At 36.4% G+C, this 288,358-nt stretch overlaps 1 protein-coding gene across 3 annotated transcripts; it reads left to right on the forward strand.

The window, feature by feature from the left end:
• The first annotated feature begins 18,601 nt into the window (after positions 1 to 18,601).
• Olfm3 (olfactomedin 3) lies at positions 18,602 to 242,811 on the forward strand. Of its 3 annotated transcripts, none has more exons than XM_036190647.1 (6): positions 18,602 to 19,053; positions 199,127 to 199,273; positions 207,665 to 207,820; positions 212,499 to 212,718; positions 240,090 to 240,196; positions 241,390 to 242,811. In XM_036190647.1, the coding sequence occupies exons 1-6, from the start codon at positions 18,985 to 18,987 to the stop codon at positions 242,065 to 242,067; spliced, it is 1,377 nt and encodes a 458-aa protein (XP_036046540.1). In that variant the 5' UTR covers positions 18,602 to 18,984; the 3' UTR covers positions 242,068 to 242,811. The 3 variants fall into 3 exon arrangements, with proteins under 3 accessions (XP_036046540.1, XP_036046539.1, XP_036046541.1); XM_036190646.1 differs by lacking the exon at positions 18,602 to 19,053 and adding an exon at positions 190,130 to 190,301; XM_036190648.1 differs by lacking the exon at positions 18,602 to 19,053 and adding an exon at positions 194,578 to 194,601.
• Positions 242,812 to 288,358: the final 45,547 nt, after the last annotated feature.

A 288,358-nucleotide genomic window follows, 5' to 3' on the forward strand; every position in this document is an offset into this window, starting at 1 on the left:
TTCAAATTTTAATAGGAAATGAATAGTTCTCTGTTGTTCTTTGAAGTTTGACAAAACAAAAGCATCAGTTCCCAGTGTAATTATGAATAAGATACCCTAAGGTAATGATACTCAATTATTTATATAATTTGGATAAATGAATACATGATATATTCTGGGATTTATTCATATAACAACATGGTGAAAATTCAAAGTACTCATGTGAGGGATAAAATGTACTTTATGAAATATAGTGTGGAAATTATAAGAATTTCTTGCTTTACTGAGCATCAGGATAATAAAATAACTGAATTATTTTTCACTTGAAAAAGGCTTTTTATATAATTATATTGATATGACATATATGTCCTCCATCATATTCTAATAATCCTGTTTCCCTCAATGATATAAATGCTTATTCATATCATAAAAGAATTATGAATTTTGAAATATTTTCCAGATGTTAAGAAAAACAAAAGTGTGAAATTCACAGGTAAATGTATAAACCTGGAAACAATAATTCTGAATGACGTACATAATGACAACCATCATGTTTTCTCTCATGTATGAATTGAGTATTCAGCGAGATGTGTTCCATATGGAATACTCATCAAGGTGAGGAAATTAGTAAGTCCCCATAAGGGGAGGATTTTAAGGTAGTGAAAATGGAAAGCCATCACAGAAACATTTAAGGGAGAATAAAGGAAAAAAAAAGGTTAAATGGGGTATAGAGATGGCAGAGTAGAGAATACAGACATGGATGCCTAACACTAAAACATTTTGAAAGTGTCTTATAGAAATCTAACACAATAGATCTTCCTAAATCTATACATACACTTATATTAAAAGAGTCTCAATAGAGTTACACAACAATGCTTCTACCAGATACCACTGGTCAGGAAATAACAGGCTCCTTGATAGGAATGAGTTACCTTTTTAGAGTTACTGGTCAGTAGGCCCTATAGACAGCCCAAACCTCACAGCCTACTCCCAGTGGTCTTTGTTTCTATCTAGAACTTGACAGTAAGACCCTGTTGCTTATGTCACCACATACTTGAGTCAAAGAACATTGAGAAATAAAGCTGGTACATACCTGGGATTGTATTCTCTAAAGGCTAGCTTTCACAGTGCTGGAAGGTGCTATGCTACAAGAGGAGAAAAATAATCACCAATCTTACCTATCTGTGAGCCCTACAAGTTACCACAGCCTATCTGCCTAGCAAGATAGTCCCACACATGTAGTACTGGCACGAACACTACAGGAGTAACCAACCACTTCCAGGTTAGATTTAGTGCCTGTTACAAAATTAGTAACTGATATTTGGGATCAATATGGGCCGAGAGTATGTCAGTGGATAAGTCATAGGCCTAGGAAAGAAAATATTATTCTTCATCTGATAAATAAGTTTAATAATAGACAGACTCCTAAAGGTTCCTCATTTACACATAGATTCTTCCACCTCTCAATTCTTATCAGAGAAGCTCCTATTTGGAATAGATGTTGATTAATATAGAGAACCACTAGTCAAATAGCAAAGAATAAGTAACTATTGATGGGGGAATGTCTTTCTGTATGCTGTGAATATGTGTTGCTCTAATTGGTTGATAAGTAAAGCTGTTTGGCCTATGGCAAGGCAGCTTAGAAGCAGGTGGGAAATTAAAAAAGAGAGACAGGAAGAAGGCTTAGGGAGATACCAGCAAGCCACCCAAGGAGCAACATGTAACAGGACACAAGTAAAGCCACAGACATATGGCAATACATAGATTAATAGTTGTGGACTAATTTAAGATGTAAAAGCTAGCTAGCGAAAGGTTTAAGCTATGGCCATGCAGTTATAATTAATACAAGCCTCTGTGTGTTTACTTGAGTCTGAGCAGCTGCAGGACTGGCAGGTAAGAGAGAGATTTGTCCCAACCAGCCTGCTGGGGGACAAAGGAAATCTTCCAACAACATGCTATGGAATATCTATTCCTAAACAGGACATGTGTTTCCTACCCTTCCTTCCCAAAGCTTATTTGCAGACAAGAAGTGGAAATATTGTAAGAGTTCAAGGGTATAGATGTTTTAAAAGCAACAGTATTTGCTAGACGTAGCAAGAAAGTTGCACATGTGAATTTGGAACAATTGAACCAGCATGCCAAAGCTCGAAGTAGACTTCTATCTGTAGAAGCTCAAGGCAGATTATGCCCAAGCATGAAAGGGGTAGTGGGTATGAAGTCCCATCACTAGCAAAGGAACTATGGATATGGAGAGTTAGCTTGATTAAGGGTGTGGCCCATGGTAGTTTCACTCCACTCCACAGTGGTTCTAAACCTTGAGTCATGACCCCTTTGGGACTCACGTATCAGATATCCTACATATCAGACATTTAGATTATAATTTTTAACAGTAGCAAAATTGTAGTCATGAAGTAGCAATGAAACAATTTTATGGTTGGGGGTCACCACAACATGAGGAAATGTATTAAAGTGTCACAGTATTAGTAAGGTTGAAATCTACAGTGGATGGTCACAGCACAAATATAATTGATGGGTTAGGAAAAACAGGACACAAATTTGAGTGAATAGAAAGAAGGGAATAGCCAGGTGGTGGTGGCATGTGCCTTTAATAGCAGCACTCAAGAGGCAGAGCCAGGAGGATCTCTGTGAGTTTGAGGCCAGCCTGGTCTATAGGGTGAGTTCTAGGATAGGCACCAAAACAACACAAAGAAACCCTGTCTCAAAAAGCTCCCCCCTCAAAAAAAAGAAAGAAAGAAAGAAAGGGAATATCTGGGAGGAGCTGGATAAGGGATTGAATATTATCAAAACACTATGTGATATTCTAAAAGAAAAATTTAAGACTGGGAAAAAATCACATACAAAAATTCCACCATAATAAAAATTATATTATTAATAACATAATTATTTTAAATTTTATGGTTTTGCTTCAATTCATCCCAATAGGTTTTGTCATTTAAATATATCTTTATGTACAGACAAATTTCTAACTGATCTTAAATAAAAAACATGGAGCCAAATATAGGGATGAAAACCTTAGAGATCAGGGAAATAGTTAGAGCTACCAACAACCTTACCTCACCAGCCTGAAGCTTCCAAAATGCAAGCAACTTCCTACCAACCTGCACCATTATTGCCATGCTTTTCTGCCTTCTCATTGGCTCTTAGCCCAGCTACCTCACTTCATTGTCACTGCCTGTCTATACAGACCTCCAGGTCTCAATGCTTGACTCTGTTCCCTAGTACAACCTTTTATACACAGAGATCCTGCCTGCCACATGATCGGATTAAGGGCCTGTGCTACCACTGCCTGACTTTTGTGTTAATGGCTTGCTATTTCCTCTGATCTCCAGGCAAACTTTATTTATTAACATACAAATAAAATATCACCACATTTCCCCTTTTCTGTCTAAAACAATTAAAAATAATAAAAAATTATAACTAATATAAGAAAAACTATATACAATAAGGACAATAACTTATACAATATATACAAGCAATAAATACATCAACAATGTCTAGTACATTTACATTTGACAAATTCAGAGAAAATATTCCATTATCTATTCTATGTTGATGAGTTCAAAGTGCATCTAATTCACTTTCTATTCTAACTTGTATTACCAACAGAAAACTATCTTATGATGTCTTTCAAACTTGTATATTTTATACTGCTATACTGCCTTAGTGAGTTTCTTTTGTGAATTTTTTTTTTTTTGAGCTGAGGATTGAACCCAGGGCCTTGTGCTTACTAGGCAAGCACTCTACCACTGAGCTAAATCCCCAACCAATTTCTTAACTGTTACTACAACTATCTAATCTTCAATTCCCTCAGAGACCCAAGAAGGAAATATTTTAGTGTACTCAGTAATACAAAATGTCATTTCTATAATGATGAGTGAATGTGTAATGTGATACCTTGGTGTGATAAGCCAATGTTTAAAGATGAGAATGAATTGCTGTGGATATTGCTCTGTGTAAATAAAAATGCTGATTGGCCAGTAGCCAGTCAGGAAGTATAGGCGGAACAAGAAGAGAAGAGAATTCGGGGAACAGGAAGGCTGAGGCAGAGAGACCTGCCAGCCACTGCAATGACAAGTGAGATATATGGTACAGGTAAGCCACAAGCCACGTGGCAAGTTATAGATGAATAGAAATGGGTAATTTAAGATAAAAAATCAGATAGCAAAAAGGCTGCCATGGCCATACAGTTTATAAGTAACATAAGTGTCTGAGTGATTATTTTATAGGTGGGTTGTGGGACCGTGGGGGTTCAGTGGCACCTGGAGAGAAGATCTCCAACAACAAACTGAATAACAAAATCAAGATAAAATGAGTTGAATGAATTTTAATATGGTAGTGTTTTGAGAGTAGAGAAATCCCTGAATTTGTGAAGTCTTGAGTGTGTGTGTTGACATGAGACAGCACATCAAGGACCAAAGTCTTAGAACCATGGAAAAGTGTTCCCTCCAAGGGTGAGGTTCAGAGGAATGGTAAAGCTTCCCTCTTGTCTATGTGTGGATTTCAATAGTGTGTGTGCAGAAAAGTCCTCTGTAGCTTTATCATCCTGGATATTTACATCCCAAGAACTGCTTCGCTGTGGAGAATGCTGCTACTGAGCTTAGCTAAACCTAACTCCTCGACTCACTTGTATGCAACAACCCTGTCTCCTAGTCAACTGTATATAATGAACCTGATCTTCTGAGGTGTTGCAGTTTCCACATTGCAGAGCCCAACTGATAGATCTCAGCTTTACTGTGTCACTGCATTTGTCTTTTCCTCATTCCCTCACTAGTCCTGTCTGGCCAATCCCTGAAGCCACACAAGGATGCAGCAGCAGTGAACATGATCAGACTGTACTTGTATTCCTAAAACATGTGCATTTCTTTCCCCAAAATTAACCTGTTAACGCAGGCCCAAGCCCTCCCACTGCCTCAAAGTTATGTGACATGTCCCATTATAGGTAGTGGGCTCCAAAAAGCCTGCTTATGCACCAGGGATGGATTCTGATCCTTACCTTCTTGTAGGAGGGTATGTAGGGTGGGTTAGAAAGGGGAGGCTGGAGGGACAGGAATAGGGAAGAAGGTAGCTTTGATTGGTATTTAACATGAATAAAAAAATTTCTCAATTAAAAAAATAAATTTAAACCAGCAAAAATTAACCTGAACCTGATAAGCATCTCTATAATTCATGTGTAAAATTTTAAACATGAATAGCCAACAAAATGTATGTCAAAATCATTATTCTGCAAAAAAAAAAAACCTAAAAATTTTAAAAGGTCTGCATTGCATAACTTATCATCTCTAGAACTACTTGGAAGCTTTTTGATAAATAAGGCTAACCAGTCATAAAATCCAACACATTTAAAATCAAAGGAAAGATTAAAATATCTATCTGATTGAAAATATTCAAAGAAATACTAACAACTACTTATTGTCAAATTGATAATTTTATTAAAATATTGATATATTTTAGTGAGTATAGTTATCCAGTTGGTGGCTTCATATTCGTATTTATTACATTTTATCAATTAAATATATATAAAGCTTGTCTGAAGATAGAAGTTGACGCCAATAATGTAGGTGTACACAGTTTTTCTTTGAGTTAGGTTTTTTTTACTATCATATGAAGGACCTAATTAAAAGAAACAATACATGAATATTAGACATTCCATTTCAAACTCTCTAACATAGAAAAAATTAAAAATATAATGCTCTCTTAAAAATTTTCTGGCTTTATGTGGGAAAATAAACCATCAAGAACATTTCAATGCTTCCAAAAATTTTAGGGACATTTATTTGATAAATATATTTTGAATTTTCCTTTTGCTATGTAGTTTTTAGATAGAATAAATCATTTACTTGCTTATTATTCTTGCATAACCATAGTAATTACTTAAATCCCTTCACATACTCTCAGTCTGGCCAATAACACTGTATTGATAGAGCTTCTAGTACCCTTTAGAGACAGCATTGTTACTTTTCTCAATTTTTCTGCTTTTCTCTGAATAATTCTTGGCCTAAATTTTCTGCTTCTTGAAAGAGTATCAGAATTAGTAGTTAATTAAATGAAGCTGAATTTGTTAAAGCATGTACATAAATGTATGTATATGTGTATTATGAATATGTAGTTACATATATAAATATATAGGATTGTATATGATATATTATTTATTTTAAAAGATAAATTTATTTTCAGTGCTCTACCAAATTTTAGGATGAGTAAGAAAATATAGTCCTTATCAGTCCAAAGATTCTAAAGAGGGATTAAATTACAAAATACTAAGGAATCCAAATTTATCTGAATAAGCATCATATAGACAAAAATAACAGGTTATTTGTAAGACAGTCAAAAGCTAGAACTGACATGTGGAAAGAAGACATGTAGATAAGAGCACAGACACCTCCAAGAGGGAATGTGAGCAGACAGACTGTAGGGAAGCACCAGGACCTGAATTCAGAAAAGACTCTTTGTTTTCTGAGAACATCATAATCATCTGCATTCCACTCAGGTGAAGATACATCTTGGGGGCTAGTAGCTACCCTAAAAATAAAAGAAGCTTAGCCACTTGGAAAAAAAATAATTATTTAGACTACAAAGTATTTGAACTTTCCTTAAAAGACAGAAACTGATACACAAATTAATCAATTCACACCTGAAAAAAATACTACCCTTTCAAAAATCTATAAAGTTGATACTAAACATTACATTTAAAATGCCAATGTCTCATAAAAATAGAGGCTCATGTATGTAAGAAGGAAAATGTAGGAAAATGCACCTCTTACCTTGAGAAAACTTGCAAATGCAAACAGACCAACACATGTTAATGAAATAGAATTGCCAGAGTTCTGTTCACATCACTCAATAGGAAGGCTTGTAACCACATATTACTTGATCTCTAGATAATTAGACACACTCCTTTAACACCCACAACATCTACATGCACACACACACACACACACACACACACAGACACACACACAAATACACACAAACACACAAATACACACACATATGCATTCAAGCATGTACACTCACACACACATACACCATATATACATAAAAATAAAAATTTCTTAGGTAGCATAGATAAAATATTTATTTTCAGATATATCTGTGTGTTTTACTTCTTCCTTTCTTACTCATTTAGGACTCCACATACATTAGAAACACAAACACACTATGTATTTGACAGTAGCCCACACATATTAGTAAAATCGCCTGTTTTTAAATTCCATTTATTTTTCTTTTTTTCTCTTTTTATTAACATTTCCCCCTTTATTTTATAAACTAATCACAATTTTCCCTTCCTCCTCTCCTCCAGTTCCCTCCTCCCTGACTCCCATTTACCCAGCTTTCCATCAACCTATTCCTCCTCCATCTCCATTCAGAAAGGGGCAGGGCTCCCATGGGCTTGAACATAGCATGGCACTTTAAGTTGGTGTAGGACCCAGATTCTGTAAGGCAAATAAGACACAGTAAATAAGACAAAACGATAGCCAACAGAATGGGAAACGATCTTCACCAACTTCACATCTGTCAGAGGACTGATCCCCAAAATATGTAAAGAACTCAAAAAACTAGACGTCAAAATACCAAATAATCCAATTAAAAAAAATCATCCTGAGTGAGGTAACCCAGACTCAGAAGGACAAACATGGTATGTACTCACTCATAGGAGGATACTAGATGTAAAACAAAGATGACTAGACTGCTATACAACTTCAGGGAGACTACCTAGAAAACAGGACCCTAGGAAAGACACAGGGATCATCCAATGACAGAGAAATGGATGAGATCTACATGAATAACCTGGATGACAGTGGGAGTAATGAAGGGCAAGATTTGAGAAAAAGAAAGCTTAGGGGACCAGGAGATCCCAGCTGGATCAAGAACAGAGAGGGAGAACAAGGAATAACAGACTATGATAAATGAAGACCACATGAGAACAGGAATAGGCAGAGTGCTGAAGAGGTCCCCAGAAATCTACAATGATACATCCTCTGTAGACTGCTGGCAATGGTCGAGAGAAAGCCTGATCTGACCTAGTCTGGTGATCAGATGGCCAAACAACCTAACAGTAGAGCTGGAACTCTCATCCAATAACTGATGGAAGTGGATGCAGAGATCCTCAGCCAGGCCCCAGGTGGAGCTCCAGGTGTCCAATTGTCAAGAAAGAGGAGGGACTGTAAGAGTGTGAATTGCTGAGCCCAAGATTGGAAAAAGCACAGGGACAAATAGCCAAACGAATGGAAGCACATGAATTATGAACCAAAGGTTGTGAAGCCCCCATCTGGATCAGGCCCTCTGGATAAGTGAGACAATTGAATAGCTTGAACTGTTTGGGAGGCACCCAGGCTGTGGGACTGGGACCTATCCTTAGTGCATGAGCTGGCTGTTTGGAACCTTGGGCTTATACAGGGACACTTTGTTCAGCCTGGAAGGAGGGGACTGGACCTGCCTGTACTGAATCCACCAGGTTTAAATGAATCCCCAGGGGAGTCTTGGCCCTGGAGGACATGGGAATGGAGGGGAGGGGCTGGGGGGAATGTGGGGAGGGGGAGGGAGGGGGAGAACAGGGGAACCCATGGCTGATGTGTAAAATTAAAACACAAATATAATAATAAAAATAAGGAAAAAATGAAAATGGAGAACAGATATAAACAGAGAATTCTTAACAGAAAAATCTCAAAGACACTTAAGGAATTTCTCAATATTCTTACTCATCAGGGAATTGCAAATTGAAATGACCCTGAGATACCATCTTATACCTGTCAGAATAGCTAGGATCAAAACACTGAAGACAGCCTATGTTGGAGAGGATGTGGAGTAAAGGGAACTCTCCTCTATTGCTGGTGGAAGTGCAAACTGGTACAACCACTTTAGAAATAAATATGGCAGTTTCTCAGAAAAATGGGAATCAATTTACCTCAAGACCCAGCTATTCCAATATTGAGCATATACCCAAATGATGCTCAATCATACCACAAGGACAGTTGCTCAACTATGTTCATAGCAGCATTATTCATAATAGCCTTAACCTGGAAACAACCTAGAGGCTCCTTAACTGAAGAATGGATAAAGAAAATGTGGCACATTTACACAATGGAGTATTTAAAAAAATGACTTCATGAAATTTTCAGGTAAATGGATGCAACTAGGAAAAACAATTCTGAGTGAGGTAACCCAGACAGAAAGACAAATGTGGTATGTATTCATTCTTAAATGGATATTAGGAGTAAAGTACAGGATAACCAACGTACAATCCACAGCCCCCAGAGAGGCTAGATAACAAAGAAAGCCAAAAGAGGGATGCATGGATTTCCCTGGGAATGGGAATAAAGAAGATCTCTTCTGGGTAAACTGGGGATGGGGTGGGAGATGGGGAGATGGGAACCTGAGGGAGCAGGTTGGTCAGGCTGGGTGGAGAAGGCAGTTTGGGGCAGGACAGAGGGCTAGGGAGAAACCTCTTTTCAGGCAAGCTCTCAGAAATCCACAAGGATGACCCCAGCTAAGTCCCCTAGCAATAGTGGAGAAAGTGCCTGAACTGGCCATCTATTGTAATCAGATTGGTGACTACCTTAATTGTCATCACAGAGCCTTTATCCAGTAACTGATGAAAACAGATGCAGAGTTCCACAGCCAAGCACTTGGTCAAGCTCTGGGAGTCCTCATAAAGAAAGGGAGGAGGGTGTAACACAATTTGCTAACTGGTCTTATTAATAAAAAAGAAAAAAAACGAGCCAGATATTGGAGTGGAAAACTGAGAGATCAGAGAAACAGTAAGAAGCCAGCCACATTTTTATCTCTAGAAATCCTCAGCCAAAGAGAGATCTACTGCATGTATACTCATGCCTATGTCCTTTCTGTTCCTGCAATCTCACTTCCTCTCTCCACATAGCTACATCACTTCCTCTTTCTGACCACCTCTGTCACTTCCTGTCTGTCTGTACAGACCTCCAGATCTTTATGATTAACTAGTGTTGGAACTTAAAGACTTGTGCCACCACACCTGGCTCTGTCACCAGTGTGGCCTTGAACTCACAGAGATCTGGATAAATCTCTGCCTCTTGAATGCTAGGATTAAAGGCATGTGCTACCATTGCCTGACTTCTATGTTTAATATAATGGCTGCCTGTTTCCTCTGATCTCCAAGTAAGCTTTATTTATTAGAGGACAAATAAAATATCACCACAACAGGGTCGGGTCAAGGTCATGATGGAGGAACCCACAGAGACATCTGACCTGAGTTCTTGGGAGTACATGGACTCTGGACTAGCAGTTAGGGAGTCTACACAGGGCTGACCTAGGCCCTCTGCATGTGTGTGACAATTGCATATGGTCTGTTTGTAAGGCTCCTAGCAGTGAGATCAGGGCCTGATCCTGACACTTAGCTGGCTTTTGGGAACCTGTTCCCTATGCTGGATTACCTTGCCCAGCCCTTACACAGGGGGAGGAGCTCAGTCCTTCTTCAACTTGATGTACCATGCTATGTTCACTTATTTTTCTATCCTCTAGCTGGTATTTCCTCAGCAGTTCCTATGACATAATCATCCTTCAGATAATCTAAGCAGATAAATTACTGAACTGTTTACATTTTAGTCTAGGACTTACTAACACAATTTCAACAGTTTTCAATATGTTTTGAATCTTCTGTAGGAATATAATTTATTTTTATTTATTTGTTAGTTTGTTATTTTAATAAAGGTATTGTAGTTCACTCTGTAGCTCAGACTGACCTCAAACTATTGTTACTCCTCCTTTCTCAGCCTGGGATTACAATTATGAGTAATCTGGTTGGTGGCTTCTGAGGGAAGGAGAGACATGTTTTCTTTGCTTAATGTTGTGATCACTGATAGATGGACCACATTCCAATGGGTGGTCCAAAATGTAGAAGTATATGATCAGCACAAATTTTACAATGTATATTATTAAAAAAAAAAAAAAAGAGGGCATGAAGTTGAAAAGTCATGGGATGATAGAGTGTATGCATTTAGGAGAAACTGCTGGAGGACTATGAAATGAATATGTTAAGATACATATAAATTAAATAAATAGAACATAAACTATATTTTAATAAATATTAATTGATAAATATAAATATTTAATACATAAAATATGAAATTCTCAAATAATTAACAAAAATACATTAAAAAATTCTGACTCATGTCTAGCTTATGTTTTTGACATCTGAGAATATCCATCTGATTTTTACAGATCCCATTTTATTTTTCAACTAGTTATTTATTCATTTTACATATTTCCTTTTTATTTTGTTTATATTTCTTTCAAAAATAATTTTATGCATACACACACATATATTACACATCTGTTTCAGTTATACATTTTTCCTTCTGGGAATACATGTAAAATTTCTGATTGACTGCTAGACATAGATTTTACAAGCTTTAGCAATTCATATGACATAATTGTCCTTCAGATTATCTAAGCAGATAAATTACTGAGCTGTTTGCATTTCAGTCTAGAGAATAAATTGAGTTGACCCTAGACTACAGCTTTTCTAGAATTAGGAGCAGAACTGCTTTTCTGTGGTTCTTTGTAGTACTTGTCTTTTCAACTGGTAATTTCAGTAAGTTCCTGAAACCCAAGATACCTTTGCCTCTTGAATCCCATTAGACTCTGAGATATAGATAGATATAGATATAGATATAGATATAGATATAGATATAGATATAGATATAGATACATTCTCCTACTACCTTACTGAACATCAGAATTTGGTCAGATATATAAGGCAAGAAATCAACTGCTTTTTTGCTCTACCACAATCCATTTGTCATCCCAACTTCTGCTGATTTCTCTTGTAGTGAAACTTGCACCCAACTCATTCTTAGATCCCACTGTGGGCAAATAGGTCCAAATAGAGTTGCATGTTACCTATGAGATTTTAAATTCTTGTACCAGAATTAAGAAGGCAGTTAATTATTTTCCATTTAATAAAAATAGGTTCTTCTCTCATAAATATATCCTGATTATAGTCCAATTCCTCCTCACTTCTCATCTCATCTAGATCCACTCCCTTTCTGTCTCTCCTCAGTAAAGAACAGAATTCTAAGAAGTAACAACAAAATACAATGAAATAAAATAGAACATGCTAAAGAAAAACCCATCACACCAAATTTGGACAAGGCAAATAAACAAAAGGAAAATAACCCCAACAGAAGGCACAAGAATCAGGGACCCACATGTTCACACATTAAAAAATCCCATGAATATAATAAACTGAAAGCTATAACATATTTGTAGAATACCTGGTGCAGATACACATTTGTGGATATTAAAGTATTCCAGAGCTAGTGTGTGAAATGGAGGTTCAGATCCATAGTTACAACTAACTGTGGTAAGCGCCACAGCAGAAAGTGGAATCACATGTTAGAGACAAGGCTGTGTTAAAAGGTGGGGAATGAATTGAAATGTGAAGTCAAATAAAGAAGATAGGAAACGAAATTGAAGAAGAAAGTGCTGTTCACGGAAATGCTGTGGAGAAGAGTACGTGACATTTTGTAAGAGTTACAAGTAAATCAATAGAACTGGAATATTTTCAACTATTAGTGAGCTGATTCTAGGGAGACCTGAGTCCATACATATAACCTGTGCATTATGCTAAGAGACTTATATTTTTGTCATCAAGTCAATGGGGAGGCACTAAAGGATTTCTGAAGGATCAGATTTGCATCTTGAAATGATCTTTGCATTCTTATTAAACACTCAGCTGTGATTATATAAATGATCATCTCTTCGCTGAACCTGAATTCATGGATTTGCCAAGATTAAAGTTAATTAGAAAAAAGACCCATGGCATAGTCTCATTAGCCTTAAAACTTACCAGTCACATTTCTATCTTCTGACTAAATATTAAAGAACTGGACATTAAACTCTATGAACCATTAAAAGTCAATGGAATTTCATGATGTTCCCATGTCAAGCTCTATGATCTATGGCAAAAATCATCACACTTCACTATCTACTAGTACTTCTATGATGTCAAGCCATGAATTTCTCCAAAACAATCTTTATCAAGAAACCACTGTAGTGTGGAAAAGAACATGATTGTTGCATAGATCAGCATGGGTAGATAAAAAAAATAAGGTTGTACTGGGGCTATCAATTTATTTTTGTACATTCTTATGTTTCACTAATTTGTTAAGTCAGTGACATTGTCTTTAGAGCCCAATTAAAAAATCATTGTCAAATTTTATTTGCTTTAATTAGTATACCACCCTGACAAAATAAAATAATATTAAGTTTACAATATCTGTTTTGCATGGAGTTGCACTAATTGTTACCTTGTATCTATAGTCACAAAGGTTTTGTCAAAGCTGATGGATGGTTTGTTCCCACAGTGTTGAAAGCACTCAGTTAAAAAAATGACAATTCTGTAACCCCAAACATTTTTTAAAGCTCATTTCAACAGAACATAAATCATCAACTAGCTTTGTCTTTTCCTTGTTTGGTGGTAATTCTAATAATTTCCAATGAATACCCAAATGTATTTTGAAAGAGAAATTTTATGTGCTGCTTGTGGAAATGTGACTTAATCTAGCTACTGTGGAAATAGCATAGAAGTTCCTCAAAATACTAAAAATAGTCCCTCCCTATGGCCCAGTTAAACCACTGATGAGCATTTACCCAAAGGGAACTAACTCATCATATCCCAGAAATATTTGCATAACAATATTTACTGCAACTCTTCAGAATAGCTGTTTGGACCCAACCTAGGTATCTATAAACAGAGAAATAAATAAAGACTTGATGCATTTGCACAATAGATTTTTTCAACCATGAACTGAATTAAAGTATATCATTTTGCAGGAAAATGGCTATAGCTTGATATTATCATAATAATTGAATAAAGTCAGTCTCAGACAAATTTTACATGTTTTCTTTTTTCTGTTGCTCTTCCATTTTTGCATAGACACATAAAATCATGTATTAAATATGACATGAAATTATACATGAAACCATCTAGAGAACAAAAAAAGACTAAGGAGTGGGGAGGGTGAAAAAGAGGAATTCAGAAATGTTGGGGCATGTGTTCAAAGCATATTTTGTATTAACAGCAGCATGGCAATGTGATTATGACTAGCTACCATTACCATATACAGTAGATATATACCAATTTCTTAAAAAAAGGAATTTAAGCCGGGTGGTGGGGGGCAGAGCCAGGCAGATCTCTGTGAGTTCAAGGTCAGCCTGGGCTACCAAGTGAGTTCCAGGAAAGGCTCAAAGCTACACAGGGAAACCCTGTCTCGAAAAAACAAAACAAAACAAAAAAACAAAAAAAAAAAAAAGGAATTTAAGGACCTTAACATGAATAGTTTAAGCTCTCCATTAGGGAAATTGTATGTATTGTTTAGAAGAGGGCATTATGAAGAATAAATGCCTTGAGTCTGGAGAAATGGCTCAGAGTGCAGAAGTCCTACTCATACAAACCTAATTACCTGAATTCAAGCAGAAGTTCCCATAATAGAAGAGAAAACTGGCTTCAGAGAGTTGTGCTCTGACCTCCACAAATACACCCAAAGTCACACAAACACAGAATAAAACACACACACACACACACACACACACACACACACACACACTAATAATGAAAATAAAGTTATAAAAAATGAAAGAAAATTAACACTTTTAGTAACAGACTGGATAAAATTTGGATACTTGATATCAGTATGATTATACTTCATTAAGTCAGCATTTAAGAATAATACATTAACAACTGTCATTTTGGGATAATCTGTTTTTATCTTTAATGGCATTGAGAACCAATCCTAGGGCCTTGAATATGCTGAGGAGGCTCTATCACTGGGCCTCATGCCCAGCCCTTAGGATAATTTGACCTTGACTTTCTCACTAACAACTACCCTCTACCTCAAGTTTTCTTTTTCTTATCTTTGAAAGGCACTATTTTAATATTTCAACTTTCTTGAAAAGAAATGTTCATAGAGATTAATTACTAGATTATATATAAACAAGAATTCAATAACAAAATGACTAAATATATTTTTTTCATTTTCATTTGATGTTGCTGACTTGCTATGTCACATCGATCTTTCTATGACTTCCAGGCCTTTTTGAGATAGGGAAAAATCATGTCTCATGTTCATACACTAGAGATAAAATGTTGGCTTAAAATACCGAGTTTGAGGTGCCTAGAGGAAATTAATCAGTGGCATCTAGCAAACATTGCATATGTAAATGCTGTACATTATGTAATTGGAAAATTATCTCATTCATTTATTTAATCACCAAACCATTATTGATTAAGTGGCAACCAAATGCAAGGCATTGCTCTGGGTGCTTGAGCTCAAAAGATCCTTCTCAGAACATATTTTAATACAGGGATAAGCCATATAATAAATAGGCATAAGAGTAATAAATTAATACATAATTATCAGAGCCTGAGTTTAGAGCAGTTAGGAGTGGTGGAGGATTAGACAGAAATAGTTAAGTGAACAATAAAACTATTGTCTGAAAGACAGAATAGAAAAACAGAAAGTAAACTAAGAAAAAGTATGAAAGGACTTTACACGTCAAGGACGTTAGGAACTAAGTCAACAGCAATCTAACGTTCACTTATCTGATGACTGTAAAAAAGAAATGTTGACAGGTTTATCCTTCCTTTAGATAATTCTAGCTTCTATTTCAACATAATGAAATCTCTCAATGTTAGGTAACAAATGAAACAAAAACAGTACTGGATTTTTTTTTAGCACACTAGGACATATCTAAAACATTAAGGTACCATAAAAATTGTGAAAGAGATCTACCATAGCTTCTCATCCAAACAATACTGAAATATTTAAAATAGTTATTTAAATGCAGTATGTAAATAAGAATTTCCTTTGTAATATCAGGTACACACATTTTAATACCTTTAATTGTTCTCAGTATTACCTATAAATACAATTTCATTTTTGAAACTAACTCTTTTAAAGCTGCTAAATAAATTTTTGGTAGTACTGCAAAGATTTCAAAATAAATTATGGCCACTGTAGTAATAACAGGCTAATATTCAGAGGTATTTACAAATATATAATATTTTCATGTCTCTACTGAAAATTCAAGATTTATAAATATTAATAATTATGTTAATATTTTATAATATGTCCTAAGTTGTCAGTAGTCACTAATCTGAAACCACGAGATAAAATATAATAGAAACTTCAGTATTTACTATAGATGAATGACCCTTTGGATTAATTAAGGTAAGACAAAATACAAAGTGCTTTATGGACTTTTTCCCTTACATGAGAAATACTCCGTGGATGGCTACATACAAATACATTGCACAGCATGACCTCAGTGTCATTACATTGATTGTATGGAAATGTGATAGGGCTCTGCCACAAAACAAGTGACTAAGTAAAAGGTATAGAAGTCTACTTGGAGTTAAGAAATTGTGCTGTTTTATTTTAGCAAGGAGCCAGAGGGGGGTAGGGTTTGGTGAATTTCTGCTGCTTTGTTTAGAGCTTTTGTTGTTCAGTGGCAGGTTTAGCACAGCTTTGATTTATTACTGAACTTGATTGTTCTCTACAAATGACTGAGTTTCTCTTAAAAGAAGCATGCTGTAGGGATGTTCTGATCATCTATTTTCATTTGTAATATAATTATCATGTAGTGTTTAGTTTAGAACCCTAGATATCATCATCCTTTCCTATCAGTTCCTTCTGGCAAGCTTTCATACACTGAGTGTTATAAACCCCATGTTACAAATGCTACCCCAGTACTGCCAAATGCACAAAATGCAAAGTAACAGGGGCAAATGTCCACACAGAACTTGCTTCAAATACTGATACTGTGCACCTTGAGCTCAGAGTATTTTTATTTCTATGAAAAAATGCTGCCATAAGAACACCTGTTAATAATGAAATTTACAATGTATAATGATATTTTCATCATATAAATTGCATGCTTTATGAGACTTTAGGATAAAAAAAATACATCTAAATACATGTAGTGCAATTACTGTTTATTATCTAATCTGCAAACAATATAGCATGTATTTACAGACTAAATAAAAACAATAAGCATTCTGTCTTTCAACCATCACAACTTGGTAAATTAATTTTGACCCTACAGTCTCACAGAAAGATTTTACATGGCTGAGAATAAAAATTATAACTCTTAGATATGAATTACTAAACAAAGAAATTTTTGTCATACCATGTTAATAATAGAATGGAAATAGGTTTTTAAAAGAAGTAAATAAAATAAACTAGCTATAAATATGCTTTAGAAAGTTATCCCAAATGGGTTGAGAATAACTCTGTAGTTTCAAGATAAATATTTTTAATTTTTTATACTAAAAATAATGTGAAATTATAAATATGGTGGTGATTATTGGGTTATAATTAAACCCTAAGCACTTCTAACCCTTTTCTATTATTCTATGGTCTCTTTATATGCCTAATCCCCTCCTTTACAATGAAATTTTCAGACGTAGTTTTCTTTATGTCATCTACATTTTGTAAAAAAAAAAAAAAAGAAAGAAAGAAACAATGTAGCTTTACACAGGCAGACATGAATAGTACCTGGACAAAAAGAGATATTATGATAAGAGACTTTCATGACTATAGCTCGAAACATTTGAATCCTGTATTTTTACATTGAAAAAATAGAGTAGTTTCAGTGAAAATATAGAAGCAAATTTTGAACATGCTATGCATCTGATACCTCAAACAATTTTTCTTGTTTAATGTGAATGTACATATAATCAAAGCCATAGATCTAGTTTGCATATCTTAAATCTTAATAAGTATTTCTTTTTATAAAACAATAAAAGCTGAATTATGGAAGATGTGATTTATGAAGATGGTTTTTCTGGTGGCTGCCAAATCCTCTCCACCTGGTCATCTCACTGAGAACATTTACATTGTTTTAGTTTCAGACAAATAAAACTGTCTGAGTGTAGTCATGTTTTAGGCTGAGTGACGACGCCTTGCTTCTCCTTGCTGACCCCTCACCCAGGACTCAGATCTGGAAAACAAAAACCTTTTCATTAGTTCAAAACTTAGAAATAATTTATTCTGCTATCCCATTGGGTACCCCTCATAAATTTTTTTCTTCAGGTACAAACACAGGTCAAGTTGATAAGGAGACTACATTTCTGGGTATGGATGTGTATATAGGGGAAGATCATTTGAGGGGACTAATGATGTATATCTGTAATAAAACAAAATACAAAGTCATTTTCATTTATTCCTGCAATGTATTTTCAGGCTTACAGAATTCCCCTAAAAAATAAGTGCACACTGCATCACCCAAAGTATTTTGCAATTAAGTATTTGTAAGTGGCCATACTCATCTCTTAATAACCAAATGAATCTGTAATTCTTTAAACATGTATCTTGAATGGAGGGTGGGGGGAAGGACATGGCAGTCTAGTTGAAAACTTTGTTGAAAGCACCAAATTTGAAATCGAGTCCTCTGTCAATGACAGAAGGTTCCAGTGCGGCGCCTGTTTCATAATACTATGTACAGCTGACTCTATCTGCAGCTCAAGTTGCCAGCCACGGCTGAACTGGAGCGTGAGAGTCCTTTGGTTAACAAATTCCCGCAAAACACCCCCACCACCTACAAAACCCCAGGAGCTGTAATGATGTCATATCCGTTGCTCAGGTCTCCACACCTCTTAGCAGTAACTCCCTTTATCTTCTTGGGTCAAAACTTTTGAGGTGGGCTGGATATCTAGCAGAAGGGGAGAAGGGTAGACCAGGGCGCACCAGGTGGAGGCGCTTCAGCACCTCGGCCAGCGCCCGCCGTAGCAGGTCCCAGCTTCTGAGCTCCCGGACTCCCTACTCCTAGAACGCCCCCCAGGGCGGCTGCCGCTGCTGCCGCTGCTGCTACTGCTGCCGCCGCCGCCGCCTCTGCCTCCACTCTGCTCTGACTGGCAGGCAGAAAGTGCAACTGACGTGGGAAAGGTCTCCGCAGTGAGTGGAGTGGCTACATAAAACAGAGTAAAGAGAGGCAAAAACCCACATCACAATGCAGGCGAGGTCCAGCCTTCTCAACCTCCTTCTTCTGTCTTTACTTGCTGGATTAGATCCTTCCAAGGTAGGGGCAATATTTTGACTCGTTTGAAATAAATGTGCAAAATGTAATTACCTGATCGAGAAAGGGGGGGGGGGATATCCAAAACGGAACAGGGGACTGTTCTTTCAGCTACCCTGTGGTGCCTGGTGCATCCACACTGCTTGGAAGATAACAAGGTGAACTACCAGAGGGCTAGCTTTTTAAGGTAGAGTCCTCCTGGTGTGAGGGGGGAGGGACCAGAAGGAAGATAATGTATATATGGGTAGTAGGCAATGCGGTTCTCGGGGGAATTTGGCTTATTCGCTGTCCAGCTGCTTAATTGTTCTCTTCTGAAGTAGGACGGGCCATCCAAAGGAGTTTGCAGCAGAAACAATGCAGTTTATAAGCCTGTGTTAGATGGTGCGCGGTCTCTTTGTTGAAAGCAGGGAAGCTTTTTCCAGCTGATGCTGGTCAATAATACTCCCATCTCAGACGTGTTGCGGTTTGTGTCCAAAACATTGGGGAGGCTGCTTGTAACCCACTACAGAGCAGCAAAGCTGTACTATCTGCACGACCAAAAGACGTGGCAAGAGGGACTTTGTGTTTCTCTCCTTTTACTGAAGAACATTAGGGAACCCCGAGGAAGTTCTGGTGATCTGTGTTAAGACACAGGAAGTGAGAAGCCTCTTAAACTAAGGAGGGCAGTAGAAAGAATGAGTTACGATATAGCTGTGGAACTCTGTAAATTATCCAGCAATCAAAGTGAACGCTCTGCTCATCTGGTACAAAGCAGGGAGCGATGGAAAAATATTCCCAGCGATGTGTGAGGAAAGCCTTGATAATAAAGGGTGGTCATTTCCGAGAGGCAAACATTCTAAGAAATGCATAGTTCTCCAGAGTAAGACATAAGGAGACTAAGAGAGCAAGGGATGGTATTCCTTTATTATTTTCTTTACTTAGCTGGTGGACAGTACCGTGACATGATTGGGAAAATGATGCCATATTATAAATGCCATTCAGTGCTGTGTTTTGAATCTTGTAAAGTTATTTTATGGGTTGACATTGTCTGTGAAACTGAAGAAAACAATCGAACATAACTAAGATGTAACCTACTACAATCTATCCCTGTGGTTGTGATATCTCAAAGCCTACCCTAGTACATGGTGTAAAATTATAATGGTATAATAATACTGTAGTGTTTTCATGTTTAGAGAGATCTGAAGAAAATCAAACAATTTCATTCTAAACCTATAGTTGTCCTGACACTGACATTCTGAAAGCTTCAAACAACATGTGAGGGCCATCTTAATAAGCTTAATGGCACACTGTGCTTACTATGGTATAGTTGTAAAGAATTTTACACCAGATTAAACATCGCCACTTTGTTTATATGTTTTTTTAAATTTTTCCCTTTATGTTCCTGCACCTGTAATAACATATTCCATTCCCACTTTCAAGTGATACTGGCTAAAACTTGTGACTACATTTTCTCATCTATATAATTTTGAATGTCTTGTAAAAGAATACTTTCAAAAATACAATTAGTAAGTTGGCTATGGCTTTCCTTGAGAATTTGAGAATTTGGAAGTGCAGATTCTATTGACTGCTGTATGATCGACTGAATGTCAATTTGATCTTTGGGTTTTTAAAAATGATATTTCTGATTATTCTGTGGTTTAAAACTTTCCAATTAGGCCAGTTCAAACTCTGAATGGTTGGTATCACTGAGTTGAGAAATCCAGGGGAACAAAGAGGTCCATTAACTTTTCAAACTATTCTCAGTTTCTAGATGTTTCAAGATAGCATTCAAAGACCTCATCATGATATTTTGCTTTATATTTACATGAAATAACAGAATATTAAAAACTTTATACTAAGTAATTTAATTTATAGATATTTTGGATTTTTAGACAAAATATCACTTTTATGGGAGTGAATAGGGCCTAATTTTATGTTTACCAAACTATTTTTGCTTGCCATGCTTTATCCAACAAAACATTTCAAACAGCAGCCCTGTGCTCTCAAAATAATTGTCAATAAGCCTATGAAGTAAACATTTTCTCCACTTTAATTTAGTTCTGTTCTAGTTAAAAGTTTAGATTTTTAAAAATCAGAATTTTGAAATGTTGTATTTGATGACATTAAAATTAAAATTTCAACAATATAGTACTTCAGATGACAGTCTGGGGACACACAAACATTTCTTAAGAAATGTCACTGAAATAGAAACTCTAACGAGCTTCTGCTCACATGTGAACATGTTAGGATACTAGGCCAGCATAAATTTCAAAAAGCAGTTTACTATCTTTGATGATCTACATCTTATACTATACGTTTACTATAAATATAATCACGTATGGATACAGAAAAATGGCAAAGGGGAAGATCTCTTGAAATTTGAAGATATTTTAAGGTGTAAGATTCTACCCACATCAGATATGACTATTTTAAATCTCTGTTTTCTTATTTAATTTTCTTAAAAAGATGATAATTTACTATCACTACTACCAAATTCCATCTTACAAAAGACTATATACTGCTTGCATCTGTGGATTCCTCTCCTCTGCCATGATTGGGGTTTACCTGTCTGAATGATAGTTTATAAAGTACCTAGATATCCCCATATTATGGCAAATTACTTGGAAACAAATTTCATTACAATATTAAAATGTTGAAACATCTATGTTCCTAGAATGAACTCCACTTTCAGCATATACTCAATTTCTTCCTTCTCATTTAACAAATTACAAAATTAGAAAGACTAGTATTTCCTTGCCAAAGGAAAGCAATTCACCTCTAATTAATTATTTGTAATTTCATATAGAAATATTGATTTTTTTTCTTAGTAAATTTATTTGAATTGTGTTTTCTTAATTAAAGTCTAATTAACAAGCTCCCAGATCCTTTTAGAAAAAAAAAAACTCATAAACCTATGACAATTCCTATTTTAAGAGATGCCAATCAATTTCATTGTGATGAAATTTCTAAATTATATGAAGTATGCCACAAAATTAGCAAACTGTTAAAACTGAGACCTGTACAAATTGATTTAATTTTCAGTTTCATAGACAGAGCAGCGTATCTGAGTAGGAAATTCCTGACAGTAGCTGCTAGATGGCATCTCTGTGCTTTTAAACTGAAGGCATTGAGTTTAGTGATGACCTTGCTAGGAGAGTGGGCTTCTTTAGTCTTTTACAAAAAAAAAAAAAAAAAAAAAAAAAAAAAAAAAAAAAAACTAAACAGATCATTATTTGAGCATTGTAACAAAACACAATCCCCATGAATCAGAATCATGGAGTGTTCTCCTCCTCAGTGCTGAACCATGAAGATGGGAGGTTGTAAATATGTCAGTGTAGGCTTCAAGCAGAGCATTTATGCTGAAGCCCCACTTGAGGATCAGTCCAAGAGAGGTGACGTGGACATATCTACACATTGCTGTAACTGCTAGGCTTTTAAGGAAGCAATAGCTATAGTATAAATATTTTTCCAAATGTCTTACTAAGGGGAAACTGCTTGAATTGAAGAAGGACACTATTTTCCCATCTCATACAATAATGTTTTAAACCTAGCACCAAGCACCATGAAGCTAGCTCACATGGCAGACACAAACTGTAACTGTGATTCAGCAATAATCTCCAGCTCCAACCTTTTTGTTCTAGCCAAGGCAACATAGCCAGAACTCTTGCCCTAAATGAGAAAATTGTGAGAAAGCAATTTGAGTGTGATGGGAACTAAGGGAATTTCAATAGTTGTATTGCTAAATGTCCAATAAAAAGGATCTCCCTGAATTAGAACATAACACAGATTAATGGTAATTGACAACACTATATAGTTACATACTAGAAACCCTGGTATAATAAATATCTAGGGTTCAATGTAGCCCATCTATATTTTGAAAAAAAAAAAAAAAAAAACTTCCCAGTCCCACTTTATCTAAGTCTTCTATAACCTAACTGAACTTTTACTTTGGAAAAGCAAATATCATTTCTTATTCTTCTTTCAGGGAAATTGAAAAGGTTAAAATGGCACTGATTTTCTTCAAAAAAATTATTGTCTGTTTCTTTGCAACTGATTCTTGTGTGATCACCACTAACAGAAGAAAACACTTGGGTCCATCATTTCTATACCTGTCTTTTTTCTTGATCATATATGTCTCCTCTCATGATACTATGAGAAAACATGATACCAGGGCCTCTAATATGAAACCATTAGTCTAGACAATCTTATGTGTATACATATGTATATAGTATGTACATGTGTACATGCATGTTTGTATGAGTATAGGCAGATTCACACAGGATATATGTACAAGTGTATGTGTGGCTGCACCTGTGTGGAGGTCAGAGGTTAATGTACAACATCGTCCTTGACCATGCTTCACTTTATTTACTTAGGCAATGCTTCTCAATGAATCCCGAGCTTGCTGATTTGACTACTCTAGCTAGCCAGCTTTCCCAAGAGATTCCCTGTGCCTACGTCTAGAATGTCCTGAGATTATTGACACCCAGGTCCACCACATGAAAATCAGGACTCTGAGTCTGATTCCTACATAGTAGATGCTTTATGAACTTAGCCATCTTCCTAGCTTGAAATTCTCAAAATGTCTTTGTTGCACTGTAGAATTACTTTCTCATTCTACAATAATATTTGACACTTCATCAAAATTTGATAAATTTCCTTATAGGGTATCTGTAGTGAGATCACAAAAGAGGAAGGCCTGAGGATGAACCTCTAAAACAAGAGCAGGCTGTTTGTAAACTTGTGTTGGAATTCAGGGTCTCCTATTGGTTGATCTCTACACCACAGTCCTGTTATCCTACCCCTCCTAAGTGAGACATGGTTTCAGACTTCTTGCTAGTCACCCATCAAACCTGATAAGATCATTTACCTGTGTACTGATGCTGAAGACCAACACTTCCTACCTCAAGCAAAAAATGTATTATTTATTGAAACATTCCCTTTGAAAAGCAAAACGAAAAGTTATTTTCTCTCTAAAAATATTTCTTCTCACTGAAGAGATGTGGGAAGTATGTGAGAAGGCTCCATATCAAAGCACATAGTCTGTGGCAAACTCTTCCCGAGCTATAACACATCTAAAATTTTTCTAAAGTCTGGAAATTATTAGAAAAAAAATTTTTGTAATAAGAAAATATGCTAAGAAATTGGATAAAATTGCACACTATATAATAAGGGATGGCACCTGACTTACTTAAGTGTTAATTAACCAAATTTTTACCTAAAGCAATCAAAATGTAATCGGCAGTAGTGAAGCCAAGTAAAGAGTTACAAAAATCAAACTGCTGTCTTGGTAGTTGAGGTAAGGTCATTGAGATGATCTGTGAATTTGCATATATGCAAAACAACTTCCTGTTAGTCTTAAAGTGCTCTGTAATGGCAAAGGATTTGTAAACACCCTTGTTTAAAATACACTGTTGAGATGTGGTCCCTGAAGAAATCCTTTACAAAAGTTGGACTTCAATCAACTCAGTGTATGACATTTGTCAGGTAAAACCTTGGAGACTGCCTTTTTGATATAAAGTTAACACTATGGTGGCAATATTTATTAATTAATTTATTTCTTACTTGTGGTACAATACATTAAAATTAAAACATTCATAAAATAATTTTTATTTTAAAGTATATTTTTTAGGAGCTGGAGAGGTGACTTAGTAAGAATACTTACTGTGCAAATGTGAGGACCCAATTTTAATCTTCAGAATCCGCATCAGAGTCCAACATAGCTGTACATGCCTGGAAATCCAGCTATGGATGGATACAGTCAGACCCCATGTTGGCAGGCCAACTCAAGCAGCCTAGTCAAGACAGTGAAAGCTTTTGGGTTAATTGTGAGGACCTGTCTCAATGTAATTAGTCAGAAGTAGTCTGGACTCTACATGGGCACATGTGGCAGAGCACACACACACACACACACACACACACACACACACACACACACTTACTACACAGACACACAATATGTAGCTTTAAAAATACATTTCTAATCTAGTATAAAATCAGAGAAAGAATATGAAAACATAAGAATTGTCTTTTAATTCCTCACCATTAAACTTGCCCGTAGTCAAATTAACTGGGCTATTGCTCATACCTATATACTTATGTCATGGCAATGGGACTTACAGAATAACTAATAACATTAATATATATGAAGATAAATTAAACTGTAATATTACATGCAAATATCATAATTCTCCCAAGGGGCCTTTAATCAAACCTATAGCCCTTGTGTCTCAAAAACTAGACTCAGAATCATACAGATTACCTCTCATACCCCTCTATCCTTGCTGTTGTTACCTTTTCTCAACTTTCAGAAATGTTAAATCTGTAAATAGTTCCTCATAGCCAGACTACAGCGTTTGAGGAAATTCCAGCTGAAATTCATCACACATTATATTTATGCCCAACAGGTCACTCCTCATGATTTTTAGACGAAAAGTGAAATACAAATGGTGTCTTAATTTGAAAAACAAATCAAAATATTTAGATTAGTTGTGGACATCTCATAGAGAAACAGGATATACAAATACAAAATCTAACCTATAGGTTGACACTGCTTTGTGCCCAGTGTGCAAATTATAGGCTTGTGTGACTATGCACCTCATGGAACCAATAAAGTAGTTAAAATTCTGGGACAGTCCAATGTGCTATTAAAGAAAGGAGGTGAGGAAAGTTTTTCACACTTACTGAATTTCAAAATGTTCAAGGCAAGAAGGTCATGGAGAAAGGATCACATTAAAAAGAGAGTTGTTTTTTTTTCCTGTGTTTCTTCATTTGTACCTGTATTCCTGCATTCTTTTATAGAGATTTCTAGAAAGTTCTTGGCATCACCTTGCCTCTCGGTTTCTATAATATCATGTCTATGGGTGTTGTTCATCAAATAATAAATTCACCAGAGGAATTTGACTCCATTCCTTTCCTCTAGCCCAACTTACATAAATTATATGAAGAACAACAAATACGTGAAAGCAACTGAATAACATGGCTGATAGAATCTGCTCATGAACAACAAGTATTAAAAAGAAAATATTAGGTCAAATTTCTTGTGCAATATATTATAATGATGTTTACATGACCTCAGCTTCTTATTATAGAATGCTGCAGACACAGGACTATCATAAATCCAGATCTCTATAAAGCATGATGTAATTTTAACAGAATTAACAATAATTTCCAAAACTGTTGTTGAAATATTTCTAAGAAGTTTTGTTGCTAAGCATGGTGGAACACATATGTAGCTCCCAGCACTCAGGAGGATGGCAAATGAGTATCTTGAGGTCTACACTAGCCTGGTACTATGTAGGCAGGTCCTGTCCCAAACAACTTCAATTCACCTGGCACAACAATACAATGAAGTATTTCTTGAGAACATTTGTCTCTCTTTTCCTCAAAGGGTGTTGCAATGGGTGTAAGCCAGGCTTTCTGTCACTATCCACCCAACCCTTCAGGAGAATACAAATAAGTTCAGTGAAGAATCTGCAAATGCTGTGGGACTCATGGGTCTGCCCCTCTCCAGAAAGTACTTTCCTCTTTGCCCATATGTCAAGATTTTATCTAAGTTTAATATGCATCTCAAATATCACATTTTCCATAAAGTCCTGTGTGGTATTCCTTGCACTTCAAAAAGAAGTAATCCCAATAATGCAACATTAAAAACATGCTTTATCTCTCTCTGTGTGTCTGTGGCCATGGACACATCTATCACAAAATCAGAGCCAGTGAATGAGAGTAGGAATGGATCGCTTTCCCCTCCCAAATTTACACAACAATTTCTAATGAGCCTTTTAAAAATATTCATGCAGCATGTATTACTGTTTTCTCTTATGATTGTATCTCCTCTGTTAAATCATAAGATGTTTGTCATATTATGTATTTTCTACTGTGTGTGTGAGTGTATTGTGTGATGTGATGTATGTGAGTGTATGTGTTTATGGGTGTGTGTGTGTGTGTGTGTGTGTGTGTACTTGTGCACAGACTAGAAATCTGCTTGGTGTTTTCTTCAATCACTATCCACCTTATTTTTTTGAGACAGATGTCTCATAGTAGCTGAATCTCTCTCATTTGACTGGACTAGACTGTCTGACAGACATAATCCAGGGGTCTGTCTCCCCTGCACTACCATGCCCTACATTTTAGTGTGAGTTCAGGTGATGTTACTCTAGTCCTTTCTTAAACCTCTATGGCAAACACTTCAAGGACTAAGCCAAAACCATCCTCTAAATCCTTCTCATATAAATCCTAAAGGCAGCCTCTGTGCTCTATGTCTTAGCCACTCATTTATCTTCTCCTATCTAATAAGAATCTCACCTCTTTACTCATATATTCAGTATTTTTTGAATGAATAAACAAATACACTAATTGAGGAATTCAGAACATGATTCAAGAATGGAGTAATTAAGTGAGGAAAATTCTGAGTGCTTATGAGAAAACTGTAAGCAAAGAAGACCCGAGTCTTGTAAGCTTCAGTTTCTTCAAAAACACAGAACTGTTCTTGTAATGTATTTCTGTGCCCCAGCCAGGTGTAGAGGGTAGAAGTGAGTTTACATCAGATTATTCATTACAGCTGGTTATTGTTGTTTAAATTCTTTTATGCAAAAATGTGTTTTTGCTATGTGCATCTTACCCTTGTGATTGTATACTTTATGCATGTGACTCCTTTTAACCCTCAGATTACATATTGATTCTATGAATACATCTGGCTGTTGAATGGGACTTTCATCCTCACCATTTAGGGGCTGCATTTTTTTTCCAGGTCTGACCACCTCTAGAGCAGTAAACAAAGGAATACCTAAATATTTTGAAATTCTGTTTTAAACAATATGTAGCTGTGCTTCTGTTTTAATCAGTTTTACCATTAGATAAGATATTAAGGATGGGAAAAGACTGATTTTAGGAATATTATTTTAAAGGCTTATAAATTTTGTATCAGCTTTTCTTGACTGATGCTGAAAAACATCTCTAAAGTTTTTACCAATCTTTACTCTGACCTCAATACCTCAGCACAGGATCCCTGGGATGAAGCACACTGTATGATCTTGTGACTGTCTTCTGTGTTTCGTGCACCTTAGTGTCAACGTTCACATATCTACTTATTCCTTGTTTGGTTTTCTTGTTTCAAATGTGTCCTTTTTATTTACTTAGGTTTCTAATTTGAAATATTTTACATCTAAAAAATGTAGTTTTGTGTGTATGTGTGTGTGTATATGTGTGTTTCTCATGGCTGTTCTTAGCTTTTGTTTGTCTTATATGTTTGTCATAATGTCTTAGCTTTGTTTGATAAGTCAGCACATCACTTATTGCTTCAGAAGTCTAGTCTGTTGAAAGTCTAGTCTGTTGAAACTCTATGCTCCTACAATGTAGTACCTACATGATACCATGTAATGTAAGACAAGTCTTCTCTGATCTTGCTATTTGAAGGTAGCACCACTCTAAAGCAAAATAACTAATGATTAAATAAGTAGGTACAGTAATGTGTATATGAATTATAACTTGCTGATATCAGATAATATAAGCTTTCTCATTGTCTATGTAGGTTAAAATGCCCTAAAAGATATACCAGTAATAAAGTTGTTTAAACATCACTAATAAACAACAAGCTATCTAGACAAAACCAAAGGAGGGCATGAATTGAACAGAAAATCCTTTTAATTTTTCCAACTAAGATGATGATGATTAAGAAGCATTATCCCAGGGTGATCTAAATAGCATTACTAGAGGGAGCAATTCCAGATGGCAGGATTTCTTCAAATAGAGAGTCAATATTCAAAATGTTGATGCACTCACTGGTAACAAAATGCCACCAGTGAAATATTGCCTTACAGAAAATATGATTGCTTCTGGAAATGATCTACCTCTATTGATGTATAGGGAATTTCATATCTGGAATTAGTAGCAGCAGTTAGTATTTTCATACCTAATATGTTTCATGACATACTAACTACATCTTAGTATGTATCACTGCAGTTCAAAACAAACTGCAGCACTACCTGGCTCAAAACTCACTAAAGATTCTAATTAGATTATACACAGTGTTACAGATACTTAGTAGTTGAATGATAGACAAAGGTAGAAAGGTGACTCTAGTTTGGTTATCCATTGTACCACTCAGAGTTAAGCATGAAGGAATGTACATAGTTACAAAGCTCATCTCAAATATAGAGCTCTTAATATACTGATACAAAACTGGACAGAAAATAGCTGAAGATAAAGCATTGAGTGAATGAAAGAAGTCCGTTATTTATTCATGGTGTCTTTTATTGGTGAAAAAGACACATTTCCTGTCAGTAAAAGTAAGAAAAGGCTACAGGTCTAAATATTTGACCTAAAATGAAAACTAAAACTTTAAGAAATACTGCAATTATAAACCAATTTATGTACAACAGAGAAATAAGAACAATAGAATTAAATACAAAAGAAATAGGAGGTACTTGCTATAATATTTGATGCCTATAATCCCAGCACTTGGAATATTGTAGCAGGAGAATTGCTATGAGATTAATGCCTGCCTGAGTTACAGAGTGACTTCCATCCTGGTCAACAGTGGAGATACAATGAAGAAAATCTAAAGTGGGAGAAAGGGAAAAGATGATTTTAGGGTAGGTGTTTGTTCACATTTAGTGATCACTTGATGGCCTGAGACCCTTACAAGTGTATATAAATACAAACACCCCAATGAAATCTACTTCCTTATACAAACACTCTATATTCACATATTATAGTCACTAATCTGAGACATGGCTATGTCTCACTTCCTGTAAATATTCAACTTGGTAGGAAAGTTTCCATAGTTCAACTAGCCTTTAATATTTCCTAGTAAGAAGAAATAGAAGGCAGAATAAAATAAATTCATTCTTAAGGACTTTTTCTCTTCCTTATTTGCATCTTGATTGGCAAAGAATGAAGCAATAAAAACTGAATTACGTCTTGCCCATTTGTACACAATGATATTGGTAAAGACACATTTTGTCCTCTCTCAAGAGGTTCAATCAAATCATTATTAATTTAGCATATAAAAAAGGTAATGTAAGAGAGCAACCATATCAAATCAAAGAATTGCATACATTAATAGGATACAGGAAAGTTTATAGTGGAGCAGATCAATGTGAAATTAATAATGAGGAAAGCTGGGACCTAAAACCACCTCTGGGAATGTCTAAGGAAGTTTGTTTTAGGCAGCCTATGAAAGTCTTACTGGTTCAGTTTTCTGCAGAACTAAATGTGCATATTCAATAATAAAATACTGTCTTTAATAAACTAATAAACATTATCTCTCAATATGCAGCAGTTCATCATAATTCCACTCTCCTTTGGCTCCAACTTCTATTATTTAAATTAAAACTAAAAATAAAGTCTTTCCTATATTTGCAAAAGTCATAATTAATCTATTACAAAATCTTCAAAGGTTTTCTATATATGTGCACTTATATACAAAAAAAATAATAACAAATGAGACCTCAAACTATGTTACATGTTTGACTTCTATTCTGTCTTTCCCTTTCATCGCCTTTGAAAATTCAATCAGAAGATGAATGAATAAGCGTCATAATGTTTCTACTGCCTTCATCCACCAAGTGAAATCAAATGACTCATTTGATAAAGAGACACGGAGATCCCATCTATTTCAATTCTGTATTCAAAAAAGTTTCTGATAAAGGTTCTTACCACATAAGCCTCAATACTTGAGTTTGAAACTCAAGTGTTCACAGTGGAAGGAAAGATCCAACTCCTAAAAACTTTCCTCTGATTTCCACATGTGTGTATACTTACACATCTAAAGGCTCATAAATAAAGTACAATAATAATATAAAAAACAGGATCCTCTCATGTCAAATAGTCACCCTCTTTCTGTCTGTTTTACATATTAGGAAATGAGAGGGTATCCAAGACATCAAATTTACTTATAGTCAAATATAAATAGAAAATTCATATCATTTTTATTGCTGATATTCACATGATTATATGGCCATGCACTGGAACATGGTCAATCTATTAAGGAGCACATCTGCAGAGAAAAGTAACTTTCTCTCCCCAAAAGCTATCAACTGTCAATCACTCTTCTGCTGGGGGCATTCAGGAGATTCCCCCCTCCCATGGTATAATGTTGACTGGTTTGATCATATGCTTGTCTTGTACAGACAATCACAACTTTTGTGTACTCACAAGGGCAGCAAGCAGTCTTCCAACAGGTCCTCAGGATAGTTTGACCTGGTACTTCCTAATTTCTGGTTCATACAGTCTTTGATGTTCCATTAAGTTTATAGCAATTTGTTAGATTCATATGGCAAAATAACATATTTATGTATGCATATTGGTAATAATTAGTGACAATATTAGCAATTTTTTCAGTAAGAGGTTTTTTTTTTTTTTTTTTTTACTATATGAAATCAGCATCAAGACAATAAACTAGTAAAGAGGTATCATTTGTATGGAGTCACAGTTTTGGCAGCTGATCCCACCCCTCTTGGCCTTGTGTTGAGGCATTATATCATAGTAAAGAGCGTTAGATAAGCCAAAGGTGCTCACCTCATGGGTGTGGCATGAAAAAGAAATAGAAGCCATACAATTTCTTTTGCAAATATTCAGTAAACTAAAGTCTTTCACCAGGTTCTATTTCAAAAAGTTTCTGCCACCCCTCAGAGTATTACACTGTGAGAACAAGTCTTCAATACCTGTACATTCATAGGCTTTCCCTATAGAGGAAAAAAAAATCAATCCATAAAAACAAAATGTAACAGCAAAGTAACTAACTCTATGGCACAGATTTAATATCAAGATTTAAGAAACTATAGAAACCATAATAGCTTAAAACTTTTAAGCAAGATAAACAATACAGAAATGAAGCAAATGCTTCTTAACAAACACATTAATAATAATACACATAAAACTAATTGGATTTCATTGTAAGTTATTTTCTCCGTAATTGATTGTATAACCTATTAAATGTGCATTTTTGCTGTTATGTCTGCCCATGGAGTTTCAGCTGTAATAATTGAGTCATTATGGGCCAAAAAAATGCCCCAAAGGATAAAGGTGCTTCATATCAAGCCTGACAACCTGAGTTTCTTCCTCAAAAGCTAGGACATGGCAGGAGATTGATGGATGATGTCTATTATTTATAATTTTATTATGTTACAGTTAAAACTTTCCTTTTTAATTAAACAGAAAAGGGGAAATGCTGTGGGATAATGTTTTTGTACACTGGTTTAATAAGACCCTGATTGGCCAGTAGCCAGACAGGAAGTATACACAGGGTAAGCAGATGAGGAGAATTCTGGGAAGAGGAAGGACTGAGTGAGGAGTTGTCAGCCAGACACAGAGGAAGCAAGATGTAAAAGCAGAACTGAAAAAAGGTACCAAGCCACATGGCTAAACATAAATAAGAATTATGTTTTATTTTAACTGTAATCAGTAATAAGCCTGAGCTAATGGCCATACAGTTTGTAAATAATACAAGCCTCTCTGTGTTTACTTAGGTCTGAGTGGCTGTGAGACTGTCAGGTGAGAGAGATTTGTCCTGACTGTAGGTCAGATGGGACACAGGAAAACTTCTGGCTACAGGAGATCACTAATTCCTGCAAATTGCCCTCTGTCTTACATATACTCATACTGTGGTATGTGCTTCCATAAACACATATGCACAGACACACACACACACACACACACACACTAAATGCAATTAAAAAAAAAACAACTGAGTAGGTGGCATTTAATTTTTGTTGTTGTTGATAAAGAACTTTTCAAAACAACTGGTGACAAATGCTATACACCAGTTTTCTCATCTATTTTCAATGGACGTGAAAGTGAAGAGACAACCTATGACTCAGTACCAGAATGGTGATGACTTCTTAGTCTTCCACTCATGAGTCAAAATCTGATGAAACAAAAGCGATGACAAGTCTTGAAAGCCATTTGTTTAGGGAAAAAAAATCTGTATGTTATGATGAACATACTCAGGCAGCTTTGGAGATCTACTTAGTCACATAAATGTGTACAAGACTTCTCTCTTATTACCAACAAAGAAAACATTTCTTTTGCCTAGTTTATTTCATCTTAGATCCTTTTGATTCATTTTAACTTTAAAAGGAAGCACAGTTGGTGCTAGAGATGGCTAAGAGGTTAAGAGTACTTGTTCCCCCTTCATAGGATTCACATGATGCCTCACAAACATTTATAACTATGACTCCAATTCCAGGGGATCCAATGCACTCTCATGACTTCCATGGGTATTGTTTGTATATTATGTATGTACATACATGCAGGCAAAGCATGCATGTACATAAAAAATACATATTTTTTAAAATGTAAAGTGAAGAAAACCATCACTCTATAAATTAGTGATACACAATAATTTCACTTATTGCAAGAGTAGAAGATTTTCACTCACCTTGGAATAAGTTTTAAACAAATACTCATGAAGACTTGTAGTTTAGGAATTGGAAAAATGTTTTAAAGGTATATAAATGCTAACTCTTACATTATATTTTCTACTGTATGACTATCATCAGTTTATTTATATTTGAATTTTACAATGTATTTTATGATAGAATTGTATAGGACACAGGAGAGTTTATGATCAGTGATGATTTCCTATGAGAAAGGATATCTAGAGAAATTAAACCAAGACAATGAAGACAGGAAAAGAAAATACATTCAAACGAAACTGCATGGAGGAAGTTACAGTGGACTAAAACAGCATGTGAAAGAATGAAGATCTTCCCTATGGGAGTAGAATTTTTCTTTTTCTAACTATGTCAAAAGTAGACGTTGATGCAGATGGAAAGGAAAGGAACTTGTAGTGACATTAAAATGGCAAAGAAATGATTGTCGAAAGGATCCAAGACAAGATCTACATCATATAAAGAAATTTTTGCAAAGTTTAATTTGTAAACTTCAAACAAAATGGGAAATCAAATAAATAGGGCATAATTTAGCTATATTATTTGGAATGCTCAGAAAATAAAACTAATGTATAAATGATGTGCTTATGCATGAAGGAGACAGAAAAAGCTACGACAGAAGATATAATGAGAAACAGATTTACTCCAGTGATTATGGTGGTTCAAAATGCCCAACATCTCCACTTGGCAAAATGAAGTGCAGGAATGATTTCAGTGTAGTTCCAGTGCAAAATCTCCGATTCCAGATACAGGGTGAGACAGAGTTTCAGTTCTGTTTGAAGGCAGGAAGAGCTGAGTGAGGATCAACTCAAAGTAGTCTGGAAGTTCCAATTATCACACAGTGCATTTGTTTTAATAGGCATTCGACACACCAAGTGTGGTCAATCCACATTAAGGAGGATAATCTTTTATATCACTCCAAATGATACTCTAATATAGAAGCATCCTCACAGACTCATTCAGGATATCTCACAAAATATCTGTGCAATCTAGTTAATAAGCTGATTCCATTAAAATGGCCTTCAGTTTGCTCTCACCTAAAATTTTGATCTGGCTTAGTGTTGGTTTTAGTCTCTATATCCAATGTTACATTATTGTTGACTTAACTTGAACTAAAAGAAAATTATTTATTTTGACTTTTCCTCAATTCCCATATTTATTAACTTTAAAAGTTCTATTATCTCAAAAATGACAAAACATTCCATTGTAACCTCAAGATTAAGTTTCAATAGTTCAAGCCACACAAACTAAGCTGGTGTGTTATAAGAGAAAATAACAATGACTAGAACAAGTTTGCTATAGTATTTTTACATCTGTCTCCAGTTTCACAAACAGTTTCACATCCAGGACTCAAGAATCAACTGTTCAGTGTTATTTTTAGATTGTCTGCCATGTAGCTGGCAGTACTGAAGTCTAAGAACACAGTGGTAAATGAACAAAACACAAAGGTTTGCCTTCACCAAACTATGAAGTAGTTAAAAATGAATATGAGAAAGGAGAAAAATGTATATGAGACATCAGTGCCTTGTATGGTAGGTAAACAAAAGTGTAAAAAGCAAAGATACATTGTATGATTGGAACAAATAAACAGAATGGACTTCACAATGAATTTGATACTTCAGCAAAGAAAAAGAAAGATTCACAAAGATAAGCATGAGAACAACTTTTCAGGACAGAAAAATCTTTAAGTACAAATTCAATGAAGCACAAGTGCCTGTGGCATCTTTGGGGAAGATAATAGGTATAGAAAACATCAACTGAATAAGCCAAGGGGGCTCCCAAGAACAGAGAAGAAAGATTCAACAGGGCAACCAGGTGGATGCCTGCAGGTTATCTTTAAGGATTCTAAACTAAATTGGAGGATATCCAGAGGGGTTTAAGCTTGACTGTTATATGGTATAATGAACATGTCAAAAGAAGCATCCTGCTTGCTGTGAATATGATTTAATTTGCATGCCAAAGAAGGAGGTAGGAATACAAGGACTACATAAATAATGAAGCTAGCAATGAAATCTTTCAATCAACTCCTACTTTTACGGCTTGAGTGATAAGAAAGAAATATGTTTCTTGAGATGGGAAATGATGGTTGAGGAACTAATTGGATTGGTTGTGGACATGTAGGTCTGAAAAGATGCTGGCACTTAGATGAAATCCAGATCTTAATAATAATACTTAACACATTGCCCCTTAAAACAGGGGCAGCTGCAGAAAACAGACAAAAATATAAGCCATCCTTCAGTGAAAAGAAATAGAGTATATCTAAAGAATATTATGTCATCAGAAAAGTTTGTTTTGTTTGTTTCTGAAATGTGATAAATAATATCAGGCTAAAATGGTAATTGAAATGAGTGTTTATTTTTCTATGGGGACACAGAGGTTTCCTCCATGGGAACAAGTGGGAGAAGTATGAAGTATCAATGGGGTTGAAAGCTTAGAGAAGGACATTTGAGTACATGGAAATGCTCCAGGAACTCTTAATTTTCTCAGAGAAATGAGCAGCACATTCAGTGGCCAGATGAAGATGAGTTACCATAATAGAGAAGAAAATATGGCCTGGAAACTGAAATTACCATTGAGGACAGCTTTTCCACCAGAAGCTCAGTGACAGAGTGTGGCAAAGAGTCCTTTAGGGAGGATGTGCACTCAGGGAGGATTGGGTATCATCGAGTGTCCAAAGGTGAAGCAACTTTCAGAGAACTGGTACACATTAAGAAATTCACTGTTAAAGGATTGTGAGTTTCTCACATGTTGTAGCCTGCATTTAATCAACATTGAATCATCCATATGTGTGAAAAGACAAGCCAGGGTTTTCCACAGTATCTAGTTTTTTGTTTGTTTGTTTGTTTTGTTTTGTTTTTGTTTTTCTCACTGACCTTATGCAGAAAAGCATGTAGCCAAGTTCTCTCTTGATGTGGAAAATAAACAGAACCATAAACTAACTGGAGAAAATCCAGCACCCTTTTGAAAAAATGGAAGGTGAATCATCCCTCTGCCCTTTACTCTGTGCCAAATTTATCCTAGATAGCCAGAGACATCATACTGAAGGGATAGCCCTTCTGTGATGTCTTGGAAGTGGACAATAGTACTGGAAAAAGGCATAGTTGACAACGGATTGGCTATGCATTTTAAGCATAATGTCAAAATGCTGGGCAAAAACTTCCATGATGGACATTTATAAGCCAATAGAAGAAAGCTGAGTTGTCAACTGTTGTGGGAGCAGTCAGCCACATATTGCAACAATCCCATAGCCAAGATATCTTATAGTTTCATCCACCAAACATGCACAAGAGCTCACTTTTTCTTCTTTCATAAATCTCAGGGCAAAAATTAAAATCTAATTTTACCTTATTATATTAATGGAAATAAATTTGAGGTTCATTATAGTTAATGGTTTATTCTGTTCTAGCATATGCCTAAGGAAACATGGATCACATATGGCTTTTAATCTATTACATGATGTCTTTCTAATTAGATACCAGACACAAATGAAGAAAAATGTTAAGTTTAGTTTTATATGGCTATAACTCACTGTTAGATAGTGTTGCAATCATGTAAGAGGAATGCACAAGATAATAATAAATTGGCCAAGAATCAGAAAACAGAAAAATTAAATTTGAAACTGTCTGTAGTACAAATACATATTTAATATTAATAATAATATTTAAAAGAATAGCCAGGTGGTGGTGGCGCAAGCCTTTAATCCCAGCATTTGGGAGGCAGAGGCAGGTGAACCTCTCTCTTTGAGTGCAAGGCCAGCCTCGTCTACAAAGCGAGTTCCAGGAAAGGCACAAAGCTACACAGAGAAAACAAACAAACAGACAAACAAAAAAAGAATACGGAATGTTGGGCCCTAAATAGGGCATCTATATCACACATCTTCTTCCCAAGAACTTGAGACCCTTGTGAAGAGGGGGTAAAAAGACTGTTGTAAGAACAGAGGCAGAGGATGATTACACCAAAACAATGCTTTCCAGGCACAGTTTAACAGTTGCACATGTGAACTCATAGCAGTTATTAATGCATGCACAAAACTCAGGCAAGCTCAAGCAAGACAAAATTCCAGCAAAGGAAGGGAAGTTGGGAAAGAAGTTTCATCTTTAGCTGAAGAGTTACTGGCAGAAATAGATGCTTGGAAACAGTCAAATTTTTCCTTAAATCATATTCCTATGGAAGGCCCTAAACCCAAGGAGAGTATATGGGTCTAACAAATTGGAGTTTGTGAGTTTCCAAAAAGAAAAAGGAAGAAAAAGAAAAGGACACAAGGGGACACAAGGTTGCATGTTTAAGGAAGTTAAATCTGGGGTGAGTTGAAGTGGATGAGTGAATATGATCTAAATATTTTGAACTAAAAAAATTGTTAAATAAGAAAAGAAGGGGAATATAAGGTCAAAAACAAGAGAACAAAACTTTCAGCAATGGAAACAATGTTAATTAACCTTAATAAAGAGTATGTATTGCAGCTGGGCAGAGGTAGCACATGCCTTTAATCCCAGAACTCGGGAGGCAGAGCCAGGCAGATCTCTGTGAGTTTGAGGCCAGCCTGGTCTACAGAGTGAGATCCAGGACAGGCACCAAAACAACATGGAGAAACCCTGTCTCAAAACACAGAAAACAAAAAACAAAAATAAAATAAAATAAACAGTATGAATTGCAAAAAATATATAGACAGAGCTTGGTTATTTCCTTATTATGTTAATTCTACAAATTTAATTTTATTTAATTTTACAAATTTTGGATTTTTATGTATAATAAAAATTTAAAATTAGTAGAATTATTATGGATCTTTAGGATATATTAAAAACTATGTGTGATTATCAAATCATCAAACTGATGAAGTAAACATGAATGATTAAAAATTGTTTCTCAAGTGATTTAACTTACTGTAAATGTCTTGTTAACATTAATAAACTTCACATCTTTCCTTTCTTCCTTTCTCTGTTTCATGACAAGAAAATGTAATTCTTTTTTTTTTGTTTTGTTTTGTTTTTTTTTTTTTTTTGGTTTTTCAAGACAGGGTTTCTCTGTGTAGCTTTGCGCCTTTCCTGGAACTCACTTGGTAGCCCAGGCTGGCCTTGAACTCACAGAGATCTGCCTGGCTCTGCCTCCCGAGTGCTGGGATTAAAGGCATGTACCACCACCACCCGGCTGAAAAGAAAATGTAATCTTTAACCCCTGTCATAGATGTTATATGGCTCACATGATAGGATAATAAGCAGGGGAAGATTATATTGCCAAATACAGGCAAGACTCAGAGGTGGAACTAACCATTGTCCATATTTCTGCCAAAGGAACATTTCCTAACCATAGTGAAAGACCAGTTAGTCCTATGACTGAGAGTGTAGCCATCATAACTAAGGCAATGGAAGCTGCTGTGCTGGGCGTGCTGGGCCACTGAACAAGAGTGGGCTCACCATCATACAGAGAAACATGCCTGTGGCTGAGAGATGAGTTGCGTGTGGGCATGGTAACACCCTGAAAGGAACAGAAGCTAGCAACTTTGAGGACACAGAAAGCAATATAGGGAACGCAGAGAGAGGTTGAGTGAGCTAGGCAAAGGCCTACTGGGAAAACCTTTGCTCCTGACCTGTCTGAGTGGACCCATCTTGATACTTCCTGCTCTAACACCTGCTGTACTAGAACTCTGACTCAGAGTAACCTCTATGTCTGTTATTCCATGCAAGCAATAAAACTAAACTCTGCAAAACATTTTGTGTGCTGAGTCACACCTCATGCCTAAGACACAATGAAAGTAAGGCTATATAAGCTCATATCAGAAGCTGAACTTCCTACTAAATCAAGATAATACACAGAATCCATAGTATACAAGATACAGGATATTCACCATTTCAGCCCTCCAAACGGAGACAGAGATAATTAGCATAAGAAGAAACAGGAATTCACAATGAAGAAGACACATGATATTCAACATTGAAGCCCTCCAAAGAGACAGTGAATTAGTATAAGAAACAAGGATTCATAATGAAGAAGACACATGATATTCAACATTGCAACTCTCCAAAAAGAGACAGAGTTAGCATAAAAAGAAAGGGGGAATTCATAGTGAAGAAGAAGACAAAACCATCAATAATAAAAATCTGAGAGTTCCATGTTGACCTTTGTAGAACTGGATATTAAAAGAGCTCATAAACATAATGGTCTCCACATAGTGCATTTATATAGCTTGTGTTGTTGTTATCCCCTTAGTGTGATTTTATTGCTGTTAAGATCTCTTTCTATCTACATGGATTGTTTAATACTTATTATATTACATTTTTATGAATCCTCTAATTACATTTACCTAAAAGCATCATTATTTCACTAAAATTTCCATGGACATTTTCTCTGGAAATGGCCTTTTCCTTTTCTTGTAGTTCTTTGAAAATATTACCACACAGTGCTTAATTTTCATTGCTTCTGAAAAAAAGTGAATATCCTTGAGTTTTCCTTCTATATGTAATTTGCCTTTTTTTCTAATATTGGACAAATTATATTAATCCATATTCATGTTCAATAATAGTTACTTTGCTGTAAATGACATACTTATTACACTAAAAAGTTTCTTAAATTTCAATGTTTTTATGTAACTTCTACTTATTTTCATTAGATTCATTTTTTTCTCCTATTTTACACTTATACCCCATTGAAGCCATCATTTACTCCTTAATTGTAATTGTTATATACCTTTATGTGCATATATACATGTTTACAAACACAGCCTGCTGAGATCATCAATTGTTTCTCATATATATTTAGGAGTGACCTTTTAGAATTGGCTAGTCCATCAGCAGCCACATCCCTGGAGAAGACTGATTCCTCCTCACTGGATAAACATTAATTGCCTCCAGTTCTTCCTCAAGGAGTGAAGTCTTGTGAAAATTCCGACATCTACGTATCAATCAGTGGTGTCAGTTTTAGGTCTCCTATAGGCAACCACAGTGTTGGCATTTCCTGGGTGCAGCTTCCCTGTCATATGTGGAAGACTGTGTGGCAGCAGATGTCTCATACTGCTGCTCCTCCTGACTCTTACAGTCTTTTCAGCCTCTTCTGAAATGTCCTGGCCATCTTGGTTAGAGGATTGTGTTGTAGAGACATCAGTGGTCTCAGGTCTCTGCCAGTAGTTGTTCTCTGCATTTTGACTAGTTATAACTTTTTTGTGCAATTTCTATTTGATAAAGAAAAGAGGCTCCTTTGGTTAGGGGTGAGAGATGCTCTCATCTGTGAATTGGAACCATATTTAGAATGGAGCTAATATTATACTGGTTTAGTGCAGTAGCAATAAAAGGTGCTCTACTAGGGCCTATGGTCGCACCAACGATGGAAACTGAGCTTGGTTTACAGTACCAGGCATAAATTCCTTCCTAGTTAACAGGACCTATTCAGTTATTCTTATCCATCATTACGTAAGTCCCAGTATGTGTTGTGAGAAAGGACAGATACAATTTCCTTTTGCACCTTCTCTCTGCATCTAGACCCTTCTCATAATATTTAAGGTACTTGGCCTATCTTTTAAAATTGTGTTGTTAAAGTGGTTCCAGGCATGCATAAAGAGAGAAAACACAAAGATAGCTTTAAGTAGGATATGTTGGTAGAGACTGCTTCATAGTGTAATGGTAACTAAAAAGACAAGATGACCAACAGTTCTCCTTAAGTGCTGATAAATGAATAGTAAAAGGAGGCAATTCTAAATTCTGTCTTTACTCACAGATTATCTCCTATCTCTTGAACATCACTTCTGATTTTCATAAAGTAGGGAAGAAGTAGGTAGCACATGACCTCTGAGTTCTCCCAGCCAAAGGGTATTTCAGTTCAGCATCATCTTTGCTGAGGGCTCATTGAGCTCAGTTCTCTTCCATAGTGTGATTTTGATTTATTTAGATTTCCTGTGTTCTTCCTGAACTAATAGTTCAATTGGTGTTAATCTCACTCATAGTACATGTTGAGGGAAGATACACTTCCAGACAGTTCTAAATTTCAATTCATTTTGGTCAAAGAACACAGAGGTTAATTTTAAGTGGCTGGAATAGTGTGATCATTATAACTGAGAATTTTTCCTGTTACATTTATATTTTCAGCCTGAGCAAATAGTTAGAGTCTCACAAGTGAACTGTTTTGATGAGGATTTTTTAAATTCTGCTGTTTTAATACAGAAGAATGTTTATTTGGTACATTTGCTAAAACACATAGTTACAGACTACAGTTCAATTTCCCAGAGTCTAATATTAGTTTTGTTATTTGCTATAGTTACTGAAATAATTGTTGTTAGTTAATTACTCAGAAAACGTTAATTTTTTTATTTTGTGTTTCTTTTTAGCATTTACTTTTTATTTTTATAGATTTTTAAATTATAATGTAATTATATCACTGCTTCTTCTCCTTTCCTTCTTCTAGTCATTTCCAAATTCTCTCTCTCCAACTTTTTCCAAGCCTCCTTCTCAGAGAAAGTTTTAAACGTATGTCAAAAGGATTGCCCAGGAAGTAGGGGACTAAATTGTAATGTTCTACCTTCTACCTTATATATTCTTAACAAAATACTCTTTTTCATTAAAAATACTAAATATGTATATATATATATATATATATATATATATATATATATATATATATATCCTTCAAAATATATACTTTTTCTTTAATTTTTAAAAATTAAGACACAATTATGTCACCTTTATTTTCCTCCCTCCAAATCTTCCATGCTACCCCATTCTTAGCTTCCTCTCAAATTCGTGTCCTTTTTTGCTATTGAAGAAACAGTTCATGTTATTGTTACATATATATGCACATCAAAATAAATGTATGACTACAACCTGCTGCATCTTTTTAGGATTCTTGTTTGTTTTTTAGTCTTCTGACAAGTAAGTCTATCAGGGAAAGTGAAATGAAGGAATTTCACAAGAAGGAATGAAATAAAAATGGTTTCCTTTTATGGAGTTGAACACATGGCAAAGGCTACATTTCTCCAATTGCATATTCTCTAATAGAATATGTTTTAAAAAAGCACACTTAAATATCTATCATACAAAGACATTATTTTTTTAGTTAACTTTAAAATCCTCAGGGGTTACTAACTTCTCTGAGCCTTTGTTTAGTTATATATTTATCAGAGAAGTAAGAAACTTGTGGGGGGATACAAGATAGAATTTCCTGGCATTTGCTAGAACACTGTGTGACAAAGACAACCAAAAGGGCTAATAGCAATGTTAGCTCTAGTAGCACTTCTACAATTGGCATTAGGGTTTGAACCTGAGTCTAACCGCTGATTCCTAGGTTGACACTTCCATAAGTTCTCCTCCCTGGGAAGTAGAGCATGGGTACAGCTAAGTATCAGCAATGTCTGTCTTGTTCTGGGCTTCTGTCCAGTGACCAGATGGCCTTTGCAGTCCACCTGCTTACATGGGGTACTTTGGCAGACAAAGCCAGAGCAGGGCTCCTTAAGTGGACTTTAAACACAAAGGAGAGCCGTTTATAATTATCTAATTAGCTCTTAGGTAAACTGATTTTAAAATCCTAATGGAACTGTAACTAACACAAATAACTATGTTATTTAATAATACTAGTTCAATACTGTATTTTAACACTTGAAGTTATATGTCTAGGTATAAAGTTTGTTTCCCCACCCCCTTTGAGCATTTTCAAAGCTCTTGAAATTTTTCACTGGGGTTTAATAATGACCACTTAACTACAGCTGGACTTCTGATGACTTATAGCAGTTTCCTTCCCTCATGTTCTGCTCTTTTTACCTCCCTGTGCCTGGGTATTACAGGCGCCTTCTCCTTGCCTTTCTCACGTTTTTCTCCATACACAGTATCCTTGTTCAAAGAGCTACTCTGCTGCACCGAGTTGGCTGCCTCTTCTGGAAACTGAGGTCTGTATGGCCATCACAGCTCCTTCTGAAATCTCCAGGCATCTTCTTGTGTCATCATCATCACAATATGGCATCTTCTATGACAAGGGTCACTTGTATTTCTAAGTGGCATTTTCTTTGCTAAAATTAGCCTACTTTTATCCTTAGCAAACCATTGATATTTTGAGTAGAACAAAAGACTGCCTGTGTTCACTAACCACAAAGCAAAACATTTTGTGTATGTTGCAAACTCCTCTGTCAACAACAAGAATGAGAGAAAAAAAGAGCATATATATTTTAAGATCTTGAAATCTTTATTATTTTACATGGTTTTACACAATTTTTCATGTCTGCTGGATGTTATATTTATACAATGTTGAAACACTACATACAGTTGTATTTTGAAACCCCAAATCATGTAAGAGTATTGCTCTGTCACTTCCAATGTTAACCTAAATATTATCTGACAATTACCTCATCACAGTGTCCAAACAGCAACTGTCTGCACAGGAGAAACCTGGATACGGAGTTAATTTCAGATAATGAAATACTTTGTTTCCCATTGAGCAGGGGGAATTACTTGACTGACTTCCATCTGTAAATCAAGTAGCTCCACAGAGTAGGTGTTGATGGCCACATATTGGCTTCCTGTTGGATGAGTCAAAGTCATAATCAAGAAAACAATTGTTGCCATTGAGAAAAAGGCTTCCTGACATGGTCCACAGGGAAATCAGTAACATTAATAGTAACAAAAGATACATCTGGAAAACAGAAGGTGTTTCTCTGCTCATTTTCTATTTAATTTTCTCTTCTTATAGAAAATTTGATCCAAAATTATAGAAAAAGTATTGTCTCAGGAGACTTCAAACTTACTTCTGAAATCAGAACAAATTAAAGACAGACAGATGATAGAAGATAGATAGATAGGTAGAAAGATAGATAGATAGATAGATAGATAGATAGATAGACAGATGAGATCCAAGAATATTATAGGCAGACATGAAGAGATAGCAAAACAATGTAGCATTTGCAAATTGTCAAGCAACTTCAGAGCATGTGATGGATTAAATTGTGCAGTGCTATATACACTAAATCATAAGAATTGGGCTAAAGTAGTGGTTCTCAACATGTGGGTCATGACCCCCTTTCATAAAGGTTTTCTAAAACCATTGAAAACACAGATATTTACATTATGATCCATAACAGTAGCAAAAGTAGAGTTATGAAGGAACAACAAAAATCATTTTATGGTTGGGAGTCCCTACAAAACGAGTATTTGAGAACCAATGGATTGAAATAATGCCTTACATCAAGAAACCTAACAAAAGCTGTAGCTGGAGAGCTTCTCTCCAAGTCCCACCAAGCCCGACAGTCCTGCAGCCCACTTATAAAATAATCACTCTGACGCTTATATTATTTATAAACTGTATGGCTATGGCAGGCTTTTTGCTATCTAGTTCTTCTATCTTAAATTAACCCATTTCTATTAATCTAGACCTTGCCACGTGGCTTGTGGCTTACTAATATTTTGCTTGTTGGTACTCATGGCAGCAGCTGAAAGCATCTCCTTACTCAGCCTTCCTGTTCCCAGAATTATCCTCTCTTCTTGTCCCACCTATACTTCCTGTCTGGTTACTGGCCAGTCAGTGTTTTATTTATTAACCAATCAGAGCAACACATTTAACATACAGAACATCCCACAGCAAAAAGCAGAATATATTAATAGGTCATCATAGTGTCTTCTACACTGGAAAAGTTTTGATAACAGCTCACAGTGGTATGTAATTATTAAAGTGAAACATTCTTGCAACATCTTCTACTAAGAAATAAAAGCATGATGGTGCAGTTTTGTTAGTAACCAAAGCTCTATCAAACTGGGGGATGGTGCCAGAGTATTTACAGTCTAGTTGTAAATTTTGCAAATAATTAGGTATTAGCAAGTTGACTTTAGACAATATACTGTGTACAAAATAATCAAAACTGTAGTAAATCTTCCCACCCACTTATTAATCCCTACATGTGGGAGCTACCTACACATGTGAAAATGCTAATAATAGGCAAAGAATCATGAAACAGAATCCTGTCAGTGGGTTAAAATGTTTTGACAATAACGGATTATTTAACAAATAGTTCTAGTTTTCTATCCTGTGTTAGTCATTAAATTAGTAAAATGTCTTTGAGATCTAGCAATGAGAAGAACCAACTATTAGAGAGTAAAATAATATCATATATATTCCTTGAAGCTAAATGGAAAAGAATTAAGAAAATGGTCAAAAAAAAAATCCCTGTGATCTTGTAAAGGTGTATAAAGACTGTGACTTCAAAATACCTCAGAAACTAGAAAGTAAATCAAGACTGTTTCCCATCTTCTCATCTTATAAGCTTGAGTAATAAAATTTCTTCAGAATGTATGCATAAATTAATATGTGATCCTTTACAAAGCAATTTCATCTCCCTTCATAGAATTCCTTTATAGTTCCTCTTGTAATGATATCAAAAGATAGGCTATTGCCAAACATTGGCATGTTTGATGTCCCCATTCATTAGTTGTATGTTTCCATTTTTCCTAGATTTTTTTTCTTTATTCTCAAAGTCTGATGATCATTCAGGGGTCCAGTCAACTCTCTATTACTTCTGGAATAATGCCGTTAACTTCTTGCCTCCTGTGATGGCCAGCTTCCTTTGTAAATTTTACTAAGCTAAAGGCATGCCAGATTGCTGATGAAGCATTTCTAGACGCGCCTGTGAGGGTGCGTCCAGAATATATTGGCATTTGTGTTGTAGACTGGGGGAAGAAGATCTAGTCTTACCAGTGTGTGTTAGTCTCCAATTCATTGAGCCTGAGTAGAAGAAAACAACAAAGAAAGCAAATCTTCTCTCTCCCTTGCTATCCCCCCACACCCCCTCCCTCTCTCTGAGTTGCCCTTCATCATCTCAGTCCTCAGATGTCAGATACAAAGGTCCTAATATTTACACCAGTAGGAATCAATCTCTTGGTTCTTAACTCTAATAAAATCTCTCTCTCTCTCTCTCTCTCTCTCTCTCTCTCTCTCTCTCTCTCTCACACACACACACACACACACACACACACACACACACACACACACACATACACACACACACACACACACACACACACACACACAGTATGGTCTTTCTAATAGATGTTCACAGAGATAGATGAGTTTGGAACTAAGCAAGTATTTGAGTGTTTACCTTGATCTAGTTGTGTGTTACTTGTGTGAGTTCATGCTTATTTTTGCTCAAATATTTAAACAGCATAATTTTCAATCATTTCTACATGTGTGTGACTCACTTTTAAAATTCTCAAGACCAGGAATTTTATTCTGCTTTTTTGTTTATTTATTTGTTGGTTTTCAACTTCCTGACATTTGGTATTTCTTCCTGAAGCATTTGGTATTTCTGAGGTGGTTGTTAAATGATTTGAAATCTATAGATGTAGAAACTCACTTTTTAAAGTAAACATATATCTAAATCCAATGCAGCATGTATTTTACAAATGAAATGAATATAAGCTTTTGAACACAGAGATGGCTTCAGAAAATAGGTTTAGTTAATACAAGGTATATATTATAATAAGAGTTAAATAGAGCATTATTTTCATAGTCATAAATTATCACTACAAAGGATCAGCTTAGTTGGGAAAATCCCTGACAGGGCTTCAGAATGCTGGAATTCTAGCCGTGGCCCATCGCATTGCCTAACACAGTAATCCTCTTGGAGCTCTGTGGATTTTACCTGAAAATTAAAGAGCTGGACTCAGCCATCCTAAAACATTTCCACACTAGTGCTCTAATGTCTAATCTGAAAAATTACCAGAGGAAGACTGCAGGTATTTTACCCAGACAAAATAATCCACTAGAGAATACTATTGATCATGCAGCAGGGAGAGTGCATCTTTCACTTCATGATCAATGAACTTAAGTTTTTGCCACTGAAACCTATTAAGAATAGGAGAGCTTGCAGTATTATCATAAAGACATTTGATCTTCACAAAGGCATAAGATACAACATGAAGTCACCCTTTATTACCCCACGAGAAATAACACAAGGCTGTTTTCCTTGGGGATGGAAATAATTGCCCAAGAAACAGCAGGTGCCACATTGCCATTACCTTATCAACAGAATAAGAAAACTGTAAAATTAAATGTCAGTATTTGAAACAAATTTCACATTGAATTTTTAAAAGTACTTGGTATAGGCCTCTGAGATGATTCACTTGCTAAAAGTGTTTGCTGTTGTTGGGTCTTACAATGTGAGTTTAATCCCTCGAACCACATGGTAGAAGGAAAGAATCCTCAGTTTGCCCTCTGATGTACAGAGTTGTACAATGGCCCATGCACACACACGTATACAATAAGTAACAAACAAACAAACAAATAAAATAAACATCTGTTGAAAGTAGTTATGATGCAGATGAAAACGTACAAAGAGAAAAATAAACTTAAATAAGCAAATAAAAAATGCTAGGAGCTTGTGAGATGGCTGAGAAGTTAAGAAATAGTACTGCTCTGGCAGAATATCTCAGTTAGGTCTCAGCACCAGCATGAAGACAAGCAACTGACACCCACCAATGGCTCTAGGTCCAGGGTATCTCCCACCCATTCCTTGCCACTTCAGACACTGCAGTCACACGCACAAACCCACACAAAGATGCACAGAGATGTAAATGATTAAAGATAAAATTTTGAAAAGTAACTTAGGATATACACTCAAATGTTAATGTTTAAAAGATTAGTCGTATTTAATTGTATATTTATATTTTTGCATGTATATCGATAAATTCAGCGAAGTGTGTTTGTGTGTATGCCAAATATATACATTTTAAAATGCCTGAACCAGAAGTCAATTAAATTATGAAACTGTTAGCACATCAAGTATTTATAAACAAGATATTTATGAATTTATGTTTGGAATCCTCCACTCATGCCCAACAACTTGCCTGATAGTTACAGTGGATAAAAAATTAGTTAAATGCATTATGACCAAATAAATTTTTCTAACAGCTGTAGTTCCTTAGACATTTTCATGTCTTGCTAAATTCTGATGTGCTCAGACTTCCACCAGTTTTAGTACTGAAGAAAACCATATACATCCCAGTTGAATCATTTATCATTTCACTTTAGTCTTTTGAACATCACCTGGTGATTAAAAACATAGTCTATGGAGGATAAGTGTACCGATAGTGCTGCTCTCTCATTTAAAGATAAGGATTTATTTTTCACTCAGACATATGCACATGGAGGTCTAACATTCTAAAATCATTACAAATATTCACTTTCACATTAGGGAGAAAGCAGACAAAATGAAACTCTTATGGCCTTCTTAAATCTTAATGCAAGTGTTATCTTAAATTCCTCCATTGGCTTAACACCAAATCCTAGTAATCACTAGTCTCCCCATTTGCGCTGTTAGTATGACATAATCCTGCCTCTCCCCTGAAATCTTGTTTCACTGCTTTGGCTCAGAATTTCCTGTGCACAGACCAGAACAATTGATGCCTCCTGTCTCCTCTGCTATATTTTCAGAGCACCATCAGCTTCTGATTTATAGTGGTTCACCACAAGATTCTTTGACTTTATGATGGTGCAAAAACATTATGCATTCAGTGAAAGCCCTGCTTGGAATTAGAATTTAGTCCTGTCCTAGAAGTAACAAAATGATACTTTCTGACAATGTTGGGCTATGAAGCAGCATTCTCAGTTATGTGACCACAGTTCACAGGACCTGTGCAGTAGACAGCTTGCCTTAAGCCTTCATGTGGGACAGGTTAAGGGGCCCTAAATGTACTATTTATGATATTTACAAGATACAAATGGTTAACACAATGTGAGTAACCCCCTTACTAAGTCAAGCAACCTCTGTATCTTGTCACCACTGCTGTCAGCATAATCTTCCTAACCCTTACTGAAAATGCAATCATTTCAAAATCAAAGGCTCCAGAATATTCTGTTGTCTCACAAGACTTAAACTCCTATATACAGTGCATAAAGTCTTTTATACAATGTTTGTTCTTTGCTCGCTATGCATCACAGTTGCTCCATGCCTTATACCCAGCAGTGTAGTGATTTAAAATTCAAAATGTGATGTTTTTATCCTGCCACTTTATATAACCTGCCTTGCTCTTCTTGATAAAGGGACTCTATCTCTGCACTATTTTTCTTCCCTGAAAACTCCCACTGTGTTTCAGCTCTAACTTTTCCTTTTGTGTGGATTTAATCCAGTAGTAAATGGAGCAGAGGGATCTTTTTTTTGGGAGGGAAAAACACTGTAAAGTTACTTTTTAAATTATTTTCTTACTTATGCTTATAATTCCTTCCAAATTAGAATGTGTCAGTCCTTAAGAAATGAAACAGACCTTTGATTTCATCATTTAGTTCTCCAGAATCTGGCAGAAGTCCTGAGAGGAAGCATAGACTTAGTAAAAATTCATTGAGTTAGAAAAGGAGGGTGAGTAGAGGGAAAGAGAGAGAGAGCATAAATAGATCAGAGGGAATAACAAAAGAAGTGATTCTATGAGAGGAGAGTTATGTCAACCTTTTCTTTTAATTTTTCCCTCCTCTTCTCTAACCTTATCCTTAATATTTTTCATATGTATCTTCAAAATAAATAAACACCAAGTCTTGAAATAGATAATAAAGAATCTCCCCACAAAATGGCAATATACTAATTTAGAGTATAATAGAAGATAGAGAGGGAAGTGGCTTCCTGTTGGGAATAATAAGTCCTTGTTCACATTTAAATCTCTGCTATGATGTGGAATTTATTTTTCTGCACCTCTAGCCCTGAAACTGACTTTCAGTCTAACTATCATACTCTCTTTAGTGTCTCTTTTCCCAATGAACACAAAAGCATTTCTTAGTAATGGTACCAAGGACAAAGAGAAAACCAACCAACCAAAATGCAAAGGCATATGCAGAAAAGAGCTGCACTTAAAAACATCTCACAGATTGCTATACATACATATAAAGAAGTAGAAAATGCAATCTAACATGTTAGAGCTAAATGCCTGTTATTTGACCCTGAATAAGAGAGGTGGATGATTTAAATGAAAAATAAAGCCTAGAAGCTTCTTCCTATTCTTTTGATAAAACCTTGCTCTGTACCTATTTCTATGAGTCATCTTATACAGGCCCTACAAAAAAATATAAGGTTATGAAAGATAAGGAAGACTTAGGTTTATAATCAATCTAAATGAAATCATAACACTGAAAATATCCTACACAAAGCCTGGTGATTCTTGCTCATTGATGCTATTGTCACTACAACAACTGAGAACGTCAAAGATTCATGAACTATGATGTGGAGTCACCAAAAAAGGCAGAGAAAGCTCAGTGGAGATGTTTTAAGCCGTATTGTTCAAACTGTTAACTTCTGGTTTGCATACCTCCTGATCTCATTTAACTTACTTGGACTCTGCTAAAATTCTACTAAATAAAATTGTGAAAATTGTTATCCTTAAAAAAAAATGTCTTTAACAGTCCCAAGAAGCTTCTGGTTTGGAGGGTTTTGTTTTATTTTGTTTTTGGGTTCATGCAAAGGTAGAATTTATTCAGTCACGTGACATATTTCTTACTAGTATGTAATCACTGGAAAATTGCAATCACTTCTAAGGGAAATCACTTAGTCTGAAATAATTTCTAGGATCCACAGTTAAATTTGATGTTGACAGAATGGGTAAGCAGAATGAAATATAAGAAGGTAATAGGTGGGCAGGCATGACTTTTACTTTACTTTTATTTTTGGCTTTCCCTTTAAGCAACCCTAAACTAGGAGGAGGTGGAAGAGCCATATGTGGTGATATGGGAGTGTAGTTAGAGTTTTCCTGCCTGGCCCAGTCAGGACAAATCTCTCACCCGCCAGTCCCATAAACGCTCAGACCCAACCAAGAAAGCACACAGAAACTTACATTGTTTACAAACTGTATGGCCGTGGCAGGCTGCTTGTTATCTGCTTCTTCTATCTTAAATTAACCCATTTCTGTTAATCTATACTTTGCCACATGGCTTGTGGCTTACCAGTGTCTTTACATGTTACTTTTCATGGCAGCGGCTGGTGGTGTCTCTCTCCAGTCTTCTACTTCCCAGAATTCTCTACTCTCTTGTCCTGCCTATACTTCCTGCCTTGCCACTGGCCAATCAGAACTTTATTTACACAGAAAGATATCCACAGCATGGGAGCTTATGCCTGTTAGATTTTGTCAAGTTGGCATCAACCAGAGTCATCTAGAAGGAGGGAACCTCTATTGAAAAAGATGCCTCTCCCAGGTTAGACTGCAGACAAGTCTGTGGAACATTTTCTTGACAGATTGATGCAGGAAGGGCCCAATTCACCTTGGGTGATGCCATCCCTGGGCAGTTAGTTCTGGATTGCATGAGAAAGCAAGTTGAGCAAGACATGAAGAACAATGAGAGCAGGGTTTTGCTTCAGCTTAGGTCTTCAGATTCCTACCCTGATTGATGAACAGTTACCTAGAAGTGTAAGATAAAAGAAACACTTTCTTCCCCAAGTTGTTACTGATTTACCACATTTGTAAAGAAGTAAAGTAATACAAAGTACTAAAACAACTTCTGTTTTTTGTTTGTTTGTTTTCCTCAATAAAAAATAAAGGAAATCCTCTTTTCTCTTGTAAAAGTTACTTAGCTCAGTGACATGCTATTTCTAAGATCCACTGTTAAAATTATACCTACACATTAGTTCTGATATAGGTGGACTATAATTCTCTGGATTAATTTACATTGTTTCTGTGAAATTATGCTGAGTTCCAAGAAACTGTTGGGGAAATATCTTGAAATATAATTCTTTATGATGTGAAGTTTTTCTCAGTATGATTAAAGTAATTGAAAGAAAAGATAGGAGACCATTGAAAGTTATGCCAAATGTAGAGAGGAACTATGAGCTCATAGTAATAGAAGCTTTAAAAAATGCATGAAATCATTATATTCTGTTACTTCCAATATCAAAGCTTATAATAAATAGAATGGATATTGTAGTGTTTGTTTCTTTGCCTTACTGACACCAAGACATCATGGAACAACTGCTAAATGAACAAACTGAGGATAAGAAGGCAGCTCAATAGGAGAGCAGATTCTTAACATGAGGAAAGTTATTTTTCAATTCATTTATCCATTGCCAAAACCCACAAATAACAAACAAAATAATGAGCTACTTATTTGGTTTCCTGATACCTGGGGCACATATTAAGAAAAATAAGGAGCACTCAATGAGCTCCATTCAAAATTAGCAGCAACCAATTATTAAAGCAAAGGATTTGTTGATTAAATGAGGAATGGACAAACTAACTCTTTTGCCTGTTCTTGAGACTCTTTTTCTCCTGTTGGGTTGCCTTATCTTGCCAGGTAGTAGAGCATGGGACTCTTAATCTTGGGGTCGTGTGTTCGAGCTCCAGCTTGGGCACCAAAATGTTGCTAGCTCTGAAGCTGGAGTCTTGCTGGCCCTAATACCCAGGTGCAGTAGGTGAGAAGACTCAGAGATTGTAATAAGCAAGGTCTTTTATAAAAGGCTGGGGTATGCATGTGAGGCTGTTGGCAGGCTTTTGCTTCTTGAGCTGCTGTGGTGTTTCTTGGTTAACCCTGGGTTGTACTTCATCATTTTTCAGTCTGAAACTTATGGGACAGATTTCCTCTGGCCTGAGCACTTGTTGTGCATATCATAGCTTATTGTTTGCTTAAGGTGTGGCCCAGTGCTTCAGCTTTAAATCTTCATTATCTAGCATCAATTGCAGTTTCTCTTATTGTATATTATTTTGTCTTGTCTGGTTTTCATTTTCTTTTTTTGGATTTTTTTTATTATTAAGAATGTTTTTTAATTCATTTTACATACAAACCACAGATCCTCCTCTCTTCTCACCTCCCACCCACCAAGCCTTCCCCCCCTCAACACTCCCCCATTCTCACCTCCTCCAAGGTAAAGCCTCCCATGGGAAGTCAGAAGAGCCTAATTTATTCAACTGAGGCAGGTCCAAGCCCCTCCCCCTGCACCAAGGCTGTGTAAGGTGTCCTACCATAGGAATGGGCTCCAAAAAGCCTTCAGATGAACCAGGGACAGATCCTGATCCCACTGCCAGGAGGCCATTAAACAGATCAGGTTACACAACTGTCTTGCTTATGCAGAGGGCCTAGTCCAGTCCCATGGAGGCTCTGTAGTTATTGTTCCACAGTTCATGAGTTCTAGCTAAATTGATTTGGTTGTCTCTGTATGTTTCCCCATCATGATTTTGATGCCCTTTGCTTATAGAATCCCCTTTCTCTCTCTTTGACTGGACTCTTGGAGCTCTGCCTGGCGCTTAACCATGAAATCATGAAATTTGCAGGCAAATGAATGGTACTAGAAAATGTCATCCTGAGTGAGGTAACCCAGACACAGAAGGACAAACATGAGATGTACTCACTCATAAGTGAATACTAGATATAAAGCAAAGGATGACCAGACTACAACCAGCAGTTCCAGAGAAGCTACCTAACTAGGAGTAAGCTAAGAGGGATGCATGGATAGCCCTGAGATGGAGAAATAGATGAGATCTCCATGAGTAAACTGGGGGTGAAGGGGAGCAATAGAGGGTAGGGGATAGGGGATAAGAACATAAGGGAATGTGATGGTTGGTTGAGCTGGAACAGGGACAAAGTGGGAAAGCAAAGAAAGAGACACCATAATAGAGGGAGAGATCATGGGAATATGGAGAAACAGGGTGCTAGGGAAGTTGTCAGGAATCCCCAAGAATGATCCCACCTTAGACTACCAGTAATAGTGGAGAGGGTGCTTGAACTGGCCTACTCTGGTAATCAAACTGGTGAATATGCTCACTGTCATCATAGAGCCTTCATCCAGTGACTGATGGAAGCAGATGCAGAGATCCACAGCCAAGCACCAGGCTGAGCTCCAGGAATCCTGTCTGGATTTTCTTTCTTGGAAACCTGTTTTCTGAAGAGGAAGTGGAGGGGAGAAGATCTTGGGGGAAGGGGAGGTGGGGTTTGAGCTTGGAGGAGTGGAGGGGGGAAACTGTGGTTGGCATGTATGATATGAGAGAATTTATTTTCATTTTTTTTTTAAAAAGGAAAGAATGAGAGCAGCTGTCCAAAGCTAAAGAATATTTCTTCAAAGCATGGCCCACATAGTATCCTCCGAGATTCTTTGAGGAGAAGGTAATCAGACTTACTAAGTCCTCTGTCTTCAGAGACATCAGAATAAAGAAACAATAAACTAGCTGAGAAGAAGCCTGATCGAATACCAATGTCACAATTACAACCCAATTCTCAGTCTACTTCTGTTTCCTGTTGACATGTTATCATTTCTATGGCATGTCCTTGAGATGGGTATGCATATTTCTCATTTCCACTTCTTCAATGACTAGAACAGAAGTAATAAAGCACTGTGTTGAATAACCAGTGGATCCAAAGGTGAAAGCTGTGTATGTGATTAAGAGACATACCTCTGTGAGGAGCTGTGGATGAGTGATTTTTTTTTAACTTTTATATATATATAATGAAAAAATAAACTCTATCTTCCTTAAACCATTATCTTTTATTCTACTTACATATTCTCTTTTTGATTCAAAAGCTTAAATTGTGATCTATTAGAAGGATGGTAGAAAAATATGACCAGCTTATGGAAGGCATCATTTGATGGGATTGTCAAAATCAAAAGTTAACATTGTTAGAATTTTAAACAGATAATCTCATGTCATGTATGTTGTTCCATAAGCTGATCCTTTACATTTTAGTTTGAAGAAACCTAACAATCACTATTTTGGAAAACCACAAATAAAAAATATATTAAAAAAGTCATGGAAGATCATCAAGAAAGGGAATAATAACTCTAGGCTTGTGGCATAAGGGAGCAGCTGAACCCCAAGGCTGCAGAAAGGAATTAACACTACCTAACTGGAAAGAGAGACCCCAGTGAGATAGGCTCATCACAGTCAACTGAGACTTTCGGTAAAGACAAGAGGTGAAATACACGTGACTGTGCTCTATCTAGTACTTGCTGCCTGAACACCGCCTCCCAATTGGGCAAATTCAATCCAAAGCTGATGGTTGGCAGACATCCTTCCTCTCAACTACATTGCATGGAATGCAGGATCCACCTGTGATAGACTTGATTATATTGGAGTTGAGTGTTACCAATAAAAATGTTATATCATTTGAGCTAATGATAATATAAATTAAATTGATCCAATGGGCAATGTTGTAACTTCTCTCCAGAATGATATGTCTGTGGTGCTCCGTTTGATACCCAATGACTCTAAACTCCATATAAAGACATAGGACATCTGGGCTTCCACGTGTCTGCCAGATGGTGTGGGATGCTCAAAGATCTGGATAGCTAATTTTATAGAGTAACTACTTCTAATAGGAGTTTTATATTGAAATCTCTGACATCATTGCAAAGCAGTTGTATTGTCAATTCTGCTTATTGAAAATGTATGACTTAATAGCTAATTTTCCAGAAATTTACTTTTTGAACATCTTCCTTCAAAATAATTGCTTTGTTCTACAGCTCATAACTGCACAACCTTCACCCTTTTGAAGCATAACTGTCTCCTAGAAGGAATTCTAATTAACGTAGGTATTTAAATATCATTGCATTCATTCAAGGAATTTGAAAAAATTGCCCCATAAACATTTTCCCAAAAAACACTCTTTCCTGAGTCCAAAGAAAATTCCCATTGCTGCTGTAGCCTTGAAACCATGCCTCTGTCTCCTGAAAGCTTACCTCCTCCCTACTCAATATTCTCTGCTTTTAAACTTCATCATGATTCATAGAGGTTTTTTTCAGTATTCTTCCCCCCTTTTGACCAGACACAGATTTGAATTTCTTGTCCTAATTTGTTGTCTTAGAAACCTCTCATTGTACGTTACCCACATGATAGTATATATCCTTGTGCAATTGAGAAAGGATTATGAAATTCTACCTCTGGACAAGTTTGCCTTTCATTTGATTCGGTTTCCATTTTCTACCCTTGGTTGCTATTGACTTCTCTGAAACTGAGATGCATTTTTCCAGTATGCTGGCACATTGATGTTTCTGTACTATTGCTTTGTCTCATTCAGAGTTAAATCAGCATCTAAGGGTAAAGAAATTCACCTTGAGTGGAGGGCAAATTTCCATGTTCCTCTCTTCTGTCTATAGAGGAAATAGCATCTGTCAGTAAGAAGCAAGTTTAAGCAATGATTTCACCCTTTTTTCCCCTGTAAAAACAAAAAACAGAAGGTTGTAATATTGGTAAATGTATATTCAGTATTTAGCATATGTTATCAGTGAAATGTGAGGAGTTCCTGATGAATGTTTGAAAACATATTGTACTTATATTGAATGGATTTTCTATATTGTTTTATTTATAGATTCATGAAAATATATCCTATTCTCATTCTGTTTTTCACTTATAAGTTATCAAAAACTTATTATGCTAACCATCAAGAACAAGTTAGCAATGTGGAATACAAGCATCCTATCATATTGTTTTTGTTCTTGCCTTCCAATCCCTCACAAACCACAGAAAGGTTTCTCAATATCTTATTCCTTACATCTTCATGCTTTGGTACATGCTTGTCTCTTGGAAATTCCTCTTGCAAAATTTCTTCATGTGCATTTATTATCACCATGAACATCTTCAATCTATTTCAGTAATCAGGTAGGCTCTTCTCAAAACACTTGGTAACATCCAACTGAATAGAAAATAAGAGAGAATCAATAGTGAAACTTTAGAAAGTTAAAACTCTAATATAGGCATACTTTATTTATCTGGTTTGTTATTGAAACTTTGTGCTCCAATCACTGACTTTGCAACTGGTAAGGTAACATGAGCAAGGAAATTTGATGGATAAAACTGTAGCTGTGATAGGTTTAAAAAGACTATGGAGGCTAAATAAATTGCCCAGTAGTTAAGAGTGCTTTCCTGCTATTTTGAAGGACCTGTGTTTGGTTGCCAATACTCTTTTCAGACAGTTCACAACAACTTGTAACTCTATGAGATTTGATGACCTTTGCTGGCTTCTTCAGGTAACCATAGTCATATAGCATACCCACACATAGATAGATACACTCACATATGTGAATGCCAACTTAAAATATCTTAAGAAAAAGGAAAATAAAATGAAATAAGACTATGCAGACAAGAAAATAAGCTCAGCATTTCAGACCTGTAATCTCTGGAATTACATACTCTCGGTGCATGCATTGCTATCTAGCTTTCTTTTGTTAGGTAGATTTTATTTGACTTTTTAAAAAACGTATTACCTGAATATTCACCTTTTGGAAATGTTCATGCCCAGTAACTTGGATCATTTCCTAAGTTATAGATTTCAGTCACAGAAATAGCTTGGTTATCTTGCAACCTACCAAGAAAGCTTCTTTTCTACTGGCAGATGTCTACCCTCACTATCTGCAGCCTGGCTCCATCTCACATATTACAAATCCAAGCAGATCTTCAGTCATGTGAACAGTATTAATTTTTCTTTTCTTTTCTATTATTTATTTATTTATTGATTGATTGATTGATTGATTGATTTTCGAGACAGGGTTTCTCTCTGTAGCTTTGAGCCTTTCCTGGATCTCACTTGGTAGCCCAGGCTGGCCTTGAACTCACAGAGATCCATCTGCCTCTGCCTCCCGAGATTAAAGGTGTGCACCACCTCTGCCTGGCTCTTGTTATAACTTTAGAATTAATTAATACGGGCCATATTAATGCATTTTTAAAACATCCTCTTTTGGTATATTAAGGAATGCTATCCTCAAGTAAATAATTACTATGTTCTTTTATCCCTAACTTCAGTTTACTTACTAGACAAAATATATGTACAAATCATTTCCTTTTCAGAAAAAAAATGTCATCCATTCTTAAGAAAAATAATTTCTTGGAGTTCTTCTGTTTTTCACCTAAAAAGAAGTCCTGACATGCTGTATAATAGCTTTTAGTACTCAGATACACAATGAGAAAGATTGGGAGGTACAATATCCATCTTATATATGCTACTGCAAATTACAGAGCATGTTGATCATCTAATATGTTAAATTTAAGTTCATCCATTTACAACTAGATGTTAAATTACATGCAATTATCAATTAGCTTTTCTTTTAACTTGTTCATGCAAAAATACAACACTAATTGGTTAATCATTACAAAACCCACCTGTCCTATAAAATCACATTTCAGAGAAATTTTATTGCCTCCATCATCCTCTTTTGAAGGTTCAATTGTAGACTATTATATCTAAAAAGATATTTTTTTTGGAGCCTGTGTCTCAGGTAGGTTCAGACCAGCCTTACTCTGGGCTCCTGGCACATGTCATTTATTACTGTGACAATCTAAAGTTTAGTCACATGACTATTTTATGTCTTCTGGTATCCCTGAACCCCAAATACAACCTTTACACTCATTTAATTCACAAATATACCCATTTCTTGGATATATGCATGTCTCTCTGTTACTTAAGTAATTCTTCAAGTTATCAGGTATTTTTGTTGGCTATTACATCAGATTGTGTTGATTTGTCCCAATCTTATAAATCATGTCACTCTTTTTTTAGCATCAGGAAGGTTTTAAGAAGAATACATATACCATATTGTGGTGGTTTGAATAAGAATGGCCCACATTAGCTCATACATTTAGATGCTTAGTCTCCAGTTAGTGTAACTTTTGGAAAGGATTGGGGGTATGGCATTGTTGAAGTAGTTATGGCCTTGCTGGAGATGGTGTGTCATAGGGAGGTTTCAAAAGCCCAACCAGGCCTGGTCTCTATCTCTCTAGCTTCCATTTGAATACCAGATATGAGCTGTCAGTCTCTGCTCTGGAGCCATGCTTGCCTGCCTTTTGCCACATTCCATGCCATGTTGATCATGAGCTAACATTCCAAACCTATAGGCAAGTTCCCAATTAAATGCTTCTTTTCCTAGAAAGCTTTGGTCATGGTGTCTCCTCACAACAATAGATTAATGGCTGTGACACATATTAAAACATAAATAATTACAGTCTCTGTGGGAAAAGTTAAGGACATGGTTAATGGTGTTATTTGAGTGATATTAATAAGTTTTGTATGAATTTCCTATTTTGAAAAAAAAATGAGTGATCTAACACAAATATTTAAGTAATGTTTCTTTATTCTAATAAGGAATTATAAGTTTATGCTTTATTGATTATTTTTTTGAGACAAGGTTTCTCTGAGTTATAGTCCTGGCTGTCAATTTGTAAACCAGGCTGGCCCCAGATTCCTGGAGCTCTGCCTACCTCTGCCTCCCAAATTAAAGGCATTGGGACTTGGGATTAAAGGCATATACCACCACTGCCCTGCTAAGTTTACATTTTATTATATATGTGATTTCATTATAAATGTGTTGGGCAACTCACAATTAAATAAAGTCCAATCATTAGAAAGCTCTACATTAGAAGGAACCAACAGCAAAAAATAACAAATTAATGAGGTTTTGACTTAGTGTCTTCTGTTAGCCTTTCTATGTCAACATGTAAAACGTTTTTATTTGTTTTTTTTTTTTTTTTGGTTTTTCGAGACAGGGTTTCTCTGTGTAGCTTTGTGCCTTTCCTGGAACTTGCTTTGGAGACCAGACTGGCCTCCATGTAACACATTTAAATGTCTGTTGAAGCTCTGGATTCAGATATTTTTGCAAACCACAATTCTGGATAAGTCAGTGAATGCCTCTGAGGGTAGGTTTTCTCATATAAGAATCATTTATACACTAAAGGCATGGATTTGCAAATGTCACTTGACTATGTATATACATTACTGTTGCTATTGTTCACAGTGAACAATAAGCCTTAGATCATGTGCTTGCTCATTTCCATCTATATATCTCCAAATTTGATGGCTTTATTAAGCACTATGGGAGAGAAGAAAGGGGGATTTGTATTTTTAGGAGGTTGTGCTTTTAGGGAATCTAGTTTATCTACTTTAAATTTAAATCTAGAAGTAATAGAATATTTAGGAGTTTTTAAAAATTCTGTTCTATGGTATTTTTGAAGAGGAAATCAACATCAAGTATGAAATTTGTGCACTGCAGCCTCCAATGCCACCTTTAGAGAATGCAGAGGACCTCTGGGGACTATAACTATTTTTTTTCTTTCTTTTAGAAATTGCATTCCAATAGCAAGTCTAAGGCCAAGGGAGTGGGAGAAATGGAGAGCTATTGCTCCAAATACAAGATTTACTGAGCAGCACAATGTACATAAAAGGTTTTCTTGAATGTATACAGAATGAATCTTAATGATCGATGTAGTTGACACATCCATCACATTAAATTCGCATTTGGTTTCTCATGGAAATATTTGAAGTGTACATTCTTAGCAATTCTGAAGTATATTGTTTTTAAATTGAAATAGAATTACATCACTTTCTCTCCCTCACTTGTTCCCCTCCAAGTAGTCTTAACCACCCTCTCTCAAAATCCTCAAGTTGCCCCTTCTCAATTGACAGCCTCTTTTTAGTTGATTATTATTGTTAAAACATAAATATACATGTATTATGTATACACACACACACACACACACACACACACACACACACACACACACGGGGAGCAGATTTTCTACCAGCATTGCCTCAGAAGCTGCTGTCTTGGAGACCATACACACAACCTGCTGAGACTGTCTTTGTTGGTGGTACATGTATGGTTTCAAGGCTGATTAATTGTTAACTTAGATAAAGATAATTTTAAAATTAGATCATTTAAAAGGTTATTCTTATACTATTAGGTAGAAAAAGGATTATCACTTTACATTTTCCTGCACTAATATTACAGTTAGAAAATTCTTCCAGTGTCTCCTACAGATGTGTTCTTCATCACCAGCATGGCTGCACACAGTCACCCAAAGCATGATGGTAAAAAGCTACTACACCCTGAAGAACACTTAAGGGAAAACTAATCTCGTGCTGTGTTTAGCCTCAACTATACAGTGCAGTGTTATAGAATCCATGAAATAACATGGACTCTATTAACTGTGTGAATAGGATAAAGCATCAGACATGGTTAACTTCTTTCTCCAAGTGAAAGAAGGCCAGTGACAATAGACATCCCCACCACTTCACAGAGCCAGAACCCACCAAGGACTTAGGTGAGAAAAAGTAAGTATGTTGCACTCCAAAAATGTTCCATATCACTGTAAAATGTCAAATATTTTCTAATGAAAATTAAAATTTCTATATTGAAAATATAACATGCATAATTAATATATAGTGAGAGACATTTTTAAAGCAAATAGGATTTTTCTGTTTTTTTTTTTTTAATATTCTAGCAAGTTTTTAAAAGTGTTCCAGGAAAGTGGGGTTATATACTACCGTCTGAAAATTAGAGAAAGAATGAGCCATCTAAAATTCTTATTACATTCTTCTGAATGTGACTTCCATGGTTCATTCATTTAGACACATAAATCATCGCACACTTTATAGTCACTGCCTCCCTTCTGCTGTGGGCTGGCATTTTCCTCTAACCAGGGGAAATTTAATGCTTTCATTATGTTATCACCTTCTCTTTCTCCTGGGGTATTTCCTGAATTAAATACACTTAGAGAGAAAGGAATGTCTAAAGTTTCTCTAATTTCCATTCTCACTTCCTTATCATTCCCTGATATATGATACTCAGAGCTGGTGATTTGTCAATTTTAATAGTCTCTAACCTTTTAAGAACCACAATACAATCCCTTCACTTCCTAATTATTCAGTTTCATCCCACAGAGACCAATTCATGTAACATTAGATTTTTATAATTTTCTTAACTTTCAAGGAAGAAAAGGAACTTACACATGTCTCATTAGCTGATCTTTGATTTCTGGGGCTATTTCTTGGTACCTTAACTGACTGCACATGTTATGATTTTAAGTATATGGAGCAATACAATTATTAAAAACCAGATTTTAGAAAATTTTATCAACTTTAAAAAAAATCTTACAAATAAATAAAAGCATCACATACCCCAAACTATCCAGACCCCAAATTTATACAACTTAAATTTTTTTCAATATATTTTAATAAGATCATATTACCATTTTTTATTTATAAACTGATTTTCTCTAGTTTTAATTTAATCTCCTTTTTCCTTTTGTTTTGAAGGTAAAAGTGCTTTTCATTTGTATTTAGTGTGCCATGAAGCCTGCCTACTATCCCTCTGTTGTTTCTTCATTTGCCCACTTTTGGCTTTTTGCTGCTTTTTGCACTCTGATAAAGTACATTGCATGAACATTCATGCTAAGTGTTCTTTAAATGTCTTCTATTTTTCAGGAGTCAGACCAATTAGTAAAAGGCTCTGTTCACTATATCAGAGATAATCTCCAAGTTTTGCACTTGGTAACCCTCACTATCAGGTAACACAGGTGACTGATGCCATCAGACAGCAATTAGTACAAGGGCCATCCCCATCCTTTAAATTCAGAGATTGCCTACTGAGAATAACGAACCAAGTTAACAAAATCCCCAAAATGCTAGATTGAAATGTTATATCAGATACATTCAGGCATCCAACGCCACAGAACATTTACAAAGACATTGTGTGGGCGATAGACAATATGATTGAGTCTAGCTGTTTATCAATATAATTTTGTCATCATAAGAGAATAGGTCAAATTATAAACTGTGAGATTATCACAAACAGAAAAGAGGGTTAGAACTTTCTTCTCAGATTTGAGAAACACAAGGAAACTTTACTCTCCCAGCTTTACAGGGGACCTTTGGCTAATCTTAAGTGTTCTGTGAAGTTTAATACCTTTGAGGATTTATACATTCTGTTCAGTTAGGAATAATATTGCTCCATATATCTGCAACAAAGAGTGACAGTCTCATTATTTCTGTTACAGTTTCTCTTCATGTACTTTAGGCTCACCCATTAGTGATTTGCTTCCTTCCACATAGTCTCATGGCATCTAATTCCTACTTTTAATTTGTCTGAACAGACTATTAGCTCTTGGAAAGATGGTATCATTTTAGCCATCTTTGATTCTAGTTCTAACCCTAGTAAGTATTATCAATCGACAATATATTAAATATTATCAAAATTTAATTCAAATATGGTAATGTTCTTTTTAACTAGTTAGTTAGCTGATTAATTAATCAAATGTGTTTATTGGTCTTATTCTGAGCTATAAGCCAACATTCATAAAAATATTTTGCATCTCCCCTGAATAACTCAAATTTAATATCCGCAAATAAAAATTCATGGATTTCTAGTTTGTAGCATTAACATATACTTTTCCTAATATTTTATGGTCTAGTAAATATTTGTATCCTTTCAGTTGTTCAAAACAGAAACATTAAAATCAGCTGATTTCAGGTCATTTACTGTCTACTGTAAAATTTTACTTAGGTATTTTATTTTACTTGTTAAATATCCTAAGTCTTTTCATTTTTTTCCTCATTTTCTTCACCCCTCTTAGTATAAAACACTAGAATTATCAGTGAATTTACAGATATGAGCTAAAGATGATATGTAGAAGGCAAGGAAAAAATGAGTGGCATTACAGGATTTTAATTAGTAAGGTAAAACAAAATAGGACAAGATGTTAAATAGTCTCCACCCATTATGACTAGATGCCAAAGATTTGAGAGTGGGCTGGGCATGCGATACATGCTCAGACATATGTATATTCAAGAGTCCACCCAAGGAGGAAGTATCTAGGCCAGCCCAGGAAGTTTAGAAAGATCCTATGTCAATACAAGTAATAAAATAAAAGATTTGGATATCCCTCAATGGCAGCATGCTTACACAAAATATGTGAGGCTCTGGGATCAATTCCTAGTGCAAGGATGAAAGAGGAGAGGGTAGAATGAGATAAACGTGGCCTCTAAGATTATATCCATCATAAACACGTCAACATACACCATTCAGTTGAAAACTGGAAATGCTTTTATTTGTTTAACCTGTCTGTGAACTCTGGTTTTGAGACAAACTGTTGTGTTTCATGAGAGACAAACAAAAACAAAAAACACTGCCTGTTACATTTGTTACATTCACAACTGAGTTTTTCTATAAGGATTTTCCTTCAATATTAACATGTCTTCTCATCAACAATGTGGAATGAAGATTTCTTTTTGCTAGTCAGAGATCTCAAGATGGGTAATCTTTGCTAAGGATCATGTTCTCCAATGGGAAGTTAGAGAAATAAAGCAGGAGATACTATACTGCCTGTAAAGACTATATATATATATATATACATACCACAGCACTGTGATAGCCAAAGAGATGAGGAAAATGTTCTCTCTCCTTTTGGTATTATTTGCTGTAGGTCATGTCTGGGAAAATCTCCTCAAGTGCAGATGTGTGTTACCTTTGCTAAGTGATCAAAATCAAAATAGACGTTCAAAGAATGATGAACGTCCATGTGAAGCACTTGAGCTCAGAACTGACATTAGCTAACCTTCATGGAATGAATACACTACTGCCTAAACACTCCAATATTTCAAAGGTAGTTATATCGTGAATGAACCTACCAATGTATGTTCCTGGAAAAAAATACTGAAAAAAATCCACAATGACTACATATTAAAAAGAAAATATATGTTCCATCATAAGAAAATTTGAGAGTAGTATTTCAAGATCCATAATATAATGTAAAACAGCTAATGTTTGAAGGTCAAGAGAAAAAAAAGGAGTGTAGTTCACATGAAAAGCCAATGGCCCCAAGCATCAGAAGGAAGGTGAGGTAGAATGCAGACCATGATGCAAAAAGGCTGGATATGACATTAGAATTTAAATCCCATATTTAAGGGCTAATGGAAAATTGTAAATACATTTCATTTTAAGTGTAATCTCTATGGCAACACCATGAAGTGTAAGACTAGTAACAGAAAAGAAAGAAAGTTCTGAAAATGGTATTTTTTTTTAAACAAGTGGAATTATATTGAATGGAGTGACAGCAGAAAGTAAAAAGAATGAAGAAACAAAATTACCAATTTGGTGACTGGTAATGTATGAACTGAAAAATATAAGATAAAAAAAACTGAAATAAAGAAAATGAGAAAAAGAATAGATTAGAAGTGTGCTGTCATGAGAAATCGTGGTTTTAATTTGGTACCTACATTTATGTGAGCCATCTGACATTGGTCCTGGGGACTGTACAACAGCCCTCATTAAGAGTAGTACATGTTTTTAGCTGTTGAGCCATCTTGCCAGGCCCTGGTACCTAAGTTTTTGAAAAACCTGAGGTATGAACAAGAAGCAATTAAATATGTTACATTGAGTTTAAAACATAAAATTTTGACCTGACAGATATCAACATATTGAAGGATATTTGAAACATTTAATAAGTGAGTAAATATACATACATATATGAAGTTATAAACCCATGGATTCACATGGAGAAAATTTCAGCAAACAGAACAGAGCACCAGTGATCACAAAGATAAAGGCCAGTAGGAATACTGCATTGTCTTAAACCGTAATAGTAAAGAAAAAATAAGATTCAGAATTTGAGCAATAATGTGCAGCAGTATGTGAAGTATGTACAGCAGTCAAGTAGTATTTGAAAACCAAAACCAGCTACCAAATATTATGATCACATAATAAATAAAGTATTCCTACTGTACAGCAATGACATTCTAAATAAAACATAAACATCTTATAATACATTGAAATCCTTCTTGTACAAAGAGTTTATAGATATATAATCATTATTTCAGTTACAAATTATCAGATTCCTAGTGCTTTCTATAAGAGACATTATATGTTGTGCATAGGTTAATCGTGTCCTATTATTTACTGTTCAGAAACAAAAGATTTTTCTCTGTTGTGAACCCAATGGAAATTAGGTGTCACAGGAGAAAAACAATCTGATATTTTGTAACCTAAGGTTTCAGAATAAATGTTTACAGGTCAAAACTAACTAGACAGAGACTTTATAAAATCCTGATCTTTTGAAACAGTCTCTAAAAGACATAGGACAATCTCACTCATCTCCAGCATTAAAATATAGGTTTATATCAAAAAGCAAACAAAAAAAAAAACCCACTATATATTGTCACAACACAGTGTATTCTGCCCCAAAGCATGACCATTAGAAAGGAAATCACCACAAGGAATCAACTCTCACCCTAGATGTTCAGAGTTTCCTGAGAGCACTCTGAAATTCCACCCATTAACTCACAGCTGATAAAATGCTTTTAGTTTGTAATCACATACACCATCATTTCTCCCTGCTTAAGACGGAATGGGAAGATATACTTGTGAATTGAGAAAAGGAACATAGAACCAGTCTTTAGATACACTCCTGATTGTCTTTTCATTTAGGCACATGTGTGACATACATGGAGTTTAAAGTACAGTTGGTTTTAGTCAGAGCCAATATTGGTAGTTAGGGTGAGAAATTTTTGGAAATCTATAAAATTTTCATGACATATTAAAGGATGGATGGTACATGTTCATTACAAAAATGAAACAATGTGTCCTATAACCAGAAATAAAATTAAATTAGCTGATTCAACAAAATATGTATTTTTGTGGAATTATTTATGCATACATTTATTTTCTGTACTATAAAATTTTATACTTTTATTTATATTATTCCTAAAATAAATATTACATATAGGAGAAATTAGTCCTTCCTATAGCTAAATTTGAAGAAAATATTACAATGAAAATTGACAAGTTAATACACCTAATTCCACAGCATATGCTAATAAAGAGTTCACATTTTTGGCGATAATTCTATTTAAATGAATGAGCAATTTGGTCAATTCTTAATTATAGAAGTAATAGTCATGTCTTTAAAACAAATTTTAATTCGATAATCTAAAGGTCATTTAAAATTTATGTTGGAATATATGTTTTAATACTTGCAATCAAATATGAATGTATCCTAGGAATAAACTCTCAATTGGAAATAAAATATTAACACTGTAATTTGTGCAGATCAAAGCAGAAAAAATCCATCAAACTGAACCATTCCATTTGTTCCTAAGAACCTCTCCTTCCCGTACTTCAAGGCTTTCTCTCAGGCCTGTCTATAGCTTAGCATCTGAGCAGGTTGCTCTGACATCTGTATCACACTTGTGACACTTTCATTTATCTTTAATATTTAAGTTAATTCTTCTTTAAGTGATACTAAACCATAAACATTGCACATACTAACAAGGTTCCATGCACGACAGTCTGTGAAAATCATATAATGTTCAAACCAAGTTATACATATGTCTTCCATGATTATCATATCTCTATGATGAAAATAATCTCACCCTTTCTTCTATTTTTAAAACACATAGAACATTATTGTAATCTACAGTCACTCTACTGTGAAATACCAGTAGATCAACATTTGTAATGCCCACCTGAGGGTAGCTTAGTACCCACTGAACAATTTTTCCTCCTCTAGTATTCTCTCGCTTACCTTTGGTTCCCAGGAACTCTAATGAGGTTCCTAGGACCTGCTGGAACCAGTGTCCCACTCAGATAGCTCACAGAAATTAGAGAGGAATAAAATCCTAGGTCAATATCTATGCCAGGAGTATCTAATGGACTTAACTGATTATCTGCTTTGTAAACTAGATCAAATGGCCTGTCACCTCATCCCCAATTTCTGAAGAAAGGATGAATCATGTTGGATAAACCCAAAGGTCTGTTTTCTTCTAAACTTTGAATATTCTCAGGAGATTTGTCCAATTCATAGTAAAGCAATAGTACAGATGTCCAAAGCAAGTCAAAACATCATAAAAGTTGTCTAGAGCAGAAGCCTGCAGCCTGCAGACATTCCTCTAAAGACCAGATACTGAAGGCTTTAGGATTTATAGCTGTAGAGAAGCTGTCACTACTCCTGATTCCCGCCATTGGAGCAGAAGAGCAGGATAAAAAGAAAAGTAACAATTAAGTACAGCTTTGTTCTAACATAATTTCATCTCAAAAGCTGGAAGATAGCTGAGTCTGTGCCACAAGCCACAGTTTGACAATTTCTGTCCCAGAAAATGAATGTCCAATATTTATATGGCAAAAGTATAAGATATGATACACTATTTTGTAATAACACATTTAAAAGTTCCAATAAACATTTTTAACACTGTGCTGTATTATCTCACTATGTCCTATAGGCCATCATCTCAAACATTATTGAGACATGTCACACTTGCTTTAAAAACTAGAGGCTGATGTGCATGTCAGTGGTCTGTACTGCTGCCTAAAGCCATGTTGATGTCCATGGACCAGCCTACTGCAGGAGACTGTGTTGGTGTCTTTGGCCTGTGCTGCCACTGAGGGCTATGATGGTGTCCAAGGAACATATTGTGGCAGAGGGCTGTGTTAATGTCCATGGTTTGTTCTACCAGGGGTGAATCATGCTGAGGTCCATGGCCTGTGCTGATGTCAAAAACCACGTTGAAGTTCATGATCTAAACTCCTGTTGATTGTCAAGTTCAGGGAAGCTTTTGTATTAGTATCAGTGACTGCAGACTCAAAGTTGAGAAAGGGGGACATAGAAGACTTTTGTGGCAACCTTACCCCCAGTTCTCCTAAATACCTTTTCTTACTCTTCTCACAGTGTTGCTCAAAATATTTTCTTGAGCGTCCCTCAATGTAAATACAGTTATTATATTTACCACCTATTCATGAAAATATTTTTGTTCCTTTTATATAAATCATCAAAATTTGATAGTATATTATCATGTATTCACAAAATGTCTTTTGTTTGTTCTAAAATAAATCACTCTAACACATAACTTTTAAATATCTGACAAGTTAAAACTTGAAATGATTGTATAAATTAGTCGAGAAAAATGACATAAATAAGTTGGTCACATAAAGAGGAGGAAGCCACTCCTCCTGCTGAGTTTACAGAAGCAGTCTTTCTGAGCCCTAGTTCTGAAGCTGCTGTTTCTGAGGAAATCAGGGGAACTGTTTGAATAGTAACTACTGCTATTAAAGGTGCTCATAGAGCAAACTGGGAGTGACAGGGGATAAGGGCAAGGGTCTAGGGAAAGAGAGCTTAGGGGAGTGGGAGATCCTAGCTGGATCAAGAGCAGAGAGGGAGAACAAGGAAAGAGAGACCATGATAAATGGAGACCCCATGGGAATAGGAAGAAGTAAAGTGCTAGAGAGCTCCCCAGAAATCCACAAAGATACCTCCACTGTAGACTACTGGCAACAGTTGAGAGAAAGCCCGAGTTGATCTACTCTGGTGATCAGATGGCCAAACACCCTAACCGTAGAGCTAGAACTCTCATCCAGTGACTGATGGAAGCAGATGCAGAGATCCGTGGCCAGGCCCCAGTTGGAGCTCCAGGAGTCCAATCAGTGAAAAAGCATTGGGATTGTATGAGCGAGAATTGTTGAGATCATGATTGGAAAAAGCACAGGGACAAATAGCCAAACTAGTGGAAACAAATGAACTATGAACCAATAGCTGAGGACCCCCCAACTGGATCAGGCCCTCTGGATAAGTGAGACAGTTGATTAGCTTGAACTGTTTGGGAGGCACCTAGGCAATGGGAATAGAACCTGTTCTTAGTGCATGAGCTGGCTGTTTGGAACCTGGGGCCTATGCAGGGAAACTTTGTTCAGCCTGGGTGAAGGGAGGAGGGGACTGGACTGGCCTCAATTGAATCTACCAGGCAGAGCAGAATCCCTGGGGGAGTCCTTGCCCTGGAGGAAATGGGAATGGAGGGTGTGTTGTGGGGAGGGTAAGGGGGCAGGAGGAGGGATGACAGGGGAATCCATGGCTGATATGTAAAATTAAATTAAATTATAAAATAAAATAAAAAATGCTTAAAAAAGAAAGTTAATAAAGAAGGGAGAAAACAAAAGAAAGGGGAAAAGACATCTAGGAATGAGAATTTTATTTAACATCTTTTATTTTTCTGGTCCTTTGAAAAACTTTAAATATTTACACATTTTAGTTTTGCTTAATAAATCTTTACCTCAGTCTACTATACTTTTTTTTAAATTATAAACTGCCTGTTTCTTAAGGACAGAATAAGAAAATATCATCCCACCCAAAGTTAGGCATCCTGTCAGCCAAGGCAGTCCTTGACTACATGAGAAAACTAAAACTGAATTTTGATCACTTTGCTGACTCTGTCCCTGACTATGTCCTTATTTTAAAACTGGAAGATGTAATTTGTGATTTGGAAAGAAACCTTTTTATTGATGCAGAATATTTCAAGACCTATCAAGAAAAGAGTATGTTTGCAGAGGAAGTGACACCTTTGAAATCTTGAATATGGCTGACCTTTCAATTTTTTGACTCCTTCAAGATAAATGGCTGCGGAGTGACTAAGTGTTGAAGAGGAGGAAAAAGGAATAAAAGTCTTTAGAATTCGGAAGCACTTACAGACAGTAAATCATTCTTCTCTTTCATGTCTGGAACCCTTGGCAATGTCAGATCAATATGATGATTAGTCTAAACTAATCGTGAATGTTTCAGTAAGTCAGTCTAGTTTCATGAGACCTAAACTACATACAGTCAGAGTATCAAAATAAGAACTATACATTGTGTTTCTTTATGTATATTGGTAAAATGTAGGTTAAAGTCTCCATTTTCCTTATATAATACTATTGCATTAAAGGCTTATACATTATCTATCAATACACAACATCCAAACTTACTATTTCAGAATTTATTTATCTAATTGAACTGACACATTGTAGTGGCTGTTGTCCATGTAGCATGTAGTAGCACCATTTCATTATAACTAGATGGAGTAAGTGAGATTTCCTTTTGTAACTGGAATATGGAGTTTACATAACTTGCTCAAGTGTGCACTAAGTTGAAGGTTTAGAATTCAGTTCTTTGTCCAATCAATAAACACTCATTGGCTTCATTTCCTGACCTTTCCACTTTTCTAAGCAGTCAATAAAATGAACAATGTTTTTATTCTTCTGGGAGATTTAAGTAGGCAGCTTTTGTTGTTGTTGTTTTTGGGGTTTTTTTTTATTATTTAAGAAATTTTTTCATTCATTTTAAATACCAACCACAGATCCCCCTCTCATCTCTCATTCTGCTCCCTCCCTGCCTTCCCCGCACCCCCGACTCCCCACCCATCCTGCCCTCCAAAGGGTAAGGCCTCCCATGGAGTCAGTAAAGCCTGGTACATTCAGTTGTTCAGACTGATTGAGGCATCCCACCATAGGTAATGGGCTCCAAAAGCCCATAATCTGTACCAGCAGTAGAGCCTGATCCCACTGCCAGGGGCCTTACAAACAGACCAAGCTACACTACTGTCTTCTGTGTGCAGAGGGCCTAGTGCGGTCCCATATAAGCAAGCTTTTTTTTTTTTTTTGGTATTTTGAGACAGGGTTTCTCTGTGTAAGTAGGCAGTTTTTAAAACACAAATATATTTATTCCTAGCAAAATGGATATGAAGAGGACAAGTCATCTTTTAAAGGTGAAGACTGCAGTTGGTGTATGATTTAATTGCTTGAGGTCATGACTGGCTTCTGTGAAAATGACATTTGAGTGGAAATGTGAAGGAATCAAGACAGTGTGTATTCTAAGGCAAAAGCTTTTAGATAAATTTTGTTTTCATGTTTTGAGAACATGAAGAGGTAGCAAGCTTGGAGGAGATGGGGGTGTTCAGGATTAGGAGGTTCTCTAGGACAAAACTCAAAACGACCTTTAAAACTGTAAGATTTGAAGTTAAATCAGTGTAAATTGCAAACATCCTGTTGTTTCAAATAGAGAAGTGACTTTCGTAATCCAAATTACAGTTTTACAAATATTACCCTCATTTCTTTGTAAGCCATAAAAAATAGATAAAATATGGGGGTTGCAAAAAAAATTCAGAAGCAAGGGCTGAAGAAATGGTTCAGCATTTCCTGTCCTTGCAAAAGACCTGAGTTCAGTTCCCAGCATCTACATGGCAGCTCACAACCTTCTTCAACTCCAGTGCCAGAAAATTAGGCACCGCCTTTTGTCTTTTGTAAGGTACCAGGTAAATGTAGCTGAACTTTTCTATGTTCCACCCAGTCTGCAGCTGCTCAGACCCAAGTAAACATACAGAGGCTTATATTAGTTAAAACTGCCTGGCCATTAGCTCAGGCTTCCTACTGATTAGCTCTTACATTTAAACTAACCCATTTCTGTTTATGTACATGTCACCATGTGTTTTATGGCTTTACCTGAGTGCCATTACATGCTGCTCCCTGGATGGTAGGCTGGCATCTTCTGACTAAGCCTTCCTCTTCCCAGAATTCTCCTTGTCTGCTTATCCTGCCTAAACTTCCTGGCTACTGGCCAATCAGCATTTTATTTATCCAACAATCAGAGCAACACATATTTACAGCATACAGAACATCCCACAGCAGGTAAATATGTAGGCCACAGACATGCAGGCAAACACTGATACACATGTAAATGAATAAACATTTATAAAAGTAAAGAATACGTATATATAAATGTAGGAATATCTGCACCAGCATCAGTCACTGGGCAAAAGTTTCTAATTTGCAAGGAGAATAAATAGATTTCATGGAAATGAGAGGATTTGTGGAAATCTCAGCATGTGTACAATACACTTAAAATTATATAATTGAATAAACTCATGTTTCTACTTAGAAACAGCTTGTAAGAATAGTCAATATGTTTTTATTGACACAGCCTCAGAATTGAGAACTATGACATTCAGATGGCAAGAAGATGAGAAAAAATCTGGCAAAGGAGGCCAGGAAGGAATGGGGAGTGGAATAAGGAGGGACCAAATGAATGGGGTACAGAAACCACTCAACAGAAATAATTTAGAGTGGCTGAAATAGAAACAGAAATAATTCTGAATATTTAGAATGAAGCCATGAGTTAGATAATATTATATTAGTAATGTTGTTACTGGTTATAAAAAAATAAAATCACAATAAGAGAAATAAAATACAAAAAGTTTTATAAACATATGACACTAAGCGGTAGAATTAAAATATATGCTTTCCTTACCTCACTTTCTACATATTTAATATCACGACGGCAGTATTTTTATTTGTTTCACCCTTCTTGGAGTACATATAAACATAGTCAGGTAACTGCTGAGAAAAAAGACACATCTTCCTTATCCTGATGCCATCCTGGGACTTGAAATGTGTATTCAAAAGAGGAAAAGGTAAGTTTTGACACTGAGTTGTCTTAGGTCTCACCTTGATGAAGCAGATTGAAGACATGCACACAGACACATACCAGTGTAGTTTAGGAAAACAGACAATTCTAAAGTGGAATGTGAGCATTAAAAGTTAAGAAAAGTCACGAACTGTTTGCAGAAACATTTATTTGCCACAAACTAAGAATCCATAAAATAAAATCTCCAAATCTGATATAACTCAAGTAGTAATGGTGGGGATGAAAATTAAAAGCACAAACCTTCACAAATGCCCTAACATCTATTGAAATCTTTTTAAAAAAATAGTTATTTGCTTTATGTGTATGAGTGCTTTATCTACCTGTACACATGTATCTACGGTGAATGCCTGGTGCCAATAGACTTCAGAAGGTGTCAGATTCCCTGGAACTGAAGTTAACAGATGGTTGTGAACCATCATGTGGGTGCTGGGAATCCCACATGGGTCCTCTGAAAGAGTAACAAGTGCTCTTAACCTCTGAGCCATCTTTCTAGTACGCTAACTCACATGCAAAGGAGAATAATAAAGAAAACATACTTATTTCATTACATAGTCTTAATAATTTCTTCAGAAAGAAAAGGATAAAGAGATAACAGAAAGTAAGTTATAAAAAATTTCCATATAACATATCAATTTAAGCAACACCACATACTATGGAAGGTATATAAAGTAATACTAAAAGAATTTTAAACAATGTATCCTCAGTCATATGACAATGAGAAACAGAAATGATAAAGTCTCTCTCTGTTGAATACTATATTCTTAAGAATTATAAGTCTCCAACTTTGAGAATGTACTTAAAAATAAGTCTTAATATTCTAAAAAAGTCTATCAAAACATTAGTTAAGTATGTCAAGGACAAATGAGGCCATATGAATGCATGGTTATGAGATAGATAATAACCCTGATTTCTGCATGTAAAAGTAAGTTATCTTGTATTATTAATATAGAACAAGTACATTTTAACTAGTATATCTGAACAGGTGGATTTTACACCTCACTATAGCCAATATACCTATATTTTTGTATAATCATCATAATATAATTTCAATTTTACTACCATTTATTAGTTGTACAAAATAACAAGTATCATTATGACATTTCACACATGAATATAGTATACTTTGATCATCTTAAATCACCTAATATCATATCCTACTCCCTCTTCCACCGTTCGTTATCACATCTCTACTTTCATGCACTATCACTATTGTATCTAAACTCTGTCTTACTGTAGTATGCTACAACACATTACTCTCTATCAAACATGTTTTGTATGAACTTATGACATACAGGGATGTGTCCATCTCTACAATCTGAGGCCTTAATAACAATACTGAAAGTATGTAATAAAATATAAAATACACTACTGAATAAATGTTCAAATGACTGAATATCTAAGAGTGTACAATCGATTAAGTGAAAGAATACCACCTATAATCTTTGTAACTTTGTCATTCAAATTTTATCACCTCTTGAAAACAAAGGTTGAATGACATTGTCAATTAATTATCTCTTTAAAAAAACCTTTTATATTGCTTATTAACTTGATAATTTGTTTACTTGAAGATATAAAACGAATAAAATTCTAGTATTATCAATTTTTTAACAAAATGTTGCAAACTGTTTGTGTTATAAAAATTGCATTTTTGTCACTGGAGTTTTCAAAACCTTCACATTTCAAAGTTTACTAAGTATCATCTATGCAATTATAATTTTCATTCAAGGATAATATATATCATAGTAAGTGTCATGGATAATTTAAGGTTATTATATATGACTTTTAAAAGCCATTATATATTTATGTTATATCTAAACTTATTATATATTGCATATGAGAAATCTAGTTGCTTTCTTATTAATATGAATAGTGTAATAACAGCTTTTTAAAAATGTTTTGAAATTACTTTACCATGCATTATTAAGAGATACTGAAAGAAGCAATGATTTTTGTCTCAGTCTGAAACTAATAGTAATTAGATAAATATGTTATATTTCTAATGTTTTATTAATTTAAACAGATAAGGTATTATTAAATATACTACTAATAATAATAATGATAGTAATTCTCTTTTTCATACTCCAATACAAACACATTTTGAAGGTTCTTAGATGCAGATGTAGATTTATAATAGACAATATATATAGGTATGCATACATAGATACATACACACATACATCCTTGTTTTAGTTCAGAAAATATTACAGGTACAATGGGTAAATACCACATTTGCATGTTACAAATAATAGACAACAATAGATCTAGATTAATATCTTATTAGCTCAGAAGAGTTCAATATTTTAGAATCATCACCCCACTCTCTAACTCAGGCATTATGCTGTAATGGTCTCTGAGGAATAAGATGATACACAAGAACTTATTTCTCTGTTTCAATTGTTATTTACATATGTTCTTGGTATTAGGAATTGTTAAGTATAGAAAACAAGAAGCCTAGCAAAGACTTCTTTAAAAGAATTGTCTTGGAGCAAACAATCAGGAAGGGAAGACTGAAATCCAGAAAGGGAAGAAGTTGCTAGACACAGAAGAGTCACAACCAATTGATGTGGACTCACCCAAACAACTAGATAATTTGTCTTACTAAAACCTATGGATTATGAAGTTTTATCAAATCTTCAAAATATTGTCCCAACACCTAGATCTATACAAGTGAATCCATTGTAGCAGCAGCCCAGTTTGTTCACCCTTAGTGCATTTCAATGCTACAGTGTTTAGTTAGGGTATATGAGAGTAGAACACCAAGGGGATTTAATAGTTGTGTGTGTTGCTAAGCTCTGGCATTTACAGATCATTTCACCCTAAGGTACTATACAAACAGTGAGAGTGGTGAATAATTGTTCAGAGTAGTTACTGTGTTTAACCAAAGAGGAGATTGTAATCTAATTGCTAAAAGGCTGAAAGGTCATGCCTGATTTTCTCCTTTGTTCTTAAAAGAACAAAGCAAGGATAGCAGTGTAGATTCTTCTACTGCAGTTCTATTTTTCAAAGATCACTCTCCAGTAATTTATTCATTAACTGTGGGAAGAAAATAATTTGAAAGTTCTCATACTGTATAACATGCATCAAAGGACTGTTCAGCCTATAGTTACCACTCATGACAGGCAATTGTCTAGTCATAATTGAAACTATCCTAAGAAGTTTATGAAATAATAGAACTGCAAAACACTGTTTCAAATAGCAGCAAGATGGATACATCAGTAAGACTAGAAAAACAGGAAATGTATTTTAGTGACAGAAATGCACACAAAAAATAATAATATGTATAAAACATTGCCCTATAGTATGAAAATGTAAAACAGTAAGAGGAAATAATTAGTAATAGCACCCAAGAAACCTAGATGCGATAGTGTAATTACAAAATTATAAATCTCAAGATGCTTTATTTTGTTTCATTTTGAACATAAATATACATTTAGTAAACATAATTGATGTAGCAACTCAATATGCTATTTACTATGAGACTTTAGACATGCAGAGGATACCTGAATATCCTAGATGTGTTTCTAAAAGAATATTACATTTGTATATTTGTGTATATTTATACAGTCTTCTGAAGAATGATAACCACTTGCTTTAGACCCTCAAATGTGCACTACCTTAACATCATTTGAACACAGTGAATTATGCAGTCATAGCTAAGCAGAAACCAAACACTTATCTAAACGTTGCTGTGGTCTCATTTCTTTGAACTTTCCTTCCTTGTAAAAAAAACTAGAATACAATTTTTTAAATAGTAATAAATAAAGCCAGGAGATGGTGGCACATACCTTTAATCCCAGCCCTTAGGAGGCAGAGGCAGGTGGATCTCCATGAGTTCAAGGCCAAGTTGGTCAACCAAATGAATTCCACCACAGACAAGACTACACAGAGAATCCCTATCCTGTAAAACCAAGAATAAATAGCAAATAAATAAATATTGATAAATGAGATGATGAATATTAATCTGGTCTGTAGATTAGAAATGTCTTGCCAATGTTAAGTTTATTTACATCTTCTTCAGGGTGAAGTAGAATATCATTGGTCTATACTATGAGAAATGTCTCCAGGCGTCTAGAAATCTGGAGTAGCTGATGTTGTTACCTTAGGTATCTAAACTGAGATAACTTCTTCTTAGCAGCTCTTACATAATGTTCTAACATAGGAGACCCTTAATCTCTCAGCATATTACAACTTTTTAAATGTCACTTGCTTCTGAAAAGGGAAGAAATGAACCCACCATTTTGTTTTTTCAACATTTCTAAATTTGCATTCTTTTTTATACTTTATCAATAGGTTCTTGTATAGTAAGAGAGATTACTTAAAATTGATCTTCTGTGCCTCTTTCACAAACACCAGCTAGGTGTTCATGAAATTGCTGACTTCAAATACCACAATTGTCTTACAGTTCTAACTCTTACATTCTTTTCCTGGTAGCATATGACCAGGAGACCCCAGTGAGATGCTAACATTTACTAATTTCATCTGGAAAAATAACATCTCCACTACACCTATGATGAACCACATCCAGACTATTTTGCACCTCTCTTTTCTCCTCCACTCTCCTCCTCTTTCCTCCCCATCTCCTCTCTGCATCCCTCCTTCCTTGCCCCACCCACACTTCATACTCAGTTCCTTCTCACATTCAAATTCTGGTTGGGGCAGATCTTAGCATATTTGCTGTTGGGGGTGTTTTATTTTGTAACTTTATTACACATGATCCATTGTTCCAGTGGTTTCATTTGCCAGTTTCCCCTCTATCCAAAGAGGGTTCATATCCTGAGAAATTCTATGGAAATTGGAATGAAATACTGAAATGCCAGGTCTTAGATTATACTCAAACTGCCTCATGCTCTCTTGCTATGATATATGGGCCTGAACTCATTAGTGATGGATCCCTAGATGGATGGAGATGAGAGGAGAGGAGAGATTTTTCACTATATTACTAATCCATTTGCCACTAACCAAAGAATAGTGTGGCTCCATATAGTTATGAAAATAAGTAACCTACTAGAAATGAAAGTCCTGTTTATTGTCTGTCATAAACTCATTTACTGCCCAAGTCTTGTGGTTTCTATCCACTTTGTATAAGTTATTTCAAAACTTTGGAGAGTACCACACACACACATTCACTCCTTCTGACTGCTCTTTTGGACCTGTCTAAGTTCCTGTCCCCATGAATAGATAACTTTGAGAGTTAATTAAATCTTCTACTTAATAAATTATTTGATTCACAGTGAGTTAGGAATTTATTTTTGTGACTGTTTATAAACTAAATGAAAATTTATATTTTGGAAATATTGCAGGATGTATAAATAGGAGAAGTGACATTCTATGTCAACATGACATTTGACCATCCAAATATATAAAACAATTCAGCACTAATACAGAACAAAACAGCACTTCCAAGATTTCTGTTTCAATTCACCTGACCTACCTCTTTCTCTTTACTTCCTACAGAAATCCACTTTTGCTCAGTCTACTGTTGTAGAATAATCCTTTACACTATGTGAAGATATATCACTGGTTCATTTAATAAAAAGCTTAGTGACCAATAGCTAGGTGGGAGGTATAGGTGGGCCTTCTGGACAGAAAGAGCTCTGGGAAGAAGAAAGGTGGAGGCCTCAGAGAGATGCTGAGAGAGCAAGACATACAGGAGGAGAGGTACAACCCACAAGCTATATGGCAACATGTAGATGAATAAAATGGGTTAATTTAAGTTATTAGAGCTAGTGGGACAAGCCTAAGCTACTGGCTGAGCTTTCATAATTAATAATAAGTCTGTGTCATTTTTTGAGTTGGCAGCCCAAAGAAAAATCTAGCTACATTCTACTTGATCCATCTTCTATTCAATGCTCTCAGTGTTGCTCCTCTCTGATTTTTTTCCTTCTGAAGTAGCAGGTACTGAGCCTACTTTGATGTCACAGGGCAGTCTTTCAACATGACAACAGATAGCCTGTGACTACTGTGTTTTTCCATCCCCCTTACCTGTCCCCAATAATTACACCAATGTCATCCTATCTTTAAAGGACATTCAAGTCTGTCAAAATATAGATTTAGGAAGTTCATAGTAAATTTTCCGCTCTTATGTGCAACATGTTTAATCACTAGTGAGCAATGCACACATTTTTTTGGATGAACACTTGAATGAATAAGCAATTTTCAACCTCAATGAAATATGCATGTAGTTATTTGCCTGTACATATGAAATAATTTCTTCATGTGGTTTTAATTTGTAGGGAGTGCAAAAAAAAATTACAAAAACAGAAAATAAGCAGCTGAAATTAGCTTCTTTGTCACAAAAGTTTCCAAAGATTTAATATCTAATTTGAAGGAGTTCTCTTTACTAGGATATAGTTATAAATGCTTTTTGAAATACCTTGTTTTCTAAAGAATCTTTTAAGCATTGCTGGGATTTTACAAAATGAGGCCAACTTTTGGCATTAGAAGAGGCAGTGGAATTAGGAGTGTGGAGCAAAACAGAACCACCCCCTCTCTCCAGTACCAGTCTCTCCACAAAGGCTCCAGGTGGGCAGGAAATTCAACCCAGATAGAGAGATGAGCCATCTGGGATTTTTCCTGGCCCATGTGTGAATTCTCAGCATGGGAGCATGTTTTGGGTGAATACTTGATAGAGGCGCTCCAGTTCCTTTGAGTCTCAGGGGAACTTGTTACCAGTGCCTTAACAGAGGCAATTGCACAATCTGACAGAGTGGGACTAGTAAAATAACCTTTTTAATTATGTGCTGGGGATTGCTTTCCAGAACTAAGAGAAGGAGGAACAGCAAGGTCCCCGGTATTCTTTAGCCTTAGATGGCCAGAGCGCCTTTCATTGACACAACAGCATGTGTTAGGTGCACAAGGAACACTGGTACTGAGAATAATAATGGAAACAAGCACAGGCAAGCCATCACCTAGTGTCCACAAACAGACAGAGTGACAAGGAAGGCTATCAAAAGACAGAATGAAGGCAAGCAAAAACAGCTCAAGGGAAGGAATGTCAATGGTCACCCATGGACTCTTTTGCTTCAGGGAAATAAGAAGGCTAATCAGTTCCCAGTGATAACTTGCCTAGAAACACAGACTTCATGAAATGTTAAGAGGCTATAAGGTGACTTGGTAGGTAAAGGCACTTGCAGGCAAGCCTGACCATCAAGGTTCAATCCCTAGAATCCACAAGGAGGAAGGAGATGAGGACACCTGTAAATTGACCTCCAAACTCAATGTATGGACTGCACATACACATGTACACAAATAAATACAATGAATATGTACAAATGTAAAGAAAATTGAAGGGCTCTTTTGTTTTCTATTGGCTATATTCAGATATAGATTGTGTCAGAAATACCTTATTAGCATGGTTTATGTAAAAAGCAATAAATGTAAAGTGGATTAGTGAAATGAAAAACTTAGTATTATACTTTATTTGGGAATTATAGCTATGATAAAGAAGACTGTGTAAGTACTAGGAAACACAATACACTGAGTAGTATTGAAGTGATTAGTTAATATAATAACAATGACAATTTACATTTATTGCTTCATCTCATGATGGAAATCAAAGAAATATTTATATCTGTTTGTACAATATTTAGTTACTAATTACTAAGTGCTAAATAAAGGTCAAGAAGGTCAGGAGCCAGCAAGAAATAAGGCTTGCAATCATGCCCTTCAAGAGTTTACATAATAGTAAGGAGAAAAAGACAATAAAGAAGTGAACAAGCAAAGTGTATGGTATGTACTATATGAACCACTTCACAGAAAGATAATATAACCAAGAAAGACTAGATATTGTCTATCTATTGAGAAGTCAAGATATACCCATAATAAGGTAATACTTGAGATGTGAAGAGGAAAAAGTGAGTCTTCATTTATCTGAGATACACCCTTCCTAACAGAGACTAGAGAAGAAAAATCGACCCCAAATGGGATTCTTTCTGTTTTTGGAACAGCAAAATCACCTTACTTATATGGCTAGATAGAGAGGTAAGTGATGCATCCTGTGATATCAGTGGGAGGATGAAAGTGTGTGGTCTCTGTAGGACCTGTACAGTGATTGGAGGTTACTCTGGGTGAGACAGTACCACTCACAGCAATTAAATACTTAAATTTCATGAAAGAAGTTTGGCCAGGGAAGAAGAGCAGAGACAAAGGTTTCTTGCATATGAAAATAGAGGAAATGTTTGAAAGGATTTAAGTCGATGAACATGGTTAGGTGAAAAGTGTTGTGAAATGTTTATAAATTACAGGAAAAAATAATAACATTGGTAATTTTGAAATTATAAAAGAAGTTATGTATGTAATTCTTTAAAAGTATTTTATATGTATGAGTGTCTTGCCTGCATTTATATCCCATAAACATACCTGGGACTCACAGATGGTAGAGGATATCAAACTGCCTGGAAATGGAGTTACAGATAATGGTGCTATGACATACGCATGCTGGGAACTGAACCAAGTTCTATGCAAACGCCATAGGTGCTCTTGACCACAGGGCCATATCTCCAACCTTAATATTGAAATGTCTCTGCTAAAAAGAGCCTTGAAATGAAATGTGAAAAATAATTAAATCTAGTATAACAAGAATAAAACAAAAATTTTTAATGAATTCATAAATATTAGGATTTACTAGTTAAGAATAAGAGAAAATATGCATAGTCCCAGCAGAAAGGAGTAACATAAGTTAACATGAAAAAATGTGAATTGAGTTAAAAATACATTAGGAATCTACTCATGATTTCTAAAAGTTAGAAATAAAAGGGCAAAGAAAGGTCTTGTTCCAAACAGGTCACTGCATCATGACCTTGATATTTCAGTTCAGAAGATGTTTTCATTATATCGTCTACATACCATGAATTATATAAGATGATAAGAGAACATCTAAGAAGAAAAGGAAAACCATGTGAAAGCTACTAATTGTCAATGATACATTTTCTGCATGTGGAATTAAGCTTTACAAATGTCCTTTTCAACACAACAGCTTACCATTTAATAAATAGCCATCCTGGTTTTTATATTTAAAGAGTATGGGACAGATTTGTGAATAAAAGCTGTGAAACATACATATGAATTTATAAACATTCCATCGTTAGGGCTGCTCATTTCAAATCTTTTATTACTGACTGAATAAAAAGCTTACCTCTGTATGCTTTATATGCTCTGTGTTCCTATGATTTTTAATGTAGAATAATAACAGCATTGAGTATTTTCCTGACAGTGATGTGTAATTCCATAAAAAGGATTTGTATTTAGTGGATATTCCACAAATACTACTCAATATCAATGTCATTATTATGATACAATATTCAAACAACAACACAAATCTTCTTATAGTCAATAAGCCGAATAGAAAAATCTTAAAGCAAATAAATAAGATGATATGTAAAATAAAAAAGTCTTCTAATCCATCTTTGTCATCTACTCATTCAGTTTCATATTTGAATAGTTATTATATCCCCATCACTCTGAATATATCGTAAGTTTCCTTCAGATCTCAGAAGTAAGACCTTTTTGTCTTTAGCTCTCACACCTTTCTAGAGCAGTGCATGGTTTTAAATTAAAGGTTAACAATAAGTTCAATACAGAATCCTTGGCATAAAAGAGGATGGAAAATGGACACTGTCTCCGGACTCCTGGTGTCCTGAGAAGACTGATCTGAGAAATTAGAGTGAAGAGAAGGATGGAGGGTCTTAAATGGTGACATTAAAATGAAACTAAATAACAACAAAAAAAAAACAACAAATTCTCCAAAGGAAGGAAATAAGGAAGAAATAAAAATGTGGTTGATAATAACTGATTTTACAATATTGTTTAATTTCCTGTTTTATGTTATGCAAAGAACATATTCCATGACATTCCCTAGCTATAATCAACTTTTATTTCCCAGTGTGATTTAGAGAAAGTGAATAATAATAATAATAATAATAATAATAATAATAATAATAATAAAATCTTAGTTCCAATGTGCTTAACTGTGAAGAAAAAAAGAAAAATTCTAGGAAAAATGCTCAAATAGCTGATGACATGCAGAATATTCTTATAATATCAGTAGAAATAACAAAAATAAACAAACTGAACAGAATAAGCGAAACAAAAAACTCCTAAACTTATTCCCTAGAAATAAAGTGAACAGACTCAGAAATTTGCTAAGAACATAAAAGATTTTATCTAAACAGCTAATTGTCATTATACAATTCCTACTTATTTGAAAATTATAGCACAAATTTATTATTATAATTGGTATTTTATAAATATCAGTTACATATAGAGAAAAAGGCAATGTTCCTGGAGATATTTGATTCTGTCATAGTATGTATAAATAAGTAAAGGATTATATATACACATATATAGTATATAACTCTTTTATTATGTTTTTGGTAAACTGAATCACTTTACAGAGTTTCTCTTATACTACACTCACTGGCTCCTGCTGTGGGATGTCTTTCTGTATGCTATAAATATGTGTTGCTCTGATTGGTTGATAAATAAAGTACTGATTGGCCAGTAGCCAGGCAGGAAGTACAGGTGGGGCAAGCAGACAAGGAGAATTCTGGCAAGAGGAAGGCTGAGTCATGAGTCATGAGCTAAACACAGAGGAAGCAAGATGCGAAGGCAGAAATGAGAAAAGGTACCAAGCCACGTGGCTAAACATAGATAAGAATCATGGGTTAATTTAAGTGTAAGAGCTAGTTGGTAATAAGCCTGAGCTAATGGCTGAGCAGTTATAAATAATATTAAGCCTCTGAATGATTATCTTATAAGTGGCTGTGGGTCTGCAGGATCCTGGTGTGACACAGGGAAACCTCTAACTACAGGCTCTCATTAAGAAATAGATTTAAAATATGAAATCACAGGTCCTGTACTTAACTAATATCACATTTTCATAGGTCTGAGGGTAGATAGATTGTAAAGCGATCATCTACAGCTCAATTATGTCTGAGCCATATAAAATAGAGATTTCATAAGGAAAGACTTTCATGAAATAAAAATCCAACAAGAAACTTCAATTAAGAGCAAAGAAGTGGGTAAAAAGTAGTTGTCAATTCACCTTCAGTATTCTCAATACCCCAGCACAGTAACTGCTCATCACTGAGGATTTTTATTTCCACTTTGTTTAAGGCAACAGAACTCTCAGTTCAGAGCACAAACCTTGTGTTTTATAATTGTTTCATTTGCTCAGCAAATATTTATTAAAGGTTGCTATTCCTCAAGCATGGTGCAAAGTAGTAGAGATATCACAGTGAAGGAATAGATTTAGCAAACTTCTTCAAACTTACTGTTTTAGCTCCCTGATGAAAAGAGTACATAATAGAGTGCCTATGGTTTGACTCTATTTTAATATTAAAGCTAATGAAGTTAATCTTCAGCTAAAAGTCAGGATTAATCCTGTGTTGTAGAGGGATCAGGCAATATAGTGACCCAAGCTTACATAGGATTTCATGGGGGTGAACAGTTGTTTTTGTTTTTTTGTTGTTGTTGTTTGTTTTTTGTTTTTATATGTGAACTTACAATGGTTGATTGTGATGCCATGCATAAGAGCTGGGTAAGCTCAAGCCACACATTTCCCAGCATGAAGGAGGTAGGGAAGGATAAAGTCCCATCCATAGCAGAGTACCTATTGGCATTTGGCTCTTGCTAGGGGAAGGAAATACATTTTTCATCAGTGTTGTGACATCTGATATATCAGCAACACTCCTGTACAGGTCTCATGCCTAGCGTTCATTATATAAAACAAACTGAACTTGAAGGGGAGTGAGAGAGAGACAGAGAAAGACAGAGAGACATAGTTCTAAGCATGAAAATGGTTGGTAGGAATGTGTGGAAGAAGGAGATCTGGGAAGATTTGAGAGAGGGCCATGAATCTTATCAAAATTCCATGTATAAAATTCTTAATGAATTAATAAATATAGTATTTATAAATTAATATTTCAACATAATTTAAAGCACTTCTAAAAAGAAACATTAAATATAAACATAGAACATAAGTTTAGAAGGCACCCAAGTAGGATAGAACTACTTCTTGTGGTTAGAGATATTATTGTGAACAAAATATAAGATGTAGAGAGATTTGAAGAAGGAATCAGTTTAAAAGGGGCCTTTGTTGTAAAAAATGGAGACAAGCTTTTGTTTTAAAAATATCATTTAAAAGAAATATGTAATTACTAAGAGATTTTAGTAAACTCTATCTGTTGACATATGACCTGGACTAGTAGATCCTTCTTCAGTGACAGGTTCCTGAGAGAGAGGACCAGGAAAAAATAAAGAAGACAAAAACTTCGGGATCAGGAGGACTGGGACAAGGTGTCACTCATGACAAGCACGTTCATTAATTATAGCATATTATGTTCAATTTCATGGTGGAAATGAGACAAGGTCAGCAGAAAGCTACCATATAATGGGAAGGAAGGAAGTCAGAAGGAAGCTAATCAAGCAATGTTCACTAAGGGAACACAGGACCTCTCAAATATATCACAGACAAAATATACAGTGGCTTGGAAGTGATAACCATAACCCTTTAGGGAAGAAAAGTTGAATTCCCAGTATTTGATAGCGTTGCTCTCCCAAATACCTGGCCACTAGCCTTTGCTGGCTCTGCCAAGCATATTTCTGTTCCTTCTCCACATATCAGAGCATCAAGGAAAGCCTTGGATCTACCTGGTTCCCAACAAACATACAATTTATTCAAATATAAACATTATTACTGTTGGAGGGAGGCAAGGATTCTTTCCTTGCTTTGTGTAGTTTTATTTTTAACACAAACCAAGCAAAATAATTTAAATTTGTTTAGTTGTGTAGTTGGAGAGCTTCTCTCCAGGTCCCACGAAACCCTAGCAGTCCAGTAGCCCACTTATAAAATAAACACACAGACATTTATATTATTTAAACTGCTTGGACATTAGCTCAGGCCTATCATTGTCTAGCTCTTACTCTCATGGCTTACCAGTACCTTACATCTTTCTTGTCATGGCGGCATCTGGCCGTGTCTCCCCACCCCAGCCTTTCACCTCTCAGAATTCTCTTCTCTCTTGTCCTGCCTGTACTTCCTGCCTGGCTACTGGCCAAACAGTATTTTATTTATACAGAGCGATATCCACAGCACTCCCCCCCCCCCTTTTTTTAAAGGAAGGTTTTAACTTTTACATAGTAAAATTACATATAACAAAACAATTATCAAGCAAGAATTACAGTTACAATATTAAAGAAGATATCCTATCTATCTTATATTTGTGAGTCTAAGGATTTATATCTAACTTATTTTTATCATAAATGAGGAAATTATAACTATCTAGTCTTCAACCACATCAAAGACCTCAGAAGGATATAATATTACCTGAGAACCAGGGGAAGGATGCAAGCAAATTTTGGGAGTCTTGTAGGATAGACAGAGAGCTGGCAGACTGGACAGTCACCTAATGTTCCTTTGTAAAGTTGGGCATTTATCTTCAGCCCACAGGGCTAGAGTCTCTCAGTCATTTTTCTCAGTGTCCTGTAGAATGTCTGGCAGTTTCCTCTGTGAAGCAGGAGCCTGAGGACCATTTTGTCAAGCAAAGTTCAGTGGTCACCTTTCTATGGGTCCTGTATGTCCAGTCAATCAAGCAGTCCAGTCAAGAACAGTTTCTTGCCCAAGTGACTATTTTTGCCAAGGTGAAGATAAACTTGTCCTGCCTATACTTCCTGCCTGGCCACTGGCCAAACAGCATTTTATTTATACAGAGCGATATCCACAGCATAGTTGATTTATCTACATATCACAAATATAATTAGAATATAGACCATATGTCGATTGATGGCCTAGCAAAATCTCCTCAACTGTATATGCCAATGGAACACTGGCATTCCCTTACCAAGAGGTAGGATCTGCACTTCCAGTTTTAATATTCAGATGGGTTTCTCTAATTTCCTGTGACTGACAGAATGTGGGGGGAAGAAAATATTCCAACTTCTATATGCAAATAATAAAAGATACTGTGGTATATATTTTGTTTTATTTTTCCTAGAACATTTGCCTTTGGAATCGGGGGTTCTATGTTGTATGGAAGCCCCGTACAAAATAAGAGATCAATTACAGATATTTCATTCAACAGTGTTAGCTTTGTGACTCCTACCATACTCATAAAATATGTGCTTGCCAACCTCTATGTGAAAAAAGACAAAGATGTCTTCGGGTGAATCTATCATACAATCTTTGAATCTTATGCAAAGCCAAATATTATGGAGAAGTAGACAATATCTTCCCTTTAACCTATCATATTCATTTACCTATGACACTCACAAAAATAACACATGCAGGGCTTGATAGATTGCTCCACAGTTAAGAGTATTTGCAGCTCTTCTAGAGGGCCTGCATTCAGTTACAAACCCCATGTGATTGCTCCCAAGCAATTATAATTCTAGTTCTAATGGATATTCTTCTGACTTCTGTGGGAACCAAACATGCCTGTGATACATCCATCATACATTCAGGCAAAACACACACACATACATAAATATAAAGAAATTTTTATGTAAAAATAATAGTATATGCAATAGTTATTTAAGTCACCAAGTTCTAGGGAAATTTGTTGCACAACCTAAGTAACAAATTATTTACAATTTGGGTGAAACAGTAAATTCATGTGTGCATGACTACCATACTTGAGAACTTTATATAAAATATGTAACACTCATTTCCTCATGTATAAAAATTTCAAACAGTAAGGGTCAGTGAGATGGTCCAGATGGTAAAAACACTTATCATAAAGCCTGATGATGACCACAGTTCAATCCTCATGATAAGCATAGTAGAAGCACAGAACCTACTCACACAAATTGTGCTTTATCCTACACACACACACACACACACACACCATGACACACTAACAACAACCCTGAACACACACATAATAAATAAATAGGAGTAATAAAAAGGTTTTATCATTTATTTCATTTATTTTTTATTACATCCCAACTGCAGTTTACCCTTCCTCCTTTCTCCCATTCTCTTTCCTACTACCTTCCCTCCCCCAAAGATCCACTCCTCCTCTGTTTCCCTTCAGAAAAGAGCCAGTATTCCAGAGATATCAACCTAATACAGCATAACAAGTTACAATAAGACTAGGCCCCTCCCCTCATATCAAGGCTGGAAGAGGCAACCTAGTTGGAGGAAAAGGGTCCTAATAGCAGACAAAATAGTCAGAGATACCCCCACTCCCACTGCTAGGAGTCCCACAAGAACACCAACCTACACAATCATACATACACACAGAGGACCTAGCTCAAACCAATACAGGCTCTGTGGATCATTGTAGCAGTCTCTGTGAGCCCCATGATCCCTGTTGGCTGTGTCTTCCTGGTGTCCTCGAACCCTCTGGCTCCTGTAATCCTTCCTCCCCATCTTCTGCAGGATTTGCTAGGTTCTGACTAATGTTTGGCTATGGGTTTCTACATCTGCTCCCAATAGTTGCTGGATAAAGCCTCTCTGATGACCACTTGCTAGGTTCCAGTCTGAGTATAGCAGAATACCAATAGGAATCATTTCATTGACAACTTTTTTTTTTTTTTTTTTTTGGCTAGTCATGTTTGGATCTATCCTAGGTCTCTAGGTTATCCAGTCTCTGGTTCTTGGACAACTAGGCAGTGTCAGTCATGGGCTGTCTCTTGAGGCATGGGTCTCAAGTTGGACCAGTCATTGATTGCCCACTCCCAGTTCTGTGCCACCATTACCCCAAGCTCATCTCGCAGGCAGGACCAATTGTAGGTCGAAGGTTTTCTGGCTGGATTGGTGTCCAAGTTCTATTTATAGACACCTCTCAACCAAAATAAGCCCAGGGTCAGACAATTCTAGTGTAGAATTCTACCAGATTTTCAAAGAAGAGCTAATGTCCAATACTCTTCCAATTACTACACAAAATAGAAACAGAAGAAGCATTGCCAAATTCATTTCATGAGGCCATAATCACCCTGCTATCCTAACCACACAAAGATTCAACAAAGAAAGAGAATTGTAGACCAATTTCCTTCATGAAAATTGATGCAAAAATGCTCAATAAAGGACTCTCTAACTGAATCCAAGAATACAATACATCAAAAAGACCATCCACCATGACAAAGTAGGCTTCATTTGAGAAATGCAGGGATGGTTCAACATATGAAAATCTGTCTACACAATGCACTATATATATATAAACAAACTGAAAGAAACAAAGACCCATAGATGCTGAAGTCTTTAACAAAATCCAACATCCATTCATTATAAAAGTGCTCAAGTGATCCAGGATAAAAGGGATAAACCTAACGTAATAAAGACAATTTACAGAAAGCTATAGCCAGCTAATTAAATGGAGAGGAACTTAAAGAAATTCTGCTAAAATCAGGAACAAGACAAGGCTGTCCACACTCTCCATATCTATTCAATATGGTACTTGAAGTTCTAGCTAGAGTAATAAGGCAACTGAAGGAAATCAAGGGGATACAAATTGGAAAGGAAGAATTCTAAGTATCACTATTTGCAAATGATATGGTATTGGTATTAAATATGGTAAATGGTATCATATTGCTTATGATACACATAAGCAATCCCAGAAATTCTACCAGGGCACTTCTACAGCTGATAAACACCTTTAGCAAAGTGGCTGGATGTAAGATTAGCTCAAAACAATCAATAATCTGCCTATATACAAATGACAGACTGTGAAAGAAATTAGGGAAACAATACTTTTCACAATGGTAATAAATAATATATCTTCTAGCCAAGCAAGTGAAAAATGTGCATGATAATAAAAAATGTTAATAGATTTATAAAATGCAAAATAAAGGTTCCAGCCTTGGAGACTGGTTAACTGGCTTTAGGTCTAAATTTACTGATTGTAAGAATTTCAAAGAATTAATAACAACCTGATATGATTGTTCCCTTACCTCTATAAAGGAATAGCAGTAGCACCAAGATCAAAGAGTAGTTATGACAAAGATAAAAGATATATATGCAAAGCCCTTAAGCATGCAACATGCACAGCAATTGCTTACTATCTCACTCAATGTTCCATGCAATGCCTAGCAATCTGAGAGTGAGACCTACAATTTTTGTCTCAAGATTGCACTTAAAATTCATACTACTAGAAGGACTGGTGCTGCATTTTTACAGTCCTTCACTAAGGATGCTATGAGCTTCATAGTAGGAATCTGATTAGAAAAACAAAGCAAAACATAGTCAAATGAAAGGAAAGGAAAAACTTCTAAATACTTTTGAGTTTGACAGTGAGTGGTCTTCTTAAGTGAAAATTCACGAGGGTGGGCCAACTGACCTCCAACTTAGGGATGATTCCAGGAGGTTTTAAATTTTCAAAAGTAACAGCCAATGGAGAAAATATAAGTTGTATACAAAGGAAAATTTAATGTCGGTTTTTGATTCTGAAAGCTTTGCAGCTGATCAAAACAAATAACAACAAAACATTCTTCTTTCTTTCATATATATCATGAATAGAACAATTTGAGGCATGCAGGTTTTTCCATGATATTCCCTTAATGACTGATGTAAAACAGCACTCCAGTGTAGAGAGCACTCTAATTTACCCATGTGAGAACCAAAAAACAAAAAAAGAGCTTGTCTCCAGCTGATAACTTACACCTTTTGACAAGGAGAAATTACTGTTTGTTGGTTCTATTTATTTTACTACCCATTAAGCTTCTGAAAGATCCCTGATCCTACTTGCCTAGACACTCAGAATGTTGGAAGTTTCTATTAGAGGGTCTTCCAAAGGCTTTCCTATGAGGTGTACTGGGGTGCAACTCAAAAACCAAGTGGATTCTGGAGAACAGGCACAAACTTCCATCATTTCCCATTTTTTTTTCACTAAAATCCAGGAATGTACTCAATTTGGCTATTAATATCTTTACCTCATTTTCTCTGTAGAGACTCACTTTGGCTCTAGTGTGTCTGTCTTCTGTCTGTGGTTGCTAGTGCAGAAATGCATGAACTGTTACCACTTTGGTGATGGAAACAAAAGGAAAGGGAGAGAAGCACTGAGTCATAATTAATGTAGACAAACCTTCCCTGTAGCTCTGCCCTAGGCTAGGAGAAATTGTCAAATTACTTGAAGTTGGAGCTATAAAAGGTTATGAGCTGACAAATATAGATGTTCTGTACTGAATGGAGATGCCCTTCAAGAGCATAGATGTTACTAACCCACAAAGCCAACGTTCTAGCCTGTAACATTTTAAAAATGAAATAGAAATAGTATATTTTATTTTAATTGAGATAGTTTGATAACAGAAATACAAGAAAGTGGCCTAGAATCAAAAGACCTCTTAATGCAACCCCATATAAAAATATGTTTTGCATGGCAGCTTTTTGAGTTTGTATATATTACCATCAATTACAAATCATAATTACAAGGCCAATACCACCGTGTATGCAAACCCCTGAGATGCTGCAATATGCATCTTCCCACTGGTGTAAATGGTTCCTTTAGGTCCTATTATTTTGATAATCTCTTTCTGAGCTAACACAGAATTAACGGCCTCATATAAAAATGTTGTACTCTGGCTCAGCCACTTAGACCACTGGGACAATTATTCAAATGTTGCTAACTTTTTTCATTTTCTCAACTATAAAGTAAGAAGTGCAATGACAATCTCCTCTAAGAAAATCATCTAGAGGCCCATTAAGACGTATTGACTCTTCTTTAAGGCTCAGGCCTAACCTACAAGTTTTTTCGACCTTTGTAAGTACCATTCTTCCTGTTCCCTACCTACTCCTCATGCTGTATACATGGACAAATGGGTAAACATAGCACAGTAAATATCTACCAGATAGGAATTCATGAGCTTCTGAGTGAAGAATTTATGCACAAAACAACATTACAGTAGATTATGTTACTATTGTTCTGTAGATGAGAAGGCCTAAACACCAAAAGGTCAAATACTAGAAGGGGGCAAGGCCAACATTAAAACCTCAGATGTATATTTTTTACACTCCATCAGGCAGGCTTCCTCTTGATGTCAGTTCCCTTTAGAAAAGTCTCGGAACATTTCATACATTGCCTGTGGTCAGTACTGTAATTCCCCCCTTTAGTGTGATATATCAGTAATTGCCTTAACCATGGACTACAATGCAGATTCATTGAAGACAAATTCACACATTACTGACCTTTGTGTGTGAATACATACTCTCTAGTTAAATAAACATATGTAGAAGTGAGAATTGTATCTTTCTAAGGAGGTAACAATAGTCCCTAGGGTTGGTTTAAGTATATCCCCATTTCTGACAAAGAACAAAATTAAATGGTCCAAGCATGAAGATTATGTCCCTTCTGTAGAAAATTCAATGTCACTTCATTCACTTATTTTAAGTGGCTTCTCTACAAATGTCATTTTTCCTTCCTTCTATATTCTATATTATATCTTAATTTCTACAAAATTATTATAAATATGAAATAACTTTAATGACTTTATCATATGAAAAGATATTTTTATATTTTATAAATACATTTAAAATAAGGTCTTAAAACCTTTAGAATAAACTAAACAAGAAAATATTATAAAAGCAATTAATTTTGTAAGAAGTAACATAAAGAATTCTGCTTCCTTGTACTTCCTGATAATTTGGGGTATTTCAAACAAATTTCATTTATTTTATATGACAGAATGTTTGAAATGAACCATTCTGACCTCTGAACATAGTGTTTTCAATTTGATTTTATAGAGCCTTAAATGGCTTCCTAAGTTATTTTTAATTCATGTGAATTACCTGGAATGGAGGTCCATTAACTTTCATTACACTGTCTAGGGAGCCTGCTAGGTGGCAGATTTCCAAACTCCTGGAGCCTGAGGGGTTCAAACAGATGAAAGATTGTCAGTGACAGGAGAGAAGAGAAAAAAGAATTCCTCCACCACTCTCTCCTCTGCATTCAGATGAACATGGCTGCAAGTGTCTAACCCTTCAACACTGAAGAATCAGAATCAAGGAAAATCAGTAACACAAAGGGAGGTGTTTTTCAAAATACTTCAGTTACAGTGTGTAGTTTGGTGGGGTTTGGAATTACTCTAATGCTTCCTGATTCCACCCGTCCAAATGTAGTGAAGTATTGAAAAGATTACGCTGGGAATGCTTATGACATTTTACAATGCCACAATGATTGAATACCTGCTTAGTTAAGAAGTTTTACCTGCGCGGTTGCAGCTTCTAGGAATCCATCACTAATGAGTTCAGGCCCATATATCATAGCAAGAGAGCATGTGACAGTTTGAGTACAGTGTAACACCTGGCATTTCAGGATTTCATTCTAATTTCCATAGAATTTCTCAAGATATGAACCCTCTTTGTATAGAGGGGAAACTGGCAAATGAAACAACTGGAACAATGGATCATGTGTAATAAAGTTACAAAACCAAAACACCCCCAACAGCAAATATGCTAAGATGGGCCCCAACCAGAATCTGAATGACAGGCCATCCACTTCCATCCTGACCTTGTAGCAGACACTAAAAACTCTCTGGCTTCAATTCATAAGAAGTTGAGTTTAAAAGTATCTACCCTGTGTACTTTAAATTAAATTTCTAAATGTATACAGAGCTAATCATTTGGTATTGGATAACCAACAGTTGGCTCTTCCATGGGGAAGACTATGTCTCACATTCTCCCTGATAACCTGTACATACAAGTAACATTACACAAACTGAGAATGTTGTATTTATATGCTTATGAATATACACACCCAAGTATGTATGTATGAAATAATAAAATAAAAAGAGGCTGTGAATTTCATAGAGAGCAAGGGGGTACATGGAGGGTTAGAGGGACAAAAGGGAATGGGAGGTATGGTGCAATTTTATTATAATCTTGAAAAAGTAGAAACAATTATTTCAAAAAATGTACATATGGGCTGGAAAATGAGATCATGAAGACTAAAGTGAGGGTCCAGCACCCATGGAACAAACTAGGTACCACACACATGCCTGTAATTCTATCTCCAGGTATAGTGTACATATGAAGCTTGCTGGAAATTGCTGTTTTCCATCCTAGCAGAGAATATATGAGCCCCAGATTCCAGGACAGATCCTGCCTAGAGGAATGTAAGACAAATTGCTAAATGGTCTTATAAATAAAAAACTTGGAGCCAGATATTGGGGTAAAAACTGAGCGATCAGAGAAGCGGAAAGAAGCCAGCATGTTCTTACAACTAGAAATCCTCAGCCAAAGAGAGACCTACTTCCTGCATACCCATACCTATATGCCTTTTTGTCCCTGCCATCTCACTTCCTCTTCCCGTTTAGCTACATCACTTCCTGTCTGTATGTACAGACCTCCAGACCTCTATGGTTAATGCTGAGATTAAAGGAATATGCCATGCCTGGCTCTATTCCCAGTGTGGCATTGAACTCATAGAGATCTGAATGCTAGGATTAAAGGCAAGTGCTATCATTGCCTGACTTCTCTGTTTAATATAGTGGCTGCCTTTTTCCTCTGATCTTCAGATAAGCTTTATTGGGGTGCACAAATAAAATATCACCACAGAGGAATATACAGAGTGTAATAGAGGATGACACTCAACACCTTCTTCTTCCCTTGCTGTATATACATGGATAGAATATTGAGTGCTCACACATGTATATTCACTTAAGCAGACAAAAAATCATAAATAAGACTTAAAACGTATATAGTGCCAGCCACATCATAGGCCTCCATAATGCAATAGTTGTTACTGACTTTAATATACATCATACTCTTAGAATCCTTCTACCTGAGACACTACAGCAAATGACCTATAACAAATTCTAGGTCTCAGTGGCTCTCACTCTGTCCTCTGAAGGCAGAAATGATTATGAATTTAGGTAGAGGAAAACATATCCTGTGAAAGCATTGCTGAATAGATTTCCCAGGAAAACTTTCTCCCAAAGGAAGACAAGTGATAGGATGAGGGAGGCTCTATTCCTCTCACTCTGAAGACCCAGAATAAAATGTGTTTCCATGCCCAGTAAATGCCTAAAATCCTGCAAAAGGAACTGGGCTAGCAAACCCAATGAACATTATCCCCCAACAAGTCACTATATTTCCAAAGGCATGTGCTTGTTGGTGGTTTGCAAACTAGCCTTTTTCTGTGACAATGGCCAAAGAGGCTAACAATGCAGATATTCTGACAGTGAGTGAAGGCTTTATATAGTCTCTAAAAACAGTTTTTACATTAGTTGTCACTGATTCCTTACTGCTTTTATTTATTTATCCAAAAATGTATTAAATATTTTCTGTGATGGAAGCATTGGGAAACATGACCCCGAGCAATGCAGAAACAGAGCCTGTATTACCAGAGTTTCTATCTCATTAACATGCTCTTTGTTGACATGCCACTACTATTTACCTTAATTTGTACATTATTGTATTGTGTGTAGGTCATGGCCCATATGTAGAGAACAAAGGATATTTCGCAGGACTTGTCTACTATGTGTGTCTCGGAGTTCAACTCATATCTTCAGACTTGAGGTCAAGCTATCTCACTGGCTATCAGAACTAATTTTAAATAGTTTCTCTAAAGATATTTACTGTTTTATATAAAACTCAAAAGATATATAATAGAAAGGAAATGACCTCTCTCATCATATTTTCTGTAATTTACCATCATAAATCATCCATTTTTTCCAAAACATATTTACAATTTTTAATATGTGTGTATGTTTATATGCCCTGTGTTCTTTTGAAAAATATAATTACAACTATTTTAGTATTTAGCATAATGATTAATACTAATACTCCATGCTCAATCCTGTTCTTTTCAATAATGTTTATAGGTCCTGAAATAAGTAGAATTTAAAATGAAGGTTATTTATCATATACTAAGTTATAGTCAGAAAAGAAAAATAAATTCGGCTTCATAAAGTGCCTATACTAAGCAATTACACACTGCATACCTCACATATGATAAAAGAAAGTTTCCGTGATTTTTTTTTCTCAAAAAAGAATGATAAATATTTAAGAATTTATATATCTTGATTTTAACATTATTCAATGTATACATTTACAAAATTGAAAATTGCATCCTGTAATTACACATAAATTTTGTGTGTCAGTTGAAAAGAGGAAATTAAAAGTAAAACAAAGGGGATTAAGTGCAAACCTAAGGCTTTAGAAAAGCCATGTAGCCCTCAGAGACTCATGAAAGCGAAATTTTCACAGAACTGCCAGCATAATCTGATTATCCTCTTACCAAATACCCATTATTATTCACATCTTAAAAGATGGACTGACTTCATCAATCAGGACTTTATAGGGAAACTTTTGAGTAGCATGAGAAATCTTCCTCCATACTGGGAGATGTCCTTAGCTGGATTACTTTTAAAAGAAGGGTAAAGGAATATTATAGATTAATAGGGAGGTGGCTCTTTTTAGTTCATTCAAGAATATGAAACACAAGTGAAAATCATTTAAGGGAATGCCATTTTATACCAGTCCATTTCAGGCAGCTTTTTCTTCTTTTCTCACAATCTCTTTCTAAGCCATACAGCACAGGGTTATAGAACATTGCCATTTGCAGTCACTTCTACTTTCATGAGACGTGGAAGTGCCTATGTGGAAAACATAATTTCCACTCTTTCTTATGAATAAGAATAATTTTCAAATGAAGTTATCTCAAGCTATGTTACTCTGTGGTGATCTTCAAGCCTAGGCGATCCTGAGTCTTTCCTTTGGGTAGGCAAAAGTGGTTCAAAATTTCCCTAGTTCCTTTATTACTGACACTGTTTTTTAACAATACAATGCTACTATCAAAGGACTTCCTTCCAGAAATCCATTAGGAATAATAAATGCTTTTGAAATCTTATATTAGAAAGAGTCACACTGTTCTTTTTTTTAATGCTCCATAGTAATTAAGATACAATTGTCTACCATATGTGAAGCAAACAACCATAATCTACCACATAGCTATGGCCTGCACCACAGTGGATGCTTGGGAAATAATTCACAATTATATCAGTTACATCTCAGTGTTGCAGAGGTGTGAGTCAGAGACAAATCACAGAAAATAGCAGGGTCTGGATATGAGTCCAGTGGATGCTTTGAAGAATTTCATGAGCATTGTATACTCATGAAGACAGTAGAAATAATCATCATAACTCAGCCTCCCATTTTAATAAGTAATGAAACTCAAAAACTGATTAGAAAGAAACTCAGCGTCTTGAACATACCCGTTATCTATGTAGATATTTAATGTAATTCATTCAAACCCACTAACCAACTTGAAATCTTTAGCATTAATTCAAAACTACAATAATTTTTCTCAAACTCACAAGGCAGATTAATTTCATATCTGCAGAAGATTTCTATCTTAAAGCAGGGATCTTCTTACTACACCAATCCCTCTGAGTATGAATCTATCAAGACCTTAAACGGATAGAGTGAAAACTTAAATAAATAGAAATTACTTAGGTTAATGAACTATATTACTAAAGCTAAGAACTTTAAGATAACATCAACATGGTTATGTCATTGAGATAGACTGCCCTATCAGATACACATTAGATACTAGATACAGATCATTACTGTATCAGTCCCATCTCTGTTGCTATAGAAAGAGAATGGATAGACCAGTAGTTCAGAGTGGTTGTGAATGGTTTAATTACATTGAAGTTTCATCAGTCTTTCATCAGTAAGCTGCTCTTTTTCATCTCACTACAGTGTATTCATGAAATTCTTCAAAGCATCCACTAGATTCAAATACAGCCCCTGTTATTTTCTATGTTTAGTATCTGACTCACACCTCTGCAACACTGAGATGTAATTGATATAGTCATGAATTATTTCCCAAGCATCTGCCATGGTGTAGGTCACAGATAGGTACTGAATTGACCTAAGAATTATTATATTTAGTATAATATTTATTATTACTATTGTGTTACTATATGTTACTATGTAATATGACAGTATGGGGAAAGATACCTAATGTGAAATCATGATGAGAATTTCTAAAGGAAGTTATATATAACTTTCAGGACACTGATTTAATATAGATTAATTTACTTATAATTTTTAGATGATAAATGTATATGCTTGTATGTGTTTGTATGTATAATGGCAATAAGTATCCCACAGCATGACTGCCTTCACAAATCTATTTTTGATTTTTGTTTTTTTAGATTATAATTACCTAATTTTTCCCTTTCCTCCATCCAAATATAACCCTTCTTGTTCTCATTCATATTTGTTCTCTTTTCATTAATTGCCATTAAAATATATATATATATATATATGTATATTCATATATATGTATGTATCTCTAAATACATAAATACAACCTACTCAGTTTATAAAATGCTACTTGCATGTAAATGTTTTTAGGGCTGACTACTTTTGTCTTCTAGGAATGTCAGAAGCTACAACAATAAAGTCTCACCAACATGACCGCCTCAGCATGAACATACATAAACAAGTATCATACCTATAGGCATATTAGTGCAAATGGGAGAAATATCATGAGGTCTCAAACACACACACACACACACACACACACACACACACACACACACTCACACACACACACACACACACACACACACACACACACACACACACACGGAAACTAAGGAATGATAAGAGTGGAAGAAGTAGTCTTCCTCAGGGAAGAGCATAACCATTAGGTTACCCAATGTTGATCTACTTGTATCTACCATCACTTACACACTATGTCACATAACCACAGGACTATCTACTCTTTTCCCCCAACAACATTTTCTTTATGATAATCCATAACCCAGCCTTAGTCTCTATGTCCTCTGTTATGCATCTAAAGCAAGTACTCATCCACTGCAACACAGATTGTTTATCCACGTTCTCTTTTATGACTCTGATCGATTCTCCTATGGCCTATAGCATAACACATACACATTCATATTACAGTTTTTCTTTTATTGTCATATTTGAATTGACTTCAAAGTTCTTGAGTATTTTATATTCCCTTATCAATTATTCGATCTATATTAGAATAGATAAATACTTATTGAATTTGGAGTATGTCATATTTGTTTTAAACGTCGATGTGATTAGAAATGCTACATTTATAGAAATATAGTATTGAATAAATAAGCACAGAAATTTAAAAATAACTCACCATGGAAATTCAATTTACAGACCTAAGAAGTCAACTTTTGTGTGTTGCTTGAAGAGTGTAAATATGACTGCATCTCTGGATTTACTCTGAAAGATGTATTACCTAAACTTGAAAATTAGGCAAATAAAAGCTGATAATAAAACCAACTCTACCCCCACAAAAATATGTAAAGTTGATCACCAAATAGAGATCTGATACAATGCAGTTAATTTTCCTAAATGAAAACTTCAGTAATGTTATTTTGAGTATTATAACATAATGTAGATATTTATTAGCCTCTCTGATACTCTTGTCTTGATATTTCTCTGTTAATATTATTTTAATGATGAAACCAAGTGACCTACTTGTTCTCATACAACCAAAAATAGGAGGGGGGAGGGAAGGCTGTAGGAATTGCTGCTTCCTCTCTAGGTTACATATGCTATTATGTAAAAGCTTCAATAAACCATTTTAGTAATTGATTCAAAATTGATAAGTTCTTTTAAGTTTAAGGATATCAAGGTTTAATAGCTCAAGATAGTCAATAAAGATGTATCAAATATACTGGGTGTAAGGTTTATGACTTCTCTTGTGCAGGTATAGAAATCACTTTTGGTTCTAAACATCTGTTTACTATACTTTGATTCTATGTAGGTCTTATAGGCAGTGTGAACATTACAAAAATCCTGTGGAAAATTGTGATTCTAAGCAATCATACTCAGCCACTACTTTTCAGTGTTTCTATTATTACAATTTTATCTTCAGGTAGATTAAAGGAAAGGATAAAATTGATAACTTTGAAATATGTATGAATATTTTGAACTAAGATATTTCAAAATAAAACCATCAAGATAGCACAACCCCTAGCCACATATGAAAGAGAGCAGGGAGGGGTATATGGTAGTGTTTGGATGGAAGAAAGGGAAGGAAGGAATGTTATAATCAAAACACAATCTCAACAATAAGATAACTAAATAATGAAATCATGTAGGAGACACAATCCCAAAGCATACTTGTTGATCCTCTTCCCTCTGCTCTTGTACCACCAATCCTGCTTTGTCCTCTGAGCTGTAGGTACAGGAGTTGTTGTGAAGTTGTATCCATTGGGACTGGCTCTACAACTCTGAAATTGGATTGGTTGTGACATTCTGTAACAGTCTCCATCTGGAGTTTACTGTGAGATGGTCTAGCCTAGTCTTGTCAGCAGCTCAATCTATTAGGACTCTCCACCATGCACACCTAAATATGAGCTTAAAAAGATGATACTAGACATGATCAAGTGCACTGGGCAAAGACCACAAAGCCACAATATTACACAAAGAACCACAGGCAACCAAAGAATTCCAAGAGTAAGAGAAAAAACCCTTTCCCAGAGAAATGGCATATCAAATGGACAGATGCAAAAACTTACATACAAGTAACCATATACAGACTGAGCAGGTTATATTTAGAAATACGTGTATGAGTGTGTGTGTGTGTGTGTGTGTGTGTGTGTGTGTGTGTGTGTGTGTGTAATATATATTCATGCAAAAATAGATTTGAAAGAGAACAATGAGAGGTATTGTGGGTTTAGAAGTAGAAAAGGGAGGGGGTAAATAATGTAATTATATCTCAAAAGATGAAAGTAATAATAAAAGAAATCATATGACTGTGTCTGCTAAAATGAGGTAAGCCTATTTGCAAACCCCAGCAAGAAATTACAGAAACTAAACATACTCAAGCTGATGATATTCAGATCAGTAAAATGTTTTGGAGACTTTACTTAATTTTTTTTACAATTGACTCAATTTTCCTCTTTAATTGTATGCATATGTAAGAAATATGCATATTTCAATTTTGAGATTTACATAGACCTTTTTCCTCAGCTTACTAATTCTATGAAACTTTAAACAGATTTTATTCATTTTAATTACTCCACTAGTAAAGTGAGGCTAAGAATACACTTGAGACATCAATGTTTTTAGGATGCTCAGAATTCAGGAAAGCAAAAGTGTTTTCAATTCCCCATTATATAAAAATGCAAGGTAAAAATAAGTAACTAGATTGAGATTATAAATATACATATTTTAAAATATGTGGCACTGGAGAATCTTAAAATATTTATGTATTCTACCAGATCAGTGTTGGCCAACTGTGTCTATCTAGTGAGACCTTACTCAGGGTCAAAGAATCTGAGCTTGCTGTACCCAGCAGGGCTGCATAATGGGATAATTTAACCAAGGACGTGGTTACTAGGTATTTTGAAGGGTATACACTTGGCTGTACTGTGTGCTTTGATCTTGCAAGGGGGAGGTCTTTTTCCTCTCTCCTTGGCATTTTTATAAAAAGCCCTTTGGAATAAATGCCAAAGTCGGCTGGGTGTTGACCCAGGACCCCCCAAAGCTATCCTGTCTCTGTCTTTCTTATCATCTCTTTCTTTAATATTTTCTCATTCCTCTCTCTTCCACCTAAGAACTCTTCAAAAGGTGGGAGCAGGTCAGAGCTGGACTCCCACAGACTCCCACACAGGTCTCTTCATATGATATTCAGGATCAAACATTCCAAAGCAAAAGAATACTCTCAATGGAAGTAGATTCTTGTGTAATTTTTAAAATTACCACTCACTGGACAATCGGGTTCAAGCCATTCATCTTAAAGAAACATGCCTAAAAAATAAAGGGCATTACGTGCTATATAAGTTTTCCTGGTATCCAGAATATGTTTGTGCTGAATCCACTGGGCTTCCTGACTAAGCCACAGGACATTTTAGTCAGGTGGCCTAGATATTAACAACATTCAGGCTCTACAAACTATTATTTAGCTACTTTCTGACTATGACAGCTGTTTAAGGAAGCTTCTCATATAGAGCACTGGTGTTAGATCCATGGTTATGTTTGATATATCACTGGAAAGACTACCCCAGCAAATAACACATCGTCAGAGTGTGATGTACTACAGGCATTAAAAAAAACTCCTACCTCATGGAAGGTTTTTGTGTTTGTTTTTTGTTTTGTTTTGTTTTGTTTTTAGAAGAAATGTAAGAAATCCCTGCAAGGAATTCATAAGAATATAATTGGCTATAAGCAGATTCATGCAAAGAAAGAATAAATAAATGAGTTTGTCAGGACAATGGAAGGAAACTGTGGTGGAGAGACAAACCTAATCTGTCCACTTAAACCTCGGCCAGCTCTCCTTAGGCAGAACCATGGACAACACTCCCAACTGCCAGCATTATGATACACTTGTACTGTACTGACAGTGAGATCAGCTGATGACTGAATGAATCCTCTGTAAAGACTGGCATTGGATGAATATGTCTGAGTCCTAATCTATAAAATGAAGAAAAAATGTATATTTTACTTATTAAGCACAACAAAGACCAAACAGTTTCCCTGGACCAACTTACTTTAGAGATGAAGAACAGAGGCAAAGTATCATTACAATTTTCATAAGGTGCAGATTGACAGGAAATGGATTCTGTGTTCCCTTCCAGGAAGTCTTACTTTGGAGACCATGCCCTCTTCTGTATTTGAATTCTCCTTAACTCAGGATTCCCCTTGGATTGCCAGTTCACTTAGCTTTGTGGAGATGAAATCCAATAACATTTTGTTTGTTTGTTTTTTGTTCTTTTGTTTTATAGTTATCATAATTAACAAATTATACTATCTGGAACAGTTCCTCATCAAGAATTGATTTAACTGTGGCTGACAGATGTTTAGAGATTGTTTGCTGCATCACTGATCTCAAATGGAAATGGGCATAAGTATCCTCTGGCCTCTAAACATCTCTGAGGGCTACAACAGCAGTCCTACTCAAAGAAGTCTAGAGTAAGTTTCCCTTCAAAGACACCACTTTTTTGGGGGGGAGAGGGGTAAGTAGACCCTTCTCTCATACAATACATCCCAACCACAGTTTCCCTTCCCTCCACTCTTCCTAGCTTCACCCCCCTTTCCCCAGATCTTCTACCTTCTATTTCCCTTCAGAAAAGAAAAGTCATCAAAGAAACATCAATAAAACAAGATAAAAATAAGACAAGGCAAAAGCTCTCATATCAAGGCTCAACAAGGCAACCGAATAGGAGCAAAACAGTCCCAAGAGTAGGCAAAAGAGTCAGAGACACACCCACTCCCACTGTTAGGAGTCCCCAGCCAGCAGCTATAACACATATGAAGAAGACACAGTGAAGACTCATGCAGGCTCCATGCTTGCCTTTTCATTCATGGGCTGGAGAGGTGTCTCAGCCATTAAGGGCTAGCCTCATAACCAAAAATATAAAAGATGCTAAGCTTAACTCCATTTTCTTCCTGTGATTCCTCTCTCCAGAGCCCAGGAAAGATCCATATATGGATAAGAGGCAAATACTTGCATTATTCTCTGTTCTTCCAAATAATTTGTTGGTATCTGAACCATCAATCCTGTTTGTCCAAGTCAAATATTTCATCTTCACATTTTTCAACATCTTAAAGTCTTTCTTAGGGGAGGCTAATAGCATTAATATTATGTGAATATGTATATATGTGTGTGTGTGTGTGTGTGTGTGTGTGTGTGTGTGTGTGTGTACATATACATAAATATAATTATACATGAAATTAAACTAAAACATGTTATAACTTATAAAGTATGACTTATGCACATTATTTAAAAGATATTCAAACATTAATTATTATACCTTCTACTTTACTTGAAGCATCTTTGAACATTATGGTAACCATAAAGAAAGGCAGTAAGAGTATTTGCATATAAATAATGCACATGTGGAAATTTCCAGTGGACAGAAGAAAAGGTGAGTTGTATGAACAACTAATTTTTATAGAATACTTTGTAACAGAAATAACATAGATACAAGAAAACAAATGTTTGAAAAAAAACAAAGAAATTTAATGGCTTGGATATGTTTAGGAATTTAAATAACCATATAAAACCAATAAGTAGGCCTTAAATAGGATCCACCTATTAGATGTTAGCAGGAGATATATTGTCAACAAGGAAGGGTCTAGGTAATGGTCTATGTTGTTTACAGAAACACAGAAACAACTCTGGCTTGGCTGTTGCAAAAGCTCATTCATGAATAGGAATGTACATGAAGTTGGGTGGAAAATGAACAGAAATGTACCTGGCCTCATAACTCTAACACCTGCTACAAGAATCCTTTTGGAAAACTCCATCAAGATGCTAGCTACCTGACATTATGGAGCCTATAAATCCCCATGGAACCCACTAATAAACATGGACAGAAAAATTACATTGACTCTTTTGCTGCCATTACATGTTGAGTGGAAGAGTGAGCTGTGACTATGATTTCCTTCATGTTAAGTTTCAAGTTAGATATGCTCAACCATTGCATAAACCCTCCAGAGTGCTTGAGAGCCAAATGCATGTTAAAATAGCCAAATGAATGGAAGCACATGAATTATGAATCAAAGGCTCTGGAGCCCCCAGCTGGATCAGGCCCTCTGGATAAATGAGACAATTGAATAGCTTGATCTGTTTGGGAGTCATCCAGGCTGTGGGACCAGGACCTGTCCTTAGTGCATGAGCTGGCTGTTTGGAAACTTGGGCTTACACAGGGACACTTTGCTCAGCCTGGAAGGAGGGGACTGGACCTGCCTGTACTGAATCCACCAGGTTTAAATGAATCCCCAGGGGAGTCTTGGCCCTGGAGGAGATGGGAATGGAGGGGAGGGGCTGGGGAGAAGGTGAGGGTGGGGGCGGGAGGGGGGAGGACAGGGGAACCCATGACTGATGTGTAAAATTAAAACATAAATATAATAAATAAAAAAAGAACTTAAAATTTATTGAGTGATTTAATAACTGAAATTCCCTTCATATCAAGTATTTCCTTGTTGTAACATCTAGTTACAGTTCTATCATACTTGACTTGGCCTCCAGACAATGGGACTTTTCAATTAAAACTAAAGTAAATTTAGGTAAATTGACATATGTCAGTAGTCTGGAAATATGTGTGTGCTTCAGTTAATATCCTCAGTCTATTATCAATAAATTCGCTCTCTTGTTTTGAAACCTTAGATGGGAGTATGTTTTCTTACTTATATTATTTATTATGTTCAGCTTTTGGCTTCATAATTTTTGAGCAAATACTTAAACATTAAACTATTTTAATATGAATTGATTAAGATCGCTTATATGAGGCCTGGAGAGATGGCTCCATGGTTAAGGGTACTTATTACCCCTCTGACCTCCACAGACATATCAGGCACACATGTGCTGCACATACATACATACAAGCAAATACTCATGCACTTAAAATAAAAATAAATTTAGAGAGTACAAAGGAGACTATCTGAAAAGAAGAAAGGAACCAGGAAGATGGGGTACGGGAAACAAACAAACAAAAAAAGAGTAAAAAGCAGTGACTATGATCAAAGTCGTTGATATGCATGCATAAAAATGTCAGAATGAAATTAATTATTTTGTACAATTAACATTTACCAATAAAAGTTAAAGTGTGAATACTAATCTATTGACCCTAGTTAGCCAAATATTTGTATATCCACAAAATAAAAAGATGTCTACATCTGACTCTCCAAACCTGAGGCCCTTACTTCAACATGTGAAGTGAACATGTAATAAATTTAAGGTACTTAAGACGTAGACCTTATCACATATTATCCAGTTGGACCTAATGCAATTGCAAAGGTCCTATAAGTAAAAATACGAGGCAGCAAGAGTCACAGATGCATTGTGAGAGCCCTGCTGCAGCGTCTTTGAAAGTGGCAGTCACAGCAAGGAATGCAGACAGGCTCCAGAAGCCGAAAAATGCAGGGAGTAGGCTCTTTCCTAGAACATTCATGAGAAACACATCCCTAGCTCGGTATGGTGCTGAAAGCTTCTAATTAGGAAAGCCAAGGCAAGAGATCTTTGAATTTAAAGCCAGTTTAAGCAACATAATGAGACTGTCTAAAATAAAATTAGAAACATATCCTGTTATCAACACTTTGACTATAATCCCTTGAGACTCATTTCAGAATTCTCACTGGAAGAATTCCAAGTCACTGATTTTATGGTCATTTTTTTATAATAGAAATGGAAAGCACTGAACCACAAACTAGAGTTCTTGATGTATTTGTCTATAAAGTATATGCCATTAAAGATGGTTTTCACATTTGTGGGGTTTTTTTTTCAATTTTTTTTTTTTTTACTTTTTTCATGCAATATGATTTTATCATTTTCCTTTCCTTCACTCAACTCCTTCCAGATCCTCCCCATTTCCCTATCTACCTAACTTCATCCTACCCATCCAACTTCATCTCTCTCTCTCTCTCTCTCTCTCTCTCTCTCTCTCTCTCTCTCTCCTCAATAATAACAATAAAATAAAATAAAACAGGAAAAGAAGAAAATCATTAAGACAAAATATACCCAAATATAACAAAACAGGAAGCACATACAAAGAGGGGGGTAAAGGATGGAAGGAAGGAAAAGAAAGTAAGAATCTGTTTTGTTTTGGCCAACTACTCTTAGGCATGGTGCTTGCCCTAAAGTGTGGTTGAGAGGACCCAATGACACTTTATTGGAGAAAACAGCTATTCCCCCTCCAAGCAGACTTCAATTGCAAATACCTTTTTGGTTTTGGGTGGGACTTTATTTCCACTTCCTCTTTTCTATGCTGGGATTTTGTATGCTTTGCACCTGTTGAGGAATTATACGTGCCATCACAGTCTCTATGGGTTGATATGTGTAGAAGACACTCTTTCTATGGAGTCGTCTATCACTTGTTATCTGTTTTCTATTATCTACAGTGGCTGCCACTGAAGCAATGGCTATTCTAGTTAGAGAATGCCACTCTGCTGCTACCAGCAGCCTGAGGGGATTCTGTTCCCTCAACTTTTTCAAAGCTAAGAGAGACTTTATCTAAATCAATGGTTTAGGTGGAATTCTGCTACTCAAGTAGCTAACCTTCTCCCTTTGACAGCATCTTCCAAAAAACCCAGCGCCCTTCTCTCAGCCCCCACTTTAAAAACCCTTGCTACATGTGGTTCCTCCTTACCACTTCCTTTGTGCTGCTTGCTGACTCAGCCTCCTGCTCACAGGTTAATTTTATTTTAATCAAGCACATTTTTGAATTGTTAGCAAAAGCAGTAGAAAAAAATGCAACACACTTTAAAATAATATTCTCCAACAATCACTTCTTGCTCCTCCAGTCTTTTTGCTTCCTCTTCCGCACAGATTCCTGAGCCTTGAGGGGAAGGGTTTGGTGAATACATTCCACTTAGGATTTAATGCACCAAAGTCTCTCAGTCCCTGCATATTATCTATTTGTGGATCTCTTTATTCCTTATTATTTACTGCAAGAAGAAAAATCTCTGACAAGGATTGAGTAATGCTTTGCTCTATGGGGACAACCACATGGCTAAAAGTAATTTTATTGCTATGTTCCTTTAACATAATAATAGTAGCAGCATTTCCTCTATGCCCATGACCCAGAACCTGAAGTTCTTAGCCAATTTAACATTGTCATGAGTGGGTCCCACCCCATTGAGTGAGCCTTAAATAAAAAGAAAAAAATATGGGGGTTGGTTACTGAAACTCCAGCCCCTTTCAGCCTTATCTCTTTATTTCTTGCAGATCTCCAAAGTAACCATGTCAGCAGTAGTTGCTCAATAAATGGTTGTTGAATTCCTTTGAAAAAACAATTAAGATTTAAATAGTGAACCAAAAAACAGAACACTAATTTGTGCAGAAGGAATCCCTAAAGTGAAGACTGATGAAATGTAGTATTTACTATCAGCATTTTTTCCAGAATAAATGAATTTATGAACACAAACAAAAGTCATTGTGGGTAATTACAAATTATATGGTCATTGTTGCTCAAAACAATGTACTTATACTGTCTCAACCTCAGGAGAAATTCATTATTTAGTTTCTACAAGTTTTGCCCATGAACTATGTTCTAATATTGCATTTTTAGTAATAAGAGCAGTAATATAGTAATTTATTGTTTCTTTAAAATTTCATAAATGGTGATTGTAATTTGTAAACCATGGTATTACTTATTTTTTGATGCAACATTAAAGAAAAAGAGAAAATGATAGTTTATTGAAATATCTTTCTATGCTAAAAGAGCCTGCCTTTTCATATACCACATTTGTGACTATGCTCTTGAACCATGCTCTTATTCCTACTCTGGTGCAATATAGGCACTAGAGTAGATGAACTTGCAATTAGAGTTTTATTTAAAAATCATTGAGTTCTTATCATTTGATTGAATTCTGATATTGTCATTACACCCACTATTGGCATATAACAGGAAATTATACTCTACAACTGAAATCGTAATTGTCAAAAATAGCTCAAAAGAAAAAAAATCAATTTTTTTTGAGACAGTAACTGATTATGTACCTCTGACTGTCTTGAACTCACTGTGAGGATCAGGCTGGCCTCAAACTCACAGAGATCCACCTGCCTCTGCCTCCTGAGTGCTGGGATTAAAGTTGTGCACCACTATACCCAGCCTCAAATATTCTTTTCTATTTAACAAAGAATGTGAATCTTTTAAATGATGTTCCTGTTTATGGTTTCTGTACACCTAACCTTGAGCATGAAGTTGTTCTTAACTCAGTGGGGATTTGTCTTATAACAAGATTTAGTGTGAAAGGCCTAACTTGATGATTTATAGACTAATGTGATGTGTTCCTAATTATAACAATCTAATTTATGCATTGCTTTGCTGTAAGCCTTTCTCTTCTGCGTAGGTAAGCTCAATATGTTGCCTAGTAAATGGCTCATAATAAGAGCTAAGAATAGGCCAATAACTCAGAACTTTCAAATAATCATAGAAGTCATTCAACATTAAGTATTTGTTTACAAAAAGGCATTTATTTAGTCATGCCAGTCAATCAATATACAAACCAGGCTTTTATACTTCCCATATACCCAAAAAACACACAAATAAAAAACAAAACAATGGTACTTTGAAATTGAAAGAATGTAGGCTGAAGTCTCTCTCCCACCTGCTTGTTCCTAAATACCAGGTAGCTGCTTTGTAAATTGACTCAGGGGCTTAATATTGCTTATAATGCTCAGCTAGTAGCTCAGGTTTATTACTAACTGTCTCTTACACTTAAATTAACCTGTAATTCTTATCTATGATTAGTCATGTGGCTTGTTCCCTTTTCTCAAAATGGCATTCTCATCTTGCTTCCTCTGCATCTGGCTGGTGACTCCTGACTCTGCCCTTCCTCTTCCCAGAGTTCTCCTAGTCTGGTCACCCCACCCATACTTCCTACCTAGCTACTGGCCAATCAGCATTTTATTAAACTAATTTGAATGACAAGTATTTGCAGTGTACAAGAGTATTATCCCACAGCAAAATAACATTCAATCATACCTCAACTTATATTCATTCAATCATTTTTCATTATTAAGAAATTTTTTATTCATTTTCCATACCAATAACAGATCCCTCCCCCTTCCCTGCTCCCACCCCCTATTTCCTCCTACAAGAAGGTAAAGCTTGAGTCAGCAGAGTCTGGTACATTCAGTTGAGGCAATCCAAGCCCCTCCCCTAGCCTCAAGGGTAGTGGGATCCAAAAAGCCAGCTCAAGCACCAGGGACGAATCCTGATCCTACTGCCAGGGGCCCCCTTAAGCAGATCAAGCTACAATCATTTTTCTAAGTTTATTTGTGTATTTGCAAAGTATTGTCAGTAGCAACAAAATTGAATGTTAATCCAGCCAGAATGCTAAATGTGCAACCCTGTTTTTCTTGGTAATATTACCTTTCTGAGGTCATCTTCAAAACTATAAAACTGAAAGGCACTGTACTTGATTCATGGAGAAGATATAAGGATGAAACGAAGTGCTATCTAAAGTGAAGAGTTTGAAGTTGAAAACAAGATAGATCTAAGTTAAAAGTAAATTTCTTCACTGTTAGGAACTTTGTAACTTCACCTGGAAAAGGCAGAAGACTAAAATATAAAATTCTTCTCTGTTTTCATATATTTTAATTAATTATTGAGACTTTAGCACATACACAAATTGTAGTTTGATCACATTCATCATTCACTTTTTCTCCTATACCTACTACCTGATAACTCACTCCCAAATTTTGGACTCCTTAAGGTAAGAAAGATAAATTAAGTAACAGAGTATATACACAGAGCACAGAAATGTATTAGGCATGATAATTACAAATGTTAAAAATCTTAAAGAAATGTTTTATATGTGTTTTAGTACCTTTTTTAAATTGGAAAGATTCCTGATGTGTGAACTCCAGTCTTTAGTTGTTGAACTGACTCAGTCAATTCAGTCTGTATGACTGTTTCTCACAGATATAATGAGGATAATGCAAGCTCCTATGTGTCTCTGAGCAGCTGAAAGAATTAAAGGAGACAATACAAATGTGAGCTCTTTGAAAACTACAAAGTGGGTTATTAATAGCTGTGCTAACACTCATAATAATTTTAAAACCAAAGATAAATCTGGCATTAATTCAATAGTGGCTCTTCTTACTGAGGACATTATTATGATCTATTTTGGGGAATAGAAAGTTCCCAGTGATTTGGCAAGTACCTAGAAATAGACTTCTGAATGGATGCCAAGACTGGAATGTCCTCAGTGCTGTGTGGTTTCCAGCTCTGAAATATGCACCCATTCTACCTTGCAAGAGAATTATTACTTTATTTTAGCATTCATCCATTTCTCCATGTTTTGAAAATTGGCCAACTTATTTCTTAGAGGGAATTTTAACTACCTTGGATCAAATATGAGAGTTATTTATTGTGCTTTAGCTCTATTAAACAATTATCATTGTCCTTAAGCTAGTAAGAACCAGTTTTAAAAAATAATTATGAATTTTAAGATAATGTTCTTCATTTCAGTTACTTCTCTTTACTTTGAAATAGCAGAACTGTCTGGTGGTTTTCATTATTTTAAATTTTTTTCTTTTCACAAATCAAATGCTAAAGACATTGCAAAGCAGAAATGACTTACAATAATAAAAAAATCTAAGTCTTCTATATTATTTTATATATAATAACACAGGTGTCATGGAGTGTCTTTCTCTATGCTGTGAATATGTATGGTTCCCATTGTATAATAAATAAAGCTGTTTTTTGGCCTATGGCAAGGAAGCTTCTAGCCAAGTGGGAAATCCAAGCAGAGGTACAGAGAGAAGAAGGGCAGAGTCAGGAGAGATGCCAGCACACAGCCAAAGGACCAACAAGATGCCAGCAGATAGGTAATGCCATGGCCACACGGCAGCATATAGATTAATAAGAATGGGTTAATTTAAGATGAAAGAGCTAGCTAGCAAGAGCTGAAGCCATAAGCCATACAGTTTATAATTAATATAAGCCTCTGAGTAATTATTTTATAAGCGGCTGTGGGACCAAGGGTAGGAGAGATTTGTCTGGGTGGTCGGGACAGGACTAGAGAAACTTCCGACTACACACAAGCTTAAATGAAGAACACACAAAACATCAAATGATTTTACTATGATGGCATGATGCTGCTACTGTACATAAAATGTTGACATTTTCTGAGATACAGTGACACATCAAATTGACCTTCTTGTATGCAACTTGGTATAATAACAGATGCTGTGATGTCATTGTCAATATGTATTATAAACACTTAATGCACATGGAGGTGTATAGAGTGAGCTCAGTTCACATAATGTGCATATCTCTTGGGAGATCTTTGAGTTGTTTATTACAACAATCTGAAATACAATAAACTGAATATGGTGTGATATCAAAATGAACTAGAAATAAACTCAAAATATGAAGTGATTAACAATGCAAACATCAGCTAAACTGTCAAAAATTTGCTTCTATTTTAAAAAGAACCTCTTAAACACCCAAAGAACGTTGCAGAAGATGGGGTGTAAGATTGTAAGAACCAGAGGAATAGGACGTTTTCAGTGAGTTTGTGTTTCCTGGTAACGTCAGAAGCTACACAAAGTCTCATCAGCATGACTGACTAAACATAAGTTGAACAGGGACAATAACAATAGAAATGCCAAAGTGGATGAGGAAAGCCATGAGGCCTCAACCTTACACAAAGAACAATGGGAAAGAAGACATTCTGAGAGTTCAAAAGTTAGTGTTCTACTGGGAAGAGCACATTGATTGTCTCTTAGATACCAAATGGCCCACTCTGAAAACATACATACAAGTAACATTATACAGATTGAGTAGGTTATGTTTAGAAATAATTATGTATACACATATACATATATGTGTGTAACAACAATTAATGAAACAATAGTCCATTAATTTTAAAGACAGCAAAGAGGTACAAATGAAAGGGTTTGGAGGGAGGAAAGGGAAGCAGAAATAATGTAATTATGTGATAGTCTCAAAAATAAGGAAAAATAATTGAAAAATCTCTTGTCTTGTTTATGTTTTAATAGCTGAGATCCACATAGAAGTGTATATGTAACTAGAAAGATGACTAGGATTGAGTTAATCCAAATTAAGGATATATGAAGTTTTACAAAACTCTCATTTCATAACTTACGAACATTTTTTAAAATGCAATTTGAACAGAAGTATCTCTTATGAGGGATCTGTGCTGCTCCCAGAAAGCATGTGTTATAAAATGAAATATCTCAGTGCTAGACACAGGATGCCTCTGTACAAGTTGCTGGTCAATGAGACACCAGATGAGCCCAAAACAAGATAAGTCATTGTTGATGTTGTACTCTTGACCCCAAAATAGTAAGATCCTCCTGCTGAAGACACCGAACACTTTAATTATAGCACTTAGAAAAAAGCAGCCTGAGATTGACCAATAAACTCTCCCTATTAGCTAGTTATCATATTGGCCAGTAAGTAATATGCAGGCTGTTTGGGGAGCATGACATTAACAGTCTACACCCAGTGCTGGATCCTGCATACTACAATAATGAGCTACCAGTCATAATGTGCCCTCTGGTACAGTAGTGAAAAGACAGTGGGTATACCCAACCACTCTTTCACTTGGGCTCGGGGCCTGCTTCACAGGAAAGAATTCATGTTTCAGAACTAGGAGTATTTTTAGAACCTAACGTTGGGAATGTTATTGACTCTAGGGGAGAACGTGTGTATATTGCGTTCCTTAGGCCATGTTGTCAGAACACCTTCTCTGTATTTGTGTTCATATGCATGGCCATGTGCTGCTCTCAGCCTTGGTCAGAAAAGCTCTGGATTTCACAGGGTAGTGGTTTCTACAGAGACTTCTCACTGTTTCAGAGTGAGTGTCCAGATGCTGTAGATGAAGTGTTTGTATGAGTATACCTCCTCGGCCCAAGGCTCAGAAAACATCAGAGAAGAAAACCTGGAAAAAACCTAAGAGCTGGAGGATGGAGAGGAATGCTTTGAAAAGCAAGACTCTGGATTTACACAACTTTTACACACAGGAACTCTTGTTAACTAACGCTATCAGCACAAAACTTCCACCAGGTCAAGAATGTAAAATTCCAGCTTAGATGAAGAAAAGGATTTAGATGCTATGCCACCAGCTGAAGAGCTAGGAAAACTTAAGTCTACAGAGACAGGTCAAGTCTCTTTAGTTTGAGGAGAGGCTCAGAAATTGTAGGTTGCTCATGCTGAGGTGTATGATCCCACATTGGTATCTATATGAAAAGCATTTATTGTACTTAGTAGAAAATGAAAACATGAAGTTGTGAGGGGGCTGTAAGATATGTTAGGGGAGTGTAGGGTAGGGAGAGCCAGAAAGACTGGGGTATGGACATGACCAAAATACCCCATAAGTCCTCCCATGTGATCTACACTTCATATTTTCCCTCTGAATAATTTCTGACATCATAGTGTTATGAGAAGAGAGATACAGGCAGTATAAATTGCTGAATCACTCAACTATCATTGCCCAGCAATGAGATAACATAATTCTGAACACATGCTATAAAACCTGGGTAATTGGGGCTGCAGATGTCTCAGTAGTTAAAAGGCTGTCTTAGAGGACTGGAGCTGTGTTCTCAGCATCCATGTCAGACAGCTACAACTTCTTGTAACTCAGGCTCCAGGGATTTGATCCTTTCTTCTGGCCTCTGTACGTACCATTATTCACACACACACACACACACACACACACACACACACACACACACACACACACACAGAGAGAGACAGACAGACAGACAGAGACAGAGAGACAGAGAAAGGGTGAAAAAATCTTTATAAACACCACCTGACTAATCTAAGGCAAAGAATGAACCCCATTAACTTCTGAATTTGTGACTGAATCACACAGTCTGGGTTAACAATGTTTGATGACAGTCATTGCCAACTGTGACATCACTGGGCCACCCAACTGTATGTAATAAGGCCAGTTACATGCTGGGTCTATTTCAAGAGATTGGTATCTACTTTATTTCATTTTTATTTTCAAACATAGCAAATAATGCAATGAATAGCATTATGAAATTTTCTGTCACTTTTCTCTTCTTATTGATCCTTCCCCTACCTGCATCTCCCCTTCTTCTCCTTGTTATCCCCCTTCTCCTTTCATGCTACATTTTAATATTACTCATTTTCTCTTCTTCTCTTAATATCTCCTTCATTCACTCTCATCATACTCACTCTAGGTTCAATACACACACACGCACACACACACACACACACACACACACACACAAACACACTCCATTTTTTAGCCCATGTGAAACATGACCATTCAATACAGATGTTCAAGTATCTCTCTGGTAGGATACAGCTATTTCTGTATATATTGTAGAGTGCTATAACTGGGTCATGTAATAGTTCTATTTGATATTTTTTTAGATATATCCATGAATTTTGTGATAGCTGTTACAGCTTACAATCCAAACAGCTGCATTCTTCTTCCTCATTATCACTGTATGCATGTGTTGTTTGTTTCTGTTGTTGGTAGCCATTCTTTTTGGGTTGGGATGCAACCTGAAGCTATTTAACTTAATTTACATTTCTGTGATGGCTATAGAATTAAAGATTTTAAAAATATTCCTAGAAACTTTCTGTTTCTTCTTTTGAGAAGTTAGCACTCAGTTTTTCAGTTCACTAATTGATTAGATGATTTGTTTGTTGGGTGTTTAGGATTCACAGTTCTTTATACTCTCTACAGATCAATCAGTAGTCTGAATACAGTTGGAAAAGTTTCTTTCTCATTTTGCATCATGTTTCTTCATTCTGGTGATGGTTTCCTTTGCCTTGTAGAACTTTCCTAATTTAATTTCATCCTAGTTGTCAATTTTAGAGCTGTTTCCTATGTTGTTGGAGTCCTTTTCAGAAAGTCCAAGCCTATGTCTATGTCTTGAAATGTTTGCCTTCTTTTCCTTGATCAGTTTCAGTTTTTCATGTCTTACATTAAGATCTATGATCTATTTTGAATTGATTTTCACCCAGGATGGAAGATACAGATTTAATTCATTCTCGTGTATGTGGATATGCTTTTTTTTTTCCCAGAACCATTTGTTGAAGAGGATGTCTTTTCTCTAATTATACTTTGTCAAAATTAGAGGGCTGTAACTACGAGAGTTTATTTCTGAGTCCCATGCCCTGAGCCTTCCATTTCCTTGTCTGTCAATGTGCCAGTACCATGCTGTCTTTTTTCTTGTGCTGCTGTCATGTTATTTGAGATCAAGTACTGTGATAACTCCAACAGTGTTCTTCCTTGTTAGTATTATTTTGCTACTCACTGTTGTTGTTTTTTTATGATTCCATGTGAAAGTGTGGATTTGTTTCCATATTTGGGAACAATTTCATTGGAATTTCTGTGAGGATTGTGTTGAGACTGTAGACTTCCATTCAGTAATACAGCCATTCTTACAGTATAGTTTTTCCAACCAATGACTGTGAAGGTCTTTCTATCTTTTGTTGCCTCTTCGATGTTTTTCTTCAGTTTCTTAAAGTTCTCATTGTTAGGATCTTTTCCCTCCTTGGTTAAGCATATTCCTAGGACCTACTTCTGTGTCATTGTTGTTACTGCTGTATTTGCTGAAGTGGTCTTTTTCCTCACGTTTTCTGAGTTTCTTAGTTTTTACACAAAATACTAATAATGTTTATATATTGATTTGTATTATCTTATTTTGCCGAAAGATCTAAACGTTTTCTTCTGAAGTTTTTATAATCTTAAGTATAAGACCATGGATTACAACTGCAGCAATAATTTTCTTCCTTATTTATACAACTTTCATTCTTCTGTCTAAGACTTTAAGCATGATATTAAACGAGATATTAAACGAGAGTCAAGTCCGTGGGACCCTTACTTCATACAGATTTTAAATAAAGTGCTCCATTTCTCTCTCTTGGGATAATTTTTTCTATAGGTTAGTCATACATAGTACTCATGTTTAGATATATTCTTCTATCATATTTCCTACAAAAAATTAAGAAGGAAGTTGAATGTTACTAAAAGCTTTTTCCTTTCTGCTGTAACAGTCATATAATTTGTCCCTAAACCTACTTTTAAGCTATAATACAATTATTTCTTTGCTAAACCTAAACCAACTTTGTATTCCTGAGATGAAATCAGCTTGTATGTCATATACAATCTTATTGGAAAGTATTTGTTGAAAAAGTTTGTGCTTATTAATATGGAAATATTAATGTATATTTTCATCTTGTTCAGGTGTATGAGTTATACTTACTTGATAGAATTAGAGTGGTCATCTTCTCTTTGTATATTTGAGAACATGTTGAGATGTGTGGATATTAGGTCTTCCCTAAAATAATTGTCTTAGCTGCATCTCAGAAGTTCTGGTAAGTTGTTCTATCACTTGAAATTGATTCTAGGTTGTAAAATTTTTAGCTTCCTCACAGATTTCTTTGGTCCTTCATAGTTCACTCAAAATGTATTGTTCCATCTCTAAGAATTTATGTTGTTTCCTTTGCTGTTGAGTTCTAGTTTTGTTACAACATATTTCGACAGCTCCAGAAAAGCTAGGAAACAAGAAAGACCCTAAGAGAGATGCATGGATTGCCCTGGTAAGGGGAAATAGATGGAATCTCCATGAGTAAACTGGGAACAAGGGGGAGGCCATAGAGGGGAGAAGATGAGGCATGAGAATATGAGAGAACAGGATGGTTGAGCTGGGGGAGGAATGGAGTGGGAAAGCAATGAAAAAAGTATCTTCATAGAGGAAGCCATTATGGGGTAAGGGAGAAACCTGGTGCTAGGGAAATTCCCAGGAATCCACAAGGATGACCCCAGCTTAGACGACTAGCAGTAGTGGAGAGGGTGCCTGAACTAGCCTACCCTGTAATCGGATTGATTAATACTCTGTCATCATAGAGCCTTCATCCAGTAACTGATGGCAGCAGATGTAAAGATCCACAGCTACACCAGTCCCAGCTCTAGGAGTCCAGTCAAAGAGAGGGATTATATGAGCAAGGTGGGTAGTCAAGATTATGATGAGGAAATCTACGGAGACAAATAAACCAAGCTCATAGGAACTCAGGAACTTTAGACCAACAGAGACTGTTGAACCTGCATGGGACTTGACTAGGCCCTCTGCATGTGGGAGACAGTTGTGTAGCTTGGTCTATTTGAGGGGCTCCTCGCAGTGGGATCAGGATTTATCTCTATTGCATAAGCTGGCTTTCTGGAAGCCCATTTCCTATGGTGGGGGGCCTTGCTCACCCTTGATGCAGTGGGGAGGGGCTTGGTCTTGCTTCAATTGAATGTACAGGCATTGCTGACTCCCCATGGGAGACCTTACCCTTTTGGAGGAGGGAATTTGGCTTGGGTTGGGGGGAGGCTGGGAGGAGCAGGAGGAGGGATAAGAGGAGGGATCTGTGGTTGGTATGTAAAATGAATAAAAACATTTTTAAATAAAAAATGAAACTATTCTGATGTATTTGTAGTCATTAAGGCTTCCTTTGTGGCATATCATATGTTCAGATTTAAAAGGTGATTCAGGGGATCCTTTATTTTGAATGGAGTGTTTCATAGATATCTGCTGTCATACATTGACTTAGTTTGTGTTTATCTTGACGTGTTCTTGTTTTCCATTAATTTTAAAAGACAGTACTGTGTATGTGTTTGTACACATACATATATACATATTTTAGGTTGTTTATGAGAAAAGCGATAAAAATCTAGTGCATTTGCTTTTGTGTAGGGGTTAGTATTTTTTCCATTGCAAATTTTAGCAGTGCTACTTTGTTTTGTATTTCTTGCATCCTGACTATGTTCTATGAGGAGAGGTTCTTATTATGTCATATCTATTTGGAGTTTGAGATGCCTCTTATGTTTGGGCATACATTTACTTCTCTAGTTTGGCACATTTTTTGCCCTAATTTCCCTGGGCACATACATGTTCTATGACTGTAGAGTGTCATCTTCTTCTTGCTATCATTTTGTTTGATTAACTGAATACTTTATTGGTTTTTTTTTTTTTAGTCTCAGTTTCATTGTATTTTCCCTTCATGTTTTCATTTTTATTTATTTTATTTTATTTAAATAATATTTTCACTTATTTTACATACCAACCATAGTTACATCTCCCTCCTATCCTCCAGCAATGTCCCCCTCCCCTATCCCTGCTTCCCATCTATACACCCCCTTTCCCCTTCTACTCCTCCATCTCTATCCAGAAAGGTCCAGGCCTCCCATGGGCTCAAACAAAGCACGGCATATCAAGTTTGAGGCAGGACCAAGCTCCTCCCATTGAGTCAAGGATGGAAGAGGCAATCCAATATGTTGTACAGCTTCCCAAAAGCCAGCTAAGCCCAGGGACAGATCTTGATCTCATTGCTAGGAGACTTACAAAGAGATCAAGCTACACAACTGTCACACACATGCAGAGGGCCTAGATAGGTTCCACAGTCTCAAGGAGGATCCCTAACTGTTGCTACAGAGACCATGAGCTCCCAAGAGCTCATGTTAGCTGTCTCTGTGGGTCACCACCCTATCCCACCCCACCCATCATGACCCCCCTTGGATCCTAAAAATCAGAAAACTCAGCCCAGTGCTTGATTGTGGATCTCTACATCTGCTTCCATCAGGTACTGGAAGAAGGTTCTATGACAGTTAAGGTAGTCAATTAGGGTAGTTACAGTAGATAGCCAGTTCAAACACCCTCTCCACTATTTCGAGGAATCTTAGCTGGGGTTATCCTTGTAGACTCCTGAGGGTTTCCCTAGAGCCAGGTTACTCCCTAACCCTGAAATGTACCTTCTATCAAGACATCTCTTTCTTTCCTCCACAAAACTGTAGACCATTTCTTTAGTTAGTTAGACTTTAATCAGTTCCCTTCTTTCTTTCATTCACTTATTTGAGCTCTGCATTCAGTCACTGGTCCTATTTTGAAGTAGAACTTTGAAATCTTCCTCTAGCATGTCAGCTATCACATTACCTCTGGTTTCTAGTATTAAATAACCACAACCTTGTGGATATTATGTGATGACTTCTCTCCCTTGTTCCTAGTTTCTTGGTAGTGCCTTGTGTGCCTATTAGGTTGAACTTATCTTCCAGGTTTTCTTTTCCTTTTCTCACTCTTTTTGTGGTTTGTTTTCTTTCACACAAGTCTTCTTGATGACTTGTCTTCCTAATGAGGTTTCCTCATTTGGCTTCATATTCCCCATTATAATTTAACAAGAAAGCCAAATGAAGGACTAGATGTTATGATTTAACAACAGTGCTGAGGTTAACATACAGAGGAAGACTTTTCATTTGTATCACCAGTAAAGTCAAAACCAGTGGCAGTAGGATACATATTGGGGAAAGGGTAGCATTTAGGTACTTTTAGAGCTATGGCTATAACATGCAGTGAAATTATAAGGAAATGGGGAAAGAGAAAAGAGAGGGTAAATGTTGTAGGAATCAAAAAAGGTCTTATTAATAAAATAAAACCTGAGGCCAGTTATTGGGGTGAATGCTGGAAGATCAGAGAAGCAGAACAAGCCTCACCTTGGCAGTTCCTCAGCTGATCCTGTTTCCTCTGACTGGAAGCTTCTGAGTCCTCATCCAGAATGAATCTCAGCTGAACTGTGCTGTTCCAAAGCCTAAAAGCTTAACCAGTCACATGCTGCTAGTTTCTGGCCTTCACGATTTATATATCTTTCTGCTTTCTGCCATCACTCCCTGGGATTAAAGGCTCACTTCTTGAGATTAAAGGCATGTGTCATCCATCATGTGTGGCTGTTTCCAATGTGGCCTTGAACTCACAGAGATCCAGAGGGATTTCTGACTCTGGAATGCTAGGATTAAAGGCATGAGTGCTATCATTTTCTAGCCTCTGTATCTAGTGGCTGTCCTGTTCTCTGACCCCAGATAAGTTTATTGGGGAACACAAAGGAACACAAGGAACCCAGTTAGGTCTAAGCTATCAGGAAGGCTTCTTGGATGTTTCAGCACTTCAGACTTCCAGACTAACTAAGAACTGTTGGCTGTGTTACATATCTATTTCCATTGAATGGAAGCATAGTCTACCCTGGAGGAAAGAGGGAAGCTTGTAGACTCAGGAAGTGACTGTGATTTGAAGGGCTTAAAAAACTCTCCAAATTTATCAGACTTGGGAAGCTTAGAAAAATGCAAAGATTGACAAGACTCTTACAAAGTTGCATAAGCAACGATACATTATTAGAGGACAGGAAACACTTATGGAACTACCTACAAGTTGGGTATGGTACCCCAGGGATGCAACTCTGATGAGGCATCACCTATGCTGGGGTGGGCTTCCTGACCAAACACCTGCTTTGGGATCATTTATGATCTGGAAACTTTCACCAATGTTCTCAGAAGTGACTTTAACAAGCCCACTGATTCACCAAGCTAGACTTAGGGTAAATCAATTATCTGATCTGGTCTCTTGTAGGTCCCCCATCTATGGTGAATATATGTTTACCTATGTTTTCCTAAGAAAAGTCATACAACAGATGTTGGTTCACTATGATATGTAATTGACAATTCAAGGTTTATTTAATTAATTATGCATGTCCCAGTTCTTCCTGAAAAGTAAAAATGTAAGTAATGTATAACCTACTTGGAGAAAATAGACAAAAATAATTAGAATGTTATGAGAGTTTAACAGCATATATTTAGTTTTGCATGTTTAATTTTGTTTTGTAGCTCAAGCAGAGCAGTAATCACTCAATATATTGAGGGTATTCATGGACTTCCTCATAAAGCTTTGTGAGCCCTGTCTAGACTTAATAATGTTTGATCTTTCCTACTCCCTGCCATTTTATATGTCTTTATGCAACTCATTTCTTCCCCTAAATCACCTTTATGCTGGTTATAATTTATAGATGATTTTCAGCCCTAATGATGATGAGAGTTATTAGTTTCTATTGCTACTTATCTGCCTTGGGAATATCAGTAATTGCAAACAAATGAATAGTGAGTATTGATCTTTTGTTTTGTAGGAGTTTTAGGACTGAGGATTGAAACATAGCCTCTGGATGCCAATAGCTACTAATGACCATGTTAACACCAACTTAATCCTAATACCTCAGATGTCAATGTCGATTAAGCATTATCAGCTACAAAGTGGCAGTAAGGTCTTGTGTGGTCTATAACACAAACATGTAGAGAAACAAAAAAATGATAAAAAGAATTCATGGAGCTCAGATCTTTTATTTTGGTATAGTTTTTAAATTTATGACCTTGATTCGTGAAAGCAATGCCCCATTTCCAAGAAGTGAAATATTTTTTATAAAATCCTTAGCCTTTTGTCTACTGAGAGACTTTATGTCTCAAATTATTTAATGCAGAATTAGTAACCTCCAAGTGTGCTGATGCAGCTTACTCTTAACCTTTCAATTAAAATGTAGAAAATCAATAACTGTAGTTATACAATCTGTAGCCTTTCATGAGAGAGAAGATGGTGCAATTATGACTAAGCCAGATACATAATTATTTCTTTATATCCGGACTAAATTTACAAAGCTAAACTTGGAGTACTGCTGTAGAAGTTGCTTTGCTCCTTAAATACTCTCAAGACTATTCACATGAGAAGGCTTTCCTGCTAATTACACTTATTTTCCTGAAATTTCACAACATTTATAGTTACTAGTAGGGACAACTTTAAAGAAAATAGCTGAAAATGAAATTTGATATTATAGCTCACTTATATCTTTTGGTTGAGTTTCCTCTCTGTGTTTTGTGTGTGTGTGTGTGTGTGTGTGTGTGTGTGTGTGTGTGTGTGTGTGTGTGGTGTGTGTGTGTGTGTGTGTGTGTTTATGTACATGACTTTGTTATTTTAAAACTCTCACATAGTGGACAACTTGCACACTATTTATAACTTATTAATTCCCAAATTCGTATTTGGACAGATTGTGAAGGTCTCATAAAAATATGTAATTGAGAACAAAAAGCTACTATAGACATGTCAGAGAGAGGCTGTGGGTACATGGCACCATCTGGATAATCTTCTAATGACACTAAGTTAAAAGATACCACATGTATGTAGTGTGATCCCTTGTGACTTTCTCAATCTCTCCAGCCAGCACATGAAACCCTGCTGTATTTCTATTGTATGTAAGCATGAAATCCATACTCTAAATTTCTGATTCAGAGACGTTGAGCATTCTGCTCTCCATCATTAAACATTGCTCTTATCACATTTAAAGTAGAAAAAATAATAATATAATTTAGCACAAAAGACTGTTGAAAAGATTCGGTGAGTAGAACAAGAGGATCCATCTTCTGTCAGTCCTCTGACAAGCTGTGTTTTGGCCCATGTTTCCCATTGATTAAGATTTGTAAACTCGCACTTAGTTTTGTGCATGGTGACAGATATGGATCTATTTGCAGCCTTCTACACATTGACATCCAGTTATGCCAGCACCATTTCTTGAAGATGCTTTCTTTTTTCCATTGTACATTTTTGGCTTCTTTGTCAAAAATTATATGTTCATAGGTGTGCGGGTTAATGTCAGGGTCTTTAATTCGATTCCATTGGTCCACATGTCGGTTTTTATGCCAGTACCAAGCTGTTTTTATTACAGTAGCTCTATAGTAGAGCTTGAGGTCGGGGATTGTGATGCCTCCAGAGGTTGTTTTATTGTACAGGATTCTTTTGGCTGTCAGATATTGGTGAAATTATTAAGGCTACTCCACATAGTTAAAAGGGAGGTTTATTTGGTGGGGTAACTTACAAATTAAGGGATAGGTTGCAGGGTCTGGGAAAGGCATGGTACAGTCCTGTGGTGTTCTCTGGAGAACTCTGCTTGGTCTATGTCCAGTGTCCAGGGTCCTGGAACCAAGAGAGCCTCTCCTCTGGATCCTGGGTCTTCTGCTTCCTCCCTCAGCCCAGCCTTGTGGGTGTGACCATTACTGAAGCCTCAATGGGGGTTGGAACTTCCAGGCCAAGGCTGGGATGGCTACCCACTACATCTCCCCTTTTGTCTAAATAAGAAGGTTCTAACCTAATACAAGACTATATACAAAGAAATGGTTATCAAATATTGTCCAGGAGTAATGAGGGATAATGACCTAGATAAGTTGGAATTACAATAAATGCAAACTATATCCAACAAAAAACACATACTAAGATCCAGGGAAGTCTAGAAGAATGGATAAAGAAAATATGGTACATATACACAATGAGTACTACTCTGCACAGAAAAAGAATGACATCATAAGGTTTGCAGGCAAATGGATGGATCTAGAAAAAATCATCCTGAGTGTGGTAACCCAGACTCAGAAGGACAAACATGGTATGCACTCACGCATAGGAGGATACTAGATGTAAAACAAAGATGACTAGACTGGTACACAACTCCAGGGAGGCTACCTAGAAAATGGGACCCTAGGAAAGACCCAAGGATCACCCAATGACAGAGAAATGGATGAGATCTACATGAACAACCTGGACAACAGTAGGAGTAATGAAGGGCAAGGTTTGAGGGAAAAAAAGTTTAGGGGAGCAGGAGATCCCAGCTGGATCAAGAACAGAAAGGGAGAACAAGGAATAACAGACCATGATAAATGACCACATGAGAACAGGAATAGGCAGAGTGCTGGAGAGGTCCCCAGAAATCCACAATGATACATCCTCTGTAGACTGCTGGCAATGGTCGAGAGAAAGCCTGATCTGACCTAGTTTGGTGATCAGATGGCCAAACATCCTAACAGTCGTGCTGGAACTCTCATCCAATAACTGATGGAAGTGGATGCAGAGATCCTCAGCCAGGCCCCAGATGGAGCTCCAGAATTCTTAAAGCAAATCCCCATTATCATGACAAAGAATGGGTGTAGAGCCCTTGGTGTTCCACTCATTTCTTTTATCACTGACCAAGATTTTTTCCCAAGAACCTTCAACTTAGTCTAGACTTGCATGTTGTTCTTCTGGATGGATTTTATTTCAAAAATACTGGTATCATTCTTTGTCTAAATAAAAATCTCATTCTAACTTTCTGCCACTTATGTCATTACTTTTTATTGTTATCTTTCCAAATATATTCCTTTTCAATCGCTGGAGATCATGACTTTGCCCTTGAGATATTTGCTTCAGTTTTACTCAAAGGATACCCACATTGTCCCCTCGTAAATCACTGGTGTGATTTATATTATCTCTATTCACAAGGAAGCTCTGCATGAAAAAATAATGAGGTTCATAAAATATTACCATTATGAACAGCTATGGCATTGTGCTGTTTTCCTTTCAAACACTTCAGCACTATAATGCCAATAGCTCTGCAAAATAAATATTCATTTTTTTATTGGTGAAAAATGTTCACTAGAATTGTAAGCTCCCCAAGGGCCTTTCTGATTCTTAGTTTTTACTAACTGTCCCATTTTAGAAGGTTTAAACATAACCTTTATGTAATTTAGAAATGTGATGACTCTTAGCAGGGATTTGGGCATAAATTCACTCACTCATCAAAAAGAATTTTAAAGTACTAATTTTGCAATTGTGCTATATTAAGGTCTGTACAAAGAGAATTATTTAAATATGATACTAATCCCTAAGGACTTCACCATCAAAGAAAACACTAGCAAGTGAAATTGCATCAAAAGACTTGGAAAATACTAACCAGAGAAAAAAGTAGCAAAATTGACACAGCAAACCAAGTCTAGTTTTTATATTTTGCTGTTCATGTTATTTGAGGATAGAAGATTGCACTTACACTATTTATAATCCCTTCAGAATGTCAGTTTCATTTTTTTTATATTGGCTTGTTTCCTTCCTTCCTTCCTCCCTCCCTTCCTTCCTTCCTTCCTTCTTTCCTTCCTTCTTTCCTTTCCTTCTTTCCTTCTTTCCTTCTTCCTTTCATTCTTTTTTATCATTTCAATCATTTTGAACTAGCCCAGAACTTTCTAACTTTCTATGTAGCTAAGAATTTTCTTGATCTTCAGACTGCTTCATTTATCTACTATATATTCCAGAAGCATCTAGTGAGAATAAAGTGGACTGTTTGCTTTTAGAAGGGCAGTGAGAGAACTTCATTTTATACATCACTATGAGATGTGGTTTGTCAATGGTTACAGGAGACAGAAAACATTATTGGATGACTCTACAGTTCACCTGCATATCGAGCCATAATAAGATATATCTTGATATAAGTCAGTAGCCATTTTTGTATTACAATTATTATAATACAATTTTGCACTACTATGACCCAATACTTTGAAAAAATACTCACTCACCAATTTACATGCAACATAACCAACCAACAAGAAACCTTTAAAACTCAATATAACTCAATCTAGCTATAAAGTAATTGAAATCCATCTGAAAAGTATTTGAAACAGGGATATGATTCAAAACTAGAAAGATATAATTAGGTATTCAGGATTTTGTACCTAGAAAAGAAAGATTGTAAGTACAAGTATTACCATTGATGATCACTAATGTTTGTTTAGGGGACTATCTATCACTGATTGTTGACAGCAAATCAAACTTGATTAGTCAGCAGCCAAATTCAAAAATCATTAACTAGTCTTTGTAAATTTCTGAACCAAAGAAAATATAATCTTCCCTCAATGTATCTGTTGATTGTACTCCTGTAAAATTGAGTGTATATTAAGAACATAACACGTTTTGTTTATACAAAAATTATTATATCTAATATCATATTATTATGACCAAGTTTGGCCTACTTGGCTGCCTATGACACAATGGGATGTACAGCAGGGTCCAGGAAAAATTTTAAATTAGGGATTTCTTTAGATCTGACCTACTTGTGGCCTCTCTGTTTTGAGCCATTCATAGCCTTCAGGATGCCTGGGTGGCTGGCTGCCCACAGCTACAGCAGGGAAGCTCCAGGAAGAATGAGAAGGCATGAGATGGATTGTAGTGCTGATGAGGGCAGTGGACCCACAGCAGGGTCTCAGATTCCAGAAAGAAGCAGAAGGAGGACACGAGGTTGTCAAGCGACCTATATGAGTTTCCTATGGTTGTCATTGCAAATTGCCACAAACTGAGCCCCCAGATGTTCCAGCATTCATCTTCTGACAGTCCTGATGACTAGGTGCTGGCAATCTAGGCATCTGCTGTGTTTCAGAAGTCTCTAGGGGCATTTCCCCTTCTTAGTTCTTCCTACCTCTGGTAGCTTGAGGGAGTAATTCTAGTAACTCATGTTTCCTGTGGCATTGCCTTCTCTACTGTGTGACTGTCACCTTCTGAATCTCTTAGAAAAAGAACTCTCTTTAAATTTAGGTCCCATCTGGATTTGATGGGGTCAATTTAGTGCATGATCTTTAACTTATATTTGCAAAGGACCTTTTTTCCCAATGAGATAACATTACCAGTTCTAAGGTTTAGGAGATGGGCATATTTTTGGGAAGCCACCATAAAGTCCAAACAATCACTCCTATTCTAGGCTCTGGTCATTTTATGTCTCAATGAGACAACCAAAAACCTCCAAAAATATTCAGAACTCATTCAGATGAGCCATAGTTCCTCAGTGAGAGCCCCATGATCTAGATGTTTCCTATCTATAGTCTCTCCTTCCAATAAAAATTGCAAAGTGATTTAAGGTGTCTTAACACAAACCGTCTATACCTACCACTGTTGTTTATTTTAAATATACTGTTTCTCAAAATTCTGTATCTTCAGCATTTTAAATTGTAGACATTTTTCTGATATTGATATACAGGAAAAATTCAAGAACAATGAGAATATTGAGATAGAATGTAATTCTATCATTTCCCAAATCAGATCATCTATATTTCCTATAATTTATTTTCACTGTAAAATTAAGATAGAAATTTTTGCAACTGAAGATCTGACTTTGAACCCCAGGATATGCAAGGAGAAAGGAGAGAAAACTAGCAACAGTTAAGGAGGCAAATCTTTTTATGAGTAGAACACAATTGGATTAGCATATTACATTTCTAATCATTTCTATTTGTTGAGGGAAACAATTCCAAGTGGATTAATGTTATAAATGTTAAATCTTATAATCCCATGAAACAATTTTCAACTAATACACTTAGGGTGGTAGATAAAGGATCTTAGAGGTGTGTAGGAAATTTCTAAATATCCAACTACCTTCTTCCTTTGCTAAAGCAGTCATCAGAACTCACAATACTTAACCCCAAATCTTACCAGGATGATCTGACACTTTTCCACTTGGCCTTAGAAGTTAGTGTGATAATAAACAGTACCAAAAAATGGCTTCTATACTGTAGTAATATCAATGGTATGTGATCAAGAAAAGAAACTTCCAATGTAGTATTTAAGAGCTTGAAGCAGGAGCTTTGCTATGATTTTGAGGCTGACCTGAGCTACATAGTGAGTTCCAGAATTCTAGGCCAGCTTTATTAGAGAATGAGACCCTGGGGGGCGTAAAAGAGAGAGACAGAGAAAGAGACACAAAGAGACAGACATAGGCACAAATAGAGAGACAGAGATGGAGAAGGAGGAGGAGGAGGAAAGAACAGACCAGAAGAAGGAAGGAGGGAGACAGGGAGGTATGAAGCAGGGAGGAGAACAGAAGAGGTAGAGAGTGTAATGAAAACAGAGAAGGGAAGGGAGGGAAAGAAAAAGAAGGAACAAAAAGTAAGAGAGGAGAAAAAGGGTAGGAAATGAAAGAGAAACCTTAAAAAGGGGATTAAAAAGATGTAATTTGTCTCTGATACACACATGTGCCCACCTGCACATGATCACTTCTACAATTCTGTTTGTTAATTCATAGAAATAGATATGAAAGCCAAAATGACCCAAGTTACTTTTACCTGTAGTCTATACAGGCAAAGTCAAGAAGGACAAGAGGGTAACAGAATGAGGTATAGTTTGAAACCCAGTGTCCTATAGTCCGCCTTTAATATGATCTAATATAACTTAGTATCATTAAATTTGGCATTGCTATTGAGATGATTTCTCACTTTGGCATGTATAAAGAGTCCTAACAATGAGTGTTGATTGGTAGGTGTGTGTGTTAAATATATTCTATGCAGAGGTAAAAAAACTGAAAATTGCTTTGTAATTTCTTCCTTTCTCGCTTTAAGTACCTGTGTAGCTATCTCAATTGGCTTATTATTTTTAAATTGTCTTTATTTCAATTATTTTTTTATGTATTCATTTATTTATTTGTGCTGTGTATGTGTGTGGGGGGGAGTTCATGTGGAGATCATAGAGCGACTTGCAAGAGTGGTCTTTCAACCTTCACTGTGCAGGACCTGGGGTTTTAAACTCAGCACACTGGGTTGGAAGCACACTCATCACTGAGCAACCTTGCAAGCCCCAACTTCTGATTTATATGAAACCCTATGCAAAAGTAAAAGCAAAAGAGATTCCAAAAATCTTCAGTCGCTCTTATAGCACACACCTAAAGTAAGAACGTATATCAAATAGCTAAAATTAACTTTAAGCTCAGTTCCTAAAATTTATTTTGTCAAAGAAAACTGAACTTTTTTTCTTTCAAAATCATGGGTTTAAAATATGAAGAATAGGAAATGTGAATATGAAAATAATTACAATATTTTAATTGCAAACAACATGTGTATAGCATGTTTATGTATGTTTACATATATGTATTGTAATTGTCAGATATAAATGATTGTATATGGTTATAAGTTGAATCTGGAAAAATGATCTAAGTAGGACATTGCTGGGTTAAAGTTATACTATGTCAACATCATACAGTACACTTATGCAGAGCTAGTGAAGAGACTTCTATGAATCTTAGTCATGTGCAACTTAGCTATCTATATTTATACCTGGCCCAGGGATTTTTATGGCCATGGTCAACAAAATCACATGAGATTAAATCAAGCAGAGGTAAAAATAATACAATCAAAGATATAGAAACATGAATTTATGAATTTGATGACAACATAATATGGCATGTTGTTTTATAGTAAAGATATTTTTACATATGTATATTTATGTATTCATGTGACTATGAGCATGTGTGAATGTGGGTACGTGTGGAGGCCAGAGGCCAACACTGGGTAATCTTACTTCAAGTTATTTTTTAAGACAGGTTCTTTCATTGAACCAAAAACTCATCAATTCACCATGATTGGCCAAACAACATGCCTCAGGGATCTTGTCCCAGTCTCCCCAGTTCCAGAATTACAGAGGTCTATCTCCAACTGCATCAATTTAAGTGAGTTCTGGGGAACTGAACTCAAATTTGTCAACTGTGCCACATCTGCAATCCTACGCCTTCCTTTCAAAATTCTTTTAAAAATATGTTTTAATTGAAATAGGATTGCACTATGCCTTTCTTTCTTCTTCATCTACCCATTTCAGGTACCCTCCCTACAATCCCTCACATGTTTCCTCTCTACTCTCAAGTGCATAGCCTATTTTCTTTTATTATTGTTGTAACACAGAGATACATGCAATATACACAAATCTATAAATAAAACATGAGTCTATTTTTTGGCCAGCCCTGAAACTTTTTAAAACATAAGATGTACACCTTAAAATTATGAAAAGTATACCATATAACAGACCTTCTTAAACTTCTTACAATTATTATTCATACACCAAAAGAAAAAATTATTTTAAATGATTATTTGGGTTGTCTCAGGAGGTAAAGGTACTTGCTACCAAGCTTGGCAGCCTGAACTTGATCCTCAACTTTGAGATCCACATGGAAGAACTAGTAAGCCAACTTCTTCAAGTAGTTCTGGCCTCCACACATGCCATGTAGTACTTGTGCGCCCACAAACATGTGTATGCAAATGCATACACACACACAAAACAAAGAAATCTAATAAAAACTTAAAACTGTTTCTCTACATATAATTTTACCATTTATTAAAGAAAAAGTTAAATTTGCACTGATGAGAGGGGCATGCTTATTTATTGTCATGTAAAGAATTAAATCTTGGTTCAACATTTGATACTGTGGGATATAAAGCCTCCTCAACATTTTCTGAGTTGATTGATACTTTGATTTTGTATTTTGATGCTGAAATGTTGCTTCACATAAATAACACAAAACAGCAGAAGTATGCTTAAAGCTATTTTGGAAGTTGTGGGAATTCATTCCTAATCCCAAGCCAAAATTCACTTAAGACTGTTTTAACAAATCTTAAAGAGCAGTTTTTATGAACAAACATTCCAAGACAATACAGCTATGTTGCTGTATGTTAAGTAACTATGGTAGGAAAATATTGAAGTTCTGCTTTTCATGAATAAACCCCTATATTTCTATAAAAACAAGAAGCTTTGAATGTCCACCAAGTCGCTGCAATTTATAACATACAGTAATCTAAGTCAGGATGCTTCAGGCAGCCTATAGCAGCAGGGTAAGACATAAGAGCATGCCCAGTTCAAAGTGTGCATGCCATGGGCTCAGAATCAAGGCTGCAAAGTCAGGATGCAAAAACAGGCTGAACACTTCCTGAAAAAGTTCCAGTTATGCCAGACAGCGGTGGCTCACGCCTTTAATCCCAGCACTTGGGAGGCAGAGCTAGGCAGATCTCCGTGAGTTCAAGGCCAGCCTGGTCTACAGAGTGAGATCCAGGAAAGGCTCCAAAGCTACAGAGAGAAACCCTGTCTCAAATAAACCAAAAAAAAAAAGAGAAAAAAAAGAAAAAGAAAAAGTTCTGGCTTGTTGTGAGCCAATTTTTTGAAACCAATTGTTTAAGTTAATTTCTGGTTGTGCATTTATAGACATTTTACTGCGGCCACAATTTGACCAGCCCTCTCATTCAGTTATCCAACCTCATGTAGGGTCAAGAGTCAAAGTTTAGGAAGCTACAGTTATACCTCCATAAAGCAATAAGGAACCTAGTACCTAGTACTTCCATAATAGTCAAGTATCGTATAGCATATATATATATTTCAGCATGCTGTGTTTCTTATGACTGGGAAAGCAGTAAACTTTTTATTCCAACATTGACACAGGCAGATAATGCCTTTCACTATGATATTATGGCAGCTGTGCTACTATTAGGCCAAAGGAATTTCCAATTGTACTCTAATATTAGGAAGTTAGTATTATATATGTGGTTAATTATTGCTCAAACATTAACATTATTAAACAGAATCTATGTGTCATATTTAAATCCAGTCACCAATAAGAATGGAGACATTAGCCTTTAATCCCAGCAGAGCGAGGCAGATCTTTGTGAGTTGAGGCCAGCCTGGTCTACAGAGTGAGATCCAGGAAAGGCGCAAAGCTACACAGAGAAATCCTGTCTCAAAAAACCAAAAAAAATAAAAAAAAGAATGGAGACATTTAGATGCCAAGTGGCTGTACCTATCAGTCACATACACCAATGATTGTATTTTCTCCCTCGTCTGTCAAAAGCTTACCTTTTGTGAAGAGGACTGGCCGTGTTTCTCTACAGCCACAATTGCCTGATGCAGGAGACTCATTTGACTCCAGCATCCGAGGCACTGAGAGCCTGGAATTCTTCTACAGGGTCACTGTTTGGTTCTAAAACACTGCAGGACTCCTTTTCAAGAAGAAAACATTATTAGCCTAGAATTAAATGATGTTAGTTCTAGACCCAGCCTTTGGTTTGTTATCTTTCCTGAAGATGTGCTTAATTTCATGTGTGCTGTGGAATAATCCTTTTCTACACTATGAGTATGTATTACTCCTATAAGTTAATAAAAAAGCTGACATGCTGGTAGCTGGGCAAGAAATTAGGTGGGAAAGCCAAACTGAGAATGCTGGGAAGGAGAAGGATAGAGTCAGGAGTCACCAGCCAGATGCAGAGAAAGGAAGCAAATGAGAATGTTGTACTATGAAAGGTGCCAAGCCACATGGCTAAGCATAGATAAGAATTATGGGTTAATTTAAATGTAAGAGCTAGTTAGTAATAAGCCTGGACTACCGACTGAGCATTTGTAAGTAATATTAAAAATCTGAGTCAACTATTTGGGAAACAGCTGCTGGATATTGGGGACCAGGTGGGGAGGACCCTGAGATTACACATGTGCCTCAGTTTACTTACACATCTACAAAAGGCATTAAAGATGAATTGCCCCTAGAATCTCTGTCTTAACTTAAAACTCCCTATTCAGATACAATTTGAGATACTATGATGTGTTTTTTGCCCTCAAATATTTGAAACATTTCACTATCTTTAATCGTTGGATTAAACAGAGGTTCCTATTATTTGTTAATATGTGACTATGGTAACTCAGTAGTTCAGCAAATATATGGAAGTCATGTACATCGTAACTACAGAGAATTAACAGGAAGCAGGGCTCTAAAGTCATTTCTACAAGAATCTGAATGCTGGCTTATAATTTGATCTATGTGTTTACCTCCAATTCCTAGGGCAAAGGGTAGCTATCTCTTGCCTGGTTCCTCAAAAAGGAAAGACTGAATGCAGTATACTTCCTGATCTTCTCACTAAATAAAAGACATATGGTAGGGTTTCTCCAGTCCTTCACTGGTTATTGGTGATCAGACTAGACAGTGAAAGGAAAGAAACTCACGAGAAGAGTTAGCTTGAAGAGTAGAAGCATCCTCCTCACACCAGGGGACTCTTTCAAAACCAGGTGCAAATTATTTTCAGGCCTGAATTACTCATCAAACCTAAAGGTATCTTTGGACCAACTGTTAAGTTTTACATAGATCCTTTCTGTTTATAGTAAGTGCCTTGAAAGTGCTATTCTAGCATTAATTGACAATCACCATTCTGAAAGCCAGTGTGATCACAGTTTTTATAGTGCTGTCTCATATAAATGTAGACACCTAAGCTTTAGATTCTGTTTACATCCTGAAAACCAGCTGGCAGCTTGATGCTAGTGCCTCACTGAGAAATGCACTTTATACATTTCCTTAAATCTGCAGGGGAACCCTGACAGAGCAAACAGGAAGGTCCTTTCATGTGGTAAATAGATGTAAAATAACTCTGAGCAATATAGCACAGGCATGTGTGAGTTAACAGTTTCCCTCACCCAGTCTGGATGCAGAGTATTAAATTACAGTTGGCCCACATCCATAATTGAAAGAATCTTAAGTTACATTCTTTCTCAATGGCATCTTTTAATGAGATTTTGATGTTCCAGGAAATTTAGTTGAGTCAATTGTAATCCAATGAGAGCTTCCTTGTCTTTGGATCACTCACCGTGTCAAAGGCAGGGGAGGTGTTCCCTTCTGTTGTTGCATTCACTTTGCAGTATGGAAGGATGCATGGAGAAAGAGAGAGGCAAGGAAGGAGGAATGGACTGGGTACTTACTTGTGGCAAACAAGATGGTACCAATGAGTGCGAGACAATCAAATCCCTTGTCACACATTCTAGAAAGCTTTTACCTTACCCGAGAGCAAGGTGATTTGACAAACACTTCCTTAGGCTTCCTGTGTTCTACCTTCTCTTCTGTCCAGACTCTAAGTTTCATTCATGTTCATTAAGTGCGGAACAGAGTCTATCTGAGACATTAGCTAAGCCCTGGTGTGGGCATTGGGAAGATAAACAGGTCACAGGAGAAGTTGTTATAGCGACTTCATGTATCCTGGGTGGCTGATTTCCAAAATTGTGATGATTATTTATAATGGCAAGGAGAAAGTAGCCTGCCTTGATTTTATTGTCACTAGTTTTCACTTTCCAAGAAATAATTCCCCTCAGAAAATGAGATGTGTTCTTCTCATTGAATTACCTTGCTGTCTGTTAGGTTTTGCATTTCGGACCACAGCTTGGCAGGCTGCAGATCTTGTGTACTTATCAACTATTAATTCGAATGTTGCAATGCTTTAACTTTATTCTACTCATAAAAAAATAAACAGTGCATTCTGAGTTACTTAAAGATTAACAACATCATTCTTACCCATTCTTTCCAAGACATTGTAGACCAGGTACAATCTAGGACAGACACAGCTATATTTTCAGAAATAACAACTGTGCTTCCCTCTGTTCTTTTAATTAGGTAAATGTTACACATTACTTCGTACTAGTTCCTAAAAAAAGTCAAGATTTTTGTTTCCTTCCTGTCTGACATGATTAGTTTGGAAATTCTGTTCCAGACTGCTCTAATCATAACTTCTCCCATCTTTAATCATTCAGGAAATTTCCTCCCAGCTTCTTCCATTGCATTTTGATCATCTTAAAAAGTTTCTTCAAGGAAGTGTGTGATGGTAGATTTATTACATAAATAACTATGACTGGAAAAACAAACAAATAATACAACCACCCATATTTTCAAATAAATAATAATTATTTGTCACTTGAGGGTGGATAATGACCACTGTAAAGTGGAAACAACTAAAGTAAAGAAGAATTTGGGAAAATTAAGTTTTCGGGGCTGGTGAAATGGCTCAGAGGGTAAAGGAACTCACTACCAAGACTTGTAACTTGAGTTTGATCACCAGGGTCATGTTATGGGATAATGATAGCTAGCTCCCACACATCTCCTCTGGCTTCCACACTAGTGCACCTGCATCAGCAACATTCTATATATAAATAAACATCTTTTTAAATGTTTAAATAATAGTTAAGCTTTGTTGAAATAAGGACATATCCTGTTCCCATACCCACAGTATTCTGAAAACCAAAGGAGTCCTAATATAGAAAAGGTAGTGAAATGCCTACAATTGTACTAGCATATGAGACACCATTCTTAATTGTAACCAGATCTTTATTTCTAGATCGTAACTGTGCCCCTGTTGCATTTCAATACTAGTAAAATTAATTTATTCAGTCGTAAGTATTACCAGTGTGAAATGATATGTTTAACATATATTTTTGGAAGCTATTTGGGGTAATCAAATTTCCTTAAGAAACACATATATTGAAATATATCTACATGCTCACAGAATGATTTTAAAATGTGTTTTTCCTGAAGCATAAAAAAGTCAGAGATTTTAAAATAGGAGTTAAAAACAAGCGGTCATTAGGCATCATGAATCACAAACAAAATTAAGAAGTAACAAATTTCATTGCATAAAATCTGAAGTCAACATCATCTGCTTATCAACTGAGAAGTTAACCTGGTAACTGGCTGATACCCTTGTTTCTTGGCCTCATATTTCTTTGCTTCCTGACTTCAGTGACACACACACACCCATTCTATTTCAGTCCCAATCAACCTTTTCTGTCAGGCTGATTAATTAACTTGTGCATGTTCTATGCTTACCACAATGACACCTATTTTTGAAGCCATGAAACTCCTCACTATATTTCCATATGTTCTCATACTTAATAGCTCTGTCTTTGTGCTGGCAAAGCTCTGGCTTTACTTGTTCCCTGTGCATCCAGTTTGCTATTCTCTATAAGTATCCATTCTTTTCCTCTCCAGCTTGAACTCTATTGTCAATCATTCTAAATGAATATCTACGTTCACATTACATTTTCCCCCACTTAGTTCTTCTAAAATATTGGTCTTCTAAGTCTTAGAATTCTCTAGCACTTTCTTGCTTGAATTCTCTTGGAAGTTACAAAAGCATGCAAAGTACAATGCCTTCTGAAATCAAACTTCCAGCGAATAATCACTGCTGCTAGGAGAGTCCCTTTACCTCCTAGACTGCACTAAGTCCATAGTGACATCATGGCTACATCTCCATCTCATACACCTACCATAGTAGCCTACAGTATGGGCCATTGAGCCAGAAATAGGCTGTATTCTGAGAACTGCCTCTCACTGGAAACTTGAACGAGTTCCTTTCCCTGAAGATTCAGTTTCCTGCATTTAAAAGCAGGGTTCTTTACTATGTTATGCTCACTCCACAGAGCTGTTCACGTTTAAACGAGTTAGTACATGGAAATCACTAAGCTGGGTCCTGGCAAGTAATAGTCCTTAAACAAACAGTAGTCTTTTTTTATTTTTTTTCAGAGATTACTAGAATTAGAACCGACCAACTGGTGTTTCCTTAACATGCTGCTTATTCCTGGAACTTCCCTTTCTCTTGTTGTATGTAAGATGGCTGATGATTTCTTGCAAACATTCCTCTTTTAATAGTTGTTTTGGCCCCGCCTATTCTAAATTTCCATATTCTTCTTAGTTTCATTTATAGTCAACACCAACCCCTCCTCTCTCATAGTCCCTTTACTTCCCGGTGACAAATTCTCAATTTATTCATTTCCTCTCTTTGAGCCTACTATTTCAAGCTTCCATACCATCTGTCCCCTACTTTGCTGCCAAACTTGTAGAAATAGTTCATCTTATGATGCCTCCACTTTCTCAGAATTTCTTATTTCTCAAATTTAAGCCATATAGTCAAAGCTCAGTCTGGGCTTATTATATAAAACAGGAGTGTTGGTTGTTGTATTGAAAATAGTCTCCAATATTACTTTGAAGCTTTTGTCTCAAAACTGCTGCTGACATCCCAGTTACCAGGCACATTGTCCTTGCAGTCTCTGTCCTTCCTACCACAGGACCCAATATGTTCATCTTTATCAACTTTATCTCTTTATCCTCTTCCTCTTTCAGTATTTCAATAGAAATGAAATGTTTCTCATCAAAGATGGCTTCTAGTTTTAGTGCTATCTCCCCTTGAGTAAAGGATTATTGTATTCATTAGGAAGATTTTGATTCTTCTTTCATGAATCTCAAGCACTAATTATTATCTCACTCCAGAATTTCTAAGCTTAAAATAAAGTAAGGTATAGCATCTTCTTTCTTTATCTTTAATATTTCCAAATAAATCTGAAAACAGAAAATTCAGTGTGCACAGTACTTCCCAATTGACTTTCTTTCTTTATTAGGTTATCAGTATCCTTGCATTTGAGATGTGCAACTCAACTTTAACATATTTCTGTCCATGTGCCCCCACAACTGCACACTTCTCATGTCTCCTAATCAATATATTCTTTACACACCTGAATCCTCTGTCACTCTTGCTTGCATTATTATAATTCAGGCTAGAAATATTGCAATAGCCTCTTAGATTGGCATTCTTCCTTCTAAATCTGCTCAATGGTTGGCCTTCAACATTGCTGATCATACTGTTGGCCATCTTTAAGATGTTGGTAGGCTCACAACATCCACACTTTTATTCCTGTACAATCATTCTCTGTTTGTCTTACTTCTTCATTTTGAAATCTCAGCACATCTTTTGTATCAGCTTCCCAAGCTCCAAGCAGACTGTTTATTCTTTATGAAATATTTACTATATTTTTCTCCAGGCTTTTTGATATTTTTGGTATATTTTCTACTTCATCTTATAAAAAAAATGGTGCATTATTCAAGACCCAAATTTCCAAAGAGCTTTCAAAGTCTTTACAGTTGCTATAACAAATATTTGCTTAGAATGTCCTAAATAATGCAAGCCTCTGATGACAATCTTGTCTTGCCCATTATTCATCTAAACACTTGTATTAAATGAAGATATTTCATCTTGTTTTTCTTTGTATTCTTTCATACTATTTAATAAGATTTAGTAAAAATAATAAATTGAGCTCTGGAAATGAACTTATGCCTAAGAATGTAATAAAAGATAAACAGAAATAAAGGTCATAGAAACACCAATAAATGTCATAGTCAACATTTGTATTTCAGTTAAATTTTAAAATATGGCTAACTAATTGTTGAAACCTACGCATCAGCTTATGTAATAAACGTCTGACATTTACTAACTCTATTTAGTTCACATTTTAAAATGGCTTTCAAATAGATTTCTATTAACTTTCATCTCCAAAAAAAAAAAAAAAAAATTGCCACTAACACTGATGTCCAATGCTAACTTCATCATCTCATTAGCCAGCATATTCGAAAGTGTCAGTGTTTCAAATTGAGTAGATTCTCTTTCCTCTCTTTCCCTCCCTTTTACCTGCTCTTATTACCCCTCTCTTTGACAGGGTGATTCTACTTAGCATGATGTAAGCTGTGCTAGGAAACTCTTACACAGCAAAGGACTAAGCTTCCTTTGCCCGATAATCAACTGAGAAACAGTACCTTCAGTCTAACAGCTACAGAGGCCCTGGATACTGCCAATGCAGGCCTTTCCCCAATTGTGTACTGTGTGATCAAAACCTCATTCTTGAACAAAACTTTTTAGAAATCTTGAGACAGAGGCTCCCACTTGAACTGAGCCCAGATTCCTAGATGCAGAAACTCTGATATAAGAAATATTTGCTGTTTAAAACTGACACATTTCTTGATACAGGCATTATATCCTTCATTTTGAGCACTGAAGACATTTGTTCTCTTTTCAATTGAAGTTTTGTGGCAACCATTCATAGACTAAGTTCATTGCTGTCTGTTTCCCAATAGTATGTACTCTCTCTATATATGTCTCTCTACATGTCTCTCACTCATAATGAAAAATCTCAACATTCAAATTATGATTATCATAATATAATAGCGATCCGTGATATTTAATGTTTTATAATTTGCAGGGTTGCCATGAACCATGACTGCCTAGACAGAAACCTTAATAAATGTTGGGTATGTTCTGACATAAGACTGTCTTGCCTAGAGTATCTGTTCACTGACTAGGTACTCATTTATTCCTCCCTTTCCCTTGGGCATTCCTATTCCCAAGGCACATCAATATTGAAACTGGGCTAGTCATCTCCCAGTGCTCTCTAAATCTTATGTCTCCCTTTTTCTTTTAGGGTATTTTTAGTTTCTTCCACTTCTCAGAGTATTTTTTATTATTTAAATTTTTTTCATTTTACATACCAACCCGTTTCCCCTCCCTCCACTTCTTCCATTCCCCACACCTCCCCCATCCCACTCCCATCCCCTCCTCATAAAGGGTAAGGCCTTTCTTGGGTAGTCAACACAGGGTAGACCACAGAGAGAGCTTACCTGAGCTATTGGGAGCTCAAGACTCTGGACTGACAGCTGCAGTCCCATGCAGGCTCCCCTCTGAATGTGGGTGACAGTTGTGTGGTTTGATGTGTTTGTGGGTCCCCTGGAAATGGGACCAGGACTTATCCCAGGTACACTAATTGGCTCTTTAGAGCCCATTCCCTATTGTGTGATGCCTTAATCAGCCATGATGTAGGGGGCAGAGGAATGGTCCTGCCGCAACTTGGTATGTCTCCCACTTTATTCAAATGCAAAAAATTACCGAGACTGGTGAAAAATAAAGGTGAAATGATCTGTAAGCTAAAGGCTTCTTATAGCAAACTGCCAAGTTCTGAGTGCTTACAACAATCTAACTTGAATGCAAATAAATAAAAAAAAAAAAACTCTTGGAAGAAATCAAATGTTTGACTCCAGTGAATGTGTCAGTAATAAAAGAAAGAAAGAAAGAAAGAAAGAAAGAAAGAAAGAAAGAAAGAAAGAAAGAAAGAAAGGAAGGAAGGATGGATGGATGGAAGGAAGGAAGGAAGGAAGGAAGAAAAAGAAAGAAAGAAAGAAAGAAAGAAAAAGAAAGAAAGAAAGAAAGAAAGAAAGAAAGAAAGAAAGAAAGAGAAAGAAAGAAAGAAAAGAGAGAGACAGAGAAAGGAAAGGGCAGAGCATGTTTTGAAGAAAGTTTTAGTGGTCTAGAAATAAAACCAAGCCAACCACAACATTCCCTTAAGTCACAGCACAATCTAGGAAATAAACCAGAGTCAGTTCAATTCTGTGAAGATTGAGACAGGTGAAAGCTTTCAGGCAGTGTTTGAGGCTAATGAATGTTGACTTCCAAACCTTATAGTGGGAAAAGCGGTCTTTAAAATATAAAATATCCAGCATGAGGTAACAAGTGTTGATATCAAAGCTGCAATGAGAATACCTAGCAAAAATAATTGTGGTAAATGGCTACACTAAGGAGCAGATTTTCAATCAGGGCTAGATAGCCTTATATTAGAAGATGCCATGTAAGACTGTCATGTCTAGAAGGTCATCAGTGACTGATTTTAAACCTCAAAGGAAAGGCAAGACTTACTATGGTGATCGAATAAAGTTGCTAATTTTAGGTTGGAGCAACAGTCACCTATCATTCTAGGAATCAAAGAATTATTAAGAATATACCAAATCACCTAAGTGTACAATAAACAAACATCAAATCTTTGATGGGAATATACAATATTGTTTCCTGAACGTTTTAAGCCTGCTTTGAGACTTAAAACTCAGAAATAAATAAAGCCAAAACTTATATTTCAAAATAATGATACTTATTGACTACTCAGGTAGTCACCAGCATGTCTGATGAAGATAAACGACACCCTTGTGTTAGTTATTTTTCTTCTTACCATGATAAATTATCCAACAAAGGCAGAGAAACATGTACTTCAGCTAGCAGTTAAGTGCTCAGTCTGTCATGGAGATTACCATCATAGATGCTGCTAGTATTTTCATACCTATTAAAACAACACCCATGGGTAGAACAGGGATGTTAATGTAATTTAGACCTTCAAATCTTACTGTGTAACAAACAATCAACTGGGTACAGGTCATATAGTATCTGTGTTGTTCAGCAGCAATCAATTCCTTTTCTCTTCGAATACTTTTATGGCACCTGTGTAAACATATTCATAAGGCTATCGGTGTTGTAGATAGTAACACCTTTCACAGATCAGTATAAAGTTAATTAAAAATATTTAGAGAGAATTCACTGGCCTAGATGCTAAGAATATTCATGATTCAACAGAGGAAGTAAAAATACCAGCACTAATCTGAATCTGGAAGAAACTGATTCTCACGTTTGCAAGTGACTTTGAGACATTTAGAATTCAGGGAAGGCTGTGACTGCGAATGTGGAGGAAAGTGAATTAGAATTAAGCATGTAGCCTAAAGGTGTGATCAACCTGAGGCAATCTCATGATAAAGTTTTATGAAATGAATAATATGACAAATGATTGTGATGATCGCCTTGTTGGCATCTGCACTCACTATGGAAACTAACTTAAAGCATCTTTGTAAGGGAATCTTTAGAGTAGGTTAGTTGAGGTGATTGCTTCCTATGTGGGCAGCATTGCCCCATGTGTCAGGGTACAGGAACAGACAAAAAGGAGAAAAGGAGCCAAGCAACAGCACCCTCTGTCTCTGAGCCCAGTGTGCCCAACTCCTTCATGTTCCTGCCACCGTGCTCTCTTGGCCATGATGAATTGTAGCCTCAAACTGTGAGCTCAAATTCACTCTGCCTCCTCTTAAGTTTGGTGTTGGTCAGTGATTTTGTCATAATGATGAAAAAAAATTTGAACACAAGCAGTTACATCTTGTGGATGAACATAAGTAAATACATAGCAGTTCCTTGGGCTAGAATCTATTCCTAGGGAAAGTGCTGTGAACAACTGAAATAAGAGCACAGGATTCAGAATGTTAGGCGAAGAAAGTTGCTGAGGCAACAACATCATCTGGGAGAGCTGACTCTAATTTTGAAAGAAGTTCTAGAGTGTGTAAAATACAGTCACACAGAATTTTATGCTACAGATATATCTTTTATATAAAGAACAAGTAATCAATGGTTCAAATTTTGTTACCTTTGCTTTTTCTTTTCTTTTTTTTGGGGGGGTCGTCAAATTTGTACTTTATTATTATTATTATATTTGTGTTTTAATTTTACACATCAGCCATGGGTTCCCCTGTCCTCCCCCCTCCCGCCCTCACCCCCCACATTCCCCCATCCCCATCTCCTCCAGAGCCAAGACTCCCCTGGGGATTCATTTAAACCTGGTGGATTCAGTACAGGCAGGTCCTGATTCCTAAACCAAACAAAGATGCTTTTTCTTTGGAGAAGTCACATAGACACTGTCACTTTTCTGTGATTACCACCCTAATCAGACAGCTGATACTAGGATCAAGGCAAGATCCTCTCATGGCAAAGAGATTACAGCCCACTGAAGGCTCAATTGATCATTTGTAGCTTTAGCAATAGAATATTTTTAGTCAATTATATAGTAGGTATCAATGCATGGTGTTATTGCGTACTTAATACAGTACAGTGTATTGGAAATTATTTAGTAAGTATAGGGATTACAAAAAATGTCAGGAGACTCACTTCATTGTAATAGTTGCTTTGTTTGCCATGGTCTGGAATGGAGGTCATATAGTATCTATACTGTTTCGCAGCAATCAATTCCTTTTCTCTTCTAATACTTTTATGGCACCTGTGTAAATACTTGCTACCATCTAATTTTGTCCCTTCTGAGAAACTAATACTGGCTGATATAAAGTTCCCCAAATTACTCAGGATATTCACGTAAACATGGGAAAATGTAGTCAGCACACACACATTATTTAGAATCATAGATAATCTCTCAAAGTAACCAAAAATTTTTTCAATGACTTCACCAACAAAATTGTTACTACTGTTTGTGTTATGAATCAGCCCCAAATCAAATCCAGCATCTGCCAGTTAGTAGAATATAACCTTGGATGAGTTCTTAAACTTGTAAATCTCAGTTTCCTAATCCACTGGAATGACCTTATATTACCCACCTCAGAATGCTTTTTAAAGATTAACTGCATTAATATTTCAAAGCTACTGGCAGAATGTTCTACCAACAGTTAGCAAAACACAGCTGTTGTAATTAAGCTCCTGTAAGACAATCTGAAAAAGAAGGTTCTTTTTTGTAAATCTTGAAGATCAGACTCAATGTTCTACACAGTCTAGTTGACATAGGTCATAGGGATTTCATTAATAAAATGATACAGGATCCTGACCTTTATAACTCAGATAGAAACATAAAGTTTTGAATTGTCACAAAATGATGAAAGTTTTCAATTTTTTTAAAAATTATTTATTTGTTAGATGTCTGTCACATTGTAGAAAAAACTCATAAGGTTTTCTCTAGAATGCAGAAAGGCCAAAGCAAATAAAATTGCCATTAATTTCCCTAGATTTATATGTCCTAATCTACTAGATAGTTTCCTGAAAGGATCATTTAAACTTGTGTTATATTCTGAAAACTGCAAGCAACTATTTTTTTTTAAATTACCTGTGATTATCCCCCACCTGTTTCTGTTTTGGAATTGTTGGAAATATGTTGAAAAGCTTAGTAATTTTTTATTCTTCTTACTATGAGGTCCTTTCTTTTTTTTGTTATTTATTTTATTTGTGTTTTAATTTTACACATCAGCCATAGGTTCCCCTGTCCTCCCACCTCCCACCCCTCCCCCACCTTCTCCCCAGCCCCTGCCCTCCATTCCCATGTCCTCCAGGGCCAAGACTCCCCTGGAGATTCTTTTAAACCTGGTGGATTCAGTCCAGCCTGGTCCAGTCCCCTCCTTCCAGGCTGAGCAAAGTGTCCCTGTGTAAGCCCAAGGTTCCAAACAGCCAGCTCATGCACTAAGGACAGGTCCAGGTCCCACTGCCTGGGTGCCTCCCAAACAGTTCAAGCTATTCAATTGTCTCACTTATCCAGAGGGCCTGATCCAGCTGGGGGCTCCACAGCCTTTGGTTCATAATTCATGTACTTCCATTTGTTTGGCTATTTGTCCCTGTGCTTTTCCAATCTTGGCCTCCACAATTCATGCTCTTACAGTCCCTCCTCTTTCTCACCAGTTGGACCCCTGGAACTCCACCTGGGGCCTGGCTGAGGATCTCTGCATCCACTTCCATCAGTTATTGGATGAGAGTTCCAGCACGACTGTTAGGGTGTTTGGCCATCTGATCACTAGACTAGGTCAGATCAGGCTTTCTCTCAACCATTGCCAGCAGTCTATAGAGGATGTATCATTGTGGATTTCTGGGGACCTCTCCAGCACTCTGCCTATTCCTGTTCTCATGTGGACATCATTTATCATGGTCTGTTCTCCCTTTCTGAGGTTTGCAGGCAAATCGATGGATCTAGAAAAAATCATCCTGAGTGAGGTAACCAGACTCAGAAGGACAAACATGGTATGTACTCACTCATAGGAGGATAATAAATATAAAACAAAGATGACTAGGCTGCTACACAACTCCAGGGAGGCTACCTAGAAAACGGAACCCTAGGAAAGACCCAGGGATCACCCAACGACAGAGAAATGGATGAGATCTGCATGAACAACCTAGATGACAGTGGGAGTAATGAAGGGCAAGATTTGAGGGAAAGAAAGCTTAGGGGAGCAAGAGATCCCAGCTGGATCAAGAACAGAAAGGAAGGTCCTTTCTTTTTAGTTTATAAACAGAAAGTGGAAAGTCCAACTTGTGAGAATACTGTTCTCCAAGTTGAATCACACCAAGGACTAGTACAATGTTTCTCAACTTTAATTTTCTTCCAGCGAAGGAAGTGAGGCCTCACATCCATCTACTTCTACATTCCGGATAAGGCTTGTTTTCTATATTTGCTCTCCTAAAAAAGTTCCAAGGCTAAAAGTATAAGCTAGCATCTCTAATGTTTGTAATCTAAGGAAATTCTTATTTATAGATAAATATTACAGGCAAATGACTAATTTCTTTGGAATTATTTTTTCATGTACAACTAATAAGCAAATAAATGCCTAGAAGAAAGGAGAATTTTTGGTCAAGCACTTGACTGCACAGGCTAGACAGAGAATAGTAATATTCAGCCTTTCTCCCTGTATTCCAGCTCTTACCTTCTTCCTGCCCACATTGCTACAATGATCCTGACTCTTAAAGAGGTATCTAATAATATCCTGTTTAGGACTGAGCACAAAGGTGTCACTAATTCTTGGTACCTAGAGCAGCCATTGATTGCTATAGATACTTTCTTTCTATTTTGTAGTTAGCATTATATATATATAATATATATATATATATATATATATATATATATATATATATATATATATTATATATATATATATAATCGTGTATATTATTGTGTATTCTATTCCCTGCAAGTATCTGCAGATTTTCATGGCCTATTAAGTTCATTTAGTAACCTCACAGTAGTGAAGTGATGGAATTTGTAGAGCTCAGTTCTGGGACTATCCTGGGAAGTATCCTGACATGAATCAAAGCTCCAACTTAAGCCTGATGGAGATAAAGTTTACAGTAAAATGTTAATTAATTAATTAATTAATTTTTTAATTGTTTGTAGAGACAGGGTTTCTCTGTGTAGCTTTGTGCCTGTTCTGGAACTCACTCTGCAGACCAGGCTGGCCTTGAACTCACAGAGATCTACCTGCCTCTGCCTCCCGAGTGCTGGAATTAAAGGCATGCACCACCACCATCCAGGGAATTCAATTTTAAAGCTCTTGTTAATATATTAGATTAATATAGAATTCTTGAAAAATTATGAATGGAATGTTTATTTTAATAGAAGCCAAAAGTATTTTTGAAGTTTACTAATGTGGAATAATACGGTAGTCCATCGTAAAAATTATAATTTAAATAGAGAGAAATTTGGTCAGAGTGGATTGCTATGCAAAATATCTCAGCAATTAGAATGGAAGTTCAGGTCTCTAGTAGAATCCAGTAGGAACAAGACAATAGATTCTTAACACAGATAGAGAAATTTATTTAAGTACATGGATAAAACGAACAAATAATAAATCCATTAATTAAGGACATAAATGACTGCTATATAACCCATACATGCATATGAAAAGTCTCAGAAAATGCCCCAAATGAATACGAGTACATTTGTCTCCTTGAATCACTTTGCCCCAGCAGAGCTTAGGTAAGAAAGGACTCTCCATACACTGCCATGCTTAGCTGTTCTGTCTGTGGAAGAAGGACAGCTGAGTGCTATAGTTTTGTCCTCTACATCCTCTGTTTTGAACCAAAGGTCTGCTTTGGGTGTTGCTATATTATGTATAATATTTTCAGTTCCATTTAAGGACAACTTTTTCAAGCATGCTGACAACACACTTAAATATGGTGGCTATGCTTTATATTATTAGTATTAATTTTGGTATTATCATGGGACTTTAATTACCAAGATATATAAACTGATCAAATTATTGGATACATAATTTGGATACATAATCTTTGCATTTGCAAGAGTTCACTGCCATTTTAAAATGAATCATTGGTACAATTTTTGTATTCTATATTCCAGAGAACTTCCCGCTTAACTATAATACAATATAGCTACCACTGACACTGGTTTATTTATATACAAAGAGCAATAATTAATCAAAGCAATAATTTTATAATTAGTCTTTTATTTTTCCCCAAACATGTCATTTCTTTGTCTCTTTGTATTGATATAGTGTGCCTTCATATATCCACCCCATCCACCCTCTAAACATCCCCCATGACCCCTCCAGCTCATACCATATCCTCTTTTTTTATTTTTTAATTTTAAATTTTAGTTTAGTTCACTGAGTCTAACACTCAAGGCTATAACAATCATTCATTGAGGGATGAAGAACTAAGCAGGTTCCACTCCACCAAAGAAATGTAACTCTCCTTCCCACAACAACCTCATTTAGGGACGGGGCATCAGGAGCCCCACCTCCTCCGTGCTGACATTTTTGTAACCAGCTTGATCTTGTACAGGTCTTGTGTAGGCAGACACAGCTGCTGTGAGTTCATGAGAGCAGCAGCCAAGTTATGTGCAGAGGACTGACCTTCAGAGTTCTCTTTCCCATCCTCAGGCTCTTACATTCTTTCCTACTACTCAGATTGGTGATAAAGATCACCAAATTTGCATAACTGTGGAAGAAACAGTTCAAGTTATGAAACAGCATTACAATTGGCAGTAGTTATGTTTACTGGACTTGGAAGCATAGTATAAATGAATATTAAAGAAGAAAATTGAGCGGACACAAGACAAATATAAACATAGACATTGCTTATGCTATAAATGGTTCTCTTTGAAACTGTGAAATTTTAAATTATAATGTGGTCTGAAAAAACAATAATATAATAGAATTATAGCATAAAAGAAATAAACTGAAAAAAATAATTCTGATGGTTTAAATTAAACAAAAACATTAAACCAATAAGGCAGGAAGCATATATGCTAATTTTGTGGGTCTTAATATATATTTTCAACATCTCAAAAGATGCAATTTTTTTCAATCTAAAAAGGTAATTAGGAATAATTGTTCTCTTCTATTTAGTGTATGATTATGGTTCTTTGTACTTTATCACTGTTGACAAGCTCTCAACATACAATGCACGTCTATTTTATGGCAAAGTAAATAGAGGTCTGATGACCATGCTGGTCTCGTTTTGGCTGCTTAACAACTTCCTTGGAACAGATAACTTGGTTTACACAGACCATTAAAAATACTTTGAGTGCAGAGGAGATTAAATTCTGATAAATTGAGATTTAGCAGTAGAATCAATGAGTGAAAATAAATATAAACCCTATTGCTGTGGCATGGTCTTTCATATCCTATGAAAATATGTTGCTACCATTTGTTAATATCGAAGCTGTTTTGGCCAATGGCAAGGCAGAATAGAGCCAGGAGGGCAATCCAAGCAAAGATAGAAGGCGAAGAAAGGCAAAGTCAGAGGAGATGCTGAGGGCTGCCAGGGAGCAAGATGTAAAGGAACACAGGTAACACCATGAAGCCACATGGCAAAACATAGATTAATAGAAATGGCTTAATTTAAGATGAAAGAGCTATCAAGCAAGAATCCTGAGCCATAGGCTAAACAATGTGTAGTTAGTATAAGCCTATGTGTGTTTATTTGGTACCAACCAGCTGAGGGACACAGGAAAACTTCCAGCTACACTCTATCATGAAATTGTACTAATTGGAAAAACTCAAACCTGGGCTTAGGCAAACAGTTCAATTCATAAAAGGATTGTACCACAAGCATGCAAATCTGAAATAAATTCCTAAAATACAAATAGAAAAATCAAGCATGGTGATATAGGTTATAATACCAGTGCTGGTAGTGTGTAGACACATAGTAATGTGGGGCTTGCTGGCCAGCCAGTATGACATAATCAACAAATTCCAACTCCCAGTGAGGCCTGTTGAAAATATAGCATAGATGGCTCAATGTACATGGACATACATATGTGCACCTGAATATATGAAGGCAAACAAATGAAAGATTCATGTCCTGTTATCTGTGACAAAATTACCAAATGGAATGATGTTAACCTATTAATAGGATTAACTTTCATTTATCAAATCATTAAAGGACAAATAAATAGTCCCCTGTAAATAGATTATTGTGTGATGTTTACCACGTGTTGTTTCTTAGCTGAGGCAATGATAATACACAAAGTAATTCAACAGTGTTAGAAAGGAAAATTTGGATGTCAGTCAAAATAATGAACAAATATTGGATTTAATCTAACTTTTTCACTATTTTAAAAGTTATGTGCAGACATTTTTTTTTTTTTTTTTGGTTTGGTTTCTTCCAAATAGTCTTGGACAGTAAATAAAGTGACAGGAGAAGAAAAAAATCAACTAAAAAATGAAGCATGACTAAAATTGTCCTGGAACAAGAAAAATTAGAAAGAGTTGACCATTAGGACCAGGTGGCTGTGGCACACACCTTTAATTCCTGCACTTAGGAGGAGGAGGCAGGTGGAAATCTGTAAGTTGAAGGCCAGCCTCGTCTACAGAGCAAGATCCAGGACAGGCACCAAAAACTACACAGAAAAACCCTGTCTCAAAAAACAAAACACACACATATACACACAAAAAAGAAAGAAAGACAGAAAGAAAGGAAGGGAGGAAGGGAGGGAGGGAGAGAGAGAAAGAGAGAGAGGGAAGAAGGGAGGGAGGGAGGGAGGGAGGAAGGAAGGGAGGGAGGGAGGAAGGAAGGAAGGAAGGAAGGAAGGAAGGAAGGAAGGAAGGAAGGAAGGAAGGAAGGAAGGAAGGAAGGAAAATTAAGAAAGCAAGCTGACCATTGGGTAAATACATGACTTTAGATTTTAGTCACTTTTTTGTGCATGATGTCCACAAGCTTCTGGAGACTGGGTCTTTGAATGGAAGCATACACTGGACCTGTTTTTCTATTGTGTTCTTTTGTGTCCATCTTCCTGTTAAAAGTTCTGTGGGGAACACATATTGCTTTTATCATCTCAAGTTATTTCAGGATTCCTGGTTCTAAGAGTTACCAAGTTCAGTCTCTTTCAGTGATTTCTCAAAAAAAAAAAAAAAAAATAGTAGCAGCTTGGACTAGAGAGATGTCTCAGCGGTTAAGTCTTTTGTTTCTATATTATGATTTCCAATTTTGGGTTTTTTATGGGTTTTCTGAGGGTGCACATGTCTCCATATACATATGTGCTTCTCAAGCTCTTTGTTTGTCTCTGTTATAGTTTATTCCAGATTGTTTTTTGTTCGTTTGTTTTTGACTGTTGTTTTCTAAAGCAGGAGAGAATAAAGGCATGGTAGAATGGGTAGGGAGAAAGGAAGGACCTAGAAGGAGATGAACAAGTGAAACCATGATCAAAATACATTGTTTGAAAAGAACAATTCTGTTTTCAATTGTAAAACAAGGAGTTCTCACTACTCTTGAAGAGGACCTGCGTTCAAGTTCCAGCACCCAAGTTAGGGAACCCATGCCCATCCACTACTCAAGCTGCCAGGGATCCAAAGCACTCTGCTGGCCCCCACAAGTACTTTCACACACATGCACATACATACAGTAGAAAAAAAAAATAATAGAGGCACATTGAAGACCTTCCCCAGCAGGGAAATAGAAAAGATGAAGCTTGGATGGGTGTGAAATTGAAAGTTTAATAATATTGAAATGCTTTATTATATTCATTAAGTCATTATTTATAAATTGAAAATTTGTGGCTAATTTTACTCTCTGTGGTACAAATGAAGGAAAATTTGAGATTCAGGGTAAAATAAGAATATTTTCAATCCATATCAAATTGGTTCAACATTTATATCTTTAAAAATGGATACTTTCATTTAGTCTGAACAGAGTAAAATATAACTACATTTTATAACTTTTATGGACACTAATCTTCCTAACAAAGCTGAAATTTTAAATACTGGTAATAAAAATTAAATGTAAGTCCTCTTTGAAAACAGTAACCACCACCATTTCGAGTAAAGAATTATTTTAGGTTGGGAAATATTACAATCAGGAAAATGTTTAATGTACAAGCATGAGGGACTGCATTGAAGATACAGAATCCATGTGTAAAGGTGAATATGATGAGAAGCTCTTATAATGCTGGTAATGTGGACATGGAGACTAACAAATCCTTAGAGTTGGTTGAACAGGGAGCCAAGCCTACTTGATAATCTCCAAGTCAGTGAGAGACTCTATCTCAAAACCAAAATGTGTAGACCTAAGGAGCAGTTCCCAAAATTGATCTCTGCCCTTTAAAGACATATATATATATAAATATTTGCATATAGTCATACACATGTATACCATGCATATAAATATGCAAGCACACATATGCCCACACAAATAAATACTGTGCTTAGTCTGATAAAAAACTGGCACTATTATAAATGATCTCATGTATATAAATATTGGTTTCTATGATTTCTCACATCATGAAATCATTGAGTGGGTTTGTGAACTTAAGAAAAATACAAATTCATATATATATATATATATATATATATATATTTATTTATTTATTTATTTATAATAAATATGTATTTAAAATGTATACTTAGAAATAATTGTTAGTAGTTCATGAATATTTGTGTTCTTCTCTTCTGGTAATTATATTTGGTTTATTTTTAGCTTTCTATTTATCAAGTAGTAACTATCATGTTATTTATACAGTATCTTTTTCTCTTTATAGGGAATAATGGATAAAGTACACTATTATTTCTTCTAAAACTATTGACCACTTTGAAAGTTCCTCTTTGAATCTCTGCAAAGGATTTAAATTGCTTTTCTTAACCTAACCAAGTAGACACTGTAAATTTTGCATGCTAAATTAATTATTCATGAACCAGATTAACTAACACAAATTTAAGGTCTCTAGAGAATTCCTCCTAAGCCCAGAATGAGAGCTGGAAGGAATGCTCTTTCACGCAGAGAACTATTCTGGGTGCTAACATTCGTTCAGAAAGAGGAATTATGAGGATAAATCAGTTAAATTACTCTGAAAAATAATGTATAACTAATAGTGTATTGGAACACGGTATTAAATCAGATTCTCAGCTCATCTGAATATTTATTTAGCCTAAAATTATTTGGCTTTATATAAAGGTGGAGAGATAAAAGCTATCAAGTAGAAAATAGAAATTTTTGTTGTTAAGATTAATTTGTTCTACTGCTGTTGATCTGTCCTCTTGAGTTTGTTTAATCACTCTAGACTTTCTTGAATAAAGAAAGTACCTCCATTGTTTTCAATTGTGCTTTTATAGTGACTTATGAAGTGAATCATGTCTTACAATTTACAAAATTCTGTATTTTGTTACAACTAAAACAAATCTGGTGGAATATTAAGTTGTTTAAATTCCATTCCCATACAGCAGGCTCCTAGGATAAACGTGAGAAATAGGTAAAGTTTTTAAAGGGTGAGCACAAAACGCTGTATTTTTACTGCAGTAAAACGTCAACATCTGAACTATTCACAAACTTCTGCATTCATTATTTTATTATCTTTTAGCTCTGATACAGTCTTCAGAAGATACATAAATCAATTGAATATTAATATTTAAAAAGGTGGAAGCTACAGAAAAGGTTACAAAACGCCTCTTTACAGTAGCAAAATTTGACCAGGATACTTCCTGTCAAAAGCTTCCCTCTGTGTGTATATGAGTGTGATGAATATTTGTGAGAGCTTAACTCTGTATGGCTGTGGGAGTCTTAAGCCTTATTGGAAACAGTGATTAGCCTTGCCTTACTTGATAGTACATAACAAGTATTTTTCATTAAATTTTTTGAAAGCTAATTTTATTATCTATACATTTAATCTTTTTTTTTTTTTTTTTTGGTTTTTCGAGACAGGGTTTCTCTGTATAGCTTTGCACTTTTCCTGGAACTCCCTTTGGAGACCAGGCTGGCCTCGAACTCACAAAGATCCGCTTGGCTCTGCCTCCCAAGTGCTGGGATTAATGGCGTGCACCACCAACGCCCAGCACATTTAATCTTTAGGACTGCCATAATAACTGACCTGGACAATTTTCGTTAATAGTTATATCTCTGATTTAGTTGCTGTGTGTCATGGATTTTTTTTTCTTTCTATTTTTTTTGTTTCCTTTTTTTCTCCTTTTTTGTAATTTATTATATGTGTGTTTTAATTTTACACATCAGCCATGGGTTCCCCTGTCCTCCCCTGTCCTGCCCCCACCCTCACCTTCTCCCCAGCCCTCCCCTCCATTCCCATCTCCTCCAGGACCAAGACTCTCCTGGTGATTCAGCTCAACCGGGTAGATTCAGTCCAGCCTGGTCCAGTTCCCTCCTTCCAGGCTGGGCAAAGTGTCTGTGCATAAGCCCAAGGTTCCAAACAGCCAGCACATGCACTAAGGACAGGTCCAGGTCCCACTGCCTGGGTGCCTCCCAAACAGTTCAAGCTATTCAATTGTCTCACTTATCCAGAGGGCCTGATCCAGTTGGGGGGCTCCACAGCTTTTGGTTCATAATTCATGTGCTTCCATTAGTTTGGCTATTTGTCCCTGTCCTTTTTTCCAATCTTGGTCTCTACAATTCATGCTCTTACATTCCCTCCTCTTTCTCGACAATTGGACTCCTGGAACTCCACCTGGGGTCTGGCTGAGGATCTCTGCATCCACTTCCATCAGTCATTGTTTGAGAGTTCCAGCACAACAGTTAGGGTGTTTGGCCATCTGATCACCAGACTAGGTCAGATCAGGCTTTCTCTCGACCATTGCCAGCAGTCTACAGTGGATGTATCATTGTGGATTTCTGGGGACCTTTCTAGCACTTTGCTTCTCCCTGTTCTCATGTGGTCTTCATTTATCATGGTCTGTTATTCCTTGTTCTCCCTCTCTGTTCCTGATCCATCTGGGATCTCCTGCTCCCCTAAGCTCTCTTTCCCTCAAATCTTGCCCTTCATTACTTCCACTCTCGTCCAGGTTGTTCATGTAGATCTCATCTATTTCTCTGTCATTGGGCAATCCCTGTGTCTTTCTTAGGGTCCTGTTTTTTAGATAGCCTACCTGGAGTTGTGAGTAGCAGTCTAGTCGTCTTTGTTTTACATCTAGTATCCTCCTATGAGTGAGTACATACCATGTTTGTCTTTCTGAGTCTGGGTTACCTCACTCAGGATGATTTTTTCTAGACCCATCCATTTGCCTGCAAACCTCATGATGTTTCTCTGCTGAGTAGTACTCCATTGTGTATACGTACCACATTTCCTTAATCCATTCTTCAGTTGAAGGGCATCTAGGTTGTACCCAGGTTCTGGCTATTACAAACAATGCTGATATGAACATAGCTGAGCAAATGCCCTTGTGGTATGATTGAGCATACCTTTGGTGTATGCCCAAGAGTGATATAGCTGGGTGTTGGGGGAGATGGATTCCCAATTTTCTAAGAAAGCACCATATTGGTTTCCAAAGTGGCTGTACATGCTTGCATTCCAACCAGCAGTGGAGGAGAATTCCCCTTGCTCCACATCCTCTCCAGCATAAGCTGTCTTCTGTGCTTTTGATCTTAGCCATTCTGACAGGTGTGAGGTGGTATCTCAGAGTCGTTTTGATTTGCATTTCCCAGATAATTAGGGATGTTGAGCAATTCCTTAAATGTCTTTCAGCCATTTGAACTTCCTCTGTTGAGAATTCTCTGTTTAGTTCTATAGCCCATTTCTTAATTGGACTGTTGGGCATCTTGATGTCTAATTTCTGGAGTTCTTTATATATTCTGGATATCAGCCCTCTGTCACATGTGGGGTTGGTGAAGACCTTTTCCCATTCTGTAGGCTGTCACTTTGTCTTGTTGACCATGTCCTAATTATTCTACACTAAGCTTTCCAAAGTATATTAGTATGATTTCTGAGAAATGCAGTAAAAGTTTAAGCCATGTAAAATGATAAACTATTTGAGATTACATATCTAATTATTTTAAATATTAGACACAAATAGACAGAATCATTTCCTTTCATCTAACTTGATTTTTGCTCAGATTACTTAATGTTGACAATTTTGTACATTTTATATACTCCCTAAATTTCCTGTGCTAGACCAGTAGATCCAAATATAAAAAATTATGTTATATAACGTTTTCTTTTTGTAATTACCTTTATATTAAATTAGACTTATAAAATACTAACCTAGAATAGTTCTATTGGATCTTAATTTTGATGTTCAATAATAAAAATATTTTCTATTTTAGTTATGTTTAAAACACATAGGTGATCATAGCTGAATACTCCCACTAAGTGAAGATGAGTAATAGGGATTTGTTCTCTTTCTGCTTAATATTCATGTTTTCCAAATACTATGTTAGCTTTGTACATATATCCTTATGCTAGTTCTATTTCTATTGTATTTATTGCTGTTATTTTAATAGATTCCGCTGTGTTGGATTGAGAGCATTTTAATAGATACTGATGAATTTATAGAGTTCCTTGACTCATAGTCTTCTGCTTTCAGTCCTTGTCTAGCTAATAGTTTGAGGGCCAGTTGCTCCAATCAAACTCGACAAGCTGTGGTTCTCAGGATAAAAATATTAAACTATTTCGAAGTTACTTGCCCAACGGGTTTACACTAGTGGGTGCAGACATTGTATTTCCATATTTCTTGTTTATTTCACTAGATTGTTCAAGATTTTACTATAAAAATCTGTTTTTTTAATGAAAGAATAACTTAAAATAGTGTCTCTATGGCTACAACTCTTTTCCCCCAATCTAACATTTATAATTTTGCTCTATTTATTGTACTTTGTTGCCATAATAAAGTTTTAGTGGAGTTAAATCACTATTTTTCCATTCATGATTTTTATCTTAATTATTACATCACCTACTCAGTCATAAAAGTATTCAATTCAATGTATTATAGTTTATTTTATATAATTCCAAATTTTCTGTAGGCCATTTACAAAAAAGATCTAAATTAATCTATTGCACTATTGCACTACATTAACTTTGCTAAGAATGAATCCTAAAATATGCATTCATTGCTCCTCTGAAAGAAATTTTACAATTGAGAGTAAAATTCAATATTTGAGAGATCCATCAAAGAGGGGGAAAAACACATAATATAATATTTACTTTATGATACTTAGAGGCTGTTGTGACATTTAATTAATTTTTGCTAAATAAATTGAAACTGACTAAAAAGAGAAAGTATGGTTTCATTATTAACTGGTAAATTTGACCTGATTTTTTTTATTGCACTATAACAAGTACACCACAGTCAGATTGTGTGGTTTCACAAAATGATTTATTTTATCTCCCACATCTAAGAGTTGATGGGCTTCATGTGAAGGTATATGTGGAAAGCTCCATTGGGTGTAGTCACTGGGTGCCTGGGGCCAGCCTAAGTGGCTGCTTCACTAAGCACCTGAATCCCAGCTGAAGTATTTGCAACCATCAGCAACTGCTTTCCTCAGGCCAACTGTGTGCACTCTTGTGCTCACTTCTGTCTCCAATCTAATTGAATTTATTTTCAGTTCTGGGATTCAACCAGGAGTGAAATGCCAAGTCTTTATTTGATACATGAACAAAATCTTCATCATCTACCTGTCTGCCAGCTTCTTCTCTTTCCAAGAATTTTATGGATCATCACCTATTTAAGATAAAAGTTATGCTTTGGTCATATAGAAAAAGCAACTGAAAACTCATGTCATTAAGTTTTTCTGCTTCACTTTCATATTTCTGTCACATGCTTTTTTTTTTTTTTAATCTTTCCTCTCCCTCATCTCTCCTTAAATTCAATCCCAAACATCAATTAGAAAAGAATTCTTTCTTAGTTTGAGTACACTCAGGAAGGAAAACTTGTAATATGAACCTTAAAAAATCTTATAATAAAAAACCTAGAGACAGATATTGGGGTGAAAGCTGAAAGATCAGAAAAGCAGAGCAGCCAGCCACTAGCTTACCTCTATGAAATCCTCAGCCTCAAGAGAGTGAGTTCCTGTTTCCTCATGCCTTATATACCTTTCTTGTCCTGCAATATTACTTCCTGGGATTAAAGGCATGTGTCACCACTGCCTGGTTCTGTTTCTCTCAGGTAGCCCAGTGTGGCCTTGAACTCACAGAGATCCAGACAGATCTCTGCCTCCCGAGTGATAGAATTAAAGGTGTGTGCCACCACTGCCTGACGTCTATGTCTAACTTAGTGGCTGGCTCTGTCCTCTGATGCCAGGTAAGCTTTATTGGGGAAGACAATATATCACCACAAAAATTAACATGTCCTATTCAGTACAGTTGAGCATTCCTTTGCTCATATCTCAAGTTAAACCCAGCTTAAATGTTTACAAATCAACTGAAGTACCATTATTACTTTTTGTAAGAATATAGTCTTTAAACAACTTCTTCTTTTGTCTTTGGTATCTGTATATGAATCAAGGGGAAATTGTGTGATCATTCTTATTACCCAAGAACCAAAAAGCAAAAACTATATTGTTAAGGTACAGGCAGTGAAGCACGGAAGCTGTGACTACATAAAAGGGAATTATGAAAGGGATGAGGCAAACAATTAAAACATGGAGAATGTTAGGCTCCAGGAAAAACAAGGATGGACACATAAAAGATATTTAAGAAGCCAAGAAAAGTAGTCTTCTAGACAATCAATCATTAATGTTGTAAAAATATTATTTAATAAATGTAGGCTTCCTATTTATTTATAATAATTTGGGTGATAATTAGATATCCCAACAAAGACTGAAAGAGACAATATAGATGAGGAGAAAGGAAGAAAAATCATTTTTAAATGCCCTTTTACATCATCCCTTGCCCTTTGTTGTGTGCTATTTTATATAATATATACATAATATTTTATGTAATATATTATATATGTTCATATATATTACATATACATGAGGGAGAAAGGTATTTATGATATATGAATAAATGTATATATTTATTGTCATAATTATATTTGTGAATATTTTTGTTCTTTCTACATGCAACCTGTAACTCTAAAAATATAATACTTGAGAAGTAAAAATGTAATTACATAATTACATATTTCCTTGTGTGCATTTGCTGCTCTGGCCCATATAAAATCATGTCAGATATTTAAAATAAAATTTCACTTAACACAGATGGAAAAGCCCAGTAACCTTAAAATGTCTTTGGAAGACAACAGCCAGAAATTTATAATTGAGCATTGCTAAGGGTATTAGAAGCATTTATCTGACACAAGTTCAGGAAGATGGGATTCTGAATACACATTAGAATATACTTCTCTGACAACATATAAATCAAATGACTCATAATACAGTGACAAATACCTTGACATATTTTTGTAACTACATTATTTTAGTTTTCATTAAAAATCAAAACAAAAAAAATCCACTCTTACATTTACAATAAGTAAAGATGGTAAATACTCATTTTTTTTCATTCCAGCTAGGTTTTTGTGATCGAGGTTAAAAACACTAATCAGAGCTTTATTTTTTAATTGCAGTATAGATTTCATGCGTTCTCTGTTCTGCTGCCATGATAAGCGCCTCCAAGGCTCACTTGGGAGTAGAGCAGGCTGCAACAAACCACTTCGGGTTCTTTTGACCCTCAAAGCTTATGTCTTTGCAAACTTCATTCAAGATCCCAGGTGAAGAATCCATTACTAAATTCTAGATCCAAGAAACTGATCCAGAAAAATTATAGACATTTTCTTTGAAAGAGCTGTATATCAAAAACAAAATATCAAAATGGAGAAACTCCATTTTCCCCTTTGCAACTAAAGTTTGGGATTCTGAGTCATCAGTGATGGTCAGTGTGTCATGTAAAGGACAAACCATAACAGACGCAGCATAGTGGGACAGGGAAATACTACAGGTGATAGTGGTTTCCTTCACTTCTCTGCCTTGTCTTGAGTTACTAGTTTCCATATCTGTATACTGTCTCTCTGTCTCCTAGACAGCACAAAAACTCTCCGTTTGGTGGATTTCAAGTTCTTCAACTTATGAACGATTAGTAGATAATTTTGGCCCCATGATAGTTTCTATTGAATCATGCTCGATGTTTAACAGTTTTGTTAAAGCCTTTGTATTTGTCTAAAACCCGTGCCCATTCTACCCCCCTTACATTATGAGCAATTTCTTCTTTCTTAAAGGCCCAGGACAGGTTTTATGCTATTTAAAGATTCACATAAAGATATATGGTCTTCAGTTTAATCTGTAAAGTGCTGCTGCTCACTCTAGTTTCTATAGAAGCAGTGAAAAGACTCATTTCCAGGGAATTGGACTAGAAAAAAATTATCAGAGATTCTTCACAGCTTCACCATCATTGGCAGAAATCCCCGCTTTTGCTGAGATTGGTCAGACATTAATAGTACTGTCTCCTGGCAACTGTATTTGGTCAGTGTCATTCAGCACTGTCTAGGGGTTTAGATTGCTGTCTTCTGTGCAAAACACAAAGCACATGTCAAATGCATAGCCACCTGCTCACTGTGTCTCCACACACCCTGCCAACTTTTTAACCTGGTGTCAAAGCAGATAGAGTAGCCCTCTAGGTTCCATGAGTCTCACAGGGCCAAGAAATGCTATTATTTAGGCAGACACAGCTCCAGGATCAGGACTGTACTGATCGTGTTTACATAGACATTCAACTTTTTTCTCACTATTTTCAGTCATTGCAGTCTAAAATATATTAATGTTTTAATTATGTGTATATATATAAAACAAAACATGTTAGAACTAGAACATATACAAACATGTACATATATATGGGTATGTGTAACATATATGTATGTACATGTAACAACATATGCTTATATATAACAACAATAAGTGTTAAAACAATATACTGTTATTTTTGTTGATATTAACAAATATAGCTTAAAAATAATATTTCTGAAAATTAGATTATTAGGCAATAAATATTTATATTTAATACAGTTGCCTCCCTAACAGCATTGATCATAATATTTCATTTTATACTAACATTCCTATACACATGTGCATAAACACTTAAGGCTATCACACATACATACACACACACATATACATGATTCACACATTATATGTATATTCATATGTCATGTAGCACTTAACTATTTTTCATGCTTAGCATTTGAGACAAATGAAATTCTATTTTCTAGTATTAATTTTCCGGAGGTTTGTAAAGAAACTTGCAATCAGTGAGAACACAGTTAAAAGGTTTTTCACATCATCAACAGAATGTAAATATAACCGTTAGACAAAATCCATAAAAACAGAGGGGGTCGCCGGGTGGTGGTGGCTCACGCCTTTAATCCCAGCACTCGGAAGGCAGAGCCAGGTGGATCTCTGTGAGTTCGAGGCCAGCCTGGGCTACCAAGTTAGTCCCAGGAAAGGTGCAAAGCTACACAGAGAAAACCTGTCTCGAAAAAACCAAACAAACAAACAAACAAACAAACAGAGGGGGTTTCTGGCAGTGGAAGGTCTGAATGCTTGTTGTATTTGCTGCTCTTTGTAATATGCCATATTTTAGGAGATGGCAGATAAAAGATTTTGTCAGATTTAAAAAATCTATTATACCATATATTTATTTGCAATAAAAACACAATTGAGTGGATACTTGATTTTTAGGGCTTTTAAAGGCACATTAGAGATGCATGAATTGCCTTCTGATTCTGGGAATATTTAGGAAACTTACTAAATGCATTTACCAAGTTATCTTTTCTCAGCATTCAGTAAATTAAAGTTTTCTGAATACACCATAAAAATGGCTATTCAGAATTTTTTCCTATTGAAAGGTAATTCTATCAGTCCATAGTTAAATCCAGACTTGTATATAAATATACTTTTGTCATGTAAGTTAGCAATGTTACAGCCATGATATAAGATAAATGAAAAGAATTTGGAACCAAGACTCAGTATGCTGTATCAAAAGGCAAAAGATCTCATTAAATACAAGTTGAACATATAAAATAGCTTTATATCAAAAGTAAAATATTTCATAAGGGGAGATAAAATAGCAAAGGCATAGCATCACTTAATTTACCATCCATCAAAGCAGCTAAAATGTTGAATTGAAAGATTGTTATTTTAGAGAATAGTTCCACATTTGTGTGAAGTGCAGATGTCATCAGAGATAGGCAGAACTGTGGATTAAAATGGAAACCCATCATTCAAACTGTGTTGTGTAGTCAGAGGCATGCATAGAAAACTCTTCAAGACTGCTATTGAAAGGAAGACAAAGCAATTCATTCATAAGCCTCCAGTCACATATTTCTGGCTTTTAGACAAAACAAGTTTCTCATTAGTCCTTGACAAAAGAATCATGCCATAATCCAGTGGGACTTGATGCTACCCTCTGGAGAAGTTTCACAGTTCTTTGTGACTTCATTAGAATCTCAAGGCTAAAGTGATGATCTATTTTATACAATACTCTCCCATGTCCAGTTTGCTTTTATTGATGAGATTCTTCATTACGCCAACAACCATTCATGGTCAATATTTCAACATAGATGATTCAGATATACGTATTTTGCATTTTATTTGGTTCCTCTGAGAGACAACAGTTACTAATTAAAGTTGTGAGAAGGTATACATGAAAGTTATTTCCAAGCTGGGCGGTGGTGGCGCACACCTTTAATCCCAGCACTCGGGAGGCAGAGCCAGGCGGATCTCCGTGAGTTCGAGGCCAACCTGGGCTACCACGTGAGCTACACAGAGAAAACCTGTCTTGAAAAAGCAAAAAAAAAAAAAAAAAAGTTATTTCCATAATTGTTGTATGTTAGTTGAACTACAGCTGATTAATCTAAAGTACACAAATTTACACCAAAGCTAAATCTGAATCATCTTTTCAGGACAGTGATTGTTTTGTGTTCTGAGGTTACATTACAATATTTTTTAGCAAAACATTGACCCAGAGGATGCATTGCTGCTATAAGACAAGCTTACAAGTAATGGCCATCAGCAACTGCACAGGTTGATGATGATAGTGGTCTTGCCTTCCTTATATCAATCCTCATACTGCCAAAAGTCACTGTTCTGGAAGAAGCATCAGTACCTTAGTGCTGCACATGGTACTATTGCTCATTATTGTAGTAGATGTAGGATATACATTTATGAACTGTTGGGATATAGTTTCCCATTGATTAAGATGGTTTAGTATTATGACTGAAGATATATAAATTTCCATGTCTTTTGTGCCCTTCATGAAAAATTAGCATCTTCTTCCTGTGGCATTGAAGAAACTCCATAGACAGTACCCTGCTGAAGTTAGCACAGGTATATCAACCACAGCATCAGTGCATAACACCTAATTCTGCAAAATATAGCTATGCCTATTAACATAATCACCTGGTACGTCAGCTTTTTTTTTTTTTCAGAAACATTACCAAGGTTTCTCTCATGGTGCCTCTTCTAAGGCATAAAATCCAAGTCTGATTTGGTGTTCCATTGCAATCTCTCTAAGGCTTGTACTTGGGAAGGCACTTAGTTCAATCCCTATTATGCCTTCAGAACATGCCAATGAAGTCCTTTCAGCTCTAGAACTATATCCAAATCAAGACTACCTTCTATGAATACCTTATGCCATCATTATCAAACAGTAAACTCTTTTTCAGCACACTCTAAGGGATTATGAAAAACATCACTAAATTTTTATTACAATAATATTAAACATCGACATACTTTAATGAAAAAAGTGTAAATAAAAACTGAAAAATATTTCACTAAAATTCAATGCTAAATGTCATGTAGTCAACTAATTTATGTTCAAATGTTAAACAAAGATGACATGTTAGTAACATTGTACATATAAAATTTATCACTACCTGTTATTAAAAATAGTATATTTTGTATAAAACATAGGTTCTGACGATTTATCATTCCTTCTGAATATTGTAAACATTTAGAAATGTAGATGGATAGTCTTATTAAATAAATACAGAGCCAATTGCAGAGTTAAAAGCCCAAGAGGTCAGAGCATTAGCTGATAGCTGAGACGTAAAACCGCCTTTCTTACCCTTAGCTGCCGCTGTCATCCTTCCCCTCAGAAAGAGACCCACTTCTTGTGTGTCTGTCCTTTTATTGATTTTCTGTTCTGCTTTCTCATTGGTTGTAAACCCAACCACATGACTTCCTCATCACTGCCTGTCTATACAGACCTCCAGGTCTTCTATGGTTGGTATTGAGATTAAAGGCATGTGTCTCCATGCTGATGAACACACAGAGATCCGCCTAGCTCTGCCTCACAAGAGCTGGGATTAAGGGCGTGTGCCACCACTGCCCAGCTTCTGCTATGACTTGCTATTAACTCTGACCCCCAGGTAATTTTATTTATAGACATACAAATAAAATCACATTTCAGTACAAATAAAATATCACCATAGACATAATTTTCTCACAGTCATCAAAATATACAAAGGTCATCCTTATGCTGCTACTGTGTTCTTATAATATTGTTTTTGACATACAATTTCTTAAAAAATAGTTTCTGATACATAATTCAAATAGAACCATATAATCTTTTATCTGAACAAAATATATCTTCTGTACTTTCATCTTCTGGTCTCAGACTTGGAAATTAAAGGTCAGTGGATTAAAGTGGGTAAGGTTGGCACATGTCTTTAATCCCAGCACTCAAAAGGCAAAGGCAGGTGGATCTCTGTGAATTCGAGGCCAGCCTGGTCCTCATAGATAGTCCCAGGACATCCAAGGCTACATAGAGAAGCCCTCCCTCAAAAAAAAAAAAAAACCAAACAAACAAAAAACCAAAACAATGAGAGGTCAATGGATTATAACCAGATTCAGGGGGTCATTTGGGAGTGAGGAAGAAGTATATGAGATGGACAAAATCCTGATGGTGTCTATCTTCGACATCTGTTTAAAAGGAATGACAGGCTAGAAATTACAATGTTTTGGCTCAACTCCAGGATGTTTCAAATGATCCTGAAATAAAAAAAAAAAAAAAACAATGTCTTGTTACATTGCTTTCAATGTTATAATTCCCTACATACTTAGAAATTAATTGATGGACATCACTATATTCTTTACAAAAAAATTCTTATATAAACTTCCTTGTCATTGAAAATAATTCTATGAATGATTCACTCACAAACAAGTATATTTCAATATTGTGTAAGTAGGTTGTGTTCTCTTTTTTTTTGTTGTTGATAAGCTGAAAATTTTACACAAGTAACACATCTAAGAAGCAGATTTCCATAACAACCTAGAAAATTGTATACCTGACATCCATCTCACTAAAAGCCAATGCCACTACAGTGCAATATGAAGATAGGTACATGATTCAATATTCTTTATAGGTGATACTGAAATACAGGACAAATGGTTCTCTAAACTGTTAGCCATACAAAATTAAAGTGAGGTGACAAGAAAATCTGAATATAGGAAATATAAAAAATATGACATACCAAATGAGTAACAATCTAACTTAGGGTTTTATTGTGAATATTACTTTTAACTTTGTCACATTTAAACTCACTTTTGTCTAAAAATGAATATGTATAAGATTGAGGGCAGAGCTTGGTCTGTTTAGCAGACACTCAAAGTGTCTGTGTGCCACGCTTATGACATTGACCTTTCTTCAGACCGAGAGCTAGCGAGAACTTGAAAAGTACTTTGGAGATTGGACCACTGTGGAGTTGTCAGACAACACCATTTTCAGGAGAGTACTCTTTGCCCGATGCTTTGAAATTTACATTAGGGAAGAGGAAGCTTGAAAAGCCAACCATTGTTTGGAACTGCTGCCTTCTGCCATTTGCCAGCTCCCTTCACTTTCCTAAGCATCCCAAGGCTGCCCTGGGCAGGTGGTTCCCCCTGTAAGGAGAGAGTTGCAGAAAAATATTCATGAAGTGAATATTTATGAATGGTCCCAATCTTCATTTTAAGTATAAGAGGAAAATAAATTTGAAAGAGAGAACCTTAAGAATTACTAATCTAAGGCATCCTCTCTTAAATATTTACAGCCGAGCTGTGTTACTTCCCAAGTCCCTTTAATCTGAAGTATGGTAAATAAATTAAGAGAGCAAAACTGAATCTGCCAAATAATTCTGATAAATTCTCTCTTAGCAGAACAAAGCAGTTAGTTATGGAAACAGCTCTCCCATTGTCTACCACATCTCCTAACAAAGCTAAGTCATGTTATTATTTAACTGAAACCTAGTTCGTGGTACTGATTTACAGGAAGGCAATGAAATCTGCCCTGCATTTGGTTCAGAATTGGCACTGCCACTCTGAATAGATGCCTGAGTCATAAGTGTGAAAATTATAATATTTTCAATTTTGTTTTTATATGTGTATTTATGGAACTTTTTCTCTGGCTTTAACATGGGGACAGTGCTCTGTTGACAAGCAAAACTACTAAAAAATAATACTGACAACGTAATGATTGTGGAGTGTTACTTCTTATTATATTCATTCATGGAAGCCAATGTGTCTTAATTTTTATTATTTTTTTTAAATTTTATAATTTAATTTAATTTTACATATTAGCCACGGATTCCCCTGTCCTCCCTCTTCCAGCTTCTCCCACCTTCCCCCCAAACCACCACCCATTCCCATCTCCAGGGAAAGGATTCTGCTGGGGATTCAGCTCATCCTGATAGATTCAGTGGAGGCAGGTCCAGTCCCCTCCTCCTTTCACCCAGGCTGAGCAAAGTGTCCCAAAAAGGCCCCTGGCTCCAAAAAGCCAGCTCATGCACTAAGGATGGGCCCTGGTCCCACTGCCTGGAGGCCTCCCAAACCCTTCAAGCTAATCAACTGTCTCACTTATCCAGAGGGCCTCAGACCATTGGGGGCTCCTCCGCTATTGGTTCATAGTTCATGTGTTTTCACTAGTTTGGCTATTTGTCTCTGTGCTTTTTCTAATCATGGTCTCAACAATTCTTGCTCATATAATCCCTCCTCTTTCTCACCGATTGGACTCCTGGAGCTCCATCTGGGGCCTGAAAAAATCTTTATTGTAAGAGCAGCTTTCAGTGATCATGAAACTTGAGTGTTTTCATAAACATCTTCTAGCTTGCATGCATTTGGATCCTACTACTCTTGATGACATCATGTATTGATGTGGTACATTTGTTCCAACTAATGAGCAAATACTCATGTAGTATTAACTAAAACCTACAGCTGACATTGCAGTTCACTATCAGTGTGGTATATTCCATCCAGTCTGAATAAAATATAATATATAAGCACCATTACAATATCATAGAGAATAGTTTGAGAGTCTTAATAGAGATGCATTTAATTGCTTTTTCAGATTGTTTATAATCATCTCAGCCTCCTGCCTTCCAGGCTAGGAGAGATTGTTTAAAAATTCTGGTGTATACAGAGGCAACTCATTTTTCTTCATTCACTGTGAATTTAATTACTTTCATAAACTAATTTCTTTAAATGGATTTTACTCAGAACTACAGGGTCAGAAATAATTCTGCTTAATGAAATTGTTAGTCACGAAGGCATTCATAGTCATTCTAACTCAGAAGGTCTATTTTATAAATAAGAGGAATTGGAATTTACAGTTCTACAATGTTTGTCAGTATAATTTTAGCTCTTTATTTAAATCACTATAGAAAGTTCATACAGGAAAATTGGCAGCTACTTAGGCAGTTAAAGAAGGTGACAGAGGTTCTGCATTCCTATTTATTGAAGTCCTCCTTTGTTTAATACTTTACACATTACCACAACATTTAAGAATACTGTAGTACATAGTATGGTCTCCTGGATAAGGTAGTTCATATCACTGAAATTCTCATTTGAACATGTTAAGAAGTATTTGTCTCACTTAAATTCCACAATGGCCAAGTTGTTTAGCATATGTCAAAATCATCAACATTGCTTCTAAGATTAAAGGTAAAAAAACTGGACACAGCAACCGTTCCCAAAGTTTGACAAAAGTGCTGAAGAGATGTATGTGAATTTCTTCCATCCCAAACATAGAGACAATTATCTGTCTAACCAATGTAATTTAGTGTAACAGCAGCACAGAAAAAACACTCAGTTTTACAAATTTATATTTAGATTTCTCCTTATTTACCTCTGCTTTAGTTTTACATGGATTGTTTACTTATAACATAGTGAGTAAAATTCAAAATATAATGTATGAATAGTGTAGTCAATGGACAGAAAAGAAGGAATTTTCAAAAACTACCGTTCATTCAAAAAAAAAAAAGTCTTCAGTTGTGTACCTATGAAGGAGCCCACCAGGCTAAAATGAATAATTTCAAATCTGGGTAACAGATAGATGATCTTAGTTAAATTCAGGGGATCTTTTTATTGCATAAGGTACAATTTGGTTTCAGAACAAAGAAATTGAGTAGGACCTGACCAACAAGCTCATCCATGCTGGCTAGCATTTATACTACAGGAAAGTGCTTTGTAGGTTACTGAAAGTAAATGAGAAGACATCAACAGTGTTAAACAGTTGTGAGCCACATAAACCACAACATTGGCTAGCCTGGCAAAAACTGACAATGGGTACAATAGTGACAGTCATGTTATAGAGGGGTAACCAACTACCTTCTTTTGAATTTAAGATCATCTTAATAAGAGGAAACATATGCCTAATACTGTCACTCTTGTTAAGAACCTAAAACTAGAGAGTCCATCATCCCCAGGATTAAACCTACCATTGTTTTCCCCAATGGACATGCTATCAAATGCCTACTAAATTCATATCTCTAGTCCCATGGATTAGTGCAGCTCTCAGGAAAAATAAAATTATCTTTGCAGTGAATAGCAGTTAATAATGGAAACACACAGCTGGCCAAAGTTCAGAGAATAAGTGCGTGTGGGGAGCTCAGACAAAAAATGGACATTTATATTATTCAATCCCTTTTGCTCAAAACTCGGGGACCCTCATAGAAGAGGAGACTGAAAAATTAAGGACTCAAAGTTCAGAGAAGATGGAAACAAAACAGTGTCTTCTCAACATGATAGGACTTCTAAAGACATAAAAATTTATAATAGCTGTGGTTGCCTGAACAAGATCAGTTCAGTCTATACTCTAGCATGTAAGGGAAAGGACTGATGAACCCAGTCTCCTCACTGTGGAGCTATTGACAGCTGATGGCTCTGTGTAAGAAAGAGTTAGTTTTCTAACTCTTTAAGGATATAGGGCCCCTAGTAGGTCCTTTATGCTCCAGGATATGGTCTTCACCAATGAATATACACACAGCACACATTGGATTTGGTAGGTTATTTAGAAAACTACTGTGTTCTCCAGACACAACAGTACTGATACACATGTACTCACAGAGACTGCCAGCATCCACAACACCTATAGGGCTTCAAGCCAGCACTGGTAAAGGCAAGCAGACAAAGTCCTACACCTAACCAAGAAGCTATTTGCAGTTGAAACCTGCTGAGAAAGAAAAAAAGTCATCTCCAGTGGAATATCACCGGACACATCAGCCACACTCCATGGCAAGCCCATGCCAACCAGTAGTTGGCAAACCCAAAATAAACTCCATGGGGTTTTTTGGGGGGTGGCTTTTTGCTTCATTTTGTTTTGTTTTGCTTTGATTTTCATTTATTCTTTTTTTTTTTTGAGAGAGAGAGAGAGAGAGAGAGATCATAAATATGAGTGGATAGGGAGATGGGGGGATTTGAGAGGAGTTGGGGAGAAGAAAATATGATAAAATACATGTTTGAAAAAAGAAGACACGAAGTTGAGAGAGGATGAGGTAGGGGTGGATCTGGGATGAGTTAGGCGGATGAATGATAGATGAATATAACCAAAAGACATTGTGTGTATATATGAAATTCAGAAAGAATTAAGAATACATATGAATATAAAAAAGAAAAGAATTTTAGAAACTTTCATAATAAATAACTTTAAAAGAGAGTTGTAAAGAGAATTAGGTTAGGGGGTTAGGATGGAAGGAAAAACTAGAGAGAATGAATGAATTGGTAATTAGAATGTACTTTATATAAGCATGAAGTTGTCAAAGAAAAAAATCAAAAAGCAACTTTAATGTAGATTAGAGATGTTCTAAATCTTTTCAGGCACTTTATAGAATAAAAGGATTATAAAACTGTGGTAAATATGTCTGTCTGCTCTCAGTAGAGCTTACATGTCATAATTACAAAGAAATGAACAACCACATATTGGAAGGATGTTGCATTTTAATATATTTTCTGATAGGCCATGAAGTTGGACACAGTCTATTTAGATAAATAGCATCCAAATTCTTTGTGATCAGAGTTGTTAATATTTATAAATGTTTAATTGATCTTGAAACTTTTAAATGTTCAGCCAATTGCATCATTGAACCCATACAATAGCTCTGTAAGTACCATTATTTTCTTCATTCTGTATTCTAGAAAACAGGAAAGAAAAACATACTAATACCTAAGGCAGCAAATGTGAGAAAATGATTTAAACACAGGATATCTGGTGACAAGGCCCTGCACCCAACTATTATGTCTCAATAAAGAAGAAAATATACACTAGTACTTGAAATGTTAAATGTGAAACTCCAACCTACCACATATTATTCACAACTATGAAGAAGCTTCAAACCCTTAAGCAATGGAACATTAAGGTGAACTCTGCTAGATAGTGTTGCTCTAGAGATCACAGGGAAAGATTCTGAAGCCTACCAGGAGGAATTTGGGATTTTAAAGTAGTATCTTATTTTAAAAAGGGGGGATCCCTTTGGGGATATCCTGTTATGTCTATATCTTAGAACATATCTAACTGGAAAAATACGTTGTACTTACTGCATGTGTGGCCATTCACATTTTTCTCTCCATACATGTATTATACAGCTCCCTCTAAGAATTTTATTTTGAGTATGCTAGAATGCAGAAATCTTATGCAATTTCCACTTTGACATTAACCATTATTGTGTCTTCCTGTGTATGTGCATATACATGTATACATGTAACAGTAATTGTTGACAAAAAGAGGTTAAGAATTTGAAAGAAAGCAAGGAGGGTTATATAGAATTTTTGGAAGTAAGAAAGACAAGCTAGAAGTATTGTAATTATATTATAATATGAAAGAAATAATTTAAGAAACAAATATCATCTGTGGAAGAGAACACTCAAAAATGACATGCATGATTATATTTAAATGCTTATGATTTTTTAAATTTTAATATAAAAGTTAGTGGTTTATTAGCTTATCATTTTATAAAGATAAATTTCTCCTATACAAAAAAGTTGTTTGAAAAAATAGAAATACAATAATAATCACTTTTGGTAATTCTCTTAAAATTGCTTTCTCCTCCCCACAGCCCATCAATTAATTGACATTTTCAGATAGAAGAGGTACTGAAAGCCTCCAATAAACGGGTAGTTTTCTATTGCTCAAGCTTTGTTCTTGGAGACTGTGAGGCTGTTTAGAACTGTGTCACACTCATTCACATGAAAGTAGCTATACTTGGTGGTGACACATTGAACAGACCTAATACAATCTTTTTTTTTTTTTTGAGCTGGGGATCGAACCCAGGGCCTTGCACTTGCTAGGTGAGCACTCTACCACTGAGCTAAATCCCCAACCCCAACAATCTTCTCAGTTCTCTTAATTGTGATAATCAGAATTGTATCATTTAAGTTCTCATTGATGCTCTGCTCTTAAGCTCATAGTTTTTAAACAACCTGTCTCCCAATGCCACCAACAGATTTATGGTAATTAAAGTTGCCCTTTTGAGGAGATTCTGAAAATCAATACTTTTTCCTTTCATGTTTTCCTAGGGCTTATTTGGTTTTTACATCATATTTATTAGCAGAGTGAGAAATAATAGAGTTACTACTCTAGTAAAAATGATAAAGGATTTGGAAATTGTAAAATTATCTAAATGTTCTTTCATTTTAAACACTAAGATGTAGTCATCTGATAAAAAATTATACTCATTCGATTTTGCACGTTGAAGTTTCATCACACAATAATTATTCATCATTTAGCTTAGAAAATCACACCTCCAAAGAAATGGGATTAAATGAGAACAATTGAGATCTTGAGGAGATAATAAGTACGTTTTACAGACACTATTTTTAAAAAGTGTAAAGTAAACTGTTATTTTCATTTTTACCAAAATACTCTCTAAGAAAAAGTGTAACACCTAACTTCAGGCAGACATACTTACATAAGCTGACTTATGTCAACAGGAGAGTGAAGTATGTTGGACAGCCTCTAACATCAGAAATACCCAAAGACTGACAAAATTCACAGAAGACTGTCTCACACATAGTTTAACTTTATCTGAGTTGACCATGGTCTCTTGCAGAAATGGCATTTAACAATGCCATCACCTTTTGATGCATCCTCGAGCTACTAAATTCCTGTAACTATAACCAATGACTCTTCTGGGTGATGGATCCTCTTCTAGCCTCCTCTGTCTGCATTTGTGTGTGTTTCTGTTTCTAATGATCTAAAAAAAAAAAAAAAAAAAATCACACTACTCAAAAATCTCTCACGTTCTACCTGAGCCAACCTCCGTTTTCCTTCTTTAACTCTTTCTTAGGTGTGTGTCTCCATGCTCATGAGTGATACTGTTTAAATCTAAATCTCCAGCTCCACAAGCCTTTTAAATCTCTAGCTCACATTTTTCAGATGAAGTAGTTACATTTGACTATTATTGATTTTTTCAGATCCTTTGCAATAATTTTCCAGCTTTTGAAAATACTTTTGCTGAAATACTGTCACGAACATATTACTGATTACAAATTCACTCTCCACTCCAACTATTGGATTCTTGACTGAAATAAACAAAGAAATGAATCTGATAGTGTCACTATCATTATAAAAATCTTTGAGACACACTTATTGTCTATCACATTAATTCAAATATAGTCAAGATTCCCTTCATAACATTCCAAATCTTTCACTTCCTTTCAGTGAATCTGCAAATCTCACTTATGCATGCTCTGAGGACATTGAGTGTCTCAGTTTCACACTTGGTGCACTTTCGGAGCTGATGTTTTCATCCCTGGAACCAGCCCCTTGTTTATCAGATATTAGAAATGACAGTTGAACTTTCATTTCTGTTATATATTTCATAACTACTCTGTTTAAAGCAAGTTCTTCTTTTGAGAACCCCCAACAAGGATTCAATCTTCTAATCATGGGCTTCCCTGACTATCTGTACATGCAGAATTCCAATGTTCTGTGTGCTGCTCAAGCACTTCTACAAAACAGTCTAAAATGTTCTATTTTTCATGGTGCTAGGAATCACACCATAGTCTACTGAGTTCTAACTACAGCTATAAAATGACTGTAATATGATTTTTTTACATATGCTTATTACTCAGCAATACATATGCATCTATGCTTTTATGCCATGTTGCAGTTATGGATATCACAAGACAACATTCCTTTCCACCATACAGGTTCTGGAGATCTGGACTCTTTTCCAGCTTGGCAGCAAGCACCTTTTTCTTCAGAGCCATCTTCCTGCCCCTTTTCAAGAACTTTTGAGGGGAAGTCACATTCTACAATCCAAGATGTCTAAGAATTTACTAGGTAGCTGAAGATCTCTAAAGTTCACAGCAATTGTCCTGCCTCTCAGTCCTGAGTGTGGAGATTACAGGTGTTAGCTACATGCCAAGCCTATTTCAGTGTTCTCTAAAAATAATTTAACCATTTACATGCAACTTCATGCATACTAAATACAGGTTTAACATGATTCGTTTTGCTCTGTGCCTCTTGAGGAACATGTCCATGGAGATGTTTAGCTGTTTTAGGATCTGTGTCTATTTTATTGTTTATGTCAACTGACAGCCTGTCAACTCTTTTCTTTTTCATTTTTTTATTAAGAAATTTTCTTTTCACTTTCCATGTTAACCATAGATCCCCCCTCTTCCCTCTTCCCTCTTCCCACCCCCAGCCTTCTCCCCTAACCCACCACCCATCCCCACATATTCCAAATCAAGGTCTCCCATGGGGAGTCAGCAGAGACTGGCACACTCAGCTTGAGTCCAAGCCCCTCCCCCTGCACCTAGGCTGAGCAAGATGTCACACCCTAGGCATTGGCCTCCAAAAAGCCCACCCATGCACCAGGGATGGATGGTGATCTCCCTGTCTGGAGGCCCCCCAAACAGTTCAAGCTAAACAACTGTCTCCCATAACCAGAGGGCCTAGTCTAGTCCTACGGGGGCTCCATAGCTATTAGTCCACAGTTCATGGGTTTCCACTAGTGTGGCCGGTCATCTCTGCATATTCTCCCATCATGATCTCAAAATCCTCTGCCCACACAGACTCCCTCCTCTCTCTCATTGGTTGGATTCTTGAAGCTCAGCCTGTGCCTGGCCATGGATCTCTGCATCTGCTTCCATCAGTCACTGGATGAAGGCTCTATGATGGAGCCTGTAAACTCTTAGCGTGCATGGCAAATATTTCTTCAGAAGTGCCAAGCAAAATCACATATTTTAAACTCAGTTTACTGTGAGAACACAAGAAAAACAACCTTATTACCTTATACTTTACTTATATATCCATACACCATGAAAGTGAGTGATAAACAGATGCTTTGTTATGAAGCAAAATTTTAAACTTTATTTCTTTGTGGTTGTTTCCTCTGACTGAACAACAGCATAATGCATGCATTTTATTCTTCCATCTGAGATTTATAGTTAAGTGACAATAAATTAGGGAACATGATACTAAAATATATTCATTCATTCATGCACTCATATAAAAACACACTGATTGCCATCAAGTGTTTAGTACTGTATTTTTTTTTATTACAAGGGCACAAAACACCTGTCCTCAAAGATTTAGAGGGGTTGACAAGTACAGAAGTAATTACAAAGTAATGTGACTTATAATAACCAGATAAAACATAAGAAATACAGATCAAGATCAGTATTTCTTCATAGGGTCATAAGAAAAAGAAATATTGGGTATGCTATTAAAAGGACATGGGAAAAGTTTTGTATTGTATATTTTTGGACTCAGTTCATGTAGATAAAAAGCACTTAGATAAATATGATCATTTTTACTTAAATCTCCAGAGTAACCCAAAAGAAAGAAAGGAAGAAAGAAAGAAAGAAAGAAAGAAAGAAAGAAAGAAAGAAAGAAAGAAAAGAAAGAAAAAACTCTCTCATTCTCCCCTCAGTTGGCAGAAGCCTAAAAGTTGTAGAATCGTCAGGAAATATATAAACCTGAAGTTGAACTTCCTTGGGAAAGCAGTCTACTAGCATTCTGTGAGAAGCAAGTGATTTCTAAGGGCATCTGTATAGGATCAGGACATGACTTAGGCTGAGATGGGAAGAAATGAGTAAGAAGTCAAGAGCCAGGCAAAGGATACAAATGCTCTGTGAATCACTGGGAAGCTCACATCCTGGTATCCTGAGGCAAATATATTTTGTGTAGCTAATTTGAAACTGGGTAATTTCACACATGACACTCTCAATGATGCCAACAGGGGAACATGACACCAGCAGTCACTGCCAGCACTCTAGCTGCAACCTTGTTCAGGGACCATCATGAGGGACAAACATGAGCATGATGTTGATGAATTATAGAATATCATAAAAGTAATAAATAGCATCCCTGGAGCTGCTGGTGTCTCTAAGGCCTTTTAAATTTCCAGGTGTGAAGAAATAATATCTACATGGTGAGGCAATTGTTTTACAATTACCCAGAAGTATTTTAGTAATTATCCTTGAACTACATTCTACTTATAGGAAATAATTACCCCCAAAATAAGATGAGGGTGTTAAAATCAGTAACATGTAGTGATTTTGAATGTTAATCCATTTCAGACACTGCCAATTATCTCTTAATAACTCACAGGATAGCTACAAGGTGTGTATTTCATTCCTATAGGAAACATAAAGAAGTTGAAATATTTGTAGATCACAGGATTTGCTTGGAATCTAACAGCTGTTAAGTAATGAAGCCAGAATTTTCATCCGTGTTTGAATGAAAATACAAAAATCATCATCCCTGAGTCGCAGTATCATTTTGGGGTACACAACCATGACCCTCATGTTCTTAAGTCAACAGAAGCACTTCAGAACATGAAAGCACCCGGGTTAGAAATACATTTGTATTGTGGATTTACTTTACCAGCATACAGTATCTCTTGAGGAAGGCAACAATCCTTCAGGACAATAACCATGGCAGTGAAAGCATGGCACACTTGGAATATTCTAGTAGCGGTCGAATTTGTGTTAGTCCTGAAATTTTAATATTGGAAAGCCTTAAGTTCTAGGATAATATGACTAGTTACAGAAGAAAATGAAACTGAATTAGATAAATCAGTGTGGACATTTTTGTATTTTTGTGTGACTGTGGTACTTGTTTTTAAACTTATTTAGTGCCTAGTTGCTCACCATTAAAATGGGTTTTGTGATATGAATTGCCTATAAACGTCTGTTTGATGTACTGTAATGCAAGTACTCATTAGAGCATGCAAAACAGAGTTCTGTCTAAGTACACCATCTTAATGGTGTCTCCACCCGACATTAATGCAGACTAGCAGCTCAGCACTGTCTATGTCTGCAATGAGCTAAGGACTGATATTATCGATTGTTTTATTATTTATATATTATTTGTATTTTATATAGAATTATGTTATGAAAATTTAATATATTATCTGTATTATTTCATCTTGATTTTTCTCTGACACAATGTTTAGTCAAAACTCAAATACATATGTCTCCAATCACATGCAAAAATCTTGAAGTTACTTAAGCCAAACTTCCTTACTAAGCCATGGTAATAATAAAATGAAAAATAATTTCATATATTTGAATAAATTAGTCATCATTACATGTTACATTTCAGTTATCATATAGCTTGCAGAAATTATTCCTAATGCTTATATTAAAACAATATGAAAATATGGATGCTTATTTGCATAATTAGCGAAATTTATTAAGTACTATTAAATATTCTTTAATTTCTCATCTTCATTTATAGCTACTTTTAATTAACATTAGTCAGATCTTACATTGCAAATTACATCCTCAATATGTTCTACAAATTAACAAACTACTTCTCATTTTGTGAAAGTAAGCATTTAAATTAAGATACTAGTAACCATAAACTAAAATATGTGCATAATGTATTTTATACTTTTTATTATTTATTTATGCAACACAATTATAACATTTAAACAATAATATTGAGAGTAACTCATTTTGGTAAAATATAACATGGATACATTTAAAGAAATTTTATTTTATTTTATTTCAAATTTTATTTGAGTTTGCTTCAATTCAAAACATCATAAAGTTGTGTTTACTCTAAAGGCATTCTATTGGGCAAGATGCAGTCCTGATCTTGGTGCTGAAGAGATGGCACAGCAGCTAAGAGCACCTAGGCTTTGGCAGAGTATTGGTGAAATTATTAAGGCCACTCCATGTAGTTAAAAGGGAGGTTTATTTTGTGAGGTAGCTTACAAATGAAGGGATAGGTTGCAGGGTCTGGGAAAGGGATGGCACAGTCCAGCGGTGTTCTCTGGAGAACTCTGCCTGTCTACCTCCAGTGTTCAGGGTCCTGGGACCAAGAGAAGCCTCTCCTCTTGATCCTGGGTCTTCAGCGTCCTCCCTCAGCCCCGCCTTGTAGGCGTGACCATTACCGAAGCCTCAGTGTGGGTTGGAACTTCCAGGCCAAGGCTGGAATGGGTACCCACTACAGCAGAGGACCTGGGTTCGGGTCCCAGTAGCCTTATGGAAGCTCTCAACTGTTTGGAACTCCAGTTCCAGGGGATCCAATGCCAATGCCATCCCCTTTCCTCCATTGGCACAAGACAAGCACATGGCACACATATGTACATGCAGTTAAAGATCTCATACATAAAACAGGTTTTTCAAATGTAATGATTTAATTGCAGCAGACCAGTAACATTTCTGAGGTATAAACAATTGCAATGTATTCACTTATATTAACCAAAACTCATTTTTCCATAAATACTATTAGTTGAAGAAACAACTTTCTAGAAATCATAGACATTTAATTCCATCTGTATTTTAATATACACAATCAGTGGTCATTAGAACTGTGCATACTGATAGTGTCTCTCAGCTAATGAAATGGATGTTTACACTCTCCTGTGCTTTGGGAAGAAAAGCAGCTCCATTGCATTGACTGTCTTACCAAATCTATTAGACTAAGTTCCCCTTTGAGAAAATAAGCATTTGGCCAAATAGAAATGTTATATTCTTCTTAAAGGTATTAATGGAAACCTCTTTCTTTTCCTTTTAAATTAATTCAAGTACAGATACATAGTATCTAATAACAGGTTGCATAATTCCTGCTCACTATCCTTGAACTTGCCCACTTTCAGACAAAAAGTCAGAAACCTATAGAGCAAACTCATGGGATTATACTAAATGAGATGGGTTCGAGGTCAGACAGTTAGGAACAGAAATGAGGAACATCAGGAAATATTTTTAATTGCCCAGCTTCTGAAATTTGTGAGCTTTAAGGATTCAGGAATGTGAGATAAGGATGCCATCTTGCCAGCCACTAAATTTTCATCTTTAATGAGGCACATTAACATCTATATCGAGGATGGCCACAAATATTTAAGTAAAGTTAGCACTTTGAGAGGGCCTCATCTTCACTAAACTTCTACAACAGCAATTATACATTCCATAAGAGAACCTTGTGCTTTCCTAAATCAGGGATAAAAATCAAGAAAAGTCATAAGAATAGCATGGAAGACCATGCAAGGATATAATCTAATCAATATGACATGATGCTACAATTAAATCACCCAGAAACCACAAATAAATAATTTCAGTACACAATGATAAATATGAAGAGAAGTTGAGGCTTGCTCATGGAAGCTCATATTGAGACAACTGAGCTTTAGAAACAAGAGCAGAGGGAGATTTGGGGACTGTGTTACGTAAGCAAACCAGCAATGTGCATGAATACACTGAGTCTGAAATAAGGTCAGATGAATCAACGTTGTGTAAGAACCAGGCTGGTTACAATAAGCTTTCATGGTATACTCTGCTTCTGATTACTTAGGTATAAAATATTAATGATTTGAAAAATATCTATTTGAACAACATAAATTTACATGCATGAGCATCACTTTCCAGTAAGTCAACTGTGTATAAACTAATTGAGCTCACTTAGCATTATCAGCAGAGTGGGCAAAAGAGGGCTGAATCTGAAACTGAGTCCTAACACTGACAGCACAACACACAACTCTGGTGAGCTCTGAACTGTGCTTTTCAGAGTCTCAGTGACTTCTAAAACAATTGCTCAGACACCAGTTCTGTAAGACACTGAACTTTGTGAGCATCAATAGCTGCTTGGGAAATCCTAGTGCCGTGAATATTTAATGTGATATAAAAATATCAAATATCTTCAGTCATTTTGCATTGTGACAAGAATATTGTAATCAACTAAAGCATGGAATATATATTATTGTAAGTGAAAGCAGCTGGACTTTTCATTAACAGCCAGCCTTTGTTCAGAAATAACGGAAATGTTTCCTCTGTGTCAATTAGAATTGTAATTACCTAGGGTGAGTGTTGTGTTTAAATTGTGGTGATTGCTATTAACCCTACAAAAGTGAATATGTATTGCCATGCTCATTAGTGAAGTTGCGTACTTACCTGAGTCAGGCTATTTAGACAAATCTCAGGTGTTTGGAAGAAATCATTTCTTTCTGAGCATTGCAATAGTGACGAATGATAATGGGTGTGATGAGAATAATCAGTATGTGTAAAATTTTAAAGTATCTCATCTGAAAAATGGTCAAATCTATGCATTTTCTTCAGAGAAACAGGTACTTTTAAAGATATTGATACCTAAAGAAGATTGTAGAACCGAGAGAAATATAACTCTTGGGTTGTCCACAAAAAAAAAAAAAAAAAAAAAAAAAAGTCTTAGGACAATGAATGGGGGATTGAATCATCAGGGGCATGCTTAAGAGTGGAAATGTCCAATAGTTAAGCATTTAATTGCGTAGCATTGAGTTTGGCTAACATGGAAAGTATTCAGGTTGAAAATTAATGTGTCAGAGATGTGACAAAGAGCATTCGTTATAAAATGAGATCTTTACTGAACAACCTTTACGCCACAGTCTGATAGAAATTTCTCCTCATTTGAGAACAGCAGCTGGGTCCTATAATATTTCTCCATGCACCTTTGGGTATAGTAGTGTCCTAAAATTGGGCTGCAGGTGAAAACCAGGAGCTTGTGAAAGACATAATTACATGTTTTACTCCAAGACTAGTAACTAAATAACATTTCTGGTGAAATGTGGCAAGGAAATCTTTATTATCAAAGGCAAAAGTGATTGAGGTATAGTCAAACCACTGTTCAAAGCATGAGGTTCCTAAGGTCCATCCCTTTACTGGCTGGTTAGATATTAGAAACTGTACTTTGAACTATGCAAAGATTGAACGATGGCCTTTATAAAAACAATTTTATTATAGTTTTTAAGTGAAAGAACAGCTAGATAATAAGAATAATAACAACACTTGCCTATGAGATAGGTATGGTGCCCAGCACATTGATACCTCACCCCATTTAAACTGTACAACCAGCCTATGAGGTTAACCTATACATACTGCTTTTGTTACTTTATCCGAGGAGGAAGAACCAGGGTGCTTTGTTCTGTAAAATCACAGACTATTAGAAACTTTGCCTTTTGAAACCAGATCAGTAAAAATGGAATAGCCCACTTTTGCCTGGAGGATTTTAGTCACTTTGACACCAAGAAGCAGCCTCAATTTTCAACCCAGGTGCAAAGCTTCAGATAAGGGGTTTTCAGCCACAATATTCAACATTTATCTTAACTTTGTAGTTGCCAAGGAAACAGAATCCAGTGTCCACTTTGCAACTCAGGCCTGATGTTAAATGCTTCACATAGAGAATTGCTCGTTTTGAGCACTATCAAGCTTCTGTTTTAATCATTGTTTAAATGCATTTTCCCCATCGCCATGTTTTCAGTCTTGTTTCTTCTTTTGTTTGGGAGCAGACTTTCTGGTACCTCTGCTGTGCAATATTAACTGATGCAATAAGTTCATAATGCTTAACTTAGACCACTTCTTATACCTCATCTGTATTTCTCTTAATTCTGAGCCAACCACTGACACAGCTCCTTAACTGCTCACTCAGCTGTCATCCTTGCACTTCAGTTAGCCTTCAATATTTGCTTTGTTCCTTCTAAATGACCTTTGTCTAGCAAATTTACCTGATACCGTTCCTTGAATTAGTTAGTTTTGTATTGGAGTACTATGTACAAGGCAATAACTTACAATTCATAGTTCCAGAGAATCCAGTCCAAGAACAGTGTGTGCACAACCTTGGAGCTCTAGTAATGATGTAAAACAGCAAAGACAGGAAGCTCTTGATAGAACAGATTTATTCACATCATGATTGAGGAAGCATTAAAGAGACAGGGTGGACCAGGCCCTCACATGGTCCTCTTCCAGGATATGCTATGCAAGCCTACAGACCTGAGTTTTTATCACCCGAATCAATGTAAAGTGTGACAGAGGCAATAGTGCATCCTACAGCAAGACAGAAAGATGAGAAGGAGAATCCTGGGAGATCATAGGCTAGCTAACTCTAGATGTAGGCAGTGGCAAACAAGATACATTGTCTCAACAAGGTGACAGGTAAAGATAGACAGCTGAAGTTGTTCTCTGACCCCCTCACTAGTGCTGTAGTAAATGCCTTCACCTATGCTCACACATACATACAAAGATAAAACTAAAAAATATATATTGATATTATGATGTTCAGCATAATAAGTTGATGACCTGAAATATGGCTTAACATATTTAATGCATTGGTGCCCTTAAAAGAAATTGAAACATAGTTTTACAAATGCTTTTCTAGCAATAGGGAATGATGACAAGCTATAAAATTTGAAGATTAAAAAGTAGTAAGAATAAGACATAATCAGCAAAAACAACTTTTATAAAGAAAGGCAACCTTTGACAAAACTTGCCCCTATTATTCATTGTTCAATTACTTCTCTATGTCACTATCAAGCTGTTAGATGGGTATTCACAAAAGGGACTTGTTCTTAAGTCAGGTTCCTTTGAAATCCAAGAAGAAACTCAAAGGCAAGCTCACACACCTGTATCTGTATAGTGAGTGTTATGGTAGCTGCCTGGTCTTAACTAGTTTGATGAACTTTTGCAAAACTGTACATCTTTCATAATACTTCCAATGATAGCATGTTTGACTAGCTCCAAGTTCAGGTTTTTAGAAGTTAATATTTTACCGTGTTTACCTAACCAGAACTTTCAAATCACAAAGCAACCTTGACTACAAATATTGTTGAGGGGACAATAATGATAAACACTGTAGCTGTAGCCAATACACAAAACCAACTCAGCTGAGCTCCTGCTATTTATGCGAATTTGATAAATGCAACTACAAATGTAATTCCTTTTCTCATTTTGATGTTTTGGGTTGTTTACTACCATCCAACTTTTCGTTCCTACCAAACACATTTCAAATATCCATGAGGGAGATAAGCTTTATGGAACAACTTGTAACAACTTTTCAAAAAATTGAACACTTGAAGATCCAATTTTGTTCTTTCACGGTTGCTCTGAAACAGTCTTCTTTCTGATCACCAGGCAATTTCCCCAACTCTGAGATTTTTATTCCTAAACAATTTTTTCAGAGGTGCTTTTGGCAATAATTTAACACTTGAGTCTGCCCTGGTGAGTTGGGTACATTAGAAAAATTTGAAATTAGAATCCAATGAAAATGAGGTGGAGATGAAACCCTTACCTGAGAACCAGTGTCTCCTTGGTGAGAGCTTTGCTCTGTCATATTATTCAAAGATAAACTAAGAGAAAAGTACTGCTTTTAATATATTCTGTGCTCAGCAGAAAGAAGGGTGAAAACTGAATTGCAGCGCTTTACCCCAATGATTTAAATTATTTTCAAAAGAAAAAATTTAAATCTAGCATGGTTTACAATATTGTTATTAAGTTTGCTCATGTCAATAAGATACATTTCTATGAACATATCTTCTAGAATGCAAGTACACATCCTGATCATGGCTTTGCATTGTCTTGCTGTGTGAACATAGTTAAGGTGATTGCCTCTTGGTGGTTTGTTTCTTATTGATAGCAATCACCATCAATAGGGGTTCCATGTGCAAAGTTCATAGAACAATACCCAGCAGCATTAAATTGGAAGCCCCTAAAGCAAAGCTTTTTTAATGGGTATGCTTCCTGTAGTTTCTGGAATAATATCATTAGACACAAACCACACCAAAAACATGAATATTTTGCATGTCCAAGGTTAAAATTTCAAACACTAATTTATAATGGCCATTTTCTATAAATAATGGCCCTTGATTCCTTGTCTCACATAAAATAAAATTTAAAAAGGTACCTATGTCCTTTCTTCCTCCACAATGGGCTAAAGATGAAACTTAAGAGTTTTCTCTGCAATGCCTCTGAAAAAACTTGATTTATAGCTTATTGCATTCTACATCCTTTCGTAAGTGCATTATATGCACCAGTTTATTTTACCCTCACAAATATCAAAAGGGTTGGAGGCCCCTTGACATCTCAAGCTACACATGAGGAAACGGTGAAGAGGGTTAACAGCGTGAGCACAAAGTGAAGAAGGCTTTGAATGTGCCGCTCTGTTATGGAAGGGGCTTAATTCAGCTGAATGTCCTCATCTCTCAGATGAAGAACCTAAGACCCAGAGCAAGACAACGACAACCAAGGGTCTCTCTGTTATGCCATTTTGCTTTCCCTCTCCTTCTAGCTTAATCCTGGATTTATATTTTCCCCACTTCTTCAATTCTGTGTACAAAGTCATATTTTTTTTTAAAAGACCAAAATGCATTCCTCCCTCACACACCCATTTTCTCCTCCTTTGAAGTAGCAACAGCAGCTGCCAGAGGAGGATCCCCTGGGCTTAGAGAGCATCAGTCAGCTCCACAGATGAAGGAAAAGACTGGAAGACAGAAATTCCTTCTCTAAAGAACCACACTGTTTCCCATCTAAATTCATTCTTTTCTTACTGATTGGTTTTAAAAGAATACTGAAACTTCAAGATGGGTAATGGGAAACCTTCCAGATGCAAAGCATTTCCTCTGACTGGTTGTGAAGGCATCGTTTTCCAGGAGCAAAGAGTGGCCTGCAGTTGGTTGTTTAGGATGGCTTTTAGTAAGGAAGCATGGCCTCCAGTTTTCAAGGACAAATGTGAATGAGACCTTGATAATTATACACATTTCCATTTCCAATTTCTTATTCTGTTTTTTAAATATTTGAGCATGCATATTTAAGATATACATAATGTTGTGAAAGACATATAGATGATAAACTGTTTTTGTTTGTTTTTAGATAATTGACCATTTATATGACCTACAGTCTCTTCCATATTTACTATGGTAGAGGAAACTAGACAGGCCAAAGGCAAGAGTTAAGAGTAGATTGCTCTTACACTTAGTTATGACTCTGGGAAACTTGAGGTTTATCAACAGAAAATAGAACAAGAGTTGGGACTAGTACTTTTTGGATTGAATCATTCTAAATCTGTAAAGTGGAAAAAGAAAAAAAATAGCACTTGTAACTAGTGTTTGATTCTTTAACCAGTACAAACACACAACATATACATCATTGGTTCAAAAACACATGTAAAGTGCAACACTTAAATATTTTATATTGGTGTGGTTTTGTAATGATAGACTTTACTATCAATTAACTCTAAAAAATGATCTCATTTTAAAACAAAATGATAATGTATTAATTTATTTTCACAGCCAATAATATTTTATTCAGAATGAACTATATGCCTGACACTTTGCTGTACACTGAGAATTTCACAAGAATTGAAACAAATGTGATAATATCTCTGTCCTCACAGAGCTTCATTTACAGAGGAGAAAACAGGCAATAAATCATCAGAAGAAATACGTAACTAGCCCCTACAGAGAGAGGGAAAATTGCAAAGATTGAGGCAAGCAAGCAGGTGAAATAAGATATTATGGCCATAAAGATCTGACCTTTGAACAAAAGCCCAAAAGCAAGTGGGACAGTAATATGAAGAATGCATCCCAGCGGAGAAAAAGAAGGGAAAAGACCTTGAGTAGAAGATGACCCTTATATGTCTGTGGACCAGCCAGGGAGCAATTGAAGGAAAGCTTGCAGGAAGCAAAATGTCAGCTAATAGATATAAGAGATTTTTTTTTTTCTGAGACAGGGTTTGTCTATGTAGCTTTGTAGCCTTTCCTGGAACTCACTCTGTAGCCTAGGCTGGCCTCAAACTCACAGAGATCCGCCTGCCTCTGCCTCCTGAGTGCAAGTGCTGGGATTAAAGGCGTGCGCCACCACCGGTTTTTTTGTTTGTTTGTTTGTTTGTTTTGTTTTTAGCTGGGGATCGAACCTAGGGCCTTGCGCTTGCTAGGCAAGTGCTCTACCACTGAGCTAAACCCCCAACCCTATCTATCTTCCCTGGTGGTCTAGTGGTTAGGATTCGGTACTCTCACTGCCCGGTTTAAGAGATCATTTTGTATGTAACTTTCCAGTTCAAGTAGAAATCATTGAGTTTTTAAAAGAATAATACAGTCCAAAATTATGGCTTAATAGGATTATTTTGATTAAGAAGTTATAAGTGAAGCCTAGCGGTGGTGACACATGCCTTTAATCCCAGCACTCGTACTCAGGAGGCAGAGGCAGGCCGATCTCTGTGAGTTCAAGGCCAGCCTGGGTTACAGAGTGGGTTCCAGGAAAGGCGCAAAGCTACATAGAGAAACCCTGTCTCGAAAAACAAAGAAAAATAACAAAACAAAGACAAAAATTTAAAAAAAAAAGAAGTTATAAGTGAACTAAGTGGTTTCAGGTCAAGGATGATCTTATAATAACCTCAATGAGAGACCATGTGATTGTGTATAAGTTTCAATTCTAGGTATGTTTCGAAGGTAGAAACTAGGTTGCCAATAAAACTGTCAAGAAATATAGGGGGAAATAGTTACAGTTGAAAATGAAAAAAAAATGTCTTCTTAGGCAATTTTATGTGTCTATCTACCATATTCTGGATCCTCTCATCTCCTCATCCTCCCTTTTCAACATTCCACTTCACTAACCACCTTCCCCTCTCCCACCAAATCTTCTTCCAATTTCCACATGCTGTTCCTTGGAGACTCACTGGGTTTTGCCAGGGCTGTGTGCATGGGCAGAAGTGGGGAACTATCTACTGAAGCATGAGTAATTCGTCACTGATTACACAACTGTAGAAGATGAGTTCACAAATATGCCAGCTAACTGAAAAGTGAAAGATTGCAGAAATGGATGCAAAGTATGGCATTGTTGTTTATTTCTGCAAGTTTTGTTTTGTTCTTTTAGTTTTGTTTGTTCAGAGTTGGGGAGCCATATGAAGGCTCATTCATAACATGCTCAATTAAAGATGCCTATTAAACATTGAAAGTGGAGATGTCAAGTAGATAATTGGAAATGCAAGTCTGAATTGATAGGAGAGGTCTTTGAGGAAGAAATGAATTTGGGAGTCATTAGCATATAGATGAGGAAGAATCAGCAAAGGCAATATAAAGAGAGGTCAGGAAGTTGGAGGAAAACTAGGTGAGTTGTATTCTGAAAGCCAAGTGAAGAAATCATTCCAAGTAGAAGAATGTAATACTGATGAAGGTCAAGGAAGTTGAAGTCTGAGAATTGACTGCTATACTTAGCAATGTGGAATCAGAGGCTTGAAATATGTAGTATTGGTCCTACATTGCATTGGTGCAACAGGAAAAATTGTCAATAATATGTCTGATTAGGAAGACAGAAATTGAAGCTGATGAATGGAATTAATTATCTCAAAAAGATACATTAATAAAGGTAAGAGAGAAAGGAAATACTGAAGAAAAACTAGGATCCAAAGTTTGTTAAAGGGTTCATGAAGTAGCTCAGTGATAGAGCATTTGTCTTGCTTGGTAGGCCCTAAATTTGATTCCCCTGCACTAAAGAAGTTTGTATATAAATTAAAAGATGTGAAATCATCCTTGTCTGCCTCTAGAAAAGAGTCATCAAGGAAGAAAAGCTATTGATACTGAGGAAAGAGGAAAGAATTAAAGTGGTTTTCTTTGAACAAAATAAAAGGAATGAGATTTGCAATAGTTACCCAAACAGTGGAACAAAACCAGACCATAAACATTGTTCAGGAACTTGTGAGAAATAAAAATTATTTTGCTCTTGCTGCAGCTAAGTCAGACTCTGTTGTTAGTACCTAGGAATCTGGGCCTTAGCAAGTGGTTGAGAAATTATGACAATAAACTGAAAGGTATTGAATGACTTCATAAATAAGGGGAACGTCAATTTAATGCAGGAGCACAGAAGTGTATCTTTTACACAGGAGCATATGCAGATTGAGTATGTGGAGAAAGATGATGCCGGTGGGAGGTATGGTCATGCAACTATGTAAAGTTCTTTTGTAGCCAGGCAGTGGTGGTGCACACCTTTAATCCTAGCACTTGGGAGGCAGAGGTAGGTGGATCTCTGAGTAGGAGATCAACCTGGTCTACAGAGTGAGTGCCAAGATGGCTAAGGCTGTTATGGAAAAACTCTGTCTCGAAAAACCAAAAAAAAAAAAAAAAACCCAAACCAAAACAAAACAAAAAACCTTTTGTAACTGCTTCAAGTTCTCGGCATTGAAAGAATCACACCACCCAGACCTCCTCTTTAACTTGGTGTAGAGATACTAGGACTGTGTCTACAGTGGAACCTGATGTCATGCAAGAAAGTTGTATTGCTTTCTTCACCTGTAACAGTGACTGAAATGCACGACTGTGTGTCCTAAAAACTCAATTCAGATAGTCTGCAAAGATGTACAATTTTGATGCTTTAAACAGCATTGTCCATTCAGCTGCTCTTCTCAGCCACTCTTTTCAGTTGGTCTCAGTGCTATCATTTCATATCCAGCATGAGCTACCATGTATTGAATGCATGATATGTTACAAACACTGCCAAAGGCATTCTTTATTCCAGTCCTTTGAATACCCATTGCACACAGCCATTCCATTTGCAGATGAGAATATGCAGATTCAGAGAGAATAACTGTTAATGTCACCTCCCTAGTTAGAGTGCAATTCAGAGAAAGATCACCTGTGCCTCTCAGTGTTGCAGTTAAAGGAGGGCTGCTTCTAGGCCTGATGCCTACAGTCCTTTGTCTTCTATTTGATGCTATGTCTTTTCATATTCCATTTTAATTGGCTTACTCTTAGTCATTTCTCAAGTCCATTCTAGCTTAGCTCTTATTTTTTATCCGTTCAGCATGTACTTATAGTATGGGCTTAGGCTATATTACCCAGAAACACACACACACACACACACACACACACACACACACACACACACACACACACACACATACACAAATACACACAGTAGCACACAGTGGCCCCCAAATTAGGAAGCTTATTTTGAAAATTAGAGCAACACTAAACTTTTACACTACAAATCAAAGGGAAAACTTCCAGTGATAAAGCATGCCAGTGTTGTATGGTATTTGCTATAACTTTTCACTTAATATACATTTGCTTATTAATTATTTAGTATATAGTTTTCTCATTAGACACTCTCTGTAATAACCAGACAGGCTATTAAAAAAAAACTAATGAATAAACATATTAGTCAATAGGTTTCAGTATTCCATGTGCCATAATTTATGATTCTAGATTTTATAGTTATTGATTTGCTATGAGAGTGTAAAAAGAAAGTAAATTTGCAGTCAGGTTGCATTTTCTGTGATATTGTTGGGTTAGAAATTATATTTATTATTTTTCTGAAATAGAGGGTATTGTGTTTGTTCACTTTTAATGATATGCATAGGTAATAAATCAAATGATTATCTTTAATTAAAGATCAAATAAACCCCAAGTGGTTTTAAGACTGTGATTCATTAACTATTATTTTTAACTGTGCAGTCTTCACACAATATACAGGTTGCATGACCTTAATTAACTGTTTTTCTGAACTTCAGATGTGGACATATCACCATCCTGTAACTCCTTATAGCATAGTGGACTCACATTGGGTGTGGGACAAGGAACTCAATCTTATACCTAAAGCCATGATCCTGTGTCTTTCTACTTCTCATCCTGATGACTCATGCCTGTCCTCACATTCAAATCTAGGATTACTGATGGACACTATTCTGTCACATCTCACATCTGTTATACACTAAGGGCTGCCACAACTCCATAAAAATCCTTATCAATGCCACCGAGAGTTTCTTCTACTGGGATCTCACCATCTCTTTCCTAAACTGTGGGAATATAACTCTAAGTGAATTTGCTTGTCTCCCATTCTTATTCTCTCTGCACTCCTGCATGTCTACCCTGAATCCTAAAAGGGCCAGCTGTATTTCATCACATGAAACTAATGGCATCACAGCTTTGCCTTAAGCCATAGCATTGCATACCAGATAAAATTTAGACATATTTGGGTGGTCCTGGAACCTTGAATCTGGCCATCATTCTTGTTTCTAGATGCAGTTTTGGCTATTTATTCTGTTACCACTCACACCGTGCTGTGGAAATTCTAAAACCGGGGGTGGAGGGGGGTGGGGGAGAGGTTTCTTCTCTTGAATACAAGTTGCTAACTTCTCCACAGAAAAATCCGAGCCTCCATCTGGAAACTAGAACTAACTTTTAAAATGGAAATACCATTAATACACTATGAGAGTACTGCAAACTATTTAAGTCTTTGTAAATTGAAGTTGTTTTTATTTCCTACAGTTAATTGTCATTATAATCTGAGCTTGTATACTTCAATGTGGCACTTAAACCTCTCGTAATAACAACACATTTCAGCTTTTATGCTGTTCATAAACATGACTGAATCATACACTTGGACCATTGTTCTTTTTCAGGATGCAGGTTCACTTATTTGCATCTCTGGGAAATTGAAAGAAGCATTCCAATTGTGTTTCTTTTCATATTTTTCCCTTTCTTTGTAATTTTCAAATAAGAGCCCCATTCTTCTCTGACAGTCAATCCCATATTCTTCGAAAGATGCTATTATTTTGTTGACTGATAGTTCATTACTGAGTACAATTACCATCTGCCACATTGCTTCTTAAATTATCCCATAATTGCATGTATATTAATTATCAATTAATAACTGATTTCTAAGCTTTATAAAGACACCCTCTCCTTTATTAAAACTGGTTGAATTCCAGGTGTATTCTCACAGCACTTAGATTTCTAGAGCTCCTTTGTATTCTTGCATTTTAAGGCTGTAACACTAATGTAAAATGCCACACTGTGTCCCTTGACTGCTGTTTCTCGATACTTTGTACATAGACTGATGTGTTTAATCCTCATTGATCTCTCAGATGGCCTAGTTTTTGAAGGACAAAAAGAAATAGTATCTGATTTTCTGGGTATGATTTTTAAAACACAAAGACAAAAGGAAGTCATTTGGATGTATTTTAAAGAGAAATGAATATGGCCTAGATTCCTGGCTAATGGATTCAAGGAACATTTGAAGGCTCTTAGCATTTACCACACTTCAATGTTCCTTGAAGATAAAGCATACACACATTATAAAGTAAGTATATCTTTCAACTTTATTAAATATATTAGTTGTCCTGTTAACACTGTTAAAATATGTGTACACATACACACATATGTGTATAGGTGTGTGTGTGTGTGTGTGTGTGTATGTGTGTGTGTGTGACTAAAAATCTTACACACAATCAATAGTATTACCTAAGGAATAACAATAGTGGTTTTCTTTCCTATGACTCAATTCTTTCAAATTAATCTTAATTCACTCATATTTCTCCTGATACTTTTTTCTCTGTTTTTACTTTAAAATTCATAAATGGTTTTAAAAAAAATACAGTGGCCTTAATTTGTTCCATCCAGAATCTGAGACTTAGATGAAGCCTGTTTGTCGTATCTGCAGAAAAAATATAATGAAATCCCACATAGTTGAATTTTAGAGCTGGAAAGGGCCTCGCCTGAAACTTACCCCCAGGTGTTTTATGGGAAAACACTAAAACCACGGAAGATTATGTCACCAGCCAGATTGACTGTTGGCAAGTGGGGAACAGCAACCAGATCCTCACAGCTCTTGCACCCAGATTGACTGTTGGCAAGTGGGGGACAGCAACCAGATCCTCACAGCTCTAGCGCCCACTTTTAATAGATCACACATTCTCACAAGTCACAGTCTTCAGTACTGATCCCTGATACCTCACAAAGTGAAAACAGAGTTAACTAAGTCTGACGTAGGACTGAGAATCTCCAAAAAAAGAAAGAAAAACCTGGGCTCTTGAAGGGGAAGCTAGAAACAAGGAATTCTCCAACACAAGTTTCTGCTAGGGGGTAAGGGTATAAGGGTGTAAGGTGCCTAGAAGCGACATTCACACAGGCAGTAGGTGTTCATCTTTGGCTGTGGTTTTAAAGTGATGACACTAATTTTAAGTTGCTGTGTGAACAAGCGATCTCCTGTTAGCACTGCATGATCATCTTGGAAATAACTTACAGACTGTTTGTATGCCCTTCTGAAGGCACTCTGGTCTTGCCCAGAGCAATCTGTATAAATTGAGTTTGGCATTTGGAATGTGCACTTTGGCAGAACCCCATTTACAGGCTTTTGACTTTGCTATGAATGATAAAGAGAAACTGATTGTACACAAAACCCAGAGTAAACGACTCCGTACACGGTGGTCACAGTACAGAGGGGCTGGAAAAGCTCCCCATCTCCTGTCCTCCAACCTCTGCTCTGAGCATTACGAACCAAGCCCTAGCAAGAATATTTTGTTTGTCCAGCCACGTGTCCTAGAAGGGAGGAGAAGGAAAGCAAAGCATGTGCCATGAAGGTGGGGGGAAGGAGCTTTCTAGATCTGCCTGGTGATTAGAGCTGGGCTGTTGATCTCTTTTCATGCTGTAGATGTGGCTGGCTGCAGTCACGCCTCCCGCTGCCAGCCCGGCTCGGGATCCTAATCAGTCACTATGAAAACTCATTAGCTCCACAGCAATGAGTGCTCCACTGCTGAAGCTTGGCGCTGTGCTCAGTATGATGGCAATGATCTCAAACTGGATGTCCCAAACTCTCCCATCCCTGGTAGGACTGAACACCACGAGGCTGTCGGCTCCAGATACCTTAGTAAGTCACTCTGTTGGGTTTGGCCATCTTGGGATGTTGAGTGTATTAAAATTGTGGGCGTTGTAAATTTCAAAGGCTGAGAGTCTGTTGCTCTCTTTATTGGTGGACTTCAAAGGTAGAATAGCTGTGTGATAACTTTACTCATGGATATTTATGAAGACTTTAAAGTTACACCCAGAAATGAGGGAGAGGGGACTGCTGGGGAATCAGCCAGCTATAAAGAGGAAAGCTGGTCTCATTAAATTCTTAGGAAGTATATGTTTTAACTAAATTAACTTGAGATCGAGAAGGATTCCTTAACATGCTTTGTTTCTAACTATTATATTTCGTGTAATATCTGAAACCTTTGTAACTTTTTCTGCAGAATGAACTATAGAGAATATTCTTCCTAATCTGTTTTTACCACAGCAGGCTCTTCTTTTGGAATGCAATGCCTATGGCAGTTTGTAATTAATTCTGTCAGAGAAGCCAACACCTTTTAAGCATAAATGAATTATAAAACGACCTCAGCAATTTAAAGCCTGCCAAAAAAGATATTTAGAACAACTAAGGAGTGTGAACCACAGAAAACATACCTGATAAAACCTTCTCCTTGTATTGTTTAATATTTTATACAGAATTTTTCTGGCATTAATCCATCTTGCATAGTTTTTATCCATATAAAATGAATAAGTCTTAACCTTATTATATTTTAGTAAAGGCTTCTCAGGTGTTTTGAAATTTGGTATATTAATCCACAGTCTTAAGTACTTTAAGAAAAATATAAATTAATAGTTTTTCAAATGATAATATAAATTTTCAAATAAAAGACATTCTCAAAAATGTCCTGCTATCAAATAAAACATTCGGAAAAAAATATATTTGAAGTTTCTATCTTGTATGTCATTCTAGTGAAATATGCAAAGAAAAGAAGCCCTCCATTTTAATTGTTGTTTGCAGTTTCTAATAATAATTTATAAATCAATGTACAATTAACTGTGAAGTCTGACTAAATTAATTACATAATTTTCCAGTTTCTCCCAGTATGGAGACACCAGTGAAACACATGGTATTTAGATATAACCTGCCTTTTCTAGAGTCCCACATGGTACCTCAGTGTCCTCTGTATGGAGAATCTCTCCATAACCTGCATAGTAAGGCCTTCCAGCAGAGTTGTCAAGATTTACATTCATACAGACAGCATGATATGTAATTAATGCACATTTATACAACAAAATTTAATACTTACTGAGCCAACTGTTTACAAGGTCCAAGGTTTTTTATTTTAAAGATGCAGTTGTTTAATTAACACTCTTAGAAAGATAATTTTAACAAATAATGAATCATATATCAAATTTGGTATATTAACTACAGGTGTATACTTTTTTGTATGCATAGGCACTAACTTATATGTTTTTTACTGTTATTAAATGAAGAGAACTAAATTTCCAAGAGTCATACTTTTCTCTCTATGTTTTTAAGTTCGAAGTAAATGATGACCAGTTGATAACTTGTTAATCAAAATATGAAGCATTGCTATAGTCATGGATATATCCAAATACATCACTTCTCACCTTAACTGTTCTTCCTTGGAAAACAAAATCAAACTCAGAAAAACTTAGAGAATTCTGAATGCCTCCTATGGTTCATAATTACACACCAATAAATGGTATGCTGGTATTTTCTGAAGTGAAAAAATATTAGATTACAAAAAACTTAGTTTATCTTATTTGATGCTTGAAAGAGAACTAGTGTCTTACCTATATACAAGATGATTGCTCATAGCTTAGAATCCCCATGGTGAAGAACAAGCAAACAGTACATCTTCAGAGAAATATAAAATGTTGATGCTGGAAGGTTATATCAGACCTTTGAAACTGCCTGGTCTGGCTGTGTTCACACTGTCATTAGCACTATCATGTATTTATTCACTTGTTTATTGATGTTGCAAATTAAATCTTAGATAATATGTGAAGAATTTTTTTTCAATTAAAGCTGAAAAGGAAATACAATGTGTGAAAAAGTTCCAGGTCAAATAACTGGCAGGAGGAAACATTTGCTGGGCTTCCACCATCTGTTTGCTTCCCACACAATCAAACCCTTGCCCCAGCAAAGATACTTCACACAAACCTAGAGCTCTGGGGTTTAATTTGTGTTCTGAGTGAGATAATCAATCATCCCCACTCTACAAGCAGGACAGGTGACTCCAGATATGCATGCGACCAATGGGATTTCTATAGTAACCATCTAGAACCAAAACATAAGACCACAGCTCTGCCTAGTGTGCCATGTCTCCAAGATCTCACTTGCCAGTCCTTAGCCTTCATGGCTTCAAGTGTCTATTGGCTTCACCCTGCCTTGTTCAAACTGTTTCTCATATTCCTGGACACTTATCTGTCCATCTCCTACACACCTACATCCTCACCTTTTAAAGTATGTTTCCTCATCTCCTTGACCACACAGAGTAAAAAAAAAAAGCAATGTAACACAACTTGATACCTATCATTCTCTAAGTTCTTGCAGTAAAGAAGGAAAGAAATGCCTAAGTGGCTTTATAGACATCATGGAAGTAGTAAAGGGGTTTTCTGACTAAGAGACTTTCCCTGCTAATTTCTTTCATATACTTCCATAAGGGAACACTGCTTCTGTTTCCACAGAGCTTTCTGTCCAGACAATTAATTAGATGAAGGAGACACACTTCTTTGTTACAGAATGTACTGCTAAATGTAGTGGGTCAGTTGTCTTCATCAATTTTTCCCCTCCTGTGTTCTACATCTATGTTAATCAATATAAATGAGATTAGCCTGCAACTATGTAGAAATTACACACATACACATGCACACACATCTCAAATATGTTTCATGTTTGTATGTCATTGTACATCATTGTAAAAGGAAGACAAAAACAAAATGCAGAGTTATGCAAACATTATCATAGTTTCTCTTTAAACAAACAACAGTTCAAATGACCTGAAAAATAAAGCAAGAAAGTCAGAGTTTGAAATGCTAAGAGACAACTAAATCAGTTTAAGCAGGTGCCTATAAAATTGGAAGTGTGCATTTGTTTCAAGAACTAAGGGGGCTTTCAAATTCACAGAATGCTGTCTACTAGGAGCTAATTAGATACAACTCTTTAAGTCATGAAGGCCCTCTTACTTATCTTCAAATGTTGATATCACTCTTAGTTTTCTTGCTTGAGTTTTGTTCTTTTTCTTCTACACGCTGGGGTGGGCCCATGGCCTTTGCAGAAGCTGGGGGAGTCTGCTTCAGGTCTCTACAGGCTCAGGCCCCCTCTGGCACTTCTCTCTGATGAAGAGTCACTTGCCCTGGAGGCTGAGCTTCTGAAAAATCCCTCTCGCTGTGGAAACATTACCAAGAATAACCCGGGAAAGAGCAATTAAAAAAAGCAGAGAGTGTTCAGCAGATACAGTTCCCAAATAGCCAGCCCTGCTGCTGTGGTAGGAAGAGGCCTTGAAGGGACCTATGGACACAAGCCATTTGTTTTGCTATGTTTTCACACATCTGTCTGGCTTCTCATATGCAGCTACTCTGATGCAGCATCAGTTTAAAGTTCTCTAATACTATCACAGCCTTGGTAGCCCTCCAAGGATCTTACCGTAAAATAACTAATGTGGTTTTATAGTTTGAAGTGATGACATCCAAATTTACCAGTTATTATTGATTTGGGGGTGTTTGAAGTTTGTTTGTTTTACAGTGGTAAGGACGGAGCCCAGGGCTGTGTATATACTTCATATCCATTATACTACCTTTTTATAAATTTTTTTAATCTGACTCTTTTTCTCTCCCCAAACCTTAGGCCATGTCTGTTATGTGTTAGGACAAATAAGAAAGTTAGTGAGAGTTGATTGAAAGCTCAGAATAGCAAATCTTCAGAATAACAGAAAATGTGGTAATTGCCATTTTATAGAAGCATCATCCAAAGGACGGGAGTCTTCTTATTCTTGTTTGAGAGTCTGAAGCAAGTAGGGACTCCTAGGAAAAATTGCAGAGAGAATTTCAAGTGACAACCCTCAGTTTTCCACAGTGGGAGGGCTGCCGAGAAACACTGAGTCCCTCTCAGGCAGAAGTCAAATGAAAGCACAAGAACATGTGCTGACATTTCACTGCATAGAAAGATGTGTTGAAATGAAACTTCTATGGCCAACTCCCAACTCACAGGTATTTTCAAGTAGTATGGGGAGAGATGGCCATCTTAAAGTTGATGATGCTTTTGCCGTTTCTATTGTTGTTTTTTTCCTCTTTAAAGCCTGAAGGATTCCTTGAATGAAGAATATTTACTTATTTCAGTCCCAAAGATTCTGGTAAGTAATAGCAAGAAAGCTGCTACGCAGTGACATCTTTATTAACACATCCTCCACAGCATAGCTTCTAGCATGATCTCTCAACCTCTCTCTAATTCCTGTCCTCACATCCTTTCTTTTCAACCAAAGCCATTAATATGCTCCACTCCATTTCACTCTCTGGAACCAGACCCATCCTTAGATAAAATCACTTTTTAGTTTTAATGAAGGGATGTTTTTCTACATTACGTCTCCTATGTCAGACCCCGCTTTTTGTACTTTGATCCCTCATTTCTTTCTTCATTGTTCTTTATTTTGGGGAAATACCTACAAACTGAACATGAAAAGCAAAATCTAATAATGCTCAACCTGCCAACTTGCTTCTATTCAAAGGTGTGGGATCCTTTCCTTGGCCTTCTATGCTGTCTGGGCCCTGGAAAAGGACTGTAGTCCCTTCAGTGGGAGCAGTGCATTTGCTGCACATTTACCTTGCTGCTTCTCTGGGGTCACATGTTTCCACTTAAGATAATGCCCCTTGCCTGCTGAGAATCAGATGTTGGAGAGAGGGGGCGCTTGTTTCCTCTACAGCCCTGCTTAGGACTGTCAGTAAATGGACATAGATGATCTATCTGTAGAGAATAAACATAGAGAACTCTGGGTTGAAAGTTATAGAAAATGTACATGTTCATACTAAATGGTGTCTTGGAAAGAAATTGCTTTAAGTTCTTTACATTGTGGCTTCCTTGTAAGTAACATAAAAAGTCATCTGTTTCTAAGGGCAATTGGTTCCAAAGAAATGAATCCAATTACAAGAGAAAGGATGCTATAAGGAAATCCTACTGAAATGTAATGTATTTGGTCTTCTTTATCTGTTTCTGAGGATACATCTTTCCTGTCACAAATCTCTGTGGTTCAGGAAAATTCTCAGGTGGTATCTTTATGTTTGTAAAGCAAAGACCTGCAATTAAATTATAATCAAAGAACTCAGACCAGATACAATTGTTAAATGATTGTTTTAATTCTCTTATTTAGTGCATCCTTAAATATTTCATGAGTGTTGTAATATTAAAAACTGCTAAATGGTTCATTTAGTTCTTCTAATTAACACAAAGAGTTCAAAAAGAACTGCATCAGTAATGGCTGCTGTGTATGGATGCTTTAGACCATTCATAATCAACTGTATTCACTTTCTGGGTTCAACTACTTTGCTTCACCATAGTTCAAATAGATGCTGTATTGGGGTAATGGCATCATGCAGTAAGGGAGACTGAAATGATTGACAGTTCAATATGGTGTTTAAACTTCATGTCCTGTGATCAGACTGTACAAGTTCAAACCTCAATTTTACTGATTATTCTCTGTGTGAATGTGGGTAAGTTCCTTTTTGTTGCAAGATTGGTCAGAATGGCATCACCTAGACCTAAAAAATATCAAGGTATTCAGGGACAATAAGTTGCACAATCCTCCCCACAACACTAGAGACCCACATATGCTTGATATTCCTGGTACATGAGTTTTACTGACATTTGAATAATTGTTATTGTAGGTCAGAATTGGAGAAGGTCTTTTGTCCTGGGTATCCAAAAATATCTAAATATGTCCTTCCACCTGAGATCACAGTTGGTTTTATTTTGGTTGTCTTTTCAATGCTAGTTGGGAACTCTAAAAGAGAATGCTAGAAATACTTACAAAGCTTCTCTATTTGTCATTGTCCCCAATATAGAGTTTTGTATCAAAATCTACAGAACTGCTAGGCACTTTGGTTTTCTTAACACAAAGGTGAAATTTTATACTTTAGATCATTCAAAGTAACTGCAGTCCAGAAGGACATGAGTCTTCAACAATTCTTAGGAGACAATTGAAGGTCTAAACATGGCTGGAGTCATTACCATTATTAAGAAGGAGGTTTCAGGGAACACTAAATGGACATCAAACCCTGCTCACCTTTCCCACTTGTGTGAACAACAGAGAGTGACCACCACATGGGCCTCTGTGACAAGCTTCACAGTAGCTCCCAAGCATTAAGCAAGTGCACCTCAGTATACATGCTGACAGCCTTAATAATCAGTGTTTGCACTGCTGTTAAAATAGTTTAATATGATAATTGGGTGGCCTTGCTCCTTTGTACAAAAGCTAAATTTATTCTAGAGCCAAGCTTTAATTTTATGGCATATTTGAGATATGTGTTCAATGTTACAAGAAGCCCAAAGGGCCTATGTCCGGAGAAATTAACCTCAAGCCATTGCTCAGTTTAAGCCTTCAATTAAATCATAAAACTACTCTGCTAAGTCATTCCTATTTTCATCCTGTGGATAATCTCTGAATTTTTCCCTTATAACTAAAACAGATAACCTACTTCTAGTTAATATCTTACTTAATTTTATTAACACATGATTCTAAGAACATCTTTTTCTCTTTAACTGAATATGCAATAATAAGAGCTAGAAAGGATTAGCAGAATATAGAAAGAGAGGTTATATTAAGAAGTCAATACACTCAGGAATAAAAAATAGCATAGGAATTATCTTAAAAAATCAGTTAGCTATGAAGAGACTAAAATATAGGTCTGGTAACACATTCTTTTCATTAAAAAGCAAAGGCAAAGCTTGTGATATCTTTATGAGATTCTTGAATTTAGAGTTTATCTTCCAGTATATGTTCACAGCGCACTATTGGTGAAATTATTAAGGCCACTCCACATAGTTAAAAGGGAGGTTTATTCTGTGGGGTAACAGACAAATGAAGGAATAGGTTTCTGGGTCTGGGAAAGGTATGGTGCAGTCCGGCAGTGTTCTCTGAAGAACTCTGCTCAGTCTACCTCCAGCGTCCAGGGTCCTGGAACCAAGTGAAGCCTCTCCTCTTGATCCTGGGTCTTCAGCATCCTCTCTCAGCCCCGCCTTGTGGGCGTGACCTTTACCAAAGCCTCAATGGGGGTTGGAACTTCCAGGCCAAAGCTGGAATGACTACCCACTACAGCACACCATATGTGTTGATTTTTGTATGAGATAGATGACAGAGGCCTGTGGCAAGAATTGTAGGACATTAGAATTGACATCTACACCCCATGCTGTGAAAAAAATACCAGTAGTAGAACTTCCTGTTCCTTTGTGGATTCTTTTTATGGTTGTATCAGTAAGTCAGTGGAGGTGAGCTGCCCAGTGGAATTCACCAAGGCATCATTCTTCAGTTAAGGAAATCTCAAAGATAAGCTTAATTAGATAATAAACACTAATGCTCTGAGAAAGTGGGACAATGAGTGGCTATAAGGTACACCAAGCCATTCTCAAAACTTCTCTTATACAACAGAAAGAAATTAAGGTAGAAAAATGAAGCATTCAAGTTGTTAACTGAGACATCTCCAGTTTATAGAGCTTCAAGTCTAGTCATGGAAAGAATCTTCTGCCAGCATGGAATGAAGAGGATATCATCTGTGTATATTACTTGAAAATCTACTGAGATTTGTCTTGAAAAAGAAGACAATAGTGAGGCAAACTAAGGATGACATTCTTTGCACTTGATAGAATAATTATAAAAAGAAAGTTAGGAAATTTTCACATGTCTATATAGAATAAGCTAGTTGTTATATGATAGCAATACTGTAGGATGCAGTTACATGAATAGCAATATTGTAGAATGCTGTTCAATGAATAGATCACACAGAGAGAAACCAACTGTCTTGGAGTGAAGGCCACTGTTGGACAGTGCAGGAGGTAAAATTGTCAATGTAAACAGGAAGAAGATTTTAACAGAATTGGGATGCTGCCTTTAATCTAGAAGTACAATGATTAAGAGTATTAGATGCAGATTTTTTTCAGAAGACCATTTTTGGATTTATTTCAGGATATCAAACATGCATAATGATAAGGAAAACTATATACTATTTAATTACATTCCTCTTGTGAAGGAAAGACTCTCATGTCTAATGTAGAAAAACCAGTAAGATGTGAGGAAGTGGCTAGTAGAAGAGTCTAAACATGGAGTTCAAATATGAAAGTTCACAAAGCATGAGAAGTGATGTGAGATCCACAGACAGTAAATAGTGAAGAATCTGAGATCACAAAACGCCTTTGTAACATTTGTAAAGCAGGTAAAACAGAATGAAGCTGCAACCAATGTAAATTTGATTTTTTTTTTCTCTTCTAACTTCAAAGAATCAAAGTCTAGGGAAGTAGCTGAGTAGATTAACTGAATGCTGTACAGTCATGATAACCTGAATTTGATCTTCATTACTAACATAGAAAGTAACTAGTGGAGAGGCTGAGATTAACAGATCACTGTGGATTGCTGGCCAGCTAGCTTTGATGCATTCCAGACCAGTGAGAAAACCTGTCTCAAACACAAGGTGTAAAGATCCTGAGGACACAAGAGGTTGTCAGAACTGCAGATGCATATACATATACACTCACAAAACAACAACAAAATAAAAACCCCACAGACAAACCTACTTTGAAAACATAATAAATGCTTTCCTTACGGTATTACAAATCTATCTTCTCATTACCCGATAGTGAAAGTCCATTTTGTGTTTGCTGTTGCTTTTCCCCAGACTCAGATTAGCCCCAAAGAAGGGTGGCAAGTGTACAGCTCAGCACAGGACCCTGATGGGCGATGCATTTGTACAGTGGTGGCTCCAGAACAAAACCTGTGTTCCCGAGATGCCAAAAGCAGGCAGCTCCGCCAGCTGTTGGAAAAGGTATGTGGCCTGTGTTCCCTGTGCATATTTTTATTGAAATCTATCATTCTTTAGAAAGGAATGCTGATGAATATCATGTAGTTGTCTTGGTCTTAGCTTTCTTTTAACATGATCTTTTCCTATTCTTTCAAAAGTGTATCTCAAGTTTCTGGCTATATTATTCCATTTCTATGGCTTTTATAACCTGTTGTAATTATTCTTTTTTAAGACAGATTCTCTACCATACATCTTAATACCCAACCAGCTTCTCTCTTACAGGGTTCAGAAAGCAAGGAGTGTTCCTTGGATGTTAACAATTCAGTCTCATCTCTAAGGATCACACAAAGCCCTTTGAGCTCATACATTAGACTCTTACTAACCATCTTGCTAGGAAGTTAAAATAATGACATGAAATATGCAAGCTATCTGGACAGATAATGAATAATTCTGAGTGTTTATCATCATTTTCTAAATCGTCCCTTTGAACATTAAGCTCTTCAGTTCTATTCAATGGCATTCTCTCCATAATTTACTTAAGCTGGATCCATAACAATCAAATGCAGAATGCCCTTGATTTGTTCCCTTTTACAGATGAGAGTCAGCTCATGAAAGGTTGTTTATGTGTGTTTAGGAGGGGGAAAGCCGATGTGTGCTTCTTTCAATGGTGGCCATTCAGACTTGCACTATGCAGGGTTCTGGATACGGTGGGACAGCTGGGGCGGTCGGAGCCATGCAAGGATGACGACATGTTTGAATTTCAAGTATCACACAAAGAAAGAGATGAATTAGAAAGTGCGTGCTGTGGAGGACACCACACTCTCCACTTCACTCTGTGTCACATCGTTTTTGTGATCACGTCCTCCAGACATTAATGGGAAGTTTTCACATGAAATTGAAAGATCCAGGAGAATGAAAGAACCTAGCATGCTAAAATAAACAAACGTTCCTTATCTTAAGCCAAGCTACCACTTTCTCCTCACTGTCGTAAGGTGTCCTCTATGCAGCATCATTTAGGAATCCTTCAATAAACAAGTCTGTTTCTCTTCTCCCTCTCCTTGGCGCCAACATCATCTTCTCCCTCTCCTCAAGCCTGGTTATATGGTAAGATACCATTCTCCCTGCTCCCAGCTAGAGCAGGTGTCATTTTCATTAAAATCTCTGACTGTTAGAAATTATTATAGGCATATTTTGATTACTTTTGTGATATTGATTTCCAGTCTTACCTTTTTAAGAAAAATTAAAATATTTTTTAGTTACCAGGGAAATCAATTTTGCTAGAAAATGGTTTAACCTTTTAAATACACTTTTCTATAAAATTGTATTTCTACTCAGATTACCAATAGTCTGCACAGTCCTTTTACTTCTACATAAAATATATAAGAAAGATTTTCTTAAATGTTATAACTTCATAGAATGTATTAGTATTGTTCAGTAGCGTGTGGTGATATATTGTGTTCCCCAATATTATGCACCCTAATGAAGTTTATCTGAGGATCAGAGGAAAAAGCCAACCACTATATTAAACATAGAAGTCAGGCACATACCTTTAATCCTAGCATTCAGAAGACAGAGATCCAGATGGATCTCTGTGAGTTCGAGGCCACACTGGGAACAGAGCCAAGCATGGTGACACATGCTTTTAATCTCAGGACTAACCATAGAGGTCTGGAGGTCTGTACAAACAGATAGGAAATGATGTAGCTGGGCAGAGAGAGGAAATGAGATGCCAGAACAGAATGGTATATAGGTGTGGGTATACAGGAAGTAGGTCTCTTTGGAGACTGAGGTGTTGGTGAGATGAGGTTGTCTATGGCTTTTCCTATCCCTCTGATCTCTCAAGTTTTTACCCCAATATCTGGCTCTGTGATTTTTATTCATAAGACTGTTTAGCAATTCATGTTACATTTGGTGGCTGAACATTTGTGGCAAGAATTCACTAAAAAGCCACTTGTGGCCTTACAGTTCCCCAGCTCAGGCCTGAGCTGAGTCTCTTTGGCATTTTCTCTCCTGGTGGGTGGTGGGCTCTCTCAGGATTCCTATCTTGGACTGCTACCACACTGGGTAGCTGCTTTGAAATTCCCTCAATTGCTGGGGCATCCATCTTAGGCCTACAGGGTATCAGCAAAGCATGGCATATCAAGTTGCTGTAGGACTAAGCTCTGCCCCCTTGTATTTAGACTGGGCAAAGCAACCCAGTATGAGGAATAGGTACCCAAGAGCCAGACAAAGCTTTAGGAACAGCCCTTCCTCCCACTGCTAGGAGTCTTACAAGTACACAAACTACACAACTGTCACAGATACATTGAGGGCCTAAGTCAGTCCCATGCAGGCTCCCTAACTAATGGTTCAATCTCTCTTAGCTCCTATGAGCCCAGGTTATTTGTTTCTGTGGGTTCCCTTGTGATAACCTTGATCCCCAGGCTCATCGGATCATTCTTCTGTCTCTTCAGCAGGACTTCCCTAGGTCAGCCAATGCTTAGTTGTGGGTCTCTGCAACTGTTTCCATCAGAGGGTTATATGATGACAATTGGGATTATCACCAGTCTATGAGTATAGAAGAATGTCATTAGGCATCAATATGTCAACATTTTTTTTTCCAATAGTGTTTGGTTCTATCCTAGGTCTATGTGCCATCCAGCCACTGGGTCTTAGAACTCCAGGCAGTGTCAGGAGTGGGCTCACTCACATGGTGTGTTTCTGAGGCTGGACTAGTCATTGGTTGGCCACTCCCACAGTCTCCAAGCCATCCTTAGCCTCCTTCAGGATAAGGACAGGCAGAACAGACTGTAGGTCAAAGGTTGTTTGACTGGTACAGTCTCCCAATCCCTGCTCTGGAAACCCTGCCAGATCAGAGTAGATGGCCAGTTCAGGCTACACATCTATCACTGCTAGGAGTCTTAGCTGAGGTCATCCTTGTGGATTCCTGGGAGTTTCCCTTATACCAGGTTCCTACCTGACCCCCAAACCTGATCCCTCAGGGTCCCCTCTCCACCCACCCCCAGCCCACCAGGAGCTCTCTTCTATTTCTCTTTCCCAGGGAATTCCATGCCTCCTTCCTTGTGCCCTCCTTGTTACCTAACCTCTCTGGATCTTTGGATTGTAGCCTGGTTATCCTTTATTTTACAGCTACTGTCTACCCTGGAGTGAGTACATACCATGTTTGTCTTTCTGGGTCTGGGTTACTTCACTCAGGATAATTTTTTTTTCTAGTTCAATCCATTTGCCTTCAAATTTCCTGTTGTTATTGTTTTTAACAGCTGAGTAATACTCCATTGTGTAAACATCCCACATTTTCTTTATCCAATCTTTGGTTGAGAGGCATCTGGGCTCTTTTCATGTTCTGGCTACAAATAAAGCTGCTATGAACATAGTTGAGCAAGTAACCTTGGGGTATGCTTGAGCATCGTTTGGGCATATGCCCAACAGTGGTATAGCTCGGTTCTGAGGTAGAGCAATTCCCAGTTTTCTGAGAAACTGCCATATTGATTTTTGAAAAGCAGCTTTTCAAGTTTACACTCCCACCAGTAGTGGAGGGGTAACCCTCTTGTCATTTATGTTTTTGATCTTAGCTATTCTGACAGGTGTAAGATAGAATCTCTGAGTCATTTTGATTTGCATTTCCCTGATGGCTAAGCATATTGAACATTCCTTTATCTTGTGATTTGAGACTCTTCTGTTGATAATTCTCTGTTTATATCTGAACCCCATTTTTAATTGGATTATTTGGTTTTTTGATGCCTAGTTTCTTAAGTTCTTCATATCCATTCAATCCTTACAAGAGACATGGTTCATTTTCTAAATATAAGCAAAAATTATCTTTTCCTTTCTGAGTCTTTCAATGTTACTTGGCCAATAAGCTGTGATGTTATATCAGGTTGCTTTTACAATGTTTTTCTGTCATTTACCATATCACTAGTGGCCTAGACACTATTAAGAGGTGCTATTTCTGTCCAATATATTAACAAATACATATGTTAATTAATAGCTTGGGTCTTAATGCACAAAAAATAAAACTGTCAGCATAAAATTTTACTTATTAGCTATATAGTTTTTGTGTATTACTACAGTTATCCTTCATTACCTAGGTCAATGTTTCCTAAAATATGATTTTGGACTAGGTAGTGGGTAAAATTTTTACCAATAAAATCAAATCAAGGACACTATACACAGTGCTTCACCTTGAAGATTTCAAAAGCAATGTAAAACCATACTTTCTGTAAAGTCCCACAATCAAGGAACTGCTGTTCTTATTGTTAAGCCAAAGCTAGATGAACATATTGAGCCATAGGGTTTTTCTTTATTATTATTATTTTAAAGTGGTATGAGTAACGGTTGTAACTGAGAGTAAAAATACATTTGTGTTCATTCACAAAGACTTCATACATTTTATTCATAAAAAACAAAGAGGACAGAGTTCAGAAAAGGAATATCTGAGATGGGAGACAATGACTTGGCCAAACATTGTTGAAGTCTGTTGGGTAGAGTTTCATAGTTGTGACAAATATCTACCAAAAACAGCTTACAGGAGGAAGAATTATTTTGGCTCAAGATTTTAGAGGTTTTATTTTGTGGTCACTTGGTTCTGTTGCTCCTTGGCTGTGATAAGGCTGAACATCATAAACAGAACCACAGAACCGTGTGATGGAGTGAGTCAGCAGACTGGAAGCAGGGAGAGAGGTCAATGAAACAATGTAGACATGATACACTCCTTGATGACATACATCTAAAAACTTAACTTCTTCACACAAATATGAAAAGCTGAACTGCAGACCAGCTTCAGAGAGAAGCTGAGTAGATGAAGAACCACAGCTAGCACGTCTCCCTATGAGTCACACAATGGAGACGTAGTTTTCTGCATCTTCGGGAAGCTTGCGCAAGTGAGTCTCCACCAATAGGAATAAGCTCTTCCTAGGAAGAGCTAAAGGCAACTCAGAGTCAAATCCTGCCCATTCCAACACTTCAAATGCTGCCCTACACCTCACACATAGTCCGACAATTATTCAAGGTTGTATAATATAGATCACAACCAAGTCTCCTCAAAAATTCTCTCAAAGTATTTTCCCATAACACAAATTGAGGTGAAATTTAAATGAGAAGTTAGAGTAGCACATAAAATAAGGGACACTAATCTAACTCCAGGATATTCCTCTTACCCATAGTCTTCTAATTGTGTAGAATATGGCTAGATATAGAAAATTCTTGGGAGGATATCACTCATGCTAATGACAGGTATCTTTATAGTCTGTTACATATTTAAATAGGTAGCCAGTTCCTTTAATACAAATGCTTTTATTTACTCATGCTTAACTCTAAATGAGGTTAGAAAATTACTTTGAATGCAATGCTTTTATCTATGATAAAGTGTCCATGAGTTCAATGTCATCTCAAATTTTGTATTGCACTAAAAATTGTTATATGAAGCATTGCACATATAATAATAATTTTAAAATTAAGGAATATTTGTAGTTATATACTGCAGTCTCTGACAGTTATAGGGAGAGGAAAACTCTCCCTGAAATAGCAAGATCCTAATTGCCATTATACTATTTGAAACCCAAGATGACTTTACTTGGGAAATACTTATTGAGCGCTTATTCTGTGTCTGGTTCTGTGTAACATCTTGAAAGTAAAAGATGTAAGACACAGCCTCTGAAGAGGATCATAGACCAAGGGCCCTCTGCTGACATTGTCCAAACACACATTGCAAAATTACTTTTAATGTAAGCCAGTATGTGACATGCTGGAAACAGGATGGACATGGGGAAAATTAGGGATCAAGACAAAAGAGTAAAGGAATAAAAGAAAATTGACTTGTCTGACAAAAGGTAAAGAACAGAAGCAAGCCAGGGCACCAGAACTCACTGGCTTTTCTAAAAACGACAGTTGTGAGCAATGTATCAACTAGGGTCTCTTTATAGCTAACTGGTATGTACATTAAGCTTTGTAACTTTACCTGATTTAAAAAAAGTCTACCTCTGAACAAACCATCATTTGTAGTTCACTATATTTTCAATGAAACTAGCCTTTACTAATTATTAATCAATACACATCTACTTAAAAATAAGTGAAAACATTCACATCTCTAAAACAAAGAAATAATTGCAATCATATCAACTTTTTGTGCTTATTCCTTTGTGCATTAACTTATGCAGCCAAAAACAACATTTAATCAAAATGAATTTATATATATATATATATATATGTGTGTGTGTGTGTGTGTGTGTGTGTGTGTGTGTGTGTGTGAGAGAGAGAGAGAGAGAGAGAGAGAGAGAGAGAGAGAGAGAGAGAGAGAGAGTATTCCATAGGGCTTTCCTCTTTCAGAAATTTAATATTAACATCTAATTATTTTCCTAATTCTTCTATATGCATTTCTTCATGATTTTCTCTTAATAGGTTATATTATCTTTTGCATGTGTGGCTGTATCTGATTTATGATAAAGTATTGAATTCTAAACCCATATTACATTTATCTCTCTTAGAAACCCTGCCTAGATGAACAGTGATTCTCAAGCTTTAAAACTCAGCTGTACAATGCACTTAGGAATCTTGATAAATATGCAGACTAATTGAGTGTCTTTGGAATAGTTCTGGAATGCTGATTTCTGACAAGCTTCCAGGCGAAGACAAAGTTGTTGCTCTGAAGAGAGTACTGAGATACCAGAGGTGTAGAGATCCATCTTAGTCTAGAATAATTTATCCTCATACTATTCTTCATTCAAATGCTTCCCTCTATTAGAGGCTTCCCTTTGTTTTCAGGTTTTTGCTGTCACAAAAATTAGAGCAGCCCTTCTTTCTTTTTTGCACTCTTTCTAGGTCACCTGTTCTCTACTTCTAAATAGCCTGGGGTTCCATGAACCTAGCCAGTGCCATCAGCTTAGCATGTGTTTCTGCCTATCTGTGAGGCACGTTATGTTTTTTGCCATTCCCCAAGTCCCTCAAACATATGCTATGCAACTTGGAAGGTGTTCTAATACTGCCAGCATTTGTCCTGGCCAACTCAGTGTCACCCTTCAGAGTACTTAAAACAACCATCATGATGTAACTGCAGTGAAATCAGTATGAGTTGATATCAGGGTTCAGTGAGCTCTTCTAGAGGGAATCCAGGTTCCTGTGTTCTACAATTAAAAAAAAAAAAAAACTGAGAAGGGGCACAGAGATACAGCAGAGGCAGAGCATCGTTTGTTATGAAAAGATATGTTTTCAAGGGTGGAAGTGGGTTGTTGCAAAGAGAGGGAGTTAAGTAGCTCTGTGTCTCAATGAACAAAGGATACAGGCTTTTATGTTACACACTCTGGGCTTTTTGGAGTCACTTGTATTTTGGGCTCATTTGCACATGTATAGGATTTCTTACACATATTCTGTTGTTTTTAGCTGCAAAATAGTTCATGCATTGTATGTCCTTAGCATTTTAAAGCTCCACCCTGAGATGTGTGCTAGTATTATAATAAACAATAGACTGGTTTCAGACAGTCTGAGGATGCACAGCACCTGCTGGGATGGTGAAATTAAGTGGTGGAGAATTTATCTCTGCCAAGTGGTTTCTTTTATATACTTTTGTTCATCCTTTATAAAGTCTCCATCTCACTCTCTTCCTTATTCTTCTGCCTCAAAATGGTTAAACTCTAATTCTGTTGGAGGTGTCACGACCATACAGTAGCCAGAAGTTTTCTCCAGTCTTGCCCATCCCCAAGGTCCAACAGCTGCTTATAAAATAATCATTCAGAGGCTTAATAATAATTACCAATTGCATGGCCTATGGTGTGCTTCTTGCTAGCTAGCTCTTATAACTTGACCCATTTCTATTAATCTATAAGTTTCCACATAACCTTGGCTTACCAGTACTTACACATCTTGCTTCTCCTGGCAACAGCTGGCATCTCTCCTGTCTATCCTTTCTCCTTTACTATCTCTCTTAAATCTTCCCACCTGTCTCCATCCTTCCCTGCCATAGGCCAATGCAGCATTATTTATCAACCAATCAGAGCAACACATATTCACAATGTACAGAAAGACATCCCAAAGCACCATACACTGTTGCTAAGTACCTCTGACATTTCACATGTAAGAAACAGCATTTACTAACACATTTTATCTCAACATGCACCACCTTGTGGTATTATAACTTTACAAAGCTTTGGAATGAAACTAATTTATTTCTAATCTACTATCTTCTTGCTTTTTGGCCATTTCTAATGATGTATGTCCAATTTTTATAACATGCATAGGTATAATTTTCTTTGGCTGGATTTGTTGAATGTTTATTGTAAGTAATCTTGAAAATGTGACAAGCAGACATGCATTCATAGATTTGGTACTTCTGTTCTTTGTGCTAATAACATTTTGATACTTTAGTAGAGAATGCATGTATCTATAAACAGAGAATAATATACAACCAATGGCTTCATTTGACAGGTACAAAATATGTCCCAGTCTATAGAAGTCTTAAACTTGAGAACTCAGAGAGATTTCCAGTACGTCTTAAAAATGGAAACCCAAATGAAAGGGCTGAAGGCCAAGTTTCGGCAGATTGAAGATGATCGAAAGACACTAATGACCAAGCATTTTCAGGTAGGTGTGAGTCCTGCAGTCTTGCCAACTCAGCGCAATGGGCAGATAGGATGTCACTCAGCTAGAAATTACTATGCTTTATCCTATACATGCATATAAAGTTAAGGACTCACTGGAGAGTCAACTGTCTTGTCAGTAAAAAGTGACCATTAGTAGCCAGGAACACATAGAAATTACTATTAAAAGAAAAAAAAAGTGCCTCCCAACCCTGAGGTATGTGGAGTTTCTGAGTATGTATTTACAGGTAATTTACCATCTAGGACAAAGAGATATCCCCAGGAAAATTAATAATTAAGTCATCAAAGCTTTTCAAATTGTAAATTATTAAAGGAAACAATGATGCCATTGATAAGAGGATGTTTAAAAGGATGGTTTTCTAAGTTTATACAAACAAGTTTCTTTTTTAAGATTGCAAGTGGTTTAATGCCAACTGTCTAGAAACTAGAAATGGAAAAAATGTGTTGAGCATGCTGTGCAGACTGTATTAATGATATAGCACAAAGTCACTTATTTAAAAAGCTTCTGATAATGACACTTGAGCCTCTATTAAAATAATCTATCTGTCTTTAAAAAAGCATGGTGCAGAGTTTTCAAAAACATCAAGGTTGTTCATATGTAGCATCTTTTTCCCCCTCTGTCAATTAGACAGTGAAGTTCAATCCTAGTGGAAAAGGAAAGACTTTTATTCAAGCTTGTGGTCAAGGATTTTGAGCATACTGGAGACATATAGAGTTAGTTACAAACAGGATTCTTGCCAGGTACATTTTAAAGTGGTAAAAATCATCATGTTTTGGAATTTTCCCTGTAGCCTCAGGAAATTAAGGACAGAGGTATAGATGAGATACATTAATACATAATCAGTTTCAAACGAAGAAAGAGATGATATGAAAGCTGAGGGTATTGAAAAGAGAGAATGTTGAAGTGGTTAAATTATGTAATTTGAGCTTAAGAGAGACTTAAACAAAACCAGAAAGGGGTGTGGGGATTAGAGCAAGTCCTAGAAGACACAATGCACTTGAAGATTATAGGAAATAAAACTTTGAGCTGGATTAACAGCAAAAAAAAAAAAAAAAAAATGTGGGAAAATGGTAAACAGCGAGAAAGATAAGGTTTGAAATCAAGAATCCATGTCAACCATAATTCACTGGGCACATACACTCTGTGAGGCAGGGCCAGGCCTATCTTGGAGGAATGAAGTGCAAGCTCCTCCCATGAAAGACAACTAAGAGGAACCAGACTGGGCTCCAATGATGAATGAGCATCATTTGAGAGCACAGAGAGAAGAGCTGCTCATTTGTTCACTAAAGATCTACTGAATAATTAGAGAATTGACAGTGTTCAAGAAAACCATGCTGGGTATGACCTCCTCTCCCCAGATACTAAATTCCAGAGAGGATCTAGAAACTCAGGGTTCCAGTGTCCACTTTCAATGTTTAGAATTGGAGAGCAGATGGACAAGTAACAATATGAACCTGGAGCTGGGCTGTTAACAAAGCAGGAGGTTATAAATACTGGAGTGGAAGAGAGAAAAGATTCCAGAAAGGACAGCAGCAACAGAGCAGAAGCTCATGCTGCATGTCAGGATACAAAGTACTGAAGACTTGGTAGAACCAAGGAACCATATAATCTTCCCTGGGTTAGCAGGACTGTGCATGTAGATGCAGGAACCAAAGAAAGAAAGCTGAGTGAAACCAAAAATATTTGTCCTAGTATATAGGTTTTTTGCTTAGCAAAAACCACAATGTTACTGAATTTTCAGGAAGTACCATGTGATTATGGTTTTGATTTTCACAGTTCACATAATCTAAGGATATGTTGGAAATGCTGAATATCAGTAATCACAACAATAACCATTTTTCTGAACATACATATTCACAGCAAAGTTCAGAGCACTTTGGTATACTTACTGATTCAATCATCACACCAATCCTGTGAGGCAAGCATTATTTTGCTGTTTTTAACCCTAGCAGATAAATTAAAACACAAACTATGAATAAATTTTCTAGCATCTGACTGAAGATTCAAGTTGACAATGCCTAGCTCCAGAGACCTGTAGATCTGAAATGATAAACTAGTTCTCTGAATTAAAATTAGAGTAATTCTCAGTTGGTGAGTTACCTGCAATATGAGAATAAGGACTTGATTTCGGATCCCTAGAATATGACAAAAGGTGGGCTAGGGGGTGCACACCTGTATCCTCAGCATTGGAGATTAAAAATAGACATATCTTAAAGCTTGTTAGCTAGCTAATTTAATCTAGTAGGTGAGCTCCTGGATCCATTGAGAGAACCTATCTTAGGAAAAAACATAAGCAGAACATGACTGAGGAAGACACTTGACACCAACCTGTGGTCTCCACAATGATGTGTACACACACACACTCACACACACACACACACACACACACACACACACACACACATGTACACAAATACACACTCAAAAACATGCATACCCACACATGCCTACACACATACAATATGCACACCAATGCACATGCCCACATCCCCACATTTATGAGCACATCCCACTGCACTCAAATCAGAGTAATAATTAGAGGTTCAACACATGCTTGTGAAACTCATTTCTTCACTGAGTTACATCATACATCACATTTCCCTCTGAGTACAGAGATAACATACAATAGAAGTAGAACATTCTAAAACCAAGCTTAAGCTGAAAATTACTATATAAAATCTCTCTTCTGCTACAAAATTTTCACTTCATGACAAACACTGTCAAAGTTTTCTTTATCATCTTTCAAGAGGAAAGCCAAACTAGCCATCATAGCAATATCAATTGTTGTTGGTAAGATACCGCGTTATTGCCAGAGCTACAGAATAGAAAGTAAAATTCCAGAAGGTATTAGCAAAGCCAGATCTATGATAGTATAATTATAATTATATATATACATATATATACATATATACATATATACACAGCCCTCTAATAAATGTCCAAAGTTTCAAAATTGATTGCCCAAAGTCCAACAATTTTTGAAAAGATAAAAAAATTGAAACTCATCACTGGAAAGATACTTCCACAACTTTGACATCAGATTGCTCCCTTGAATCCACCCACTAGTAGAATGAAAAAGCTGTCACTGTGGCTGTTATAATTTGCAGCAAACAGTGTGAGCAGAGCTCTTATCGTTAAAATTCTAATGAAACAATTGTGTCTCCCTTTAGGGGTACCAAAAGATGCTTAAACTAATAGGCTTATTTCCAAACGAGCCCTAAAATGAGCAACACTCTGCAGTTCTGCCTTTTGACTGCAACAGTTATGAATCTTTCTCATTACTAAGATTCTTTATTTCTCCAATTCAACGTGTACATGGAGACACATTCAAAGATTTCCAGATTTATAGGGTACATAAAAATCTCCCAACAAGAAACACAAACCCATGAATCAGGGCAACAACAGGAGCTTTTGCTACTTGAATGTATTTATAGTAATATAGTTTTCGAAGTTTAATTTAAAAATGCAGGTTTCTGTTCCTTAAATAATTGCACAATATGGCTTCTGACAGCCCCTATGGGTTATTCCTAAATGATCATAAGCTTGGAACTCCTTCAACAGATTATATCAGCTGCAATATATTTAGAGTTGAGTCAAGCTCCTGCAATACTTTTGTTGTCCACAGCTACCATGCTAAAGGGGAAGAAGTACGGGTGGTAAATGCAGAAGTTGCAGGTAAATGTGCAGTTGTGGCCCAATCCTGTGATGACTAGGAATGGAGGACACTGACTGACAACATACACTGCTTGATCTTTTGACAAAAATTAGTGTTGAAGTGTTGAACAGCTATGTGTAGCTAGCCCAACTATTAAATATTATCTGTGTACCTTCTTCCCTTAAGGAGTTAATTCACTACATGGGTGGGTAAGCAATTCTGCCTTCTGTAATGACACCTAAACTATTTATGCTATAAGAAAAATGGAGACAGAAGGTTGCTAATAATTCAAAATGGAAACAGCATTATGTATTTCCTCAACCTTTGGGAAGTTTAGTATGATTTATCATGTTGTTGAACTTACCGTCTGATGAAGTTGTCCTAAGATGGATATTCTAAAGGGTAAGGAACACCTGAGTACAAATAAAGACAAAGAAGTATGTGGCCATAGCTAGAAACAGTCTTAAATTCAAGGAAAAGGCTGATCTGGAATCGAATTTTTTTGTTATGCAGTTCTATGGCGTGGATATTCAATGGTTGGATAATTCATTTTCACTAGCTTCTCAGAGGATGTGTGATCTCTTTCCATTACCACCATTCAATATATCATTGGAAAAAGGGATGATGTCTCTGTTTCCAAACTAGATGATGTATTACTCACTTCATAAAAACTAGCATAAAGTAAGATAATACAAAAGGCCATAATTGCTATGATAGGAAAGTTTTTCTAATTATGATAAGAATCAATTTATTTTATACTGAAGCATGTATCTTCTTAAAGAGAGGTCACTGTGTTAATAAGCTGAGATAGGCAAATTTATTACTAACAACCATGTGGCCACTTGCATTATCAAAGCCTACCTAACATCAACCAAAAAAAGAAAAAAAATCAATGAAAAACTCTGAATCTGTTTCAATGAGCTCCTTTACATGTCATATGCAATGAACATAGATGCTTTTTTCTGTTTTAAATGACTCTTGGAAACATTCTACTGCCTTTCACAGGAACTGAAAGAGAAAATGGATGAGCTACTGCCCCTGATCCCAGTGTTGGAGCAGTACAAAACAGATGCAAAGCTCATCACACAGTTCAAGGAGGAGATTCGGAACCTGTCCTCAGTCCTCACTGGGATTCAGGAGGAAATCGGTGCCTATGACTATGAAGAGCTGCACCAACGGGTTCTCAGTTTAGAAACCAGGCTGCGTGACTGCATGAAAAAACTAAGTGAGTAGAGATCATTCAGTTGTTAAAGTCATGAGATGCAGTTTCCTTGAAGACTGAGTCCTCACATTGAAAGAATTCAGAGTGAAGGACTTAGTAATACTGAGTCAGGCCAGAGTTACTGGACCAAGTGTCCCTTAGTCAATTAAGCACGGCTGAGAACTCTTGTTTAAGGTTCTGCAATGTCAAGGCTCTGTGACTTCAGATAGTAGTCTGGTGCATATAAGCAGCTGTGTTAGCTACAGTACTGGATAGAAGGTTCCTTTTTCTAAATCTGAGATGGCCACATTTGCTTGACTGGTAGGAGGAAAAGCTTTCTTCCATTTTTTTGTTGTTCTGTTTTGTATTTCTGGGTTTGGGGTGGGTGTTTGTATGTTTGTTTGTTTGTTTTAGTTGTTGACAGTAAATGAAATGATCAGGATGTAAATTCAAGGACAAGTGTTCTCAAAACTACAAAATAAAAATCTATTCTGGAATAGTCAAAAGGCAAGAGGGGTAGCATGCTTTAAATAGATTATTTGTAACAAAGCACTCTTCACTGCATCCATGTAAATGTTTAAATAATATCTGAATTGTTACAAAAACCATTTTGGACACCATTTAAAATATAATTCAAATGATTTAAAAACGAACAAAAATGCAAAATGTTCCATTATGTGAAAGTTACCACAATCACCAAAATGAAACAATTAAATGAGGAATTCCCACATCAGAGGCCCCACTATACTCATACCAATTTCCAAAGAAAATCACACAAGATTAATTCATAAGAAATAAACTGAATCCAAAGGCTACACAAAAATGCACAGAAGTCTTTATCTCTTCTTTTAGTTGAAAATTATGTTTGCTAAATATTGTGCACACACTTTTCTTGTCTCTCAACTCCTCCCAGATCCTCTAACCCTCCCTGCTCATCCAACCATATGCCATTTCTTTCTCTCTCTCTTTGTTTGTTTGTTTGTTTTTGTTTTTTCAAGACAGGGTTTCTCTGTGTAGTTTTGTGCCTTTCCTGGAACTCATTGGGTAGCCCAGGCTGGCCTCGAACTCAAAGAGATCCTCCTGGCTCTGCCTCCAGAGTGCTGGGATTAAAGGTATGCACCATCACTGCCCGGCTAAAGATTGATTGATTGATTGATTTTTTTATTATGTATACAGTGTTCTGTTTGTATGTATGTCTGCACACCCGAAGAGGGCACCAGATCTCACCATAGAGAGTTGTGAACCACCATATGGTTGCTGGGAATTGAAATCTGGACCTCTGGAAAAGCAGTCAGTGCTCTTAACCTCTGAGCCATCTCTCCAGCCCCTCTTTCTCTCTCTTTAAAAAACAAATAAAACACAAAGATCCAAGAAACACACACAAACCCACAAAATTAGAAACCAAAATATATAAGCAAAAGACCAATAAGACAAGAAAATAAAAATGCCCAAATAATGCTATGTGTTATAAAACGTCTGTAAAAAATATCACTGGGTTGGTTTTGTGTTCATCATCTACTCCTGGGCATGGAATCTATCCAAAGTGTGGTTTATATACCCAGTAAGAATTACACTGGAGAAGATCTTTTTTTCTTTTGCAAGTAGATAACAAATTCAGACAGCTTCTTGGTTAGGAGTGAGAGCCCGTGTCCACTTCCCCCTCTCAGTGCTGGGACCCCATTTGGCGTGAATCCATGCATATTCTGTGCACACTGCCACAGTGTCTATGAAGTTATACGAGTATCAGTCCTGTTGTGCCTTGAACACACTGTTTCCTTGCTGTCATCCACTAACTCTGGTTCTTACGATCTTTCTGCCTCCTCTTCCACACAGCTCCTTGAGCCCTTAAGGGAAGGTTTTGATGCAGATACCAGTTAGGACTGAGAAATCCAGTCTCTCTCACTCTGCATATTGTCCAGTTGTGGGTCCCTGTGATAGTTTCCATCTAATGCAAGAGGAAGCTTCTCTGATGATGGCTGAGCAAGGCACTGATCTACTGGTATAGCAAAATGCTAGTAGGAGTCATTTTATTGCTTCAATCCTTTAACACTTGATTCCTATGTAATTAACTCCTATTCTTTGCTATCTGTAACCATCAACAATCAACTATGTAAACTTCTTGACTCACATTCCTAGCCATCTTGTCCACATAATTGGAAAGGGGGCTTTCTGGTATACATCTGAATTATTTTGTTCTACTAAAACTTTCTTAGACATCCTTGCATCTTAGCATCTAGTCCACAGCTCATGATCCCTTCCAGTGCAACCCTCCTTACCTCTCTAGTTCTAGATTCCAGTTTCATCCATTCCCCCAAGACAGTCTGAGTGACACATTGAATTAACAAAGCTTTGCATCTTACAGTATGTCAATTATGGTTTTGAGCAATAAACACAGAAATCATGATTCACTCAATTTTAGGAATTAGTTCACTGTGCACTCTCTGATATTACTGAAATAGGTAGGCAGATAAAAATAGCCTACTACAACTGAGTAATTCTGTATTCTATTTTTAAAAACCAATCTATATATAGCTCACTACACTCGTATTCTTCCAATACTGGCAATTTTACTTAAGTGAAATAATGTTAATCTATGTGGTCAAAGTTCCCCCTTTTTGCATTATTTTTGAAATGTGTACAGTATTTCCATGGCATCCTTACACATAAAGACTTGATATGATATATATTAATTATAACTGATGTATATATACATATGATTACATATATAATCATATATCATATATATGTTATTTACTATCATGAATCATTTATTCATTTCCTTCATAGACTATAAGGTCTGAAAGAATGCAACAAATAAGTTTCACTAACTAATGTTTCTTTTCTTTTATATGTGTTCATTTATTTAGTTTTCAGTCCTGGGGCTCCAACCCAGAACAATTTATATATTGAATTTAACTACTCTGATACATGTACTCTAACAGTCAATAGATTAAAAGTATCAAACAATAACATCTGTACTCATTTCTCTTAATAAGATATTTGCTCATTGCTTTAACTGAGATGTAACTATAAAACATTGCAAACTCAGTAGTGCCTTAGTAGCTGTGAGGAACTTGTTCAGAGCCTCACAAATACCCAAATTTACGTTGTTAAATTCCTTTGTATAAAGCACTATGGTACTTAACAATACCTATGAATGTCATCTCATATGTTTTATGTAATTCCTAGATTCCTTATAAAACCCAATCCAGTCCAAATGTAGTATAAATATGGTTTAGGTAAAAATGACAAGAAAATTAGTCTGTATATGCTTACTACAGATGAAATAGTTTTCCAAATACTTTTTATTCCTGGTTGGTTGAACTTGAAAATAGGACACCCATGAAAATAAAGAGTAGGCTGTAGTTGTACTATTTCATGAACTCTTTTCAATTGTCAGGAATCATTGTCTCCTAGTCACTTAGCATAGTGACCAGTGGGTTTTGTCTCAAAAAAAAAATGTGATTTTTGTCTTTCCTACTATTTAGATCAATTAGCCACTTAGTGGGCATTGCTGCACAGAGAAGAAGTTTTAAATAGAGAATCGAAAGTGTAGATGGGAAGGTGAATATACATGACAGATGATAGATGACAGATGGATAGATAGATGATAGTTAGACAATAGATAGATAGATAGATAGATAGATAGATAGATAGATAGATAGAGACACGGAGATAGAGAAATAGAGATATAGATAAATGGTAGACTCATATGTGGGTAGATAATAGATGGATAAAAATGGATATCATGTTTGTGTGTGTGTGTGTGTGTGTGTGTGTGTGTGTGTGTGTGTGTGTGTACAGAGAAACAGAAACTAAAGCATGAAATTTCATGTTGTCACTAGGCTAGGGTCTGATTAAAATATATTTGACTTAGTATCTACATTTCTTGGTTACTGGTACAAGTTGGATGAATTCATCCCTGAGAATCCTTTTCAACTCCATAATCATTGTTATCTTCCAAGCACCAGAATATCAAAGCATCAGACCATAGAATCTTGGGAGGGAGGAAAGACAGTCATTAATTAACAACAGGACCATTATCACAAAGAATAGAGGAGAACATATCATGGGGTCAACATTTTAAAGATTCTAAAATCAACTTGCTACAATGCTCAGAAACACACACACACACACACACACACACACACACACACAGAGAGAGAGAGAGAGAGAGAGAGAGAGAGAGAGAGAGAGAGAGAGAGAGACCCAGAGAGAGACACTCAGAGAGAGACAGACAGAGAGAGGAGGATTACAATCTAGTATAATGAGTAAGAAGGCTCATTCATGATTAGCATCTTAACTCTTAACAGAAGCCTCTCAGCACACAGCTGATTAGGAGAGGGTAGAAATGAACTGGGAAGTAAAATTGCAACATTGTGAGTGCATTTCCCTCAGTTTTCTTCTCCAGTGGAATTAGTTTTAAGTAAAATGTCAGAGGGCACCGCACATAAATCTGAAGATTGAAAATTAAACCAGCTTCCCTGCCTTCGAGGACCATCCCGAACAGTAAACAAGGCCCCCAGGGAATCACAAGTCCTGCAGGCTACAAAGGCCATATTCTGTTTATTTCAATGGAAAAAATTAAAGTTTTGCAGTGAGTAGAAACCAGACAAAACTCCCACAGCAATGCACCCTCGTGGCCTGAGTGAAGTACAATGATGCTTTTTCAAAAGTATTTCACTTTCTCCTCTGAGAGACTGAATAGAATAAAGTCCCCTGCGCTTAATTAAATCGTATCAGATTTCACGACATGCAGAATATAATTATATGCTTGTGAAAACTTGCCTGAGAAAGCGTGGTTAAAACTCTTACACCCGCCCTGAGATCACCAACAGATATTTGATGGCGATTATAACCAGGCTTGCCCCCCATGCCTGCCCTACCCCACCCTATTCCCTCCTGCTGCTTCTATTTTTAGGGCAATGAATTGGTGCCCTCTAGTGAAACAGGGGATGCATCTTTTTACTAAATCAGCCATTTGAGGTCAAGGTGATGAGACCCATCTTACTATATGTTATGGGTAATGTGTTTCTTACAATGGAAACCAAATTTTCTATGTGCCTGAAGATATGTTTGTATACTCAACAAATATTTTTGACACTATGATATGTGCTGGCACTTTGTTGGGTATTTGAAGAGCCAAGAAGTGTAAAAGACCATCTCCCTGAGGTAAACAAGCTCATCTTTCAGCAAGAATAGCAAACATATAAATAGGTAATTGCCACAAGATTGGGTGCCTACTGCTTGAAAGGCAGTATGCCAACTGTTTTACATATTTGTTTTAATCCCTCAAAGAACTCTGTGCTACACACTAGCATTGGTGACATAAGGAAAGTAAAAAAATAAAAAATCAATAAACTTTCATAGATTATAAAGGTGATAATAACTTTAAGCCTAAGTCCTTCTTAACTTAAAATCAGATTTCTTTTCCACATATGGTATCTTCTTTTGCCCTAAAACAACTTTACTCTTTATTTTTAACATAATTAACAGGAGAAAGAACATCACATTCAAGGAAACAATGGCATTTTCCACATATCACGTAATGAAACAGTCATTGAAAGGATAAGTTTGTAAACTGTGTATATTCATTTAAATATATGCCCAAGGCAGGTACTTATTTATATTTACTCCTTTTGTAAAACTACTTTTCACATTAGAGAAATTGTTTAGGTAGCTCAGGAAATATAATTTAATGATTGTCGCTACCATGCATCCATCCTGTTTTTGTGGCCCAGAAGGAAGTGTGAGAGACAGTCATTTCTTCATTAGCCCGTGAAGCATGTCTCCCACACAGTCACCACATCTTCTTATTCCTCCTTTACAAGTTTCTCAAAACTGCTACTCTCTGCATCCTCATTTCACTACCCAATCTAGAACATCATTCACCATGTTTCAGTTGGAATCGGCAATGTGTACCCACCCTCACTCCTTACCCCTTGGATTAACTGAAGACAGACATTCTCCATTGCTCTCTGTATTTATTCTAATCTTTTCCAAGCACAAATTGGGGCATGTTACAGCTCTATTTGAGGCATTTACCTTGAAAACAGAATCCAAACACTTCTGCATGTTGTATGTTAGTGACATGGATACTACATGATTATCCTCCTCTTCTAAGACCTCAGCATGCACCCTTCTTCTGTCCCAAGCTTTGGCCATTCTCGTATTTCATTTCCCCTCTTTTGTCTATTTTAACCCTCCCAGGCATTGAATGTCTTTATTTTCCCCTGTCTTCCTACTTAACTGCTGAAACCCTAACATACTTAATTGTACACACAAGACACCAGATCTTTTGAGCAGCCTTACTTGATTGCACTTGCAAGAGTGTGCATTCCCATGGAATGGTTCCCTCAACCCTTTCTTCACTCTCCCAGGACAATAAGCTTATCCACACATTCAAAGAAGAAAATTTATTGATTTGTGGTGTATGTGTGTGTGTGTGTGTGTGTGTGTGTGTGATGTATGTGTCTTTCCCAAGCCAGAAAGCTTTTGAGGAGAGGCCAATATAAAAGCATAGCATTGGTTCTCACCTGTTTTTGTACTGTATTGTTATTGACTTCTGTTCTTTCCACAACAACAAGTTCAGTGTATCATTGGAAAATATGTAATAGTATAGGTCTATAGGCACCAAAAATCTCATAGACTATAGATTTAAAGAAAAGTTAAACTGTGGCTCCCTGGTGTGGAAAATTGAGACTTTAATCAGAAATCTGTGGACTATTGTTGAGAATATGTCTGTAGATTAAATTGAAATAATCCCTAGTAAGTCATTTGAAGTCATTTGCTAGACTATGCCACACACATACCTAAAGTTTTAAGGTATATCATAAAATGGTACAGTCTCCTCACTCCATACATTAGAGTCTATTTCTTCTAGAATAGAACTTTTGGACTGAAATTACTTTAGCCATGTTTTTTTTTTTTTTGTAATCAATCAACTTTATTATAAATTGATTATCATTAATTTTCAATATGTTTATATGCTCTTAAAATATAACTATATCTAAATCTTGCCAGGCAGTGTTGGCGCATGCCTTAAATCCCAGCACTTGGGAGGCAGAGCCAGGTGGATCTCTGTGAGTTCGAGGCCAGCCTGGGCTACAGAGTGAGTTCCAGGAAAGGTGCAAAGCTACACAGAGAAACCCTGTCTCAAAAAAAAAAAAAAAAAAAAAAACAAAAAAAAAAAACCCACTATATCTAAACCTCTTAAGGACACAACTATATTCCCAGAAGTAAGCACAAATTTCTAAATTATCAGGGATTTCATTATAGTATTGTCCATTTAATTTTAAGTTTAAATAGCTTTCTCCTTTAAGATCTAGTCCTAATTCAAGTTTATATTAGAAAACGTAAATGGAAGAGTTGAGGTAATTTCTTATATAACTAAGAAAGTAAAATTGTTTCCTGAGAAAATATGAGTTTTTAGACAAACATGTAATTGCTGTTATACCCACCAAAAGCTCAGAGTTGATATCCCAAACCTGTCCCCTAACAGCATAATTGACAAGACTAGACATAAAGATAAAATTTAAATAATATAAATAGACTTTACAGGGCTCCCAAAGTATGGTAGAGATAAATTTTTATAAGAGTTTTAATAGACTGTAAAATCAAATCATACATATTCCTTATTACAGGAGTTCTCCATTCGCCTTAAGAAGAAAGTCATAATTTTCTGTCTGTAGATACATTCCGTGCCCTATCTAAATTATATGAATGGATATGGCCTAAGGATCCAAAGCTAGAAGCTCTTAGACTAAGCTGTAGTAAAGCACATTCATATGCTAAAGAAATAAGAAAAGAGAACAGATGTGTGTTACGCATCAATGATCCAAACAACTTCTTCATGCTGCATCCTAAATGGTACCATTTCTACAACTAATGATTATTAATGATGGGTGGTAACTGACAATCAAGTGGGAATGCATAAAAGTCATCAGAGAAATAAAACGGCCACTTTCCTCAATAACGTATTCAGTATATTTTCTGGACATGTAGAATGTTATTAATGCTGATATTCTCATGGCCCTCGCTGAAGACAGAGGAGAGTAGCAAGGAAAATCAGTGAGACAAGACTTCACCCCTCTTTTGTTGCCTTTGTGGGAACACTTGTCTCACTGGCATTTGGGGAAGTTATCTTTCCTGACTAGCTTCCTTTTTTCTCTGGAAAGTGAGAGCAAAATAAGAAAAATGGTGATTCATTTGAATAAGAGCAAGTATGTGGAAGTCATGAAACAAAACATGAGTGTTATTGTTTGTTTAGTTTTTCATTGTTTCTGTTCCTTTATAATGTGAAGCTGCCTATGTTTTCTTAAAACTGAAGCCCACAAAACTGTAATTGGGAAAGCAGCCAGTTTCATAAACACGTGCTGATTAAATTCTACTGATTTCATTTGACAAGATAAATTTTCACTTAGGAAATCAATGACCAGTTTACATGAAATTTCTCCTGGAAAGAAATCAACACAAAGAGATTTGCATTGCTGTTAGCTTCCTGGGGATATCTGTCTGTTGCTAACAGCATGATGAGGACTATCACATGGCCACAGTGGTGACTGACTTACTTATTTTCTATTTGTTGGATGGATCATGACCACAGATACCATGTTCTCCTCATCAATATATAAAAGCTTCTTAATCCTCAATAAATTCACTGCCCTCTTGACCCCTAAAATAACGAACTGTCAAACATTAGAACTTCAGTTTTATAAATGAAGACAGTTCATTCTAGAAATTAAGTGCATTATCTGCCATTATACAATGATTTAAGCATGTGACCTGTATGAAAGACCAGACTTGATACTGTCTGCCTTGGTGTCCTTGGTACATAGGGAGAGGCTTTATATCTTTATTTGGTTTTAATTAATGCACATATACATTAAAGGTAAGTGAAGACATGATTACTCATAGATACTAAGTAAATTCGGTTATTATCTACTTGTGGACTTCATTTATTTCATTATAATCTTTTAGAACATCCGTTACTTCCTGTCTGCCACGTGGCCCCTAGGTATACATTTGACTTTACTAAATGACAGTAGAAACATAATTCTTGTGATTTCAGGTTTCCCTGCCACTCCGTTCCTCCCTTTTTTTCCTAAAAAGGAACATCTATTGGTGCCATTTGGTTTATAGTGTTTTTTAAAGTAACTCCCATCCAAATTCTGATACATCACTTTCTACATACGTTTTACAATTATTTGTGATTTTTTTCCACTAATTACTATTGATATTTCTTCAAAAGTGCCAAAAGCCATCAGGATGGTATTCTCCACAGGATAGTACCAATATTCTGAAGAACTTTTTGCTTGGTCTAGTGGTGCCTTGTTAAAGAAAAAGATTCATCCTCTTGGGATAATTTAGACCAACAGTGAACCCATTTGAATTCTTCTCCTCTTTCCATTGGTCTTCCATCTGTCCCTAACAAGGGGGCTTTGTCCTATTCTAAATGAACAGCATAGAAAGTACAGTATAGGAATGAGATGAGAAATTTCTTGTTTTAATTATTTTTAGCAAGATTTATAGGGAAAATCTTTACTTTACTGACCAAAAAAAAGCACTCAAAACTACAAATAGGTGTTACCAAACCATATCCACATGCATTTTAAGCATTTATAGTTGGTATTTCTTTTCTAGGTTGCTTTCAACTTCATGACTGCTTTCAGCAAATGAATGGCACAACACACACACACACACACACACACACACACACACACACACACACACACACACAATTCTGGATTCTGGACCGGGGCATGGAGGAGTACATAATATAAGACTTCTGCTATACGTTTAGCTTAGCTTGAAAATGATGAATGGAAAGTCCAAGACATACTAAAGTTATTTACATGAATTTATTAAAGACAATTTAAACAGGCTGAATATACACTAGGAAAACATATTGGCTACATAGTTTTAAAAGTCCCAAGGCATATTATTAACTTAGTTGCAAGATTGGGCCAAAGTTCAGTTTCTGAAGGCAAGAAGTTTGTAAGAAAAAGCTACTCCCATAACTGGGAGTTCGTAACACTATACATTCTTTCAATCTTATTGACAGGCTCTTCCAGAACTCCTCTATTGGGCACCCTAGATGCTTACTTGTAGAGTTCTATTGAGCATGCTTTTCGTTGTGTGTGTCCCTCATGAAGCTAATACATCCTCGGACATTGACTATTATCACCATACTCACAAATGTCAAAATTATTTCTTACAGTGGCATCTGCTTCCTTCATGTATATATTTTCTCCACAGATACTATGTCAAATCATGCACAGCTTAAAATTACCTTCACTAGAATCCTGATTTTTTCCTCTTCTTCCTCTCCCCCTGTCACTTTATCTGAATAGATGGTACTCAAGTCTGCTCAACTGAGCAAGTCGCATATTTTCATCTTTCACTAAATCATTCTTAATTTATTTTGGTTTTTCATCTTCACATCTAAATTAAAGTTTGTTCCTATCAACTCTACCCTTAAAATTAGACATCCAAATAAAGCCAGTTTCCTTTGTCTCAATCATTGCTTTATATTCCTCACTAAAACAACGTGGTAAGTCCTAGGGAATATTTCTCCCTACTCTTCACACTCTGTGCAATTTATTATCCATAAAGTAGACAGAGCTTTCTTTTAAATTGTAGTTCACAGCTATTTTGATTTTCTAATGTTCTCTTTTAAACTTCTGTGAGTCTAGATCATATCAAAACAAATAAAACAAAATGTTCACATTGGTTTTACAACTTTAATGATATGGACTCTTCTTCTACCAGTATTAGATCTGTAGCAGGGACACATACAATGGTTAGTACATCTAAAGTATCTATCTGTGTACTGAGTAGCATTCTAAATACCTAGCATGTGTTTCTTATTTACTCTTTTCAACTGCATTGTGAAAGATATTTGATTACTACTGTTACCCACAGGACAATAAGATGTTACGAAACTACTCAGGGTCCTAAAAGAGTAAGGATACAACCCAGATCCAAATCCTGATGGTATCCTTAACCTATAGCCCCTTACACACCATTTTAAAATACTACCTTTCCCCAGCTGGCCTTCTACACGTTTAAACCACTTAATGGTTTAATATGCTAATTAAACTAAAACCTTAAAGTAAATTTCCCTTCAATTCATGATCCAGTAGGTTACTTCTTATCAATTACATCTCATATTTTAAGCTAGAATTCTCCCCTACCTATCTAGGTGGAGTCTAAATTTTTTAATGCATGCACTTATTTAAGATTAACAGACTTAAAGACACATGAACATTCAGCTATACTTTACTTCAAGTGTACCTCATAGATTAATACTAAGAAACTAGGTTACTCAAGAAACATATCTCCAGATGAAAAATTCTGATGGATTGAGGTCAAGAAAGGGAAGACAGTGTCAAACATCGCACATTGTGCATCACTAGAAAGATAGAGAAAAGTGAGTAGATGCTGAACTTGCAGGTCAACAATGGAGAAACAATAACCCAGAGAGGAACCGGAAGGCAAAGAACAGGTTTCATGAATGTTCATGGGATCTTCCATGGTCAAAGAATAGATTTAAAATATCTTTGTTTGAAGGCATAGCTCACTATCATCTTCACATATGAAAATAATATGTATATAAACAAAATGTCTAAGAAAATTTACAGTTATAAAATTTTCAAAATTAATTTATTTCCTTATGTAACATCAAATGAATTTTCCTCAAATAATTTATTAAAATGATGAACAGGTTCTACAGTTGCTCTTAGCAAAAGGCCAAGAAGTGATCAAACAGACAATATAATTTCTCTTAAAAGCTATGTTCAGGAGTAGAGAGTGAGAACTTGTGAGAAACACATTTCTGAAGAACCATGTACAGGACTACATTGTAATAATTCATTAGAAATATAACTCTAATCAGCTTATCTTCTTTTTGATTTTTAAATGTTAATTAAAATATAATTCTGTCACTTCTCCCTTTCTCTTTCCTCCCTATAAACCTTCTAATGCCCCAGCCCTCCCAGCCCTCTCATGTTTCCCCTGCTTACTTCCTTTCAAATTCATGGCTTATTATATATATGTATGTGTGTGTGTGTGTGTGTGTGTGTGTGTGTGTGTGTGTGTGTTCATAAATATATAAATGCAACCAGCTGAGTCCATTTAGCGTTGCTTGTATGCATGCCATTTCAGGACAGACCATTTGACATTGCATATCCAATCAGGGCACTCATTCTGGGGAAGACTAATTGTCCCTTTCTCAGCAGCCATTAGTTGTCTGTAGTTATTTGTGGAGTCCCATGAGATTTCTCCTTCCACATCTGTTTGTGTTTTCATTGTGTAAGTTTTATTTAGGCAGCCATGTTGGTAAGTTTAACGTGGATGTAATTTCTTTATTCTTTCTAGAAAACACAATCTCACAGCAGACTTCCTGATCCTCTGGCTCTTACATCTCTCATTGCTGTCTCATGATGCTCCTTGAGCCCTAGGTGCAGAAATTTTATTATAGATGTATTGGGGTTGTGGACCTCACAATCAGTTGTTCTTTGGATTTTAATCGGTTGTAGTTTTCTGTAATGGTCTCTTTATGCTGTCTTGATGAAGGGTGAAAGGGCATTTACCTGTAGGTATAAGAAGAAGTATTTTTGAAAGCAATTAACAATTAAGGTGGTCTAGTAAAGCAGCAGTAATAAGTTCTACTCCAAAATCTATAACCTCACCCCCCCCACACCAGGTATTGACTAAGTTTCTAGTATCAGGCATGATTTCCTTCCTGTTGAGTAGGCCCTGAATTGAATTAGAGAGCTGTTGGTTACCAACAAGATATGCATATCTAGGAATATCTTACCATACTAGTCATTGTTGTGATTCGTGGGTATCAGCTAGGTCGTACAATTGATTGCTTCTATCAGCAGTTTGCATAGCACTTCTGATACTATAAAAAGTAGTCCTCTGGGAAGACTTTTGGGATCATTAATCTGCCAAAATATTCCCAATCGAATGGTCAAACTACATGGTACCTGCAGCAATAGGAACTTACCTTAAAGCTATAAAAAGCAACCAAGAAAAATAACAATATGCTGCATTCTTTGGGGAGACTCTTGGACACTCCTGACCAGCATCTCAAATTGTGGGTTCCACACATAGTGCTGGGTTTTTGTTAGATGTAGCACAGCTTTATTTACACTATTTGTGTGTATATGCACATACACTTAGGTATAGTATATGTAAATTTAGTAAATATAAAATATTATGAATCCTTAAGGCTTTTTTTGGTTATGAACATTTATTAAACTGTTATTAGTTATCACAAACATAGACCAATAGGAATAACAATATATATTGCAGACAACATGGTCCCTGGAGAAAAAATAAGACATGATGTTCATAGAGTACTGATCCAGTTTAATGCCAGTCTTTGAAACAATAAAATAGGGAAATATTTAACATTTGAATAAACTGAAGTGTTTGAGTTTGTGAAAATAAACATAATTGAATATGTATGCAAATATAGTAAATCAATATGATTCCAAATTAATTGTTAACATATTTGAGAAATATAATATATAAATGTATAATTCATATCTATATAGTTACAAGAGATTAACAAAGTTAAAGTTTAAGAGAGTGGTACTCTATTTTCTAAAACAATGCCTAAATAAAAGATATATTAAACAGAAATAATATGACATATATTACTTAGAGTGTTTCTTTTCCTTTTCTATTTTATTTATTTATTTATTTTTATTTATTTGAAATTTTTTAAAATTTTACATACCAACCACAGTTTCCCCTCCCTCCCCTTGTCCTGCTCTCCCCAATCCCGCCCCCATCCTTTCCTCATATGACGTAAAGCCTTCCTTGGGGAGTCAACACAGGCTGGCATTCCAAGTTGGGGCAGGACCAAGCCCCTCCCCCTTGCATCAAGGCTGAGCAAGGCATCCCACCACAGGGAATGGTCTCTAAGAAACCAGTTCATGTGCTCAGGATAAGTCCAGGTCCCACTGCCAGGGGCTTCACAAATAAATCAAGCCATACAACTGTCACCCACATTTGGAGGGACTAATTTAGTCCTATATAGGCTCCCCAGCTGTCAGTCCAAAGTCCGTGAGCTCCCACTAGCTCGGGTCAACTCTCTGTAGTTTTCCCCACTGTTATCTTGACCCTTCTTGCTCCTATAATCTCTCCTCCCTCTCTCCATCTGAACTCCAGGAGGATGGCTAAGTGCTTGCTGTGGGACTCTGCATCTGCTTCCATCAGTCACTGGAAATAGGTTCTATGATGACAATTAGGGTAGTCACCAATCTGACTACAGAAGGCCAGTTCAGACTCCCTCTCCTCCTTAAGTTTTTGAAACAAACTCAGTGTCATTTAGCTTCTCCCTCTCCTTTGGAATATCACCCATTTCCTTCTGTGGCCCTCCCTCTCCTTCTGTATTTTTTCCCTCCCCATTTTTCATATTTTAAAAATGACTACATTTGTTGTTATAGAAAATATGTGAATAAATGTTATAATTACAGTATTGCCATTTTTGGAAGTTTAAAGAGGTAAAGACACAGAACTTGCTAAGTAAACTGTAAAATGGAACTGGAAATTCAAAACATTCCATTTTGTTCTAATCCTCCCACTCAAAATAATAAAATACAGGCTATTCACAAGTTTCATTTCTTCTATCTGTGACATTCTCTCATTTCTGTCCAATTCCTATCTATGCATGTAAAACCTGGAAACCATCTTTCAACAGGCAATATATAAATGCAAATTCTTTAGCCTTTAAAATTTAGTGACTATGAGGCTTTTACACCCTCTTTAACATTTGAAATAATAATTTAAATATTACACACATATGGCAAAAATAGCTTAAAATTTTTAAAGGGCTTGGAATGAAAACCAACAGTCACTTTTAGTTCCTTTCTCCAGAGTTTAACCCATATAACAGCATAGTTTTAGGATATAGTATTGGTTAAATTGGCACTTTGAATAATACATTTATTTTCTACTTTTAAAAACCAATCACAGATATTATTGAATGACTTCCTACTCTGTTAGCTGAAAATTTAGGTAACATCTCCTGTTTGAGTTACTTTTGTTCATGTCTCTACATTGTATGCTTTTATGACAAGTCATGAATGTTGACCAAAATCAGAATACTGTGGCTTCAAAACACAGATTTTCCATCTTCATTGAGGAAATATTTTATAATTATAACTTTAAAAAAAAAAACAGAGACAGTCACTCTCCTATACTCCTTCTATTCTCCTTCTATTCACAACTGTATTTCTTAACAATATTAATTTTATCTTTTCCTTATATCTCTAGATAAATTTTGTCTTTTCTATAATCAGAGAGCAGAGTACCAGTCAAGTTTTTGGTAATTTGATTATGAGGTGATTAGTTGTAGGTTAAATGTAAATGTTAACAATATTATGATAATGTTATACTATTTACTGGAAGCTAAGTGATGGACTTAGACAAAATTTCTTCCTCTATGAATCTAGTATCATAATATCTGTGCCATTCAATGAAATATCCTTTAATATATATCAGTAAACCAGATAGGATAGTGTATACCTTTAATCCCAGCATTTGGGAGGATATGGGAATCTCTGCATGCTCAAGGCTAGCCTGATCTTCATAGTGAATTCCAGGCTAGACTGAGCTACATAATATGACACAGTCACAAAAAGTTAAAAATTAAGTCATTGTCTTCACTTATTCAGATTTTCTTCAAAGGTCTCAGTCTTATGCTGGAGAGAAGCCCCAGCATTTTAAAATATTTTTTACTACTATATAGGACACACATTCAGTTCTCAAAACTCAATGCTGTGTCATAACCAACTGTAACTCCAGTTCCTGAAGATCCAATGTCCTGATCTGGCATCTGTGGATACTCCATATGTGGTGCACACATACAAGCAGACAAACACCCACATGCATAAAACAAATATATCTGGTTTTTTTTTTTTAATCCAAGTCTATGTAAAAACCAAATCTGCTTATACCTTTTTTTAAAAAAATATTAGTTTAACTGGTATTAAAATCTTCAAATTGAACATGGTGGTAACATGATGTTTCCATATACATACACATAGATACATATAAGGGTATATATATGTATATATGCACATTTGTGATATTTAAATCAGGTTAAACATACCTATATCTGTAAACATCTGTATCGTTTCCATGATGGCTGTGTTAATTTATATTTCCACAGAGATATTGCAAGTCCTTCTTTTGCAGCTGTCTATTCTGGAAGATTTCTCAATGTCTCCTGCACAGTTCTCATTATGCAAGAAGTCATTGTTTTCCTTTGCTCACTTCTTCCTCTGTTGAGTTAATAACATGTTCACTGTAATGTATCTTCAAGTAATTTCTTAAGAAAATGGTACAGAACATACATTTCTGGAATGTTACACATCTGAAAAGATCCTCCATTGTCTTCCTTGGATTTTTCTTCTCCAATACAAAGGCCTGGGTCCTTATCGCATTTCAGTATCCAGTATGGTACTAAAAAGCTCAATTTCAATCCAACTCTCACTTGTTTGCATGTAAGCAGCTTAAATGCCTTGAAAAGTTTGAACTCAACTTTGTTCTTAACTATCTTACATTTCACAGTAATTTTGTTACAGGTACTGTACAAAATTTGAATAGGTCCCATACTCTTTTTGTGTCTCTTCTTCTTCTAGAAATTTATTTAAATACTGGAACCAATATGTTATGTCTCAGTCTTCCTTGCCCTATTTCAGCGTTATCATTTTTCAGTTTGGGGAAAATATTCTTAATCTTCTACCTGTTTTTTGTAAAATGTAATCATAGTTTTAATTTCCTAATGGATTTCTTATGGTTTTTCTCTCACTGCCAAAATGCTCAGTACACACATGTCTAGAGGGGAAAGGGTCTCATCTACCCTCTGCATTTTCTTTTATCAGAACACCATCTTTAATAGCTTATGGCTTTTTATTGCAATTTTAAAACTATCTGTATTATCTACTAACTTTCAAATTTTGAGTAACAATTCACTTGGCCACTTGGAGTATTTACAGAGCTTGGCACTTTTTCCATGCTTAATAAGAAAAGTATCATTAAGCAGGCGGCACCTGTGCTGAGCCTCCAAAATTTACATCATCCACTTCAAATATTTTAGGGAAATTAACACATGGTTTTGCAGTTATGTTGACCTGTTTTGAAGCCCTACATCTAGGGGAGGAAATGGGATCAATAGCTCGTAACGTTCTTTCAGTAGTACCCATGCTTTCATTTCACCAGAACATTCCACGTGTGCTCTCTTTCTAATTTTCTGAGTCCACATTTCACTTTTTCAAGGTCATAGTAACACATCTCCTTCTTCAGCCATTACATACTTCTGCCCAAGCTGACAAATCTCATTCTAAATCTTCCATAACGCCTCTCCATTATCTGTTCCTTTGAGGAACTTATTGAAGGTCTCTACAAGTACTTATTTGTACTATTTCCCTTGTCTTTGGGATTTAAAAAAAAAAAAGTATTGTTATACTCCACTGTAATTTTATTGAAATCAGAAAATAGAGGGGATAAGAGCAGATATTAGTCCATTGTATCAAGCCAGAATTATTTTTCATCTTTGAGGGAAAAAAAAACACATACATTGTTCTATGGTTTAATTGCAGAGGGGGACATATTTTTATTTCAACTTTTGTACACCTGAATTTTTCATGGACTTTTCATCTATTAACTTATAAATGTTTATGTGTGGCATCATTAAACCTCACTTTCACATACCATATAGTTATATCATCTACTCAGCTAGGTCCATTCAAAATTCATTAACATTTCTCTAATTCAAATGAAGACTACTTTGCTCATGTGTTTTCATGTGTTGATAACAATTTGAACTGCCCTTATACCAAGTAAGCTTAACCCAAGCTATATATAGACATAAATAGATAGAGATAGATAGAGACAGATATATAGATAGGTATATATATATATATATATATATATATATATATATATATATATATATATAGAGAGAGAGAGAGAGAGAGAGAGAGAGAGAGAGAGAGAGATACGGGCATATGGCATGCATATACCTGTCTGTATATTGATTCTCATGAATCACTAGCCCAATCTTGATAAACTGGGGCTCGAGAATCTGTAAAATGATAAACTAAAACAAAGGTGAGATCACATGCAATTCCTTTCAAAGAAAGTAGAACAAGATTCCAGTTCAGGTATCCTAAAAAGTTAGGGATTACAGAATGTGTAGTTAGTGTTGCAGTAACAAAGCAAAACATGCCCCCATGCTTCATCTTCCTAATAAGGCAGCTTGGTATCCTACCAATTACAAATGTTTCTTATGAGGAACATATAGAGAGAAATACAAACCAAGATAAGATCCAAGCCAGGTTGCTTTTGTCCATGATTTGCCTTAAGCATTTCTTCTTTTTGCCCAATACATTGGCACCAACAGCAATGAACTAGACATTTATCAGTTTTTACACTACCAGAGGAAGATAGAAAAATATGAATTAAGACCTCAAAAAATAAAAGGAAAAAAATTAATAAATAGGAAAGTTATTTCTTTGTTCAGACCAAAGGTAAATTTTTATTTATATATTTTTATTTTTAATTCATTAATTTTTAAAATTCATTGTATATATCAATCACAGCCCTCCCTCCCCTTCTCTCACTCCCCCCCCCCTCCCTCAATCCACCCTGTGCACTCCTCAGAAAGGGTAAGGCCTCCCATGGGGAGCCATCAAAGCCTGGCATATTCAGTTGAGGCAGGACCAAGCCCCAATTCCCAAGGCTGAGCAAGGCATCCTACAATATGTAATGGGCTTCAAAAATGCCAGCTCATGCACCAGGGAAAGATCCTGGTCCCACAGCCAGAGGTCCCTCAAACAGACCAGCTACAAAACTGTTGTCCACCATGCAGAGGTCCTAGTGTGATCCCATACAGACTTCCCAACTATAGGTCTAGTGTCCATGAGCTCCCACAAGTTCCAGGTCATCTGTCTCTGTGGGTTTCCCTGTCATGATCTTTTTTTTTTTTCATTTTTCTTTATTAAGTCATTTTCTACTCACTCCACACCCTATCCACAGATTCCCCCCTCCTCCTTCCTCCCACTCCCCAGCTCTCTTTCCCAAGGCACCCCGCATCCCCAAATTGAATCCTCCCATGGGGAGTCAGCAGAGCCCAGCACATTGAGCCCAGGCAGGTCCAAGCCCCTTCCCAATGCACCAAGGCTATGCACGGTGTCACACCACAAGTACCAGATTCAAAAAGCCTGCCCATAGACCAGGGACAGGTTCTGATTCCCCTGCCTGGGTGCCTCCCCAAACAGTTCAAGCCAAACAACCATCTTCTGTATCCAGAGGGCCTAGTTCAGTCCCATGGGGGCTCCACAGACACCAGTCCACAGTTCATGGGCTTCTACTAGTGTGGCCGGTCATCTCTGCATGTCCTCCCATCATAAACTCGACGACCCTCACCTGCAGTAACTCTCCTCTCTCTCATCAATTGGATTCCTGGTGCCTGGCCATGGATCTCTGTATCTGCCTCTATCAGTGATGGGACAAAGGCTCTATGATGACAGCTAGGTTATTTTCTAGGCTGGTCACCAGACTAGATTGGTCTAGGCACCCTCTGGACCACTGCCAGCAGAACAAGGTGGGGCATTCCTTGTGGATTCCTGAGAGCCTCCTCAGTACCCTGCCTCTTCCTATTCCCATGATGTCCTCATCTATCATGGTATCTTCCTCCCTGCCCTCCCACTCTTTCCCTGTGCCAGCTTGACCCTCCCATTTCCCTATGTTCTCATCCCCCACTCCTCACCCTCTGCCAGCCCACCCCACCCCACCACCACCCAGCCCACTCATGTAGATCTCATCCACTTCTCCTTCACAGTATCATCCATGTGTCCCTCCTGGGGTCTTTCCCTGTTTGCTAGCCTCTCTGGAGTTGTGGGTTGCAGTCTGGCCATCCCTTCCCTCACATTTAGTATCCACTTATGAATGAGTATATGTTTGTCCTTCTGAGTCTGGGTTACCTCACTCAAGATGATATTTTTTTAGTTCTATCAATTTTTCTGCAAATTTCATGATATCATTGTTTTTTACTGCTGAGTAGTACTCCATTGTGTATATGTGCCATATTTTCTTTATCCATTCTTCAGTTGAGGGGCATCTAGGTTGTTTCCAGGTTCTTGCTATTATGAATAATGCTGATATAAACATAGTTGAGCATGTGTCCTTGTGGTAAGATTGAGGATTCCTTGGGTATATGCCCAAGAGTGGTATAACTGGGTCTTGAGGAAGACTTATTGCCAATTTTCTGAGAAACTGCCATACTGATTTCCAGAGTGGCTGTACAAGTTTGCATTCCCACCAAGAGTGGAGGAGTGTTCCCCTTTCTCCACATCCTCTCCAACAAGCTGTCTTCAGTGTTTTTTATCTTAGCCATTCTGACAGGTGTAAGATGGTATCTTAGAGTTGTTTTGATTTGCATTTCCCTGATGACTAAGGATGTTGAGCAATTCCTTAAATGCTTTTCAGCCATTTGAGATTCTTCTGTTGAGAATTCTCTGTTAAGCTCTATAGCCCATTTTTAAATTGGATCATTCAGTATTTTGATGTCTAGCTTTTTAAGTTCTTTATATATTTTGGAGATCAGCCTTCTGTCATATTTGGGGTTGGTGAAGATCTTTTCCCATTCTGTAGGCTGTCGTTTGGTTGCATTGACCATGTCCTTTGCTCTACAAAAGCTCCTCAGTTTCAGGAGGTCCCATTTATTAATTGTTGCTCTCAGTGTCTGTGCTACTGGTGTTATATTTAGGAAGTGGTCTCCTGTGCCAATTCGTTCCAGACTACTTCCTACTTTCTCTTCTATCAGGTTCAGTGTAACTGATTTTATGTTGAGGTCTTTGATCTACTTGTACTTGAGTTTTGTGCATGGCTACAGATATGGATCTATTTGTAATCTGCATGTTGACAACCAGTTATCCCAGCACCATTTGTTGAAGATGCTTTCTTTTTTCCATGGTACAGTTTTGGCTTCTTTGTCGAAAATCACATGTTCATAGGTGTGTGTATCCCCTTGATCTCCTTATGTTGTCTTATTTCTCTGGATAGAACTTCAAGTACTATATTGAATAAGTATGGGGAGAGTGGATAGCCTTGTCTTGTTCCTGATTTTAGTGGAATCATTTTGAGTTTCTCTCCATTTAATTTGATGTTGGCTGCCAGCTTGCTCTAAATTGTCTTTATTATGTTTAGGTATGTTCCTTGTATTCCTGATCTCTCTACAACCTTTATCATGAAGGGATGTTGGATTTTGTCAAAGGCTTTTTTAGCATCCAATGAGATGATCTTGTGGGTTTTTTTTTTTTCAGTTTGTTTATATGGTGTATTACACTGACAGATTTTCATATGTTGAACTATCCTTGCATCCCTGGGATGAAACTTACTTGGTCATGGTGGATAATTTTTTTTGATGTGTTCCTGGATTCAGTCAGCCAATATTTTATTGAGTATTTTTGCATCAGTGTTCATGAGGGAGGTTGGTAATTCTCTTTGTTTGTTGCATCTTTGTGTGGTTTGGGTATCAGGGTAACTGTAGCCTCATAAAAAGAATTTGGTAATGTTCCTTCTGTTTTTATGGTGTGGCACAATTGGAAGAGTATTGGTATTTGCTCTTCTTTGAAAATCTGGTAGAGCCAGGCGATGGTGGTGCATGCCTTTAATCCCAGCACTCGGGAGGCAGAGGCAGGCAGATCTCTGTGAGTTTGAGACCAGCCTGGGCTACCAAGTGAGTTCCAGGAAAAAGGTGCAAAGCTACACAGAGAAACCTTGTCTCAAAAAAAAAAAAAAAAAGAAAAGAAAAGAAAGAAAAGATAATCTGGTAGATTTCTGCGCTGAAACCATCTAGTCCTGGGCTGCTTTTTTTTTTTTTTTTTTTAAGAGTTGGGAGATTTTAATGACCATTTATGTTTCCTTAGGGGTTATTGGTCTATTTAAATAGTTTATCTGGTCTTGATTTAAATTTGGTATGGGGTACCTATCCAGAAAATTGTCCATTTCTTTCTGACTTTCCAGTTTTGTTGAATACAGGATTTGAAGTATGACCTGATGATTCTCTGGATTTCCTCATTGTCTTTTGTTATGCCCCCTTTTCATTTCTGATTTTGTTAATTGGGATTCTCTCTCTCTCTCTCTCTCTCTCTCTCTCTCTCTCTCTCTCTCTGCTTTTTGGTTAATTTGGATAAGGGCTTACCTATCTTGTTGATTTTTCTCAAAGAACCAACTCTTTGTCTCATTTATCCTTTGTATTGTTCTCTTTGTTTCTATTTTATTGATTTCAGCCATCAATTTGATTATTTTCTGGCATCTATTCCTCCTGTGTGAGTTTGCTTCTTCTTGTTCTAGAGCTTTCAGTTGTGCTGTTAATTCACTAGTGTGAAATTTCTCCAACTTCTTTATGTGGGCATTTAGTGCTATGAATTTTCCTCTTAGCACTGCTTTCATGATGTCCTATAAGTTTGGGTATGTTGTACATTCGTTTTCATTAAATTCTAGGAAATTTTTAATTTCTTTCTTTATTTCTTCCTTGACCCATTGGTGATTCAATTGGGCATTATTCAATTTCCATGAGATTGTAGGCTTTCTGTAATTGTTGTTGTTGTTGAAATCTAACTTTAAGCCATGGTGGTCTGATAAGACAGAGGAGGTTATTTCTATTTTTTTTTTTTTTTTTTTTTTGTATCTGTTGAGATTTGCTTTGTGACCAAGCATGTGGTCAATTTTGGAGAAGGTTCCATGGGGTGTTGAAAAGAAGGTATATGCTTTTGTGTTAGGGTGGAATATTCTGAGGATATCTATTAAGTCTATTTGACTCATAATGTCTGTTATTTCCCTTATTTCTCTTCTAAGTTTCTATCTGGCAGACCTGTCCATTGGTGAAAGTTGGGTGTTGAAGTCGCCCACTACTGGTGTATGGAGTTTGAAGTGTTATTTAAGCTTTAGTAATGTTTCTTTTACGAATGTCAGTGTCCTTGTATTTGGGGCATAAATATTCAGAATTGAGACTTCATCTTGTTCTTTTTTCCCCTGTGATAAATATGTAGTGTCCTTCCCAATCTCTTTCAATTGATTTTAGTTTGAAGTCTATTTTATTAGATATTAGGATAGCTACACCAGCTTGCTTCTTAAATCCATTTGATTGGAAAGTCTTTTCCTAGCCTTTTATTCTGAGGTAGTGTCTGTCTTTGAAGTTGAGGTGTGCTTCTTGTATGCAGCAAATGGATGGATTTTCTTTTTGTATCCATTCGGTTAGCCTGTGTCTTTTTATAGGTGAATTGAGAACATTGATATTGATGGATATTAATGAACAGTTATTGTTAATTCCTGTTATTTTGGGTAGTGATGTATGATTCCCTTCTTTGGTATTTGTTGGCATGGGACTATCTAGTGCCTGTGTTTTCATGGGTGTATCTAACTTCCTTAGGTTAGATTTTTCCTTTTCAAGTGCTTTCTGTAGGGCTGGATTTGCGGAAAGATATTGTTTAAATATGATTTTCTCATGGAATATCTTGTTTACTCCATCTATGTTGATTGAGAGAATTGCTGAGTATAATAGTCTAGGTTGGAATCCATGGTCTCTTAGTATCTGCATAAAGTCTGTCCAGGACCTTCTGGCTTTTAGAATCTCCATTGAGAAGTCAGGTGTTATTCTTATGGGTCTGCCTTTATATGTTACTTGGCTTTTTTCCTTTGTAGCTCTTAATATTTTTTTCTTTATTCTGTATGTTTAGTGGTTTGATTATTATGTGGCAAGGAGACATTTTTTTTTTTTGGACACAGTCTATTTGGTGTTCTGTAACCTTCTTGTATTTTTATAGCCATTTCCTTCTTTAGGTTGGGAAAGTTTTCTTCTATAATTTTGTTGAATATATTTTCTGTGCCATTGAGTTAGTATTCTTCTCCTTCTTCTATCCCTATTATTTGTAGGTTTGGTCTTTTCATGGTGTCTCAAATTTCTTAGACATTTTGGGTCATGACTTTGTTGGTTTTAGTGTTTCCTTTGACTGATAAATCTATTTCTTCTACTGTATCTTCAATGCCAGAGGTCTGCTCTTCCATTTCTTGCATTCTGTTGGTTATACTTGCATCTGAAGTTCCTGTGCGTTTACTCAGATTTTCCACTTCCAGTATTACCTCACTTTGTGTCCTCTTTATTGACTCCATTTCAGTTTTGAAATCTTGAACTGTTATCCCTCACTTGTTTAATTGCTTTCTCTTGGCTTTCAGGGGGTTTACTGATTTCTTCCCAATTTTTTAAATTTTCCTCCATTTCTTTTTTTTATTTTATAATGTAATTTAATTTTACGTATCAGACATAGATTCCCCTGTCCTCTCCTCCTACCCCCCATCTTCCCCACAGCCCACCCTCCATTCCCATCTCCTCCAGGGCAAAGACTCCCCTGGATTCAGCTCAACCTGGTAGATTAAGTCCAGACAGCTCCAGTCCCCTCTTCCCAGGCTGAGCAAAGTGTCTCTGTATAAGCGCCAGGTTCCAAATAGCCAGCTCATGCACTAAGGACAGTTCCCAGTTGGTGGCACCTCAGCTATTGGTTCATACTTCATGTGTTTACATTAGTTTGGCTATTTGTCCTTGTGCTTTTTCCAATCTTGGTCTCAATCATACAATCCCTCCTCTTTCTCAACAACTGGACTCCTGGAGCTCTACCTGGGGCCTGGCTGTGGATCTTTGCATCTGCTTCCCCCAGTCATTGATGAGATTTCTAGCATGACAGTTAGGGTGTATGGCCATCTGATCACCAGACTAGGTCAGTTCGGGCTTTCTCTCCACCATTGCCAGTAGTCTATTGTGGAGGTATCTTTGTGGATTTCTGGGGACTTCTCTAGCACTGTGCTTCTTCCTATTCTCATGTTGTCTTCATTTATCATGGTCTCTTATTTCTTGTTCTCCCTCTCAGTTCTTGATCTAGCTGGATCCCCTAAGTTCTCTTTCCCTCGAACCTTGCCCTTCATTACTCTCTCTCATGTCCAGGTTGTTCATGTAGATCTCATCTATTTCTCTTTCTTTGGGCAATCCCTGTGTCTTTTTTAGGGTCCTGTTTTCTAGGTAGCCTCCCTGGAGTTGTGAGTAGCAGTCTAGTCATGTTTGTTTTACATCGAGTAACCTCCTATGAGTGAGTACATACCATGTTTGTCTTTCTGAGTCTGGGTTACCTCACTCAGGATGATTTTTTCTAGATCCATCCATTTGCCTGCAAACCTCATGATGTCATTGTTTTTCTCTGCTGAGCAGTACTCCAATGTATATACATACCACATTTTCTTTATCCATTCTTCAGTTAAAGGGCATCTAGGTTGTTTCCAGGTTCTGGCTACTACAAAACAATGCTGATATGAACATAGCTGAGCAAATGCCCTTGTGGTATGATTGAGCATTCCTTGGGTATAGGCCCAAGAGTGCTACAGCTGGGTCTTGGGGGAGATTAATTCCCAATAGGGAATTTTTCATTTCCTTTTTTAAGATCTCTAATATCTTCTTAAAGTCATTTTTATGGTAGATATCTTCTGTGTTGGGATGTTCAGGTCTTACTAATGTAGGTTTTCATGGAGCCATATTGGTTTTTATGTTGTTGATTGTATTTTTGCACTGGCATCTACCCATCTTTTTCTCAACTTGGTGCAAGCAATGTCTGTCTCTGAGGGAGCCTCTCTTGGTCTGATTGATACTCTTGATCCAGTGGGAGGTTTTGGTCTAGTCGATGCTGATGGACTTTTTGTCTTAGGGAGCAGCTCTTAGTCCAACTCGTGCTAGTGGGCTCTGCCTCAGGGAGTAGCTGCAGTCTTACTGTGTGGTAGATGGTGGTAGTCTGACCTGTCTGCAGGAGGTCTGCCTGCCAACTGGCCTCTTAGTCTGGTTGGGTGCTGGCAGGCTCAGTCTCATGGAACAGTTGCAGCCTGGAAGGGTATGTGGGATTTGGAGGCGGTAGGGCTTGGGTTATAGGGATAGGGGGTAGTGGTAGTCTTTCCTGTGTGCAGGAGGTCTGCCTGCCAACTGGCCTGAAACTGGAACTGAAATGGGTGGTAGTGTAGGGGTGCAGGGTTGTGCCCCTAGGGGCTTGGGTGTTCGTGTATGAAGATAAAGACTCACTTCTTAGTCCAGTCGGGTACTGGCAGGCTCTAAAGGTAAATATTTATAGGCAGATTGTTTATGAAAATCTGTAAGCTACTTCTAAATTCTGTTATTTAAAAATCCATGAAAATATTTGCTCTTTGGTTTTGGTCCTGGCATTTATGAAACACCTGCTATTCTTAATACCTATCCATAGTCAAAATGACTACATATATCAATATAAATATTAATATATATATGTAGTATGTATATATACATATATTTTTCATGAAATTCATGTTGTTCCTAATACATTGCATTCCTGGAACTTTCATTACATGTTCTCTTGGAGTCTGAAAACATGACATTTTTAAAGTATGTTCTTTGTATGTTCATGGTTACTCTATCAAGCCCTTTTATCTGTATATTGGGTCCTTCAAAATTCTATACCTTTCATGGAGTCTGTGATCGAATTTTCACTGTTGTGTTGTATAAGGATGTATTTCAATGGAAAAAATGAACTTAAAAATCAACTTTAGAGTTCTTTCTAGCTTATGTACTGTCAATAACCATAAAACATAAGAAAGAGGGAGAGATGCTGGCAGCTGAAAATCAAGCTAACATGACTTCTAACAGCAGGTGCAGGTGCCTCTCTGATATTTTTGCCTGCTCTTGGGACTCTTTTCCTCGTATTAGGTTGCCTTGTCCAGGCTCCATATGAGGACTTTCAACTTGTCTTATTGCAGCTTGTTTTTCCTATTTGGCTTAGAGGGCTGATGTTTTCTGAAGGGAAATAGAGAGGGAATGTATCTGAAGAAGGGAGCTGGAGGGAACTGGGAAGAGTGAGGGCAGGGAAACTGTGCTTGGGGTGTATTGTATGAGAGAAGAATCTACTTCCAATTAAAAAAAGAATGCCTTTCAATGAAAACAAAGTCTTGAAATTTAAAAAAAAAAGAGAGAGAGAGAGAAAGTAACCATGTTTCCAACATTTTTTATTTAGAATAAGCAGGGACTGATTGATATAATGATAATGACTTTTTTATTTCTTTTCAGTTCATATAAACCATTTTCCTATAGCATTATATTTACATTTAGAGCATTGAAATAACAAGCCATGGCTCCTTTAAAGGGTTAAATACCTTATAGTCAACATGATGCTCATTCACTCAGAACACATGACATTCATTTCATGGATTTACTTTGCCTTATACACCTCCCTTTGTTTTCTTCTGAGTTTGTGTATTGGATTCATTGACTTTGTTCAACCAACATGTTTATGTTCCTCTAATTTCAGCATGTGGCAAATTGATGAAAATCACAGGCCCCATCACAGTCAAGACATCTGGAACTCGATTTGGTGCTTGGATGACGGATCCTTTAGCATCTGAAAAACATAACAGAGTATGTTGCTTCTATAAATGCTATTGCTTATAATTAGGTTTCTCTTATACTATTTTCTCCCAGGATATTCCTTTCCATCATGATATGGGTTCTGATGTAAGGAGTATTATTTCTGATACTTTCCATTTAAAACTGCTGATATAGCTAATGTATGGAACAATCCTATTTTAGTAATATGTTCCTCTTACAACTCTTCAGTGTAGTCTAGTCTAATTGTCAGTGAATTTAGTCTTGGTTTGTGCTTGAAATATATGAATCCTATGCATATAAAATTCCCGGATTATTCTATAAGAAATATGATCTTTATATTAAAAAACTAAGCACTGAGTAGTGAACCAATGTTTTATGTAAATATTTTATTGCTAGAGATAATTGTAAAAGAAATACAACTGAAGCTAGTGAGCATGTTTTTATAGGTTGACAATATCTGTATAATACAATTAAATATATTAGTAATTTTACTATAGTTCTGCTTATTAATGAATTCATTATGAATTAAGATTCTTAATAGTACTATCCAAATGATATTTGTTATTAAATTAATGCAATAGTTTTACTAAAACCTATAAGATAATTCAATGAATAATGGTTCCTAGAAGGTTCTGTGGTAACTACAAAATAATCATAGGTTTGTTATGCAAAAAAATAGACATATTTTTAGGGCAAGGTGCAGGATAAAGATAAAGTCTTGCAGTTGTCTTTTATCATGTAGTTTTATCAGGAGATGTGCTTTGGAATAACATGTGATGGTTCTAGTCAGCAATAGGTATTAACTAGCCAGAAATAAAAAAGAAAAAGCAAATTAATTTGAAGGTAGTAAATTCAGCTGTTTCTTCTCCATACAAATATTCTTTTCTGAAAGATAATATATCTCTTTGTGTTTGCATGTTCACATATAGAGAGAGGTCTGAGGACCACAGTGATTCTTGATTCCCACCATTCAGGTATGGGGGATGGAACTCAGCTTGCTAGTCTTGAGAGCATCTTTATTTACTGAGCCATTTTGCTGACCCTCCATACAATATCTTTACAAGGGCTGGCAGTGGTATCACATTTCAATGGGTTAGAACTAAGAACATTTGGTATCAAAAATTTGAAACTTTGACTGTAACTGTTTTTATTTTGGAATTGTTGTAAAAGTCCAGAATGTAATCACTCCATTTGTTTCTCTTGCTTTTTCCCCTTATTTTCAGGTCTGGTATATGGACAGTTACACTAACAATAAAATAGTCCGTGAATACAAGTCCATTGCAGACTTTGTCAGTGGAGCTGAATCAAGGACATACAATCTCCCTTTCAAGTGGGCAGGAACTAACCATGTTGTCTACAATGGCTCACTCTATTTTAACAAGTATCAGAGTAATATCATCATCAAGTACAGCTTTGATTTAGGGAGAGTGCTAGCCCAAAGAAGCCTGGAGTATGCTGGCTTTCACAACGTATATCCCTACACGTGGGGTGGATTCTCTGACATCGACCTAATGGCTGATGAAATTGGGCTGTGGGCTGTGTATGCAACTAACCAAAATGCAGGCAATATTGTCATCAGCCAGCTTAATCAAGATACCTTGGAGGTGATGAAGAGCTGGAGCACCGGCTATCCCAAGAGAAGTGCAGGGGAATCCTTCATGATCTGTGGGACTCTGTATGTCACAAACTCCCACTTAACTGGAGCCAAAGTGTATTATTCCTATTCCACAAAAACTTCCACATATGAGTACACGGACATCCCTTTTCATAACCAATACTTTCACATATCCATGCTTGACTACAATGCAAGAGATAGAGCTCTTTATGCCTGGAACAATGGCCACCAGGTCCTATTCAATGTCACCCTGTTCCACATCATTAAGACTGAAGATGACACATAGGCAAATGCCATTTCTTTTTGTCTAGCTTCACTGTCATTTATGATAAACTCTATAGGAACCTGTCTGTGTTCATTTTTTTCTCCTTGATTGACTTGTCATCATTTCTCCAAAGTGAAGTATTTTATTGTATATTTGGAGTTTCAAAAATTATTTGTCTAAGTTAATATGTTGGAAACACATGTTAACTGCTAACACAGGGCCTATCATGCCCTTGTAATGCAAAGCACTAAAAAGAGTTTAAGTGGATAGAGTCTTAGTTTTGCAAAAGATTAATGATCTGCCTTGTATTAGAACCAGACTAACGGTGGCTTAAATGCATGAATGTCTTCTTTTTTGAACTGTCATTTTTTTACTGTCTCTTGCTCTACATTAAGAAATATTTTCATAGGAATTAAGGTAAAAGAAAAGCACTTTCCCCCCATTTGTTTCTACAAAAAGATGTAAAGATTTTATTTATATGGGAAAAAAGTACTATCAATCATGTCGCTGTTACCATAGTTTCTGACACGGTGCTGTGCAGTCATTTCAAAATCTCTTGCTGACATATTCTTGGCAATATGTATTTTTATCATTGTCACCACCATCATACACTTGTATTTCTTCACTTCTGTGAAAGTCATATTTTTTATAAAGTGCACTAAAATTTGATCTCTGTAATTATTCAATTCAGTTTTCAACTGTGGTCAAGAAGGATCTTCTTGACTTACCCTGTCACATAAGCACTGTAAACTTAAAAAAAAAAAATACAAAACCAGGGATTCTATATAGAATCTTTGTTTTATCCTAAGTTCATTCTGCCATTGGCTCTGAATTTGAACACCAATTCAATGTAGTAATACCCCAATTCCTGGAGTCATCCCACATAAGTGTTTGTAAAATATGTAGCTATGTTATAAAGTCTATATTTGATTCTATTAATTTATCATATTAGTGTTATGATACAATAATGCCATTTCTTATATAATATGAAGCACATGAAAATTATTAAGAAAGAAAATATGTGTAATTTTTTCTATATTGAAATTATGAACCATGAAGAATTAATGATAAGCTTGTACAAAAGAAAATGATGAAAATAATTGGGAGTTTACTTAGTTTCAAATGTATTAATAACCAATTCAGAAAATGAAATAAGAATGCAATCTCCAGATACCCTGCCTTACACTATGTTTAAAATTGAGGAAAATAATAAAACAAAACTTTGATAACATTTATGTTACTAATTCTACAAAACCTAAAACCAAATACTGCACATGCCAATGAGTTTAGAAGTACTTTCCATATGTTAAAAAGAATTCCCCAGGGCAGTTGTATTGAAATTAATGAGGTTGTATTTTAAATTTTGAAAAAATCTATACTAAAATAAATAATATGTAACTGAAAGTATAAATTTTTTGTGTCATACATATATAATACCACATTTTTAAAGTAAGCATATTATAATGCAGACAAAGCACTCTATAAACAGATAAATTCTGCAAGTGAAGAGTTGTTCTCAAATATCCCATCAAAATTGGAGAATTAATTATTTAATCTTGAAACTCAAGGTTGAACGAGTAGTTACTTTTTGTTAACAAAATGTAAGTATGATCTCATAGGCACCCTGTGTTTTTTTAATGCTGGTGACTTCTCTTCCCAAAAATTTACATAAGTTTCCATCTACAAATGAGGGTTAAAAAATTTAGGAGATTCATTTGTCATACAACACATATCACAAAATAAGCAGTTCATACTTTATATAGCAATTTGTATAAGAGTAAAAAATCATGTCAATTTTAGAAATGAATCAATTTTTAGGTAGACAGACTCTAATAGGAACCATTCTTTTTATGTTATGTGGTATCACATACATTTGAAATATGGATGATCATGGCTTATTTGTGAGGTGTGCATCTTGTACAGAGCCTTGTTGTTTTCTATGTACAGTGTCACCATCTATCCAATATATAGTGTATGTACTGCTAGAGTAAGCTAGATTTTATTGTTACTAGAAGTGGGGTAACATGAGCTTAAATTATGACTTGCATTAAGTATTTACAGTTTATGTTCAGTTTTGTGCCTGAAATAAATAAGAACTTAATCACTGTTTCCTTTTTAATCTCCAGTAAATAAAGTAATTTTATGAGGAAAACAATGGGTATTTAAAAATCATCCATAGAATACAAGGAGTGCAGAAATCTAAACTCAGAAAATCTTCATCAGAAGTGAACAGTGTAACTGATATTTTCTAAATTAATCAGATCATTAAAGTACTCCATGTCATTCAAATAATATGTCTGTGTTCGGGTTGTGTTGGTGTGTTACTTGTATTTGTGATCCTTGAATCACAAGGCTTATTACTTGCATCTAAATTTATCTCTACAAGTTCAGATAATGATAATCTTCCATTGCATTAACCGTGTTAGAAATAGGAGAGAAATAGCAGATACAGTCTATGCAGAGAAAATGGGTCATTATTCAGGCTTGATTACAAATCCTGTCGCCGTGGTTGCCAGCTCCATTGTAGTTTCATTTCTTTATAATCATAAGCACTCTTGGTGATGAAAACTTAAGAAAATATTAACTTCCTATTGGCGTTTACTTGTAATTAAAGAAAAAAAAACACTACAACCATATCCTCAGGTTTGAAAGTCATTGCCAAATTTTTGAGAACTTTTCCAGTCAGAATGATGACTCCTGAAATATAACCATATAAAATCATAAATGTCTTACCATCAAAATAAAGACAGTTTTCACTTAGTAATATAAGTTTTACATGTACTAGTTCTGAAGTTTGAATCTCCTAAAAGAAAAGCTTTTGATTTAAAAGCAGCAGATCTTAGCTCACAGATCAACAACTACTTGTTTTGGGAATGTTATATAAAAATACATTTTGGAGAAAATAAAAAGTATACCTTAAAGTTAGAGCAATTATAAAAAAATGCAGCCACTGCAGAATTTCAAAAGACTAAGCGTTACAGAAATAGAATAGTTTAAAGAACATAATCAAAAAATTGCATCTTGCTAACTTAAACAAGTATAATCACATATTCCTTATCACACCTACAAATAAGTTTCTGTGACATTATCAAGCAACATTTGATGTTGAATTCATCTTCTCCATCATCTCAGACATGGATCATAAGAAAGGTTATATAGTTAAGCGATCTACCTAGTACTACAAGTGGGGCACTTGAATTAAGCAAAGATTCTATGAACCTCAATTACTGACCTCCTACAGCTAGAAATGGTAACTTCTTTACTTTTAACTTTTTTTTTATTATATTTGTGTTTTAATTTGCACATTAGCCATGGGTTCCCGGTCCTCCCCCCTCCCACCCCCTCCCCCAGCTTCCCCCCATCCCTTCCCCTCCATTCCCATCTCCTCCAGGGTCAAGACTCCCCTAGGCATTCATTTAAATCCTGGTGGATTCAGTACAGGCAGGTCCAGTCCCCTCTTTCCAGGCTGAGCAAAGTGTCCCTGTGTAAGCCCAAGGTTCCAAACAGCCAGCTCATGCACTAAGGACAGATCCTGGTCCCACATCCTGGATGCATCCCAAACAGTTCAAGCTATTCAATCATCTCACTTAAAAGGCTGAAATGGTAACCTCTAAAACACCCAGATTCACCCAACATCCTACAGTTCAGTAAACTGTATCTTTACTGAAATCAAGGTCCTGAAATGTTTCCATTTTCTAAAATTAACTTAATGCATCATAAATCTTAATAATTTGTTATTAGCGTGGTCTACAGAGAATATTTGGGATTGAATAAAATCTGATCTTTTTAATGGTTATACTGGAAAAGTAGAATGGAAACATAAGTCTCTAGAGGAGGGACAGCTCAACAGTTAAGAGCACCTACTTGTCTTGCACAATACCTAGTTCTGTGAATGAACACTGAAGGTTGGTGACTCACAATCTCCTATAACTCAGTCTCTAGGGAACCTATTACCTTTAGCCTCCATGAGCATCTGACCTCACATGCACGTACTCACACAGACATACACATAAATTTTTAAAATCAGCTTCTAGAAGAAAAAAATGATTTCATTACAATCCTTTATTATTATCTTTCAAAGGAATTATAAATTTCATTCATGAAAATCTCTTAAATAACAAATAGAATATTATCAGTTATGCAATTTAGCCAACTTAAAATTTCTCCTTCAAACTTAATACACCCAGATGACTTACCTATTACACATGCTGAAAAAAAAAAACAAAAAAACAACTCAGTGAAACACTAGTCATTTTACTTTAAGTGTTATAGAAGTCCTCTATAGTGTAATAATACATAGCCATTCAGATTTTTTATTGCCCAATCCTTGACTTTATACAAGAACACTGAATTCATACATGTATCATACATACATATGAAATGAATTAGTAGTTAACATGCATTAAAATTACCAAATGAATTACTTATTTACAAGCTAATAATAGATGCCCTAGAATCAAGACATATAGCTCTCAACATATACATAGATCTTCATGTGTTTAAATTCTGGTAGGAATAGCCTGCAATAAAAGTATGAAAATTAGGTTCTCATTATGTCAACTACTGTGAAAAAAATTTTAAATCATCATGATAAAGGGTGCTTGGAATCTTCCAGGGATAGACTCCAATAATGTTTAGAGAGATACACTCTTCCATTTTAAAGTCATTCAAAGAATGGACTGTCACCCTGATATATAAGTGAGGTACATGACTTCTTCCTTCCTGTCTCTAAAGCTCTGTCAAAGAATATTTGTAATACTTCTAGTTTGGAAGTTTTTATTTTAGAGTTAAAGATCTCACATCAGAGATCACAGAATCCTCTGAAAATATATACCGAGCCTAATGTTCATCTGTGGTTATATGGTCATTTTGATAGGTTTAAATTTTCATCAGATTCTCAAGGAAAGACATGATCCAAAAGGTTACTACTCTGCTAGTACAATCTACTTCAATCCCAAATTCATCAAATATCTGTATATTAAGTAATGACTAAGTGCTTATCACTAAGCCATCTATGACCATTCTTTCAGACTTTAGGAATCCCAATCAGCTCTCTATTAAAAATGAATCAACATTGTAATGTTGTCAATGAGTTATTTTCTTCATAAAAACTCAATATAAAACTAGACAGCAATTTCGTTGTATTTGAGCTAAATCCAACTATGCTTCTGTGATCTAATCTTTGGGACAGATTCTTGCCAAATTTGGTGACTCAAGAATTTGTGTTATGAAGCCTATCCAAGTCTCTGTGGCAATATTTTCTTACGATTCCAATACAGCCTTTTGGCAGCAGAGTTCAACTCTGATTGGAATTGAACAGATGCAATGAGCTCAGTCAGATTTAAATACAAAATATTTTTCTCAATTAGCTGCTGAAGCAATAAAAACAGCAAAAGGAAAGGTTTGAACATTCACTGTGGATTAGAAACTATTTTTATTGACAGAAAATTTTCAGAAAACTTCAAAAAGAAATAACATGTTTGATGAACACTACACTTGTATAAAAATTAAAAAATAAAATAAAGAAATTTAAAAGTAACAGTACAATAAAAACAAGCAGAAAATTGAAGCTTGATAAATTTGCTTTGTGTTTTCTCTCCCAAAGGACTTGAAAAGATATATACATTAGCTTTTATTCAAGTATAATCAAAAATAAGTATTTCCTTCCTTTCTTTACTTTTCCTTTTTGAATTTTAGAGATAGGGTTCCACCAAATAACTCAAGCTGCCTATAACTTGTGATCTCACTACTACCTCAGCTCTGAATACTACAGAAAAATAATATTCTTAGATTCTCTTTCTCTGTATCTATTAACTCTCTTAGAAGCTATTCTTAGTAGACGAATTTTATATCAAAATTGAATTTTTTATAGAAAGATAAAATGTAATCATGTCAATCATTGTTGGTTCTAGATATTATTTTGAATAATTAACTTCCATTTTGGGGGGGGTTTAGCCACGTCTTTCAAATCTCATTGAGTCAACCCTGTAGCTGACTACACAACCCTCAGTCTCTATATCTACACTGAGTCATGTATTTGAGGAATGTGTCTTTTGCTTGCTAACCTTTATTCTTCCCCTCTATTATCAGTTTTACTAATCTGTTTGGTTAAAAACCAGTTGCATCTACTGTAGTGGATTCTTGTTCTACCTATGACCTTAAGGTACCAGCCTGGCTAGTTCAGTTGGTAGAGCGTGTGACTCTTAATCCCAGGGCCATGTGTTTGTGCCCCATGTTGGGTGCCACAGCTATTAATAAAGGAATTATTTATTTATAAATTATTTTTGGGAGAACACCCACCTGACTCCATGCCCTCTCCTTTTCTCTATCTCTCTTTAGAAAACAAACAAGCAAAAAAGGCAATAGTATAGTAAAAAAGAAAAAACACAAACACACACACACACACACACACACACACACACACACACACGTACACACAAACCCCAGATCCACAAAAACACAAGATCAGAAGCAATAATAGTAGCCATTTTAAAAGTAAAATTGTAGTTTACTCTACATTCAGCTTTTTTTTCATCTTTTTCTTTTTATTAAGAGATTTTCTTTTTTTGTTATTTGTTATATTTGTGTTTTAATTTTACACATCAGCCATGGAATCCCCTGTCCTCCCGGGTCCTACCCCCAACCCTGCCTTCCCCCCAGCCCTTCCCCTCTATTCCCATCTCCTCCAGGGCCAAGAATCTCCTGGGGATTTATTTAAACCTGGTGGATTCAGTACAGGCAGGTCCAGTCCCCTCCTTCCAGGCTGAGCAAAGTGTCCCTGTGTAAACTCAAGGTTCCAAACAGCCAGCTCATGCACTAAGGACAGGTCCTGGTCCCACAGCCAGGGTGCCTCCCAAACAGTTCAAGCTATTCAATTATCTCACTTATCCAGAGGGCCTGATCCAGCTGGGGGCTCCACAGCCTTTGGTTCATAATTCATATGCTTCTATTCCTTTGGCTATTTGTCCCTGTGCTTTTCCAATCTTGGTCTCAACAATTCACACTCTTACAGTCCCTCCTCTTTCTTGACACCTGGACTCCTGGAACTCCACCTGGGGCCTGGCCGAGGATCTCTGCATCCATTTCCATCAGTTATTGGATGAGAGTTCCAGCACTACTGTTAGGGTGTTTGGCCATCTGATCACCAGACTAGGTCAGATCACGCTTTCTCTCAACCATTGCCAGCAGTCTACAGAGGATGTATCATTGTGGATTTCTGGGGACCTCTCCAGCACTCTGCCTATTCCTATTCATTTTACATATCAACCACACATTCCCCTGTCCTCCCTCCTCCCACCCCCTAGTCTGCCTCAACTGAATGTACAAGGTTCTTCTGACTCCCCAGGGGAAACCTTGCCTTGGAGGAGGTGGGAATGGGGGGTGTGTTGGGTCCATTCAGCTTTTGCTTCCCTGTTTCATGGTTTTCCTTCTGTGAGGAAGATCTTAGAAACACACTCTGTTTTCAGAAGAACAGACAGAACCTTATAAAGGGTGTCTGTGCTACCAGACCAAGAGACGAAGCCACATTGGCCAGTCGCATTTTATGACCTCCTTTTTTAGCTGTCTTTTCAAAGGCTCCTGAATAAGAAACCCAGTGGTCACTAGGCAGTCAATCATTCTAAAGTGGGGGACCTTCCAATGCCTTGTAAGAGAAATCAGTGAAGGACATTCCTTTACATATATATATATATATATATATGTAGAAAAGTAGAAAAAGTTAGTATATTTTAAAAAAACTATTGAAAAAGTTAGAATACTTGTTCAAAAACTTAGTCTAATGCCAAGTCTTTGACAACATTTCTATTTTCTGTAAACAAAAGTATTTGATGCCATCAATAGACTTCAAATGCTGTTCTTTCAAGCTGGAGTTTGTAAGTGATTCGATTCCTGTGGCCCTGTCATGAAAGGATAGGTGAACTTAATTTGACAGAGATAATAAATCACAAATACTCTTCCCAACTCCAATGAAGGCAACCTTATTCTTAAACACTTTTTAAGAGTTTCTATTTTAAGCCCTTATTCTCAAGAAGCACTTTGTTGTTTAAAACAAAGTATGGAAACCACTTAACTATATGGTCCCCAAGGTTTCTTGCAGCTCTGACTTTCAAGTGCTGAGTGTTTCTAAAAGATCAATAAAGGCTGTGCATGAACTGGGATTCAGATGCTTGTGTAGCTCAGGCTGTAGGGAAAACACCAGAGGGCAGGGAGAAATGAAAGGCAAAGTTTGCTTACACTGTTTCCAAAAGTTTCCAATCAGTTTCCAAGGAGCAACTTCTATAATGTTAAAACAAAGGGATACATTTCAAATTATTCTACTATTTACCTAAAATATACTTATGGATCTTCTCCTGCTAATGCAGAAACTTGAGTTTCCCTTTGGGGCTCCATGGTTAAGAATACTTGATGCTGCATAAGACTGGACTGGGCCATCTGCATGGGTAAGACAGTTGTGTAGATTGGTCTGTTTGAGGAGCCCCTGACAGTGGGAATAGGATCTATCCCTGGTGCATGAACTGGCTTTTTGGAGCCCATTGCCTATGGGGGGACATCTTGCACAGCCTTGATGCAGGGGGAGGGGCTTGGACCTGCCCCAGCTGAATGTGCTTTGCTGACTCCCCATGGGAGGCCGTACCTTTTCAGAGGAGGAGATAGGGGGGTGGGCTGGGGGAGAAACTGGGGGGAGAGCAGGAGGAGGGTTGAGGGAGGGATCTGTGATTATTATATAGAGTGAATAAAAATTTCTTAATAATAAATAAATGAATAAAAATAATATTTAAAAAAAAGAATACTTGATGCCCTTTTAGAGCACCAAGGTTTGATTCCCAGCAGTCACAAGACGTTCATACATGGTTCTAATTCTAGTTTCATGGGATCAAACCGCTCTGGTCTCCTGGCACCAGGCACATACATGGTACATATACCCACTCACACAGAGGCAAAACATTCATGAACGTACAATAAAACAAAATAAAGACCCACCTTACTTTTATGAAGTCAACTTCTCTTATCATTTCAACTATTATTGAATGCCTAAGAAATCTATTTCCATCTCCAGCTTTAGGACTACTGCCTATCTGAGTGATGCCTCATACAAATGCTCATCTAAATTAAAGGCAGCTTATCTAGAGATGAACTGATGTCTCTTCTACTAGATTCCTAGGGGATAAAGTTCTATTCCTCTTCAGAGTTTATGCAGCTCTTCAGCATCCTCAGCACACATAAAGTCAGGTTTCATTCTCCCCAAAGGATCCTCTTCACCTGTGGCACACCGTCCACATCTTTGTCTATTCAATCACACGGTGCTTATGTCCTAAAGGGAAGTTTTGGTTTTGCTCCTTGTAGAGAGCTTTAGTAACTGTCCCCTTAGCTATGTAATTTGTTCCTTCTTCATGTCTGTGGGGTCACATTACCTTGTGACTTCCTTCCTTCACAGTATTTTACAGTAACTATTTGTATATTATCTCTCTTCCACTCTACACCAGGAGTTTCCTATTGTTGAAAATAACATCCACATATTATATCCACATAGCATATTATTCCCTAGTAAACTGAAGTTTCTGTATGTTGCTCCCTTGATCAGGCAAACCACATTTTACCCAAAATATCGGAATTCAAAAGTGAGGTACAACAAGAGTCTGACCAACTTACAAGGAAACCATGGGTTTGTCTCTGCTGGAGTCCAGAGTGATTTTGGTGAACTGATGTCAACAAAGGACCAGTTCACAAGAGCATAAAACAGACAAAAAAAATTCTTGTCCCTTCCCTTCATAGCTCAAATTATTAGCATTCCAAATTACTGTGATCTGTTTTGTTAAACCAAAATCTGTCAGAGATGGCTAATGATGCTATAAAATCTTATGACATAAACTGTACCTTTAAACTGTTATTTCACTCTGTTGGTTCACAGAGGGTATGTTGATCTGAAGGAATAATACAATGTCCTTAGGTTTTAAGAAACAAAAAGCAAATCTCCTTTACAGAATCCCCAAATAGAGTTTTTGTTACCATACCAATAACTTTGGTGCTGATATTTCTGCTTGGAGCTTCTAAATTCTCCACAGCTTTCTTGAACCTGACTTTGAAAAGACCAAATGCAAACATCCTGAAATCTTAATAATGCAGTGTCATCAATACAAGGGGGAATTACCAAAAATAGGCTAGATCAGAATGATTAAATAGGAAGTGAAGAAACCTAACATGACAAAGTTAAGCTTTCAATTAAGGATTTAAAAATAAGACGTCCCGGTTATTATACACGGTTAGTGGCTAGCTGAAAGAATCCATTTCTTTGGTCAGAATATATTTATGGGTGTGGTTGGGAAATACCAATAGTTACCCAATAACCTAACTTTTAGTTTATTATGAAAACACAATGAGCAATTAAGCTTTTCTGAGTTTTGCAGTTGCTGATGAGTGACTATGTGTTTTATGAATTTTGGTAGTGCAAGATGTAGTCATGCCCACTGGTAAGAAACATGTTTCTTGTTCTTTAGTATCTAACATTTAGCCTTTTTTTCCTTGACTGTTCACTTTGAAAAAAAGCCATTCAACTAGATTTGACAATGAGACTTAGTTCCACACCACTGAATCTGATTACTTTTGATAGTTTTCATATTGCTAAATGATACTGCTGAATGCACCACCCTATCATAGATCACAGCTGTCTTACAATTGTTAATTGTCCTTAATATAGTGTTTTTCCATAACAAATATCTGAGGAATTAACTCAGTATATAAATGAAGGCATGAGGTAATCCACTGTTGACAAAATATACTTAACTTAAAGTCAGAACTTAATGCCCAATGTTTATTGCCCCCTTTAAATTTGATATGGCTTAGATAGTCTAGATTTATGTCCACGATAGGTTTGAATATTTGTTTAAAGGAGGTGATCACATAGCAAAGTAAAAGAAATGGCAAATGTTAAGTTTCCAATTCCATATGTCAAATGGCTGAGCTCTTTTACCTGGGAAAGGATGACAATGGGGCATTATGCTCATCATAGTGCTTGCCACAAGCACTGCCCCCATTTGGCCAGTATTGATACCAATAGCAGCAACACTAAGCTAATGACAGGAGGAAGGAAATAGCATCTACTTTCACTTCTGTTGTCATCATAATTATTTTCTTTACAAAGATAGCTGAGATTAGTGTTTTCAAAATCCTGGCTGAACTTTTCTTCCTTTCCCATAATTGTGCCTGTGGAAGCATAACAGGAGAATAAACCACTGAGAGATGAATTTGCCTCCCCTCTAATCAGAACTAGCGTGAGAGTTTCCTGTCATTTCTTTACTCCCCTTTGTCAGAATTTTAGTGCTCGGCTTTTATCGCCAGGCTGTTTAGGCCTTCTGTTCTTATGGCTAGCAGGCAATTGGAAATTCCTTATTTTTCCCTGAGAGAGATAAAGATTCACAATATAGAGTCAGCGTTTCCCTAGAAAATCATCCACATCTGTTGTGGTAATAAGTAACTCTCCTTTAGAGCGTTCCCCAGGCAATCTGCAGAGCAATGCCTACACCCAACGCTTCAGCCAGGAAAATCAAACAAATGCCTTGCAGGAGTGATGGAGTGATGGAAAGTACCAGAGCACAGTTGGGTGGAAAGTGCATAAAGTCTGCAGTGCCGTAAACAGCATTGGCTTTGAGTCTGATTAAGTGAGATGGATTGGGCCATTTGCCCACAGTCCTACTGCATTTCAGTACTGTTTTCTCTGAATGCCACCCATAGCTTTCAAAGAATATAGGGAAAGTGAGGTCCTTCAGGTTATCTTCTATCCTAAATACTATGTTCCCTTTATTGACTTCCTAAATTTTTAAGATATATCAAGTCTTCAATATGTGTTGACATTGTGAGAGTTTTTGTTTTTTGTTTTTTTCTGTTACTTGACTCAGAACCACAGAAGTTGTAAACTCTCATTTTACCCACAACCTAGAGCTAGCCAAGTGGCCAGACCATGAAATGTAACCTTCTGGAGAGCCTTGGTGAGTTGAAATCCATAGCAGGGAGAGAGATGTTTTTCCCTTTCTGGTCCTTAACAGAAAGCTGTATTGAGATGGTTTCACTCTTACATAATACAGTCTATAAACTGGCTGGCACCAAGTCCCTTAGTTGTCAAAATCTATGAGTCCCTCTGACTGAGTTGTAGATTTTTGTAAGTATGAGAAAAAACAACAGCAACAATAACAACAGCAAAACAGAATTCACAGGTCTTTACGAGTACATTAACCAAAGCTACTCCTTAATGGTAAGAATCAAGATGAGATCCTGGATGCTAAAAATAGTTTTTTCTACTCTTTTCTGTGTCTTATGTTAAAAAAAGACAAGAAGACTCCTGGCAGGGATACTTGGCTCTGCCTGCCTAGCTTGCACAGGCTGAAGTTATCTGGTTTAACTTAATTCACTCTAACACCCTGTGGAGTTAAACTTCGACTTTCAGACTTCTGACCCTGCAAGAAAATACTCTGGAGGAAAAAAACTGATCATCAATATGTCCTATCATCCTAAACACAGTTCTCAGGGTTTCTCACTACTTGCCCTAACTGAAACCTCTGTGTAGTAACAGATTTAAAACATAATTTACTAGAGAGCTGCTTGGCAGGCATTTACTCACTGTTGTATGAAAAGAAAAGAGGATAGAGAACACTAAAGAAACAAGGCCCTCTAAATCAACACGAGCAAAGCTCATATGAACTCACAGAGAATGAAGCCGCATGTACAGGTCTACATCAGGTCATCTGTGTAGCTAATACGACTTTCAGTCTAGTGTTTTTGTGGGATTCCTGAGTGTGCAAATGAATGGGTCTCTAATTCTTGTGGTTCTCTTGAGTTTTTCCCTCGGTTTCTTGTACAGATCTAGTGAGACAGTACTGTTTTATCTTATACTTTATTTATTGTATGTTATTATTATCCCTTAGAAGATTGTTCGCCAATGAGAGTCAGAAAAGGAGTGGATCCAGATGAGAAAAGAGGTAGGGAGGAACCAAGAGGAGTAGAGGGAAGGAAAACTTGTAGCAAGATACAATGAAACATGTAGCAGAACACTTCAAATAGAAACTGTATGCCCTCTTCTCTCCCCATGTGAATAGCCAGCTTCTCCCTGTTATCAATATCCTGATTAGGCTGATGGTTTGCATTTGGTAAATCAACATTGGCACATCATAGTCATCCACAGTTAGGTTAACAGTGGTTTCACTCTTGGTGTTGAACATTCTACAAAGGTGGGCAAGAGTGCATGGCATGTATCTATCACTGTACTACCTTAGAGAGAAATGTCATTGCCATGTAAATGTCCTTGATCCTTTCCTTTGCCCAGAACTGGCTTACGCAGTGGCTATAGTTCTCCGTTTTCTACATCAAAGAGTTGGAATAGAGTGGTATCTAACCTTTCAGCTTGGATCCCTTCACTTAGTAATATGCATTTAAAGCCCCTGACTTCTTATGGTTTATTTAATAGTTCATTTCATTTCAGTGCTGAAGGATAGTCCCTTATCTAAGTATAACTGTGTCTTTATCTGTTTATCTATCCTCGCACTCACTAAAGTATGTTGCACTCGATATCCAGTTTTCCAGTTGTAGACAAAGTTCTATGAACTTACGTTCAGATATTTTGGGTGGGGGCATATGTTTTCAGTTCCTTCAAATTAACAGCAAGGAGCAAAATTGCTGAACTGTTCAGTAAGAATGTTGAGGTTTGTGAGAAACTGACACCGTGCATTCTGAATTCCCACCAGAACTGGGTTCGAGTTCTGATGTTCTGAATCCTACCTGCATGGCTTGTGGTCAGTGTTCTGAATTGGAGCCAGTGTATTAATGTGATAAGAGCTCGCTGTGGTTTCTGGTTTTCTGCTTGGTTCTGAAATTACTACATAGCCCTAGCTGTCATCAAAGTCATTATACAGGTGAGGTCGGCCTCAAATTTGGAGCATCCCTTGTATCTCCACTTCCTTGTCTTCACTTTTGCTCCAGTTTGATTTCTCTAGTGAAGACATGGCTCATGTTTATGTTTGCTTACCATGCATACCTTCTTTGGTGATGTGCCTCTTCAAAATCTCTGGTACATTTTTAAGTTGTTTACTAAGGTTCTTAATGTTAGTTTTTTACATGTCTTTGTATATTTGGATTGAGTTCTTTGTCTGATATGACCCACACAAGTATTTATTTTCAGATTTTGAGTAATTTTTTTCATTATATTGGTTCTTTTTCATTATTTCAACAATGTCCTACACAACACAGAACAATTTTAATTTGTTAAACTCTACACACTAATGATTTCCTTGTTGAATTGTGCCTTTGCTATTAAACCAGATCTCATTGCCAATCCCAAAGTCATATTGATTTCCTCCTAGATTTTCTTCTGGGGGTTTTGTAGTTCTGCATTTCACTTTTGGATCTATAATCCACTGAGAGTTTAGGTTGGTGAAGCAGGAAAGCCTGAGGCTACCTTAATTTTCCCATGTGATGGCCAGCTGTCTCCACTCAACTAGCTTGTTGAAAGCCCCTACTGTTTCCTAGCACTGCCTTGCTCCTTTGTCGAAAAGTCGCTAACAATATTTACATATTATGCTGGTTTTGTTCATTCTGTTCTCAAGAGCCCCTTACCACGGATCCTGATTTTTTTTTTTTTTTTTTGCTCCACTCTGAGGATTAGCGCAACATTGTTTTTATAATTTCTAAGGAGACTGTAAAGAGCAAGTGGAGCTTAGAATCTTTGCTGAATCCCAGGGAAACCTGACTATCCCCAAATGGTGCAAAATCCCTTTCAGAAAATAACTGTTTTCTCTCCAAATTGCCCTATAACACCTGAGTCTAGAGATGTGTTTCAGTCCTCTTGGCTAATTCACTATTTCTCAAAGTCTGTTGGCTGAAAATCAACACCAATTCATCCATTCCCACTGTCAGGTATCCCTATTCATTCCACTCTATAAAGAATCATTTGTAGCATCCTTCAGGAACTCTAGACGAACAGTGGTGGAGCCTGCATGGGCCCTCTGCATGTGGGAGACAGTTGTACAGCTTGGTCTGTTTGAGAGGCCCCTGGCAATGGGACCAGTATCTATCTCTGTTGCATGATCTGACCTTTTTTGAGCCCATTTCCATGGTGGGATGCCTTGCTCAGCCTTGACAGGGGTGGAGTGGGGCTTTGTTCCGCCTCATAGGAATGTACCAGGCTTTGTTGACTCTCCATGGGAGGCCTTACTCTTTTGGAGGAGTGGAGGATGACAGGGGTGTGTTTGTGTGTATGAGAGCTGGAGGAGGGGTATGGTTGGTATGTAAAATACACATTTTTTTTTAAAAAGGATTCATTTGTAGACCCATCGCTATCCCTGTTTAATAAACAGAAATTTGCAATCTGTCTCATCATCTCTCTCCCCCAAATTATTGTAGATTATAATCCACTGTTGGGGCTCATTGATTTCTTTACCTCATGCTTCTCAGCAACTATCTTGGCTTCTTTGTGGTAAGACTACTAGAGGATCATTCTTTGGATTGAATTATTTTGTATTATTTATGCTATTTTTAATTATGTATCTTGGTGTTCGTGTATGTTTGTATGTCTGGAAGAGAGGGAGGGTGAGAAGAAAAGGAAAGAGAGAGAGAGAGAGAGAGAGAGAGAGAGAGAGAGAGAGAGAGACAGAGAGGTGTATAGAAGTACAGAGCTTTCAGGGGCCTGAGGAAGGTATCAGATCTCCTGGGGTTACCTGACATGGGTGCTAATAATTGAATTAGTTGAATTCGGATGCTTTGAAGGGCAATATATGCTCTTAATTGTGAGCAATCTCTCCAGACCATGGTAGGAGCTAGAACTTTTTCTTCTCAGAGACATGTTAACCTCCTTGCTGGCTACTGGAAACTTCCCAGAGAACACCTATCTTCCTTAATCATGGTACTGGGAAATGTTGTTGTTATTGATGTTTATTTCTTTTGTTTGTGTTTTAACAAAAAGCAAACCAAGCATTTCACCAGGAAAGTGATCATAGAATTAAATCAGTTATGTGGTAATGATATAAGAAATGTGATACAGATGATAAGCTAAACCCCATTGCTTTTGTCTCTAAGTATTAGTATTTTTCTATGACTTGAAGCAACTAAATCTTTTTGCACAGGTTAAATTATTTATTGTTACCAAATAATTATATTATGACCCAATTAATTGTAAAGAGCTTTGACCTGTTGCCCCATGTATCACACAACATGAGGAAGGATTTCTTAGGTAATTAGTCACTTTTCCAATTAACATAAATGTGTTTCAATCATCATATTGCATACAGAATAAGGAAAAATGACTTCAATAATTGTACTTTGCATTTCTATAGCAACTTTCATTTGAGAACTTCAAAGCACTAATTTAATTAAACCTCTGAATGTTCTCCATGAAGTTGGTGTGATTATTTCCATTTGACAAAGACATAAATGAAGCCACAGAAAGATTAACTCACTTGCCTTTTGCCACAGAATAAGTGAGTAGGGGAGGTCAGAATAAATCCTACAATCTCAGAGAGAGACACTCTATACTTTGGACCAACAGCCTCTTCTGACTGCTCCCTTTCTTGATGTCACATGAACTTGAGGGTGACCTGGATTTGGAACAATGGGTATTCTAATTCTCTATAAACTGAGAGAGTTTGGAATGTAGATTATTCAAAGGCATTTTCTGTATTTCACTCTTTTGTCATTTTTCTGGTTTGGTATTATTTGGTACAAATTCTTGGTGACATTTTCTACCATTTTTATTTAAACACTTTTTATCAACATATTCCCCATTTTTTGTAGAATTGGATAGCCTAATCCCAGAAAGCAAGGTTGTTTGCTTTTAATTAAGGGATGAATTGTACATCAAAGTTTCATTGGGAATTTTCAGAATCTCTACCTAATCTTTTCTTAATGATATGGATGTGATGGCTGCTCTGTTTGCATTTCTCACAGTACATGTTGTACATGAATTTGAGGAGTGTATTGAGCAAACACAGTTAAAATATACTAACAAGTGTTCTTTATCCATGGTCTGAATATTTGGAGCTTTTCAAGGCCAAAACATCCATTGCTATATTAATTTATTATGTAAAATCATGTACATTTAAAGCAATTTCTTGCCTTTGCTTTTCAGTCTTTCAATAAAGGAGTCTTTGCAGTCTTTTTATAAATTACTACTCTGAAACATCCATCAAATCTCAACTATTAAAATAATATTCTGTTGAAACTGAGACCAACAGGTGTAGCTGGAGTTTTCTCCAGTCCTGTCTGGGCCTGTAGCCACTTAGACCCAAATAAACACACAGACACTTATATTAATTAAAATTGTTTGGCCTACTGGCTCAGGCTTCTTGCTAGCTAGATCTTACACTTAAATTAACTCATAATTCTTATTTATGTTTAGCCACATGGCTTGGTATGTTTTCTCCAGTTCTGGCTTTACATCTTGTTTCCTGTGTCTGGCTGGCAACTCCTGACTCAGCCTTCCTTTTCCCAGAATTCTCCTCTCTCTTTGTCCCGCCTATATTTCCTGCCTGGATACTGGCCAGTCAGCACTTTATTTATTAACCAATCAGAGCAATACATTCACAGCATACAGAGCAATATCCACGGCAAACAGGAGCAACAGATACAATTAGGATGCACTACTTCTTATCCTTGGGCAGTTTATCAGTAAACTTGGGTTGATATATGATGACAATATCAACTATGCAGCTTCGAGAACAGATGTCAGTTTTCTCATAATTCTAGACATAGAAAATCAAAAATCAAGGTGCTAGAGTGTTTGTGGCTTAGTGATGACTCTCTCTTTTCACTGTGTCCTTGCATGTCTCTTTCCCTGGATTGAAGAGATGTACCTGGATTCTCTTCTTCATTCAATAAGAACATCAATTCAATTGGAGTAGAGTCCTGTGCTTGTGATCTTTCCTCTGAAATCTGTATCTCAGAGCACTACCACATTTGGAGTTAGATCTTCAACATATGAACTTAGAGGAATGAGTTTTGAGTTTATAACAAGCAGTTTCTATATTAATCAAGCAAGATAAAAGGTCCATTGCCATTTCCAGGATGCTACTGATGCAGGGTCTGCTGAGGAAGCACATAAATTACTATTCCAAAGCAGGCATACTTTTAACTTAAAAAATAAACAACAAAAAAAACCTATTTCTTTAAAAAGGCATTAATTTCTATGATTTCTTGCCAAGTTACTATTTTCAATCTACTATACCACCTCCTGTTTGCCAAAATGATTTGCACTCTTGGTCAAAGAAACTTCTCATATGAAACCTATTCATCTTGGAATATATTCCAAACTTGGGCACATTTCAACTTTTAAAAGGAAGTAATACAATCCTACAATGACTCCATTGATATTATAAACCTAAGATGATCTAAAATTTAGTGTGGCTAGAAGTTTTCCTGTGTCCCACCCAGTCCTGCAGCCACTTACACCCAAATAAGCACACAGAAGCTTATATCAATTACAAACTGGATGGCCTATGGCTCAAGCTTCTCACTAGCTAGTTCTTACATCCTAAATTAGCCTATTTCCATTAATCTATAAGTTGCCATGTGGCCATGGCTTGGCAGTTTTTTACATCTTGCTTCTCCTCCCAGCACTTCACAGTGTCTCTAGAATCAATGTTCTTCCTGTCTCTCTCAGATTTTCTACCTGCATTTAAGTTGCCTTGCCATAGGCCAAATGGCTTTATTTATCAACCAATCAGAACAACACATATTCACAGCCATACAAAAAGACACCCCACAGCAATTTAGTCCTAGCTCTGACATTCAATGTGACTATAGAACATTTAAAAATATAGTAAGCCATTTTCCTTCCAGAATCAACTTCTATTACACCTTGATTCAAGAATACCCCAAATTAGAAGATTTTGAAATTCAGTGCTTTGTTGAGGAATAGTGGTAAATTATTCCAAGTATCTTTAACTCTTTAGTAAATGGTTATGTATTTCAAATACTGTGAGCTACTCAGAACACTTACAAAGTAGAAAATGTGAACAACAACAAAAAAAAAGACTTAGTAAAATGGCAGTCTTACCAAAGTCAATCTACAGATTTACTGTAATCCTCCATCAAAATCCAAACAAAATTCTTCACAGAACTGGAAAGAACAGTACTTAACTTCATATGGAAAAACAAAAGACTCTGGATAGCTAAAACAAACAAACAAACAAATAAATAAATAAATCCTGTACAATAAAGCAACTTCTAGAGGAATTACCATCCCTGACCTCAAGCTCTACTATAGAGCTATATTAATAAAAACAGCTTGATAATGGCATAAAAAAAATGACATATGCACCAATGGAATTGAATTGAAGACTCTGACATTAATCCACTTACCAATTAACATGTGATGTTTCACAAAGAAGTTAAAACTGTACAATGGAAAAAAAGAAAGCATCTTCAGCAAATGGTGCTGGCACAAAGGGAGGTCAACATGTAGAAAATTGCAAATAGATCTATATCTATCACCATGCACAAAACTCAAGTCCAAGTGTATCAAAGACTACAACATAAATCCAGTTACACTGAACCTGGATAGAAGAGAAAGTAGAAAGTAGCCTTGAACACATTAGCACAGGAGACCACATCCTAAATATAACACCAGTAGTACAGACACTGAGAGCAGCAATTAATAATTGGGACCTCCTGAAACTGAGAAGCATCTGTAAGGCAAAGGACAAGGTAAATAAGGCAAAATGACAGACAGCCTACAGAATTGGAAAAGATTTTCACCAACTCCACATTTGATAGAGGACTGATCTCCAAAACATATAAAGAGTTCAAGAAGCTAGACATCAAAATACTGAATGATCCAATTAAAAAATAGGCTACAGAGTTAAACAGAATATTCTCAACAGAAGAATCTCAAATGGCTGAAAGATATTTAAGGATTAACTCAACATCCTTAGTCATCAGGGAAATGCAAATCAAATCTGACATCTTCACACCAATGCACATAAAATAAAAAAATTAAATAAATTATAAAAAAGTACTCATGACAGTTTATGTTGGAGAGGATGTGGAGCAAGAACACTCCTCCACTGTTTGTGGGAGTGCAAACTTGTACAGCCACTTTGGAAATCAGTATGGTGGTTTCTCAAAAAAATTGGAATCAATCTATTTCAAGACCCAGCTACACCACTCTTGGGCATATACCTAAGGAATGCTCAATCATACAACAAGGACACTTGTTCGACTATGTTCATATCAGCATTATTTGTCATAGCTAGAACCTAGAAACAACCTAGATGCCTCTCCATCAAAGAATGTATAAAGAAAATGTGGTACATATACTACTCAGCAGTAAGAAACAATGACATCATGAAATTTGCAGGCAAATGGATGGAACTAGAAAATATCGTCCTGAGTGAGGTAACCCAAACCCAGAAAGACAAACATGGTATGTAATCATTCATAAGTGGAAACAGATGTAAAGCAAAGGATAACCAGACTACAACCCAGAGGTCCAGAAAAGCTAGCTCACAAGGAGGACCCTAAGAGGGACACATGATTCACCCTGGGAAGGGGAAATAGATGAGATCTCTGTGAGTAAACTGGGGGTAAGGGAGCAATAGAGGGTAGGGGATGGGAACATAAAAGAATGGAATGGTCAAGCTGGAAGAGGGATGGAGTGGGAGAGCAGTGAAAGAGACAACATGATAGAGGGAGACATCATGGGGATAGGGAGAAACCTGGTGCTAGGGAAGTTCCCAGGAATCCACAGGGATGACCTCAGCTTAAACTATAAGCAACAGTGGAGAAGGTGCCTTATCTGGCTTACCTCAGTAATCAGATGGGTGAATACCCTAATTGTCGTTGTAGAGGCTTCCTTCAGTAACTGATGGAAGCAAATATAGAGATCCATAGCCAAGCACCATGCTGAGCTCCAGAAGTCCAGTCAAAGAGAGAAAAGAGGGATTCTATGAGCAAGAGCATCAAGATCATGATGGGGAAACCTACAGAGACAACCAAACCAAGCTAGTGGGAACTCATGAACTTTAGACCAACAGCTATGGAGCCTCCATGGGACTGAACTAGGCCTCTGCCTAAGTGAGACAGTTGCATAGCTTAACAGTTGCAGTAGGATCAGGATCCATCTCTAGTACATGAGGTGGCTTTTTGGAGTCTACTACCTATGATGGGACACCTTGCACAGTCTTGATGCAGGGGGAGGGGCTTAGACTTGCCTCAGCTGAATGTATCAGGCTCTGCTGGGTCCCCATGGGAGGCCTTACCTTATGGAATGAGGAGATGGAAGGTGGGTTGGAGAGGTGGGACAGGGGGCACAGGAGGAGAGAAGAGAGGAGGAACTAAGATTGGTGTGTAAAATGAACAAAAAAAAATTTTATATAGATATAAGGATAGATAGATAGATAGATAGATAGATAGATAGATAGATAGATATCCAGAAACAAAGAATACAAGTAAGAGTGGAGCTTGGTTCCATGGAAAAATTCAGTCTTTAAAAGTAAAATAAATTCATTTAAAAGTGCTTTATTTCCAGTTTATAAATTGCACAACACACACAATAATAAAGGATGATTATTTGAACATGAATGGGATAAAAGTCTTTGACTTGAATGCCTGGAGTATCTTTGTGAAAATTAGAAAGTTAGAAAGCATTCAACTAGTCACAGCTTTTTAATATTGTCCTTTAGACTTTCTTATAGTTCAAGATTCTCACAAATATTTATAGCTTTTCTTGTTGCTGTAACAAAACTTCTGACAGAAATAGCTTAACATTTTGTTTGACTCACAGCTTCAGGGGATTTCAGTTTTTTATGGCAGGTGTTCTGGTTAGCTTTTGCTGTCAACTTGATGCAACCTAGAATCATCTAGGAAGTGAATCTCATTTGTGAAATGGCCTAGATCAGATTGCCATGTGAGCATGTCTGTGGGGTACTGTATTGATTATTAATTGATATCTGAGGGGCTACTGTGGGTGGCACCATTCCCTAGGCAAGTAGTTCTAAAATATATAAATTAAATATTTTAGATATGCAATGCTGTGTATAGTAGCAAGACGGCCTGATTTCAAGTTCTTGTATTAAGTTCCTGACTTGACTACCCTCAGCAATGGACTGTGTAACCTAACTGAAATAAACCATTTTCTCCCCTGAACAGCTTTTGGTCAGGGTATCCTAGTGAAATGTGAGTTTGCTTTACCCATCAGGGCTGCATAAGCGGATGCCTTGACCACAAGCATGGTTACCCGGTGTTTGGAAGGGTCTGCACTTGACTGTGTGGTGTGCTTTGTTATAGCAAGGGGAGGTCTTTTGCCCTGCCCCTTGACATTGTTATAAAAAGCTCGTTTAAAGAGACAGAAGAGGCCATTGAGTATTGACCCAGATCCTCCCAAAGCTATCCTGTGTTTCTGTCTGTCTTATCTCTGCTATCTTTCTATCTACAAATTCCTTATACTCCCGTCCTCATAGAAACCCTGTAAAGGTGGGAGCTGGCCTCCCAGAAGGGTATTTAATTACAACAACAGAAATGAAACTAGACCAGCAAGGAACAAATGACTGTAGGGTCAGTCCATTCTGATAGGAGCTTGAGTTGGCTGATCACATGATGGTGGCCAACCAGGAAGCAGAAAGCTTACCTAGAAGTGTAAGCAAGCATAATTCAAGACATGACTCTGATGGCCTGTGTTTGCCTACTAGTTTACATATCCAGAAGCTTCTGTTATCTCTTAAGAAAGTACCAGTTTCTGTGGACAAAGTGTTCAAACACATGAGTCTGTAGGGGGTATTCCACATTCAAACCATAGCATTCACTCTCTAAATTTATATCTACTGGTAAACTACAGTGTTTTTATTTCTAAATTACTTTCTGAGGATAAAACCTGTCATATCCTTAATAGTTAGTATTCTCAAAATGTGTGAAATGGTTTATCAGTGATCTCTGGCAGTGTAATTTCTGATTTTGTCAAGCAGCAAATCTTTTTCATCAAAAAAGAACAAAGGAAAACCCAGGCAGAGAGAGTCCATCCAAATAGCACAGAATCTTTGCCCCACACATACATACTCATACACAGATACTCACAAATGCACACACTCACATATACTTTCACACTCTTACACCCACAATTTCCAAAAATATAAAATATCCATGATGACACTACCATGTACCACTAATTCTCTTTGTATACTCTGCTAGCATATGTTCCCAACAAAGTAGCACAGAGTGGATCAGGGTATACATACTCTTCTAAAGAATTCCTCATACCAAAAACACCTTGGTAGTAGGTACTCTTCACTCATTCTCTGCCACCAGAATGTAGGTTTTACATAGATCTCAATGAAAGCTAAATGTGTGTGGTTCGCAGTATGGTTCCTAGTCTAGTAGATTTATCATCCCACACAAACTCATCACAAAAGAAAACATGTGTGCTCTTACTGAATTAGAAAGTCTATGGCCAACTCTAGCATCTGGCTTGAAAGTCATCCTGGTTCAGTTCAGGCTAAAATCTGAGAACTCCTACTCTGTCCTGAGATTCTGGTGATGGAAAAGTCTGGATTTCATGCTTTTAATTCCATCTTTGCTTCAAACCCTTTGATGATGGTCTTGATACAACCAGTGACTCTTATCCTGATGCCATTAACAGTGCTTTTTCAATGAAACCTCAAACTCTTGTCTGTCCAAGTCCACATTCTTAGCTGGTATCTGTCTTGCATATCATCAAGCACACTATGCATATTAAGAAATCTGATGTCAAATCAAGGGTTCTCATGTCTCTCTCTCTCTTTACTAAATCTTCTCTATAAATCACTCCAAGGTGCTCACAAAGGTTCTCCTCTCTCTCTCTCTCTCTCTCTCTCTCTCTCTCTCTCTTACTAAATCTTCTCTATAAATCACTCTCAGGTGCCTATTTTTTTCTGTGTCCTATCACACTCTGTGATCCCCATTCCTTTCTGCTACTTCCATTATCTCTTTCTCTCTGGCCTTTCCCTATTAATTGCCATCATTCCTTACACCTGCTCTAGCCCAGTGTATCTTATTGAATGAATTTTAATGCCGAGTTGTTTAGACAGAATTTGAAACTGCACAGGAGATTTATAGTTCAGGGAGCATCATCTGGAGAAGGTCCTAATTTATTTTCACAGTCATATAAAATTTAAATCTCCATGTCTGTAAAACCAGCCGCAAGCAGCACCAATTGTATTTCACAGGCTAGTCTGCACAAATGACTTAAGCCAGACTCTAGACCCTTTCCCCCTAGGAAAAAATTTGAATGTTTAAAGGAAAGGAAATTCAATTAGACTATGACAAATATAAACAAAATCAGAATGCCCTTCCACATCTAGAACTCCTGTCCATACGCAGGCAAACTATATAAAGTTACTCTGCCTCTCTGAATAAGATGGATTTTTTGTTGCCATATAATTTAAGTAAAGAGTATATTCCATTTGTAAAATTACTGATCTCCAGAAGCTGTGAAAATGGACATTTAATATGCCACTAAGGCAACCACTGTGGTCCAGAGAATACTGGGACAAGGGAAGAGCTGCTCTGCAGTTATCACTATATCCCAGGTGAATAATACACACTATGGCACTATATAAACTGTCCATTTCAATCACATCACCATGACTCCAATGCTATATACAGTTAGATAAGTCAAATAAAGACCAAGTTTAAAGACACAAGGTATGCTGGGTTCATGAACTGCCCTAGCAGTTACTAGCCAGAAGATATAGCAAAACCTATTTCAATAATCAGCTATTAACTGAAAACTGGCCTCCTCCTCCATAATTAAAAAAGGATCTGAGGACACCAGTCCATTTTACTGAAGCTTATTTAATTCTCACAAACCAACCTTTGAGGTAGTCTCTCGTACATTATATGTAAGGAAATTTATATGAGTAAACTTCTGGAATTCAAACAGCTGATCAGTGACAGAGAGAAGGTATCAAGTGCCATTGTTTGGGTTTGGAATGACCCTCATGAGGTTACTTTACCACACACTCCTAAGCAGGTTGCTATGCCTTTTCTATGGACCAAAAGCACCAGGGCAACTGAACACTAACTGTGAAATCATAACTCATAAAACCAACATTTCCTTTTCTTAACTTGATCATTTCAGATTCCTCATTGTAGTAATGGAAAGCTGATTAACACTTCAAGAGAGTCTAGTTCCAGAAAATCTATGATTTATCTATCATACCATTCATCTGTAAAGACTATGAACAGATAAATCTGTTTTATCTCTTGAAGACATGGCAATGGAAGACATACATCACAGAATTAAAATATCATACATCATAGAATTAATATATAATACATCATAGAGTTAATGTATTGATTCAAAAGAGTAAACTATTAAAATGAAATAGTATCCACCTGATACATAGTGTTCCATCTAATAACAAGTTTCTCATATATTTGGTCAAAGTCACAATGTCTGCTGTGAAATGTGGCACTTGGCGCCCTCTGGTTTTGATCAAACTGTTTAAGTGGCCAGATACATGACCTCATTGTTGCCAAACATGTCCTCACTGCAGGTGACATTTCAGCAGCTTTCTGAAGGAGAAATTGTTGCTTTCATTTGGCTCCTATAAACTGTGCAAAATGGCCCATTACCCATGGTCCCTGTAACAAGGATACTTCAAAGGCAAACTGAGAGAAGGAGAAACCATTCATGTGAATGGCAAATTGTCATTCAGCAGACAATAAAATTATTCCAGCCACATAAAATTAGAGATGGATAGTGTTTCATCCCTCCCAAATAGTCACCAATGGCTGCTTTATCTGCAATCCTGTTCTGTCTTCTTTGTCCAAAGTAAATAAATGTGTTGCCAATCTTAACCATAACGCATTTTCTTTTGCTGAGAAATACATTCACACTTCATATCCTCCCCCACCCCAACCCTAGTTCATAGAGCCACCACCTTGTCTCAAGGAAGAGTCACACACAAAAGAAAAGAGAGAATAGCTGTCTGGTAAGGAAATGCTGGGCTTCGCTAAATCGGACTTTGTGTCTGTTAAGATGATTTAACAGAGGTTGCTTCATTCTGGCTACAAAGTACATTTGAAATCAAGTCTATCTTTCATAAAAGGAAAATCTGCTGAGAGTACAGAAAAGAGCTCAGATTTATTCATGCATGAGAAACCCATTTTAACAGTGTTTATGATATGGCTCATTGACCAATCCTTCAAAACACAGCTATGAACAACAACAAGAACAAAGCTCACCACACATCACATAATTGGTCCATAAAACAGATGTTCATTGCTTCACACACTGCATATTTTTTAAGTACTCTGTTTTTTCATTTAACTCCAGAATACTCAATGGACATAGTTTTATAACAACGGAATAAAATTTTGTGTAAAGTGTTAGCAAAAAACCTTGGGACAATGTATCACAGAGGCCTCAACGAACTCTGGAAGACTATGTATGAATGCAACAAAGCAAGCAAGTTTGCCAAAGTCCTCACAGAACATGTTCAAATCAAGTCATAATCAGAGGGAGGAAATTTAAACATGTTCATTATAATGACTTGGAACTTTTGAATATTTGATATAAACCAGTCTTTATATTTTACTCCATATGACTAGCATATGGGATGCAAGAATTATTTGCCAACTTGAAAACTGTAGGGCACAGATGTAAGGAATATGAGGAACACCCTAACAATATACAGTGCCTACAATAGTAGATGCAGGACATAAACTTTTGTCTCCTGTATCTCAGCTGGTCCTTGTCCTGTTAGACTAGCCATCCCTCAGTGCCATTTAGCAAAGCATCACTTACTCACTAAGAAATCAGCACATTACATGCAATGATTTTATAAAGTGAAATCAGTCCAACTTGAAACCATTTTCTTTTATTCTTCCTTGCCTTTTAAAATGAACATGTTCTCTTTGAGAACAATTAATGATGATTAAACATAAAGTATCTTTGTGTATTTTTACATGCTCATTTTTTTGGTATATGCTGAACTGCATCAATTGCAAATACATAAGACATAACTCAAACTTCTTTAACCTGGAAAGAGAATTTATTGGCTTAACTAATGGAAACAAAGGTCCATTGCCATAGTCCCCAGGACTTAATGTTTCCAGCATTTAGTTCTGTTTTGTGTTTTAAAAAGTTTATTCTCAGATTTGAAATGCTGGACTTGGAAGATTCAGACTCATACACTGGTTTTTTTTTTTTTTTTTTTTTTTTTTTTTTGGGTTTTTCAAGACAAGGTTTCTCTGTTGTAGCTTTGCGCCTTTCCTGGATGTCACTCTGTAGATCAGGCTGGCCTCAAACTCACAAAGATCCACCTGCCTCTGCCTACCGAGTGCTGGGATTAAAGGCATGCACCACCACTGCCTGGCCCATACCCTATTTCCAATCTTACTATTAGAACAATTTTTTGTTCTCCCTCACAGTTCCACAAACTCTAACTGGACCTGGTTAGGTCACATAATTAACCCTGAGCTAATCCTCATACCCAGAAGACATGATTGTAGTTAGAGTTTTCCTGCCTGGCCCAATCAGGACAAATCTCTCTTATCTGCCGGTCCCACAGTTGCTCATACCCAACTAAGAAAGCACACAGAGACTTACATTGTTTACAAACTGTATGGCCATGTCAGGCTTCTTGTTATCTATTTCTTCTATCTTAAATTAACCCATTTCTATAAATCTATACTTTGCCACATGACTCGTGGCTTACCATTACCTTACATCCTTCTTGCCATGGCAGTGGCTGGTGGTGTCTGTCCTCCCCAGCCTTCTACCTCCCACAATTCTCTTCTCTGCTTGTCCCACCTATATTTCCTGCCTGGCTACTGGCCAATCAGCATTTTATTTATACAGAGTGATATTCACAGCACTTCTCCTTTTCTTTTTTGTTGAAAAAGGAAGGTTAACTTTCACATAGTAAAATTACAGATAACAAAACAATTATCAAACAAGAATTACAGTTATAATATTAAAGAAGATACCTATCTATCTTATATTTGTGAGTTTAAGGTTTTATATCCAACTTACCTTTTATCATAACTGAGGAAATTATATCTATCTAGTCTTCAACTACATCAAAGACCTCAGAAGGATATAATATTACCTGAGAACCGGGAGAAGGATACAAGCAACTTTTGGGAGTCTTGCAGGGTAGACAGAGACAGTTGGCAGCCTGGACAGTCACCTAATGTTCCTTTGTAAAGTTGGGGCATTTGTCTTCAGCCCACAGGGCTAGAGTCTCTTGGTCACTTTTTTCAGTGTCCTGTAGAATGTCTGGCAGTTTCCTCTGTGAAGCAGGTACCTGAAGGACCATTTTGTCAAGCAAAGTTCAGTGGTCACCTTTCCATGGGTCTTGCATGTCCAGTTGATCAAGCAGTCCAGGCAAGAACAGTTTCTGGCCCAAATGGCTATTTTTGCCAAGGTGAAGATAAACTCTATATGAAGTGTCTTCAATGCCCATCGTCCTCTCTGAAGTAAAACAGTGATGCCAGGAGCAGACATGTCTCACTGTCCAGAAAGTCTAAATTTTAAAAATATTTTAAATGCTATATTCTGTAGGTCTTTGAAGTATCTATCTGAAATATCTCTGTGTATACCTAGAAGACTTAACTAACATGGCTACAAGTATGATTATCACAGATGGCTAATTATTAATCTATTTTTAATTATCCATTATAATTTTAAATGACCCATACAAACATAATACCTTAAACAAGAGTAGAAATATACACACAGTATAACAAAATTAATTTTAAGTTTGTATCAATAGACTAAAATCGATACCAATATAAAACATTTTAAACAAGTTGTTGCTCTTTAGAAGTAAGTTTCTTAATCTACCCTTTCAGACTTTTATATCTATATCATATCCCCTTTTCTTCTTTAGAAAGAGATCACATTTATAATCAACCTGCTTTAAATAAAAATATTGGTTTTCCTCTGTCCCACATCAGAGGGCTCTTCTGATTTGGGACACAAGAATCTCTTAACCTTTTCTTTTAACAATATGCCTGGGTTTAGAGAAGGAGTGAGCCAATTCCATCTCCAAAGCCAGCTTGATAATTTTGGGAAATTGGGCATAGTTTTTCTTACTACTTCCTGCTGGAGGGGGGCGCTGTATCTTATGGGGACACAAAGAAAATTTTAGGATTATGGAGTAGTCCATTAGGGTGAACCTCTGAGCCAGTTGCCTTGAAACCATTCTGGATGATGGATCATCTGAGCCATGGTGTCATCAGAGACCTTTCAGGTGGTCTTTGGCTGATCAAACCTGATGTATCTTAATCTGGAACAAATCCATAGCCTCTGGCTTTCTGTGGAAACAAAAGCAGAGACTCCTTTCCAAAGCAACATATCCTTATATCCAAATTTTGAAGTCAAGTTACCTTTAAAATTTACATATTTGTTTAACTCAACAGCTTTTACGATCAAACCTTTTTCTGTAGTTAAAAATCCCAAAGACAACATAAACCAGATTCTCTGTGTAATATCCATCTTTTTTAAGATTGAAACGCCATTGTGGCTGCTGGCTCCACCCACCTCAGCTTCCCAGCATGGCGGTGGTACAGTTTACCACCAGCTCTGGGTCTGGAGCCATGTGTACCATCAACTATCAGAAGCAGTTCTGTCAAAGCAGTGCATAGCCCAGAAACTTTTTTTTTTAACTAGCAAAGGCTAAATCTACCATGCAGAAGAGTAAAGTGCCACTTGTAGATTCCTCATTCCCGCCCCACTACAGGTCAGACGCACACGTGAGGAACCCTCCATAGTAGCTCAAACTGGTAGGCTGCCGCTAACTTGAGAGAGACAACTAGGAAGCTGTTTTTATCTCCATTTTAGAATCTTTTCTTCATGTTTTAGGTGGAAACTCTTGCCAACACATTGGGCGCCAGGTCCATAGATGCTCAGACACAACCAAGTAAACACACAGACACTTATATTGCTTACAAACTGTATGGCCATGGCAGGCTTCTTGTTATCTACTTCTTCTATCTTAAAATAACCCATTTCTATAAATCTATAGTTTGCCACATGACTTGTGGCTTACCCATTACCTTACATCCTTCTTGCCATGGCAGTGGCTGGTGGTGTCTGTCCTCCCCAGCCTTTTACCTCCCACAATTCTCTTCTCTGCTTGTTCCGCCTACATTTCCTGCCTGGCTACTGGCCAATCAGCATTTTATTTATACAGAGTGATATCCACAGCACATGATGGTCTTTTTATTCCCCCTAAATTCAGATACACACAAACAGCACAGAGTAAAAAGGAGAAAAAAACAAAATTGTGGTTCTGTTGCTAGACAGTAGATAATTTTAACTTAAAGAAAACTATCAACAGTCATTAAATACTGTATTAGCACTGTGATACAATCTACTCAGCTTTCCAAAGAAAGAAATAACTCCTTCAAATCCCAGTGGTTTGAAACTACCACATCGAGATAATTCCAACACTATCAGAGTTCTAGTAGACCTTCTCAACAGCCACAGAAGAATCTTTGGGGGTCAAAGTAGTTGCTACTGCAACAAATTAAATGTGTTGCTTTTTTCCCCTGGTTATTTAGAAGCCTCAGAATCAAACTTTCTTTTAACAGTAGTATTGTGTGTCAGTGAAATTCATTCCTGAATTTTGAAATATATAGATGATCCAAGTACTAAAAAAAATTCTATTGCCTGGAAGGCATATATTTTTTTAATTACGTCAAAATGAAGAGAATAAAGGACAGTAAAATACCCAGATGACAGTCAGCAGTGCTTCTGACACCAGCCTACACCAGCTCATGCTTACATTAAGCAGAGGGACTCTAATTAAAGACCTGATACCATTTACATCTACAGATTCTTTCTACTTGGTAAGCAAAAAATATTTTAGAGTTAACACACATTTTAAGAATATAGCAAGACCATCCTTTAAAATAGTTTTATATACAAATAAATTTGATCTAAAATTATTGATATTGTAATCCTAGAAAAAGAATCCTCCCATTTATAACTTCTTCATTTTGCAGAAACTTCTTTAAGTCCTTCCATATCCTCAGACAGCTCATTTTAAAGATCACGAGAGCCACAAGTAATGAAGGATAGACGTAAAACAGTGTTTTCTACACATGAAAGAACTTGTGTACTTATGAATAATAGCAGCTGTGGCTGTCCCTGCATGACCAACATAGCCAACATTCTGGCAGAGAGTAGAAAAGGAGTTTATGAGTTCCCACCCCTCAGTAAGCAGCGCTGGACAACTGATGGCTTTGGGGGTGAGGGAGAGTCACTTTCCTTTAAGAGTGGGGCTCCTGGAAGTTTAGTTATGATCTGCTAAATAGCCTCATATCCAGAAGTATAAGAACAGCACAAATTATAGTTGATGGATTATAAAATTAATTAATAATTTTTAAACAATGACACCAAGTTGGGTGGTTTGGAAGTGGGAATATATCAGGAGAAGTAAAGAGAAGTTGCGAGTACATAGTAGAAACACCTTTTATGAAATTTACAAAGAATAACTTTTTTAAAGACAATTTTAGGTGACCTATAAATATTTCAAACTTGAAATTAATGAGTCTAGAACTAGCTTAAAGTACTTTTTTTCCCAGCCAGGGAATCAGATTCTTCAAAACTGAAAGGGATTCTATTTTTTAATAACCTCCACGCCTAAGGAGTTTCTGGTCCAGAGGAAAATAATAAAAAATTAATTGTTTGTATTATTTCTTTATTTATATGTGTGCATGCATGGGTACATGTGAGTACAGATGCATTTAGGGATGTTCAGGTGTCCAGGTGTTATTCCTCAGAAGTCACCCACACTGCCTTGCTGTGGATATCACTCTGTATAAATAAAATGCTGATTGGCCAGTAGCCAGGCAGAAAATATAGGCGGGACAAGCAGAGAGGAGAATTGTGGGAGGTAGAAGGCTGGGGAGGACAGACACTGCCAGCCGCCACCATGAGAAGCAACATGTAAAGACACTGGTAAGCCACAAGCCATGTGGCAAAGTGTAGACAAACAGAAATGGGTTAATTTAAGATAGAAGAAGTAGATAACAAGAAGTCTGCCATGGCCATACAGTTTGTAAGCAATATAAGTTTCTGTGTGTTTACTTGGTTGGGTCTGAGCGACTGTGGGACTGGCAGGTAAGAGAGATTTGTCATGACTGGGCCAGACAGGAAAACTCTAACTACACTGCCTTCTGAGACAGAGTTTCTCATTGGCCTGGAACTTGCCAGGCTAAGCTGATAAAGTCACCGAGTTCCGGGGATCTATTGCATCTTCCTCTTTGGTGCTGTGATTCCAGGCTCATGCTACCACATCATTACTGTGGATTATCAGAGATCAAACTTAGTTCTTCATGCTTGTGTAGCAAGTACTTTAATGACTGAGCTATCTCCCAACCTCCCCCCAAAGGCTTTTCGAAAATATAGCAAGTAACACTAAACACCTAGGGCCTAAGGCTTATGCAGAAGTCAATGAAAGTACTAAATGTATGTGGGGCTATGCTGATATGACATGAAGAGTTTTTTATTTAATTTATAGAATGGAGATCTCTTGATGAGTTTGTACAAAGCATAATATACATTATTCACTAAATCTGATAGGACTTACAAGTGTAACTGGGGCATCATAATCCCTTTGTAATTCTGTTTTTATCATTGTCATCTTTATGGGAACCACTTTATTGTAGCCTTTAGACAACACATTCTACTTAATGCTATACAGATGTATTTTTATTTATCCTCACATTCAAAGTCCACAACCTTGAGTTTGCCCTTAGTATTTTCAAAGTGTTTTCTTTGCAAAATCACATTGTAGGAAAGTTACCCCTACTTTTAAAAGTCTCTGATTCTGAAAGAGTCTTTTTCCAAAGTCAACCACCTGCTTTCATCTCCAAAGTTCACTCCAAGTTAAAAATCGCTCAAGTCCAGTCTACCAGCTAACATGAAAAGTTTCAGCTTGAAAGGACCTCCAGCTTGTGCCTGCCATCAAGAACCACAAAGCCAGAGTGAGCAGAGGTAGCTGTGAGCTCAAATGAAAAGGATGAGTCTAAGCATGTTCACAGTGTGAACTTTGCAAAAATGAAAGGGCACTGCAGAGGTGTCCCTGCTCAGGGAATTGGATAAATGAGCAGGCAGCTCTATGTCTACCACAAAAAAGATTAATCAGGCTTTGGGACAATTTTATTCTAGTTTGTATTCTTTAGGGAGAACTTCCTTAGTTGCAACTAAATGGGGATCCCTGAGGCCTGCCAAATATCCCATTTAAATTAGCATAAATTTGCATATATTGACATACAAAATGATATGCTGCTAGAAGATATTCTTCCACAATCTCAGGTAGGTGTTTCTTGTTGTTTGTATTGTTTTGATCCATTTTCTGCTACTATCTGTGCAAATACAGATGAAACTACCAGAAGCCATGGCCTGAGAGAAGAATGTCATCTGTCACTGGGTCCATGTTCAGCTACAAGAAATCCTCTACTTTAACGAATGTCTTAGAATTCTTACTCCAGAAAACCTCTGAAATTTGATGTTTCTAAAGTTCCAGTTCCAGTTTACTACATCTGTCTGGATACGCCCCAGTGAGCTAAGCTTGGGACAGACAACACCCTAGATCTTCCTGTTATTTCTTTACTTGAGCAAAGTTTGCTTGACATGCACCAAAGGCATTCATGTCCATCCTGCCTATTGCTGCTCTTCTACCCAGGAGCATCACAAGAGACCTCTCACTTGTATCCCCAAATAATTGCCGTTTGCTCTTTAACAACAACTACAACAAAAATCTGTTTCCTGGTCTCAATTAAAGACAACAGAAACTTTAATTCTCTAGTCAATATGTTGTATTAATAATGTTCGACTTATGAGCAAATTGAGAGGCCAGCAGAAAATAAACAGAGGCAAGGCATGTTGGAAGCAACCTGCACAGATACTTGTTCTGTTCTTAAATAAAACTTATCAAACCAACAAAAGACATGTATATGGACAATTGCTCTGGTGTTCAAAGGCACTGTGGAATGCTATTGTCACACTCAAAACAACTTTCCAGACATGTGTGGGAACAATTCAAATTGAAAGCCCAATTGTTATTCTATTCTAAATATTTTTCTGGCACGATCTATTTGAAATAGGCCACAATTTGTTCCGTGGGTCGTTCATGTAGGCTTTAGCAAAAGAAAAGTGACTTTTAGCCTCCAACTCTCGCCATTCTCTTTGAATGACTTCCTAATTAATAGCTGACGGTAGCACTTGTGTAAATTCTACAATGGGTTCTATTTTAATTATATCAAAAGGAGGGATGTTAAATCTTGCAATGAATAAGTAGGGAATAAAACAGCCTTAGCCAGATGATCTAGAGAAAATAATTATAGAATAAGTATTGTCGGACTTGACTCTGTTTCTCTTCTCCTTAATGCAAAATAAGAGCAAATATTAAGACTATAATCTTAAGCTGGACTTAACCAAACAAGCCATGTATCTATCATGAGTTCTGTAGAAAATGCCTGATTTGGTCAGTTTAAACATCAAAATGCCTGAAACAGAAACATTTCCTACTCTGCACTTCTTTATGGAAACTGTTCTTCTTGATGTCCCTTGAATTCCAGTCGCTGCTGTCCACCAAGTGGAATCCTCTGTTCTTTTGGACTCATTAAATTACATGATTTTTCTCTTTTTTCCCCCCCAAAAAATCCTGTGCTTAGAATCAATGTGGAGCCACAGAGATCTGAATTGGATTTCCAACATTCTGACTTTGAGAAAGTTTCTGGAATTTACCAAACAAGCCTGAAGCTTTAATCCATTGTGTGATGCAAAACAAAAAACAAACAAACAACAACAAAACAAAAAACAAAAAAAAAAAAAAACTCACCCCAGACCCTTTATAAAGCTAAGCATTTGTATTTTAACATCCTGGAAGCTAGGAAGTCCAAAGTCCAGGGACTTGGGTAAAGTCCATGAAACTATATTTGATAAAATTCTTCTTTTTTTTATCTCTTTCATTTTTAGAAAATTCTAATCTGTTCTTATAGATAGCTTTTTTCATATAAAATATTCTGATTACACTTTCCCCCAGCTCCTCCCAAGACTCTTCCCATTTCCCCACCCACTCAAATCCATAACCCTTTTGCTCTCTCTTATTAGAATACAAATAAGAATCAAAAGAATAGTGTCATAATAATATTGTTATAAAATTAAAACAAAAACAAACAAACCAAGTGAAGTTCTTTGTGATGCATTATTCTCTAGTGGAAGGTAGGCAAGAGGCAGCCATGGAGGCGGTGAGGGGGGTGGAGAAGAGAAGAGGGGAAAAAAAAATTCCTTCTTTTCTTCGGGAGCCGACTTTCATACTAACTAAATCACTCTTACCATAAGTGCATCAACCCATTCATTTCTTAAACATTCTATCTTTCATTATTATAATGTGGATTAAGCTTCCAACACACGGAGCTGGTAGTTTTGCTTCCTAGTAGAGGATTTACCTGTCATCCCCAAGGTCTTTGTTTCAGTCTCTACTCCATCCATACTCTCCCACACGTACAATTTCCAACAGAAGAGTTATAGGGACATACTCAAGTCATACCATTCTACCCTAACCCTCTAAATTTATGTAAGAAGCAATGTAAGATATATTCTTTCCATTTGGTACCTCCAAGATTTGACTGGTTCAAGGACCAACTCAAAACCCAGAAGTTCCAAGTAACATCTAAGCAAAATATGAATAAAATTCAAATCATGATTCACACTAGGACCAACTTCCTTTCAACTGTGAGATTTACCAACCATGTGTTGCCGAAGTTCCATGAGAGAAGAAAATGGAAAGGTATCCTAGTCCATGGCACATAAATAGGAAAGAGAAAATGAGGGGAAATGATTCCAAAGTAAGTTCGAAGCTCCATGAGATCAACAGCATTAAGGCTACAGGTCCCAGAATAATCTTGCTTGAGAGTCCATATCCCACTTTCTAGGAACACCAGGATGGGAGTAATGGGAGGACACCATACTCAATGTTTTGTCTGGCAGCCACCCCTGCAAAAACTTACTCCTATAATCATGGCATTAATTGGATCATGAGGGTGAAATTCTCTTACAACTTTCTCCTCTCAAAACCATTGCACTGGGGATTAAATCTGCCTTGAACTTTGGGGGACACACTGAAACCACAGTACCAAAGAACCTGTCCGATTTGAATGATAATAGTTGCAGCTTCCTGCTGTCCAAGTCTATTGATGTAATGTGTAACTCTGGTATGTAGCATGTTCTTACAAAAGTTATTAGTTCTCTCACCTTCCACAGAAGATAAATGAGACTGTCTTCCCCTTCTCTTACATTCACTGGTTTTCCAAAACTGGGCTATCATATTAACCACTAATTCAGTAGAGCTTAGCCACTGGGTCTCTCAAGTTTAGTTGACACCTGTCTATTCAGTCCTGCTTTTACCGAAATTCTTTTCAAGCAAAAGTACAAGAAAATCAAGTGTCCCTTCTGAAAATGGAAATAAGTTTTGTTTTCAAAGACACTGTGCTTGAAGTCTGACTAATGAGATCTGGAGATTTAAAATGTTGTGAGGCTAGCAGTCCATGAAAGCCTAGTGGATCTCTGTTACTTCATCATTCTTGACAGTAACCTAAGTGGTGGTTAATTATTTTCTACTTTCCTGAATACATCAAGTGTAAATCCACAGAATATATTAGCCAAAGTCAATAATCAGAGAGGAATGAAACACTTAAAAGCATTGCATTGAGACAGGAAGGCCACTCTAGCTATAGGCATTTAATCACGTCTGTTATTTTAAAGGTCAGCATTACAGTTCAATTAGTAGCTTTATTTGTTAGATGCATTTTCCCTTATAAAATTATTCACCTCAGCTTTTAAAGCATGGTCAATCTTCAATTATGTGTGTGTGTGTGTGTGTGTGTGTGTGTGTGTGTGTGTGTGTGTTAGAAAGACTTCCTATCAGATCTCTTCGTCCTATCTCAAGGTTCTCACTGAAATTGTTACTTAATACCATCTAATCCTATTAGTCTCTCAGTCGTGCCCAACAACACGTGGGTTAAGTAAAATCTTTACATAATCAGATAAATGAGATGAGCAAGTATTATAGTTCTAAACTAAGAATAAGAAAATATTGAGGACATTAGATCTAGCCTTTTATGAGATTTAACATATTATTATGACAAAAAGAGCTTGTCACATCCTGCCTTGAAATAGCAGGAAAGGTAAAATTTGAGCATTATATAAGAAACATCTTTAAAAAGAGTAACAGGACAATATGGCTTAAGGAAGGCCAGGCAAACACAGTGAAGAAAGTAGGCTAAGAGTGGGTGATAGCATTTATCCTCATGTTCACCTTTCACACAGCATGAGGACAGGAATGTGAGCCTAAACAGGAAAATGTGTTTCCTTAAATTCCAGAGACACCAGAACCAAGCTCTGAAATTTTGGTTTATATGATCAAAACATAAATTCAAAAATAAAACTAATGCTAGAGGCACAACAGAGTTTTCCTCTTCAATGGAAAAAATGGTAAAATTATTCAAGAAGTCTTGTTTTAACCAGTTTTCTTGACAATATAGATATTAAAAGTGCATATGTATGTGAAATGAATGTGTGGGGCTGACAACCAAGAATAGAGAATGCATATGGAACCAAATAAAAGATGGAAGTATTCATGGAGGAAAATAATTCATCAAAACTCTACAAGTATTTCATTCTGTGAATTTTCTACTTGAATGACCCCATATTCAGATGTGTTTTTAAGATGTCCATGTCTGGGTAAGCCCTTTAGAATTACTTTTCCTCAAAAATATTTTTTGAGCAAATATTTAACCAATCATTTGTAAGTAACCAGGTTTTCACTGGACCAGTCATCTGATAGGTTGGCAGTTATTTCCACTGGATAATTGGAAAAATTAGTAAGTCCACACTGAAAGAATTGGTGGTAATGAAACAAAACTACCATCTAATGACAGAATTTATATCTCATTAGGAGACTATACCGCGTCATATCTATTGCTGTTGCGTGGAAACAGAGACGAGAGTACCTTCAGGGGCCTAAGTCTGCTTCTGCCCAAATGAAGGTATCAGAAGTGCTTTGACATTCTAGGTTTCAAGGTAGAAAACAAATCACAAGGTTATTGGTTAATTATTCATAACATAATATTAGCACAAACATGTCAGGTACTTCCCCTTGTAAGAATATGAACTTACTCATGGTTAACGAAGCACATCAGTTTTTAAATTGTGTTTTCAGTGTTTGTTTAGAATTCCTCACTTTATTCCCTGACCACCAACAGGCTTTTTTGAAAGTAGAGACTTTATTTAACTTGTCTTTGAATGTACTCCAAAAAACGTAGACATTCATTAAAAGGTAATTGAAAGAGTGACTGGAAGAATAATTGAAACATGCTAGCACCTGAAAAGTAAAAAGGAGGAAAAAAATCACATAGGAACCAGGATAGATAGGGCAGGGTTAAGTAGCTATACCAATTAAAGAGACATTTCTAAAGTGTGTTCCCTGGGAGACTCTGGGGGAGATTGATGGTCTTTATGCCGGGCGGTCCCAAGGTTGAGTGCCACCTAGTGGCCTGAGAGAGAATAATGTTGAAAAATGCTCTAAATTGTTAAGACATAGTATCTCATTTTCCACTTAATGTTCTTAGACCAAAGGATGTTTTCCTCTGAACATAGATCTAGGATGAGTCTTCAAGATCTCTAAAATGTTTAACACTGCCTATATGCCTATTCATCTAAGAAGTAAAAATTGTTCTCATATTGTTTTATAAGAGCTAGGTAGAATTCTTAAGTCCCAAATGATCTACTGAGAAACTCGAAATATTCCCTCACTACTTACTAGTTATTGTAAGTCTTTGTACATGTCCACCCCATTCCAGACAGTACACTATGGTCACACAGCATGAAAGAGCCAAACAGAACAATTACAAAGCTATAAGACTTATCCACAAACAGATATAAAATACCTGTGGGAGTAGATGTAGCCAGGGAGTCATTCATTATCTTTTACCATCTTACTTTCAGGTAGAAATAATTTTTACTTTATTCATCTATGAGAATAAGTTCTGTTGTTTTTATTTGAATTACGTGGATGATTTTGCTAATGTTTAAGAGCCACTGTAGTAGGAACTATTAAACAAAAACACATAACATGCCATGAAAGCATTTAACCTAGGGAACCTAATTCAATCTAGAAGTGGCTGAGGAATGGGGAATGGCTCCCTTAAGAAATGATACATAAAGTGAAGACTGGAGAAGGATTCCATAATATCAAGGTAATGTGTTGAGAGATACAGAGTATTCCAGGCAGAGGAATTGAACACAGACAGATTTATACAGGATGTAAAATGGGTGTTAGCTAAACTGACATGAACCTGGTTTTCCTTGAAGATATAAAATGTAAAGATAAAATCAAAATGTGAGATGAAGTAAAGCAGATCATATAAACCCTGGAGATATAAGTGAGCTTTAGTATTACACTCTAGAATAATTAGAATCCACAAGCTTTTTTATTTGTTTGTTTATTTGTCTGTCTATCTATCTATCTATCTATCTATCTATCTATTATTCTCTTATGCATTTCATCCTGAGTACATTTTCCCCTCCTTCCATTCCTTCCAAGCCCCCTTTACCTCCCCTCTCTCCTAGGTCTACTCCTCCTCTGTTTCCTTTCAAAAAGAGAAGGTCTCCAAGAGACATCAACTGAACATGGCATAACAGGTTACAATGAGACTAGGCACAAACCCTCATTTCACAGCTGTATGAGGCAACCCTTAAAGGCATAGCACGGTTGTATTTATAAGATGGTAAAGATCAATACAGCTGTTCAAAATGCACTGAAAGTGTTGGAGATTAGGCTTATCATGGTCATTTGAATTTGCTGTATTCTATTTCTCTTGACTACTGTGAAAGAGAAGGGATGGCAGAAGGAAACTCAGTCCTGAAACATTGGGCAACCAGAAGAAATGGGTAATTGAGCAGAATGAGGAGAGTCAATCAGGGAAGATTTAAAAGTCTGAAGAATCATCACTGGTACCAGAGTGAGCAGAAGGCAGATGAAAGGGTGATTGACCCTAACTGAAAGAGCAGGAGGCACGAAGACACACAAAGTTTTAAGGAACAGTACCACACCCCATACAGTTTTTCTAGATTTCCCCTTTTAGTGTTCTAGTATGTGTTATCCATATGAAGTATGAGAAAACTTTAAACCAGGTGTATGCAAACCTCGGATGCTAGAAGTGGCCTCATAAACCACTCTATTAGGGCACTTGAAAGTATGGAAGAGGGAAGAGCATGGTTAGCAAGAACACATTCTAGCATTTTAAGGCCTTTTCCACTCTGCATGAGCACTCCAAGGATCTAAATTTAAGTTACACACACACACACACACACACACACACACACACACACACACTTAATCAGCTAAACTAGTTTAAATACTAAAATCTGAAGACACTAAGGAGTAACCTTGCCACCCAGTCACTCAGTATGGTAAATGTCAATGTCCTTTACCCATAAGTGATAATTATAGCCTTTCTTGCTTCATGGAGTTACAGTTAGAAATAAGTGAAATAATCTACAAGAATTCCAGCATCAAAAATGTCAATAAATTAGCTAGTATTAAGATAATGTATTGGTAATATATTTATTGAGAAGACATTTGATCAAATATATCCAGAATTGTTTTTCATCTATTTTTGCTCCAAAATATTCAGATTAGTCTCTTTTTGTTTTCATAATAAACTAATTTACCTTACCTAATAACTTTTTATACATTCACAGCAATTTATATATTTCAAGGTACTTTCCAATGCACTGGTCCATTCAAGCATCACCATATCAGTGAGAGATGTTTGTGGCAAGTATTATGACTTGGTTTGTGGCTAAGAAAACAGAGCTTCTATAAAATTTCTCCAATTATTATTCATGGCTTCAGCAAAGAACATGCAGAACTCCAAACCAGGTCTTCGGATCCTTAGACCAACAGCAAAAATAGAATCCTATATGGAATCTCAGAGGAATAATTGCCTTGTGTGTGCAGAAAATAATTTGCTCATGCAAATGAGTTTCATCTTCTCTGTATTTTAATACTGTGCCTCAGCATTTCAAAAGCAGGGTCTGCCGTGGAATTTGTGAACTATCTTATGCTAATTTTAAAAAAGCACCTGGGATTCTGTTTTTGAGTTTATAGTCTCAGGGAAATCTAAAGCCTGTCTGGGAGCTGATGACTAGTGCTTCTCTGAGAATGAAATGGTATCAAGTCTGAATGGCAGGTCACAAGAATTGCATTCACTTAATACACACTGATTGAGCATCTATTCTGCAATGAGCATATTTATTGATAATTGGGCTTAACACTGAAGATCTAAAGACAAATTCAGTTCAGAGAATTACCTCAAAAATTTACGATTCGAAAAAGTTGAGGCATATAAGAAAAGTATTACAATGGGGTTCCTACCATTATGCTATTCTGTGAAATCTTTCAGATACCTATCTCTCTGCTGAACCAGAGACCCTCAGGAGTTAGGATCTAGGAGGTGGACAGATTCCAAGAAGGTGGTTCCAGGCAAAGGAAATGGAGTGTGAATGGTTATGCGATGTTAAGTCCTGTGTTCTATAGAAATAAGTGCTCATAGCCAAGGAGAGAAGATAAGTGTGTGTAGAAAGCAGGAAAGAGAGGATAATTTAGTACTTTGTGTATATTCAGTCAATAAGAGAAAAGCAGGTTTTGGCAAAGACAAACAGAAATTCAGGTGTGGAAATTTAAAACAACAATGACATTGGATGGACAAGTTTTTCAGGCCCCAAATTAATCACTTTAAAATCTTTCTTGTGTAAATTGTAGCCAATGTGGTTCCCTAAGAAGGAGAGTTTTACTTCATTTTATTTTGGTTTTTCAAGACAGGGTCTCTCCATGTAGTTTTGGTGCCTGTCCTGGATCTCGCTATGTACAACAGGCTGGCCTTGAACTCACAGAAATCGCCTCACTCTGCCTCCTAAAGTGCTGGGATTAAAGGCATGTGCCACCACCGCCTGGTGAAGGAGAAAATTTTTACTACAGTCTGTGGTGGTATTGAGTTCCCCAAAATATTGTTCAGCCTAATCAACTTATCTGGGGTCAGAGAATAAGACAGCCACTAGATACAGAGGCTAGAAAATGGTGGCACTCACGCCTTTAATCCTAGCATTCCAGAGGCAGAGATTTCCTCTGGATCTCTGTGAGTTCAAGGCCACATTGGAAACAGCCAGACTTGGTGACTCACAATTTAATCCCAGGTATTAATCCTTTAATTCCAGGGAGTGATGGCAGAAAGCACAACGATATATGAGGCATAAAGATCAGAAACTAGAAGCATTTGGCTGATTAAGCTTTCAGGCTTTTGAGAAGTTCAGCTGAGATTCATTTGGGATGAGACCTGAGAGGCTTCCAGTCTGAGGAAACAGGATCAGCTGAGGAACTGGCGAGGTGAGGAAGCTGTGGCTTGTTCTGCTTCTCTGATCTTCCAGCGATCACCCCAATACCTAGCTCAGGTTTGATTTTATTAATAAGACTTTTTAAGATTCCTGCTACAACATTCTCCTTCAAAATAATGTCTTTTTTTCATTGCTAATAATGTCTCTAGTACTCGAAATATCTTACACTGTAACAGGAAATAGCAATCATAGAGTGGTAGAATGAAAAACTCAGATTCCTTCCATTTGCTGGAAATAGAGGGAAAATAACACGTTTCATCTCTCCTGTGATGGCTGAAGGGATAGTTTGGCATTTAAAATAGACATCTACAACCTGTGAATGCAAGCACAATACTGAAAAGGCTGTATACATTTTTCATCCTAAATTTGAAGAAAGGACAAGGAGGTTCTCAGAACAGACTTTCTAATCCTTCAGGGCTTCTACAATTCTGCTATGTGTCACCTCCCTTTGTAGTAATCCTCATCAGAAATGTGTCTTACAACAAATTAACATCATTCTTGCAATTTCACTTAGAGGCATTCAGCTTGAATAGTTTTTTCATAATTGTTCACAAAGACAATTTCCCTGATTATTTTATGGTGGTTTTAAAATTATGCCAGAAGTACAGAAATAAAACAGAATCGATGGTGCTCATTCCCATACCTTAAAACAAAGCCATGAAACTGCCACTGTAAGAATAACTGAATATGAAGTAAAAATACTAGATTTTATAACTGGTCTAAACTTGTCACGCTGGAAACTGCACCTGTTATTCTAAGCTAGCATAGGAAATACAATTCAATAAAACCTTCCATATCCATATGATCATAATCCCAAAGCACATTTAACCTGGCCTCTATAACATTAAATCAAAATAATAATCTTAAATGAATCAACAGAAATGCTGGAGCATGCGTTTTGTGTTTGAACTTTTCTAAGCATATGAACTATGGGTTATAGTCTCTCAAGATCAAAAGGCCACCCTGAAGTGCTGCCTAAAAACATTTGAAGATAAATGAAGTGACATGGCATTTTGTTGATTTCCTACAGTTTCTTATTTTAGGGAATGATATACCAGAGTGCAGTGCATAACATTAGAAATAATGTCCTTCTTATTATACATTGCTCATTACCCTAGTGTGCTAGTCACTTCCGTGAAACAGACAACAGGAGAAAGTGACGGTAGATTCAATTATAAGAACAAAATGACTAAAAACCAAATGTATTTTCCTGTCTTCTTGACTCCCTTTTGAAACTTGATCTCCAATAGTTGAGAGGCAATGGGGCCTTTATGAGGTTATTTGGTCATTGGAGAATAATTGACATTGCTCTTGGGGATGGGATTAATTCTCACAGAATTGAGTTGTCCCTCTCACAAGAGTGAGTCCCATTGAGAAAACATTGTTATTATGCAAAGCCAACCCTCTTGCATTGTCTCCACTGTGTGTATTCATAAGATGCAGCTACCTAATCTTGAATTTCCAGCTTCCACAACTGTGAGCTAAAGAAACTCTTTCCTTTATAAATATCACAGTCTTAGATGTTGTGTTATAGCAATGGAAAGCACACTAAGATACAAGTCAAGAAAAACTTGCTAACAATCTGTCTGGAGTTATTATATTGCATTAGAAATTGGAATACATAAGGTTACAGAGTACTTCAAACACAGTAGAAGTTATTATTCCTAGAAAAATTGACAGTATGAGCTTAGGATCTTGGAGCAGATATTTGGTAGAGAAAAGCTGTAAATATAGGAAGTAGTTATTAATCATTGGTGTCAACATAATAATTAAATACCTAGGTATCAATCTTTTAAAGACTCAGTAGCACTAATAGCAGTACTAGTAATCATCATAACTCACAATCCTAAAAGTTATCATGGATTTAGCATTATTCAAAAACATTTGAGATGCATCATTTGGTCCATAAACACAAGAGGAAGTAGGTCAATTATCTTTATTTTTATTAGTTACAAAACAGTGTACAAAATAGTTAAGTAACCTCTCCTACACTATAAAATTAATTGCTGAGTTACTCACTAGAATAAAGAAATCTTAGTATAATTATGAAATAAAGGACATCCTTTATCCAAATGTTTAGCAGGATACAAGCCTTTAAAAACTACCAAAAGAAAACATTTATAAATGATAATATACTATAAAATAACACACACATATGCCTGTACTTATGCATTCATAATAAACCAAGAGAAATCCCAAACTAAAGACAGAAATGGAAACATGAAAACTGAGCCCTCAATAGCTATTTCTAATCTGAGAGGATTTACTGATTTCAGTAAACAGTCTTTAGTTTTATGCCACATCGAAAAGAAGCAGAAAGATCTTGGTCCCCACATAGAGTGGGTTACGGGAAATATCCCTTACAAAAAGTCCCCTACATAAGATGGATGTCCCAAGATCTTTAGTAGGTGAGAAAATCCAACACTGTAACCAAAATGGAAAGCAAGGAAAAGTTAAAATTTATATGAAACTTAGGTGCAAAATACAGCTCCCCTGAGAACTTCTTTAAGTCACATATACCATAAGAACTCTAATTCATACTCTCTAGAAGCACCAAAAAATATACTAAAGTGGAGCCTCCTGAGGAACTAATATTCCTCAAAATAACATAGGGGTGGTGTGTGTGTGTGTGTGTGTGTGTGTGTGTGTGTGTGTGTGTGTGTGTGTGTAGACATAAAAAACAATATCAACCGACCAAACAAACAAATGAAACACACACACACAAAAAAAGTATTTAACCACTTTATGCATGAAAAGAAAAATTCCTCTACATGGATGTAGAACCCAAGAACACAGAAATTAATGGGTAGTTTTCTAACCTCCAGTGTTCATGTTTCCTTTTCTGTCCCAATCCATCTGCTTTCTCAAATTAGGAGGAATTAAAAGGGCACAACTATCTATTTATCTGTCAATCTATATCTATTTATCTGTTATCTTTAATGTCACCTTCTTATCTATTTATTGATATCCACCCACCCATCTATCATTTATATACCTCTATTTTCTTGGTTCATGGAATTATGAGATTAATATATTATATTTTTTTAAATATTCAAATTGTAATTTTAAATAAACTTATGAACATATTATACTTCAACAGAGTATTTTTATAAGCCTAGAGTCTTTCAAATTTTAAAATATACAAATAATGAGATCCAGGATGTTTGACAAAAGTTCAAAAAAATCTTCTCTGGAATTACTCAATAAAACTGAAAATTAGAAACAAGAGAATATCTTTAAAACATATGGAGAAACAGAAGCAAAAATTATATTTAAGAATATGTGAATTAAGTCACCCCACATCCAGATGTCTAGATGCCAGATTAAGAACACAATTAATATCAGTAAGGGCAATATGTGTCCACCAGAGCTAAGCAATCCTACCACAGCAGGCCCTGAATATTCCAACATAGCTGAAGCACAAGAGAAAGACTGTAAAACCAACTATATGAAGATAATAGAGGTCCTTAAGTAGGCAATGAATAAATCCCTTAAAGAAATCAAGAAAGGAAGAAAGAAAGAGAGAGAGAGAGAGAGAGAGAGAGAGAGAGAGAGAGATAGACTGGAGAGAGAGAGAGAGATGAATGGCTAAGAGCACTGGTTCCTCTTCCAGAGGACAAAGGTTCAATTACCAACACCTACATGGTAGCTCACAACTGGAATTGGAGTTCCAGTTCCAGAGGATCTGACACCTTCAACAGACCTGCATCCAAAGAAAACACCAATGCATATAAAATACTAAATAAATTATTACAAATTAAATAAATAAATAAAATAAAATAGTTGAAGGAAGCAAACAAAACAGTTAAAAACCTGAAAATGGAAACATAATCAACAAAGAGTACCAAACCTAAGGGGATTGTGAGCCTGAAAAGTTTAGGAATGTGA

This window comes from Onychomys torridus, chromosome 6, assembly GCF_903995425.1.
Source record: "Onychomys torridus chromosome 6, mOncTor1.1, whole genome shotgun sequence".
NCBI lineage: Eukaryota > Metazoa > Chordata > Mammalia > Rodentia > Cricetidae > Onychomys > Onychomys torridus.

Excerpts from the sequence above, each read along its gene's own strand:
- Olfm3 (XM_036190646.1), top strand. The coding sequence starts at position 190,173 with ATGAGTGCTCCACTGCTGAAGCTTGGCGCTGTGCTCAGTATGATGGCA. Across the intron at positions 199,274-207,664 it reads TCCGCCAGCTGTTGGAAAAG|GTACAAAATATGTCCCAGTC; the intron begins GTATGTGGCCTG and ends TTCATTTGACAG. Across the intron at positions 240,197-241,389 it reads CATCTGAAAAACATAACAGA|GTCTGGTATATGGACAGTTA; the intron begins GTATGTTGCTTC and ends CCTTATTTTCAG.